Source organism: Emydura macquarii, unplaced genomic scaffold (assembly GCF_026122565.2).
Source record: "Emydura macquarii macquarii isolate MOO-44397 ecotype Brisbane River unplaced genomic scaffold, CSIRO-AGI_Emac_v2 contig_2676, whole genome shotgun sequence".
NCBI classification, from domain to species: domain Eukaryota; kingdom Metazoa; phylum Chordata; order Testudines; family Chelidae; genus Emydura; species Emydura macquarii.
This window is the reverse complement of record NW_027132813.1, coordinates 28,495,310-28,783,667: the sequence shown is the minus strand read 5'-3', so window position 1 is coordinate 28,783,667 and position 288,358 is coordinate 28,495,310. Positions and strand designations below refer to the sequence as shown.

Below are 288,358 nucleotides of genomic sequence, written 5' to 3'. Positions count from 1 at the left end.
CTGTTGGAGGCCCAGTACAATTTGAGTTGCTTGACCTCTGTTCTACAGGCTTAGCATAGCATTCAGTTGCTTGCTTGGCTATTCTGACCTCTGTAGCATAACATCTTTCAGTTGGCAGAGACTGAATAACGGTATAGGTGTCTCAGTTTCTGCATAGCACGGCACATAATAAGACAAAAATACAGATACTGTATGCTTGCAGCTGCACATAGATAACGGTGATGGGAACAACAAGTTATCCTTGAACGTCTGGGGAACATTGTTTTATTGCCAACGGCATACTTTTACTCTGCCCCGCCTATCACCAGATGTTGTTTTGATGACCCCAATTATTATGGTGAGAATGGAATGTAGTTAAGGGTGGAAACCCAATGTAGGTAATTAGCATATATGATAATGAGAGAGAAATTAGGTGAAGGTTGTTTATGGAAGGGTATAAGTAGTTACCACTTAGACAAAGGGGAGCACTCCATCAACACCTGACTCTGACGGAGGTGCTGCCGGTTGGACCAGAGGCCACTGACTCCCTGGCGGGGCCCCTGAAGAAAGCCGTTCCTGTATACAGCCTTCTGAGTGACTGCTTAGCTCTCCAGGCTTAGTGAGTATAATATATTGTAGTTAATTTTAGGCTTTGTATCTAACTAGTATATTTATAGAAAACCTTGCACTTTAAACCTTATTGATCTGCAAATCGGGCGTACCGTGTCTCACTGGTATTCACACTGATCACAGTGTCCAGAACCAACAGTTATATGAGGTACAGCTGTCCTTTGCTTTGTTGCATTATACAGCTGGTTGAAGGGATAGAAACGCACCAGAGTAGCTGCGTTTCCATGTCCTTCCCATTCCCACATGTAGCTAGGCAGTGCAGCAGAGTAGTGTGTTAATACACACTAAGATTTCACGGGAATCCTCCAGAGAGAATTCTAGGAAACTTTCCTGGAGGTACTCACCAATCCTTTGCTGGAGATTCCTTGGCAGAGCTGCTTTGTTTCTTCCCCCATTGTAGGAAACTTTCCCGCACCAATGGACAACCGCTTGTGCAGGGACCAAAGCGGCACACAGTCGAGCAGCATACGGATCTGGTTTGAATCTGCTGGCATGGAGGAGATGCTCCCTATCATCCCTGCTTACTCTCAGGAGTGAGATATTGGCTTCTATGTCCAGCACCTGTGGAAAATGGTGGCACAACTTGAAATTTTGTCCCTATCTACCTGAATGAATACCCCAAACAACCACACAGAACCTCACAGAAAGAGAGGAGGGAAAACCAGGAGTGAATAATAGGTCATGAACGCTTGATAAAAGCCATGGCGGGCAAACAGAACTGCTAAAATCACTCATAATGCTGCAGTCTGAATTCATGCATGCTTGTCCACTCTTGCAGCCAATATAGAACGGTTTTCCATGCTCTCTCCAAACTACATCCACATATTCCTGGCCCATCTTGGTGTCCAGTTCACCCCACCCCTTCAGTCATCTTCCAGACGATAGCTAGACTTACACGCAGCTCGCATAGCTCGCACTGCCTCTCACTACTTTCTCCTATCCAGCCCAGCTTTTTGTGTGTGTTGTGAATACTTGTTATTTAATCAAGACGTGCTCTGCTCTGTGAAGAATAAGCAGTCTTTATATGTCTCTTGAACACAGTGAATGCAGCTCACATTGATACACAGTGCATAGCATAGCACAGTGCTGTTTACAAAGACGCCTTATTGGGGCTCATTGTAAAAATGGCTCTTCAAGCCCTCCCTGATTCGAGTTCCCCCTTGTTGTTCCCCTCTAATTGCCCTGACATCTGGTTGTTCATAGTCATCCGCTAAGCGATCCACCCCTGCACTCCACCCAGGAAGAATCTTTTCACCCTCAGCTTCACAAATATTATGGAGCACACAGCAGGTGGCTGTAACCATGGGAATATTTTCCTCATTTAGGTCTAACCAGCCAGCAAGCTCTTAATCTGCCAGACACACATTCAACAGTCATTTGGCAACTGCTCAACCTATTATTGAGGCACTCCTTGCTGCTATCCAGTTTGCCCGTGTATGGCTTCATGAGCCATGGCAGTAAGGAGTAGGCTGGGTTTCCCAAGATCACTATGTGCATTTCAACATCCCTCATTGGAATCTTTTGGTCTGGAAAGAAAGTCCCTGCTTCAAGCTTTCTGTACAGGCCAGTGTTCCTGAAGATGTATGCATCATCCACCTTCCATGACCAACCTGCATTCATGTCAGCGAAATGCCAATAGTTATCCACAAATGCCTGAAATACCATACAGAAATACCCCTTTCTATTGGTGTACTCTGTTGCAAGATGCTCCGGGACAAAAACTGGGATATGTGTGCCATCTATCGCCCCACCGCAGTTAGGGAATCCCATCGCTGCGAAGCCATCCACTATTTCACGCCCATTTCCAAGACTCTCAGTCCATCATATCAGAATGCGATTAATGGCCCTGCACACTTGTGATAGCACAGCTCCAATGGTGGACTTTCTGACTCTAAACTGATTAGCGACCAACCATTAGCAGTCTGGAGTTGCCAGATTCCACACGGCAATAGCCACGTGCTTCTCCACTGACAGAACAGCTCTCATTCTGGTGTCCTTGCACTGCAGGGCAGGGGCCAGCTCCGCACAGAGTTCCATGAAGGTGGCGTAGCACATTCAAAAGTTCCGCTGCTCAGAATCCCAGACCTGCATAATGATGCAATCCCACCTCTCAGAGCTTGTTTGATGCACACAAAAGCAGTGGTGCATCATGAGCAGATGCTCCATGAATGCAAACAGTAATCCGGCATTGATTGCATGGAACACAGCAGGTCAGACTTTTGGATTCCTCTTCCAATTGGGAGCTCGTAATACACTGCTTGGCCACCCGCAATATGTTCAGCACACTGACGACAAAAGTGGAGAGCAGTGCAGGATCCGTCCTTTCAGACAGAGATGGTCGGTGCTCAGGAAACTGGGGCCATTGAAAAATGCCGTGAAATCCAATTGGAAACCCATGGAATGACGGGATGGAAATCACTGCATCATGGAATGTTAAACCTGCATCCATTATGCACTGTGATCCTCTCTGCCTTCCCACAACTCATAGTGGCACAAGGTGGCAAGATGTCACGAACTGCAGCCGAAACCGATGACTCTGTGAGATTTTTCGGCGGACAGTAAGGTAGCGATGGTAAGTGTTGTCCGCCACCGAGAAATGCCGGGGTCTTTCTTTTCGGCGACAGCTCGCATCGCATTAGGGTTTCGTCGAGCCCTGCCTGGCTGTACATCCTAATGCAATGTGCTGCGCACACCTATGACTACTGCAGTAGTAATTTCACTGCCCCTACACCCGTAGATGAGAAGAATGTAAATAGTGAGATCTGCAATAGAGATCTCAGAAAACAACTTCAACAATTTTTATTCTTATTCCTTACATCTGAAGATCATAACACAGGAAAATTGATTTAGGGGCTTGTCTCTTATATCATCAGAGCCCCACCATGATTACACTTTTGTGTGTGTGTGCAGAATATGTTGGATATTTCTGTAAGCCTTTGAGACCTCAACAATTAATCAAGCATATCTTTTTTAAAAAACTAGGTTTATGTGCATTTTAGAAAATGAGCACATTTTGCTTATTGTTTTTACCTGATTATAGTGGACAGATTGTCTGTTCTTTCTGACTCTTCTATTTCATGGCAAAATTCTGCCATGAATAACATCAAGTACTGAGGGTACCTGAGGGCAGGCATGTATAATAAAATGAGTTGTTAAGTATTTTAGGATTTTGTAAATCATGGTATGAGGACTGGGCATGGAAATAGTAAGTGTAAAACTTTGCATGACACTTCCTCATACTGAGGTGTAGGAGCATGGTAACATTTTTGCCCTAGTAGTACAGTAAGGATTAGTTAGTATGCTGCAGCTGTGCAGATTTTCATCTCTGATAAAACTTAGCAGGAGAGGTATTTGCTGATGATTGTCAACAATCAAGTGAATTATAGATGTTGGTAAACAAATGCTGCTTTGATGAATGATGAGTTGGCTATACTATGACAGGACTGCTAAGTCATTCAAAGCACTGATTAAACCCATTACAGTAAAATAATCACCATCCATTACCTTTAATGTCGTGAACTGACAACCTAGTTAAGGCAGCTGATGGTGTCAGCAAAATGATTTGTTGGACCTCATGTCCAATGACAATAAATCACTTCGATAAATCAACGAACAGTAGCAATAAAACAATATATTTTCATTTTTCTTGACATTCAATTACAGAGTGTGTATACTGACTTATTCTTAAACACTAACACTGATACGTCAGGATTCAGCATCTACCAGCAACTAACATTTGGGGAAGGGGGAGAATTCCCCACCCCCCACACACACACACAAACATCATGTTTTTTCAGTTGTATTTGCTGTTTCTTAATCTGAAAACCTCAGTGGTGGTAGGTAGTACTCCTGCTTCTTCCTCTTGTTGGTAAAGTCCATAATTTGGCTTACAGGTTAGCTGAAAGGCGAACTGAAAAGCTTTTGATCTGCCAAGACCCAAGTTCAGGCTTCTGTGTAGCTCATGAATGAACAGTTGATGACATTGCTAACTCTGAAAACTAACAGGAAGCTGCAGTCCTTTCACTGTTTTGATACCATCAGGGGAAATGCAGAACTCTGAATTCCAGTCTTGGCAGGCAAACAAAGGAGGACCGGACAGTCACACTATCCTATTGTAGAATATATAGAGAACTGTAGTTATCCAGCCTGTACGCACATGCTCTTAGATTCAAATACTGATCCTTTTCAAGTGAATAACCCACCCCTCAAAACTGATGAAGTGCAAACCAGCCCCTTAATGACTTGCTATTATAAAAATATGTTTGTTTATTTATGTAAAGTATTTTGCCGTTTCAGAATGACAATAATCCAGTTTTAAACACATTCTTTTTACCCAAAGACGAGCTTCTAGTGTTAGAACTGCCCCTTTTCTAAGGCCTTGTTTACACTAGAAAGTTTTGTCATCGCAAGTTACAGCGATGATCAAAATGCGCTGAAATTACAATGCTTGTGCCTGTCAACACAGCACCCGTGTCGCGGAAGCGAATCCACACTTGGTGCTGTAACATCGACAGTGAGAGCAGTGCATTGTGGGCAGCTATCACACTGTGTCACTCACCATCTTGTGCCACCTGGAGTTGTGGGAAGGCGGAGAGGATCGTAGTGCATCATGGGTGCAGGCTCAACGTCCCATAATCCATTGATTTCCGTCCCGTCATTCCATGGGTTTCCAACTGCATTTCATGGCATTTTTCAACAGCCCCAGTTTCCTGAGCACCCACCATCTCAGTCTGAAAGGATGAAAGGATCCTGCACTGCTATCCGTTACTGTTGTCAGTGTTCTGAACACATCGTGGCTGGTCATGCTGCACATAATGAGCACCCAATTGGAACTGGAATCCTAGACGCCTGACCTGCTGTGTGCCATGCAAACAAACAGTGCCAGGTTTGCATTCACAGAGCATATGCACGCGGTGCATCGCCACTTTTGTGTGTGTGAAGCAAGCACTGAGTGGTGGGATCAAATAATTATGCAGGTCTGGGATGCTGAGCAGTGGCTCCTGAACTTTCAAATGTGTGAAGCCACGTTGATGGAACTTTGTGCAGAGCTCACCCCTGTCCTGTGGAGCAAGGACACCAGAATGAGAGCTGCCCTGTCAGTGGAGAAGCATATGGCAAATGTGGTATGGAAGCTGACAATTCCAGAAGGTTGGTCACTAGTCAGTTTGGAGTCGGGAAGTCCACCATTGGAGCTGTGTTATCTCAAGTGTGCAGGGCTATTAATTGCATTCTGCTACGAAGGACTGAGAGTCTTGTAAAAGTGTATGAAATAGTGGAAGGTTTCACAGCGATGGGATTCCGTAACTGCAGTGGGGCAATAGATGGCACGCATATCCCAATTTTGGCCACGGACCATCTTGCGATGGAATACATCAATAGAGAGGGGTACTTCTCTATAGTACTGCGGGCACTTGTGGATCACTGTTGACATTTCACTGACATCAATGTGGGTTGGTCAGGGAAGGGGCAAGATGCATGCGCCTTCAGGAACACTGGCCTATATAGAAAGATGTAAGTGGGGACTTTTTTCCCAGACCAAAAGATTCCAATGCAGGATGTTGAAATGTCCATCACTATCCGCAGGGATCCAGCCTATCGCTATTAGCTCATGAAGCTTTATATGGGCAACCTGGGTAGCAGCAATGAGTGCCTCAATAACAGGTTGAGTAGGTGCCAAATGACTGTTGAATGTGCATTTGGCAGATTAAGAGCTTGCTGGCGATGCCTTTATGGCCAGTTAGACCTAAATGAGGAAATGAGGTTATAGCCGCCTGCTCCGTGCTCCATAATATTTGTGAAGCTAAAGATGATAAGTTTTCCCCTGGGTGGAGTGCAGAGGCAGATCACCTTGCAGCTGACTATGAACAACCAGATGTCAGGACTATAAAGGGGCACAGCATGGGGCCCTTCAAATCAGGGAGGCCTTGAGGAGCCATTTTTACGAGGCGCAATAAGGTGTCTTTTGTAAACAGCACTGTGTCCTGTTATGACTGCGATTCAGCTTGCACTGAGTATCAATGTGACCTGCAACCACCATGTGCAAGAGACATATAAAGACTGCTTATTCTTTGCAGAGTATGTCTTTATTAAATAACAAGTTTTCACAACACACACAAAAACCTGGAATGGAGGGGAAAAAGCAGTGAGGTGCAGTTTGAGCTATGACAGCTGGATGTAAGTCCAGCTATCATTCTAGAAGCCGTTTGACGGGGTGGAGTGAACAGAGTACCGAGGTGGTCTGGGATTTGGTAGAAGTGTATGGGTGGAGTTTGGAGGATGGCATGGAAAGCAGTTCTGTATTGGCTACAAGAGGGGTCGAGCATGCATGAATTCAGTCTGCAGCGTTATGAGTGACTTTAGCAGCTCCATTTGCTCCTCCATGGCTTTTGTCATGCGCTCATGACCTGCTATCACTCACTCCTGGTTTTGCCTCCTCTGCTGCCTATCAATTCTTTGATTTTCAGACAGTGTTTCTCCATGCTGTTTTTTTTCCCGCCTCAGAAGACTAGAAGAGTTCTTGGAACATCTTCTTTTTATTTCTCCATGGTCATTTTCTTATTAGCTGCAAGCACTCAGCAGGCGTTGAGGATTTTCCCCTCAAGGGCATATCTGTAGAAGCACAATAAACAATGAACAGAAGCATGATTGTTAGTGCAATAACAGCATTGATTCATTACTGTAAAGTACACCTCTTTCTCACTGTCCCAGCAAACACCAGGTCAACGATCAACCAGGGCATGGTTAGTTGTGCCCGGGGGGAGGGGGAACTCAAGATGGGGAAATGATTCTGGTGGTGGTTTGGGATATTGATGCAGGTAGGTAGGGACATAATTTCAAATTGTGCCACCATTTTCCACAGGTGGAGGCCATAAAAGCCAATATCTCACTGCTGAGAGTAAGCAGGGATGCTAGAGTGCATCTTCTTCGTGCAAACATCTTCAAATCAGATCCCTATGCTGCTCATCTATGTACTGCTTTAGTCCCTGCTTTAGTCCCTGCACAAGTGATTGCCAATTGGCATGGGAAAGTTTCCTGCAATGGGGGAATAAACAAAGGTGCTCTGCTGAGGAATCTCTGGCAAAGGATTGGTGAGTACTTTCAGGAAAGTTTCCTAAAGATCTTTCTGGAGGATTCCCATGAAATCTTGGTGTGCATTAACATACTTCTCCACCGCACTGCCTAGCTGCACATGGGAATGGCAAGCACTTGCAAACACAGCTACTCTTGTGCATTTCTATCACTTCAACAAGCTGTATAATGCAACAAAACAAAGGACGGCTGTATGTCATGTAACCGAGCAGCATCAGCTCAAAAAAATCACTTACTCAAGCTCTTTTTTCCTGCATCCTGCACGCCGGAGCTGGAGTGCTGGAACTAGCTCTTACCCTAGCACCTCATGTCAGCAAACGCCCAGGTTCCCTGCTCTGCATCATTCTCCAACTTGACCTCCTTGTCCATGACTTCTTTGTCAAGATTGAGTCCGGTGTCCATTGTCTCCAGGCCTGCTGGGGATGGATTCTAGCTCCTTATTGAAGTGGCTGATCATTTGGCTCTGCTCCAGAGTGATGGTTTGACTCCCTAGTCTTTTGGTACTCTTGCCGCAGTTCCTTGATTTTTGCATGGTACTGTAATGTGTCCCATTCATAGCTCTTTTCCACCATTAAACAAGAAATTTGATCATACATAATGAAGTTTCTTCAGCTGGAGCAAAGGTGGGACTGCACAGCCTTCTCTCCCCAAATGCTGATCAGATCCAGAAGCTCCCGGTGTGCTCCAAGTGAGAGATCGTCTGGTGCATGGAGTCGCCATTGTCATCTGGGAAGATAAGATGTGAGCTCTCCATGCCAACCAAGAAGGAAGTGGAATTTCAGAAATTCCCAGGACTTTAAAGGGGGAGGGGTGGATGACTGCAGGGCCGTGGAGTTCAAACTGATGGCTAGAGTGATCAGTATGTGCATTGTGAAACACTTCCTGGAGGCCATTTACCATGACAAAACCAAGCATGGTGTCCACACTGATACTTTGTCGCTAAATGTTTGGCATAAAAAGCTCTGCGCCTCTCATCAAGATGGTTTTATTTTGTAAAAAAATCAGGGGAGTTGTGTTGGCAGGGTAGAGGTGTTGGGAGAGAGGGGTGATGTACAACCATCACTGTGTTGCCACAAAAAGCTGACTTTGGTCAACAAAAGTCTCCCATGGAGGCCAGGCCTAACTCCCTTTCTCTCTTCACTTAAAAAGCATACACAGAAAGGGAACACCATACCCTTAAATATGATGAGACTTTTACAGACACAGGCAGATGAGAAGGGGAGTGGGCTGAAAAATCAGCAAATGTTGTGGACCTACTGTACACAGCTCACCAATCACTGGTGCATAAACTCTGCAATTATTAAGACTTTGTTTTGTCCTGCTTCACTCTCAAATTCTTAGGAGACTATTGGCGGAAGCAGATATTTCATATCTATGTAAAGATGGGAATTGAAGACCTGTAGCATTTACTTCCAGAACAGTACCAAAGACTGAGTGGAACTCCTCTGATAGAGAAAGAGGCCACAGGCATTACTTGTAAATTGGTTAAAATTCATGAATACCTTGACAAAATCACCTTGATCATCAATTGCAAGCCCTTAGTACAGATGCTCTATCCAAAGGACAGAATCCCACCTCTGCAAGCAACTGGGTTGCAGAGGTGGGCTTAATCTTACATTTACATCAGTAAAACAGACATTCTTAATGTGAGGATCGTGGCCAGCCTGCCCTTCCTATATTGCTAAATGGGAGACTTTAGATAGATTAGAGGGCTGCAGAGGGTCCCAGTATGGAACCACTGCAATATATCCTGTACAAACATTCAGAGGAACATGCTAATGTTGATGAATGATACCTATTGTTGCTGAAATAAAGTAAACTTTTTCTGTAGAATCTTTCCTAGAAGACTTTCCTATTGCAGGCAGAGATAGCCCTGGAAAATAAACACTTTCCACATGGCTTATCACATAACAGATGAGACTTCCTCCTTATTTCTTTCTAAAAATGGAGATGTCAGTAGAGAATGACTGGTTCTCATGGGCAGATGGCAGTTATACCAAAAAGCTGAACATCCTTAAGGCACAGTAAAAATGAAATGTTTGCCTAGAAGTTATTGTGGTGTCCATATTTATTTGGAGCAGAGTCCTGGAAAAATAAGTCCACCTAAAGCAACTTAATCAGCTTTTGATGTAGGTGTCTAGAATATTAAAAGTAAAATGAACAGATAGAATATGTAACAAAGTAGTCCTACAGTGTACATAGCTACCTACAGAAGAGATGGACCTATGTGGGGTATTTTTTAAGAATGTCCAATAATAGGCTACCTAACTAAGTATTTTTTTGGTGACCCCAGCAGGAAAGAGAGGAGACACTGACCTAGAGATATACTCCATAGCACAATAATGGCTGAAATGGCATTATTACATATGAATATAAAAGACTCGAAAAATGAGCCCAGGATAGAAATAACTGGTGCCATTTGACTTCTGCTTTATGCCTCTGATGATCCAGGGAGGATAGTTAGATCAGGACCTAGAAAAGGAAAGCGCTAATGTCAATTACGTTGTTGCCATCAAACAAAACATGCCAGAAAATGTTCCATGTTATTGGTGAAAGTGGCTACTACACCCTGGAAAAGACTTTACCCTGAGTTTGCAGAAGAAATAAGCAAATGGTGTGTATTAAAACACTCCTGAAACTGACTCCCAAGGCACTGTGGAATATTTTTGCTCCATATGTTACAAAAATTGTTTTAGATAATGGTTTCAATTTGTTAGGAATTCTTCTCAGGAGAAAACCCATGATGGAGACTAGATTGGCAGCTTACCACCAAGCATCAAATTGTTTGGCAGTATGATTAGTATAGGACAGTTGCAGCAGGGGGCGGTGGAGTAGGAATTAAGGTAGGACTCATGAGGTGGTAGAAAAACTCAAATTTTTTTAAGACTGGATTTTTCTATCATAGAATCATAGAAGATTAGGGTTGGAAGGGACCTCAGGAACTCATCTAGTCCAAATCCCTGCTCAAAGATGGACCTATGTAATTCAAAATAACAAGGGCTGAGTTCAAGTGCTGCTTGTGGGGCCCTTTCAAAATAAATAAAATACTTGGCTCAAGTATCCACCTAAAATCTTAGCCATTACCAGGTTTTATGTTTTCAAAATATTAACCCCCAGTAACCTTTATGGTGTTTCTCCCCTCCTGTCCCCCAAGCACTCAGGAGTCCTTCGGAATATGAATCCCCAAACACCTTCTTTTGGGAAAAACATAAACATAGAAAAGAAATGAGCAAACCCCAAGCAGTATACAAGGGATATGGCTGACTTCAGAACCCCAGTTAGTAACTGGCTGGCTAGGTGTGGCTAAAAGTGGAATCATGTCTGATTAGGACTGAAGAGAGGAGTGGGTGGAGTTTTGAACTGCTGTAGGCGGGACTTGGCTTGTTAGAAGCTAGGATGAACATCTAGCTCACGGTTCCCAACCTTTTTGAGTGTGCGGACCCCTTTTCAATCTCCAAACATTTCACAGACCATCACATGCTACTAGTTGTAAAATAAATTACAGTAATAGGTTTTTAGAAACTACATGAAATTATTTTTTATTTGAAATTGTACATGTCCTTGGTGAGGCTGTTATTACTTTTCTTTTCCACAGAATCCCTGTAGTAGCCTCGCAGACCACCAGGGTCCACGGACCACAGGTTGGGAACAGCTGATCTAGCTCATAGCTACAGCTAGTTGAAAAGAGTAAATATATTTCACACAAAAATTCAAGAAGAATACATTTTGTTTTGAAAGGTCATTGAAAAATATTGACCAAAACTAAATCTTGAAAAGCATTCTCATTTAAAAAAAATAAACTTTTTAACAAAAACATTTTGACCAGTTGTACCCCTAGCTAATATCTATCCACAATTTATTACATGCTGATTTGATTCTTCTGAGTTCTAAGGAACCCTTACACTGATATGCTCTATGGAGATAACTTCATGGAAGAAAGTACTCCCACATTGCATTCCTACTCTTAAAGGAGAAAATCCAATGGTATATAATCCTTCTACTGTTCCTTTGCATAGGGGAAAACTGCTGTAGTCTTGAATTTGGACTACAATCTTGTGAGACCATACTACAATATTGTCTGGTTCTAACCTGATTTGAAATACATGAGAATAGCCTGTGTCAGGGTAGTTCATATTTCAAACTAAATGCTGGAGTGAACAGTGCAGAGGTAACATTTTAGAACATAACCAAAGACTTTTGAGCATCACAAAGAAGCATGTACGCTCAGATTCAGAGCAAAGGGTCACATAGATTCTTATTTTATCCAAATGAGTTCAGCCATCCCTAATTTTTTTATCATGCTACATGACATTTCAACTGGTACTGATACAGGTTATTTAATAGGCACTCAACCCACAGGGAATGAAGGCCTTCATACAGCATTCCTCAATGTACTCTAGAACATACCTTGCTAAAACTGTAAAATTAACTAAGAAAGTAGTGATAGAATTGCAAAAATAACATGCAGTTGATAATTTTTCAGATGCCCCTCTGCATAGAGTTGCATAATGCATTTAGTTTCCAAAGCAAGGCAAGTACTTTATGCATTGATCACTGAGCTATATGGTAGGTGTCATGTACCGTAGATAAAATATATTGTGCATGGGGATTTTGCCTCTCTAACCGTTTGGCTTTATGCTACTTACCAATCAAATTGTCAAGTGACATATATGTGTGACAGTATCCAAGTTCCATTACTTGAGGAGTGAGGGCAGCGACTTCAGCAGATGTTACTGAGCATGCTCAGTAAATTAATACATACTTTAAAGAGCAGAAAAAGTTTAAACAGCTTAAAAACACTTGTTGATGTCACTGCCTCCATGGACAGAGCTACTGCTGTCATCTTACAGCCAATATGTAGCATTCTGTGATCCCTGCAATTCAGAGAAGGTTGAATACAGAGGCAATGCGACAGGGGAGGGGTTATGTACCCTCCCCCCTTGCTACTTGGTTTGTACTGAGCATGCTCAGTAACATCGACTGAAGTCGCTGCCCTCACTCTGCCTCCCCCACTTTCCCCACTATCAACAGGTATGGTCTCTAGTTGAGTACATTAACCTCTTAAAATATTGTCTTTTTTTTAAACCTATGCAGTGAAATACTTATGTAAGCACGATCCACATATCAAATTCTTCAGAGGAAAACCTAGGACAGGAAACCCTGTCCCTACAGCAGAGCTGTGTGATCTATCTAAACATTTCTATGGCAACCTGGGGAAGGAGAAAGGCAATTGTGATAAATCTTTAAAATCTTAATGGAGGACACTGGTAGCATTCCAGATTTTCTTTATGTTGCAGGAATGTAAGTTTAAAAACATCATGCTAAATTCATCCATAATTTAGTTGAATCCTATTGAAAGATTTGGCCCATCATATCTTGTGCAACTCTAAAGCATGCTCCTGAATTGCTCTGAATGTATTATCAGTAAAAAGATATTTTGCAAATACTGCAAAAATATGGACAGTATTTTTTAGGAATGAATGGCACATGAATTTTAGTCAAACTTGAAATGTGATTAACAAATTAATTTCATTTTCTAGTGGATGATAGTCAACATCACAGAACCACAGTACAGAATGAACTGCATTCTGGCACATCTGGCAGTCTGTAATGCCTCAGGGCTGGAACTAGCAGGGGTACTGATTACTGAATCATCATCTGCCTCTCTGAGAAGGTGAATTAAACCAGGACAAAATCAGTAGTAGGGCAATGTGGGGAAAGGAAGAATGCAATCTCATTGAGGTTTTTATAACTCTGACATATGTCTTGTCTTAGTATTTGACTCCTGCCCTGGAGTATATACAGCACCCAGCCAAATAATGTCTGTTCACAAAGAACAAAGCAATGATAGATTATAAAGGCAATTTTATTTCATAGTTTACTATTACGGTATAGTAAGTAGCCACACAGCAAAAATGATTGTCTGGGAATAGGATTAAAGGTTCTTTAAACTGTCATTCTTACCCTCCCTTCTCCCCCCTTCCTCCCATAGTGTCATTGAAACCACCAGAGTAGTGTACTGCAGTCGTTTAAAAAAAATCCCTTTCCTTTGTTAGGAATGCATTCTGTGTCACCACTCCCTGGCAGTTTATCAAACAGATGTTTCCATCTTGTCAGCTCAGCATATGGTATTCAAAACCTTTTTTCGGGGGACACGGGGGAACATCTATTAATGCATTCTGCCTGGGACTTGCTGCAAATACAATTTACATTTGATCAATAAGTTTTTGTTTGTTTAATAAAAAAAAGCACCCATTTAATTTGCTTGTAGAGCATTTTTTGGCTAATAATCTCAAACAAGTAATTCCTGACTTCATGTCTTCTGCAGAAAGAATTCAGTGTGTGTGTGTGTGTGTGTATGCATGCAAGCCTTTCATAAAATTCACTTTCCCTAATCCCTTAGGCAGAGAGGCTTATAGAAATAATTACTAACTTGGTTCAATAGACGTTTTGATTACTTTTACAAGCATTTACATGAGGGGTGGGGAACCTCTACAATGTAGTCCTGACTCAAAATGATTTATTTGCCCAATACAGAAATGACTCTGTTCTTGTAATTAACCGCTTACTCTAAACTTGTGTACGGGGGAGGGAAGGGGGCTGCGGATGAGAGTCTTACCTCAAGACTATATTTCTACTTCGCCCCAACACACACTCACACATCCTATAACAGTAACAGTTGAGTTTTCCCTTCAACGGAACTAGCTTATATATGTTGGTGCTTTAGAACTCTATTCCAGACTGGTTTTTGAGAATTTGGGTGTAGTGTTTTAAATCTACAGGAGCAAGTACAATAGTTTTCTGCAGAATACAGCTATAATTTTCAACCATTAACTGTTACTGCTAAGGGAAGGTTTACCATCAGGACTCTAATGTCACTTAATAGGGCTTTTAACTTCCTTTTTTCAGGCTGTACAGCTGTTTGGGCAGCATCACCTCTCATCCAGTCCAACTGTTGGAAACAAACCCATTTTCTCTTGATTGGAACTTACTACCAGTCACTCACAATACATTTACTGTATTCCTCAAAGTCTAATCTATTCTAATACAGGGTGACATTCCTCAAGCCCATAGTAGTGAAACTTTTGCTGAACAACCTTCTCCAACTCAACCAGACATGAGAGCTCCATAAAGATGTTGGACCAGTTTTTTCATTGGGAGTTGAGTTCTCCTTAAAACCTTCTCTGTTAAAACAATTTGGGGGAAGAGAACATGGCACATTCAAAGAGAAAGTTTCCAATTCTGTTCAAGGACCACAAAACTTGAACTCTTGTCTTAGCTATAAGCCCACCTTTCTTCCCACTTTCTCTGTTCATGTTTTTAAACCTGAGCTCAAACTCCTACCTGTATTCAGGAAATGGGGTAGCGGAGTACAGGACTATTCTGGCTTGGAGTTCCTATGATGGTGTTGCATTTGGATGCAAACATTACCATGTCACATGCTGCTATCTCCTAAGCACAAACCTGCCCAAGCTCACCCTCAGTTCTGATGATAACGTACCTTATGTGGATCCCTATCTAAGTTATTCACCCAGGCTGAAGGGACCAACAGACAGTTACTGGCCAGGTATGTTCTTCTCTATTTTGAAGTTTGTTTAGTTGTAAAAGTCCCCATTTAGTCTGGTTCCAGAGTAAGAAAAATTAAGATCAAATGTTGCATATTAAATTGAAATAACACATTCCTTATCAGGCGGGCAGCCATATATCCTATCCTTGCAGAGGGACAGATGCAGTGATCTATATGCATCAGGGAGCTGTGAAGCAGCAATGAACAAGGTGTTTTTAATTTTATTTTTTATTGGTTGTACATACTTAAAAACCTGAACTTAAAACTGAGGTTTATTTTTTCTTAATTCTATGTTAGGATATTGTTTTACTCATTTTGATTTTTATGTACGTGCACTGCATATGATAGATTGGGTCCTATGGATAAGATGCTGGCCTGGGAGTCAGGAGACCTGGATTCATAGCTCTGATATTAAACTCCTGTGTGACCTTGGTCATGTCTCTGCACCTCTGTGTGTGTTCCCATGAGCATTATGATATTAGACTTCCTTTTGTAAAGTACTTTCAGTTCTAGATGAAAATGTGTTGTATTTAGGTTCTTAGTGGTATATGAACATCTTTCAAACTAAATTAAACAAAGTGGGTAGCATCTGACATATGTAATTCCTTCTTCATTCCTTTCCCCAGAGAGAAAATTTGCATTTTTAAAACATTGATGTGCAGTTATTTATGAAGGCAAAGTTGAACAAACGTGCTCCATATTTGGACAGGAAAAATGGATAAGAGGTTACTTAATATTATACACAAAATGCCCAGTTCACTGACGTAAACCTGGAGTAATACAATGGTAAATCAGGCCCAGTATGTGTGTTGTAATTGTAGTTGTGAAAAGCTTTTTGCTGAAAATCATAACTATGTGAAACTCACCTGGTATCAGATTTCATTACAAAATGTGATACTCAGCTCATGTTCCTCAAAAGGATACCTAAGGTATACAAACCTTTTGGAAGAACCCAGGCCTAGTTACTAGTCAAATTGAGACAGTTCTCACTTTCTCAATGGAGCCAGACAAAGATCAGTGATTTTCTTCACCTGAGTGTTTTCATTTTTGAGGTTCCTTCAAACCTGAAACTCAGGATGAAGTGCAAGGTGGGAACAGAACAGAAGCTGAACCAAAGGAGTCTCAAGTGGATCCCAAAACAGCTGAGGTTTGCACAGTCTAATTGGAACCCACAGCAGAGTATTAGCAGTGCAATTAGCACAGACCGATTGCATCACTTCTGTTAAACATTGCAATTTTAAATGTGCATACATTTGCACTAATTGGATTACGCCTTTTCTAGACTGGGGATTTGCCCTGATTACTGCCATCTGTGTAGCTGTACCAGTGCAATCCCTAGAGTAGACTGGCAAAGTCACTACCTGTGTTGGTAGAATTTATTACAGGGTTTCAAACTTCACAAATGTAAAGAGCTTAGACAAACAAAGCTACTCCAATCACAGGCCACTGATGGATGTAATCAGACCAAATCTCTAGTCTAGAAAAGGCCATAGAGTGGTTGTGACAATGCAAGAGCTCAGTTGCGTGAGAGAGGAGCTGTCATACTCTACTATAAGAACTGTTCCAAGGGAGAGGATCTGGAAGCCCATGCACCATCAAGTACTCAAATTTCTATCTCCCAATGAATTGACTGCATGCATCCGCACCCACACCATTAATTAATTAATGTGCCATCTGCCTCAAACATAGACCTCCCTTAATGAACTAGTCAACCCCACCTACAGACCCCAGCATCAATTGTTCCCCAAAACACCTCTTGATGCTTCTGCTTCCCATCTTGTGGTACGCCTTAGCATTGGGCTGCTGCTTCTTTTCTGGCTTCCACCCTAACAAAAGGGTGGGGGAATGTCTCTCACCCTTCCTAGATGTGGAGGAAGAAGGGTATGACCCTCTGTACCTCAAAGTAGCACCCAAGGACTCCCACATTCAACACTGTCATATGATTATGATATGTTTTGTACATAAAAGTCTTGATTTGTTGAACCTTAATATCCTGTTGGATTGTATGTAGTATCATGGTATATGAAGATGTGAAGAATTATTATATGGGCTACTGAAATATGTTGTGAGGTTGGGAGACGCCCACAGCCAATATTTCAGTTGCAATAAAGGACAAGCCAGAATCCATTCCCTCAATGGCCATCACAGAGACTTCTCAGAGAAGGCACATGGGCAGTGGAGACTGCCTGACCAATAGGGGATGCCAAACCTCCTCATCCCAGCAAGGATCTTTCTAGTAGCTGAAAGAAAGTATAAAAGAGAGACAGTGACATCCTCAATTGGCTCTCTCGACCCCCATCTGGAATAACATCTGGAAGACAAAGATTTTGAACTGGGGAAGATTGGTCCTACGCTTGAAGAGTGTCCAGTCTGCATATTGAGGAACTGTAAACTGCTTGTACCATCTGTTAGGGTGAGGCACTGCTTGTTTCAAATATTTCTTAGTCTGTTTAAATTAGAATTAGACTGTGAATTTATTTTTGTTTCTTAGGTAACCAACTTTTGATCTCTATGCCTGCTACTTGTAATCACTTAAAATCTATCTTTCTTTAGCTAATTAATTAGTTTTATATTTTACCTAAAACAGCGTGCTTTGGTTGAAGGGTGTGGGAAATCTCAGCTCAAATTACAGAGAATAATGTAGGTCCATTCCACAGAAGGGAGTGGTGAACTGTTAATGAGTTTGCACTGTCCAAGGGAACCTTGAACACTGCAAGACGGTACAGTTCTGGGGTGTAAGACTGGGGAGCTGGGGGGAATTGGATGGAGCCTCTCTACTGATGGGTCATGAGTGACTGGGAGATTGTTCATATAACTCAGTGGGCTGTGTCTCTGCCTGTGGATGGCTGTATAAGTGCAATGCCTGTCAGAGGCTTTTAGCTTGACATCAGCATCACAATATAAGGAGGCAGTCCAGGCTGGTGGGTTTGAAGGGCTCAGCAGTCCCACAGTCCATGTTGCACCCCAGGAACCCTGTCACTGGAGGACTATCTTTCTTCTGTCAACTCATCATCCCCCCAACCCCTTCTCCCTCTCTCCCCTTTCCTATCTCTGGGTAGAGGGCAGCACTGGGAGCTGGAGAGAAGACGCTCCAAAGCCAGAAGTGGAGCAGCAGGACCGAATGCATCTGGATCATTCCTGTCCTATACAGGGGAAAGGGAGGGCAAGAGTAGGGAGGGATCACTACCTATTCCATGTGCGGAAGAAGAACCCCTCAGTATGCAGAGTGGCTCTGATTGGCTACCTTTCTCTAGAAGGCAAAGCAGTGGGGAAGGATAGCAGAACGGGAATCCTCCCTCAAAATTCACCTCTTCTGAAAAGTAAACTGCAATGTGATATCAGTGTGGTTGGTCATGAGTTATGATCAGTGCTCCTGACAGCTAAGAACTGTGCGCGTCCTGGGCTTTTGGGTTGGTTTTTTTTTTTTTTTTTTTTTAACTTCCTCTACCTCAACTCTAGCCACTTGTTTGGCTCAGCCGTTTTGTCTGTCTCTTTAGTCTATGATATCTCTGGGGAAAAGATTGTCATCTTCTGTATATTTGTGAAAGCCTAGAAGAATGGATCCCTGACTTTGCTGGCCTCTAGGCACTACTGCAATATTAATGTTAAATGACATACAAAAAACAACACTAAAAGAAAGTTGCTTAGGTGACAAAGTTAAGCATTCGAAAGTTAGGAAATGCCAGGCTTACGGCTGCCTATGCATTCAGCCCCCTTGTGTATCCATCCTGTGTACTGAATGAGGCAGGGGTCTTGTGGAAACACAGCATGCGATCAAGTAATTAAAGGTTCTATATCTATTGCAGTAGCCCTTAGGTCCCCTAGTCATGAGCCAAGGCCCCATTGTGCTAAGCATTGTACAAACACAGTACTGGCAAATGGCCCCCACTCCAAGAAGCTGACAGGCTTTGTTGGGCTCCCTCTTTCTGCTTCTATGTACCCAGCAGCTAAACTCAGCTCAGCGCTCTCCTTTCCTCCCTCCCCACAACAGCCACTCTGGTAGTTCCCAGGCATTTCCTGCAGAGTGGTTGCTGCTGCTTTGGTGGCCATGTGAACCTAGCACTTTGAAATGTTAATGTGTTCAGGACCTAATGTGGCAGGCTTCCAAAAATTTTCTGAGGACCGCAAGTAAGAGAAGGGAAATGGTGATTTAAAAAAAAAACAACAACAAAAAGCAGTTTATATAGCTGCAAAAGCTGAATAGAATTTCATGGAGCAAAGAAAAGGCAGTTCCTTAGCCCCAGAACATTTCTCTGCTCAGATATCAAAGGTCTGCTGCAATCAATAGAGGTGTAAGAGCTTTGAAAGAGAAGGTTATTAGGATCTTTTATAATGCAGTGTCAGCAGTCTAAATATAGGGGTGGCTACTAGCCTTCCATATAATATTAATTAGAGGGGTTTTCCCTGTACACCTATGAGAGGGTCTGAAAACCCAGAGTGTTTGGGGAAGTACAGATGCCAACCTTGTTAATATAGTCTGACTTCCATTCCTGATATTATAGCTAAAGGACCTTATCCTGCACTTCTTACTCAGTCAAAACTCCCACTGACTTCAATAGGAGTTTCATTTGACTTCAGGGCTAGGTCTGAAATCAGCAGGTCTTTAATCTATTTCTGGGAAAATCAAAAGATTAAAGGTATGGCTATTATCAGTAAGAGCAACAAGAAGGTACAGTAGTAGGTATGAATAGCAAGAAAAAAAATCCTTGATCTGCACCATGTATCAGTCTGCTCACTTCCTTTTTTATGGCAATCTGTCTTCAAGAGATACGCTTCATTAAACAGCTTCGGGGTCATTGCCCTCTGTAGGAAGGCGCAGTGGCCTTCCTCTGAGCCTGGGCCCGCGGAAGGGCTGCAGGCGCCCAATCAGACTCTAGACTTGCCGACAGCCCAGTCTGCCCGGCAACCAGACTACTGGGCCCCGATAGGTCCTGCCGGGCGGCCAACCCGACAGCAGGGGGGCGGAGCCTTAGGGAGGGCTGCAGCTATAAAAAGTAGGCCCTGCAGCTCAGAAGGGAGAAGGCTGCCGGCGGAGACAGACGCGCTGCCTCGCCGGCTGCAGCAAGGGGCTGAACCTCGCCAGGCTACTGCCGCAGGTAACCCCCTCCCGGCCTTGCGGCCCCGGCGACCCGCCTCTAAGGCCTGGGTTGGGCCTCCGGGCCCTCTGGACTGGCCGAGGTCTCCAGGCCCGAGGCGCAGGGCCCAGCCTCAGGCCCGCAGCGGCTGGGACGAGCCAGCTGAACCAGAGAGCTGGGAGTTCCGTCCAGAAGCTGGTCCGGACCTGGACGAGCTGCCAGACGCCCAACCCCTGGAGACAGGATCCGACCTGGAGGAGTTGCCGGAGGCTGGACCGTACCCCCAGCCCAGCGACCTGGAGGAGCTGCCCCTCGCTGAGGAGCTTCCAAACCTACCCCCCGTGGACGCAGAAGGACTGACTGGCCTACCCCGTGCGGTGTACCCCGACGACACAGAGGACCCGACGGACATAGGTACCGGGGAACCAGGGGAGGAAGGAGCCCAGGGGCAGCCAGAGGCGTGGCTGTACGAGGGGTAACGCCCAGTCGGCGTGTTGCGGCAGGAGCCCCACCGACTGAGTGGCAACACCCGTGCCACTGCTAGGGCCCTGGGCTGGGACGCAGTGGAGTTGGGTGGGCCTGCGTCCCCCTCCCCTCCCCCCTGATCCTTGCCAATCCCCAAAAGGGAATTAGCCTCTGCCGCCCGCTAAACTCGAGCTACTGCTCCTTGCTCGCCCGCCCTGCTTGAGGGCCGGGGCGAAAGACTCCTCGCTCGCCCGCCCTGCTTGAGGGCCGGGGCGAAAGACTCCTCGCTCGCCCGCCCTGCTTGAAGGCCGGGGCGAAAGACTCCTCGCTCGCCCGCCCTGCTTGAGGGCCGGGGCGAAAGACTCCTCGCTCGCCCGCCCTGCTTGAGGGCCGGGGCGAAAGACTCCTCGCTCGCCCGCCCTGCTTGAGGGCCGGGGCGAAAGACTCCTCGCTCGCCCGCCCTGCTTGAGGGCCGGGGCGAAAGACTCCCGCTCGCCCGCCCTGCGCCCGCCCTGCCTGAGGGCCGGGGCGAAAGACTCCTCGCTCGCCCGCCCTGCCTGAGGGCCGGGGCGAAAGACTCCTCGCTCGCCCGCCCTGCCTGAGGGCCGGGGCGAAAGACTCGTCGCTCGCCCGCCCTGCCTGAGGGCCGGGGCGAAAGACTCGTCGCTCGCCCGCCCTGCCTGAGGGCCGGGGCGAAAGACTCGTCGCTCGCCCGCCCTGCCTGAGGGCCGGGGCGAAAGACTCGTCGCCGCCCGCCCTGCCTGAGGGCCGGGGCGAAAGACTCCTCGCTCGCCCGCCCTGCCTGAGGGCCGGGGCGAAAGACTCGTCGCTCGCCCGCCCTGCCTGAGGGCCGGGGCGAAAGACTCCTCGCTCGCCCGCCCTGCCTGAGGGCCGGGGCGAAAGACTCCTCGCTCGCCCGCCCTGCCTGAGGGCCGGGGCGAAAGACTCCTCGCTCGCCCGCCCTGCCTGAGGGCCGGGGCGAAAGACTCCTCGCTCGCCCGCCCTGCCTGAGGGCCGGGGCGAAAGACTCCTCGCCCGCCCGCCCTGCCTGAGGGCCGGGGCGAAAGACTCCTCGCTCGCCCGCCCTGCCTGAGGGCCGGGGCGAAAGACTCCTCGCTCGCCCGCCCTGCCTGAGGGCTGGGGCGAAAGACTCCTTGCTCGCCCGCCCTGCCTGAGGGCCGGGGCAAAAGACTAAAAGCAACGATCCCCTGTTGTGTAGGAAGGCGCAGTGGCCTTCCTCTGAGCCTGGGCCCGCGGAAGGGCCGCCAGGACTGGACTGGGCAAGAGCCCGTCCTACACCCTCCAAGCACTTTAACTCCTTCCAGTGCAGTTGCTAGAAGGGTGTCTGAAGAGCAAGATCACTACAGCATATGAAGGGTGATCTGACTCAATGGTAGTTGAACATGTGCTTAAGTTGCTGAAACAGGGCTTAGATGTCATGTGTTAACCTTTAACCCTTTTAACAACAGGCTAAAACTACTTGGAGTTAATCAGGCTAAACCAAAACCATTTGAAAAATATTAGAATTAGAACCAGATTGAAAACAATCTTCCCATTACTGATGGAAAGTCCTTTGTCTAAGTTCAACACTGTTAACTACAGGCTATCAGTCAATCACTTATGCTTCATGCATCATTCTGATTGTACTTAAATTGGTTTTATAGGGGTATAACTAACTTCACTGAAGTTACTCCAGATTTATGCTGGTATTATTAAGATCAGAATTGTAATTTTTATGAAAGTTTTTTTTAAATCCCAACTACTATACAATCTCTCGTGTTCTTCCCTACTTATACTAAAAAATCACAATTCTCTGATCTTCACAGAACACCCTTCTAAAGGCTTCCACAACTTCTTTAGTTGGCGCATCCTTTGGTTAAAACATGCTAATTCATATAACATTCCATTTTGGAATGAAATGTTCAACAAATTTTATAAAAACCACATCATAACTATTCTTGATACCTTCCTCTGCAAAGGTAAATGATTTATTAATATGGTCAGCTTTCCCTCCCATGTATAAACTAATGCTTTGAATTGCTCTTTGTCACACTGTTAATTAATAGATTTTAAGGCTGGAAGGAACAATTAGATCATCTAGTCTGACCTCCTGTATAACATAGGCCACAGCATTTCATTCAGTTATTTCTGTATTGAGCCCAATAATTTGTTTGACAAGGCATATGTTCCAGAAAGACACCCAGTTTTAATGTGAAGACTCCAAATAATGAAGAATCCACCACTTCCACTGGAACAAGCTACCAGACAATCACCCTCACTATTAAGAATTTGTACCTGATTTTTAATTTGACTCTGTCTGGATTTTATTAAGCTTTGTTGTAGTTAGAAATCTGAAGTGCTCCTTATCTGGTGATAAGCCCTTCATAAGACTTTCAGTTTGATAAATCAATGGAATGGGTTTAACTTGGCAGTTATAGAATCATAGAAGTGTTGAACTGGAAGTGACCTCAGTAGGTCATCTAGGCCAGTCCCCTGTACTCAAGGCAGGACTATGTAATAACTAGACCATTCCTGACAAGTGTTTGTCTAACCTGTTCTTAAACCTCCAGTAATGAAAATTCCACAACCTACCTCGGCAATTTGTTCCAGTGCTTAACTACCCTAACAGGGTGGAAGATGGCAGCCTTCACATGGCCCACTCTGTTAAGTGAGAAATCACGACTAATGTCATCAACCCGGTGATCAAATATCGATCAATGATCGCTCAGTCTTTGGAGCAACATTTCACGCCAACACAATGGCTCTCTTCAGGGCAAAGTAAGACACCAGACAGGTTCTGGAACAAGGATCCTCCAACTTAACATTGAGGGCCTTCCCTGGGCAAAGTGCAAGTATCTCACAAACTTGTTGAAGACGCATAACATTGATATCCTTACGCTTCAAGAAACCCACGTCTTTAATGACCAACATGCTAGCCACTATCGAATCCATGCTTACAACCTCACAACTAGCTACTACCATCCGAAATATGGCCTGGCTATATACATGAAGAACACCATCATGTCTTCCCTCCAACTGAAGAAGAAGCCACCTACACCACTGCCATCAGGATAGAGAAGCTGCACATTACAAATGTGCATAAAACCCTTAATTCAAAATGGCCTAAGGCAGCGCTCCCAAGTGCACCAATCCCAGCCCTATACATTGATGATTTTAACAGCCATCACTCCTGTGTATTACCTGCAAACTCCTGGAATGTATCATCGTCCAGAGAATCAGTCCTCTCATTGAGTCAGTGATCTCTGAAGAACAAGTAGAATGCCAACCTAAACTCAGTTGTTGTGACCGAGTTTTAGCCCTTGTAACACACATCAAGGCCAGATTCCAGAGGAAATCTAAGTTTAAGCCTTTGTAAACTTTGTAGACTGTCATCAGCCTATGACGCGATCTGGTTTAAAAGCTTGTTGCTGAAGCTTGCAAGGATCATTCCCAGCCACCAGTGGTGGACCGATGATAGGGCTGCAGGGGGCCATGGCCCGGGGGGGCGCCAGCTGAGACCTTCAGAGTTCTATCATGCAACATGGGAGAATGAGGGACCATGGTTGCCAAGTCCCACCCTAAGAAAGAGGGGAAGTGATGTCCAAAAATTCCACCAAAACAAATCCATTTGTTTTCTGGAACAAAGATAGCAGATTTTGCATTTCCGGTTCTGATGCCCTGAACAAATTTGGCGGATTTTCTATTTCTGGTTCCGGTGCTCCGAATAAAGATTGTGGTGCACCAAACAAAGATTGCAGATTTTGCATTTCCGGTTCCGGTCACGTGGTGCTGGAAGCCAGAAGTTCGCAGAAGCGACCGGCCCAAAAACAGGTGAAAACGGCTGTGGCCAAGATGCTGCCAATGCTGGGAACAAGCCCAAAAAAAGTGACCCGTGAATCTCTGTGGCAGTGGAGGGGCGCAACATGGGAGGACAGGGAGGTGCAAATGAAAGCATTGGCCCCCATGTGCCAGAGACCCATGGAATGCCACTGCCTGCCACAGAACAATACGTCTGTCATGGAAGATGCTGAGCAATAGATGGCTATATGTCCATTTGGGCAATAAAATCAGTTCGCCCTGATTCCTCTTCAATGGAGTGCCACAAGGCTCAGTGCTCGCACCAACACTTTTCAATGTTTATACAAGCAACATGCCTCCAATGAAGTCGCACAAATTTGCATATGCAGATGATCTTAACCTGGCAACACTAGCACCCACCCCAGAGACATCAAGTCCCCTTGAATGCGGACCTAAACACCATAGGAATATTTCCTGAAATGGAGGCTCAAGCAAAATCATCACAAAACAACAGTCACTGCATTCCATCTTGATAACAGGAATGCTATGCACAACCTGAAAGTGACCTTCTGCGGCAATATAATCCCACTCCGACCTATCTCAGAGTGAAGCTGGATCGCATGCTAACCTTCCATAACCGTCTGAGGAAGGTAGCTGCCAAGACACAGACAAAGATCAATCTGGTCCAGAAACTGGAAAGCACAAGCTGGAGAACGTCAGCATCACTGTTACAGACATCAGCAAGTGCCTTTGTGTACTCCATAGCCAAGTACTTTGCATCAGTATGGACCAGAAGTAGCTATACTCAACTTGTTGATGTCCAACTGAACACTGCAGTGAGGTGCATCACTGGAACCCTCAAGTCAACCCCAACACCTTGGCTGTAAGTGCTGTCGCACATTGCTCCCCCATCCATTTGCCACGATGCTGCAACCCTTTGGGAATTCCAGAGGATCAAGAAAAACTAACATCTTCCCATCCACCAAGATCTTAACGACATTCCTCACCACCACTGAAGTCATGTAAGCCCTTTTGGACTCACACATTTAACCTTCAACAATGCAGCTTCAACCCTGATGAAGTTTGGAAAGCCGAATGGAGTTTAAAAGAAGTTACAAATAAACACCTTGTAAAAGACCCGACGCAGAAGATCTTTGGCTTCAATTTTCCCCAAAGCTCATGGGCAACCCTAAACCACATCCACACAAACCATGGCAGATGCAGATACTTGCTGCACAAATGGAAAATTAAAGACTCTCTAGTGTGCAACTGAGGTCACCCAGAACAGACCACAGAACATATAACAACTCAATGCCTGATTTACAAATACAAAGGAGGCATCACAGCAATACACACTGCTATTCCAGATGCAATTATCTGGCTTAACCATCTGAATGTAAAATTATAGTTATTGCTCTACATTTACATCAGCCATATGAAAAAGAAGGAGACTACCCTGATAGTTAGGAGGTTTACTTAATGTCCAACCTAAACCTTCCTCGCTGCAATTTAAGCCCATTGCTTCTTGTCCTGTCCTCAGAAGTTAACAAGAACAATTTTTCACCGTCCTCTTTATAACAATCTCTTATGTACTTGAACACTGTTAGCATGTGCCCCCTCAGTCTTCTCTTCTCCAGACTAAACAAACCCATTTTTTTCAATCTTTCCTCGTAGGTCTTGTTTTCTAGACTTTTACTCATTTTTGTTACTCTCCTCTGGATTTTCTCCAATTTATCCACATATGTGGTGCCCAGAACTGGATGCAATACTCTAGTTAAAGCCTTGTCAGTGAGGAATAGAGTGGAAAAATTACTTCTCATGTCTTGCTTAGAACACTCCTGCTAATACATCCCAGAGTGATGTTTGCTTTTTTTTTTTTTTTTTGGCAACAGTTACACTGTTGACTCATATTTTCCATGTGATCCACCAGAACCCTCAGATCCCTTTCTGCAGTACTCCTTCACAGGCAGTCATTTTCTATTTTTGTATGTGCGCAATTGATTGTTCCTTCTTAAGTGGAATACTTTACATTTGTCCTTACTGAATTTCATCCTATTTACTGCAGACCATTTCTCCAGTTTGTCCAGATCATATTGAATTTTAACCCTACCCTCCAAAGCGCTTGCAACCCCTCCCAGCTTTGTCTCATCCACAAACTTTATAAATATACTCTCTATGCCATTATCTAAATCATATATGAAGATATTGAACAGAACCAGATCCTTGTGGTACCCCACTCAATATGCTCTTCCAGCTTGACTGTGAATCGCTAATAACTACTCTTTGGTAATGGTTTTCCAGCCACTTATTCATTCATCTTATAGTAGCTCCATCTAGGCTATATTTCCCTAGTTTGTTTATGAGAAGATCATGCGAGACAGTATCAAAAGCCTTACTAAAGTCAAGATATACCACATCTACCACTTCCCCCTATCCACAAGGCTTGTTACCCTGTCAAGAAAGCTATTAGGTTGGTTTGACATAATTTGTTCTTTACAAATCCATGTTGATTGTTACTTATCACCTTATTATTGTCTAGGTGTTTGCAGACTGATTGCTTGATTATTTGCTTCATTATCTTTCTGAGTACTGAAGTTAAGCTGATTGATCTGTAATTCCCTGGATTCTCTTTATTCCCCTTTTTTATAGATTGGCACTATATTTGCCATCTTCCATGAATTTTTTATATCTCCTTACTTACCTCCCTGAGTATTTTAGCATGTATTTCATCCGGCCCTGCTGATTTGAGGACATCTAACTTGTCTAAGTAATTTTTAACTTGTTCTTTCCTTATTTTAGCCTCAGATCCTACCTCATTTTCGCTGGCATTTGCTATGTTAGATGTCCGATTACTACTAACCTTTTTGGTGAAAACTGAAACACAAGTCATTTAGCACTTCTGCCATTTCCACATTTTCTGTTATTGTTTTTCCCCCTTCATTGAGTAACAGGCCTACCCTGTCCTTGGTTTTCCTCTTGCTTCTGATGTATTTGTAGAATGTTTTCTTGTTACCCCTTGTCTCTACGAAGTTTAATCTCATTTTGTTCCTTGGCCTTTCTCATTTTGTCCCTTCATGCTTGTGGTGTTTGTTTATATTCATCCTTTGTAATTTGACCTAGTTTCCACTTTTTGAGGACTCTTTTTCAAGTTTCAGATAATTGAATATTTTCTGGTGGTCTCTTGCCATACTTACTGTCTTTCCTATACAGTGGAATAGTTTGCTCTTGTGTCCTTAATATTTCTTTGAAAAAACTCCCAACTCACTTGAACTGTTTTTCCCCTTAGACTTCTTTCCCATGGGGTGACTTACCAATTCCCTGAGTTTGCTAACGTCTGCCTTCTTGAAATCCATTATCTTTATTCTGTTGTTTTCCGTCCTATCATTCTTTAAAATCATGAATTCTCATTTCATGATCACTTTCACCCAAGCTGCCTTCCACTTTCAAACTCTCAACCAGTTCCTCCCTACTGTAAAAATCAAATCTAGAACAGTCCCTCCCCTCGTTGCTTTCTCCACCTCCTGAAATAAAAAAATATGTATTTTCTTTTATTTTGCTCATTCATAATGAGTCAACTTCTGGCACTGTGGCTTGTTGTAACAATGATAAAGAACAACAGAAAGAGTGGCTTTCTTCAAACATTGGATAGGGAAAACTGTACTGTCTCAGCCTCACTGAATTGCTTCTGTCTGGAATCTTCCCCCCTTGCAGCCTGCCTGGCTTCCTGCTACAGATTTAGAAAGATAAAAGTGTTCCACGGGCCTAGGTAGGAGGCCTAGGTTTCAGTGAGTGAGGATGCATTCCATTTGGGTGGAAAGTGTTGGGCCTGGGTATGTGGGAGGAGGTACAAGCCTTTCATTCTCTCCTCACAAAATACTGGCTAGGAGGCTAGCAGGTAATTGTAACTTCTCTCAAAAGCTGGTTGGAAAATGGGTAGCTTTCTCTTCAGAAAACTTAAAATTTTCAGTGAAAACCAGAACACTGAAATATTTCAGCTGAAATTAGAAATATTTCAGAAATGTCACTGTAGTGCCTTATGCTCCCTACATAGGCTGGGCTCCCTCACTGGACTACATCATCCATGTTGCAGCACTATCTCCGCACTTGGAGCAGAGGATGTGGTGTATCATGGGAGATGTAGTCCAGTCAAGGAGTCAGTTCTTAGAGGAGACTGGGGCAACTGAACTATAAGTCCCATGAGACACAGCGGCAGATATCCAAATGGAACTACTTAGTTTTTTAGCCAAGATACTTTGGGTTTTCAATGAAAAATCAAACTTTTTTTTCCCATGGAAAGTAGACACTACATGTGAAAAAATGTCATGTAGTCAACCCTCCAATTTTCCTTTGAATGTGAGTGATTAACCATTGTAAATCAGCCCAAGCTATCAGGTCAGGGTGCTGAGGGTTGTCAGTGGGAAAGCAAAATATATGTTGGGGCAAGGGGTTTGAATTATGTGGAACCAAAAGGTACCATGGTCTGATGCTGACTTTCCATAGGGAAAATCGAAAGATTGTCTGAACTAAATTACAAGTCTCTGAAGGCTTCACCAACATTAACATGCTACCATGGTTTTGCTCTGTTGGGGCCAGTTTCTTACATGCATTTCTTCCACAATCACTTGCAGGAAACTGTACTGGTAAAGTAGAACTTCACATTGTGGTAATTATGGGTGCTGGTTTGTTGTTACAATATGTATCCTGGCCATACTGAAAGTTCCCATATGCTTCTAAGAGTGTATATTACAATGGTGGAATCTGGCTAACTGCATGTTACTAGATAGACTTTGGCAATGCTGGGTCCTGACAAATCTACTTACAGGTTGCTATGTTTATTTTGGTTTATTTTGGATGCAGTTTACTCTACTTGTTATAAGGAAAGCATGCTTTTGTGACTAAAGTCCTGGTTTGGAACTCAGGCTATCTGGGTTCCATTCCCAGCTCTGACACAGACTTCTTGTGTGACTTGCTATAAGTCACTTAACCTCTTTGTAAAATGGAGATAGTATTCTGATTCTCCCACCTTTTGCCTATTTAGATGATAAGCTTTTTGGGGCAGGGACTATCTTTTAATGTGTGGCCAGTACAGAGGGGCCTCAACTTTGATGAAAGTCTCTTGTTGTTACTATCATACAAATAATACTTTCATGCAGTTTGTGGATTAGTAATAGTGAGTCTGGGTTTTGCATACTCTTTATTTTAGTTGTAGGAAGACAATTAATTAGAGGGAGGAAGGCACAGTTTTTAGTCAACTAATGTCATAAATGAGTGGAAGAAACTTGGGAAGTGTAAAATGCTCCATACTACCAATAGGTTGTGAATTAAACAATAAACAGGGAGTGGGGAAGGTTTTTTTCACCAGAAAAGGCTATACCCAAATGAGGTAGCTCAAGTCTAGCTCTGAGCTACAGACATTGGAAAGAAAATCTTTATAATGGAACCTGACAAATAATTGCAATGAAGGTGGTTCTGCCACTCAGCCCTGGCTACATTATGCAGTTAGAAAATGGATTTTGAAGAAACTAAATAAATCTTAAGCAAAAGGAAACCATCTGTACCACCCCCATTTTATGTCTTACACAAGGGAAAAATTCCAGACAGCAAAACTCAGTGGTACAACAAATAATAGTTCAGTATCTCTGGTGCCTCGTTAAGTAGCTCTGTGTGGGGACAGTGCCCTGTCACCTGACAAAATGCTACTTTCCACAGCCTACTGAATAGACTCCTTGGTATTGAGTTTTCCCAGCTCTCAAAGAACCTTAAAATAGAATATATTGTTAAAAAAGCTGCTTAAATGAAAGGGAATACAAAATTCTGTCTTCCTGAGATATAAGACCTTAGTCTTACATTTCCCAATTCCTTGCCCTCAGGAAGCAAGATGGTTTCTCCTCTCTTAGAAAGTTTTGTGATTAGTAAAACACTAGCAATCAGTTCAGAGAAATATAGCACTATTTCCATCATCCCTGTGTTGACTGAAAATATAGCTGGTTGAATAGTAGGGTTTTCTTTTTGTTTTCAATTTTTTTGGAGGGTATGAACCATTCAATTTGTCAATATCTTTCTGAATAGGAATATTGAGTCATGGTATTTGTGGTGTCACAGTGTTCATTACTCATAGTTCTTTGGACAGCCACAGTATTGAACATGTCTACAAATCTCAAAGTTTCAGGAATTTTAGCCCAATTGTCTATTCATGTGGGGAATACATTAAATATTTCTTCTCCTCTTCAAATAATTGCCATCCAATCAGATGCAGAAAGCCTACCACATGACTTTGTAACCAGCCACACCACACAAACAGCGAAGAGCAAATAGCTGAAGAAAATAGTTTGCATTACCTTTTTTTAATTCAGCAAATATTTACAAACACACTCAGAAAAAATCAGACTTGATCTGCAGACAGTTCATGATCCAGACACTGAGCACCACTTGGCACAGCTCAGAGGAGAAGGGACACAGGTGTTGGCATATTATCTTTGTGTCCACAGACCATGGAGCTGGCCAAAGAAAACTTGGGTAACCACAGCCTTGAGATGCTCTTGTAAAAGGCAGGAATTGCCAAAGCAGAGCAGTGGCCTGATCCACCCTTTTCCATAGTTGTGTCCCTTTGCTAGCCCATCGAGGGAAATTCTCAGGAGACCAGAGTTGTGAGTTGTCAACAATATCTGTTACGTGTATGTGCAATTGGAATGATTCTTGAGAGCCTATTTCAGCCAATGGCTTGAACACAAACCATTGATCTCACCTCTCTATTTGAATGTCTGCTACATGTGATGTGCTATTTGTGCTGTGCAGTCAGTCACTTTGAGATGTGGTGTTGTTTCTGCTCCATCACTGGATAATTCACAAACCTGAAAATAGCTACCTCAAAATATATGCAAACATTTCCAATAGATACATTTGTACAAATACATGCAATGTTTGTGAGCTTTGCTGTGTGAATATGTATGGATATGACACTTTCCCTTTCCACAAACAAATTCTTGTGAACAAGTGTCATTTGCACTTGGGAAAACTTGGGAATGTTGGGAAAACGCCAATAAGGGATCCAGGATGCTGTCAAAATGCATAAGCTAGTTGTACTGCAATGAAGATTCCTTCCTACTTTGAATTTTAGCAGTGCTTTTGCATCAGATTTTGCAATGTTGTTGCACAATATAGACTTGCTTTATAAATACACAGTCACAATCAGCATGAGGGTTACTTTTTTTTTTAAAAAGGGAGCTGGGATTCTCTTATAATAACAAGACACCAGGAGGTGGGGTTTTGCGTGAGGGGGACCACCAAATATTTTGAGACTTGATGAAATTACAAGAGTTGGTGACATGGAATTAGCTCCCCCATTCTTCATTACTGGGTATCATTAGGCCACAGGCATGATTGTCTCTCCAGACATCTGACATATGGCAGGTCTAAACTTATAGAAGAATGGAAAAATAATTGAGATGGCTGTACTATAGTAATGCCTGTTTGGTCTGAGTAGTTAGACAATATTGAGGCCCTTAAAGAGTTGTTTCTGTTACAAGGCAAAATTGATACAACTTAAGCAAGTTTTTATTTATTTACAAATGGCTGTACAAAATCCTGTTTCTCTGGACACTGTAGAAATAACACAGTTCCTTTGTGTAACAATATTGCTACACTTTTGGCTGTGAAGAAGAAATTGTTAAACATCTCTTTTTCTCCCATTCCCCCTGCCTAAATTTTTCTGCCTGCAAGTCATTAAAGTGGGTTTTCTGTAGAAAGATATCTTCTTTTTGTGTTGTAAGATAATTCTTTTTCTGTTTAGCAGCTGGTTGACCCCTGTGCTGTTCCAGGGAACACAATTTATAGTGGTAGCCATACAGAGTGTTTAAAATCAAATCTCTCTTCATCAGGTGCCTGAATCATGTCATTCCCTGGGCCTTCTAGTTCCAGAGCTAGGAATGGTCTATCTGGGTTCCTGCTAGCTCCCCCAAGGATATGAGAGGGAGGAGAGTGGGAGGAGCAGAGCAGGAAAGGTGAAAGAGAGAAAATGGAGAGAAAGAAATGAAATGGTCAAAATTGACCAAGAATCATTGAAATACATAACTCTTATCCAAATGGAAATAAGGCCTAAGTCTAGGAGTTTTACTAGAGGGTGGCCTCATCACTTACTCCTCCACCCCACCCTCCAACACCCATTTGGGGTATAAATAGATTCCCTCTAACTTTATAAAGAAGAAAAAGTCTAGTATCAAGGGATGGCATGGCTTCTGCTCTATTCAAACAACAGAAGGGGAAGAAGACTAGCATCTAAACTTAAGAACAAGTCTTCAGTGAATATAAAAAAGTTATACATATTGTTTAAACAATCTTATTAACCTAACTGGATCATCTGAAAATAAGTATGCATTGGACCACTTGTTGACTGTTCAAATCAGGTGTCACTAAGTCCGACCAATGCTGGCACTGTGATTCAGCAGGTGCTAACTTAACCCTTATGCTCTGGGACTGCTCCTACGCCCATATGTTTTGGGCAGAACTTAAATGCAGAGTTAATTTTTTCCTATCAAATAAAATTGTGTTGCAAGCTAAACACATACTTTTACAGCTAATGGATGTTAATTGGAAGCTCCATAAATCTGAAATTCTGTCTTAGCAGAGCACTAATAATTGCTAAATGACTAGTACAACAAAAATGGAAATCCAAAAAGCAACCAACAATTGAAGACTGAAGCATAGACATGGTAGGCTTGGCCACCATGGAAAGACTTGTATACCATATCAGAAATACCCAAGAAAAATTCTTGGAGATATGGGATGCTTTCCTGGAAGTATCTGAATTATCCTATTAAATGGATGCATGCCTCCACCCTTATCTACTTTCCTTCCCTCCCCATCTCTATCTCCCTCCTCTGAGCTTTGCTTCTATTCACTATCATAACTTAATTTTTCTTTAGTTGGATTTTTATAAACACACTATGTTTTGTAAATTGTGTAATACAAATAATTGATTTATATTTTAACCATTCATATTAAATATTTCAAGTATAGCTAAGGTTAGGTAGCAAATGGTACCTATATATTATGGTATCTATATATTATGAGAAGTTTATTATAGTTAGGGTTTTTTTCTGTATGTATATCTTTAAAAATGTAATTAAGTTAATAGATTGCAAGCTATTGGCGGCAGGGCCTCTTTCTATGTTTTCTGTATAGCACTAGCAAAATGGGGCCCTGATCTTGAAGTCTCCTGAGGCTACTGGAATAATTGTTTGGTATGTAATTAGACTTCATTGAGGGTATAATGTTTTGTCAAATTTTAGGAAAAAAAACAAGTCTTATGTATGTTTGAAAACATGGGACCTATCTTGTGCAAAAGAAATGTTTGCTAAATTGTGCTGCAGATTCATGCATGTGCAGATAATTATGGATGTGGGTTTGATCCTGTTGCCATCAGAGTCAATAGTAAAACCTCCATCATTTCCAATGGTGCAGGATCAAGCTCTAAAGAAATATTCATACTACACTCAGTTATGCTGATGACGCCAATGGAGCTTGTAAGATCCACAAGTCAAAAAGTGCTGGAGCAAGAAGCTTAGAAGCTTTGCTAGTTAACTTGTAAATTCCACAAGCTGTAAGGCAACCTCCATGGTGAAGGTTCTGGATTTCTTCCAATCTAATGAAAGTGTTTGTTTATTTGGCCCAGTAACCTTAGTATCAGAATGTCTTACAGACACTACTACTACTAATAATAATAATGCTACAGACACACTAGCCTTGGGAAGTAGGGAAGTGCTATTATCCCCATTTTACAAATGGAAGACTGAGGCACAGAGGTAAATAAACTACCCAGGGTCATTCCAGAAGTCTGTGGTAGAAATTAGAATTGAACCTTCAGTATTTTCTTGTTATGCCTCTTTTACCTTCTAAGAAACCTAAGCAATTTAATAGGGAAAAATGGCATAAATATAGTGTTAAGGCTGCACAGTTAAAAAATAATTTAAGAATTGCAAATGTTAAGGTTCTGACTACAATGTTAGTGTGATTGCATTGCACAGATGAAGTATTCTTCTATTCTCCTGTTGAATGCTGAATATAATATGTTTCTGTTTATGTCCAAAAATCTATATCATAGCGCAGACAGGATTGAAAATATGGCTGAGTTAATGTTGTTGTTGGATCCTTTTTGACTTTTTGTGTCTTTATCTGTGTATCCTCAGTACGGCGTTAAAACAACTTTCTGATTTAACTTAGTTAAGTTTGAAAGCCTTCTTTTATTGCCTGTTGAGTTCTTAGGTGATATACAATCTTTATGTCACCTACTTTATTTACTTTATTCTTTATATCTGTTTTCTGACTATTAAAAGGACAGTGATGTTATGTAATATGGTATTTGATTGCAACTATAAAATGCCATGTTGCAATATATAAAAATACTATCTGAAATGTTTCCTAGGTCCAACAGTACACACCAAGTGCTTCTAAAACATAAAGTGTAAATCATAAATAAAATCACTAGGATTCATTGTCTTCAACAGTTCCAATCATTTGTGGCTAATCAAGAAGAAAAGGAAAATGCAGTTTTATTTAATAAATGTTGTGAAGATATATGGAATTCACTCAATAATTCATGTTCTTTAAAATCAGAAGCTGAGACAAAAACAGGAGGGGGGCGGGAAGGAATTCCCTTGGTATTGGCCACAAAGAACCACTCCTGAAACACATAAAAGCAACAGAAAAAAGATGGTTGCTAACAGGGAATTTTTTTTTTCTAAAGATGAGTCAATAATAAAGTAGGCTAGTCTTCAGAAATTAAATTATTCATGTTCTGCTTGATCAGTTCAAGTTACCATGTGTTCATTGCTCACAACTTGTACTCCACAACATAAAAGCAACACTCAGAAAAAAAATCATGCAGGGGGAGGGGATGAAAACTGCCGGGAAGTAGCCTTTTCCAAGTTGTGCCCCAAACCACCATTTCGAATTACCCCTTCAGCACTAACAAGCTATTTAATATTTTTATTGCTTTATACAATATAGTCTACTTTTTCTTCCAGACTGAACACCACCCTGAAATTAAAAGCTGAAGTATTATGCTCAATGATTTTTGGGGAACTGAATGGTAGTAAGTGTAATGTGCGTTGGCAGGTGAAGTGTGGGAGAGATAGATAACATGGTCTTGCATGATCCCTTCAGTGGATTTGTAATAGCAGAGTAATGTAGGTTTTTGTTATTCCTATTGTGTTTGTAGATGCAAATATAGTCCCCAGTCCTGCAGATAGTTGGTCCACTTATGTGCTTGCTTAAGTCAGTGAGGCTCCTTTTGTGCTTAAAGTTAAGAGAATGCTTGTTTGCAGAACTGGGGTCATAGTTAGCAGGCAAGGAATTGTCACAGCAATGCTTGTGCTGTAATGCAGATCACAATAACTAACTACAGAAGAAATCCATCTTAGTTAGAATTTAATGGAGATGCTTTCAAGGAGCTGTTTAAACACATGAACAGGATTCAGACTTGGTGTTCCTTGTTTGGAGTAGGTAGGTGGCCGTGGGGTACCATAGTTCTGAGGATGGGGAGGCAGTTAGTGAGCTGGCTTCTGGGTGTTGCAATCCCTCTGCACTCTCTGCAGATATGCCACAGGAGGGAGCACACACTGCTTCTTTTTAGAGGGGCAGGGAAGAGAACGACTGTGCACACTGATCCAGCATTTCTGAATCATCCTACTCTGTGAATCAGAGACTCACAAATTCTCCATTCAGCTGCTACCACCCCACTCCCTCTTCTTCTCTGGCAGTGCCACAGTGCAAAGGGTGAATTTTTCAACTTGACAGCCTGTCCTGTTACACAGCAAGACTCCAGCACCAGCACAGTTTTCAAAATGAAGGCTTTAAAGTGCCACTCAGCTGAGAAACTGTAAGAATAGAAGTCTCTTCATGTCTTTGAAAATGTTGCTTTCATGTTTTTGTTTTACTTTTTCAAAAACAATAGCCATTTAGGTTATCTTTAAAATTTGTCTAAAAGCCCAATGCATTTCTGGAATCACAGCAGCATGTCCTGTATCTCTCCTGTTCCATTTCATCCCCATGCAGAGAAGGTCAAGCAGTGAATTAGCAGGCAGCTTTGATTGTGTCATGGACAACAACCTGCTTCAATACATTATCAAATAATAGACTATAAATTATGTAAGCATTGAAATGCCAGCCAGCAGAACAGCATTTTCACTGCTAAATAGAAAAACTAATTGGGTTGGAAACCACAAGCTGTAGTGATAAATTCATTTTGAAAGTCTGAAAACTAACACACTGCATCCAACTCTCATTTTCCTTTTGACTTTGTATCTAATGAAGTAGATTTTCAGTAGATTCCCCTTGTTACAAGTGTACCAATCAAGTTTTGCATCTAGTAAACAACCTATTTAAGTAAATATTCATGTTATGCATCAATGTCTGACCTCTTCGATGTGCCCTAATAACTAGAGATCCTATCTGTCTAGGATGGACATCGAAGATCCCATAATGCTTTCCCCAATGTTTTTGGTCAAATGCGTCTTCTTTTCCAGTTATTCTGGACTATATTGTACATCATCTTTCTGCTATCCTTCACTATAGCAGTGGTGCACACACTTCTATACTATAAGATTGCTTATATAATCTGACTGTGCTTCCTGGGAGCCAATGTATGATAATGGATATTTCGGTGCTCTGCAAAATTATATAAATACGCAGCTGGCAAGGATGGGGCAGGGAGAGAGAGAAACTTCTCGTTAACTAAGCTTGATTGTGTGCTCCTTGGTTTCACTGACTGAAGCTCCATCTCTGCAGGCCTCTGACCCAACTGTCCCATTAAGGTCTGATCTAAAACACACTGAAGTCAGGGGACTTCAACAGGTTTTGGATCAGAATCGTACAGAAGGTGCTCTTACTGTCCAAACTCTTCTTTTTACAAAGGTCCCCAGACACCCTAACCAAATCATGTTTTCTAATACAATTTTTATAGGACTTTGGGATCCTTCAGGATGAAGTATCATATACATGTAAATCATTATCATTTATTGACACACACCTCATAAACACAATGGACCGAGTATAAATCAAGTTAAATAAATGAAAATAAATATTAAATTAACAAACTCCATGGTCTGGCAAGATGGTTGGTCCTATTCAGGACAGGCACAAGGCTAGCATATTAGGCATGGTTCAGGTGCAATTACAGCTCCCCACGGGGAAACTTAACAATCCATGCATTACTATACAGGGTCATCAGTGCACCATTTTTGAGACACACTGAAGTTCAGCAAATACTTCTTAATAGGTAAAAGTATAATGTTTTAAATATATCAGAAGTGTGGCATATAACAGTATTTGTCTCAGCTTTTAATTCCCTATATTTTTACTTTCAAGGTATCCTACAATTCTTAAAAGTATCTCTTTTTTTCTTGACCTCATTACTTAGGCAAATCCAGCTCTCTTTGAGTAAAGGAAGAGCTCAGCACTGAAAGATGTAAAGTATCCTTCCGGGAAATACATTTTATCTGGATGTTTCATTAAATAGAGTGCTTTTTAATAATAATAATTATTATTATTAATTAATAATAAATAAGTAATTAATAAATAATAAAAGAAAACTAACATTTGTTAAAATCTAGGAGACTCTCAAAGGAGACAGTTTTATAACTAATTCCTGTTCCACACTGAAACACAGAAACAATGAAGATGTTATGCAATTACTGCAGGTTCTCAAAATAGGAGGAGTTAGAAAAAAACCTCACATAATAACTTGTTTAATGGCTGCAGTGTGATTTGTTGATTTTGATACTTGTAGTTTGCCAACAACTTTCAGCCTGTTTTGTTGTTTTGCATCATAATTTAAGTAGCCATGTTTCCTTTGTCAGGAAAAATAATGGTAAGGAAAATGGCTCTTTTCTCCCTCTAGGGAAACTAGTCATCATTCTTTAGACTGAGACTCACAATGAAATCCTGAGTCAGGTGAAGCCCTGGCTATTTAACCAAAAGTCCTTTCTTTGTTGTTTTGGTCCTGGAGAATCCAGTTTGAAGCAGAATATGCAAGCCTCCCCTGAGTGTTAACCTAAATGATTTGCCTTGATCATCCCCTATTGTTTTCATTTTCTGGAGGAGCTGTGGTAACCCTCCCCTTGGGGAGTGCACACAATCCCTGGCAAATAATGATACACAAACCATTCATACACTTAGTACAATATGATCTCCCAAAGATATTGCAGGAAGTTGCCCTATCTAACAGTGAAAGACAGGAGCAAATTAAGGCAATGTGGGCCATAGGCATCCCCACATTGCCCCAAGATCTACCTTGGAAATTTTCTCTAGTGCAGCCATCATTCTTTCTGGCCAAGAGCTGGTTGACATTCATGGCACTATGCCAGCTGAGGGGCTTTGACTGAATATTTCATTCCATTTGCTTAATGTGGGCTGGATTTCCACTTCCTGAGGCTATCTTCTTGGCCTAATTAAGTGCTTGTAGCTTGGCATGTTTTTTTTTTTCTATAGACATTACACATACCTACTATAATTCTAACATGGCATGCTTAAGGCCAGGTCTACACTACAGACTTATATCGGTATAACTACGTCATTTAGGAGTGTGAAAAATCCACACACACCTGAGCAGCGACGTTATACTGACCTAACTCCCAGTGTAGCCAGCACTATGTCAATGGGAGAGCTTCTCCCATCGACATAGCTACTGCCTCTCGGGGAGGTGGATTTACTATGCCAATGGGAGAAGCTCTCCAGTCGGCATAGGAACATCTTCTCTTAAGCACTATAATGGTGCAGCTGTACCAATGTAGCATTTTAAGTGTAGACCTGCCCTAAATAAGGCCCATGCTGATGTTAAAGATTTTAATTTCTTCACATTTTGTCCGTAGACATTTTTTTTCTCACCAGCTTCCCTCAATTAAAAATAAAATCTTTTTTTTTTTCTCTATAGTTCAACGTCACAGTGCTAGCTTTCAGTAAAATCACTCCCCTAAGGATGTTGAATTTAATGATAGTGACTAGAGGCTTAATACAGCTACTTCTTGCATCAGCTCTCATTACTCAGAAGCAAGGTAAGAATAGCTTTTCCTTGTCTTCTCCAGTGCCAGATGTTCCTAGAAGAAATCAGTATAGTTCCAGTGCAGTCTTGATAAGACATTGGACCAGATAATAGGCCATGCCATGCAGTTAGCCGTTAAGAGAAAGCAATGGAAAGTTCCATATAAAAACTGTTGATAAAATGTAGCCCAATATTAGGGTACATGATTTCATCTGCATTTATTGTTTTATTAAATCTTTGACTCCTTGGTCTCTTTAAATACTGTACTCACTATCAGTATCCTGCTCCAGAGACTGCTAGTAATATATACCTACTTGTGTGGGCCACATTCTCAGTGAAACAATGCTGGCGTAGCTCCATGAGTCAATGGAGTTATTCCAATTTATACCCTCTGAGGATCTGGCCTCCTTTATTTTAATTTCTGGTAGGTTTTCAGGCATTATAGCTTATTTTTATAATGGAATATAGACTCACAAGGGCCAGTTCCTCAGCACCTGTAAATTGGTGTAGCTCCTTAAATGGTGCTATGATGATTAACACCACCTGAGGATCTGGCCTGTATAGATTTGGCTATAAGGGTCAGGACTGCTTGGGAGTTTGTGCTGAGACATCAAGAGGATTATGGGGAGCATCGGAGATATTTCCTCTTCATGTTCTCTTTGTTTGGAGGAATTTCAGAGAACAATCTGGGGTTGGACCTGCACCGTCACTCTGGCCACATTACACTGTGTAAAATGGGTGGAGTGGTGTTAAGTGGCCCTAAAAAACACATCTGGCTGGGAAGAAATCACCTGACAGATTCTGAAGGAGACATCCTGAGGGCTTCCATTACAGTGCCAGGTGTAGGGGATGAGAGGAACATGGCAGGGGCAGGGCTAAAGTACAATGCTGAGGACAAGGAGATTCCGAACAGTGTGGTGGTCTATACTTTAGCCCAAGGGGGAAGCTGCCATATGCGGCCTCTCCAGCCCACAGAGCAGCCAAGGATTGAGAGGGTTGCAAAGGTGTCTTAAATTCTCCCCCAGCCTATGTGCTCTGGGCTGCCTCTCCAACAGGAACAGCCATGAATCACTCCCCAATCTGCTGGGTGTTCAACTGAGCCTCCAAACGTTTTGAAGTTTGACCTTCACTTCCTATGTCGGTGGAGGTTTTTAAGCCTCTTAATAGATCTTGTTCTCCTTTGTGCTGCGTGACTCACAAAGGACAAGAAAAAGTGGTCCAGGTTTGTAAAACTAGTTTGCAGTCATCACATAAAATTTTGGGTTTGGCTTGTTGCTGCTTGAATTGTTGTTGTCATCTTGATCCAAAAGGCATTTTTATTTTTCTTCATAGCTAGACATAATACAATAGGATATGTCATTAGTTGATAAATTGTGTCATCCCAAAGCATAGCTTGTAAGTTGAAGGATAAAGAAAATTCCATTAGGGGCACAGAAAGATGAAATATGCTGGGGGTGTTTTTTTTTTTAGGGTGTTTTTTGTTGTGTGTGTTTTGTCTGCTTTTATATTTAAAATGTTCAATAGCTTTCAATTGCTTCAGATATTTAGCACTTTCCTCTGACCCAGCTGTGAACCATTGTGAAGCATTGTCTTAAAGGCCCTCTTTCAGGGAGCAGATGTAAATCTTAAGTCCTGACCACATGCAATTCTTTAAACTCCTGTGATACTTTTTGTAGAAGTCAGGGTGTTTTGGTCCGTTGACCAAATTTCAAATAAAGTAATTATATTTCTTTGCTAAATGAAGTGGTCTCTCTTATGTCTGGTCTATAAAGTTTATGGGGATCCTTTAGAAAAACAAGTAAGTACCATATAAATTTTGGGAATAATGGAATCTTAGAGAAAGAGGAAGGATGGTCCAGTGGTTAGGATACTAACATGAGTCTTAGGAGAACTGGTTTTAATTCCCTGCTTTGCCACAAACTTCCTGATTGACCTTGGGTAAGTCAATTAGTCCCTCAGTTTGGTGCATCTATGAAATGGAGAAAAAAGACTTCCCTACCTTAACAGGGTATTATGAGGAAAACATCAATTAAAATTTTTGATGTGCTCAATGCTATAGTTATGAAGGCCATAGAAGATCTTGAGAGAGTGAAGCTTCTCTTTCACTATATGCAGAGTTTCACTAGCACTTCCCTCTTTGCCCTGGGACTGATGTGAGGACCTCAGTTAGAGGGAACACAGGAATGGGCTGAGAAACCATATCTTCTCCCTAAAAAGGGAGCACACTACAGCCAGATTGATATGTTTTTTTTTCCCTCCATGCTGGGAACATGTTCAGGAAGATCAGCAACCAGAGATTCCTTCCTCTGCTTCCTTTCATGGAATAGTGGCAACTTCTTTTTCCCATCAGAGCCTCAACAGGAAAGATGTGGAAAGACAGAACTCCTGCTTTCCAAGAAAAATAGTATAGTTGAATTCTCATAGGGGCATAGAATCATAAATACATAGGGCTGGAAGGGACCTAGCAAGGTCATCTAGTCCAGTTCCCTGCACTTATGGCAGGACAGGAAATAATACAGGAATTAAAGTTTATTAAAGTCACTTGAAAAAGTAATTTTACTTTGACCCCAATCTTGCAAAGACTTAGGACTAGTCCACACTCAAAACTTACAGCGGCACAGCTGTATCGGTAAGCACTCGAGTAGCTTACCCTGTCGATGGGACAGAGTTCACCTGCCAACATAATAAAACCACCTAAGCAAGTGGCAGTAGCTATGTCAGTAGGAGACACTCTCCCGCCGACATAACTCTGTACACACGAGCACTTATGCTAGCAAAATTTATGTTGCTAGGGGTGGGTTTTTTCATATCCCCTGAGTGACAAAGGTTTTGCCAGCATAAGTACTAGTGTAGACAAGGCCTTACACATGCTTTCAGTAAGTGGATAGTGAACGCAAAACTAAACACGTGCTTGTAGGAATGGGGTCCATAAACATGTTCCATTATCTTATATGCTAACAGCCAGATTCTGATACCCTTACTGATGTTTGGTAGCCCCATATTCCACAAATAATCCCATTGAATTCAGTGGAACTACATGTGGAGTAAAGTACTATTCAACATACGTGGTAGAGATCCAAATCTGACCCTGAATAGCAGTGATATCCCATGGGGATGGATGTCTTAGAGAGAAGATACTAAAATCCTATTATTGCTTTATGGAAACTATTGATTATAATCCACATTTTTTAAAAAAAACCAAAAAACCTGTTTCACAGCAGAAACCCCAGAGCAGAACTAACATCAGCTGCTTTTCTGGGGATGCTCTAAAAACAAATAGTTGACATTCACTTTCTCTTTCCAGTGTTGCAAAAAAGCCAGTGGCAGTTAGAACCCTGGTTAGCACTTACGTGGTTTATTTAGCTCATCTATCATGAAGATAAAAAGTGTGCAACACCCAGTAATACTTTACAAGGCAATTGGGCCATTTTTTAACCATCCTCTATCAATATTAATAATCTGTACTAATTGCATGGTGCTTTCATTTTTTCCCCTTTCCTTCAATCTGCTACTGGGATTAGTTAGTCATTTGCATCTTCTTTGGAGAGTTTAACAAATGTTAAATTGTCATTTTTACCTCTCTATTTATTTCATTAAGTGTCAGAATAAAATGCATTTCCCAGAAGGCTATTCAGTGTCTTTCATGTATCAATCAGTGCAGAGCTCTTCCTTTTCTCATGCAGAACTGGTTTCTTCTAAGCAGTATGAGGTCAAGAAAAGAGGTGAGATTTTTTTACGCATTGCAGGGTATCTTGAAAGAAAAGACATAAGAAGTAGAAAGTGTAAGTGACATATGGTGTGCTGTTAAAATATCTCCATTTGATGTATCTTTGATACATTTTAATGCTTGACGTTCATCCAATTTGAGAGGAATTCAGTGGAATTTCTTTTCATTGGCCAAGTTATGGGTTGTTAATACAATCTATAACCAGTCTATTGAGTCAGAGATATAAGGCAAGTTTTCTCTCCACAGAAAGTGGAGAGAAAGTGCATCATCTGCCTCTGATGCACTTCCGTCCTTGACAGAAAGTATTTATGCTGTTTCAGTCTCATATCTCTCCTTAGTAGAAGATGCTACACATTTTGAAGGTTTCATTTGACTGTTTATTTAATCTAATTTATTTTTATTTCATAATAAATTGTTCTTTAGTGCATTTAAGATCTCTTACATTTCAATAAATAAGAGCTTTAAAGCAGATATTATGCTGCAAAGCTTCCTGGATATTAGGTATGTGAACTTCAGGAGGAAAAACAGCTGTGTGAGATTGTCAGGGAAATGTAACTAGCCCATTCTTATCATTATGATGAAAAAGGATGTTTTATTTATGCATTAAAAGATTGTTCCTGGCCTGGGTTAGTAGCTGAGTCAAATATTGCAAGCCTGTTCAAAAGTATCTGGGAATATAAACTTTTGAGAAAGTGTGTGGTCTTTGTTGGCATTTTAAACGTTGCAGGGGAAATTTCTGAAGGCATAAGTGGCAGGTGGGTGCCTAATCCCCATTGACTTCCAGTGGGAATTGGGTGCTGAAATACTCTAAAAATCTCCTTTTATCTGTTACCTTACACCTTTATGGCCCAGTCCTGCAGTCTGTCCTCACATTGTGCCAGATCATCACATCCCATGGAAAAACCTTTGGGAGGGAACCGGGGGGAACTTAAGCCCTTTGGTAGGACAGTGGAAAGGTCTGCACAACCTTGTGTCATTCTGTGTGGTCCCCAGCACAAGCCTTTGCTGAGGGCAGGGAAATGGAACAGTGTTTATATGGAAACATCTGGTAGAGATGGGCCGAGGGGTTGTGGCTCCTATTCCAGCTTGTAGCCTGGATATCGAGTATAGCAGGGTTGGGCTAGCACTAAATGGGGCAGTGCTCCTGTTCTCTGGTTCCTGGTTGCAGGTATGAATTTAGTCTCCCTCCGCTCAGGTGCACTTCACCTGCATAAATTCTGAATCCTACTCCTGAGAATAACATTAGGAAAATCCACTAAGCAGAGTCAGGGAAGTTCTAAAACCCTAACATGGGGGCAGGCTCTTCCCTAGCTGAATGAAAGTCAGTCAGAAAAAACATTCCTCTCCTGGATGATAGCTCTACTCTCAACAGCTAGGGAGAGCCATTCATATCAGCTAGTAATTAAGCCTTTAGAAGCTGGAAAGAAGGGGGAAGAGTGAGGAGATGAGAAATGTAGGATTTTGGCAAGATAAATGTAACTCCATAGTCTGTGTGTTTCTATAGACCTGTTCACTATTTCATTACCTGCAAAACTGCTATTTAATAGACAGGCTAGTCATAGACAATTATGTAGTCAAAAGCTAGACAATCACAGTGAAGTAAATTAGTTCTCTAATACCGGGCATGTCTATGCAACTCAATATAATTTTTTTTTAATCTGTTATTTTTTTCTTTGCTGATTTCAATGTTTCTGTTCCTGAGGGTGAATGGGCTCCCTCTGGTGGATAATTTAACATTTTTGCTGTTTGACCAAAGGCTGGTGGCTAAGAGAGCTGACTGCATGTGAAACCAGTACTTTCATTAACCAATCTAGTATCTGTGGGGGGTTTTGTTTTATTTGTATCCACAACATTTCGGGGGGGAAGAGGGAAAACAACATCTGGCCATTTAAATGTATTTTTTAAATTTTCAATATGCACAAAAAGGCCAAGTTAGACAAAATGTCTTTAAAGATATTTTTATATCTTCAGATAGACTTAGGCTTGGTCTACACTACATACTTACTTCACACCCCTAAGCGATGTATTTATACCAACCTTAACCCTCATGTAGATGGCATTATGTCAGCAGGAGAGCTTCTCCCACCAACAGAGCTACTGCCACTCGTGGAGATGGAGTTATTAAATTGACAAAAAGCTCTTTCCAATCGGCTTAGAACGTCTTCACCAAATGTACTACAACTGCGCCAATGTAAATTTGTAGTGTAGACCTGCCCTAAGGCACATGCTTTACTTTACGCACATGTGCAGAGTGGCTTCAATGGGACAATTCACACGCTACAGGGTCTGCTCGATCAAGGCCCACATGGAACAAATACAAAGGGGTTGGTCACTGAAAAGTCAAATTACATTTTTTTAAATTACAGCTAAATTCCCCTCCCCTGTCTGTTTCTCAGCTTATATTTGGATTTGTAAGCTCTTCAGGGCAAGTGACATCTTTTGTTATGCATTTGTACAGCACCCAGCATAAAGAGGCTGTGGACTCTGGGTACTACCTCAGTACAAATAATAAATAATTCCATAAACCCATTCGTGGATCCAGCATCTCAGAGCTCGGGATTGTGAATGAGATACTTCCATTTGTTGAATGATGAACTGTTTTCTCATTGGTTCTGCATATCAATATTTCATCATGTCTTTATGCAGGTGACCTATTTCATGACCCATCTAGATGGCCATTGAATATTTTGTGGTTAGCTAAAGCTAAACTGTACAGTGGCTTTTAGCAGCTAAGCAGCACCATTCAAGGATTGAAGCCTTGGAACATGCATTCATTGAGAATGTTTTACTTAATTAGCCATAATGTTCTGCACTCAGAATAGAGAGACAAAAACAGGAACTTATGTGTTTGCTTGTTTATTTATACTCTTAAATACCTGACAGATTTTGTGCCTAAATAAGGAAACAGACGTCTTATCTAATAGCATCTCTCAGCTTGAAGGAGTCTAAAGTGCTTTACAAACTATGGCCCTTATGCAGGAAAGCACTTAAGCACGTTTACAATTAAGTATGTGCTTAAAAGTGCTTTTATGTATAGGGATACTTCCTGAATCAAAGTCTTAGTCTTACACTACCGCAAAAACTTTAGCACTATTGATGTGCAGCCATCCCTGGGGAAGAATGCAGCAGCGACAGTCCAGTGTAAAATGAGGAACGGGGTAGCCAACTGAAACTGAGGATTAATTTAGATGGCCATGTATAGTCTGCTTACTTATTCCTGAAAAAATGCTATGGGATCTTCAGTTATTATGTGGCAAATCATGGCCCTCCATGTATGGATCTCCTCACTTCCACACAGAAGGAGGTTCAGCCACCTCTGTAGCATAATCCCCACCCATCAGCCCCTTGAAGGCCTGTCTGCATAGTCTGAGGTCACTGCTGGGGCAAGGGGACCCATGGATTTCAGACCATGTGGACAAGCCTCCACTAGGTCTGAAGAGTCACAAGGTCAGTGTCGCAGAGATGGTTGAGCCCCCTTTGTGTGGGGGAGTAGGGCCTCATCCATGCAGAATTGGCTGAGAGTACTTATGGCAATTTTAGGGACTGGCGGGGAATGTTCAGAAAGGGATTTATGTATGTACCTACATAGAGGTAGGGTGGGATTTGCAAAAGCATTCAATGTTGGCCCAACTATTTCCACTGTAGTTAATAGGAGCAGAGTTAGACAAATGCTGAACCCTCTCTTGAACTGCCGTCTATCCCATCAGACATCTAATTATGTAATCCACATAACTGTTCATCTTAGCTGTCATATTTAATTCAACTATCCTTCTCCTTGCTTGTTGCCAAGCTGCTTCAGTTTTTGGCAACTTCTGTTTGCCCACCAGGGAAGACAGTTCCCACTCCCAGGGCCAGATCCCCAGCTGGTGCATATTGGTGCATGCCAGTTCACACTAGCTGAGGATTTGGTCACCAAATTTGCAAATCCATCAATAAATGAAGTAGCCAGCTCCTAAGAAGGGAGCTAGGATTAAGGAAATTTTAAAACATATATATTAAAACACTAATGGAAAAATAGAAATTCAGAGATGATTTAATGGCTACTTTTATTGGGAAAGATTTCTCTTCACTTATTATATAGATGCCAAATCCTGGGCGCGGTTGGGTTCTTATCTAGTCTATCATGGGTCAGCCATCTCCACGGTACTATTCCCTGCTCCACCTCAGGGCTCTGCACAGGTGGCTTTGTAAGTGGTGGGAGCAGGCTTGATAAGAATTGGATATACATTATCCTTGCACTGCTGGAGGTAAGCTAGCACAGAGAGCATGAGGAGTCATAGGGAGTGTAGCTGGCACGAAGGCACAAAGCATCTTTAGTGTTGCCCAGTCTCATGGCTTTTTGCGAGAGACAGGCTTTTGGCTGGGGCTGGAACCAGTCCGGTGATAACACTAGAAGCTCCAGCCCTCTATCAAATTTGAGTTCTGCCTGGTCAGAGGAACCCCTTCGGATTGGCTGCCTACCCCATTTACCCATGGTGCTTCTGCTCCTCCCTCCCCTGCAGCACCTGCCCTGAAGGGGCGGAGGTGAAGAGCTCCTGGAGCTGCTCCTCCATCCTGAAAAAGGGAGAGGGAATTCCACTGCAGCTTTCCAGGTCTGGGAGAGAGGAATGAAGAACTGAAGGAGGAAAAGACATGAGGCTGGGGAGGAGTGGGGTGGGGTGATATGATGGGGGCTAGGGGCAAAGAATGGGCAGATGTGGGTGTGAAAACTCCTGCAGCAGGGACCGAAATCACCTTTCCCAATAAACTTGGAAGAGTGGGCAACACTAATTGTCCCCAACACAAACAGGAGAGGGACAGAGGGAGTTAAAAAAATCAAGACAGACCAAAACTAAAAACCCCAATAAAATCAACTCATGATTTGGGGGCGGCAGGAGAGGGGTTTGACTCATGATTTTTTTTAAATCTCTTGAGGTTAACAATACTTCATCTGTGTGAGGCGGTCCAAGCTCCTACTGATCTCCTGAGGTCTGTAGAGATTCTTAAGATCCAGATGGTTTGTGACAGGGGCCCACAGCCTGTTCCATGAGGTGTAGCAGACCCTTCTTCCTGATAAAAGGATTTGGTAGGAACCGCAGTTTTCTCCCACTCTTTCCATGAGTTTTAGCCCTTAAGTAGGGCAATCCAGCCCTTTGGGACATAATGATCACCTACAATTCCAAAGGAAGCTGTAAGAAATCAGCACTTCTCAGGACTTCACTTTAAGGTAATGATCCTGTGCTCCTTATTCATGTAAATCTAGCATAGACTTCATTGGGACTTTTGCCAGTGTAAGAAGTTGAAGGTCAGGTCCTAAATGTTTTAGCAAACACTAACAAATTTAACAGAAAAAAAAATATATATATATATAATATAATTTATAATCCCCATCCCTCTTGCCCATTTGATTGCTTAACAATCAGTCTTTAGAATCTAGACAGAAAAATAAAGAAAAGTAATAAACTTCCCTATGGAGGAATCTTCTTTTTTAAAATAAACTAATTAGCAGTGGAACATCTTGCAAGGGAAAAAAAAAGTCAGGCTATGACTGGGTATGTAGTAGGGTGTCAGCGAGCCTTCCCTGCTTCTTTTCTCTCACACAGCCAATCAAAGACCCTTGAGTCTATAACCACTGGTGAAAATTTATTTTGAAGTTGTACTCCAACCATTTTTTCCTCATACACAGCTTGCCCCCTTAGTAACAAGACCCAGGAGGGACAAGCCAGCACTCCCTCATTCTATCTCCTTGCTTCCTTCCTTTCAGCTCTTTATACAGCCCCAGCTAATTGGGCTGGCAGCTGCCTCTAATTGTCTAATTAGGTGCTGGTTTTCTCCAGCCAGCTCCCATTTATCTCCATAAATGGGAGCTGGCATGACGGGGTGGACTCAGCAGTCCTTACTCAGCACCCTGTCACAGGGTATATATAGTCCCTCACTGGCAGTGAAAGTGTCAATTAGAGTCAGAGAGCAATTTGTGCCCCTGGTTACACCTAGAAAATGGGCTAAGCCCAATTTAGGAATAGGCTCTGCTGGGTGGCTGAATTAAGGATGAGTTCTAGCTGAAAGGAAAGGGGTCACTAATAGAGGTACTACTACTACTACTTCTTCTTCGGGGTAGTAGAAAGGAGGCAGGTGGTCTAGAAGAGAGGAGGCCTTGTACTTCTCTCCCAAGAAGTGAGTTCTGGAAAGGGACTAGGTGAAACAGTGGAAAGCCACAGGGAATAGAGCAAGTTCCTGTGTGAAGATAGCCTTGACAAAAGGGCAAGACCCCAGGGAGGCAGCCCGGGGGGTTGGGTTTCCTTTAAGGAAAGAGAGAAGGACACTCAAAGAACTTGGGGAGAGGTTGACAGAAGACAGGCCTCTCAGGAGAAAGTCTGGGATGTGTTGCTTGTCACAAGAGTAGGGAAAAAAAAACTCTGCAGAGTCTGGGAAGGGGTGAAGAGTTTGTAGAGGAGTGAACCCACAAAGGCACTGAGGTAGGAAGTAGTCCAAGGAGGTATAGGCACTCTGAGGAAGTAGGCCTTTGCTGCTTGCTACAGTGGTTCTAGACTGGGACCCACTGTAGAGGGAGGGCCAGGTTCCCTATCAGCCCCTGAGGAAGGTGCATGAAAGCCCTTGTGATAAGAGGTGTAAGACCACCAGAGTTGGGCTGAAGACCTGGCATAAGGTCACTGGACTATTGTTTATGGAACTTTGTTACTCTGTAAGGGGTGGATTGAACATGACCTGCCTGGAGGGCTGAGTCACAAGGGGACCACCATAAATTCAGAGTGGCTGTGGAGAGGGAGTACCAAAGAAGAAGAGCTTGTTGTGCTATGCTCAGCCATGAGGGGGTTCACTGGCTGGTGAATCACTCTTCTATTGAGGGAGTCCTAGAATTTGTTAGCTAGCATTCTAGTGCTCCTTTTAAAAGGGGCAGGGGAGGGGGCACATTTTCAAAATCCCAAGAGCCTTAAAACACATATGTAACTTATTTTTGAGGGTTTGCATTAGAAAATCCAAAAATATTAGAAGAACCTTAACTCCGTCTCAGTGGTGGGTAATTGTTAATCAGAAGAAAGTACTGAAAGCAACAACAGTAGCTACGGATGGGGAGGATAGTTACAGTTCTAGCTCTATCAGTGAAGCTATTTAGAAGAGCTATAAACAGCTTTATTTTTTTTTTTTTTTTTTTTTTTTTTTTTTTTTTTTTTTTTTTTTTTTTAAGTTTGCTGTTTTTTCCAAAATCTTATTCTTTCAGACACAGTTGCTTGGTCAGATTACTATTTTAAGGCAATGGTTAATTAATCTAACTGATGTTGGGATTGTACTAAAAGTCAGTGATTATATATTTTTCATGTCATTGTACTAGTATTTTAGGGCCAGATCTTCAGCTGGTGTAAACTAACATAGTCAGTGGCATTCACTGATGTAATTTGAGAATAACTCCACTGAAGTCAATGGAGCAACTCCAATTCAAAGCAATGTAGGAGAGCAGAGCCTGTCCCTTAAAAGGAAAGGTTGAAAATCTTGTATCAACTCTAGTAGGCTTAAGAAACTCCTTTTATTCCTAGGTCATTGTAGTGAGCTGTGAATCAGTGACTGGCTCTAATGCAGAAGGTAATCCGTATTGCTAATTCTCATGACTTTATTGAGTCTCACTACACATGGTGGTGTTTTTTCTTAAACCCCTGTCTGCTAGACTTGTATTTCATGAGAATCTCAGCTTTTTTTTTTTTTTTAATAGTGTCTAGTCTTCATGCAAATAAAAGCTTGAAAATATGATTCCTAGAAGTATCCACCTTTTTAAAAAAATATGATGAATTTGGAGGGCTTGACGTATGATTTTTAAATGGTTGGAGTTGGAAATTCTGATAAAGCTTATTTATATCTTGATTGCTGTAGCTTTGAAACTCATTAATAATTGGGAAAATACTTCTGTGTCCCATGAAAATGGTTTACATTTAATTTCCTGCATCCTAGTTCTTTCATATATAGCTTCTACCATGACCGAACAATAGATGTAGCTGGCTTCATGGACACAACATTCATTAAAATTGATATCTATATTGTTATGCCTTCTGATGGGTACTAATCAATGGACATGTTCACAGAATGTTATTGCATTTTCTAAAATATTTTGCATATTTCATGTAGTGAATATATTGATCATCGATATAAATAAATTTCAATATAAAAGATTAAGACATTTCTCTTTGGCTTAAAGTTCTTCTGCCCCACATAAAGCTATGATATTCTACTTTCAACCACAATTTCAGTTGAAAGGCTTCAAGAATTAGAGACTCAGCACAAAAAACCTCTTTTATCTGAGTTAGTCTTATTGACTTTGGGCCAAATCCTGAAGTCTTTACTCAAGCCAGCTTCAGTGAAGTAACATTGAATTTGCCACTGAAATCAATGGCAGTTTGTTTGAATGAAGCCTGAGGAAGAGACTTGGTCTTTTTATTTTAGTCCCAAATTTTCAATTAGAAAAGGAAGGAGAGGTCTAAATTCCTGAATCTTGTGAACATGAGTTACTATAAATTGATAAAATGAGTGAAAGAAAATAGTTGTTGTTAGAAAGGTCTCTTCCTCAAGGATTCTTCTTTTGTAACAGGAAGGAGAAACAATTTAACATGAGTGGAAAGTAAACAGATGGAGTCCTGTGACCTGTCTTTATAGTGTCTTGGCTTCCTGAAGACACTTCCTCCTGTGTCTCCCATGCAGCTGCTCTTGTAGACCTTCCCCTGTACCTTCACAGGGGATTAGACATTAAATTAACCCCTTGTTTATCAGGGACCATTTAGTGCCCCGGCATGCTTTCACCAGAGTTTTTCCAAAGATGTGAAGGAAGAACAGACACAAGCCAACAAATGTGCTCAAACAGTGCCCTAAGTGTTGGAGAAATTTGAATTAAAAATGTATATTTTGCTTTGGTTTTGGGGGCTGTATCCTTTTTAAGTCATGACCCTACTCAGTAAAATCCACCATAGAATTCTTGTGTGCTTGCCACAGCAAGTCACAAGTACTAGCAAGGAATTCAAATCCTTGCCTAGAAAAGCAAGCATACCAATATAAATGCTGCAAGGAGAGAGGGATCCAGCAAAAACAGGTAAAGTTGTTGTACATGCAAAACACAGCTGTAGAGAGAACTTTTTTCAGTGTAAATATGCAAAAATATTTAAACCACTTTAATTAGATTATTAAGATTCTGTGACTTCATCCATTCCATTTTAAATATAAAGTAAGTTTTATCACATAACAAGTCTCTGTTAACATATAGCTCCTCTCCACACCTTCCCTGAAATGCTTATGGAGCATAGGCCAAGAACTGAAACATGCAAAGAAATCATCCCCTAAGAATCACATGATTCACCTCGGCTTTTAAGGCGGATCTTCAATTAGGGGAGTCACTCCTAGTCATGCAGTAGAAGGCTGTGGAGCCTTCCTTTTAAGTGAGGGAGGAGAACACAGATGTAAAGACAAACATGTCTTTTATTTTTATCTGTTTGCTGGTTTTCTTGGGTGGTTGTTTTGGATGTCAGCATCATCTCTGTCAGTGCTCTGACAGGATATTCATCTGCCAGGAGAGCAAGGTGATCCAGATTCCTCGGGACATTCCCAGGAACTCCACTGAATTGTAAGTAGGGAAAGGGAGCTGTTGTAATTTTCAAGCAGCAGCTTTGCTGTTGTCTTTCACAATAAACTGCTGCTTGGCAAGCCAACATGGTCTGTTTCGTGGGAGTCCAGGGGTTCCTGTAGGAGACTTATACCAGCTGTTTTAAAAGCAAAGTATTCTATCATGCCCATTAAATCACCATACCCCCCCCCAAAGTTGTTAGAGACTCATTATACTGAGTACTATATTACTCTACTTTGTATTTTAAGACTTCTGTTGAGAAAAGATGAGTTACATACTGCAAAATGTATGCAAAGTTTCCTTTGGTTCCAGGTGTCTCAGAACAAATCAATAATTTTTTCTATTTGTATTATCCCAGTAGCGAGGAATCTAAGCTTCCTTTACAACCAGCTTTAGCATAACTGAAAATGAGTGGAATATGTAGCATGTTTTGCCTGCCATAAGGAACTTTGGAAACATTTTGTTTGTACAGTAGTCCCTCTCTAGAGAAGTGCTGATTTGCCGAAAAGGCATTTTTGTTTTTCATGTGCAGTCATACAGCACTTTATAGGGTTATCAGTCCACCCATCCCCTCAAAAAATTTCTGAATCAAAAAGTAATTCTCAACGTTCACTGAAACACTGACTGCATTAAGGATAATAAATAAAGCAAAGATTTAGTGTTTTCTCAGCTAATAGTTTTATATTTCTTAGAGTTTCCAGTTGTTTCCCATAGGATGCCATGTATAGTTCTAGACATTAGATGTGTTCCAATTTGGGGACAAGGCTAGTGAGAAATCACACAAGCCAATATTTAACATTAAAATAAGCCAAAGTGATCTCTTTCTTTGCTTTAAAGCAGCTACACCTACAGTCAACTAATATCATAAACCTAATGCAAAATGAGCATACCTGGATAAATCCTTTGTTAGGAATTAGAGCTGTCAGTTTGAATGGCAGGACCAAGGAAGAATAACAAGGAAGAGCTGATAGTTTACTAGCTAGATCTTACAAACCATTTTACATCTGTTATGCTAAGATTACCCCACAGCTTTTGAGCACAAAGTGTTTTGTTTTTAATCGACAAAGGTGGTGGTCAAAATGTGTTTTAGGTGCACAACATAAATAAAAGCAAAAGACTGCAGTGAGACTCTAGAAAAATGCCTAAATTAACTACAAGAATGCAATGAAGGTTTAAATCATTACATAACCAACTGGAGGGAAAATAATTCATCTACAATTTGGGTGGTCTAAATCCTGGGAGAATCACACTCCAGGCATATATGGCTGATTTTTGTTTAATTTTGATTTGTTTCTTTAGATTACACTGTTAAGATCTGCCATCTAGGGACTAAGAAAATCAGTGTATAATTATTTTTATAAGAAAATGGAACTCATAAGCACCTGTTAAAGTGGGGCTTGGTAAGAGTGGGCAACCATTTAAGGGGTTATCAGGATTGCTAATTAGCCAGCTTCTCCAAATGACTATTAACCCTGTGGGGTGTAATCACTGAAACAGGATATTTGGAGAAAGCATTTGTATGATTAAAAACAGTAAATGTTTTCTTCTTGAAATATTATTTATCTAATTATATAGCCAAGAAAGTTAGAAACTCTGGGCCAGATTGTCTTCTCACTTACACCAATTTAGATCCTTTGGTGAAATCTTGGCCCCATTGAAGTCAGTGATTAAACTTTCATTTACTTTCCATAGGGTCAGGATTTCACTCATAGTCATACCTAATATACATCTGTATAAATGAGAATAGAACTAGACCCTCTCCATGAGCTGTGGCAGGACTAGTGATGGGCAAGCCATAAGCATCCATGCTGGGTCAGAAAAGGGACTGTACTCAAGGCACCTCTTTTCTGAGGATCAGATGTATGATTTAGCTGTTCACTCCAACTAGCACTGAAGATTCAATGTAGCAGAGAAAGTGAGCTGGATTCTCTTCTAGCCTTGTCTCTTCAACAGCATCTAGGAGTCCAGAAGGATCCACAGACTGTAGACCATTTTCATAATCTTAATAAACAGTGATGAGGGGTGCTATAAAAGAGGCAAATGTTTTGCTCTTGATGCTGGCATCATTTCTTTCTGCCTGCTTCTTCCAACTGTTTTTCACTCAGGTGCTGATTGTAAGAGAGAGCTGGGATACAGTGTTGTTCATGTTTGGCATAGAGGAACTGGGTGTCTTCAGCATACTTCCAGCATTTCACCCTGTGTTCTTTCACCAACTGTCCTAATGGCTAAACAGAGATGTGGAATAATATGCAGGTCAGAGGAGCCTCCACATATGAAAGCTTTAGAAGTGGAGGAAGACTTGCCCATGGCAAACTTGTGGGGGTTGGTCCAAAAGGAAGAACCTGAGCCATTTCAGGGTGTCTCTGTTCCACCCCAGCAGTTTCTTAGAATCAGGACAGAAGTACAGGATGATCAGTTTTAAAGCAGAGAGGTAAAGCAGGATGAATATGGATGTTTCCCTCTTCAATGGAAGAAGGGGGTCATCCACTAGAAAGCAACATGTGTTGTCTTGATATCATGTCCTGGCCTGAAGTCTGACTGAGAGTGGGATCTCAGATGTTGGCTGCTGACAAGTGGCATAACAGCCTTTTTTTTTTTTTTTTTTCTGATTTCTTGATTACCTTGCTAAGAAATGGGAGCTCAGACATTAGGAGGTGGTGATGGGCTCTCCAGTATCACACTATGGCTTCCTCATTATTGTTTGGGCTATTGCACGCTTTAAAGTGGGCACTGATTCACCTCATCAAAGAAAGGGTTGACAATCTGTCAGGAGAATTCACAGGAGTTCTGCCTTTTCTTCCCATCTAAGAGTGATATAGAGGTCAGAGGTGGCAGGCCCCCATTGCAATTATTGTTTCCACGACTACTACTTGTGTGCCTAGGCCAAATTCTTGGAAGGAGAATGTTCTCTGTGTTCTTGTTGGCTTAGGAGACCTGCCTGGATGGAATTTGGCAGGGTCCAAGAGTTCAAGGAGGAGACCTCCATGGTGATTTCTTATTCCTGTCTGGAGGAGAAGGTGATCTGTTCAAGACTAAAGGGTGGAATTTGGCATTTCTTTTGACCTCATCCAGCTGAAAACTCTGTCCAGAGTGAGGCCAGTTGTGCATTTCTGGCAATAACCCATGACAAACCAAAGGTGGAGACTTCAGACTTGGGCTATTATATCAAAGGGTTGGTTAGAACTTTCGTGATCAAAAGTTGTCAGATCGTCAATTTTTATTTTTATTTCTTTATTTTGGCCCATACAAAAGCATCTACAGGAGCACACTGCTGCCCAGTGCCTTACGATAATATTTGGTCCATGCAGACTCAAGGAAAAACACCACCAACCAAGTTACTGGCCTGATTTCCTGCAGCATTTAGGTATTCTTCACATGGAAGTCTGCCAATCAAGTTCTTTCCACTGCTTAGTTGATGAAAGTGACACAGCACTGCTACGGTGTTCTGGTGGTATCTTCTACCTGACAGAACCCAGAATATACTAGAAATGTTGTGAGAACTTACTCTCAGGAATATTTTTCAGTCCAATTTTTCAACTAAAGAGGTCCTGCAAATTTCTGTGTGTTTCTTAGCCAAATTTGAACCACATGTGAACCATTCCTGGCTAATTAAAACCACTTAGTGGTTGATACGAGAGTTCTTTTTGCAAGCAATTGCTAAATGCATTGGCATGTCAAGGTTTGTGTGTTGAGGTTTACCTGGGGAGGACAGAAACTGAGTGAAATGCTGACACCATTGAAGTTAACGGGGCCAAGATTTCATCACTTGTATTCTGTACATTTTTAAAATCAGCATTCCAGTTTCACTAAGTGGTTTAGGGATAATCACCGTTGTTGAGGAATATATTTTGACCATTATCTCTCAAACCTCTGCAAACCATAAACATTGGATTTTCCTTCCCTTCTACATAACTGTCTTTGCACTGTTGCTCATGGATATTTATGTTAGATATCAAGTCAAGGCTGGATATATATCTGATCATTGAATTGCTAGCCACCTTGAAATAGCAAATTCTGGATCAAGCACAAACAAGCTAGATGTACAATCTAGCAACTTGAACAACAGCTCCAAACCCTATTATTTGCATCCAGGATTAGCTATAACTTTCTCACACTCTTCAGTGTAGCAAAAAATCTATAGGATAAAGGCTTATGCTGTTATCAGTTAATTATCACAGGAATTAACTGTTACCATATTTTCAAAAATGTTGGTCAGTTGCATTAAAAACCAGGTGTCTTGTCCAGGTTACTCTGGAGATACTTAAGTCCAGGTGGCTCTAAGTTTTAATAATGAGAAATGTAGTTGTATGCAAATCCATAAGGTTCCTAATACATCACTGACTAGCCCCCAAGGGCCTGATTCTCTTCTATCTTACACTGGTATAAACTGGAACTATCTCTAGTGAAGCCAATCAAATTACACAGCTGTAAAACCTAAATGAGAAGAGAATCAGGCCTCCTTGAGTCCTGTCCCCATATACGCTAGATTCAGTGTAAAACCTGGAATAGATTATTTGGTGCTGGTCATCTTTGGCTCTTCTGAAGTCTTTCTGAGGAGCCCAGAGCAACTAAATACTATAGAGAGAAAAGATGAGGAGAGTACTAAACAAGAAATAGTTATAAAAGCAGATTGTATTACGGGAGGGGGAGACAGAAAGACATTGAAGACAGACATTGAAAGAGACAGAAGAAAGGAGAAGATGACATGAAAGGGAAGGCTAACAGGCCCAGGCAGTGGAAAGAGACAAAGAGCAAAGAAGGAAAAAGAACATGCAGGAGCAGAAACATTGCAAGTAGAGACATTTAGTAACCAGTAGAAGAAGGAATAAAACAAGAATAGAAAGAAATTAAATAAATTCAAAAGGTCAAAAGAAGGACTAGAATGAGTACAAGGGATAGAAAAACAAAAGTGTAGGCACATAGTGGGAGTTGGGGTGGAAAATTTAAACAAGAAAAATCATAGAGTCTGAAAAGATAAAGAAGCAAGAAATGTCCAAAAAAAATGGTGTGTGCGTGTGTGCGTGCGTGCGTGCGTGCGTGTGTGTGTGTGTTAGTTAGTTAGTTTTAGTTATAGTGGTAAACTTACATTTTACCATTTCCCACCATCCCTGAAATCAATTAGAGTCCAGTCAAGCAATCTGAACTAGATTTCCAAAAGTAAGGATGTATTTAAAAAAAAATCCCACAATGGTTCCCTGCACTTCCTCTTCTCTGGTGACCTGAATCCTCGCCTCAGCATTCTGGCTCCTTCCATTTCCATCTGCCATCTCCACACAACTTTGCTCTTGGAGAAGTCACTCCCAACCCCATGCTTCTGACCTCTGTCTACCTTGGAATATCCAAAAATTGACTGGACAGAGCCTTAGAAAATGGACAATTCAGGTTTCTCAGGTGAATGGAGTAGATAATCTACGTGGTAAATTCTATAGGTGAAACCCTGGTCCCACTGAAGTCAATGGGAATTTTGCTGTTGACTTCAATTGAGCCAGGATTTCACCCTATGATTCCCTTTCAACTTCCAGTTCCTTTCCTCCCAGCACTCTACCACAATGAGGTTCCATTGCTCTTTGACTCCCTGGGGGGCATAAAGAGAAGCATGGTCTGAGCACAGGTCTGGAAGATCTAATCCTGGCTCTGATGCTGATTCCATTTGTGGCCCTGGGCCACTCACCTACATGCTCTGCTTCAGTTCCTCTAGTTGTACAATGGTGATAGTCATAATAAGCTGCCTACTACATAATGTTGTATTAACTAGTTATTGTTTGGAAGGTGGAAAACCCCATAGAGGTTCTAGGTTTTATTATATCAATGTGTCAGACATGTCTTCATCTCTCCACTGAGCCCTGGTGCTACTCCATTCAAACCTGACACAAAACGTTGTACCCAAGAGGAGTTTCCCAACATACTTTGTGTATGAGATGCAAGAACACAATACTTAGGTCCAATGCAGAAACACAGCCAGGATGAGAACCCTATGAGGTCAAAAGTACGGGGTATGAGCTAAGCTGTGGTGAGTGGAAAGAGAGCTAAGAAGCCTGAGGGACTTGCAACGGTGAGATGAAAGCCAGAATCCAACCTCCAATTCTTTTGACTAGAATAGTAATTCATACCTAGAGGACAAAGAATCATGCAGTCAGCATTCATTTTCTAGTGCCATAAATTCTTCAACACTATATCTTGTTTCTGCATCTTCTCCTGACTCATTGAGTTTCATCGTAGAGGATCTTTTGGAAATGAAAACAGCATGTCTTAGTGTTCGTTGACTGTTCTTGTTTAATGTTAAGTTACATTAATCACATCTGTCATGGCCAGAGATAGCCAAGATACTTTGGCAAAGGAAGTCCTGATGATATCAAAATGTAAACATTGTTAGTAGGTAGAATTGGGTGCATGTAAAACTCTAGAGTAATATTTTAAAAAGTACCTAAATACCATTGTTGAAAAAGACTGAGGGCTGGTCTACACTGAAAACTTACAATGGCAGAGCTATCTCTCTTAGGGGTGTGAGAAATCCACATGCCAGATAGATGCAGCTATGCTGACCTACCCCTCGATGTGGATAGTGCTAGGGGGTCAACACTGTGGTGTTTTAAGTGTAGACAGAGCCTAAGGAGTGTTTCAGAAACAGCTATTCTGGAATAGCTCCATGTGCGGATACTTGTCTGGAATAAGAGTGCCTTGTTCTGAATTTGCTTAATCTATTTTGGAGGAGGACTAAGCTAAATCAGAAAAAGGCACTCAGTGTGGAATAAGTATCCTGGTTGTCTCATCTCTGGCATAGCCATTTCACTTTAAATTCACACACTACCTAATTGAGAGTAAGTTCGAGTGTAGACAATGGGACTCAGGGCTTGACTTTCAGCATTGCAGACCTACAGGCCAGATTTGTAAAAATATGTAGGCACCTAAAAATGCAGATAAGCACTAATGAGATTTTCAAAAGCACCTGAACGCCGAACTTCCATTGATATCAATGGGATTTAGGTCCCAGATCCCCACAGTGATTTAGGCATTGCGACATCTAACCCCTTGGTGGGCTGCCATCTAATGGAATCCTCACTGCAAGCTGGGAACTCAGGACTAGATGCACAAAGAGATTCGGGTGCCTAACTGCCATTGCCGGCCCCAAAATCTGACTTTTAAATCCTCACAAACCCTGCTTAGCTGCTGCCTAACCCTGTAGGCTCCTAAATTCCTTAGGCACCAAAATGCCCATCGATGAGCATGCATGCTGCCACCTAATGCCTAGCTGACGCTTAAACCCTGGCAGATTCACAAATTAGGCATTTCTTTGCCTATCTAGCCTCTAGTCTGGGGCTTAATCCAGTAGGTATGTTTTAGGGCTGCCTTGCCTATAGGTGGTGGCCCTTTATAACCAATAGCCCAGTGGCTAGAGCACTCTCATAGGATGTGGGAGACTCAGGTTCAAATCCCCGCTTTGCCTGAGAGGCACAGGAACTTGTGATGTGGTAGACCTTGGTTTGAGTCCTTGCTTCTCTCAGGCAGAACAGGGATTTGGATCTGTCTCCCTCTGGGTCTAAAGTACTTAACTGGCTGACCCTGGTGCACCTGGCTGCTGGACCAGAGAGAGACTCCTCTCTCTGCTCAGGAGCCTCAGCTGCTAAACCCTCTCCTGGAGTTAGGCACCTAACCCAGGTCAGCCAGTTAGGTAGCCCTTGCCCTAACAGCTAACTACCCCGCCCTCCGTCTATCTGCTCATGCGTGATACCTCTTACGCTGGCCATATGTTTCTCTGTGCCCCTGTCTGTCTTTTGTACACCAACCTATAGGTGGCCTGCCCTGGGCCCTCCTGATGCAGGGGCTGACAGGTATCAGGTCTTAGGCCTGCTCAGAACATGCCTACCTGAGCAGGGCCTGGCTGGTAAGATAGGTGTTCCCTGCCTAGTTTGAAAATCTCCATTTGGGGTTTCTGGGGATTTGGCTTGAGCTAGGGATCACAGCTGCTCATTAGCTGGAGAGTATGGGGGATGTCAGGGCTTAGGCAACTTTACAAATATAGACCAGCAGAAACCTAGGTCCCTGTGGACTTAGGCATTTGCTTAGTTAGAAGGCAACAGAGGACCAGTTTTGAAAATGTCAGTGGTGCCTAAATGATGGACTTAGGGCATAAAAAGGCTGATAGGAACCTACACACTATTAAGGATTTGAGCCTAGGTAGCTTTTGAAAAATCCCACTGGGCACCTATATGAATCTTTAGGCCCCTAAATACCTTTAAAGAGTGATATAATTTAGATGGCTAAGTCCCATTTTCAAAAATGACTGAGGCACATAAAAGCCTCAGTCCCATTCACTTTCCATGAGACTTAGATGCCTACTTCCCTTTTGAAAATGGGATTTAGGCACCCCATTGATTTTAGTAGGAGTTAAGCACCTATATGCCATTTGAGTATCTGGACTTTAGGCCTTGCAACCCTGGGCCTTTAGTGCTTTTTAAAATTTTACCCTTAGTTTTTTTTAATATTTTATTATTTCCAGCAATATTTTTGATCCATATACAGAGGAATCCCTCTAGAAAGGGTAGAAAATTTTGAAATGGTACAAATTTTTAAAGGTGCCCACACTTCAAGGAGATTATCAAACACTCTCGAAAAGTAGGTATCATAGATATGACTAATCCACACAGGATAGCCACCTACTACTTCAGCAAGCTAATGGAGTTATTCCTTTAGCTTAAATTGTGATGCCAAAGGGTTCAAATTATTGTGACATATTATAGGGGCCATTAGAAGTGCATGGAAAAAACATGAGAAAATTAAATATTTACCATCCTTAACCCATTATCTTATTTATAAGAAAAGGAAAAAGCAGCTACAAGGAAACCTATATAAAGTAGAAATACTAAATAGTGAACTGCATAACAGCTTTGAAAGTCTAAATGCATTTGGGACAAGTCCACAGTTAACTAAGATTGACACAAACTCATTTTCACCAGATGAGGATCCAGCCCCGTGTCAGCAATGTGGAAGAGTTCTGACTCTTGTTAGCAGCTCTTCCTGTTCATAATTAATCTTTATGCCAAAAATATACCTTGTTTATAAAAGGTATGTGCTATTTTTCATATTGGTGTATATTGGTTTTGCCTGAGAGGGGTAAACACCTTAGAAATGGTCACGTTCTTTTTCAGACCTTGACCTTTCTAAACAAAACGTGTACATTATTTTACACTTTGTGCCTCTCATTTGATTAGATTGCTCTCGGTTGCAGTAAAGTTTAGGTCATTAAAATTAAGCTCATATCAAGTATAGGTCAGATTCAAGCTAGATTTTACACAAGGTCTGAGAATATAGAAAATGATTCTTCCTAATTGCCTTGCAACTACATTAGCTTTAATAAGGAGTCCTACTGAGCCATCTTTACTCAAGCATGTATATATGAATCCAATCCTGCAACCCTTGTAAAGGACCAGATTTGTTAAAGATATGTAATCATTGCTGCACTCAGCATTGCAACCCTAACTAATTTAGAAGCCTAAATCTTATTTTCAAAAGGGATTTAGGCACTTGGGAGCATAAATCGCATTGACAATCCTAAATCAGATAGGCATTGTAACACGGAGCATAGCAACATTTAAAATCTGGTCCTTTGTTCTTACACACGTTGCTTCACTGAAATCCATGCATGAGTAAGAGCTGCAGGAGCGTGGAGTTCAAGATTTAGTTGACATCTCTTTTTCCTTTCAATCTCTTCCAATATTTGTTTTTTAAGTCTCCAGTAGGAATCAGGTCCATTGCTTGTGGAATCAAGGGCAGAAAACAAAGAACTCTCCATTTATGTATGTGGCCAAAAAGCATCACATCCAGTTCTATACAAACCCTGGCAGAAAAGTGAGAAGAAGAATCCAATTCCAAAAAATTATTTGGAATATCAAAAAATCCTCAGGAATCCCAGGCCCAATAACAACAAAAATGTTTCTCAAATTCATACTTAGAAAGTGTATTACTTTCTAAGGGGATGAATGCTGTGTATCTCCTCTAATTTCCCCAAAAACAAACACTCCAGACAGATGGAACAATCAGTTATTAAACACAGATAGAAAATCACAAAATGTCTCTGGAAACAGAACTCTCTGCTCAAATTCTCTGGAGGAGAGACGGGAGGCAGGGGCGGAGGAGGGAAGGCTATTTACTGTAATGCTTTGAAATGTTTTAAAATCTAGCTGAGGAAACTTTGGGTTTGGGAACAACAGTGTTTGGTAAGGAATGAAAATGTTATTGAGGAATGGGGGAGAAAGAGGAGGGCACAGATTTTGTTCAGAGCTAGATAAAAGGGCTTCTGAAGTACTATCTGCACATTCCAAACATAGCATGAAAGTGAGAATCCAGCAAGATGGAGATGAGGCAAATGCTTTGCTTTTTCCTCATCTGGTTTCTCTCGGTAGGGTTTTTGTTTTCAAAGGAAAAGGGGAGAGAGAGAGACCCAGGTTTTTTTTAAGCTGGTGACCTAAGAGGTAGGCAAGGGAGATAGGAGAACAATTATATTTGCACTTTTCTTGTTTTTCATATGTGATAAAGCTACCAGGGGAAAGAGCAAGGAGAGGAGGGAAGTGCTGTCTTTTTGTTAATTGAAATATTCTCTCAACACTGGGAACATGGGTAGAGAAGGGAAAATAATTTAAAATACCTTTTTTAAAATTAGTTTAGAGGAAGACTGTCAAGCTGGCAGGTTAAGAATGTGACCAGCTTTCTTTATACACTCTTTGAAGTCAATGCCATACTTGCACTCTATAACAACTCCTGATATTAGCTAGAGATGGGCTTGGACCTCTCACCCCCCACAACTCACACACACACACTTTGGTGGAATTAGAATCTGGATTTTAACTTCAAACTTCACGTTCATCTCTGATTCCTTGCCCCTCCCCCCCCCATTTCATCATGCGACATAGATACACTATGTTATTGCTTTCAGGGCTCCAGCAAAAATACTCAGGAAAAGAGTCCATGTCCAAGGTCATGACATCCAATGTCTGCACCAGCACTCGGTAAGTGCTGAAAGACAGTACACTGATAAGCAAGCAATACGATCGGTCTGGGACACACAAACACCTGAGCTCCAGCATCAGGCAATTGGCTCCAGCTTCCCATGCTGCTTCCTCTGATTCCCCCAATCGCTCTTCAGCTGCAGAAGAGGGGCAGAGAGCAGTAGCATGGCACATAATGGTCCTCCATGATGATGTGTGTTTATGTTTCTAGCTGGGGAGTGGCCAGCCCTGACCTGCTTTCATAGAGGCCTGATGTCTCCCAGCAAGAGTATCCCTGGAGGCGTGGAGAGGGCAGAGACAGCAAGATGGGAGAGGAAGGGGTCTGTAAAAATTCCCTTGTTGGGGAAGAGTGGAGAGTTGACCCTGAAGAGTGCCCTGTCCCTGTAGACTGTTCTGGCCAGTGGACCTGCTCTAATGAGAAACAAAACAAATAATGGGAAATAATAAAACAAACACTGCCTCAGAGGGTGATAGCAGCAAAGCAATAAATGCTCTGACTCAAAACAGCTCCCTTTGACTTGAATATTGCCCCAAAATACCGCCCGCTCTGGGCAATATTGACTATACCACAATCTAAGGACTTCTCATTTTCCTACAGGCTATAATCTTACTGCCACTGTGCTTGGAACCATGCAGCATTTGTATCATAACTCTGGAACTTTTATCAAACAAATGCCTCAGTTCTTTCAGTATCACTGCCAGGAGCCCCTGCATCGAAAACCCTGCAATTACAAATTAGAACCCTGAGCCTGCAAATGCTTGTGCACATGCTAAATTTTACCCATGTGAGCAGTCCTGTTGAGTTCAGGGTTAACTTGACACCTGTAAGTGTGTGTAAATTCAGGATACCATATTGTTGTAAGGTGTAGGAAAAGCACCCCCGTGAAGAAAGATGTCATTGAGGAGATCCCAAGGAACTAATTGTAAATGGCACATTTAAAAAGAATAACTTTTTCTAACAAAAAAAAATTGAGGGGAGATCTGGGAGTATTCTGGTTTTACTCTTCCAGCATAATATTTAACACTTCTAGAGTATCTTTCTTCAAAGACTCTCCTGGGGTTTCTACAAACACTAATTAAATAAGACTATGGCTACACTGCTATCTGAGGTGTCATTGCAGCACAGGTGCACATGCCCTCTAGCATGGCTAAAAACAGCAGTGTGCCTTCAATGCAGCCTGTACAAGCCCCTGGGGACGCTAAATATATACTCATGTTGCCCCCTGTGCCGAGGCACATGAATGTCTATGCTGCTGCTATGAGCTGTGCTAGTGTGAGTGAAGCTAGTGGGGATAGGCTATTCTGCTGCACTCGTACCTCAGATAGCAGTGCAGATGTACCCTAAGTGTCACAACATCCCTGATAAGTAGGAAGATATAATTATACCCATTTTACAAGTGGCTAGCAATGGCAGTCAAAGAAGAAACGACTTTCCCAAGGGTACACACACAGTCACAGATTAGTGGCAGAGCTGAAAATAAAACCCAGTCACTGCACTAATCTCCAGGCTACCCTCCTTTTGCAATATATTTGTAGTGGTGTTTTTTATTTTTTAGTACCTCTTGTACCTTCATATGCCTTTCTAATAACTGTGTCTCAGCACAGAAAAGCTTTACCCTTAGCAGTATGGAATGCATGCCTGCTGTCTTGTGTATCCAAAATAATCAGAGTACAAAATCATAGCTTAAATTTGTAATATCCAAGTGAGGCATATGGGCTTTTTCCCTAAAATATATTTTTACTGATATGATACCTTTGCGTCATCACCTTTTCCACCTTCTTTATTTCTGTACTTTTTCTTATGTCAGCTTCTGTCATTTTATTAGAAGAGCAACATTTCAGAATACTATTACAGTTAGTAAATTTAAAGACAGCTGAGGCAGAGATTTTTTTTACAGGCATTTCAATTACAGATAACTCTTACATCAGTTTTGGTCACTAGGACTGCAGACTGCTTGCTAAGTTGAGGGTTTTAGCCTTGTATAGGAGATGCTTTTGCGTAAATCTAGCCTTTCTCTTTCTGTATCTCTCTCCTCTTCTCTTCTATATCCCTTCATAAATAGATGAACTGTACGTGGCAATAGATATCTACCGTGTATTTGTATAATATAGTACGTCTAATTTTTCTCTGGCTCACGTCACACTTACACCAGCTACTGCTGTTTTACACGTTCATGTACGCCTAAACATAAAATATATGGGACCAAACTACGAAATTTAGATTAGGTTTTTGAACACCTCACCTACAAAGTCAGAGGGTGTTTGGATCCAGGGATTTGGTTTGGCACTTTACAGAAATAGGGTGCAGCATCATCACCCAGATCTGAGTCTCTCTGAAATGCCTATTCAGCAATAGTTTTAAAGGCCGCCACTCATCGCACCACTGACATGTTATGGAAGGGGACTGACCTATAGTTTCACAATTGTAGGATCCCAACAGTTTATGCTTGCCATTATGTTTGTCTGCCAGAGAGATGAACACAGTCTGGGAGAAATGCTTTCACACACTGGAAAGCAGGGAGGCTACATTTTTGTTCAAGGTTTTGAATCTTTTTTCCCTTCAGGCTGCCAAGGAATGGCCTTGGTTCTAGGTAAAGATTCAGCTGCTTAATGTCCTCCAAGCTGAAGGAACACAGTGGTGGTTATCAGCAGAAATAGGGAATAAGGCAGGGGTGCTTCAAAGCCCCACCATGGAGTCTCCTTGAAGATTTTCTATAGTTCATGGAATGTTTGTTAACATTTACTCTGGTGAGATGAGTCTTCTCCTTTTACTGCCAGTGCCTAACTCTTCAGCTTTGGTGCCTCCACCATGCTCCTTTTAGAAACTACCCAAAATCACAGTATGTTGCTATCAAACATCTATGAGCAATAGGTTAAATTCTCAATCCCTTTTGCTTAAAAGGCTTTGGATCAGGCCTTAATTTTCTGTACTGTATATGCTATTCTTGCTTACCCACTCTGAAGAATCACATGAAGGCAAAGCACCCAGACTCCATGCTGGCCTAAATATGGTCCTTCCAAGTAGGGTTTTGGCTTTACTGTCTTACTGTGGCTGCTTTCAAAGCACCGTATCAAGGCAGCTGACAAGCCCCTCTTTATATAATGAAGCTTTCTATTGAATTCATAGGCATACCACCTCGGACCAATCAGACTAACACCACACATTTACAAGATACATTCAGTTGGTGCATTAATCCTGGAATTCTTGTTTTTTCCTTTGTCACTCATTAAAAACTCAGTCTTAAATCAAGCTGATCGTGACTTGAAACATACACTTGCAAAAAGGTGCCAAACCAACCAATAAGCACTGTTCTCCTCCTCCCCCCACTTTGTCCCAAATACTGAAACAGTAATACTCAGTACATCAGGTGCTAGCTCTGCCAGCAGAAATGGGTAGGCAGATACAGTCTGTGTATTTATAAGATTGTCCTTGAGCAAAGGAGAGCAACGGGGAGGTATAAAGATTAAAAAAAAACACCCACAAAGCCAACTTAGACAATTAAGTTATTCTCATTCTGTTCTTTCCTTGAGTGTTTCCTCTGAGTATTATTAGTCTTAAATAATTGAGAACAGGTGACCTAAATATTGGTTTGGAGAATTGTAATAATGACACCCACACAATAAGACTACTGAACTGCTGCAGTTGTAACAAGCTCTTAAACACTGCATTGTGATAAGCAAGACACTAGGAAATAAACATCCTTTTTAAGTGACAGAGTCACAGAGCTACATTAGTCTCTTAACACAGCAAAGTATAGCTTGTTTTCTTTTGAGATAGTCAGAGACAGAATGACCTTCTCCAGTAATATTTACTGTAACTAGCAACAAATTGCATGTAGTTGTCAAAAAAAATTGAAACGTACATAAATGTACTGAATTGTTCAGCACTAAGACTAACCCAACAGTTCAGAGATGGTAAATTAATTCCACTTAATGTATTCCAAAAACTTAGATACATTTTCTCAAATGAGTGATCAGCTACAAAAATCAACAGCTCCCTCATTCCCTCATTCAAATCCAGCTAATTGTTTTACTCTTGAGCAAACCATTCACCTCGCAAAACAGGGCAAAGATATCATATCCCTACATAATGAAATTCTAACTAGAGGAGGAAACTCGGACATGGTATGAAACTTCATAACATCTCTGAAGAAAGTTTGATTCTTGAAATGTGTATGTACAAAGACATTTCAGGAATGGCAGTGACCTAGCCTTTCGTTTGTGCAGGTACCAATAAAAACCAAGGTTTCCAAGGCAAAACCAGGCCCAGTTAACTATGAGCCTTTTGCACCAAAGACTATCAGTTAGATAAGATGTACTGTACCTAACGTACAATACATTTGCTAATTGTGGATACAGTCTAATAAGAATGTAAGGTCGACAGTTTTGGTATAAACTTTGATCAGAGTGATATTACAAGTTAAAATATTCCAGCTCTGGAAGTTTAGGTAAAAGATTTATCATTATGTCATTAAATGACTACTCTTTCTGTCTATTATTCAATCCCCCATACAGTGCATAGTGTTTATCCAAAACCTATGGCAATGCAATGCAGTCAATGCAAGGACTCTTATTGATTCTCTTTGGATCAGGCCCTAATAGAGGGCCATCACTTTTTACTGTATTATCTTAATGTTTGGTCATCAGCACTGAAATCCAGGCTAACAGAAGCATCTGAATGGTGCCAGCGCTGTTCTCACAGAAGTCATCGATGGTTGTGTCTATAAGCTACAGAACACATTAGATGAAACTAAATTCTTATACAAATTGGACCTCTTTAATTATTCTCTGTCTCAGCAAGTTATTGTTATTTTAATTAAGCAACCTTCCTTAGAATGGCAATATTTACAGCCCTACATTTCTATTCCTGCTGGTAATGTGTGTGGGGGTTTTGTGTTTTTTTTTCTATTTTGAAGTTTCTAATAGGAAATACTGGGGAGGGAAGGGGAAGTTCCAGATATGATGATAGCATGGAATATTATGTTTTACTAGCTGCCTACAAGGTGAACAGTCCAGATAAGTCCCTGATATCCAGCCCATCTAATTTGGGTATTTTCATCATTTTTGTTTTCTATCCAATAATCATGACAGTGTAAGTGATGCTGCTGGGAAAATCAATTGTTCCTGTCTGAATATAAAATAATTTGCCCTGCATTTGAATTATACTTGGTATTTTGCTGGAGTTTTAGCCAGAATACAGTCAATCTCTCATTTCTGCTGGAACCGAGTGAGTTGTATGTCTGCTGGCAAGGCCGCTGCTTGCCATAAAATTTTATTAAATCGACTTCAGATTGGATCACAATAGAAACCCCTTGTGGATCTAAACTTAATTTTCTGTCAAATGTTCAATATTATGTCCCTAAAGAGATATAAAAGAAATCAATCAGATATGTGAAAGGCTTCTGGATAGCTATTGGGAAGAATGAAGGCCATTCTACTGTTATATATAGGTTCTTATATTGTGCTCATCACCATAGTATCTGAGCACCTTCTAATAGCGCATTAAACAATGTAACTAACATCTGCCATGTGTTTGTTCTGTTATTATAAGAGTATTATTCTCCCTTCACTGTTTATCTATAATTCAGCCACAACAATGATAGGGTATCTTATGTACTATGTATGGGCACAAAACCCACATAATTCATGCTAGCTATTCAACCAGAGACTGAACAGAAGCTAATAGTGATGATCAGTATCTTGCACTGTTCTCCCATTTGGCCTGCTAAAAACCTCTGCATTTATACTATATTTGATCGTTGAAGTGTATTCAGGGCTGACACTTTATATTTTGTTTGGGGAGGCAGCTATATGTATTTTTAAAAGCCTTGGTTCTTGTTTCATATAATATTTTCATAATAAAATTAATGTCACCACCAGTGCGCCTGTTGCAAAGCAAATGATCAGGGTGTTTGTAATAAATGAGCGGCCTGAACCAAAACCCCAGTAGAGATAGTAAAGGATCCAGAATCCAGATTTCAGTGTTTTCCTACAATAGATCAAACTAAACCTCCAGATCCAGATGCCCTCTAGTTTCAAAGTGTTCATAAGTTGGTTCCAAATTTTTTACAGCTGGTCAAAAAAATGGGAAAATGTCAGTATAAAAGTTTTTCACAAACTTTCTCTTTTGAAAAAAGGTCTTTCTTTTTTCAACAAAAGAAACTTTATGTGCAAAAGAACTAGCTCTACAAATGTACCTGGGACTTATCCCTAGTTTAAAATCTCTGCACGTGAAAACAGAAAACAGGAAAGACTGATGCTTGCAAGTACCCTGGTCCTCGCAGTTACAGAGAGTTGATCATATATATATATACTATGTCCTCCCACTTGTTCCAAAGGATAATCCCTGCTCAGCTCTCTAGAGGAAAATAAACTCTTGAACTGCCTTCTCCAGTGTTTCTTTCCAAACCGCTATGCAGTTAACAGTTTTAGTCTAAGTATGTCAGCAAGAATCACCACTTCTGAGCATTTACCTCCATATGTAATCAGGGATACATTTTAGTGTCCACGTTTGGTGTTGTTTGGTTTTGTTTTTTTTCCCTTTCCTCCTACTAATGATTTTGCATTTACCTTCAGGGCAAAAAATTCAAATGCTGATTATTTTATGAGAAATCTTTGGGGATTTAACACCTGTGCTTTGTGTTTATTCTGTCCTCAGGCATGCACTCCTGTTCAGTACACAGTCCCACCAGTTCTTTACCCAAGTCCACGTACAGCCATCCTTCTTGTAGTACTCGCAAGCTGCAAAGGGATCCTTCTGGCACCTCTTTCTCCAAATGAGAGGCTTATACTCCTTGACATCATCAAAACTAAGGCCTTGATCAGTTTGGTATCTGTGCTTCAGATGTTCTCCATAATTTGAGGCTATTCTATTTGTTGAAGTAAACTTGACAACCCTCATATTGTGAGTGATTTTTTCTTCCAGCCCAGGTAGGTCTAGGCAACTGATCTGAAACTAATCCATTCTTTTCTGATTTATTTCATTTCCTTGTAAAATTGGTTTTTGTTTATTTGTCCCTTAGAGGAAAAAGCTTGAATCTTGCACCTCCACTGGGTGTGAACGAGTCTGGATTCCTTTTGTTGTTGCTCCCAGTGAGCTCAATAGAGTTACTCCAGATTGACAACTGTGCCCTGTGGCAACAGCCTGATTCCTACACCTTTCTCTTCTTGCACTATCCCATTGCTGCTCTTCTTGATTCCTCCTACCCCAACACATCTTTAACTGCTGAGACACTGGGCCAAGTCTTATTAACAGTGATGTAACTACATTCAAGTCAGTGAAGTTGTTGCAGGTTGGCACCAAACCCATTGAGCAGAATGAGGCCCATTGTTTCTTTTTCTCTACTGTCTATTGCCATAAATTGGGGGCAGTGTCCCTATTCAGGAAAGCACCTTAGCATGTGCATAAATCCTATTAAAATTAATTCTCCTTTGATTTATGGGACCTGTGAGTATGCTTAAGTGCTTGCTTGGGCTGGCGTTTGTCAGCAGAGGAATTCCACTACCTCCAGCAAAGGCTGGAGATTAGTGATCTAAAAATAAACATTTTTCAAAACTGATATGAACAAATGAGGCTCTTGAAGGTCCATCAAAAGTAAAAATAAATACATTTTTAAGGTGAGGCCACCCTATCAACACCAAGCAGGATTTGATGCTGTGGCCCACTGTCAGTATTAAATTTGGCTCAGTATCTGCTAATTTCTTCACTCACTGTATTTTAGCATTTTTTCAGCTCTGAATAAAAAGTTAGCAGCACACGTTTTGTTCTGCAATCTTAAAGAAACAGAAGCATTTCAGTGGTAAGCTTCCCACTGTGCACAGAGTCATGCTCGCACTGTCTGAATCAGATGCTCAGAGACAAGACATCTCCCAGATTCTACATCATTTTGGAATCAGTAGACTTCTGGTTTCCTGAAGTTAAGAAAATGAAAAGCTTTCTCTTGTCCCTAAGGGATGACTTAGTCAAGACATTGTGTTCAGGTGAAAGGGATTGGTGAGGATACAGAGAAGAAACAACTCTTTTCTAAGCACCAGAACAGCAATCCCACTAAAGAACATAACTGTGTACTCATCATGGGGCTAAATCTTGCTCTCAGACACTTGTGCTTGGCTCACATTGATTTCAATGGAAGCCACAGCTGTATAATTATGGGCTGAATTTCGATGGGCACTTACTATGTAGAACACTTAGTACAATGGAGAATTGATCATGATTAGTATAACGAGGTGCTACTGAAATAAAAATAGTTTTTAATAATGCTCTGACCCCATTTGGCTTTACTAGCTAAGCATCGTACCTTTGATTTAAATTATAAGGCCATTTTCTTGTAACTGAAGTGAGGTTTGATGGCTTGCTTCCTCTATTCATTCCCATTGTTGTGAATATACGGTAGGGAGTGTATTAGTGTCTTTCTAATCTTCAGCCTAATGGACCCAATCCCAAATATCTTGGTCAGTTAAAAGTTATTGGGAGTTTTCTGCTTAAGAGAAGACATCAGGGTTGGGTCTGCATCTATTTAATCTCTTGATTGGTATCTCCTGCTATGTCACATCTTATTTTCATAATGAGAATTCTTGGATTAATAACATCTGCTCCTTCTGATACACTGCAGACAAGTTGCTCTGTGACTTCCTCCTTAAAGACTTTGGAACCTCTGATGTCCCGTGAAAAGTGCCACAATCACATGTTGGGATCAATCATACAGAAAATAAGGCTAGATTTCTTCATTGACTAAACACAAGCCTGATAAAACTCTTCTTAAACTAGTAAGCATTCAAATGTTATACTTTGTATTTTAAAATTGGTACTAGTCAATGTGTTACAGGCAAGGAAAGATGTGATGAATATTTCAGTTTTGAGCTATGCCAACAAGATCCCCAATGAGGATTCAGGCTGTTAGCACTTCTTTGCTTCTGCCTTACCTGGATAGCACAGATACAGCCTTTGAACAGGTATTTAAATATATGTTGATGATAGTAACTATTGTATTGTGTATTTAAGCAAAAATGTGTCTATAAGGTATGATATGAGGCTGAAGCATTTTAGCTAGTTTACAATGGGATCCTTCCCAAAAGCAGTAATAAGGTATTACCCAATACAGGGCATTCCTTGCAAAAGGACAGCACAGCTGTAGACAGACATACAAATAAGCAGTAATTTGTCAGTGCACATTATATTGCTTTAGTTAGATCAGTGCTGCAACATGCATCCAGATTGAGCCAGATTGTGCCTACCAAAAAAAGTAAGATTTAAGAAACTCAGTGAGCTGATATTCTTGCAGCGTTGCAGACTTTGCCCTGCATTCCTCTTTGGGAACTAGGTCAAAAGCCTGACCTGACCTAGAATGGGCGCTGGAGATTAGGACTGAAATACATTGGCAGAAGTCAATAGGGCACCCCATGCCAGTTTCTGGGCATGCTCTGCCTGTTTTAAGACACTGTTTGTTAGTGGCTCACTAACAAAAAAAAGAGAGTAAAATGCTAAACCAAGAACAAATTTCTTCCGCCAGACTGGTGGGAGGAGAAAGAAATAAATTATCTTTAAGTTAGGGTTTTTCTACCTAAACAGCAAGCTGGGGTGTGAATCTGCCCCGCATTAGACTGCCACTCACTAACTACCCTACTGCACACTAAAAGTTCCCTAAGTGCTTTGATCTGTGCTTTGAAATGGGACTAGGTCAAAGTGCACTAAGGATCTGTTAGTGCATGTCAGCAGGGTTCACATGGACAATTAGTGTAGGCTCATGCGTGACAGATTCACAACCCATCTTGCTATGAACAAAATATTTGTGTAGGCAAGCCTCTAGTCCCTGGTAAGTAACACACTCTTTAGTGTGCCAGCAAGACAGTCACTTTCCCAGTTTCATCTTGCTTCCTGATCCTGGCTTGGGTTTACATCAGGAGCCTCCTCACTCTGTGTCTTCCCCAGATCTAAGCAGGTCTCTTCCTAACCTCCAGAGGGCAGGTTGAGCAACTTCTCCAGGCTGGGGAAGGTTCTCTCCCTAGCTCTCTTTGTACACAACTAACCCTGGCCCTGACTGCCTTAATGTGGAGTATCTGTGCACCCTCAAACGTAGGTATAAGCACAGTGGGTAAGGATTTAGGAAGATTGTGCAGTAGCTAGAGCACACCATAAGAAATTCAGGGGGTTTATGTGAATGTGTCTCCCTTACAGTATTGGAGGGAAACGTACTCCCATAATTTCTCTTTGGGTGCAGAGGTTTTGGATTGGGGTATGTTTTGCATGTGTGTGAGATGAGAGAGGCTGAGGTCACATCATCTACAAGCTGTGAACTGAGCAGGGGATTGCCTTTCGTGCAGTAAATACCTGACTTTTAAGCCCCTTATACATGATAAAAGAAACTGCTGTGGCCAAGTCTCTGATTCTCTAGTTAAAGCAATTTGCATCGGATCATGTACTGCAGCCTGATGTGACCAAGGTAAAACAGACATCCTCAAAAGAGAACTGGTCTTGATTAAAGTGATTTGGGTGAAAAAACAGCTGAATTAAAAAAAAACCAAAAAACCATGTTCTGGACTGTGGCAGTTTGTCTTTCTTATTTATACTAAGAACATCATATAAAGGACCTAGCAGAATGGATGTGGTACACTGAAGCATTCTTTGTCTTTTTTTTATTAAAGTAAAGCAAGGCTTTGACGCCAGGGCATCCATTTTTATTAGGAAAGTTTCCTCTTGAGGACATTTCAGAGAAATCTTTGGAGTGTAACCTGGATACAAATATATAATTGAAAATGTCACCCCTGATTTGTGTTTGTAAATGATAAAGCCATACTGTCAGCTTTGCCTGCAGGAGGAAGGGACTGCTGCACAGAACCTTACCCTATCTATAAGGTGTTAAAGGGTGAGCAGTGCTTCCGAGCCCCTTTTCCAAGAACCAAGCTTCCCAGCCTCAGTGTGGGTGAGAGTAGCACCTCTGCGGTGGCTTCTATGGGCCATTGCAATGCTGCAGAATAACCAGGAGACAGGACCCCTCACTATACTTCTTGGTCTGGAATAGCTTCTGCAATAGGGCCCCTAAATTGAGAGGCATAAAGCCAATGCCTGTAAGAGCCTTCTGCCTTCTGAACCATTCTCCATGGTAGCCTTTATACTGATTTAGTCAGTACAAAGTGGCTGCAATGCAGGAGTGAACTCCCGTGTGTGTGGGGGGGGGGCATGTGCACGCATGTGCAGGTACAGGTACTAGGAGTCAGTCTCAGTGTTTGGGTTGGAGGGGCAGGCCTGGGTATGTGTCTCAAAGGGAGAAAGCACTGGCATGTGTAACTGTATGTGAATGGGAGGGAGGTAAATTTGTGAATTGGGGAGGCTGTATGTTTGCCTGGGGCATGGGCAGAAGTGAATAAAGCATGAGTGAAGGAAGAGAGTGAAGGAATGGAATCAAAGTGAGGGAAAGAGAACAAGAAAAGATCAGGAGAGTAAGAACTCCACTGAGAGTAAGAGATTGAGGAAAAGGAGAAATTGGACTCAGGGAGAAACAGACAAAGAAATGGGAAATGCCTTGGTCGCATCAACACAGGGAAGGACCAGAAAAGGGACAGGGAGAGGCAAACCAAGGAGGGAAGAAAATGAGGGAGAGACTATTTTCATTTAATAAAGTTTAATTCTGATAAATAAAAATCCATATGGGTCCCTCTCCCCAGCACTATCCCTGAAAAACTGGCCCACCACCTTCCCTTGGAGATGGTCGCTGCTGGTGGGAACTAAGACTGCTGGTGATGCAGTGGTACAGGAGGCATTCTCCTTTTCTGAGGCAGAATGGTTCCCAAATGCTCCCTTGCATGCCAAGGTGCAGCCAACCACTTCTGCTGGATTGCGCATGGGATTGCAGAGCCATCACTCCCCATGCTCCACCTTTCCACACCCACTTTAGGAACCACACCACTCCTGGGATTAATTAAAGAGCAGCTCCTGTAATCCCCAAAACCCAAATGATTTAATTCTGTGGATCCTGCCAACTACCCCAATGTGACCCGTACGTGCCTAAGGTAGTCCACTTGAAAATGCCAAGGCAAGGGCAGGTTGCAAAAAGGAGAACAGATTCTCCCAAAACTGATGGCTAACACTGAAGTTATATTCCCCAACTAGTCACAAACAGTGCTCCTGATTTCCCACACTGGTTATCAAGATGCTAAAACAAGAAGTTACACAGTCCCCTGTATTGCATTTCAGTCTCTGGCTCCCAATCAGCAAGTAGGTCCAGTAAAAGTGAGGAGTTATATAAAACTCTGCTCACTGTATAAAATGTTCTCCTAATCCCCAAAGGGTCAGTCACATTGCCAGATCAATTTTTATTAAAGCTAATGTTATAAAATGATCGAGTACAGAGTTTTTGAAGGAAAAAGTTTCTGCACATCTGGGAATAATGCATAGGTGCAAGGTTTAGTTCAAAAATCATATAATACAAAGAGTACATAATCTGCAATATCCCAGATTGAGGTTTATCAATTTAGTGATACAGTTGAGATATAAGCATTCAAATATTCGGCTACATCATTCATACAAAAGAAATCCTGAAGTCGGTTAGTGGAAAGCAAATATATCGAGTGTTGATTGTCCCTCCTTGAATGATAATTTTAGGATTGGTTTATTATAAAAGAAAATAAGCCGAGAAGAAGACAGATGTTCAGTGATCAAAGCAATGAAATACATTCAAATTACTTCAAAGTCCAGATTCTCAGGAGTATTGTGGAGTTTGCAGGCTTGTACAGATCCTCTGAAGTATATCCCATACCTGGATGAGTATCAATCCTTTGCTTCAAATCTTCAGTTGTAAAGTAGTTGATCTAGAAAGTAAGAAGCATGAATGAAGACTAGATGGAGACAGTACAGCTCCCTTTTATAGTCTCTGCCATGTGGCTTGTTCCAAACACAAACTCTCAGCACATGGGCAGGGAAAAGCACTTGCAGTCCCCCTGACCACAGGCATGTCCCTATAAGTCCTAATGACTCACAGGTGTAACCCCTGGTTTCTCTCCTTGGACCACTGGATAGCTGATTGCTCTTCATGGGTCATCGAGCAGGCTAGACAGTGCTGCTGCCAATCTGCCTGAGAGATGTCACCCAGTAGCACAGCCTGAGTTTTTAGATACAAATATATCACACATATTCATAACTCACAATACAAAGATGATACATATATGCAGATAAGATGTATACAGATCATACTTAGCAAATTGTAATTTTTCCAATTATACCTTACATGGCATGTTTTGTAATGTTCAGTGCAATTTTGTAATATTGGTATTAGTAATATTATAAATGGTTACTCATATTTCAGACAGTGCCACACCCTGATTGCAGAGGTGAATGAACTGATCTTCTGCCTGGATTTATTGCTGCCCAGCCCTTCGCTTCCTCCACCCCTTTCCACACACAAACCAAGGACCAAGCAGAATCCAGCTCTAAAGTAAACATCACAACAACAGTGTAATCTAGTCAGTAGGGCCCTGGATTTAGGAATCAAGAGTCTTGAGTTTTGCTTTTAACTCTGATGGGTTCCCATGGGCAAGTCACTTCACCTCTGTCTCTCAATTTTCCCCATCTGTAAATGGGGATTAATAATCCTTACCTCCGTTTGTAAAGCACTCTGAGACCTATGGATGAAAAGTGCTGGATAACAGCTAAATAGAGCTGGCGGAAAACCTTCAGTGCAAAAATTTCCCTGTCAGAAAATTAAGTTTTGTTGAAATTGACCCATTCTTTGGGAAAATGTCAATTTTGATTAAACTTTTCAATATTCCAGTTGGGAGAATTAACACAAAAATTTTGTTTTGAAATAATACTTTGAAATGAAAAATTTCCCCCATCAGCTTGCACTCTCCACTCCCTCACTCCCAAATCCCTAGAACAGAAGATACATCTTTCTCAAAGGGAATATCTTCCTACAATGTTATAAAAAGAGCCGCCCCCCCAACCCAACAACTATCATATAACTAAGTGCTTATGAGGCAAAGGAAAACCTATACCTTTATATTCACAGGATTTGCCCTTAACCTATTGTCTGCTACAGTATGGGCTAGATAGTACAGCTATCCATATCTTCAGCAGTCAGTGCTAGGTAAATGGGAAAGTGATTTCTCATACAGCCAGCATGTGCACAGTAATCAAGTACCTGAATCTCTTTCATGTTGTTCAGCCCACCTGAATAGACAAATATCCTTAACTCGTTGAACAACAAGGAGAAAAGCCCCAGTGGCTATTTGGATTTAGGGGTAGAAGGAGTGTCACCTGCCAAGCTGGAGGTATGGGATGTGTTTGGTTAAATAAAGAACCATGCTGGATCTTTGCCCAAAATGTGGATTGAACTTCTGAGATTCCAAAAAAAGTTTGGATCTAAGTCTTTGGGCCATACTATACACAGTGCAGGTAAGAATACATGGTAGCAAGCCAGGAAACACATGGAGTTTTGTACAGATGATTGTTTCCCTTTATATCTCCTACAGAAAAGGCAAGGGCAATGACCCTCCAAATCTCCAGATGGCCCAAGCTGTATGGTGAAGGAACATGGAGGGCTGGGGTCATGGGTATAGAGGCCTAGTGCCTTGTTGCTGTTCTCAAGGCCTATCCATGGCAGTCTGGCTCCTTTTTGGCACCATGCTCCTCTAGTCTTTTCAGTGCCTGCTCCAAACCTCTCCCCTCCTTGGGATTTTACTGTGCAGAAGAGGAAGCAACATAAAATGTATACAGGGCTAGTAATGTCTTTTTCTGAAAACACCCATGGGATGATGGCCTCAGAGTATGTCCAGCCCCTATCGCTTTCCACCAACCATGTCAAACCTGAAGAACCCCAGCCTTCTCATGTACCTGGTGTGAATTGTTTTGACAGGAGGGTGGTGCATACCACAGAACTGCTTATCTTCCCCTTGTGCGACCCTATCTCATATCTACTCCTCTCCTGCAGCAGAGCTAGAAGGGATCATAAGGGACTTTGTTTTTAAGCATTAGCTTCTGAATTTTCTGGGTTTGGTCAGTAATGGACACCAGAAAGCTATTTCTTGTATGATTTCTGACACCCCAAAAATCAGGGAGCACTGGATATCCTGCTATAGCATCAAACAAGCAACTGGACTGTGGGCTACTTATCCAAATGAAACCAACTATCCTGTGGGCCCCTGAATGCTGATTATTAAAGCCCTGCATTGATACAAAATTTGTATCTGCATCTGATCTGTGATCCACAAAAATGATCCGTGGATGCAGATATCCGTGAATGTAAACGAATATTCGTGGATTTGCAAGGCTCTACTGATGATCATCTGCATGATTTAAAAGAAATTGGCAGGGAGTATCCTTTTTTCATCCACATTAACAGTTTCCTGTCTCATTAAACAGCTCTGACATAGGAGCTGTGAGGCTATAGCTGAAAAAGGAGGTTAAGAATAGAACTTTACTTATAGAATAGAATCTTACTAATACTTTTGTCCAACAAAATAAATTGATAGAGAGGCGATACTTAGTATATTGACCTATAGTGATCATTGTAGAGATCAGCAACAACTTATGCCTGTGGTTTTGCTTCCTAAAGGAAGCTTTACATACAGTAAGATGCACAGAACACAGAATTTCAGAGTTTGGTAACCGGACAGCTTTTCTTCAGTTAATAAAAATAGCATTTTGGATGAAAGATGAGCCAACATAGAAGGTCCCGAGGCCTTAGATATAGAAACTCTAAGCAGAAAGCATTTTTCACCTTCCTTTTATGTCATGAATAAATGGAGCACTGCTCTCTCTCTCTCCTGAGGAAGGAGAAGATTTTCTGACACATTCTTGGGACAGTGAACGAGTCAAAGTGACCAGCTGTGTTTGAGGTGGATGATTACTCTTGCTTCACATCAAAGGGAGGGGGGGGGGAATGTTTTGACAAAGATAATACCTGGAAAAAAGAATGGTCCGCTGAATTTTTAGACATTTTCCATAACCCTGTTCGGCTTCATAGGGTTGGCACAGGTTACCAAAAAAAACATGAAGTAAAACACACACTGTGAAAGAATAAAATACCCACTGGTTATGCAATGTTCCTTTTGTTTGTCAAGGAAATGTTTGTGTGATCTTATTTTACATGTGTGTGTGTGTGTGTGTGTGCGCGCGCGCGTGTGTGTCTGTCAGAACACTTGCTTGTGGTGAATGAATCTCAAGTTTTTAATGGCCCTTGACTGTTGGCTGCAGACAACAAGGTCGGTTGTCAAGGATGAAGCCCTCTTATCAAACGCCTCACATTTTTAGAAGGGCTATATGAAGAAACCTTGGAAAAAAGGCTGTGACTTTTTTGTTTAATTAAAGAATGATGTCTTGGATAGTAATCAGCATTCATATTGTATAACTTTCTATCCAGGAAGCACTCACTACTTTCTGGTTCTCAGTAACAAAGTCAGGATGTTTTCATTCACTTGTGCTTCTTATGTTATACAAAATACTTTCCTGAGCATGGCTCTGAAAATAGTACATGCCATTGATAACTGCATTCTCAGTCTGCTATGGGCCTTTTGTGTGTGTGTGTGTGTGTGTGTGTAGGAATCTCACTGTCAAAGGGCCAAACCATCTTCCCCAGTAGACCTCAGATACAGAAGAACCATTGTAATTCTTCTTCACAGAGGTAGAACCTGGGTAAGGTATCTACAATCCCTCCACCCTGAGAAGCACTTGATCATGAATTGCAGCCACAGAGAGGCCCCAGCCCCATTGTGTAGGCACTATAGAAACGTGTAACAGAGACAGTCCTTTCCCCCAAGTGCTGACAGTCTAAGTATTGCTCTGTGGTGGCTTCAGTTTCTGTGATGATGCAGAGTATTGGCAACAGTGGGGGGGAGGGGCTTGGCCAGTTGACCTGCAATTACATGAATCCACTGGCCAACCTCTAGTCCTGTCGCAGGGAGTGAATGAGTGCAGTGGCTCTAGAGATAGGAACATAGCAGCTGTGCTGCCCCCCTGCAGCCAGGGAGGGAGGATTCTTTCCCCGTGAGAACTGCAGAACTGCCTTGAGTAAAGCCTGTTGATTCAAATGTGTTACACAAGAAAACAGAGGTAAAAGAGCTAAACAGACCTTTAGATAAAAGAACCAAGCTTGAATGAGATCAAATATCTGCAGAACTGGGAAAAAGTTACAATTTGTAACCATTTCAATACAGGCCTTAGTATTTGTGCCAGCCACACAGATAGGGAGGATGCTGTCTTGTGAGGTGCTGAGTGCTGTCCGCTGAAGATGCTCACCTCACTCAACCCATCTTACAAAGAACACATCTGACAAGTGATTTTTGATGTAGAATTAGATACATCCAGGCCCAAGGTTGTCATCTATATCACAAATGTAAGCCACATGCATAGTGTCGGTACATAGATGTTTATATTTGTTACATTTGTGATGTAGATGACAACTGGAGGCTTGACTGTATCCAAATCTACAGCAAAAATCACTCATCAGATGTTTTCTTTGTAAGATGAATTGACCCACTCAGGGGGATCCTCAGCTGGTGTAGATTGCCATAGCTCTATTAAAGTCCATTTCTTTCCAGCTTTACCTGAGTCTCAGCCAACTCAAAGCAAGTACCGTAGGACAATTTACACCTCAGCTATCAAAGTTTGCACCTGCTGAGGATCTACCCCACTGTACTCACATTGAGTTGGCCCAGATGGAGCTCAAGCACCAGCATCACATAATTCCTTTTCTGACCCTAAGCTTTGCAACCTTTGTTTTATCTTTCCGTAAAAAAGATCTCTCTCTCTCTCTCACACACACACACACACACACACACACTCTCTCTCTCTCTCTCTCTCTCTCTCTAACCTCACATGGGTAAATTCAAGTTAAGGTATCTGAAAACTTCTTATGGCTTTATTTTTTTAACTGCCTGCACGTGTGGCCTTCAACAGAGACGATCCGGAGTGCAGTGGTAGATGAGTGATATTATTAAGGACAGTGCATGCTTTGTCCTGAAATGAAAAGTGTATCAGTGTTGAGACTGAACAGACCATGTTTTGGGGAATAAAACAAAGAATAAGCTTAAAGGCATGTTGCTTGATAGATGATTTGTGAAGCACAACATTTTACCAGAGATGCCGAGGCATTCATTGTTCACAGAAATGTTATGCTTTTTTTCCATCCTCTCCTCTCTGTATTTCCTGAGAGGCCCTATGACAGGGAAACTTGGGTAATGAGTTAGTTGACTTTAGCAGGTCTCTTGGAAAGGGAAAAAAAAGGCTTTTCTAGAAGAAAATACCATGGATACCAGTGTAGGATAGAATTTAAGTCTTCTCACCGCAGGCTTATTCTGTTGCATATGGTGATACTAAAATGTTGGTATCTAAGAGACACTGTGCTGATGAAATGCCAGCTCAGGACTGAAACTAAAAATATACATTAGTTATGTTCTATGTACATTGGATGCCCTTAAAAAGTTTCCTTCTAGCAGTTTGCTGTAGGTGTGAGCTGATATTCCTCCCACTTAGTTTGGGAATACCACTGATACTACTACTATCTTTACCTACCAATAAAAAGGTAAAATGAAACTTTTTAAGGGGGCCCACTGTTGAAGGTTCAATATCACTTTTCACAAGCTAAATAATAATCCCAATAAGTTTAAAAGAATCTGCACAAATTGTCTTCATTACATACAGATCTGCAAAGAAGTAGGAATGGCCTCATCCCATCTCTAAAATATCTGCTTTGTCTGTGTTGCTTCATCTAACAGAGCATATAGAGAAATGTTTTAATTAATGTAGGAGATTTCTATCTATGTAAGTCCCAGATCTGAAGAGTTTCCTATCTATTACAACTTGAAAATAGGACATGTATAATATTTACCTTTTCAGATTTACAGTGCAGTCTTCGGTCATGTAGTAGAATGGCATTATTGTTCTTTCTTTAGAGAGCATATGAGTTAGCAAATCAAAGTCATGCCTTGTATTTTATGAATTATACTACAGTAGATCTCGTAAATGTTTAATGTTTTTAATAGTTTGTGTATTTCCTTTCTGGGTTGCCAAAACTGTAAAACAAATAGTTTGCATTTTGATGGGATTAAAAACACAAAAAGAAAGGTCTTGTGATTTTAGCACTGGAATGAGACTCAGAAGATCTGGGACTTCCTTTGTAACCTTGGGAAGTCACCTTAAAAAGGTGAAGTAAAGGTCATTGAAGTCTGTGGGATGAGGATTTCCCCTTGTGTCTCAGTTGCCCATCTGTAATATGGGAATAATTTCTTCAAATCTTTGACTGTCTTGTCTGTTTAGACTGTCAGATCTTCGGGCTGGAATAGTCTCTGACTATGTGGTAGTAGAATCACAAAGGGTCCCTGGGGCCTTTAGGTGCAACAGGAATAAAAATAATATATTGAAATTAAAAAAAGAGGGAGGAAGGATCATGTGGAGGAGCTTTAACATTAAGGGCCAGATTCTACCCTCATTGATCCCACTGAGTAGTACACTGTGAGTAGGACCATGGAATTCAATGGGATTACTTGAGAAGTAAGGTACTGTTTAGTGTGGCGGAACTGGATGTTTCGGACCAGACCAACAAAGGATTTTGATGCCTAAATGAGCAGATAGATGCCTAGTGGGAATTACAAAAGCACTTAATCAGGGTAGTTGCCTAACTCCCACTGAAATGATTTTAGATTAGATTTTAGGCATTTGTGTGGACTTTACTGAGGAAATCTCAGGATTGTTAGAACTTGCTTTAAATAACACATTTCTCAACTGCTTTAGGTAGACAGTGTTTAGGATGCCCGGATCACCTTCTAATGCCTTAGTTGCAACAGAATAATTGAATAGATCTAAATATTTCAGGCCAGATTCTCTCCTGGTGCAAATCATCATGCCTCTGACTTCTGTGGAGTTACCCCAATTTACACCAGCTAAAGAGCTGGTCCTTCTCATTTAGTGTTTTACTTCTATTACTTTCTTTTTGACAATTAAAGACACATGACAGTTTTAACCAAAATATTCTAGAAAGGGAGAGAGCCTCCTGGCCTCAATCGCCCCCCTCGGAACGCCACTGCTGTTAATTTTCTCATTAAAGTAATTTATATTGATTGATTGTCCAGGATTGACACTGGATCATTACATCAATCACTTCAGGAAAAAAATTGATTGTGAAATCTTCAATAAACATGACATCTACCACAATCTCTCTACCACCAAGAGGATAGCTATACACCAGATAGTGTCCAAACCTGCAGACAAAGGGGCCATTGTTGTAGTCCCTAGTCATGACATCCATGTCAATGAGTCGAACAAACAACTCTCTGACACCACCTAAAGAATTCAGTTCAACAGGAATTTAAATATACTATGAAATTCTTCCCCACACAAATCCAAGAGAACTCATCCCCCACAAATCCATCCCAGGGACTTTCTACATGTTTCCCAAGACGCACAAACAAGGGAACCCCTGCAGTCTCATCATATTTGGCCAAAGCATTCTTACTAAAGGACTCAGACACCATCTTTAAGTCACTCACCACACAAAGGGCCAGCTTCCTCCAAGACATTACTCATTTCCTCCAGAAACTCCACAACGTTAACAACCTCCCTCAGAACAGCATCCTTGCTTCCATGGATGTCACCTCCCTATACTCCAGTGTCCCTCACCATGAAGGCATCACTGCTTGCCTCAGACACATACAAGATAATGCACAGCACTCAAAAATCTACCCAAAACACATTGCCAGACTCATTCATTTCATCCTCAACCACAGCAACATCACATTTAACAACAATTTGCAAAACCACGAGAACAGCCATGGATACTAAGATGTCTCTCCAGTATGCCAACCACTTCATAAGCCACCTCAAGGCAGAATTTTTGGAATAATGCATCACAAATCAGTGACATACCTGACATAATCAATTATATTTTCATCCACCAGACAGAAGACCTATACTTTCTCATAGATTTTCTTCACAACTTCAACAACCACCACCCATCCATCAAACTCTCTCTAGATCACTCCCAGACCAGAATCAACTTCCTGGACACCATGATTAGCTTAAACAATAGAACCCTACAAACAACTATATGCAAGAAACCCACCAATCATCACACTTAGCTCCACAGAACCAGCAACAATCCCAGACACACCAATAAATCTATCTACAGCCTTGTGCTCAGATACCACAGACTTTGCTCCAAAGAGGAAGTCCAAGTTACGCACTTAAACTCTCTTAAAACTGACTTCACTAAACAAAGACAGTCCACCAGAGCAGTAAATTGCATCATGGAACGGGCCATCCAAATACCCCAGAAGAACCTGCTTCAATGCAGTTAAAAGAAACCCACTGACTGAACACATCCACACTGAACCACTCCACACTGGAACCCGTACGGCATAACATAAAACAGATACAACCCATACTCAATGGGGCCTCAAAGAAATCTTTCCTGAACCCTCTCTTGTGGTCTTCAGACAACCCCCCGACCTCACCAAGCTCATCATCAGAAGCAAATTCCCCACACAACTCAGAAAGGCAATAAACCCTTCCAGAACAACAAGTGCAAACCTGCAGGCATATCTCCACTGCTACAATGACCAATGCCCCCCATGATGCTCCTTTCAAGATTCATGCTTATCCCCCACTTATGGTGTACCTCCAGTGCATCAAATGCCCCAGTGACTACGTGGGTGAACCCAAACTATCAGTACACTCTCAAATGAATCCGCATAGTAAAAATGAGGATTCCTTCCTCATACCTAAAGAAGTGCTCTGTGTAGCCTGAAAGCTTGTACCTTCTACCCACAGAAGTTGGTCCAATAAAAGGTAGTACCTTACCTACCGTGTCTCCCTCATTTAAAAACAATATGTAAGAGCAAGGCATTTATTTGCTCTGTCAGTCCATCTTGGAAACTTCACTGAAGAAATATTTTTCAAGCCTATCCATACAATTTATATTGTCGATTTTCTCCTTTCACCCACTACTGTGACCTCAGTAGATTCTCATCCTGCTTTGTAGTGCTGCTGGTGGTTGTTTTATAATCTTTGGCTCTAGTCCACACATGTCACTTTGAAGCTACGCTACTGTAATGTGCTGTACATGGGACTTTGCCTTCAGACCACTTAAAGCTGAAACAAACATGGTATGCAGAGCTTCTAGCTGTCACAGTGTTGCCAGTTCTCATAATTTTATCATGAGCCTGGTGATATTTGGTATTTTTTTCTTCTAGCTCCTGGAATCAAGAGATTTCATGAGAATCTCAGCTCTCATTTTTAAACAATATTTTTCCATTCTTTATGGTTTTGGAGAAAAAGCTTGTAAACATGACATGAGTGCGCTCTAAGGCTCTGAAACCAGAAGGCAAATTAAAAAAATGTATTATTTACAAAAATCTCATCATTTTAAGCCAGTCTGATGAGTTTTTGGAACGTAACTAATGATTTTTGGATGCTTAGGGGCTAGCCATTCTGTGGCGGCAAACAACCAGCAAGTGTTTTGTAGACCACGAGTTTGGGAAACTCTGTGTAGTGCACTGACCTACCTGTAAAATAAATAAATAAAATTGCATTTGTTTGACAAAAGGCAATTAAAACACATATTTTGTAAATTGGCCAGTGGGGAGCTCACTAGTAGGAAGTGCTACCATTCTTTATGCAAGATGTTGAGTGCCATCAGCACCCACCGAAACCCATTTATATTTACTGGGTCATTTCCAAGAAGCTAATTTCTGGTGACAAACACTCACCATGTGTCAGAAACAACCATTCTGATCTATTTCCAACTTGGACAATTATAACAAGAACTTGGAGCCTTTCAGAATTAGAAATGGCACGGCGACAGCATCCCATTCATTTTTAGTAGATCTCCTAACTGCAACCAGTGCTTCAGGATGTGCAAGCTTGTGAACCCACTTGGCACATTCTTCATGCTGCTCCCTCTGCAAGATAAGAATGTTGGTTCTGCTGTGTTCAGGGCTTTCTGAAGCCCTTCCTTGGGTTGAGTGATTTGGCCGAGGCATGAGATGGCTACAATAAAATAAACTTTCTAGGAAAAACTAGAAATACAGGATTTGCAAATCAGTGTGAGTTCTGCTTAATGACTGATGGTGTAATGAAGCTCACAGACTCCTGTTGAGCTTGCATGGTTGGTATAAAGGGAAACTTAGAACATGTACTGAATGATTGTTTTTTAATATTAATAGGCATTGCCAAAAACAACAAGACTCTCCAATAAAACCTCTACACTGATCATATGATTTTCCAATCCAAAATCATAGCCTTGGCTTCCTGGACCTGAAACCCTACTTCATTATATGTGCAGCAGTTGTCACACTACATTTGCTAATGAGGTCTTTTTCTTACTAAAAGTACTGGTCCTTTCCCGTATTTGAGCTATTTTAAAATACTGTTGAGGAAAATATCCTTATGCTCATGTATTTCTGTTACAGGCCTTCCTAGCAAAATTATGTTCAGTGCCCCCATCTTAATCCCAATGACATCAACAGGACTGGTTCTGATCTCACTCCATTTAATTCAGTTGAGTTACTCATGATTTTCACAAGTTTAAGTGAGATCAGAATTGGGCCCAAAGGAATTTTCCATGGACTCTAATGGAAAGAAGATCAGAAGCTTAGAGCCAGATCAATGGAGCTACACATGAATTACACCACCTGTGGATCTTGTCCATCTTGTCTATTTTCCTGATATTATTACATGAAAAGTGAACCGTTTCATCGGTCAATCAAGAGAAAATGTAATAATTTAGAACAGCATATTTTTTTTTATTTTTTGCATACTAGCAAAAGAAAGAAAGAGTGTACACAAAAGGGTTCATGGCATCGTTTTGTCTTTTGTTGTTGGAAAGAGAGAGACTCATTTGTTTGTGTTGGAGCCACTAGCACATCTACAAAGTGGGCGGGAGGGACTTGCAAAGATAGGAAATTAAATTTCTCAGTAAATCTTTCCTTCTGACAAAATACACATTGCTGCAGAGGATAAGAAGGTGATAGCATCAGCCTATTACCTCAGAGATTAAAGTAAAATGTTCTTCAAATCCTATCATATTTATTTCTTTGGAACTGAATCGAGTGATTTGGCATTATGGTCACTGAGTCTTGTTGGCTTTTTATTTTCTTTTATTGTGGTACTTTACTTAAATTATAAAGTTTAGGGAACATACTTGATGTAGTTCATTTTAACGTCATGAATTTGCATTTTACATGAGCCGAAGAAGATAATTCTACAACACATATGCTTTCTGATTAACTGCGTGTGACTTTTAAATAGATGAGTGAAATAAGTTTTAAAGTGTTTTGAAAGACCTAAATTCAGCTTTGCTTTATGATGCAGAGATTAATCTTTTCTTCCTAGTATAACTTATGATAATCAGCGAAAGTCCTTTGTTATACAAGGTTATTGCCAGCTGTTGGAAATAGTGGCTGTAGGAATGGTAGTTTGATTTCATTTTAGCTACTTTGTGAAGTAAGCATGAGAAGCTAGCTCACAGTTAGATAAAGGCCTTTGCCTAAAATATCCCTCCCAATGTCAGCCTAGAAGAGACTTTAGTGCCACATCCTCAAAACTAGGTGTCTATGTTGGACATGCAAATAGATTTACATTCAGGTATAAACAGTTAACTGTGCACACAAAACATATATCTGCGTGTGTAAATGTCTACTGCTGCATAAACTACATGTTTTGCATGTACAAATACTTGTCTATCCACATATGCATGGTTTGCATATACAACTTTGGTACTTTAAAAAAAAATTGGCCCTGAAAGGCCATTTTTTGCTGAGTTCTGATTTGTCTGCTTTTCAAAAGACTTATTCATAATATAGGTCCCCCATGTTTCAGTGATTACTTCTTGCCCTCTGTCCCTTCCTGAGAGCTACTATATGCTGGGATGGGTTTGCTTTCTATCATTAGTTCAGTTTGCACCAGGTGGAAGTCAGGACATTCACTTCTGTGCCTCTGGTTCTCTTCTGTCAGGAACTATGGGCTTGAGTTCCCTCAGCTGAGCATGGGGCAAGCCAATTCAGCTCTCAAGCCATTTTATGAGCTTAGCTGGGCTGCAGAAGAATTGCCTGATTGACTGGCCCACTCGATTGGCTGCAAGGAGCCAACAGGTCTGCATTTAAGCTCAGCAGCTGCTCAACTTTTATGCTTATGATTTCTTCTATGCAGTTTTGTTCCATGCTAGGTCCTATCTGTACTGGCCCTGTGTCCTTGTCTGACTCTGACTCTGGCTCTGGCTCTGGCTTTGACCTTTGGCTCTGACTCCCAGTTCCTGTTTTCATCTCTAACCACTAGGCTGGGCTCTAATTATTAAGCAACACTGCCCATTCCCTAGTCCCTGACAGTATCTCATCTGTCGTGCCGGAAGGTCTTCAGCTATAAAACTCTTTCTTCCAGAGGAGGTTCGATAGACTCCTTTGATTACTGCTTTCAGGGCATGATATGTGCCCCATGTATTTAGGTGAGCTCATTCATGATCATTTTACTGCTGTTTCCTTTTAATCCCTATACTTTGTATCAAGTATGTCTTTCACTGACTGGGTGGTTTGGCTGAAGCTTTGGCATTTTGCGTTTACTAGATCTTCTGATTCTGGCTAGCTGTATGCTAAAGCTGTTTGTTCTTTTAGCGTGACATGAAGTTACATATTGATTATTGTATGGCAGTTAGATTTGTATCAATAGTACCTCAAATGTTTTAAATAACTACATCTAGTTCTCTCTGTGATATCCTGAATAAATCACAAGTGGAGGTTCTTTTCCACTCTGCACTCATCAGGCCTTAAATGGAACATTGTTGCATCCATTTTTCACAAATGATAGACCTTCAGTTGGCCGCTCATAGGAGAGCAACTAAAACAAAATTTTTTAATCAGTTCTTGCAAAAGGTTTTTCTGAGCATGTTCAATCCAGAGAAATTATGTCTGAGGGGAGACGTAATTGTGCATAGACAAAAAAAGAATGTTACAAATAGAGCAGAAATCAATTATCCTTATTAGTCATAAAAACAGGTAATGGGTTTAAGCTGGATAAGGAAAAATGTTAAATACTAGAACATTAACTATAAAAACAACTATGCAATGAAACCAGCTTCCCCAGGAGCCTGCAGAGTCACCAACAGTAGAGATATTTAAGGCTTGATTGAGAAACCTACCATACTTTCAGTGGGGTTTGGGAATAATGTGCCCAGTTGATACGTTACATACTGTAAATCTGGAATTACTGGAGTCAGGAGACTGGAGATCTGTTTCTGGCTAATGAACTGACTGGCTGTGTGACCTTGAGCAAGTCATTTCACTATTTTGCGCTTATTTCCCCTCCCACCTTTGCCTGTCTTGTCTATGTAGCTTGTAAGATATTTGGGGCAGAGACTTCCTTCCTATGTGTTTGTACAATGCGTAGCACAATGGGACTCTGATCAGGCCACTAGGCATTTCCATAATACAAATAATGAACTTTAACATCACTAGAGTTTTTTCCAAACATACATGAGGTTAAATGAAATCAGAATCTGGCCCACTGATAAAAATTCTACTCCAATGACCCCAGAAGGGGATGTGAGGACCTGGTAGGTGTGTCTTCCAACTTGCAGAACTGATGGTTTTGTGTACAGAGGTTAGACACTAAAATGACTTGCCTAAAAATAATACATACAAATATGTGCACACTGGGCTACTTGTCATTCTTTTTGGTGCTGAAAGAACAAACTGGATTAGAAAACTGCTCTCTGATAAATTGTTCCCATGACTGAAGTTCTATTGTTTTTTATTTTGTCCCATCTCTTTTCTGATTTAAAAGTCCTTTGAATTCAATGTCTTTCCATTCACTTCAGTGGGCTCGGAATCAGGCCATTAGTATGTAGACTCTATTCACATAAACTTTTAAACTGCAGATTAAACCCTTCACTAAGGAATTCTATAATCCAATCTGCACACACAGCTGATGTAATTTATAAAAATCAACTGAGTATTGAAAAAAATAAAAATAAAACAGAATGAATGTGATAGTGATGCAAAAAAACCCCAAAACACCCACAAGCCCGGGCTGCTGTTGAGTGGGTTAGAGATGTTTCTTTCCATTGTATGTAAACTCTTCAAATGTTTTTAGTTTCACTTTTGTGACTTATTCTTCATTTCGGCATAAAAATGCTTACACAAAAATGTTTATTAGCCAGCTGTGACCTTAGTAAAATTATTCTAAAAACAAAACCAAATAAGTGGTTGTCTGAAGCATCTACATAAAATATAACAAAGAGGGAATCACTACTTAACTATTGGAAGTTATTTAAATACAGGCCATTTCTTAAAACCCAGTTATTGAGATTTATCAACTATACTGCACTTCACTAGTTGTAATAGATGCATATCCATTATGTGATATAGGTGATAATTTCAACAAATAGCCTCTTCTAACTAAATTAGATTCATAGTCTATATCAATACTGCACTAAAATACCTGCAGCTGATCCCCGTCAGCTGACTCCAGCTTGTGGGGCTCAGGCTGCAGGGTTATAAAAATTGCAGTGTAAAGGTTTGGGCTAGGGGCTAGGACCCTCCCTCCTCACAGGCTTCAACCTGAGCCCAGCTGTCTACACTGCAATTTTATAGCTCCACAGCCCAAGTCAGCTGACATGGGCCAGCCATGTGCATTTTGTTGCAGTGTCAACATACCCTCAATATTGTTTGCAACAACAAGAATAACTCTATTACAGCCCAGTTAGGCACAATTTTTTGAGGATCAATTTTTTTAGTCCTAAATTTTTCTAAGTGGTGTGCAAGACTTTAGCCATTAAACTCCAGTTAAGTTTTAACTGCCCCAACACATTAAAAAAACAGTTGGATTCTGGCATCCTCATTCACAGTGAGTAGCACTTTACTCCACAAGATGTCCTGTTTCAATCAAAGTTGCAAACTAAGGTCCTGATTCTGCAAACACTTATATACACATAAGTAGCTTTACTCATATCAGTAGTGTCAGAGAGTTCAATGGGTCTACTCATGTGAATGAAGTTACTCGTATAATTGTATGCACCACAGGTGACTAAAGGATGGCAGATGCCATCTCTTAATTAGAGGTATATGCACATTTTGATGCTCTGCATCCACATCAAAAGGATTTGATTGAGAGTATTTCTGTACACAGGCAAAACTGTATATGGCTGTTCACAAAGAGCGTGCCTTCTAGGACCCCCTAGTCAAAGGAATTTATTGTTACAAAAGGCGTGTTTGGAGCAGTTTCAAAGTAGATCAAAGTTAAACAGTTTCCTGATTGGTTCAGTTTTGTAATACTAAGCCTACTGGGTATTTTGAAGGCTTCCATTTTATTTATCTGAACTGTGAGACGTAGCTTTGTATGAATTGCATTCACCATGGTTTTGGGAAAGCTTTACAAATTGCCTATTCCAAGTTAGGCCTTTTTCTGGAAGCTCTTTAATCCTTCAGCATTTGCATAATCTCAGTGCTGCAATTCTTATGTGACATTGTGTATGGAAGCTATTTCTGAACAGTTTCAATTAATAATATTAGGAGAATGATGAAGTCCAAAATGGACTTAATCAATTATCTTTCAACAGATGAAAATATGAGAGGGTCAATTCATTCCTGAGGTAACCCCATGGATGTCAATGGAGTTAAACGAGACATGAATTTCACCCAAGGTATTTAAATATTGAACAGTTTAAATTCAGAAACTAAATGAAGAACTAAATTCCACTAAAGTTACACAGCTAAATAGTAAAAATTCATTATAGTGGAATTCCAGTAAGATAATACCCTTATCTGAGATTTTGATTAGCACTTGATAATCGTATGGAAATTCTACAGTAATTACATGGCATAATGAGGGCAGCAGATTCTATGAATATTTGATGTGAACAACAGGATAGAAAGGCTCTCTAGCCTTGAAGTGCAGATTGTTAAAAGATAGGTATAAACTGCAAGGATGTACAGTAGATAATATCAATCCAAGTTCCTGTTTTCAACCCTGTACAGATGTTAAAATAAGGCAACATCAATGGAAATGAAAAGATAATAAATTCAAAACCATTAGGAAACAGTTCTTCACCCTGAGATGATAAAAGCAAGAAATAGCTATCAGGCAAGGTTGTTGAGGCAAAAATTCTGCGGTAATTCAAGAAACAATTAGCTGTCATTCCTGGAGAAAAATAGACTGAGACAGAAAATCACATAGTGACATACCTGTGTGTGGCTTATTGATAAAGAAAAATGCCCCCTTTTTTTCTTTTATGGCCAGTGTCTGTCTTTGCCCCTGAAAGGGTTTGAGTGTGACTTCATTTTCCAACAACAATTGTAGAAAGAAGGATAAATTCCTTTACCAACACATTGTAAGATGTGTGGCTCATTCCCTCCATATCACAGCTTTGTGTCCTGGCTTCTAATGCGTAATGGCATATCGGGTGGTGTTATATAACCTGATAAAGAGGTAATTTTAGCACAAATCATTCTTTATTTTTTCAGCTCTATAAATGACTATATTTGTGGAGGAAAAGCCATGAATTAGAATAATGTTGTTATCCAAAGACACCTTTCCTTTTTGTTTGTCAAGCACTACAGCATATTTCTGTAGTTCCCTGTGTTTACTGTGTTAAAAGCGATGAGCCCTGCTTAGCAGAAGGGGCCTAAAGTAGTGCACTGGCATTTATGTTCTTCCTAGTTTTTTTACAGCTGTCCATTAAAAATGTGTTAAAACACTGTCTAGATCAATATGGGAAAGAATCTTTCGTGACCCATGTTGTACTTTCTAAAGTTCTTATTAGTTCCACCACCATTCTGTGGAATATTGTGGGTAAATATAAGCACAAATGGATAAATGCAGTATATCCTAAAGTTACATCCACAGTAGATATTAGCTGACACCCAATTCCGTCTGTGCACTCCTATTATTTTGGGCCAGATTGTGGCCTGACCTGTGTGGTTATGCAAGGGAAAGGAGTTTAAGGCAACCCCTTTGTGTCTTGGGCCAGTGACCCATTCTGCCATTCACAGTGCAAAAGAAGAGGTGATCGGGAGGTGATCGGGAATGTCTGAATCCCCTGCCTCACAATGCATTGGCCAGCATATGTGCCCCAGGTATGGAACCAGAACCGTTTACTCCCTGCCAAAGCAGTGGGGAGACCAAAAGGGCAATGGTGAGTCATTCAGTGACATTTGGCTTCCTGGTATGCTCCAGTGGCAGCACAACCGCATGCTGCCCCCTGCTCAGGGCAAGCAGTTAATGCATAAGGGCCACATAGGGAGTTATCCATATTGTTGAGATGTCTTCGTCGTCGTCATCTTAGATTGTACAGACACAGAGGCAGAGATGATCTATGGCCTGAAGAATTTACAATCTATAGAACAGTGAATCTGTGGGGCCACTGGGTAGTATTCTGATATAAGTAATAAATAATCTGCATGTTTTTTCTTTATTTTCAGGAGATTTGTCCTCACCAAGGTGAGAGTCATTGCAAAAGGAGCTTTCTCAGGACTTGGTGACCTAGAGAAAATGTACGTATTTCATTCAGAGTGAAGCAAACTGTGTTATTTTAAACAGTGATTTGGGGTTGCAGATCCTTTTGCTGCCCTGTTCTGTAAGCAAGCCACTAACTCTCTGCACTGCAGGAATGTGTTTTTCATCTAGTTACAGATCTGTGGAAAATTGAAACAAAAGCATAAGCCAATTCCAAAACAATGTTGTCACAAATACATCTATACATTCACAAGAAATAGTGTTTGGGCAAGAGTTGAGATAAGCATACAGTTGTCAGCACAATTAACAAGTAAAATGTGATAGCAAAAGTCCGTGGGAATCTGAAAATTCTGTGCTTCATTACAGTAGATCAACTCAGAATCAGTGAGGAGAGCACCACTATTCAGAACTATGGGTCAGCCAATTTCTATTTCAGCAGTGAATAATTGGACTAGTGTTCTGTGTTACTGATTTGTGCTGAGATTTTCAAAGCCACCCACAGGATTTAGACATCCACTTCCCATTAATTTTAGGGCTCAGATACCATGAGGAATAAGTAGATATAATTAAGAGCCATAGAGCTGTTATGATTAATTATGGGCGTTAATGGTGAACAGATGTGTAATGCACCCATTTCTGTACTATCTCTATGGCACAGCCCAGTTCCTACTGTGCTTCCACCACTGAAAAAAAAGAACAAATAATCTGTCTGGTGCTCTCTTGCTGTAGAAATTCATAGACTCATAGCTTATAAGACCAGAAGGGACTATTGTGATCATCTACTCTGTTTTCCTGCTTGGCTCCTGGCTTCTCACCATCCTCCTTGCCCCAGCTCCCCGATTGTTGCCTCCAGCCTGCTGTTCAATCTTGCATGCAACCCTGTGGTTTTTCTCTTCAGCCTAAATCACTCTGCCCAGTAGTATCATTTTATTGGTCCAGTTCGCTCAGCACCACAGAGCCCTATAATGGCAGCCTTCCTGATTCATCAAAGCACTTAAGCACCTGCTTACCTCTAAGTATGTGGGTGGTACCATCCCAATTCAGTAAAATACTTAAAGAATATGATTAACTTTAAGCATGTTTAAGTCTCATGGGAAGCACAGAGAAAAAAGCCTGTTTGATTAGCAGTTGTGAATTTCACACTGTAATGTGACTTCAGACTCTTAGCAAAATAATGTGTTTGATTTAAATTTGATGTTTCCCTTCTTGTTCCCAGTTCAACTCCCAAATGAAGTCAATGTAAAAGCTTCTGTTGGTGTTGTGCAATTAGATTGGGCTCTTCGTGAAAATAACATTTTTCCTTTTTAAAAGAGGATGAAATAATTAATTGACTTTTTGACTAGGCAGCAGTCACACCACATTTCTCTATAACAACCCATCAGTGCAGTCTCGGCTATGAAGTAGTCGAAGGACTACCTCTAAGGTGATAGTGTTGCCCAGACTCCATGGCCCATTCAGTGTCCACTTCTCTTCTCGCATTGCCAGTGTAGATGCCAATTAGTGCCAGAAGTGTTTTTGTGGACATGGATATCTGTGCATTACGCCCTGCACATGGACCACCAGTACATTTCAACATAGGTCACTGAATAGTGGTCATTGAGTGACATTTGAACAAAATAGGCTGAATTTGAACTGATGCTGTATGTCCCATCTGCATGGTAGTGTGTAACTATCACCATGTTGAGGTACTTGATTACAACACAATAGCTCCTATCATGTTTAAAACACTGTTTGGTCTTTTAGCTTAGATTCAACCCTCATAAGTGCTTGTGTTCATGGTCCAGGAACATAGTTAAACAACTTGATCCACCAAGGTCAAACCATGATTAAACCATGTTGGGAGGACTGTATTGCCGTCAAGGGGCATCTATATATAAGTTGTTGGTGTAGATGGGCCCATAAAAGGGAATCTTATAGCAATTCGCTGAAACATTTGATCACCCAAGTTGAATTGGCATAACACGGGCTAATTTGGCCTACTACATTTTATTTCAAAGGACTATTTAGCTTTGCTCATCACTTGAATGCGACAAACAATCATCAGGAGAAAAAATAAAGGGGGTCACATATTGAATGGTCTCACAGTTCACCCGTTAGGAATAAAATCAAGTCTGATCATTCAGTTAGTTTTGTTGGCACTTGCTTATCACAAACTCTGCTGGTTTCCTTTTTTGTTTGGTACTTGCAGAACGTCATTAAACTCATTGGACTGTGAAGTGGGTTGTAAACCACTTACATGGTCTTTATTTACTCAAATCCCATATGTCAGATCTATATAAAGTGTGAAGATATCATTGAATAGGGTGTCTGTGACAACGTGGTGAAATATTGTTAACAAAAAAATTATATATGGAGATGAGCTCAGTTTGAAAATACATCTATGTGCTATTATAACTCTGGGGGTAAACAGCTTATAACAAAATATCTTTGAAAATAGGAGTATGATTAATATGTAAATGAGATCAATCAACATCAGAGATGTTGTATATGCAGATGAGAAGGCAAGTAGATAAAATATGAAATAGCTCACAAATCATAAATATAACTCATAAATCATTCATTGCAAATATTCATGATAACACAGGGACAAAAAAGTATAAAATCAAATGATATATTTTCATATAAAAATACAGCCCTGAGTGAAAGCCTTTTCTCTCACAAGATCATGCACAAGAAAAGATTAAAGCCAAATGAAGACTATTTAAAGGAAATGGCTATTAATAATGTGATATCTCAATGTGGTAAAATTTGGTTTGCCTAGTGTATACAAATTAGGTACTGCATTATACTGTGCATACTGTGCTTGCATAGAACTGGAAGATTAAAAATAAAGACTAAATTTGCTGAGTATATTAGTGAATGAGACATGTAAGGGAAAATCAGTAGCAAATAGATTTCCCAAAGACTAAAAGACCATTTTATTTACACTGTGTCTATTTGAGAGATGGTCAGACCCATTCGTAACTGTGTTTCTGAGCTGCAGGGGTCGGTCCTGAGGCCGATTTTGTTCAATATCTTCATTAATGATCTGGAGGATGGAGTAGATTGTACCCTCAGCAAGTTTGCGGATGACACTAAGCTGGGGGGAGTGGTAGATACCCTGGAAGGTAGGGATAGGATACAGAGTGACCTAAACAAACTGGAGGATTGGGCCAAAAGAAATCTCATGAGGTTCAACAAAGAAAAGTGCAGAGTCCTCCACTTAGGAAGGAAGAATCCCATGCACAGCTATAGACTGGGGACCGACGAGCTAGGCAGCAGCTCTGGAGAAAAGGACCTGGAGGGTAACAGTGGATAAAATGCTGGATATGAGTCAGCAGTGTGCCCTGGTTGTCAAGAAGGCTAATAGCATATTGGGCTGCATTAGGAGGGGCATTGCTAGCAGGTCACGGGAAGTGATTATTCCCCTGTATTCGGCATTGGTGAGGCTGCATTTAGAATATTGTGTCCAGTTTTGGGCCCCCCACTACAAAAAGGATGTGGACAAGTTGGAGAGAGTGCAGCGGAGGGCAACCAAAATGATTAGGGGGCTGGAGCACAGGACTTATGAGGAGAGGCTGAGGGACCTGGGCTTGTTTAGTCTGCAAAAGAGAAGAATGAGGGGGTTGAAAACTACCTGAAAGGGGTTCCAGGGAGGATGGGGCTAGGTTGTTCTCGGTGGTGGCAGATGACAGAACAAGGAGCAATGGTCTCAAGTTGCAGGGGGGAGGTCTAGGTTGGACATTAGGAAAACGTTTTTCACTAGGAGGGTTACCTAGAGAGGTGGTGGAATCTCCATCTTTAGAGGTTTTTAAGCTGAGGCTTGACAAAGCCCTGGCTGGGATGATATAGCTGAGGTTAGTCCTGCTTTGAGCAGGGGGTTGGACTAGATGACCTCCTGAGGTCCCTTCCAACTCTAATATTCTATGATTCTATGATTCTGAGATTGGGGTTGGTTTTTAAGGCCTACAATTTATCAGGTAATTACCTATCTTGGACACCAGCTTACTTGCTACTAGTAGCGAGGCTGTCACAGAGACAGGCCCCGCCAGTCTATTGAAGTATTCTGGGGAACTAGAAAACACCAAAAGAGAGAGAGAGAGAGAGAGAAATGATCCTCCTGAAAATCAGGATAAGAATCCTTAGCCTTATACTCTCATTCAAACTCAATAAAAAGTTTTGAGTAGGGCCATCAGGCCCGTATTTAGCAGAAAATAGGGATATGAGGGAATTTATAGTCTCTCAGAAGGCTGTTTCAAAGAATGAAAGATCTAAACATCAGCCTTACCAGCTTGGAAACCAGTGACCTCATAGCAGCTCTCAGATTTCTGTTCTGCTCTCTCTCTCCACTCTAATTTAGTAAATAGAAGTACAGTCAAGAACGTTAATTATCAGCTACACCTTTTTTTCTGTTCCTAGGCACTTGTAGCCAATAGGAATTTGGCTGTTCCTGTAAACTCCTGTTTGTGTGCCGCTGCTGATCTAGGTGCCCTATAAGCTATTTACTTAGTATGGGCTGGAAAGTGACGATTAATTAGAAAGAGAAAATGTGAAGCATATAAATGAAGGTCACTGCAAAGGGATTCTCTCTACAGTCTTTCCTCATGTTTCCAGAGTTTATCATGGCAGGGATGCTGAATGCAGATGTGACAATACCTAGTCTAACCTCAGGCATGATAGATGTCTATTGGTAGTTAGATCAGATACTAAATAGCTGACCTGAAATTTGGGGGGAAACATGGGGGTTATTAGCCTTTTGAGTTGCATGCTCACGCTCACTCTCTCTGCCCCTACATCTGCAAGTCTGAGATGTACTGAGTTCTCTAAACACATACAGTAAGTAAAAAAAATAAAAGAATATTTAATATAAGCTGTCTGTGATGACATAACTTAATAATTAGTACAATCAGAAAATCAAGAGAAAGAATGGAAACTATAGCATTGATGATTGGATACACTTTTTTTATTCAAGGTAAAATGCAAATGCCCCTTTTAAAAATTGAGTGAAAGAAATGCCCTGGCAGTGACGTTTAGAAGTCTTGGGTGGTCAAAATCAAATGACAAGCTTATATTCGGAACTGCTTTGGAAAAAATACCATAGAGGAGGCTATTTGAATGTATTAGTAAAGATAGAAGTGCCTGGCTTCAAATGAAGAAGAAATTGCGAAGCACAACATTGTTTTTTATTGAGGGCATTCAATATTCAGGGGCATATTTACTGGAGACCTGGAAGGAAGGCACTCTGAGAAGCTGGATCATTCTATTTAGATGCATCTTTGTTTGGAGAAAGAAACACTGTGATTGAATCTCTTTGCTGTGATATTGAAGGTGAAGGGTCATGGCTTTCTCACCCCATACAAGCCTAAACAAGCATCTGTGACACTTTCTCGGGATACCCAGGACAGTGAACTACCTTCTTGCTCCCCTGCCTCCAGTGAGAGAGATTTATCTGTGCTTACATAGGCATCAGCTCTCTGTCACCACCAGTCTATTAGCCACCCAAACAATCTCCTCAGGGCAATGCTAGCTATTACTTTGCTTTGCAGATTAACAGTAGTTGTACCCCAGTCCCCAAGTCCCACTGAAGCACTACCTTGTGATATCCAGCCTCTGTCACTGGCTACTCAAGAGGCTATGTCTACAGTGACGGCGGCAAATTTGCCACCGTCAGATCGATTTTTATTCGGTTCAATTGAGTGGCAGTGAAGACACGCTCAATCAATCCAGTAGTCGATGTATTAAAACCACCTCCAGAAAAAGCGTAGCACTGTGTTGACACATACGCATTTCCCATCGGCACAGTGTAGTGGAAACAGAACATAGAACAGAAGTTAGGAAGTCAATGTAAGTTATGCAAGCTGCATAGAGTAGCTCCCATCAACTGCCACCGAATTTGCCAGTCAGTGTAGACCAGGCCACAGAAATACCAGATTTGCTATTCTCAGGGGGACAATGCACACACCAGCTTATTTGATTTAACTCAGGATCAGATCCTATATAAAATCACAGCACTACGAGATATTTAGAGTGAAAAACATCGTATGTTTTTTATCAAAGGTTAAGATTTAATAGATAGTGAATAAAGATAATGGAAACAGAAAGGTTACCTATAAAACAAAATAATAAATGATTCCTAGGGACTAAACTTAACTTTAACAGACTAACCCTCTGTCTAAAGAAGTTTCTTACCCCAAATATCTTTTGCAATATTTCCAACCAAAGCTGTTTTCATGAACGTACACATGCTGTCCATTTACTTCCTTGGGTGCAGGATAAAATGGTTTCCTATTGCCTTCTCTTTATATCTGTTGTTTGACTCCAGAGGCAGGATGACTTACCACGATTTATTCCCTGGTGTGCTGACTCTGTTGACTTCATGTCCTCATGTTGACTTCACATGCGAACAGGGCTTCCATTGTGTTGTCTTACAATGCTTTATTTACATGTCAACCCATGCAGACAAGGGACTGCACATCCTTATGTGTGTCAGAAACTTGTTTGTCAACCTTCCTTGATTCATACTTTTAGGAAGCTATTTTCAATATGTATATGCATAACGTCTCACCTGGTATCTGTGCATACATTCCACAACAATATTAATGACTATTGTGACCCTGGCATTCATAAAGACTTCACAAGATGTTCTTTATACATAATTACTGTAGCAGTGTGCTAGGTGTAGTCAGGTTGCCAGGCCAGTTGGGAATTGCTGTTGAGGAACAGTGAACCCTTTGCCAGCTGGTACCAATGGACCTCTGTGTTATAGCTTCATTTTTCCCTAAGAAATGATCATTTGAGAATTCATAGGCTCCTCTTTTGAAAGACTAATGCTAAAGCAAAATGTTTCGTTTCCCCTCCACTCTCTCAAACCTATGATGGAATGAAGCGCCCTTCCGATTGTGTTCAGTCCAAGAAAAATTCACCCCAGTTTGTGACTATGTTCTATGACTACATGTTGCTGAGAAGAAAAAAACTTTATTAGGGTTGTTGAGTGGGGAGAGGACCTTTTTTTAAAGGTTTTAGGGAAAGATTTTCAAAAGTGCTGACAATTAAACCATCATCAGATCTGGCACTATATTGATCTACTAGGAACAAGACATGACTGAGACCACCAACTTATTTTACATATGGCAACCAAGCAGCTGTGTTGTGCTAATAACTCTTTGTCAATTCCATCTTGGCTGAAATTTGAGCTATCCAGTTTCCCATGAATGTTCATTCCACGAGATCCTAATCCCCAACATGCTAAAGTCGAGGACTCTTTCCATAGACTTCAGTGGGCTTTGGATTAGATCCAACTGCATTTTTAACCCTCCCCCCCCCCCAAAAAAAAAAAAAAAAAAAAGTCTAAAACCAAGTGATTGCCATTGAAAGCCTTGATTCAGCAAGGTGCATGAAGACAATGGAACTACCTATGTGCTTATAGCTAGGCTCATCATTAAATACCTAGCTGAATCTAAGTCTAAAACTCCCAGTTTTGAGCATTTCAACTTTGACTGTAAAACTCTTGTCACGGCGGGAACTTGGCACACAGGATAGCATCTCTGGTAGTGAGTTCTTTATTTAATTTAGCACTCTCATTTCAAAGATTATCAATTTTAATCCCTCCTGAAAGGATGGGAACTAGGTAGGCCAATAGCACTGCCTCCCTCTGCAGCAGCCATCAAAGCATGTTGGTCCCAGATGAGAGCTTGTTGCTGATGAGTGGTGTGGCACATGCATTCCCATTTGTGCACCTGATGTGGTGCAACTTTACACAGACCCAACATGGGCTTATACTTAGTGGCACAATCTTGCCTTATATTCAGTGGTGTATATCCCGAATAAGGGGTACAACACACATCAACAGACAAGGATGGGCAGCATGGGTCTGATGCTACCAAGAATGCTTCAGTTTTGGCAATTGCAATGTTGTCAGTCCTTTTATATTTCCTTTGGAATGTATTGTGTACCACATCTTTTTTTGGTAGTGATGGAACAGGGGAGAAAGAAAATAGTCATTTGAATTATTTTGAAAGAATATTAGAACATGAACTTAAGAGACTTGTGCAAATTGGTTCAAGATAGCAGAGACCTTCTGGATCATTATGGTCCCTCTGGACAAACCTTCTGTCTTTGAAAAAAGGCAGAATATGAATTTGCAGGAGCTGTTGTGATGTATCAGGTAAATGTGCATTCACAAAAGTATTAAACACCACAAAGTGCAAGGGAGAGAAGATATACATGGTATACATAGCAAAATACATAATGTACCATGTAAAAATCATGCTTTTTATCATAAATATTCAAGGGTCTATTCCCAAGGGGTAACACCATGTGTGTTATATTCTAATTTACCTTGTTGAAGGTTATGGGTCTTTTTTTGTATTTTGAGACTAGCTAGAGATGCAAATAAGCATGCTACTGCATTTACGTGAGTCTAAATATGCATTTTTTCTCAGGCAATAGAAAACTACTTTTTTTTAAAAAGTGAAGGCTCTGACACAAACCATCAAAAGTGAGGAAATTCAAAGTTAAAACTGATGTTCCAGACACTGGACGTCTCATGGGACTGATGATGTGATATGGAACTTTCTATGCCTGATTCACCATCTGGAATGCAGTACGAGTCAGCAGTGACTGAAGATTGCTACCATCCAATAAATAGGGCTCTACCAAATTCATGGTCCATTTTCGTAAATTTCACGGTCATAGCACTTTAAAAATCTTGAATTTCACGGTTTCAGATATTTAAATCTTAAATTTCATGGTGGTGTAACAAGGCATGAATATGTATTTTAAAATGGCAAAATAGAAACATGAAAAACCCTTAAGTCTCAGCATTTCTCAAACTGGAGGTCGCGACCCAAAAAAACAAGGCTATTGTAGGGGGGTTTTGGTATTGCCGCCCTTACTTCTGTGCTGCAGCACAAAAATAAGTGTGGCAATACCGCGATCCTCCTCCCTCCCCCAACACACACAATAGCCTGGCAACCCCCTTTTTGGTCAGGACCCCCAGTTTGAGATACTCTGTGCACTTTTGTATGTGTTTACCCTATAGTGTAGACTAAAAGTACACAAAAGACCAGATTTCATGCGGGAGGCCAGATTTCACAGTCCGTGACGCATTTTTCATGGCTGTGATTTGATAGGGCCCTACCAATAAATATTTGATGGCCTGTCAAATAATCACAGGTCATGGTCCTGTTCCTATTTGTGGGATTCCACATTCCAAACACCAGCAAACTGCACCAGCTGCAGAATAGAGGCCAAAAACTGAATGGGCTGAAAGATTGAACATTCTCTTCTGAAACCTAAAGGTGACACTTCCTCCTCTCATCCCTAGAGACCATACCTCTGGTTCAGGCCTGTAGTTCAATGGCGAAACAATATAAGGAAGCTTACTTTGCCGCTATACATATATGTACACGTGTGTATACACGTGTATATATATGTACACACACAGGGGCACTGTATTTGCTCTGTTAGACAAAGTGTCCAGTATTGCACACATACATACAGAGGGGCAGATGATGGTAGAATCTTCACCTGTGGTGACACCACGCTGCCCTTTGACGTTTGTTCCTACACTGGCTGAGTGAATGGCTGTGCTGCTCTTTCCCAAGGCTTTCATAGTACACTGTCAGAGGAAAACCTGGACTGAGATTCATTTTGCTGCTGCTTCTGAATGTGGCTGGATTTTGTTGAGTTATATTGTCACCAAGAGTAAATTCTCAAGGTTTGGGCTCATACCAGCTCAGCTCTGTCTCCAGCTCCTGCAAATATCACCATTAGGATAGTTAGCTTACGTTTTCTGCATGTAAGAACGCAGGTGGCATGTTTCTATCTTAATTAAGTTTATTGTCTGGGAATAGACGATATGTGCTGTATTCTAAATGTAATCAATAATGGACCAAGACGTTCTTTTTTTTTTTCCATGTATTTTAATCTGTAAAATGCTTGTGCTACAACACCAGCTGGTATTCTGCCTTTTCTTGCCAAGGCTTATCTGTGGGAGAGACCTTGAAGTTTGTGTTACTCTTGTCATTCCTCACAGACATACAAAAAAATTGAATTGCTCTTTAATTACCCGTGCCAATAACTCTCAGTTAATGTCCAAGAGCAGACATTTCAGGCAGGGTATTACTATATTCCAGTTAATACATAATATCTCCACCTAACCTGATCTCAATGCTTTTGCTACTTTTTGGACTGAACTATAATAAAAATAAAACAATATTCTTTAAAAATAGAGTTCAGTAAATGTTAAATCAGTTCACGTCAGTACTATTCTTTTTTCCATTTTTCTTTAAAAAAAATATCTACATGAAAGCCCTGATCTCAATGTTATGTTTGTATTTGCATTTGTAAATTAAACCACACATTTCCTTTTTTTGTATTTTAATTTCATTGTTACTTCTGTACAATTATGTATTTTGCTACTGCTTGCTACTTGGATACAATATATTTTGAAAGAAATGCAAATATAGTTTGCTATTGCTTTCTTTTATTTAGCAAGAATAATCATTTTGTTTTAATTTTTTAGTAGGGTCGTCATTTGTTAATTGTTCTGGTACAAAGCTGACAGTAAAAATTGAACAAAAGAATCATCTAGAACATTATTTATAATTCCTGTTTTACAAACTTCCAGACGCAAAAACACGTAGCAGTATAGGGGAGACCCACCTTCCTGTGTGTATGGAGAATACTTTGCAGCCTGCAACTAATGTGTTAAATAGTTCTAACTGTTTTGAATTCAGACAGAAGAAACTTAGGCAAAGGCACCTCATAGATTACCTCTCTTGCTCTTTAGTAGGAAACTTAAATCCAATATTCCCCCAACCTTGCCTGCACAAACGCACCAGTTCTAGACACTTTGCAACTTTCCCTAGGCCTTTATGACTCAATCTCTCACGTTTGAGGTACTTTTGGAGAATTTGAATCTTCCACCTTACAGCTGACCCCAACTGAACTGCATGCAAAAGAACCCAGATTTGCTTAAGCCAACCCTGTGACTCAAAATGCATGTAAAAACTTTTGAGGTTCACCCGTTCCTCGTTTACCTTCTATAGCATGGTAGATCAAACTTATTAGGTGCTTATTCACCTGCTTTCCCAGGTAGGTCTCAGAGCTGCTTACAGTTTCCTCTTGGGAGAGGCTATCTTTTTGTATCTTACATGTTTTAAGACAGACCATTCCAGGTGTAGTAAAAGTTATTCAAAACTTTGTTGGTTCCTAAAGATCCACTTTTTACTTTTCTTCCTTTTACTTCCTGTTCCCCCATTTTGAGGCAGTTAGGCTATTTCTGTGTTTATCTTAAATTCTTCTATTTTAGAAGTAGAACCAATGCCCTTCTAAGTGTCTTTGTGAAAAGGGAGGGAGGGGAATATCGATGCTAAGCAGCCTATTGCAATTTATGTTGGCTCAAAGATTTCTTGATTAAAATTAGGAATCTTACTTGACATACAAGTTCAGAAAATGAAATGGAGATTCAGAACTGCCTATTCTAATTATTTTTTACATTTACTAATGCAATTTACAGCTTCAGCATGGCAAACGGTAGCTGTTGTCATGTGACTTATCAAAATGCTGCTCTGATTAAAATGAATGAACGTGTATCTTTTACGCATTTGCCATGAACAGCCCCAAACAATTCTGTAAAGCATTCAGAATACAATTTATTGAATTATTAGCAAAAGCTAATGTTAATACAAAGTTAAGGTTGAGAAGCTGAGCACAAAAAAATCAACAAATTAAAAAATGTTAGTGTTGTGAATTAGAGATGGTCATAAAATGGGCTTTTTCTATGGAAAAGTTACTAGTTATCCGCACAAAATTGACCATGGAAAATATTTCCACTGAAAATCAAAATATTTCAATTTGTAAATGTTGCCTCATAGATGTAGTGGTTCAGATGCCTCATTCTCCCATTTCTTCTCTAGGCTATGCTCTTATGATGCACCACAGTCTCCCTTCATGCTGAGGGGACGCAGTTACATCATGGGAGTCTTTAGCTATAGTGCATTATGGAGATAGCTGGGGAGCCCGGGACATGGTTTTTCAGGATGAAGGACTGCTAAGCAGAGATGGGGTCCACTTATCCAAGGAAGGGGAAGAGCATATTTGAATAGAGACTGGCTAACCTAATGAGGAGAGCTTTAAGCTAGGTTTGATGAGGGCAGGTGACAAAAGCCCCCAAGTAAGTAAAAAACCTGGAGACCTGGGAGAAGGGTTGGAATCTGGAGGGAGCATGGGCCGTTACAGTAAGGATAAGGGAGAGACAAGAGAACATAAGGGGGAAATCAAATCAGTATCTTAAATGTCTGTCTTCTAATGCGAAAAGTATGAGGAATAATCAGAAAGAACTTGAAATGCATGTTAATAAGCACAACTATGACATATTTGGCATCACAGAGACTTGATGGGATAATACACGTGGCTGGAATATTGGTATAGAAAGGTACAGCTTGTTCAGGAAGGACAGGTAGGGGAAAAAGTAGGAGGTGTTGCCTTATATTTATATGAAAGCTGTATACCCTTGGACTGAGGTTGAGATGGAAATAGTAGACAGACTTGTTGAAAGTTTCTAGGTAAGGATAAAAGGGGTAAAAAACCCAAGGATGATGTCATGGTAGGGGTCTACTACATACCACCTGACCAGGAAGAAGACAGGGATGAGGCTTTTTTTAAACAATCAGCAAAATCATTCAGGGCACAGGACTTGGTAGTGATGGGGTATTTCAACTACCCAGACCTCTATTGGGAAAATAACACAGCAGGGCACAGATTATCCAACAAGTTCTTGGAATGTGTTGGAGACAGGTTTTTTTATTTCAGAAGGTGGACAAAGCTACTAGGAGAGAGGCTGTTCTAGATTTTATTTGAGTTTAACAAATCGGGAGGAACTGGCTGAGAATTTGAAAGTGGAAGGCAGCTTGGGTGAACGTGATCATGGAATGGTAGAGTTCATGACTCTAAGGAATGGTAGGAAGGAAAACAGCACAATAAAGATAATGGATTTCAAGAAGGCAGACTTTAGCAAACTCAGTGAGATGGTAGGAAGATCCCATGGGAAGCAAGTCTAAGGGGAAAGCAGTTCAAGAGTTGGCAGTTTTTCCAAACAGACATTTTTAAGGGCACAAGAGCAAACTATCCCACTGTGTAGAAAAGATATAGGTATGGCAAGAGACCACCCTGAGATCTTCAATGAGCTGAAACTCAAAAAAAGAGTCCTACAAAAAGTGGAAACTAGGTCAAATTACAAAGGAGGAATATGAACAAATAACACAAGCATGTAGGGACAAAATTAGAAAGGCCAAGGCACAAAACGAGATTAAGCTATCTAGAGACATAAAGGGTAAAAAGAAAACATTCCACAAATACATTAGAAGTAAGAGGAAGACAAGGACAGGGTAGGCCTGTTATTCAATGAGTGGGGGGGAAACAATAAGAGAAAATGTGGAAATGGCAGAAGTGCTAAATGACTTTTGTGTTTCAGTTTTCACCAAAAAGGTTAGTAGTTACTGAACATCTAACATAGTGAATGCCAGTGAAAATGAGGTAAGATCAGAAGCTAAAATAGGGAAAGAATAAGTTAAAAATTACTTAGTCAAGTTAGATGTCTTCAAGTCAGCAAGGCCTGTTGAAATACCTCCTAGATTACTCAAGGAGCTGACTGAGGAGATATGAGCCCTTGGCAATTATCTTTGAAAAGTCATGGAAGACTGGAGGGATTCCCGAGGATTGGAAAAAGGTAAATATAGTTCCAATCTATAAAAGGGCATAAGGACAATCCAGGGAAATTCAGACTAGTCTAACTTCAGTACCCGGAAAGATAATGGAGCAAATATTTAATCAGTTTGCAAACTCCTAGAAGATAAGGTGATAAGTAACAGTCAGCATGGATTTGTCAAGAACAAATCATGTCAAGCCAACTTAATAACTTTCTTTGACAGGGTAACAAGCCTTGTGGATGGGGAGAAACAGTAGATGTGGACAAATTGGAGAAAGTCCAGAGAAGAGAAGACGGAGGGGGGCACACAACAGTTTTCAAGTACATAAAAGGTTGTTACAAGGAGGAGGAAGGTAAATTGTTCTCATTAACCTCATGAGGATAGGATAAGAAACAATGAGCTTAAATTGCAGCAAGGGTGGTTTAGGGTGGACATTAGGAAAAATTTCCTAATTGTCAGGGTAGTTAGGCACTGAAATAAATTGCCTAGGGAGGTTGTGGAATCTCTGTCATTGGAGATTTTTAAGAGCAGGTTAGACACACATCTGTCAGGGATGGTCTAGATCAGTGTTTCTGAACCTGGGGGTTTAGAGGGGTCGCAAGTGCAGAGCTGGTATTGGGGGTGGCAAGAAAGGCAATTGCCTGGAGCCACAGGGGCGCCATGAAACTAAGTTACATGCCTCAGCCCCGTGGGGGTGGGACTCAGGCTTCAGAGGTACAGTCGTTTGGAAAGGTTAAGAACCACTGGTCTAGATAATGCTTGGTCCTGTCATGAGTGCAGGGGACTGGACTAGATGACCTCTCAAGGTCCCTTCCAATCCTATGATTCTATGGGGAAACTCTACTATAATTCCCATGAGACATAGCAGCAGGATATCCAAAACAAAATATTCCAGTTTTGGGGCATTTAGTTGTTTGATGAAAAATATACATTTTTCCACAGAGAGTAGATACTTGTCATGAAAAAATTTGTTTAGTCAAAAATCCAATTTTCTGTCAAAAACCAATTAGGATAGAAAATTTTTGAATTTGGATATAATTTTAACTGTACCACTGTATGATTGAAAACATGTGGCCTACTAGAAATTATGCCAGATTTTTCTTCTTTTAATAGGATTTGCTTTAATATTAATTTATTAATAAGAGGAAGTTGATGTTAGAAACCACAGTTCAATTTCAGGAGGCTTTTAGGAACATCCTACATCACTAATTTTATTTAGCTTTTCTGAGAATGGTAAGGTGTTTATATTTGACAAATAATGTCAGTGGAATTGACATGTTGCTATGAAGGCTCATTTTCTGCCACCTCACAAAATGCTGATGCAAACCTTGGCGTTTATAGAAAATAAATGTTGAGATGAAATCAAGATGTTTATTTTCCAAGCTGGAGACATTGATTCTGCGGTAACAATTGATATTTCACTGCTTTTATTTCTATTATACCAAATGATTGATGTAGTCATTAGTTTGATGGATGTTTTGTTCCATAGAATGGCAGGTGATTATTCCACCATTATTAGTGAGGTGTAATCTGATTGTTCTATGAAAGAGACTTACTGGACCAAATTCACCCTAGTTGTAAATCCACTGATTTCATTGAGTGTACAGCAGGAAGGAATTTAGCCTGTTATGTGCTTTAGCCAATCTCAAAACAGTTTACTCATAAAATAGTTTAGATTTTTGGGACAGGGCTAGACAACCATCAGTCCGCTGGATCATGGTATATCTCTAAGAGGTCTAGTCTGGTCCCTGATGAATCTGCTTATGGCTGACAAGCCCAATTCAAGATAGACACAGTTTGTTACAAGTTTCACAGATCCGTATATTGTCTGAGCTGGAATCCAAGATTATAGCACACTGCTTTCTTCTTTCTCACTTTGCTTCCATCCTCTCTATCAAAGCCACTTCACGATGAGCTGCACCCAGGGCCAGATGTTATCTCCAGATTTGGACAGGATTCTGCTCGCTCTTCCCAGCCTTCTACATTGATGTTGAATGACTCCGTCATTTTTTACACATCATGGTACCACCATAAAGGGAGACTCCACTTTCTAGAGCCGTCATGAATCTCACGGTATAAAATATTCTTGGGGGTACAATCTCCTCCCATTCTTCTGAAGTGACCAAGCCATCACAAGATTTTCTGCTTAATAGTGGTTTATAAATGTGTCAGTCCTGAGCATTCCAGAACCTCTGTATGGTATTTTGTCTTCCCACTTTATTTTCAGGATCTTGCACAGGCATCTCATATGGAAACTGTTCAGTCTCCTGATGTGCTTAACATATGTAGTCCATGTGGGACAGGTACATTATGCTTTATTTGTCTGTAAAACACCAGGCACATTTCTGGTGATCTATACCTAATATATAATAATAAAGTATAATATATACAAAGTACTTTTATGAATAGCCTACTTTCTAACTAATAGAATATTTTTAAGGTTTACTTGGCTTGTTGGCTTTCACAAATTCTAGTTATGGTTTAGAATGAAAAATGTTAAGCAATTTGATATGTTTAACAAGGCAAACACACTAGTTTGAAATTACAAATTAACATGAGAATAATTTAAAATATTGACAAATACTAGTGGCTGTGCAATTTAAAATATATTCAGCAGCTCATTAGGAATTTAGGAACTGCCATACAGTAACAGATCAGCAGTCTGTCTAATCTAGGATCTTGTCTCTGACCATGTCTAATCCCAGTTGCTTCTGAGAAAAGTGAGAGACCTTGTATCAAACAATTAAGAAATAATCTGTCCAGAGGGAAAGAATTTTTCCTCTAACTCCCCTTTATTTAGTGGCTGGTTTATGCCCTGAAGCATGAAGATTGATATCTTTGTTTTAAAGAAGTTTATTCTGAGAAAAGATGAATAGGAGAACCCCAATTTCCTCCTTTATCTTTTTTTATGTTATATGTCCCTTCTTATAAGGGCTGCATTCTGCCAGGCACTGAGCATCCACTCTGACTCTGATCCAGCAAAACAGTTAAGCACATGTTTAAGTACTGTTGACCTCAGTGGTTCTATTCACTTGCTTAAAGTCAAGTATATGATTAAGTGCTTTGCTGGACTGGGGTCAGACTGTTGGTTTTTTTTTTACTGGATCAGGTCTTAGGGCCCTCACTGTAGTCGTTGGAGCTACTCACATACACAAAATCAGTCATGTGCTTAAATATCTTGCTGATTCAGGTCCTAAACTAAACAAAAAATATATCTTGTCAATCTTGCCTTATACAAAAGTCTCTCCAGACCCCTAGTCGTTTCTGTCAGACATCTCTGAACCTTTACTTTTTCTGCTAAATCCTTTCTGAGATAGTGTCACAAAACTAAGTGACAAAACAGAATGGCATGCAATTGATTTACATAGTGATGTTAGAATATTTTGAGAATTATTTTCTATTCTTTATACATCCTAACATTGTTGAATATTGCCTGCTTTTGCATGTGGAGCAGAGGATTTTGGTTTTCTGTCCACTATGAAATGCATTTTTCCTCAGTAGATACAGTTACATTTAGACCCAACAATGTGCATGAATATTGTAGGTCTAACTCATTCTTTCCAGCATCCACTAAGTTGCTGAATTTTATCCTTTGTCATGTGACCTATTTACCTACCTGAGTTAGGTCCTTCTGAATTTTTTCAAAACCTTGTGTAGACTTGACTTACCTAAATAATTTTATGTCCCCTGCATATTTTGCTAATTTAATGTGCACTCTCTCTTTTCCCGATCATTAACAAATATATAAATTAATACAAGTACCAATTCTGTTAAACACTGATCATGTTGAAAATTCTTCATTTATCTCTACTGTTTCTTAACTCCTAGCCTCTTTTGAGGGACTCTCCGTAAGGCTTTCTGAAAGTCCATATAAAATATATCAGTTCTCTTTTCTCTAGAATTTGGGTGACCCGCTCAAAGAATTATTGTAAATTACGAAGGCATGATTTTCCTTTACAGAAGTCATGCTGGTTTACCCCATTGTATCGTCGTCATTTAGATGTTTTATAATTTTATTTTTCATTATCACTTTTAGTAATTTTCCTAGCACTGAAATGCGGTTTAACAGTCCCCAATTTTAAGCATTTCTTCTAGCTACTCCTTTAAAGATAGGTACAACATTATATTATAATTAGTTATGAAATGTCTTTCATGAAATCTTTAAATTACACTTTTTGGCAGTGAATTCCCTTATTCTGATCTCACTTATATTGATATTTCACTGATGTAAATGAGAGGATATTCAGGCCTCAGTCTTTTAAGACCTGATCCTGAAAAGATTTATGCATGTGCTGAAGCCACTAAGAGCACATTGAATACAGTGGGACTACTTGCACGCTTAAAGTTAAGCACACATGTTTGCAGAACTGGCTTTAAAAAGTAGCCTGTATGTCAAAAGTCTTTCAAGCACTGAAAAACTAACTAGAATGTCTTAAGTTTGACCATTTGTATGGCTCCTGTTGAATTGCTTCACAAATTGTTAATCACCTAAACAAAAGATTTTAGAAGCATATTGCAGCATTTGCTCTCTTTGATATAAAGTGTGTTTCTTGAAAGATACTCAGCGGAACTCTTCTCAGCGTTTAAACTCTGAGCCTAGATACATGTCATTTTTTAAAAGTGAGTCTATTTTTCCATGTGCTCCCAGCTACCATATCTATTCATGATATCCAGCAAACTGGCTTTTCAACAATCTTCATCTGGACATACAAGTTGCCTCTTCCTTGTTAATGGAACCCAGAGCCTCCACCAGTATGACTCTATTATAATCACAGGAGTGATTGCAGTGCATGTAAATATAACCCAGTTATATAATAACTGTGCATGTAAATATAACCCAGTTAGCAAGATTAAAGCAGTAAAGCAATAACAGCAAAGCCTCAGTTGTGGAGCTATCTGACTCAGTAAATACACAGGGTCCCAGGAAGGCTTGTACAGCCTGTCCTGAAGCCCCTGCTGTTACAGCTTCAATTATGTTGGTATCCAAACTAGGTAGATTAACACTAGTTCTGGTATGTCTACACATGCGGCAGTCACATGCCCCAGTAGCAGTGTAGACATACCCTCAGAAGCATGTTATGTTTTCAGCCTTACACTGTTACCTGGTGCTGTACTTTCACTGTAAAGAGATTAGAAAATGAGGCCAGTGGTAGCAACTGCTCCAGGTCACAAAAAAGAAGGCTTCCCCAAAAGTGGTCCAGATCGAAGACAAGAAAGGTTGAAGTGCTAAAATGCAGTGATGGCATAAGCTGTACAATCACACACTCCCTAGAGTGAAATCGTCTAGACACAGAGGATTTGATTGCACTAGATTCACACAGTGTAAATCCACTGATTTCAGTAGTTACTTCTGATTTATGCTGGTCTGAGATCAGAAGCAGGCCCAGAATAATGAAAGGGAGATAAAATGCAAATCTTAAATACATTTCTCATCTCCATATCTGGCATAGTTGTTGGCAGGTTAAAAGCTTTTTGCCATTGGACATGTCTTTTTGTTTACACAGACTGCAAAAAATAAAGGAGTAGCATCCAGTCTCGGGGAGAGATTGTTCAATAGACTGCTTCTCCTCTCTCTTGCTGTTACTGACTCTCCATAGCCCTTTTAAAAAATCTATAGGGTTTACTCCAGTGCTGACCTTGTCTAACTGTATTGATGGTTAGCAATTGAAGGCTAATTAGAAAGCAAGTTACTATGGTAATTCTTGAGTCATATATTTAAAGAGACAATACTGCTAGAAAACCACTTATGCGTGGAGACTCGTAATGCAGCTAGACTGTACAAATTAAAAATATAATTCATTCAAATTCATTCTGAAATTCAAATGAAGATGTAATATGCAACAAAGAAGTTTTTCCCTTGCTACCACATTTTCCCCCTCCATCCTCATTTTTACTCTTTTATTTTTCTGCTCTCTAAGTCATGTATAATTTTAGAACTAAAGGATAAAAGAGAGAGGGGTTTAAAAAAAAACACACACACACACACACACATGTTAGAATAAGTTCTATAAATGACAGTTAAGTCAGGCAAGAGATAATGGGATACAGAGCCTTGCATTTCTAGGCCACCGGCTCAAATACAGCTCAGGTTACTGAGATGGAAAGTTTATTTTCTGAGGGGTAGCTCAGTGGCCTGTGTAAAAGGAGTTGAAGATCTCAATTCAGTTCCCAGTGTGCAGTTGTCTGTGTTTCAACCCACCAACATCACCACCACCACAACTGGCACTCAGAGGAAACCTTGTTGGCCAAAGGCTATCCTCTCTTCGCGTCACATTATTTTTCAAATATGAGCCACAAACAAAAAAGTCATTTCTGTCCTTCCTGAGCACAGAACCACCACTTCCTTCCCTGAGCCCTTACTAAAAAAACATTTAAAAATACACACCCACACAAGACATGCCTCTCATGATAAGTATGCGAGCACGGTTTTTTTTAAGAAGAACCGAATCATAAGTAGCTAATGGTCTCACATGGTATATGATCTTGCTGCTCTCCTTGAAGTGGAGAAAAGTGAGAGAGAAATGCATTCAACAGGCTCACATGATGGTATTGTACTAAACAGCAGAAGTACTTGAATTCACTGTACTCTAGTGCAGAGGGATCACGTAAAGTCCTATGCATCACTCAAGTCTTTAAATGCACTTGCAAACTAGAATTAGGTGAGCAAAAATGTAGTCACTGTTGTCAACTTAAAATTGCCTTTAATGTATCTCAGAATTTAATACCTTAGATTCCCTCACTTGCAACTCATGGCTTGCCTATATGCTAAATTTCACTGGTTTAACTAAAGGTGGGATTTAAAATTGATTTAGTTAAATCGTTACAAAAGGTTGTGTGGACAACCTTAAATCGATGTAAACTTGCCCTATATTGATTTTGCTTAAATCAATTAGGAATACATTTAAGCTAAATCAAAATCAAGTCACCCTTACCCCAAAATAAGAGCAACTCATTAGGGTTTTGCACCATTTTGAAGCTCAGCTGTATGTTAATATTGATCCAGGTACCAAGCTTGTAAAAAGAGCCTAATGGCCGCATAGCAAATTGACTGGAAGCATAAAGACTTTAACTCTTACTTTATTCTATCGAAGAATGCAGCTGTTTCTGATTCTTTTTTGTACGTACACTTTACATGTAAAAGGGCTACCTTTCTGTAGGAATGTTAGTCAATTGAAAATGATCTTACAGAATGAGAAATATACTGTTTCATTCATGGAGATTTATATTTCTTCTACATTTTCCTTAATCTAAAATAAATTACGTAGTCTCAAGGTATATGATTTTTTTCTGTGAGGGTGTGTGGAAATTAATGCTATTTTTGGCTGACAAAAATGCATGATGTGGCAATTACCCTTTATTTTTTAATTAGGCATGTAGTGTTTTTCTAAAACACACGTAAACATGTAAAAAATTTCTGGGTATCTGAAACTGAATTGCTCCCAAAATTCACCTGCTAAATTGGAGAGAGACAGAGAGAGAGTGTGTGTGTGTGTGTGTGTGTGTGTGTGTGTGTGTGTACACCGCTTTGTGTAGCTGAGCTTTACTAAATCTCAAGGGATTCTCCACAAACAGGATGTTAGGCTCCATGTGTAGTACCAAAGCGGAGAAAATCTCCCACAGCCCAAATTAAGTGGTTATTTTAGTTCTCCAGTGCAGACAATCACAGCTTTATTAGAGCTGATTGAAAATTTTCAAACACCCAAAGTGCAGTGTTGCAGTCCATATGTCATCATCATCGTCCTCTTTCTTCCCAACGTCTTTGAAAAACACACTAGCTCTTTGCTAGGCATTTTATTGTTTCTATGTATTATAATAAAATGGCATAAATGTGGATGTCGCTTTACAAGCATAAAAGAAGAGGTCAAAGCCAAAGCCCCAATCCTGCAGACATCAATGCAATAGATTTCAGTGACATAAATCATATACCTAAAGTTAAGCTTGTATATAAATGTTTGCAGGAACGAGGTGTAAATTAGGCAGAAAAGACCAAAAAAGACTTATCATTTGGAGGAATAAAATTAATCTGTAATGAACAAGCAAAAGGGAAATCCTTGTGCCAGAAATAGGCACTGTGCAGAGAAAATGTTACTCAGGTTAAGGGAGGCCGAAGGCTCTTTAGAGAAATGCTTTAAAGACGTTTCTCGAAAGAACATAGTGTTGGCATCTGACAGAATATCTTTGGGGATGAGTTTGCAATTGTGGTTAATATATTTAGATGTTGTTGTTTTTTCCGTGATTGACCCAAGATGCACCAGGCCAACCAAATTGTGACTACACTCTTAATCAACTCCTTCTTTTGTGTCACAATCAATAATGAAGAAAACAATGAACTAATGTCTAAGATGGTTTAAATACAATCTATCATGATCTATTTTCAGTGAGGTGGGAGTGATATATTCAGCTCATAAACTTGGCAACATATTTTTTACACCCAAATCAGAAGAGTAAGAGGGTTTCGATTTTCCTTCTGAGAGAGTATGGTGCCAGTGTGAGGCAACTGCTGTTCTCAGCTTCACTACTTAGTTTAAGGTAATAGAATTAGTAATAGAATTTCCCCCTGAATGGCATTTGTATGTGTATGTATTTCTGTAGAGAACTACAGGCCATACTTGTATACTGTTCTTCCTACATGATGATCGAGTTAGTTCAAGATTGTGCACATGTATGCATGCAGGACACTTCATCTTCTCTTGAAGAAAGTATAAAGAATGTGAATCCCAGTACTGCCTATTCTTGTGATTCTATCATGAGTCTTGTTATATTTGGTGTTCTTATAAAAACCACAGCTCCTGGCGCCTTCGTGAGACTCTCGTGATTTTAGAGAAATAGCTGGAAAATGTGACCTGAGTGCACCTTAGCAGCTCAACAACCAGAATGCAAATAAAAAGAACCATATATAGATAAATATCTCAATCTCAATATTTCTTTGTGGGAGGGGGAAGCAGGTCAGACTCATGATTGTGGAATGATTGGCAATATCTAGAACCAATTATTTGAGGATTAGGTGAGGAAATGTTGGGACCGAATGGGAAAAGAGGAATGAGATGCAAGGGGTAATTATTTGATTATATAGAGAAAAGCCATCATAATATAACCAAATGTTCCACCAACTTTACAAAAACCTGACTCCACACAAGAGTTAGGCAGAGAAAGGTAGCTCCATTTCATGGAGGATTTCAATAAATTGAAATTTGGTTTTGTTCTGATCAAAATTTTCTAAATTCTCCATGCAAAGGAATGGGGTCTCAGCTCTGACTCCAAAGCACACAGCTATTATTGTTGACAGACTATCAAAACCAAGAGGAAAAGTTAAAAAAAAAAAAAAAAAAAAGTGGCATCTAGTCACATACTCTGAAAAATGTTACCAAATGGGTTCAAAGCTTCTGTTACTAGCTATGGAATATTACACACAACTTGGCAATACAAAGTGTGTCTCTCAGCTGAAAGACTATCTTTGTCAGTTTAAAGCCTCAAAATTCTCTTAAATCCATCATGCTTCAAGAAAGAAGTGTCTCTTCTATGATGGGTGTTTGTATTTTAGAGGAAATGGGTCTTATTTGCCTTTCCCAAAAGCCCACATCTTCATAATCATCTTTGCCAAACCACCTGAACTTCTGAGTCTTCTCAGCCAATCTGATGAAATGACAGAGACATTCCATACTTCCTTGTTACATGTAAAATTAAGCCATCTTCTCTGTAGCTATTTCCTTCCCAAAATCACATACATAGCCATTTTTGCCCTTTGTTCAACATAACCACTCCCAGTCCATGCCTGTAGAGATACAAGTCAAGACATGTTGATTACAAAAGGCTTGAAGAGCTGCTTACTCAAGAATTATATAAAGGCTCGGAAGTTGAATATGAAATTATAAATCACTTATGCAGATACAACTAGCCATCAAAGATCTAACATTCAAAAAGCCCATGTTAAAAATCAGGAGTGGTGGGAGCACAGTAAGTGGATGTGCTCCATATCCTAGATTCTCCATAACTCTTGGCAGTGGACTTCTGTGGTACACTGCTATTTCCTCTGTCTAGCTGGTCTTGTCGTATATGTAGTAGCATTGGTGTTTATGTGGCTCAGGAGCCCTCAGACATTTTCAGATTCATTCAAGATAAACTAAAATTAGTTTAGTCTATTCTTTCTTTAGAACAGTATGAGGACACATCTATATAGCACAGTGCTGTGCTTGTTATAAAATCGATATTTGTAATAATGCAGTCCCGGCTTTTGAATCCGATGGTACGCTGTTCACATCTCACAGACTGATCAGGCACTTAGAAAGAACAATTTAATACTGCTACTTGGTCAATTAATTTGATGCCACAGAACTCGCAAAGGGCTTTCTTGGGGACTGTTGGCACGCTGCTAAGGCACTAATATAAATCCCCTGTGGTGACATTGGCTGCAGTGTGTTGTGTGCAGAAATTTCCAATATTTTTTACCTGTGTCTGAGTGAATGTACTTTGGAGTCTGGTGTTGTGCTCTTATCTTGTACTACAGGAGCAGGACTGCAGTTATACTGTGTCAGTACATCTGGATGGCATCCATTAAGGGTTTGTCTGCGCATAGATTTTGCACTGATTCAACTGACCCGGTACAAAACCGGATTTGATTAAATAGATTTTATATCTTATAGTTTAAATTGAGTAAAGACAATGACGAGAGTTAACTTCTGTGTTCCCCACAGAAATGTCAGAAGAGTTTGTGGCAACCAAACGTGTAACTCGTCGTATTCAATAGGTCATGTGTATGACAAGGGTTTCTTTATGATAAATGATATAAAAAGCCCTGCACTTCTCACAGGCAGCAGGGGGAAAAGGCAAAAGTTACAAATCTATATGAGAAATGCCAAAAGTCTCATCTTAGATTATTTGCAGCCTTTTGTTTGCAGTAGAACCTGCTTAAACCAATGTAGTAACATTTAGCTAATAGTTTTGAGTGGGATTTTCAAAAGCACTCCCCCTGGATCTAGCCCTGCTGCCACTGAAACTAATGGGAGTTATACTGTTCTTTGCAATGGGAGTAGAGTTAAGCCAGTGCTGAGTGTTCTTGAGAAACCCTACTGTAGCATATCACAATGTGACCATGGCTGGGGTTCAGTAAACATATCCTGTGGCTTCTGTGAGCACCGGTGAATGTATGACATCACACTAACCTTATTCTCGGAGGATTCCTGTCCATTCTTAGCCTTCCATGCAGGAAGTATTTTAATTTGGCAGCTTTCAAGGTTCTAAGTGACAATGGTTTAGCAAAGCACCATGATGTCACTTATGTACATTGAAAATTTTCCTAACTCATGGATAGTTATTTATGTATTTATTAAATCATAGGGTCTTATTTTCCTCTCTCTTGCATCAGTGCAAATCTAAAGTATCTCTGTTAAAGCAAATGACATTACACCAGTGTGAATCTTAAGTGAGAGGAGAATGAGACCCCCATGAAATCCATAATACTCATGACAGCCATGATAATATTGTTCCCTAAATCATTGGTGAGGCTGGAAGTTACCCTGCTGCTCTAGTTCTTGGTCTTCTAAGGTCAGCATGTCTGTGAGTCTATGTCCCATACATTTGACAAGTGCAGCACACTGGTATTGCAAGCTGCCTCCTGGCTGATGCTCTGCCATGAGATTGTTTTGTTTTTTCTTTGGCCAAAATCACAGCCCCATCTTTTGAGTGTAAAAATATATTTAAAAGAAAAAGAGAGCGCCACATTGTCTGGAAGAAAAAAAAAATGCCCCTACCACTATCCTCCTGCATTACTCTGACCCTGAAATGAATATTCATCATATAAGACAAATAAATGTCCAGTCTTTTATTCTTTTGTTAATTTGAATTGTGGACTCACTTGGGTAAGATCATTGGTAAGTAGCTATACCTGGAATTAATACAGTCCTATATTGGCTGAAAAATTTCTGTTAAGTGATTTTGTATTTAAATGACTACAGTGAAATTGCTCTAAGGTGTAAATTCCCTGCTAGTAAAAGCATTTAAATGTTTATTTCAGTTTGTCTTGATTTTATGAATTTGTACTTAAAGGAGAATGTTGATAATCTGATAAGAAAAATTCCTTTTGTAAATGCTACACCTGATTCCCTGGCACTATCTTGAGCCAGGTCTATGCTACAGATTTGTGCCAGCATAGCTATTCCAGTCAGGGGCACAAAGTGGTGGGATTCCTGACTGTCGCACCTGTACTGGCACAAGTCCCTAGTGTGTATAGCTTTTTTGCTTGTGGTGTGTTTTTTTTAAATATATCTGTAAAAGCACAGCTTTGCCAATAGAACTGCAGCCGTTTGCCGGTGTATTATACTGGCATTCCCATGCTAATTAAAGTGCTCTAGTGTCAATATGGCCTCAGACTTCCTCAGTTGTCACTAAAACTCTCTAAACTCTTGCCACCAGCCCTGATTCTAACTTTCCCTTTTCTTCAGAAAAATATGCAACATTGATTACATCTTGCTTTTTTTAGTAGCAAATTAGGGGATACTCTTCTAGGATAGGATCTTGTCAGATCCTGAGAACTGACCGTTCCCTTTGGAGAAAAAATCAAAAACCAAAAAATTTGCATTATGTCTTATGACAAACACCTGTCTTGTATTCTCTCTCCTGTTTTAGGCCCTGACACAACAGAGGACTTAACACGCATGCTTAATTTGATCTAAATGAAACAGCTCATGTACTTGAAGCTTAAATTGATCTAAATGAAACAGCTAATGTACTTGAAGTTAAGCACACATTTCAGTGCTTTGCAAGATTAGGGCTTTAGTTTGCTTCCTCTTTGATATTTTGGAATTTGTTCCCGATAGTTTGCATATACCTGTGCCAAAACTTGTACAAATCAGAAATGATGCCTCAATTCCTATCTGGATTTGCAATGATAGCTGGTACTAAAGCAGACAGTATTATTAATTGCACATAAATTATCCAGTAAATGTAGTCCCTTTTTCTGTTTGTAGCTCACTATTACATGCTATTAGCATCTTATCTGTGCTCATTTGTGTCTGAGCTATATGGGAAGTGGTTGTGTTGAGCTGGTCCTTTCACTCAAGGTCTAGCAACTCATACTCTTCGCTCTTGAGATGCCCTGTTCAATCCCTGGTGTCAGCCAAGATAACAGTTGTCACATGTTTGCATTTTGTCCATGAACAGACTATGAGTGTGACCATTTTAATCCCTATTCTTATTTGTTCAAACATCTAATGCAAGTAAACATCATCAGATGTGCTGTTTGCAAACTGTCCATTTCACTTTGCTATTCATGGGGTGTGATTGGTCACCTAAATCATGTGCTGTTGTTTCTCCTCCTTACCTGGTTGAATGAAAATTTTAAACACGAGAATAACAAATGGCAGATAGTGGATAAAAATAACAATTACCCTTGCATGTGCACAAATACCCATGTATGCATGTGAACATGAATATTTATTCCCCAGTCATTTGGGTGAACAACACCCCATTTGTGTGAATGTTGTGGTTAGATTTTTTTAAAACTATCTTTTAAAAGAAAAACAGTGATTTCTATCTTCCTTCCCTTCCTTTCTTTTTTTTAATTATTTATTCTCCTCCTCCTTTTCCAAAATGTTGAGGATTTATTCTCCTCCTCCTTTTCCAAAATGTTAGCTTTAGTCTAACCTTCTTTCAACACTTTTCTTAAAAGTAACTCATAACCCTCCATAATCTCCCAAAGTCAAAAGCATATTTCTGACAGAACCATTTAATAAATAAGCATCCTTGTAAAAATAGACCCAAAATATATGCAAGATAAGTCTTACCAGCCCTGTCACAGTGCTGGATTCACACATTTTATTGGGTCAGCTCATGAAACATTATTAACCTCAGCAGCACCATCTGTTGGGGAGCTCATACAATATAGTTGACCATATCTTGGTGCTTTTATTGTGACCTGCAAAAAACTTACATCACAAAGGGCACATAAATCTTCAGTCTTTGTCTCTGCCTTTTTTGCTGCATGGAATCTCTCCTAAATAATCTCATTTGCAAGTGTAAAATGTTTCACATTTTCTGTGGATTTGTCCTTTTCTAGATGACTGATTTTTAGATTGCAGGAAACAGCAAATGTGCTGTTGATAAAATAAATAAATAAATAAATAATATTAATAAAAGGAACTCTTACAAGGCTGTTTCAAAAAACATTAGTTTCATTAAATCTTTTAAAGTATACTTGAGCAAGCAGTTTACACTATCAAATAAACATACAATAAAAGATGATTACTCATAATGCACATCTTATATGTCATGGTAATAATATGGGAATGGAATGGAAAATATTTTGGTTAAGGCTTTGGATTTAATTCTGTATGCTACAGTAAACTGTGGAAGCAGCATGATCCAGTAGCTAGAACACTGGATTGGAACTCACCTGGTTTCTGTTCCCAGCTGTGTCACTGACTTACTGCTTTTAACCCTACATTTCACCTTTCTTGAGCCTCTGTTTTCCCTCCCACCTTTTGTCTATTTGGATTGTAGGTTCTTTGGGGCAGGGCATCAATGGAGCCCCAATCTTAGCTGAGGCATATTGGTGCTACTGTAATATAAATAATAATAAAGAGCAGCATGTACTTGTGGATTTTGTAGCAACATAGCCCTCAGCTAAATAAATGCAATTCCCATTTCCCCATGGGGTAAAATCATGTCCTCCCTCAACTGCTCATCAGTCAGTCCCTTGGGATGTCAGAAATTCTTTTGTTTTCCAGTCACTCTAGAGTGACAAAACCTGAATTTCTAGTGTTTAAAAAAAGCAGGGGCTTTTGATTTTAAATACAAACAAACAAAATACTTACAGTATTTTTATACATCATAAAGAGGCAGGCAAGATGTTTTTTTAATGGGCAGGCTACTTCCTAGGCATAGTTCAGTGACTGCTCAAAACAAAGAGGGATATTTCATATGTATTAGTTTTTAATTATTTTTATTATTGATCTCCTACCTATAGTGACTCTCTCTTACTACTTGACTTTTGGCCATGTCTGAACCTATTTGCAATAACTACCTGAATTTCAAAAGAACAAAATAACCATATTTTAGGAGTATACAGTATGACCCATTTCCCAGGGCTTCATTTGGCAGCTGTGTGCTGGTGTGTCCCCCCAGGACTGAGTTACATCCAAATCTCAAAATGTACTTCATGGACCAGATCCCAGCCAGAAAAATGGATCCTTTGCTCTGATCTCTAAACTGGCAGCTAGGTAATCCCTCGGAGGAACTAGCCTCTCCTCAGCATAGGGGGCTTGGCCAGAGCATGTTGCAGTATGGCAATTTCTGTATAGTTGCCCTTTGGGGTCCATACCAAACTGGTGTAACTTAAAGCAATCCTGTGGCTACTCTGTTACACTATCGACTGAAACTCCCCTGGGACCGAGCAAAGGGTGGTGTGCAGCTCCCTGTATTCTGGCACTGCTGGAGTTCCAGCCCTATGTGCTCGTAAAAGAAAACTGTATCCATTTTCATTCTGCAGTTTTGAAACTATACATAAGAGGCATCAACCACATATAAATATCATGAGCTACACTAGGTGGAGGTTTCTCTAAATCATTCTGCTGGGGATCAGGGAGCTGTACCACCTCTGTGGCTTCCTGCCTTCTGACAATGTGTTTGCTATAGAGTTTTTAATTAAGCTCAACAGTATATATCAGGACAAAATCGTAATATGTGTTACTGTGGAATCAAAACCCTGTCTCTTTGGAACTGTTCCATTTAAAGTTCCCCTTCTCCCCATCATAGGGTTATGAAAGTCTTGGCTAAATGCATATTAACATTTAGTGATGTCTGAGATCCAGTAAACAGTCTGTGGTAAACAGATAGTGCTTTGTAATTTCATATGTGCAGGCACTGGTGGTAATTTATAAGCCCTTTCGGAGGCAGGGTAGTCTAGTGAACAGAGCAGAGGACTGGGACACAGCAGACCTTCATTCTATTCCTAACTCTGCCACTGGCCTTCTTCACTTCTCTGGACCCCTGTTTCCTCATCTGTAAAATGGGGCTAATGGTACTTACCTCCTTTGTAAAGTACTTTAAGGCCTATGGATGAAAGGTGCCATATGAATTCTTCACTAAATACCCATTCTACTTTGGCTCACATTTTCACTTGTACCACTGAATGAAATATCTCAACTTCTTTTCTTCACAGAGAGATCTCCCAGAATGATGCCTTGGAAGTCATAGAAGCTAATGTGTTTTCCAACCTTCCCAAACTACATGAAATGTAAGTAAGTGAGCAATATAAGATCGTAGGATAGAAATCTAAAGACTAGTAATGGCCGGTTATCAAAGGGTCTGTGGTTTGGTTCAGATGAACCTTAAAGAATTTAAATTCATACATGGATGTTTGGGATCTCTCTTTCCATCTGTCCCCTTCCTTCTCTTCCCACTCTCCCTTTCTTTTCCCAACCAGAAACTTCCTTGTTCACTTGTTTTCAACTCTCTCACTCTTTGATCTAAAACACTTTCTCAACCATTGGTAATATGGTAAAACAGTTAGAAGTCTGGGACTCTGTTGTGCTGGTTCTGGCTGGCTGCTCTATAGGAGTCATGTAGAGTTATCCCCCTGGCAGAAAAGCCCCCAACTTTATTGCACTCCTGCATCTATTTAAAAAGACGTGCTGATTCATGTGCACTCATGTTTTATTTTCTCCTTTGCAGAAGAATTGAAAAAGCAAATAACCTTGTGTACATTGACCAAGATGCCTTCCAGAATCTTCCTAGCCTCAGATATCTGTAAGAATTTTTGCACTTGCAATTATGATAGTTTTTTAAACAATATGAATTCATTTCTATTGTCTTTCGTACAAATGTTCATAAACATTTTCACTCCACTTCTTTTCAACAATGGCAGTGATTCAGCAGTGGCTTTCATTTATACTTGGCATTGGATGATTAAATCCTTTTAATATGAGTTCATTTGGTATTCAGCTTAATTTTATTTTCATTTAAATAGCGCTCCTCATGCCATTTGCACTACTGCAGTTGCTGTATCTGCTCCCCTGGGAATGCTATCATAATTCAATGATAATTACATTCACCCTTAAAATAAAGTATTATCCAAAGATATACTTGCAGCTTTTAGCATACAACCTTAACTGACTGATAATCTCTCCTCTGCTGTGTATTAAAAAACAAATGAAATCCAGTGGACTTTATTTAACAGTAATTGGGTTTAGTGGCTGCAAGCATAAATAAGCTACCTGGGTCGCCTTTGATGTACAGCCATAGATATTCCAGGATATCACATTAATTTTTTCATGCCCTAACCCACACCCCTAAAGATAAAAGCCCAAATCCTGCTTGCCTTACTTATGCTAGCAGTCCCATTGGCCACAGTTTTCAAATTTGGGTACATAAGGTTAGACACCTAAATCACTGTTTAGGCTCCTATGTAAAAGTGGACTGACCTTCAGAAACTGAACAAGCACATTTCCCATTGACTTCAGTGAAAGCTGTGGGTGCACAACACCCCTGCAACTGAGATTTCTTTTAGTTAGGAGCCTAAATAGTAAGTTAACTGGCTAATTTTAGACAGCCAAGGTTGAAAATTTTGACCATTGAGTTCTGTATTACAGCTGGTTACTAGAAGGAAAAAATCCTTAAAGGCAGCTGCACCGACATATGTGAAAAGTTATCCTTTCCTCTCTCAGGCTGGATTTGAGCACTTTTGCAACCAGAAAAATATAACGTGCAACTATGGACAGGGGATTACCTGGTCAATGAAGGGCCTGATCTAAAGCCCACTGAAATCAATGGAAAAAGATGCTCTTTGACGTCAGTGGGTTTTGAATCAGACCCCAAGTGCTGTGGACCTTGACAGCTACCAGTAGGCAGCTCATTATTATGACCCTGATAAGTCACCTCTTAACATGTTCTTTGATAAGCTAAATGTATTGATTCTCGTAAGTCACTGAAAGACACATTTGCTAGACATCAAATCATCCTTGTAGTTGTGGGGTTGGGGGTCTGTGACTGTCTGGGAAGCTCAGTCCTGACAGAGAGTCTGGGTGGGGCGTTGTGAAACTCTTGTTGTTGTTGAGCACAGCTAGTTGGAACTGGACTCAGAGCTTTTGCAAAATGTTATAATCCATTATAGTTCTTCCATCTTTTTCCTTATGCCATCATCGTTGTGGCTTGTGCTGTTTGCCACAGTGTGTGCAGTTCCATGTTCTGTCTTTGGTGGATTCCAGTTTGAGCTGCACATGCCTTTCTGCTTTAGGTCTCTCTTCTTGTAGTATTATGGATTCTTTATCACGTCCACCATGTCAGAGCACTGTCCATCCTCCATAAACTCCAGTCTGGACTGCATTGCTTAGTTTGTGCCAGGGCTGAGTGCTGACATCTCTGGGTTTGCTGCATTAATTATGAATGTAAAAAAAATTGCTTGAACCCTGGCACCTCTTTCATTACAAATTAAGCTCTGCTGGACTAGGTGACCAAATTCTAATTCTAATCCAGGGTTAATTTGGGGTCTTCCAGTAGTGTGCCTCTGAGTAGTTTGTCCCTGATCCTAATCATGATCCAGTGTGACGCTCTTGTTATGCCCAGCCAGTTGGAATTGGACACAGAATAAAGAAGAGTTCTTGAAAGCATTAAGCACTGAGTGAGAACTGAACACCACAGCATTCTCCACTCTGAACTCTCTCCAGTTTTTCAACACCCTTTCTACAATATGATCACCAGACCTGGATGCAGTATTGCAATATTGGTCTCACTAAAGACATATACAGAGGTAATATCACCTCTCTATGCCTGCTCAATTTTCTCCTCTTTATGGGGAGTCTGAATTTTTGTTGGGAGAGCACCACTTGTTCATAACTGATCCCTGTTTACATGGGTACCATTTCAGATATGTGCTGACAGCTGAGTTGACATATCTCTGGCCAGGTCTCCTTTTATGTCCATTTTCTGGTGGCTACATTGGCCTCCTGAACAGAGAAGCAATTGTGGCCACTTGATGCGGCGATAGACTCGCCCTTAATGGACTTTCGGCCTCACAGGCCCCTGCTAGGTTCTGCACCAGCAGATTCTATCATAGACTTTGGGCTGAGTTTGGATTTTAGAGTTGTGGCATATTTAAAGCTGCACAAACATTCATTATTTAAACCCTGGTACACTGGAATATGTGCTTGAGCTGCAGTGCTCTGTGATTTCTGTATTCTCTCTATTGCACTGTAGTCATGTATTTAACAATGTTGTGCCAATATAGTCTCGGCTGTGATTTTATTTCATGCTGATCGACTGATGGCATAAATGAAAAACTATTGTAGCTCATCAGAATGTTACACACTCCACTGAGAAACCAAGAGTGATTTAAAAAAAAAATCATCAATTGTGCTTAAGCTAAAGAACTAAGAACTAAGTGTAAATTTGTTGATCTGATTTTTATTTTCTCCAAACACTGTTTGTTTGCAGGTACTTTTCTTCATAACTTCTGACCTTTCACATTGCAATATGTGGGAAAAAATTATCTATTGATTTTTAAATAAGCTTCACACTACATTCTTTTCCCTTCGTGTCCAGTTGCTGTATTTGTCAGTCAGCTGGATTTGGCTTTTTTTCATTCAGTAAATTATAGTTCAATCTCAGCAACCCTTTCACATACCCTGCTGCTCCCCATCCCTAGTAACTGTAATCTTCCATTTCCATTTTGTAGTTTTTAAACCTTGTTATAATGTTGCTTCATTCTGCTAATGTCAATTATTCTATCAAGTTTATCTAATATATAGAAATCCGGGGGGACCTCTACCAGCTCAGATTCCTACTGGCAAGCTCCCACCCACCCCGCCTTTTCATTTTTGTTCAGAGTTTTGAATTAAATAAGGGATTTTATTTTTTTTTTTTTTTATTTCTTAAGATAAGAATTGAGAAGGCATATAATTTCAGTTGCTAGACGCAGTTATATGCAGTTCAGAACTTTTCACTTTTCTAAGGTAAGAGTCAATAGCCAAAGTTCCAGCTCTACTATTATGGTGTGCTGCTAATAAATAGAGCACCTGCCTCCTGCACCATCAGGGATAGCACCAGGAGTATCCAAATGAATGAGGCAAGAGTTGTCTCCATGGGTCACAGGCAGCACCATCACCTAAATCTCTTCCTCTTTCACACCTCACTCCCTGCTCTTCCCTAACCTCAAATGCCGGCAGCCCCGCTAGTGACACAGGAGAAGCTCATCCCTATGTTTTCCTGACAAAAGATGTAGGGTTCTGTTATTATTCCCACTTTGACCTAGTGCCACTTTTTGTGGAACTTGCCCCTCCCACTTATTTTCTGGTCCAGAGGCTGCCCTGCAGGCAGCATAGTCACCCGTCAGAGAATTCCCTGGGTAGAGGACTCTTTGACTATCTCCTGCATCACCTCCCCTGCCTGGCAGTTGGTGCAACAGGGGTAGCTGGGGAATTCCCTCATGCTCAGTAATTTCCAAGGGCCAGAATGCCTCCTTGGAGCTTATGACAGTCAGCATAAATTAAATCAACCTTAATGTGCTCACGCACGGCCTGATTCTCCTCTCCCAATGGTGTTCATCAGGAGTAACTGTAATGGAATTAGACCAGTGTGTACCTGGTGCAAATGAAAGGAGAATCAGGCCTGTTTTTGTCCCACTACAATAATGCAAATACAGCCGAAGGTATTTTTTTCATAATTGTGTTTCCCCGATCCTCGGGCTGATGCAATTCCTTGATGGCTGCTTTAACTTTCACACAGCAGTCCTCGGGGATCAGTAGGGCAGCCACAAACCATTGGAGTGAAGGGATGCCCTAGCCACATAGCCAGCAGTCAGGAGGGGAATGCTACAAGGGACCACCCCAAAAAAAAAGTGTAAAGTGAGAAGGGGGGAGCAAAGAATGAAGAGGAGTTCAAGGATGAAGGGGAGGTGGAGACTGTGGTTGGAGAGGCAGGTTTTTGAAGAGTGGGGGGAGAACAAAGATGCTTGGTTCTTTTTTTGTTTTGTTTTGTTTTGTTTTGTTTTTTTACAAGAGCCAGAGGTTAAAGAGGAAGGTAAGGGAGAGGATGGCAGCAAGGGAAGTTAAGAGACAGAAGGGGGAGGAGTCTTCAGAGAGGATGAAGGGATCAGAGGTGGTGGAAACCTGACAAGAAATGTCAACGGCAGTAAGAAGGAAGAAAGGGGAGAGTGTTTGAGGGGAAGGAGAGCAAGAGGAAGGTTATAGCAGATTTTGATCTTCCTGACGCACTCAAGAGAAGATCTTTACACCAAGAGCAGGGAAGGATGGTTAAAGCTGGAGTCAAAAGTAGCCAAAAGGTGACATTGAGAATGGGCATGTGAGAATGAGGTTGACATGGAAGACTGTAGAACTTAAAAAGGATCTGTGGAGAAAATCCACCAGGTCGTGGAACTTTCTCCAGAGGCGTTCAGTGACATGGAACGGGAGCTGAGGAAATGGATGTTGGGGCTGGTGGTAGAGAAAGCATTACCCATACTTATATGATTAGTCAATTGCATGCTCTCCGCCATCCGTGCTTTCCTGTTCAAGTTCCAAGACCCAAGTCATATTTAAGGCTTGGGAAAGAATTTTGAAACAGTAACAAGTCTCAAAGGATTGCACTTTTTTAAAAACTATCATTTGCGTCAATGCATCTCCTCTGTAGAACACTTTCTCATCTAGTTCATCCAGGAAAGTGAAAGACCTGGAGTTTGATGTTTCTCAGACATCACTTCAGCCCACTCTTAAACTAATAGTGGAATTCACACTGCGCCTCGCACTCCTCTGACCAGACCCTATGCCTTCGCCACAGAAGTAGAGTGTGATAATTCAGCTAGCTAGCATATCCCACAGCAGTGGCATATGTCAGACGGATAAAGCGAGCTGGAGATAGAAGATGACACCTCTTTTCTTTGCTGTCATGTTCAGTGCAATCCTGATGGAATTTTGTCATTTTTTGCCCTCCTTAGTAATTTTTCGATTTCTCCTATTTATTTAAAGTTCTGGCATCTCAGTCTGTGAATAGCAATAGGAAGGAATCATGAGACAACTGTGATATGTGAAATTTGAGGGGGTTTGTACAAGCTCAACAGCCACCTGGAACCATAAGCCTACATTATGGAGTGTGAAAAGGAAATCTTTTCTGCCTTTGTCTGCCTTTCAACATAATGCTGTGTTTCATCTCAGTCTCCTCTACAAACTCTCAACTGAGGAGACTTAGCAAAGGAGATGTCTCTCTTCTTACAAGATGTATTTTAGCAGATTGTACTGTTCAGAGTAAGCTGGGAAGGACAAACTGTAGTTTGATAAGCAAAGCATCAGACTGGAACGTCTTTCTTTCCAAATACCTTTTACCTATTAGAAGAGGTTGTTTCTGGTATTGCTGTCTGCATATTGCTGCCAAATTTGGATTTTATTTTTGTTCTACAAGGACATTTCAGTGGAGTACTAGAGGAGCTATTAAGATTCCTCTTTCTACTAAACATGTGTTAGATGGAAGCAATGGTTATGAAGAAGGAGAAAGGAGAGACACTAGAGCATGGTAGGGAAAAGGACAGAAAGCATTGACTGGTTAGCACTTTAAAAGGAAAAAAACCCCAGCTGAACAAAACTTCACTATTTTTATGTAAGCATTTAGGATTACATTTTGAAAGACAGGAGCCTATGTTTTGATCACAGAGATTGTAGTAAAGTGGTCATCAAGAAGTTAACTGGGTTATTCAGCATATTATGGGGTAGAGCCCTGTTCCACCCCCTCTCTTACTTCCTTTTAGTTAGTGAATGTTTTCTACCAGGTATGCAGTCAACCAAAGCAGCATGTTCCAAGCATGCAATACTGTAAGTAGAGTGTGTTGCCTGTGCACAGAACAGTCCCTTTACAAAACAGATAGTGGCTGTCTCTTGCACAGAGAAAAGTGCGATGAACCTTTCCACAATTTTCTCAGCCCTCATAAATTCAGCCACAGTTGTAGTCCCTGCCCTCTGCTTTTTTGTGCCTTGGAGTATAGCTGTAACCTTTCACACCTACCACACTGTAATGACTCGCTGAAATGTGGAACACCTTGTCTTGTTGTGCGTTGCGCCATAAGTGGCAGATAATAGGTTTTTTAAAACTATAAAGCCTTCAGAGCTGCATGCTCTGGCCCCTGGAAGGTAGGGAAGGCTTTGACTGAACTGCTTAGCATCTAGGGAGGTTATGCTGTGCTCCTGCACTGGCACTAGAAAAACCAAGGGGAATGGATTGTATCACATTAAACACTTCCTCTCCTCCCCGCAAGCATGCACTAGAAAACTCAGGGGAAGATTGTGCACTCCTGAAGTCCCACTAAGTCAGTATGGCTCCATACCACCCCTAATGCGTGGGTGTGCCTCAAAGGTACAGTTAGGCCAAAATATGTAAATGGAGGTGCAAAGTGATAGTTATTCCAAAAACATACAGTTGCGCACACACAACAATTACCTGGCCATGTAGCTGGCCATGTTTGTGCTTGCCACTATCCACTGCATATTTTGCATGCAGTTATTTGTTTGGAACCCATTTGCAGCTTTTGAATGCAGAATTTAAATACGTAGAGGGGGGATCTGGCTCCACTGAAGTCCATGGGAGTTTTGCCACTCACCTCAAGAGGCCAAGATGGCACTATAAAATAACTCACTGCATTTATTGATTATTGTTAGTGGTATAGTGCCTATGTGAAACACACACACAAGAAATCTAGAACAACCAGATAGATTACGATATCATTATATCTCTCAAGCTAAAGTTGCTTTGGCTTGGTTGATATTGGATGGGAAACCTCCAGGATAAAACTTGAGGTAGTGACGTTTTTGCATCAGAATCAGTTGACCCAATCAGCTACTCCAGGAGAACCTTTGCCTGTATGGCCATGCTGGGCAGCACGGTGCAGTGTGCTCTCATTGCTGTTTCTCTTGGCATTGACATGGGGGTTGAAGGAGCCATACTTAGTGAAGAAGGCAACAGTGCTTTTAGGTGCTCAGGTATGATGATGAGGGGGTACATATAAGAACCTATATAGAACAGAAAAGAGTTTGCCATCTGCCAGGTGAGTTAGTGCATCGATCCTCCGCAGAACTTCCACCCATCTCCCTGTGGCTGTCCAGTGATAAAAGTATATAAAATGCTGAAGGGTTTGGAGAAGGTAAATTGGGAGCTTCTGTCTTCCCTTCTGTCGTCCCTGTCCCATAACAGAAGAACAAGAAGTCATCTCATGAAATTGAAAGGTGGCAAACTCAAAACTGATAAGCAAATGCTTTTTTTCATGCAATGCCTAATTAGACTGCAGAAGAACTCATTGCCACATTATGTGGATATGTTCAAGAATTTAGGACAATTCAAAGAGGGACTGGAAATACATATGGATAACAAGAATATCCAGAATTGTCATAATTAATGCTAAAAAATTGGAAGGTACATAAAACCTCACAATTCAGGCCCTATGTTAACTTCTGTTTGCGAAAGGAGACTTTCATGGAGATAGATCATACCATGTCTGCATACTACATAGTTTCTTGCCCCTTCCTCTGAAGCATTGGGTGCTTGCTGCTGTAGAAGAAGGATCCAGTTTGATCCAATAAGTCTACCCCATGTTCCCATGAGTCTTAAATTTGTATTTTATTGGGATGAAAGGAGCTACATTATATACTGCAAATAGAAGTCTTTATTACTAGAGAGGAAAGATCAAAAACAATGAACAAAAAGAGCTAAGTGCGTACAAAATCAATAATGAATAGACTCTTAGTTTTACCTTAGTTTGAATATGTGGTACAGAAATGTACTGTGAAAGATGATGAATTATCTCTAATCATTTCATTATATTAGATCAATTTATGGCCACGAACTGGCATATACCTAACAAAATAACTACAGTAACTGACAAGGAAATAATTCCATTAAGTATCAGAATGTCCAGGAGGAGGGTTTAATCACAGCAACTCTATTATTTGTTATTAAAGTTACCATACCTCCTCTTTGTACATCACAGTCTTGGCACACAAATTGCAGCTGTGCTTCCAGTCAATAAAAATGATGAGAAGTTTCATGAGTGGAACAAAAAGTGGTGAATTTTGTTCTTTTCACCAGTTTCAGTAAAATGTGATGTGAAATCTTCTGCCATTGTACTCAGTTTTGTTATAAAGAGAAAACAAACTTGTTCAGATCAAGAAGGGAGGCCGGGAAGAGGTGATGTTCTAAGACCCACAATACCTTGCAGGATCAGATCCTACAGCCTATCCCCTCCCTCCAAACCCACATTCCACTCTGAGCAAGTTCCTGTAACAGTCCCACAATTATGTTAAACTGAAATAATCCTCACAGGAAATTAGCAAACATTCCAGCTGTCTGAGTAGCAGTGAATAAATCCTTGTTCCAGTTGTGGAGGAAGTTGAAAGATGACTCGGTGTCGAGTGTTTTATGGGACTTCTCGTTGTGCAGATGCAAGATGGTCCCACTGAGCTTCTTGGAAGTGCCTTTGCAGGACAGCCGCAGGCTTCCAGAAAGCATTCTGCGAGTGCATTAGTGTTCCAGGCAGTGGTGTTAAATCAGACTCATTAATCTGATAAGTAAACACCTTTTCAGACTGAGAGGAATCTTTACTGGCTGGGATTCACCATTGACGTAACAAAATAGTGGGCCCTGAGCCTCCTGTCCTAGTGGTGTAAATCAGAAGCAACTCCATAGGAATCAATGGTGTGAGAAGGGAATCAGGCCGTGTAATTCTGCCACTTGAACTCCAGAATGTTTTCCTCAAGGCGTTAGCCGTAACACTGATATCGTGTTGCAGATGTCTTGTCATTAAGGAGCAAAGCCATCGCAATTGTCTGCTAATTAAGATCTTGGAGCACATTCATTCCTGGTGTAATGCTAATGAAGTTTGTCTTTTCTGTGCATTTCAGTTCACTAGACGTCTGACCTGACCCAAGGTATTTTTTTAAAAATTCCTCTCGTGTGAGTTGCATGTTGCTGGAGTGCTCTTTGTCCCGATGGCATGTCCTTGCGCAGCTGTTGTGTGCCATTCCTTTCGTGAGTGGAGGTGGAGTTACAGAGCTAGATTCGGTCAGGGCAGGAGACGGGGGGGCCTTTGTCAGGAAGCCATTTAAGTTCCCTGATCCAGAGGGCCAGAATCAGCCCTGAAGCCACTTCCAGTTGCAGCCAAACAGCTCTGAGTTCTGCCAGTGAGAAATAGGATCCTCAATGGACTTTGCCACAGCGGAGGATTAGTGTAGCAGAGCTCAGTCCCATCACACCCCCTCTGCTCCCGCCTTCTGTACAAGGGAGTGGGCAAAGGCAGGGGGCCTGATGCAGCGCAGTGCTCCAGCAGAGAGTTCCCCTATGTGACCCATCTTGTGCCCAGGGCAGCCACCTGATAATGCCAAGGTCAGGGCAGGCTGTTAAAAGAGAGCAGATTCTCCCAACACTGGTGGGTGACACTGAAGTCAGGCTTCCCAACCAGCCACAAACTGCGCTTCTGAATCCCCACAGAAGCCAGTACACAAATACACACAGCCCCCTTTACTGCATTTCAGCCTTTGGCTCCCAATCACCACTAGGTCCAGTAAAGAGACCAGTTGTTTAAACTCTATGCTCTTTACTACAAAGGTTCCCTCTGACCCCAAAGGGTCAGCCACAGTGCCAGTTCAATATAAGTTTGGATCTTACCTAAACTACCACTCTGCCAGCCAATCCTTTAGTAACTAAAACTAAAGGTTTATTGTAAACAGAAATAAATAAATCATAACAGAAATGTTAAAGGGTCAAAGCAAATAAAATACATACAGATGATTGTAAGTCCATATACATCCAGTTTCTAGAAGAACTTTGGAGTTTGCAGGCTTGTATAGTCCCTCTGGTGTACATCCAGTAACTGGAGAGGCCTCAATCCTTTGTTACACAGCTTAGTTCAGTTGCAGATGAATTAATCCAGAGGTAGGTAGATGGTTGAAGCTGAACAGGATTGTAGACTGGTGACTGAAGACAAAATGGATTCCCAAAGCTCCGCCTTATATATCATCTGGCACACACCAGGCTGCTTGTGGAACTTTACAGGAATCAAAATGGAGTCCACAGTCACATGAGCAAGTTCTGGTGACTCATTAGGTGATGCTGCCTGTGGAATTTCACAGGAACCAAAATGGAGTCCAGAGTCTCATGGGCAAGTCTTGGTGACTTATCAGGTATATCTCTGGCTTCTCTCCCGGGCCCCTTGCACCTGGGAATGTCTTAATGGGCCATTAAGCAGGCCATTGTTCTGCGGCCATCTGTCTGGGGAGTTACTCAGCCAGCACAATTTGAAATACAGATATATTAACCATATCCATAACTTCCATCTCACATATAACACATGAACATAAACATCATCAACTTACTCAGCACGTTATAGCCTTTCTAACAGTACCTGACATGGCATATCCCACATGGATTATTGTGATTTTGACATATTGATGTTAAATGATATGTTAAATGCCCCCTCTCCCCCCCAAATCTAACCAGCATGACACCCTACACAGGAGTTTCTGTGCTGGGTGTTTGCCTATGAAGGCAATGGGGGCTGTACCCTGGCTCGAATCTGGCCAAGTGTCTGATATATCAATAAAATCTGACTGAATGAATGTCAGGGTGTTGAATGAGAAAATAACAATACAAACGTTGAATCAGAGAGAGACCTCTTCTTTGGGGGAGAGGTATCTTTTCTTGGCAATGGGGAAAAATGTCTGATGCTCCAGTTGTCATGAGTAGAATTCACATGCCTTTTTCCTTTGGCTACCAGCCTGAACACTACACCGTACTCTCCGAACAACTGCCATTTTATGTTTGACTATAGATGGTTACATAGGTTCAAAAGTATGTCATTGTTTATCCTAAATAAAATCCTCGCAGCAAGCAGCTTAGTAGGAATCAGAAAAGGATTAGGCACATACATGACTATATATGTGGAGAACATGCACAACTATGTAAGATAAGATAAAAATTGTAAGGGGAGTAACAAACCTTCATGCACCATAACATAACTCAAACTCTAACATTTGAAGCTATGAAGAAATTGTTGGTTGTTATATAATTGCCCATTACTGCGATTGTTGCACCTTCTTCTGAAGGTCCTGATTCTGGTCAATGTCAATGACAGGATACCAGAATAGATGGGTTGCTGGCCTGATCAACTCGGGCAAACTGTATGTTCTAAGATCCCCAACCAGTACATTCTCCATGATATGTAACCTACCATTTAAATCAGCTTCTGTACCGGATGACTGGAAGATAGCTAATGTGATGCCAATTTTTTTTAAAAGGCTCCAGAGGCGATCCTGGCAATTACAGGCCAGTAAGCCTAATTTCAGTACCTGACAAATTTGTTGAAACTATAGTAAAGAACAGAATTATCAGACACAGAGATTAATACGATTTGTTGAGGAAGAGTCAACATAGTTTTTGTAAAGGGGTCAACAAGCATATGAACAAGGGTGATCCAGTGGATATATTGTACTTAGATTTTCAGAAAGCCTTTGACAAGGTCCCTCACCAAAGGCTCTTAAGCAAAGTATTGGATCATGGGATATGAAGGAAGGTCCTCTCCTGGATCAGTAATTGCTTAAAAGATAGGAAATAAAGGGTAGGAATAAATGGTCAGTTTTCACAATAGAGAGAGGAAAATAGTGGTGTCCCCCAGGGATCTGTATTGGGACCAGTACTGTCCAACATATTCATAAATGAGCTGGAAAAAGAGGTAAACAGTGAGGTGGCAAAATTTGCAGATGATACACAACTACTCAAGATAGTTAACTCCAAAGCAGACTGCAAAAGGATCTCACAAAACTGGGTGACTGGGCAATAAAAGGGCAGATGAAATTCAATGTCGATAACTGTAAAGTAATGCACACTGGAAAACATAATCCCAACTATACATATAAAATGATGGGGTCTAAATTAGCTGTTATCACTCAAGAAAGAGATCTTGGAGTCACTTGGATCGTTCTCTGAAAACATCAACCCAATGTTTATAAATCCATGGTATGCCCACATCTTGAATACTGCATGCAGATCTGGTTACCCCATCTCAAAAAAGATATGTTGGAACTGAAAAAAGATATAGAAAAGGACAGCTAAAATGATTAGGGGTTTGGAAAAGCTTCTTTATGAGGAGAGATTAAGACTGGGACTTTTCAGTTTGGAAAAGAGCTTACTAAGGGGTAAGCAGTGCTGAAGGAACAGGTCCAAGACTATTTAGAAAGATTGGACATACACAAGTCCATGGGGCCAGATGCAATGCACCTGATGGTGCTGAGGGAGTTGGTTGATGTGATTTCGGAGCCATTGGCTATTATCTTTGAAAGCTATTGAAGGCATTGGTGAGGCCACATTTGGAGTATTGTGTCCAGTTTTGGGCCTCCCACTACAAAAAGGATGTGGACAAGTTGGAGAGAGTCCAGCGGAGGGCAACAAAAATGATTAGGGGACTGGAGCACAAGACGTATGAGGAGAGGCTGAGGGAACTAGGCTTGTTTAGCCTGCAGAAGAGAAGAATGAGGGGGATTTGATAGCAGCCTTTAACTACCTGAAAGGGGGTTCCAGGGAGGATGGAGCTAGGCTGTTCTCAGTGGTGGCAGACGACAGAACAAGGAGCAGTGGTCTGAAGTTGCACGGGGGGAGGTCTAGGTTGGACATTAGGAAAAAGTTTTTCACTAGGAGGGTGGTGAAGCACTGGAATGGGTTACCTAGGGAGGTGGTGGAATCTCCATCTTTAGAGGTTTTTAAGCTGCAGCTTGACAAAGCCCTGGCTGGGATTAGTCCTGCTTTGAGCAGGGGGTTGGACTAGAAGACCTCCTGAGGTCCCTTCCAACTCTATGATTCTATGATATGAGAGAGGTCTATAAAATTATGACTGGTGTAGAGAAAGTAAATCAGGAGGTGTTATTTACTCCTCATAACACAAAAAGTAGGGGTCACCAAATGAAATTAATAGCCAGCAGGTTTAAAACAAACAAAAGGAAGTATTTATTCACACAATGCACAGTCAACCTGTGGAACTCCTCGCCAGAGGATGTTGTGAAGGCCAAGACTATAATGGGGTTCAAAAAAGAACTAGATAAATCTTGAAGGATAGGTTCATCAATGGCTATTAGCCAGGATTGATAGGGATTGCTATTTGCCAGAGATTGGGAATGAGCGATGGGATGGATCACTTGATGATTAGCTGTTTTGTTCATTTCCTCTGAAGCACCTGGCATTGGCCACTGTCAGAAGACAGGCTACTGGGCTAGATGGACTATTGGTCTGACCCAGTATGGCTGTTCTTATAATAGAACGGTGAAAATCCAGTTCAGAAAAACTAAAGCAAAAATAGGTATTTGTCAGTTTGCAGACGAGAGTATAAAACTTTGTCAGTGCATGAGGTGAGATGGAGAGACACTGGGCAAAGTATTAAAATATCAGTAGCACATCAGTTTAGTTAACTTTGCAGTATGCTGCTTAAGAGGTTTTCTATGACATTCTTCAAAAATATGAATTCTATCACTAGATCTTTATAATGGTGAGGGAAGAAGCCATGACTAGATTTCTCAATGGTCCCATCAACCTACAGGATAATTACATTTTCCAAGTACTGAATATTAAGATGGTATTGCATGGCTCTGGTAGAAGTACATCCCCCAGTGCAGTAATGGAGTATACTGGCAGCCCATTAACATCCTATATTATCATTGTTAGTATGGAAAAAAGTCTGAGGAAAAAAAACTGTACTAAAATATAATAAACTTTTTTGGGTCAGATTTCATCAAATTAAAAAACACATCCTAAACTTCCTCACCACTCTTTCTCAAGCAGAGACAGAATTTTTAACTGGCTTTCTTGGGTATGTGCCAAAGAGAGAGTCTGTTTCAAATGGTAACTTGTTGACCTTTTCACAAGTACAAGATCATTTATCTATTCTCATTAGGGAAAAGAGAGTAAGCTGAGGTACTGTAAGTTGACATGTAGCAATGCCTTTTCAAACCTTTCTTTTCTTTCCAAAATTAGTGCACATTTATAATCTAGGTCCTATGATACTGTTACAGAGGATGTGTCCATCTCCCAACTTAAATTATTTAAAAGGAAAAGAGGATTTAAATATAACATTTTTAGAACGGTCTTGCGTTCATATGACTAGGTCTCAGGAAAAACTGGAAACAATAACCATGTTATGTACAAAACGTAGTTTCCTTTGTAGATGGCAAAACTTTACTGTCACAGGTTTTCCATCACTGTGTTTGTGCATGCAAGATATGACTTCTTGGAAGAGCTGACACATACAATGAATAGCATGCTTCCTAAATACAAAGATGTTTGGACTTGCTGTAGGGATACAGTACAGCATAATTATTATTAACATGGAAGTCCACATAGTCCTGGTCCTTAAGTGTGTCCTCAGAGGATGAGGGAAATGTAGGCAGGCACAAAGAGACTTCCCCCACAAACATGCATGCTCTACTCAAGGGTCAAGGTCATTTATAGCCCTTGCACTTGGAAGAGCATTTTGACTATACAGCCCTGACTCCTTCTGTACCAGTCCATGGACTGGACTGGGCACATTATAGAGCATAGTTTCTCACTTGTGGTATGCATACCCCTGGGGGTACTCAAGGGACAGGCAGGGGGTATGCGGCAAAAAATCCAGTGAAGGGTGGCGGGCAGCAGCCGCCGACTTCTGGGGAAGCCAGGCGGCAGCCACCTGCTTCCCGCCCGGTCCCAGCTCCCAGCTGGGAGGCAGGTGGCAGCTGCTGGCTTCTGGGGGAGGCAGGTGGCAGGTGCCAGCTTCCCACCTGGTCTGACCTCCTAACTGGGAGGTAGATGGCAGCCGCCCCAGTCCTGGGAAACTGGGCAGCAGCTGCTGGCTTTTTGGGAAGCCGGGCGGCAGCCACCCGCGTCCTGCTCAGTCCTAGCTCCCAGGTGGGAGTCCGGCGGCAGCCTCCTGCGAGCTGGGCTTGCAGCTGGGTGGCTGCCACCCATGCCCCTGGTCTGAGCCGAGAGACAGCCTCCCGCGCCCTGGCTTGAAGACGGGTAGCAGCTGCCTGCTACCTGCCCACATCCCCGGGTCCCAGCCTGTACTGGGAGCTTCCTCTGCCCCAGCTCGGATTGGGTAGCAGTCGCCTACCTCCTAGGCCGTCAGCCAGGCAGCAGCTGCCTCCAGCACCAGGTGGAGAGCTCAGCGGCTTGCCCAGTCCTGAAGCCGGGCTCTACCTGCAGGCTTACTAGTCAGAGCAGTGAAATTGACAACTATGACAGCCCTAGATTTTACCAATATAAAAATGTTCAGAGAGGCCCACACAGTGTGATTTGCCCCAGGCCTGCACCCCCGTAGGGACGGCCATAGGGAGTGCTGCTATCCACTCTGGTGGGCCACTAGTGCCTGTTTATACCACACAAGTTCCTGCCTGTGTGAGGAGAACAGCATCTGACCCTGCCATCAGGCCATAGTGATTGGCTGGCGTTGACCTTTGTTCCTAGTATGGAGGAAGGGAAGGAGGAAGGAGAGGAGAAACAGCAGGGGGTTTTGTGATCTGCCACAGCCACACAGCATTGCAGAACTCAGAACTCTCCTGCTTTACGAGAAATAGAGTCGTCCAGTGGTAAAGGGGAAAAGTGGTAAAGATTGCATTTCTCAGAGTGGAAAATTGAGTGTTGGGGTACTAATTAAAATGTTCAGAAGTTAGGGGGTACTTGCTATTTAAAAGGTTGAGAAACACTGTTATAGAGGAGCAGGCTGCACCATCCGAAAGATACCTTGAGGAGCTTCAAAAGAAATGAATGATGTTTCCCTGAGGTAGAATCCCTTCCACAAGCTCCCCTTAGGGAATGGTGACTCTGCAAATGTTCCAACTCAGGACTGTGGCTAAGCGGCTCAGTCTGCCCCTGAGAGTTTTATGGTAATCTTCCATACGCACGGCACACTTTCCTGTGGCATGTTAGCATATACCAAATTATTCGGCTGCTGCTTGCCTGCTAGAGCTTCATTACAGAACTGACATTCCACAGGATCATTTTCAAGAATTGGAAATGAAACACTCCAATCAAAATGTTTGAAGTTTTCCCATTTTGTTTAGATTTTTTTCATCCACATTTTATGTAGCCATCTCTTGCAATTTGCATGTAACACACAGGACCAGATCTGGAGCCAGGTCAATTTACCTCCACTGAGGATCTGGCTGACAGTGTACAACCTTTTATTCTGAAAGGTTATTTGAGTGTGTTCTTAACTGCTGAATTTTTTACTTATATCTCGTGCTGCTTCTGTATTTAAAACTAATTTCTGATCTGAGTTTGTTTATTTTATTGGGTGGGGGCTGTATACGTGTATAATATACATACACAAATGTGTGAAATCTTTAGCAATATCATCTTTGGCTCTGACTTACAGTCTGTGGTTCATTTACCAAATATGTACAATAAGTTAAACCATCCTCTCAATTTTATGGGGCAGTTCCTATGGTTATTGTGTAAATAAGAGTAGAATTTGATTCAATATCTGCAAATGAGCAGCCAGAAAATCCAACAAGGGTATGAGTGGGTGGGTGCATTTTTTTAAACACTCTCCTCCATCCTCTGAAGCCTTTTTAAAAAGATAATTATGACTTTGGAATACAGCCATCAGCAATCTGAGCAGAAGCGAACTGCTACAGAGATATTTATGTGTGTGGTAGATGGGATTCAGTTATAACGTATCTACATTCTAACGAAGTTGTCCACTTCCAAGCCTCTAGAGATTTGCTGGTTGAGTAAAAATAGAGAAGGGGACACGACAGGACTATGGTCTAACCAATGTTTTTAGGTTTTTCTGCCACATGACTTGCTAAAAAAAAAAAGTCTTTCCTGTTTCCAATCATCAACCTGTCCACCAGTGCACTCGCCATGCGGCACCACCTGCAGATTTACTAAAAGTGTTAGGATTGTCTAAATTCTCCATCTCCAGACCAAGCATGCCTTTTCCTGAGACAAAGTAATCGTCATGACATTTAATAATCTGTCCCCAAGGTGTGTTCCTGAATATTCACTGCCAGCCCTTTTAATATTCTATCAAGCAAAGGCTTGTGGTTATACAACGAGATGACCAAGGAACCCATTTTTCAGTGTGTTTAAGTAGCATATCTAGATTCCACATTTGGGAGCTTGAATCAGCATTTAGGCATGTAATTGGCCATTTTAAAGACCAAAGTGTCAATTTAAATGCCCAAATGTAGGATTTGGATGTCCTGTTTATATTTCCACATTTGGTCATGAATACCTGAAAATCTTTTAACAACGGTTCCAAAACATTCCAGGCTTAACACTGAACATTATTTGAATGCTAATTATTTTTTCCAGAGTCTCAGCCAAGGCTTTTCATTATCATTTAATTATTCAAGAATGTAACTGCAAAAAAAAAAAAAAAAAAAAAAATGACATCCAGTAACAGAAGAACACTATTCTGTGTCTGTGCCAATTCAAAGGTCTGCTCTATTCTACAACATTGATTGTGAACAAGTTTGTGCCCTGTGCAACGTAGTTAAGCCTGTCAGCCTAAGCCTAAGATGTCTTCCATCAACCTAGCCACCGCCACTCAGAGAGGTGGATTTACTCCAGTGACAGAATAACCCCTTCTGTCCTGGTAGTAAGTGTCTAGCGTACAAATACCCAAAAAGCATCTTCTATACATCATTAATATCTTTCTTAAGGAAAAAAATCCTCTGAATTCTCAGTTCAAGGTTATCTCCACAATCACCTCACACAGTAGATACATACAGACTATTCACCTTTGCTAAAGCCTGCTTTCTTCTCTTTGTCTGGTAATGTAACTGGCCTAAGCCAGAATCCAGGTGGCTTTGCTGATGCCGATGGCACTGCCCTTGCACTGTATATAGGTGATCACTACATCATCAACCTTATCAAACTGGTTAAAATTTTATGAGGCAAAAACAACTATTGTGTTCTGTTATACTCTGCTTAGGCCTTGTGTCGAGGTGTGTCAACCCCATCCTGGGCCAACAAGGATTAATCAGCTGCTAGGAGCCCACTGAGCCCTGCCCTGCCACACTTGCACTTGCTGTCAGGTGGTAAGGGAGCAGTTAAAAAGAAAAGGAGACATCTTAGTAAGAGCAGCCCTCCTATCCTTTGCTCCCTGATGAAAGGGCATGTTCAGTACCTCTCCCAAGACTGACAGCCAGAGTGAGTCCCTCCATAGGGAGGGAGGCCAGGCACAGGACTATTGTGCTTGTTTTCTCCATGGGACTAGTTCTTTCCTCTGCTGCTAAAGACTATAGGGTCTTTCTGTGCTACTTGGGACTAGCCTGAGGGATCTAACAAAACTGATGGGGTAACCCTTGCCCAATAAAGCCTGTGGACTTCTAAGCCCCTAGTCAAGTCTGCTCTGTAATTTGTCTTGGACCATGAAGAGCATGATCAAGGCCTCAACCACAACCACAACATTAGGCCACAACATTACCCCTAATGTGGGGGGTAGTTTGGTTCCAAATTTTGAAACTCAGCCTCATCTCGAATGGGACTTATTGCTACATGCTTGATGTTCAGATCATAAATCCCCAACGCATTAGGAAATAAACAGTCTCTTTTTTCTTACTTTGTGAAGTGCTTTTATTTTCCAGTGGAAGTAACAAGTCAACTAAAATGGAGGTTAAAAATTGTGGTTAAAAATGGGTCCATATCTACAAACCATATCACTGTGGTTAAGCAGCTTAAAAGATAGTGGAGAAACAAACTCCATGACAGAACCTTCCTTCAGTTCAGAAGGGCAGGTACTTTAATTATTCTTAGTCTGGTAGTTCATGTCTTTATTAAATCAATGGAGGGTGTAAAATTGGAAATCGAATACTTTTTCCTCTTGATCCTGAGGCTTCCCCTCCTCCCCCATCTGTGTAATATGCTTGCCCTTCTTTCATTGTATTTTGGGAACCCTAAAATCAGTCCCTAACCTAGGTCCTTGAGTTATTGAGCCAAAGCACTATTGATGAACTGATATGTAAGCACAATGCATTTCTAAAACCTAACAAATAAGGCTGAAATGCACCCCTGTGCAGGGGGCCAGAGCAAGAGCCCTGTTCAACACAAATGACTAGCTTAAGCCCTGAGGGTGGAATTCCAGAAAGCGCTCATCACTGGCCTTATTCCTCTCCCATTGACGTCAATGGGAGTTTTACTCCTGACTTCAGTGGGAGCAGAGTTAAACCACCACTTTTGAAAATCCCACCCATATTGTACAACATAAGTAGAGCTTCCCTGGTGTGTAGGCCCCCTGCACATGGCTCAATTTCACCCTAAATGATTGCCAAATTTTATGCCAGTATTTCTTCTTGGTTACTTTTATTTTACTCATGAGCCACAGCTAATAATCTTAATTTGTTCTCTCCCTCTTTAGGTTAATATCAAACACTGGCATTAAGTTTTTACCTACTGTACATAAGCTACAATCACTCCAGAAAGTTTTATTGTAAGTTTATATTGGCTGCTTTTAACTTTGTTAACTCTGTTTGAATGGTCTGCTCCTCTGATAAGATCTTAGACTCATTTCCCTTTGCATTTATTTCGTGGCTTTGTCACTGCATCACCAGTTATAATCTTGTGTGCATTGATAATTTGTTTTATATCATTTGAGTGTTCCTGTGATTTCACTATACAAGATTTTATATAGAGCACTTTCCAGATAGCTTGTCATTTAACTATGTATTGAATGCATGATTACATGGCTCATGGGACTGACAACAGCCTTTCACATCTAGGTCACCAATTTAAATTCAAACCGGGCTGGTAGAGAGAGGAATTTGTTGCCATCTGGTGACTGTTCCATGGTCTGTGTGAAACGAGTTGGTCTCAATCCAATTCCCAGTGGACAGGTCACAAAAAAAATCACTGCAGTCAACGCCAGTGTTGGCAGTAGAGGTGGTTGGAAAATGGGGTAATTTTTCCGATAGAAAATTTCAACAAAAATGGAGTACAAATCATTTCCATGGAAAATTTTGACTTTTTGTTGAAAAAACAAAAATGCAAACATTTTTCAGTTTTTGGAGGTTTTTTTCAACAAAAAGTTAACACTTTCCATAGAAAGCAGACACTATGAAAATTTTCATTTAGTCAAAACCCCAATTTTTCCATCAAAACCCAGTTTAGATAATCCTCCTCTTTTAAGTCAATAGGAATTTTGCAATTAACTTTAGTAGGGCCAGGAATTCACCATCAAAAACACAGTTTTGATAGAAAATTTTCAACTAGCCCTAGTGGGTAGTCACAAGCAGAGCAGCCACGGAATGAATAGGCACTCTTGTTTCACCCTTAGAGATGGCTAGTGGTGAGGTATATTAGTAGAGAGTTGGGGGATGTTTCTTCTGCTCTTGCTTAGATGTAAATCTTATATGACATTAATCTTCAGAAATATTAATCCACCACCTATCTTGGGTACTGCTATTCACATATATACAATTTAAAAAACAAACTAGGTACTGTGTTTTGTCCAGTATGGAGTTTCTGGATTTGCACTCCAGCTCTTTTGTGAATCCATACAGCAGGTACAGCTTGCAAGGAGCCATGTCACATTTGTCGTACACAGCTTTGTCATCATCTTCAGACTTAGCTACTCTGGATCGATCTGTGCTCATGAATCAGGGTTATTTGCCTGAGGTGAAATTCCTCCTTTTGCAGAAGGCCAGCACAAGGCCTACACACCATTTAAGTCCCAAAATAGATCTTGGTCGAAATCCTGGCCCTATTAAAGTCAATTGCAAAACTCCCGTTGGCTTCAGGGGGGCAGGATTCCACTCCAAAATTGGGAACTTAGTGGATATGTGTGTGCGTGCGTGCATGTATGTGTGTGTGTATAATTGTTATAAGGCCTTGTGCTGGCTCTTTGTACAGGGTGAATTTCCCTCTTACTCATGGTGCTGTTGATTTCAATGGGACTTACACTTGCAGAGTGTGACTCCTGTTTAACTGTCAGATAATACAGTATTGTGGCCATATATAGCTATCAGAATGAGACAAGTGTGAAGCTGCATTAGGTTTCAGGCTCTGCAAGCAATTCATTATGTTCACTGTGTTCCATTAAAAACAGCATGAAAACAACAATTCTTCCGGTATAAAGTAGGAGTAACACTGATTAACTTCTTGGAGTTGTATTTTGAGCAAGTAACAGAAATGTGTATGAGCATCTCCTTCTATATATCAGTCAAAAAGATATTACTGTCGAACTGATTGAAATGAGTACTTGTCAATGCAACAGACTGTCAGGGGCCCCAGTTCAGCAAAAGTACTTAAGCATGTGCCTAGCTTTAAGCACATGAGTAGTTGACATTAGTGGAAGAATTGCTTACATGGTTAAGTACCTTGCTGAATCAGGGCCAAAAAGGACCACTCTTCTCCGCATTAGGTTATGGGCCAATCCTGCAACTTCTTTAGCTATTTGTTGTGGCAGTATTATTCATAGGTCCAAAGGTCATAGGATCCAGCCCTAAAGGCATATTGTTGATTTTGCCTTGCTTAAGGTGCTCTAGAAAGCAAAAAGCAACAGTAGGGAAATTATTGCTTCCATTTCACTCCCCAGCAGTACTCTGACAAACTTAGTGTTATCTTTCAGGGAACCTACATGATTCACATAGTTACTCAGATCTAATGTAAAGAAAAATTGCTCTGGTGTTTGAAGCATCATTTCCTATCAAAAAGATGAAAGGGTGACACAGCTGCAAAACTGTTTACTTTTTACTGTACTTTCTTTTTCAGAGACATTCAAGATAATATAAATATACGTACAATTGAAACGAATTCCTTCATGGGCCTGAGTTCTGAAAGTGTCATTATGTAAGTAAGAATTGGCAAATACAGCATTTTAATCCACATCATCTCCAGAACAGTGACTGAGGAACTTTGTTGGGTGCTATTTTATGGATTTGTACAATTAATGTGAGTGTGTGGCCTTTTTTCCCTGTGATTCAAACCTGTGTGGGGTTTTTTACTCCATGGAGATTGAATTCATTTAAAACAAATTCTAGCTGGATGAAACCTGTCTTGTTAAACACTTGTACTGTGCAGCACCTCAAGACACCAGGCAGGGATTGAAGCCCCAGTGTGACACACACTGAACAAAAGACAACATGTAGTACAGCAAACAGATGGGAGAACGCCAATGGCATGGGGCAGCAGTGAGAGCTACATATGTGCTGTGCATTAGGGTTAGAACTCCCTCCCAAAAGTTAGGTTGGCAAACATACAAATGGGGCCAGCAGAGCTTCCTGAAGCCATAAGTGTGATGGCTATCACTGCTCTTTTTACACAGTCTTTGTTTATTCTTCACTCTGCCTGTGCTCTACTCCATTTGTCACCCTCATTTTTCACTGGGTTTCTTCTTTCTGACCCCTTTCTGCTCCTTTTCCCCACCAGTTTTTCCTAAGTAGGAATTGAACTCATAACCCACTTTAAACTCCCCACTACATTTAAATGGGTTTGCAAATGAGCAGCGCTCCTAAATAAGAAATATTTCTTTTCTTCTTTTATATTTTTACTATTCAGTAATCTCTCTCTCCTGCCTTTTCATCCCCTCTCTATATTTTAGAACTACAGCAGAGCATGGAGCAAATTTAATAATTAATTGTACCAAGGTTAAAGACCATGGTGGTTCCACATCATACAAATTGTGTTCCAAAGGACAAATAGCTCATACATATTCGCAATCAGATACATCATTCAAAGACATTCATTACTCAAGCAAATTACATGTGGATATGGGTAAAATATGCTATACTTTTACACAACGTTAATGTACTGTTACAGGCCAGTTCACAATGCAGTTTCATGCTGTGTAGTTAGATGACTTTTCATTTGACTTGAATAATCATGTTTTTTAATGAACTAGCTGGGTTTCCTAATCCCTTTTACAGGGACATTGGCAGTTTGCTCTCTGTACTAAAATACTGCTTTCATTCAATCTAGGCCAGTGCCTAGTTTGGAAAATTTACCATTGCCCCATGCAGCTTGATTCAGACACAAGAAGCAGGGGGCATGCAGCAAGGGGCCAATCCTGCTCTTACTTGTTTCAGTGGGAGCAGGATCCAGACCCTGAATATTTGAAGATAGAGTTATAACTAGGTTAACTACTATTACCCCTCCATTGTCTAAGCCACAACGTATCCATTCCATCCCCCTGAAAATCTACTATATGTGGTTAGTGTTCCCTGAAGAGTAAAAACAGTATTTCAGGGGTATCCTCACTCCTATGTGGAATAGAATGGTAGGGAATGAGACCCTAAACCATATTTGTTTACCTTTCCTGTGGTGTTTAATCATAATGATAATACTTAGCATCTATATATAGCACTTTACATCTTCTAAGCACTGTACAAACAGTACCTTCTGAATTTCTACAACACCCCTAAGAAGTGAGGTAATTAACTACTGTGGAGCCAGATTCTTTCCTGTCATCTGATTTCTTTATGCTACTTTAGCAACATGAAGGGACTAGAAAACTGCTTTATCTCCCTAGCTGGGGATTCCCCAAAGTCTGTGTGAGAGTACCATGTTGACACTGAGGCTCTTGTGACACCCATCCCATAATATAGTGGTCATAAGAATGGCCGTACTGGGTCAGACCAATGCTCCACCTAGCCCAGTATCCTATCTTCTGACAGTGGCCAATGCCAGGTGCTTGAGAGGGAATGAACAGAACAGGTAATCATCAAGTGATCCATCCCATCACTCATTCCCAGCCTCTGCCAAACAGCATTCCCTACCAATCCTGGCTAATAGCCATTGATGAACCTATCCTCCATGATTTATCTAGTTCTTTTTTGAACCCTGTTATGGTCTTGGCCTTTACAACATCCTCTGGCAAGGAGTTCCACAGGTTGACTGTGCATTGTGTGAAGAAATACTTCCTTTTGTTCATTTTAAACCTGCTGCCTATTAATTTCATTTGGTCATTAGCAGAGGGCAGTGAGACTTGAGTGCTAATGCTGGTATTCTGTGCTGGTATAATGGTCCCTTGTGGCCAGAGCCAGCTAACTTTAGAGCAGACCTCAGGCTACAGTAAACATCATGGGGGTTGGGATTGTCATAGAACCAGCCCCAGAATCAGGGTGTCACAATCAGTTCCTGTGTGCCCCCACATCAGCAACATCCACACTAACTACATCCAGCCCAATATGCAAATGTGGAGAAGACACCCAAACTATGGCACATCTAGTGCCCTCTGCGATCCTCCTCAAGTGGGGCAGTTTTGATTCATTCCATGTCACCAGAAGCCATAGAGTGGATGACAAACCTGGACATCAACCTTTAAAGTTGCTTTTCAAGTTGCCACACCAAAGAACTGCATTCAGTGGACAATGGACAATGGGTACAGCTGAGAATCCAGCCCATTATCTTTATTTTATAGAGAGAAAACCGATACCACGGTTAGGTGGCCCTATCCATAGTCACACAGTAAACTAATGACAGAGCTAGGATTAGAATTCATAGAATCATAGAAGATGAGGGTTGGAAGGGACCTCAGGAGGTCATCTAGTCCAACCCCCTGCTCAAAGCAGGACCAACCCCAACTAAATCATCCCAGCCAGAGCTTTGTCAAGAGTCCCTGACTCCCAGCCCCATTCTCATTTAACTAGACCAGTGGATCTCAGTCTTTTTTTTTTTTTGAACTGTGACCCGTAAAATGAAGAGGAGATGGGAAGGTGGTCTCATGTTGCTGCATGGGATGATTTTGGGAGGTGAGGCTGATGGAGTTCAGAGATGGCCTGTAGCAAAGAGACGTGGCCTCCCGCAGAGACTGACAGCGAGGGAGGGCCAGGCACACCCTGGTGGGTGAAGCCATGCTTGCTGTGCCAGAAGCAGAGGGGCGGGACAGGAACTGAAAGTACAAAAGGGGGGCCCTGCAGCTCAGTTGGGCTGGAGCTGCCAAGGGAGACAGACACATCCCACCTTTTGCTGGAGCCAGGGGAGCTACTAGGGTTGCTGTCTCAGGACTGACCCAACCGCCAACTGACAAAGAGCCAGAAGAGCTGCTGGGACTGGCACTCACAGTGTACCCAGGGAAACCAAGGACGACCCCGAGCTACAGGTACACTACAGAGGGGGTGTAGGAAGTAGCCCAGGGGTAGCCAACTACAGTCCAGCTGTGCTCCCACCTGAGCACCGGTCAGCACGTTGTGGCTGGAGCCCCGCTGACCCCAAGGCAGAACATGCCGTCGCTATCAGGGCCCTGGGCTGGGACGCGGTGGAATCTAGTGGGCCTGTGTCCTCCTCCCTCCCTTACCGCCCTACAGACGGGGTGGCAGCCTCCCCACCTTAGGCCAAGAGTCCTGCGTTGGTCTGCCTCCTACCTGAGCCCCTAGACAGTGCTGTGGAGCTCATCCCCCCACGCCCAAGCTCCCTTAGGCTGTTTGGTGCCCCACCCTGCCTGAGTGCTCAGGCCCCTGAACTATTCCTTGCTCTACCCTGCCTGAGGGTTTGAGCCCTGGAGACTGCTAAACTCCCCCTTTTGCAGACTGTCATTCTAGGAGCATGCAGAAAAGAGGCATGGCCTCTCTTGGATACTGACAGTGAGGGAGTGCCCCACATGCCTACATGGCCCTAGGGCTCTTTACACGAACACTTAGTTTGCAGCAAGCTAGGGTGTAAATCTACCCTCCGGTAAATTGAGTGTCCATGAGAACACATCTGCTGCGCACTAAAAGATCCACGGTGTACTTTGATCTACCAACTAGATTAAAGTGTACTTTAGAACTATTATTACATGGCAGGAGAGTCCACACAGACCGTTAGTGTGTGGCAGGCTATAACAAGGTAGATTGTACTGCAGCTTGCTGTGAACTAAGTGTTCATATCGACAACCCCTGAAATTACACATAATCCTGTGGTAGCCCTCTGCACGGGTGAATTTCACCCACAGAGAATCAAAGCTGCTTTTACAAACAAAGTAAAGCTAATTTTTTCAAGATTTTTTTCTGATGGTGTCTGGTCTCAACAAGAATGAGTTATAGTATCTAGTTTATTTAGTCTCTGATATACCTCTCAGTACGGTATCTCTCCCCATGGGAAGGAAATACCTCATTTTAGCCATAAATTTGCCTCCATCCCCACATAACCCTGGTACTCTTTTATTTGCACTATTGTGAAATATTTAGATAAGAAATAGTAATCCATGGAACTAAGCTTTATTATGTTAAAAAAAATAGATCTCACATGTAAAGCCCTCCGCATCGGTATGTTATTTGTGCTCCGTATTCCAGCCGTGGCAGGCATATTTGATCACTGTGGCACACTTCAGCCATGCTAGACCAGCTAAAAAGAACGTTCTGCAGTAAGAGAGGCATTATTATTGTTCAGGAAATGCTTCACACACACAAAAAATTATATTCTCAGAAGGATGTTTTTAAAAAGGAAAGGCATAATGTGAGTCACTTCCATGCTCACACAACTCTCTCTCCAGTCAGTTTTATGCTTCAACAGCTTTCTCAGTCAGATCCTTTTAAATACCCACTAAACACTATTGACTTCATTGTGCCAGGATTTCTCCCTGGGGTTAATAGTGTGTTTAGGCCTGAATTCAGACCACATCTGAACAGATTACCGCAAGGGTGTGGGAGAAGGCAAACTGAAGTTTTGTATAAATGCAGTTAAGAACTCCTAAAAATATATAACAGATTGAAATTCACCCCAATGCAAAGCCTTTCCCCCACCTACACCTTCAAAAATCAGCATAAATGAGACTTACATTCTTCTATAGGTCATGTGCTGGCCTTCCACACAGAGGTGAATTTCACCCCTTTTTTTTTTTGTGAATGTACCAATACAGTAATCAAATATAAACAAAGAAGCCAAATTCCATAGCTTTCAAGTCATTTTTATTCTGGCAAGACTTCCATTTTAGTCTGAAGTTGCTCAGGATACATGCTGGTTTAAATAAGAGGAGAATTTGGTCTAAAGGGAGGTTGGCTAAGTGAGAGTTGATTTAAAAGTGAATGAGGACGCCAGGGTTTAGCTCAAAGGTAAAATTATAATTATTTATTTTTGCTACTTGAAAGTGGTGGGTGTATTTTTCTTCCAGGTGATTGCCATGCTTAGTCAGGATTGTATGGCAGCTATTACTGTATGCTCCATACTCAGCAGTGTAGTATCAGTACGTTAGCATGTTACCATTATGTGCAGTGATAGAACATAATGATTGCCCTCATTATGACTTTTTTTTAAACAAATCATGTGGCAGATGATAACTAATATGAATGATGTAAAATAATATAGGTGTCAGATGGCATAAATAGCATCACATTGTCTTGCCTCTCTGTGTTGGCTCACTCATTTCTAATAGTGCCTGTGAGTAGATGGGATGAGACAGCTTCCATGATCTGAGCTGACTCACATTATAGACATGGAGCCATGTACATCTGTCTTTCATGGTCAAAAGGGTAATCTTTCCAGCCAGACCCATAATTGATTTTCATGTTGACCTAAGCCCACCATCTCAGGCCTTAAATTAGTGGGTCACTTGCACGCTTTCACTGTGAATGAGAAGTAAAATGTGTAGGTTTTCTGACAGTTTAATTAAATTGTTTGTTTCGTGTCATCAGTCAGGCCTGTCATTCAGTGCCGGAGGGAGTGAGTGGTGCAGAGTAACAATAAAGGAGATGGAAAAACTATACTGTATAAATGATAAATATAACTGACCCAAATGTAAAACTTGAGGATCAGGGAGGAAGCATGAGTTAGGGACATTAAACATTAATTAGCACCACAGTTAAAACTCAGCAGAGAACTCTATGAATTTAAACTCATGGAGTTGCTGCCTGATTCTTTTCTCAGAGAGAAGAACATGGAAGAGTAGGGGAACTGTGGAACAGATAGGGGATGTAGTCTGTGAAGGCAGCAGATGCATTAAAAACTTAGCAGCTATCCTGGCAAATTCTGCACTATTTCCACCCACCAACCTCCCACTGCCTTGATGTGTGAAGCCAGTCCCGCTCTTCTGCCAGTGACCTTATCTCTCAGAGGGGGAAAGAGGGCATAGATGGGGACTTACTGCTACTGGGGAGTGTGACAGTGTGCTGAGGGGTGAACCCCTAGTCAGCCCCCTGCCACGTTACCTTAGCTAGCTCAGGGGCAGCAGAGCGAGTAGCTGGGCTGGGGCTTGATTGCCTGAGGGGAGGCAACTGTGCGTGGCATAGGCTGAGCAGCCTCTGGGGGGGTTGATTAGGCCACGAGCTGCAGCTTCCCTGCTTGGCCCAGCAGATTTTATAAGCCAGGCCCCAGAGGAGAAAGGGGGGAAAGGAATGCAGAGGTGTTGCCTGTCTCCCTGGACCCTGAGTAGCCCCAGTGATGGCTGGCCCAGGCAAGGCCCTGTCTGGTGGTAGGAGATTCTTGCGCATGTTGTAAATAAACCACTGGTGATTGCAAGCTTGAGGGTCTCTGAGTCCTTTGTGGTTCAGAGTGTCACTGAAGAGAGGGATGGTGAGGAGATGCCGTGCAACACACGGGGGCTTGTCTGGAACAAGGGAAGGCCCTTCAGGAATCACACCAGGTAGAAAGACAGACCTTGCTGACCTGGCAGGCGGACCAACAGTAAGCCCTGCGAGACTTTATAAAGGAACACGCTAGGGTCCAGCAACAGCTCCTAAAGAGATTGGTGGACCCTGTGACAGGGGATGGCACTCAACCACTGGGACTAGGGCTTTGTAAAATGGGCTTGGCAGATGATCCGGACGCATTCCTTACCACCTTTGAACGTGTAGCCATGGGGGCCGGATGGGACAGGGTGACCTGGGTCCTGCGACTAGCCCCCTATTCAGCAGGGCAGGCCTAGGCAGCTACATGGCCCTGAGCGAGAGTCAGGCCTGCGATTATGGGTCAGTGAAGGCAGCCATCCTGGACTGGATCAGGCTGTCCATGGAGTGATACTGCCAGAAACTTTGGGCAGCGAGGTGGACAGGGACTCAGCCACCCTGGGCGTTTGCCCAAAGACAGGGAAATTGAGCCACTTGGTAGCTGTGGCCCTCCACTCGGAGAGTGGATGAGATTATGGACACGGTGGTTCTGGACCGATTTTACAGGGACTCCCGGACAGCATACAGGTCTGGGGAAGGTGACACCAGCCTGACATGGTAGAAACGGCCGTATGGCTGACGGAGGAATATTCGGAGGCGGATACCCCCAGAAGGGCAGGCAAGCCTGATAGAGGTCCCGAGGCTGGAGCAAGGCCCAGAGAACCTCTACCTGGAAGGGCTCCGGAGAAAAAAAGGGGGGACAGTTGGGGACCCCCTGCAGGATCCTGGGCTGCCGTCTGCTCGCAGCGTGGCCAGCTTGGACATAATTGGCAGGAATGCTCACAGATGGAGTGTGGGATGGGCAAGTTTTGTGGTTGGACTAAGGTGACTCGAAGGAGGGTGGTGAGAAAGTCCCGAAGGGACTTAATGGACACGGCTTCCACCCGCACCCTTGTCCAGAGAGGGCTGGTGACGGCACAATGGAGGATACCTGGGGTGGGACTGAATGTGGAATGCGTCCACGGGGACACAAGGCAGTACCCATTGGCCCAGGTGCCCATGGAGGTCTTGGGCCGGTTTCAATGGAAACAAGTAGCAGTAGTGGAGGGACTGGCCTACTTGGTGGTGGGCATGGAGTGGGAGCTCTCCTGAACAAGAAAGAGGGGTGGGAGTAGAGCACCCACTGGGGGAAACCCTCTGGTTTTCCCTAGGAAAGGGTCAGGAACCCCTATGGCAGGAGACCTGAACACGGAATAAACCCCTAAATAACAAGAACAGGGTGAGGAAGGAGTAGGGTGGCCCCAAGAGCCAAAGGCCAGGGGTAGGGAACGTGTAAAGAAGGATACAGGGGGTTGGCCTAGGGCATGCCACCAGGTGAGCGATTGAATCCCCCCCCCCCCCCCCCGCCCAATACAACCCCAAGCGGGAGAGTCCCCAGCCCTGCCTGTTGGGCTGGACACCCCCAAAGTCCTGGACAACATCCAAGAGGTGAGGGTCGCGCAGGGGCGCCCCAGTCAGAGAACTTGTGCGGCCAGGACAAGGGGCAACCATAGAGCTGCAAATGATGTGAGGACTTGTGGGTGGCAACAGACCTAGGGGTGGACACCATCCCTGACCCAGCGTGGATTTTGTGGGTGGGGGGAGAGTGAACCCCAAACGCTGGAGCCTGAGGACCACTCGAAGAAAGGGGAAGAATCCCCCCCCAGTGAGGAAGGAGGAGAAGAAACCTAATGGTTTGACGAGGTGGGGGGAGGTCTGACACAGGGTGCTGAGGGGTGAACCCCTGGTCAGCCCCCTGCCACACTAACAGGGGCAGCTTAGTGGGTAGCTGGGCTGGGGCTTGAGTGTCTGAGGAGAGGCAGCTGTGCGTAGGCACAGGCTGAGCAGCTGCCCAGGGGTTTGATTAGGCCATAAGCTGCAGCTTCCCTGCTGGCCCAGCAGGGTTTATAAACCAGGCCCCAGGGGGTTTGAGAGGCTGGCATGGGTGTGTAGAGGTATTGCTAGGCTCCTTGGACTTTAAGCAGCCCCAGTGATGGCTGGCCTAGGTAAGGCCTTGTATGGTGATGGGAGATTCTTGTGCATGTTGTAAATAAACCACTGGTGACTGCAGACTTGAGGGTCTCTGAATCCTTTGTGGTCCACAGGGACCCTGAAGAAAGGGGCACCATGCTACAGGGAACTATTGGTCCCAGCAGCACTAATGTGTGAGCAGATGTTCCTGAGATGTTGCCTGTTTGAGGAAAATGCTAAAGAGCCTGATGGCTCCTTGGAGTCACCTTTTTCATTCCCCAGCTATTCCTCCACTCCAAAGCCTCTGAATCTCAACCTGCTGCACTGGATCAATGGGGCATTCACAGTTTCTGGAAGCAAGTGAGTGCTTTCAGTGAAGCTGCTGCTCTCTCCCTTCCACGTCTTTGGAGTCTATCCGGTTGCACTTTGCTCCTCTCTGCAGTAGTTAGCCCATGGTTTGAACAGAACTTTGCAAATGCAAAGTTTGTATGGTAGTAACAGTAACAGTCAGAATAATTCTGATCTCATTCTGGTGTAAATCTGGAGGACCTCCACTGACTTCATCGCAGCTACCTACTTTTACATCAGTGTAAGTGAAAGCAGAACTTGGCCCAGCATATTTAAGAAAATTTATCCCAAACAACAGTGGTTGGGATCTTATAATAGCTTTCTATTAATCCCAGAGATCATTATTTATTTAACTAGTTTGATATCATCCTGTAATTCTACTGGTGCATCTAAATTTGGAGTATCTCATTTAACATGCACACGCATAGTTCTTTGTAATCAGTGTTTTAAAATTTCTTTTTGTTGCAGATGGCTGAATAAAAATGGAATTCGGGAAATTCAGAACTATGCATTTAATGGAACCTACTTGGATGAGCTGTAACTATTCTTATTATTTTGGTACTCAACATAACAATTACTGGGAAATAGTAACTGTAGCAGAGTTATTTATCCCTGATTGTCTTATCGTTATTATGTTTTACAGAAATCTTAGTGATAATCACCATCTAGAAAAATTACCTAATGAGGTTTTTCAAGGAGCTACTGGCCCAGTTGTTCTGTAAGTAACAGTCAGATGTTCTTCTCATTATTAACTCTCTATTAGAGACGGGCTCTAGTCACAAAATTCAAATTTGGCTGCCGGTCTGAATTCCCGATACCCAAAAATTCAGGAGTGTTCAGGTCTTGAGGTTTGTTTCCATTTATTAAAGGGAGCCGCATGTAAAATGTAGATCTGGATCCTGGTTCAGATTTTGTAGATATGGATCAGGTTCAGATTTCATACTCCCCCCCCCCCCCCCCAACGAAGTGGTTGTATTGCACTTTATGTAAAATGAAACACTGCTTATTTTCATTTGTTGCTTTGGCCCAATCCAAAGAGAAGTGGGGAGATCCTCAGCTGGTGAACATTGTACTACTCCATTAACTTCAAGGGAGCTAAGACAATTTAAACCCGCTGAGAATCTGCCAACATCTTTGCAGTCTAGATCTAAAACTGAAAATCAGACCCTGTACCTTGCACAATTTCACTAGTCTCTTCTTCTCTATGCATGTCACTTAGGGGAAAGTAACGGGTACAGAAAAGTTCCACAGCAGTAGAATTCTTACAGATCTGTCCATCCTTTTTTAATGCATTTAACAATGCATTTCTTCTAAACTTTCTACAACCCCAAAACTTCTCCACAGCAGTACTCGCCGTTCTCAACCCTTTGTGTGTCCTCTAAAACACTGTCACCTGCTCTTACTTCTTCTTGTAACACTTTCTATTATTAATTGCCATATACATGGCTGACATTGGGAAGCAGACGGCACCTGGTAACATGATCTCAGACCTACGTTTAGCACAGATCTGAATCTTTTCTGCAAGTGTGAGGAGTTGCTTATGCTTCTATTCATAACTTCCTGTTAGCAACAACAGAAGGTGCATGATTCCTTTTTCAGCACCAGCCCATCCATGTATCTGTCTCTTCCCTCAGGGCTCACATCTAGCATGCCTCAGGCTGGCAGGAGAGAGGCATGGGTTATTCAAGTCTGGGGGGGCTGCAATCATAGGTGGCAACGTTCACAGGAGCTGCCATGGGACAAGCTCCTTGTGCCCTCCCCCCAGCCCATATTAGCAATAGCTGTCCTTAGTAGAATTGAGGGAAGGAAATCTTATTATTTCAGTGGCAGAAAAGATTTTAGTGTGGCTAGAAAACACAAAAAAAGAGAGAGGGAAAATAGAACATTTAACTTCAGGGTCAGATAAGAACTCTTCTGTAGTGCTTATATCTGTGCTTGCCATACCCTGCCTCCATGCTGGGATGCTCAGTGCAGACCTAATATAAAGCACTACCTTAGGAGTTCCTCCTCATTTTTTCATCACACTTTCAACACTAGATAGCTAGCATCCCCTATACATGCCTTTCACCTTTGGATAAACTTATTGAAGCATCTTCTTAGCACCAACACAATTGACATTTCTTTGGGAGGGAAAAACAGTTTCCTGTAGTGAAAAGTTAATGCGTTGCCTTTGCAAGCTAAAGCCAATACAATCATATTCTGAATTGATTTGGCTATAGTTCACATTCATTCAATAGTTCACATTCAAACACTGAATTATTTGTATAGGAATTATTCTGTTCTATTACTAGTGTATCCACAGTTATAGGGATGGTAAATTGCCTTTTTATCCTGACTGAGATCATGAAAGAGAGCTCTTCCAGTCATCTGTCACCATAGGGTACACCAGAAATGTTCTTTCACTTATGGAAATGATTGACCTGTAATAACATCTATGCTGGGAAAAAATAGAATTGCTCAAATCAAATTTGTGGTGCAGACTGCAATATTTTATTAGATGGTACAGCTAGTTGATTTAACTCTTCTTCTTCCTGAACCAGTATCCAGTTGGCAATTAACATCTCCTTGTATATTACATCTCAAAATATTGAAATAATGTAAAAGGTTCATAGTAATAGATTTTTAAGACCAAAAGGGACCATTATGATCACCTAGTCTGATCTCCTGTATCACATAATTTCACCCAGTAATTACAGCATCAAGCCCATAATATGTGGTTGCATTAGACTTTAAGGTCAGAAGAGACCATCGTGATCATCTAGTCTGACCTCCTGAACATTGCAGGCCACAGAACCTCACTTACCCACTCCTGTAATAGACCCCTAACCTCTGGCTGAGTTACTGAAGTCCTCAAATCATGGTTTAAAGACTTCAAGTTACAGAGAATTCACTATTTACACGAGTTTAAACCTGCAAGTGACTCATGGCTCATGCTGCAGAGGAAGGCAAAAAAAACCCCCAAAGGTTTCTGCCAATCTTACCTGGGGGAAAATTCCTACTTAAAGACTTCAAGTGACAGAGAATCCACCACATCCTTAAGTAAGTTCCAATGGATAATCACCCTTGCTGCGAAATCATGCACTTTATTTCCAAGTTGAATGTTGCCAGTGTCAACATTCACCCATTTCATGGCATTATCAGTGAAGCCTCCTTTGGTGCTACCAGGGCGCTGAGTCACAGGAGGTTCTTGAGGGGTATCCCAGTCCCTACCTCTCTGTGACCCATACATCAACCAAGTACTCGCTTCTTACCCCTCCTCCCCCGCAAACCCTACCTACAATCCTGGAGGGGGGGGAGGTAATTAATCTTATTTAGGTCTGCAAAGGAGATTCAGCTGAGAGCACCATTTCTTTCCTCACCTTTTGCTGAACCCAATAAGAAACCCGAGGGGGAGGGGAGGGAGGATAATTGTAAGGGAGTCCAGCCCCACTATTCCTGCAGTTCCTACAGTGGCTCCTGACAGGCTCACTAAGGCTGATGCAGAGCTGACCCAATGGTAAAGGCAAACAGGGACAGCAGCTATCCATCCAAATTCAGTAGTCGCTATATGGATAGGTCTCTTACTGCCTTTTTGTTTTTGTGAGTATTTTAGCCAAGTCAGTTGCTTTTCCAGAACCAACTCCCAAGGACATTCTGAACCTACGTCTCCTAACTGGTGATTGAATGGCCTAACTAACAGAACCACTTATATCTTGTCAGTGTCTGCTGTCAAAAGAGCTCTCTCTGAGACAGACCATTCAAACAAATATTTTGTTACTAGGGGATGCAACGTTCTCTGATCTTGGGCTTGCTTATGCTCGTGCATTAATGATCATCATAAATGAAAGAAAGGTCCTCCTTGCACTCACCAGGAGATGTTTAAGTGTTTATGAAATTGTTTTGCTTTGTGAGAAGCACAGTAACATTTTTGCCACTTGTAAGTATAGGCAGCATTCTGATTTATGTTTCCCTGTCATTTTCTACCCAGGATAATAACTGGCTGGACTCACTAAAGCTTTTCAAGCCCAAGAAAGAAATTTCTTATATCCTTGTTTATCATTATGAGGCACTGTGAAGTTCTGTAGCTCTCCGGTAATCCTGTGAAAGATGCTGCATATGGATTTGAGCAAAAACCTAGTTTACTGTTTGATCAGTAACTTAAACTCATGATAAAAGCTTTTGTTACCTCTTACACTAAGGACTCCGATGTGATCCATGGAGGTACTTAGTCTCATTTTTAGGCATTACTGAGGTCTACAAAACTCTCACTTTGGTGCTGCTTAACCCTGTAGGCGCCTAAACTCTCACAGCACGTAAGCGTTTGCCGTAATAGTTCCCTAGTCACCTATGTTTTTGTCTCTAGGGAAGCACACTGCTGCCTCACTCAAGGAGCAATTCACAAAAAGGGGAGATAGCAATTCATCCACCTAACTTGCAGGTAGGGGCACACTCCAGTAGGCAGGCTAGGTCAGGCCCCTGAGGCAACTTCACACAACAGCTGGGAAGGAGACAGCCCTCCTTTATAACTTTTAGCACAACGGGAGGCATCTTACCTGGGAATTGGGAGACCCCTAGTTCAAGTCCTGCGGCCTCATGGGGGGAGAAGTGATCTGAAAGGTCTCTTGGGAGTGCTCTAATCACTAAGCTTTAGAGTGATCATGCTTTCTCCCAATTATTTAATTCAAGTGGAATAACTTCAAGAGGGGAGATTGAGGGAGTCCCATATCAGAATATCCCATAGCCTGGTGGCTAGGGTACTCCTCTGAAAAGTGGCTATTCCATATTCAGATTTCTTCTCCCCCCTCAGGTGGAGCGGGGACTTGAACTAGGGCTTTCTCACATGCTGAGTGACTACCTAACCACTAAATATTATCAGGGAGGACCTGCTCTACCCAAGGTGTTTTGTTTCAGATCCCACACTCAACATAAGTAGCCAAAAGCCTATCTTCCCCAGCTTGTGCACCATTAAACAAAGATCGGGACCTCTCTGATGCCTGGACTATCCCATGAGGGATGGGGGTATTAGCACACACTGCTGCCCTGGTTGGCATCTTCCATTGGTTAGCTCAGGTGGCTCCCTGCCTAGCATTCTGGCTTTGTTGATTTCATTCTAAGGCACCTATCTCTCCCCATTCATTGTAAAGGAGCCTAGGTGCCTCACCCAGGCTTTCTTAATTGCAGTGTGTCATTACAGTGATTTTTTTCGATGTGCCCAAAAGGCTCTGCAACACTCAGCATCAGTCTCTTCATTAATATCATCCTACATTTCTGGCCATAGGTGCAACCTGAACACAAAAATTGCTACCACCAAAAACCATGTTTATGCAACTTGGGTAATTGCTTGAGCAAATATATTTAGGTATGCAGTTACCTAGTGGGAGCATACAAAGTGCTGTTTGTGAGCTCAGCTGCAAACCTTTCTGGGTGTGATTTATTTGTTTTCCCCAAGTGTATGTGTTTTGCTCTTCACAGAAAATTTGACTCAATATGCATGTCGTTCACACCAATTGTCTAAGTTTCAGATAATGTTGAAACAGGATCTCCGCGACGGTTGGTGGCATCTGGATGTATCTCATAATAAAAAAAAAAAATTGTGCCTTTTGTGTAACTGATAGCAAATGAAATATTGCCATGACATAGGAAAGTTACCAATGAAATAGCAAGTGAATGTTTTGAGGTTCAAGAAAAGCTATGCTTGTGGTGAGTTCATCTTTATTGGGGCAAGTTCTTTTCTTTGGTCACACAAGACAGAGACCAGAGCAATGCTGGGCACAGATCTGGCACTGGCTGCATACTGCAGTTTAAAGGACAGGGAAACCTGTTGCTTGGCTCATGTTAAAAAAGGCAGCATGCTCCCCTGCTTTCACAAGGTGATGGACGCAGCCTATACACTAGCCTGATGGAAGGTTGGGCATGCCATCTCATTAGCATATGCCCCATATGAAATGTGTTTTGTTGGCTATTACTTTCTAGAATACGAGGGAGAAATCCTGCACTGCTCCTTGCCAGCAGGTGAAGGACCACTGACCTCCTTCCTTCATGTGCACAGCACAAGGATTTTGAGTTTGCATCTTGGGATATTTTCCCTCTCGTTGCCTGTCTAGCTCTCTCTATAATAAATTCATAGTTGCAGCCTCCATCGCTACCTTTGATAGTCCATTCCACAAAGTAATTGCCTTCCACATAAAGACATTCTCTACACCTTCTGTAATGCTCACCCTTTTCTTAGCTTCATTCCCTGCTCTCTCTCTCTCCTTTTTGAACCCGTTACCCTCTGGAAATGTTTTGGTGTTTTCACTCCTAGCAATCTGAAGTTTATCATGCTGTCCCTCTTTAAACTCATTTTTTTCTAATGAACACAATCTAATTTTCCCAGCCTTTCCACACAGCTGTTTACCCCCTGTGAACTTATCATCTTATCTGCCGTCTTCTGCATTTTTTTTTTCAAGTTCCCTGCTATCCTTCCCATAACAAGTCATCCAGGATTGTACGTAATAATTCAAGTGTGATTTCACAAGCCCTTTGTATAATACCATAATAATCTTCCTCACTGATTGGTGCATTTTTCAATATTTCCTAAATGCTGCCTCACATGGAGCTATGGTTTTCAGTTGTTCTGTATTAGATCTTTTACTGCTACCACAGATTGTAGGCAATTTGTCTATTTTTTTTTTAAATCAATCTATAATACTCAACAGTTGTCTTCAATGGACATCAGCCCATATCTCCCACTTTAGATCCAGTCGCTCTTTTTTCTTTGGTACTGATCTATTCATCATTTTTTTCCCATCATCTACAAACAGGCACATGTTTGTATTTGTTTCCTCCTCCTCTTCAGTGATGTATAGTTTGAACAAGACTGGACTTAACATCCATCACTGATCTTCCCTTCTTGGCGTTTTCCTACCACCTGATTTTTATCCATGCACTTGTATATTTCAACTTCGGTTATTAAGGCCATTTTTTTATCCAGTCTAGAATTTCACCAGCAATAGCTACTTGATAATGTTATAAGCAGTTTCCTTCTTTTTTTTTTTTATGCAGTGCTGTAAGTCTTCTTGAAGCCCAGCTAGATGGTCTTCTGTTTCACATGTGTCAACTCTTATTGTCAACTTCTCAAGAAAATTAATCCTATTTGTTAAGCATGGTTTCCTCCTTTTAAAACCAGGCCATGAGTGTCTTTGATATCTGTACCTGGCCAAGTCTTATTTTGTTCCACATCAGTGATTTTTACAATCTTTCCAAGGTAAATGGGAGATGTAAAAAAATGAGAAAGTACAACTTCATCCCCTGATCCTGTTTTCACTGTGGCTATCCAGACAGCTTCTTTCCAATCACTAGTCTCTTATAATGTGCAGGTGTCTAACGTCTTTAAATTGGTGGGTGGGCAGAAGGAGGTGGTTAATTTACTTTTTTGCTGAGATTATGATGTCTTCTTAAAGGGATATTTCAAGGACAAGAATCAGTTTCCTGCCCACCTATGGATTAGAAAATATTAAGAAGCTAAGAGCACGATCTACCTACAATTTAAAAAAGCTCCCTGCCTTAGAGAAGTTTGTTGCATTGATTGAGGCAAACCTCACCTATCCTAGCCATTGCTGTGCATTCGCAAACTGGAAAAGACAAATGTGAGTAATTTCATTTTTCTTTGCATTTCTGTCTGTTGATGGTGAATTAAATTAAACTTAATCCAGGAAAAAGATATTAAAGCTAGGGATGGAGTTTTTGTCAGAGTCTATAATACAAATACATTTATGTATACATACATTTCTCTATACTGAGAGCAAACTATTTATTGGGCTCAGATCATCTACTGATGTCAATTATCATACTCCATTAACATTAGTTAGAATGCATTCAGTAAGGCTCAATCCTGCAATGCTGGGATGGACTCTTCTGGAGCCACATTGAAGTTCTTGTAGGGGAGACAATTTTCTGACCCTGTTATGAGAAGCAGCTAGAGAGAAAACAGAGTGAAATCCTGAACCCACTGAAATCAATGAGAATTTTGCCACTGACTTCAGCAGGTTGATTGTAAGGAGTGATGAAAATAAGGGACCCAAGGTGGCACACACAACATTTATGTTAGTGTATATACATTTAGGGTTACTGTATCTACCCACATATGTAAATGCATTACATGTATGCAGTATATGTATGCATTGATACACGTTTCAAGCCCAGATCCTTAAATGGGCCTGTACCCTGTGGAGCCCCACTGAAGTCCGTTAGGAAGGCAGTCTTTTCAGGTTTGTCTTGTTGCTTCTGGCCTTGCCATCAACAGGAGACATTGGGCCTTCAAGGGTTCTCATCAAGGATTTTCATGTCACCAGGCATTCTTAAAGTTCTGCATATAATTGGTTTAACCAATCCAGAAACCCTCTCAGCTTATATAATTGATATAGCTGTAGGTGGTGTTCATAATCCATTGAAACTCTTGATATTTAGTGCAAACTTTTTTTTGCTGGACATCCTTAGAAGCATAGGAATTGCCATGTCAGAACAATCCACACGTTATTCTAGTTGTCCAGAATCCTGTGTTGAGATGTGGCCTATATTTAGGGCTTCAGAGAAAATTAAAACAAAACAAAAAATACAAAGCTGTGAGACTACTACGCTAATTTTAATTTAATACTTTGTATTAATACTAGTTTTACGAGGCAGTGAAAAACATTTGGGATCCTTTGTGCTGGTAGATAATTAAATCACTTACAGACATTATAGTGATACCTGTTTTAAGAATGAGAGTCTGGTGATTGAGGCTATAATAATAAGGGGAAAATCTGTCAGTAATCATTATTCATTGCCCATTGTGGCTCCAGAGTACTGGACTCCTTAGTAGGAAAGCTATCAGATGGTGATATCTTCACCTATATCTCTAGTTACCAGGCTTCTGTGGTTAATAAATAACAGTGGGTCTGATCCTGCCAGCACTGAAGCTAATGGGAGCTTTGCCATTTGATTTCAGTGGAAGCGGGATTCAACTCAATTTCTTCACTTGGTGGTGAATGAGTTCTAAGTTTTCCTTTCCCATGGAAGAAGGATTCAGGAAGTTTTTTCACGATTAGCTGCACTATCCAGTTATATTAGCTTTTGGTGTTTGTAACACAGCAGCTAGAAATACTATAGCAGCTAGAGAGGCCCATGTTTGTGTTGTGTTTCCAGCAAGAGCTGTATCTTGTAATGGAGGAAGTGAGGCAATGCCACAACAGAAAAAGAGAGTGGAACTGCATTAAAATTCCTCTTGCTGACCTCTCAAGGTTATGTTATTTCTCATGTAGAAAAAGGGTTTCCTTGTCAAGACATTATTTTCCTTGTCTTAAGAAACACAAATATTTGCTCAACATCATCATAGAACTTTTCTCTCCCACATAGAAGTTTGTGGTTTCATGTGGCTCCAGAGAAAAAAAATCTATATTCCATTCACTGCTGCAGAGTATATGGCTATGTCTAAACTAGAAAATTGTCACCCTAATTTACGTCTGCATACAGCCACCGCAGTTATAAAATCATGTGTGTGCATGCTCATTGGTTCCTTCTGTTGGCCGTGCACGTCCTCACTAGGAGCACTTGTATCGATTGTATTGTCAGTGTGGGGAATTGCGGGACATCTCCTCTAACAGTCAATGTAAGCAATGCAGCATCTACACTCACATTGCGTCGACCTGATTACAGCGACCGTGACTCTATGGCGGTGTTACTAAATCAGCATAGAGAAGCACTTATATCAGTGGGAGCTAAATTTAAATGAAGACACTTTCACAGGTAGGTCAACACATGGCAGCTTACATTGACCTAACATTGTAGTGTAGACCAGGCCTATATCTAAGTTGTATGGATAGTGGTATTTGCTTCTTTTTAGCCTCTAATACCCCTTTTAAGAGCAAGGTTCTTAGAATTTTAAAAAAAGGGGCACAAACTATAATTTTCAAAACTTTCTCCAAATTAATCTACTGGGAAGTTAAGAAAAGCTTATCTGGAGCAAGTCATTCAAGCAACCACAATATGGAAAAGGGTTCTATTGAAGTCCCATCCTCCTATTGAAATAACTGGGAGACTCAAGAACTACCCTGGACTATAGAGATGTAAAACAGAAAAGTTGTAATTAAGGAAAGTAGTGATATGCCAGGAGTCTGAAGCTCAAAGGCATTTACATGCACTTTAGCTTAGATATTTGGGATAGGATGTAGTAGATACACCTGCTTCCATGTCAAAGCATTTTCTGGATGTGGCACAAGCTCTATGTGTACTCAGGACTGTTCAGTTGTTTTGAAGAGTGCTAAATGACTTGTAGTACATGTTCAACCCTACTTTGAATGCCTGATCAAGGACTACACTTGATAAGTGAGAGAGAGATTATTCATCATCATCATGAGAGTACTGGTGTCACTTGACTTCATCATACATTATCCCAAGACCATTATTTCTTCTTTCAAGATTAGATCTAGGATGTGATTTGACAGGGAGGATAAAAATTATCTACCTGATAACCTGGATTGTCCATTTTAAGGATGTTTGGGCCTTATGATTGTCACATAAGAACCATCAAAGGATGTTAAGGGCCAGATCCTCGGCCCTATTCTGGCTGTTCCAATGATTCAAAACTATCCTGACAGCAGTAAAGCAACACTGTTAAGACTCTGCTGCACTGGAGAATCTTTAGATGGTAAAAGCTGCCACAGTGGCTCCTATGCTAGCCTCTCTCCCAGAAAAACAACCCAACATGTTGGTGACTCTTGGCTCCCAGAATAACCCATTTGGGGCCACGGGCAACCAATGTAAGTTACAGGGGCCCTGTAGGCTGTTCCAACCACAGGATCCAGGACTTGGAACAGTGGATTAAACATCAGTCAGCTTTATCCCTCCCCCCTAAGCTCCCTGATCTTGCACCACACGTGCCTCATTTGGACCATAGGCTCTGACCATACAATCTAAGTGCATATAACCACACAAGGATATTTATTGGAAAACTGATGCATCCCTCCATCTGATTTTTGAGAGCTTATGGCTATACCATTGGTCTATAGACTCACAATACTAAAAGGTTTGATGTGGATCTAGTATCAGATGCACTACATTTTATACTAACTTATATAAAATTTGCTCTGCAGGCTGTGTTGGAGTCCCGCCTTCATCTGTCTGTGATTCAAAAAATAATTTCCTCCTTTCTTTATGTCCCTGAAGCTGACAATTCCCCTTAGGATCTCCAGCCATCATTTTTGTTTCTTTTGGCATGAAGATCAGCTTGTATCTAAAAGAATCATGATGATATGACTTTCTTCTTACATTTGAAATTTGTTCTTTGGAGGAACTGCCACTTGAAACCCATTCTATTAAAGGCATAGCAGATTCAATGGTCATATTCAGGTCCTACCTCATGAAATTGTAAGATCAGTTGCTTGGAACTCAGGCCATGTCTACACTACAAAATTATGTCGACCTAACTTATGCCGGCATACAGCCACTACAGTTATTAAATCGCTTGTGTGTATGCACACTTGGCTTCTTGTGTCGGCTGTGCACGCCCTCACTAGGGACATTGTTGGACAGCTGCTGAAGGACAGTAATAGTCAACATAAGCAACGCCATGTCTACACTCACATTGCGTCAACCTGACTACATCAACCGTGACTCTGTGCCCCTCAGGCAGATGGTGTTACTAAATTGGTGTAGAGAGGCACTTGGGTCAGCAGGAGCCAAATTTAAGTGAAGACGTGCAGCGAGGTTGATGCAAGGCAGCTTTCGTCCACCTAAAACTATAATGTAGACTAGGCCTCCCTCTAAGTAATTATGCTTAATGAAAAGTGATAGAGGCCAAATCTACATTCTATATGAGGCACTGTTTCTTCTGCTGAATTGGTTTCTGAGTTCAAGACTCCACTGTCCCTTTTGTCTGCCTTGCAATATCTTGGCTTTCCTTTTTTTTAAATCTGTGCTCTGATTTTGAACAGTTCATATCCTGTGTATTATAGTGTTGCTAAACACGGATATATGTCTCTGCTTCAAGGGGTATTTTCTAAGCTGTTTTGGTAGCATAGTCTGGTGGGTCGAATACAAGGCTGGAAATGGGAACTGCTGAGTTCTACACCTAGCTCTGCCGCTAACTTTGTGACCTTGAGCAATTTACTTAATCAGACTCCTCCTCAGTTCCTTCAAGGGATCCAGTGTCTTATACAATGCAGATCAAGAATAAATTTTATAAGAGTAGGTAGCTATGAATAGTACTGTGTAAGCCTTTTGAAGCAATGTTGATTTGTAATTTGTAGTTGTTTTCAAGGTATTTTTGACTTTATAAACAATTTCCACTATGGATCCAACATCGTGAGTTCTAGGAAGACCAACTTCAGAGAATGAATTCAAATCTCTTGTCTTTAAAAAAAAACAGATTTTAATTACCATGAAAGATCCACTAAAAAGATTGATTATTCCATGGCACGGCAGTGATGAAGTGCAGAAAATTATTCCAGACACTGGGTAAATTCCCCCCCCGCCCCCCCCCCAAAAAAAATTCCTGTGACTCAAGTTCCTCAGTCCCACTGGGAACCTTAGGTCCTCCCTAAGTCACTTTTGAAAATTATACTTAGTTGCCTAGGTCAATAGGCACATTTTTTACCCTCTGTCTTTACCATGAAATACCGTAATTGGGACATAAGGGAATTCAGATATAACTGGAAAATAATGCCCATATTAAATATGTGGTGGGTTTTTAAAAAAAAAAAAAAAAAGAGAGATCTGAATGTTAGTTGTTGAAGGAAATTGTATCTAATGAAACAAGGAATTTATGCAAGAAGACTTCATTCATGTGAAACAAAACCTTGTAAACCCTAACTGTCAGACTTACCTATAGTAATCATGATTCCGTGATTCCACTTTTACAGAGTGATTGGCTGTTTTATTTGATCTTCTTTCATACTAAATAAGATTCTGCTTTTAGGAAAGAAATTTTAAATTGGAATATGCAGAGCCAACACGTATCTCCTCTTTCACACTGGAAACTAGAATGGCTCCCTTGCACAATATAATTTTTTAAAAGGATAGTTAAGGACAATATATTCAAATCTGGGCTTAAATACTCAGCTGATGAAACCCTCCTCAAAGGCCCGCATGAAATCATATAATTTGAATATTTTTTGCAGAGCATTCCTCACATTTTTCCCATCCTGTTGTGAAAAGAACCATAAGATAAAATTTCATATGTGTGTGTTGAGACAGGGCTGTTATTTGTTTCCCTCCCAATCTAACTATTAAACTTTTCCATACCCTTCTTAGACTTCATCCACTATTACGTAAATAAGCAACATAATATTACTGTACAGATAAGTCTCTAGAGTGGATTCAGAATATATTTTAGACAAATAAAGCAGATTAATAGATTGTATAAATAAAGGAAGACCTGCTAATTCGTCAGTGGAACAGTAACATGTACATTTATGAGAGTATCTAGGGCCCTGATTCAGCAATATGTTTAAGCACATAAGTCTTACTGGGCGCTAGAACAAGTTTTATATTTGGATGTATTCAGAAAATATAAGCAACGTGAATTACTAACAGACATGCAAATCTGCTACCAAGCCACAGAAGAAGTAATTTATCTGTAATTAATTGTGCTGGTCAAGCCTGCATAAATTGAGGAAAAGATGGCAGTGAATGTAATTTGCTTATCTGGACCATCTTGTCTCATTTGTTTACTTTTGGCACCCTCTTTTGGACCATTATACACCCTCCCTACTCTGTGGCTTGCCTGGCATGTTTCCTGAGTGCACACCAAAGAGAATACAAATTTCAGATCCTTTGCACAAATAGAGGATTTGAAAAACTAAAACATTTTCCTTTTGGCATTCTCCCTCCATTCCCCCATTTTTCTTTTCCCCCATATTGTTTTGCAATAACATTCATTGTTTATATGATTTCATCTCACGCTATACTTTAGGGTTTGGTAGCACTGTAGGCCCTGACTCTGCAAACCCTTACACACGTGCTAACTTTATGCATGACCATAGTCCCACTGAAACCAATGGGATTACTCTCCTCTGTAAAGTTAAACATGTATATAAGATTTGCAGGGTTGGGGCCTTAACATATAACTTTAAAATAATTGTCAAACACTTAAGGATAGTTATATATTTCAATATAAGGGCTTATTCTATCAACGCAACCAGTCAAACCCCTGTAGATTACACAAAATACTTGCTCTCACTGAAAAGGTACACTTTTTTAGTATCCCTCACTCCCAATTTTTAAATATTAGTCTTTAGTTCATCCTTTCTGTAGTTTATTTTTCCAGGATTCTTCTGAGAATAAGTGGGTTACATATGGCCTGAAGAAGTGATATATACATTTTCCAAAGGCTATATAGACACAGTTCCTGGCAGGAATCTGAACCTCAGCTAAGAAAGAAATTCACTCGTTTTATGTTATCCATTACCCTGAATGTATTGGATAGTGCTTAGGACAAACATCTCAAGGTTATAAACTGGTACTTGTTAAACACTACTGGTCAATAGCAGATCGAGGGGTTTTGTTGCCTTTGGCAAAGTGGAAAATGTACACCTCTCACAAATGTTCACACAATAAACAGACACTTAATCTTACAACCTCATAGCGAGACATACATCTTGCCACGAATCCATGGGGCAGGAAGCATATTTTCCTATGTATTGGTAGAATGTCCTAATTCTGTAGGACCTCTGGGTATGACCACAATTAAAATAATTAATAACAGTAAATAGTATTGTGTTTGGCCCTGCACAACTGCCTATCTTACTTGTGGGGTAGCTCTATCCGGTTGGGGAAGGTCTGTTTCTGCCAGTCACTGAAGAGAGAGAGATGTTGAAAGTTTTTTCTTAACTGCATCTACTATAGACTAAAACTTCCAAACCATTGCATGATATTTCAGTGGCCTTCAGTCACTATCAGCATGGGTGGTATTATGACCTAGAAATGAGAGGTTCCATTATCACATGATCACTTTCCTGACTCATGAGTTACCTTTTAGCTTGAAAGTTGTTGATCAATAAATTGGGCTCCTCTGTCATCCTCGTCCTCAGTGGTAGGAGACAGCTGTGAACAAAATATGTTGGCTTGGCATGGTCATCACAGATACCTGACTTGCTTAGTGCATCTTTGACCCAACAGAAAAATCAGCTTTTTGCCTCAACTAAAAAGCAAGAGAAAAATATTGATAAATATCTTACGGCTTCATCCTAAATCTCTGAAAGGGGAAAGCACTCAGGATCTCACAGGAAATGTTCAGCGCATTGTGGCACTAGCTGTTCATTATTTAACCTTCCTTACTAACATAATTTTCATTTTCCAATTAATATGTTAGAAAACATAGCTATTGCCCATACGATCAGGTCAGTATAACTGGGTTGCCAAACAGAATTTTCATTTATTAACATTTTTAAAACCACTTCATGCTGATCTCCTCAGAAAGCTACCATCGCCCAAAAACTGTCTGAACTGGGATTTAGCTCTTCAAGCTAGATGGACAAAAACAGTTGCCTGGACCCTTGACTGAAGATGGGCAAAGATGGGAGGATTGTTTTGCAACACTTTGTCAGTTGTTCTGCAAGACAAACCAGGGATGGTTCAGATCTGGGTCCAATTTTATACAAATGTTACCATGAAAATTTATAGGATTGTAAAGTTTCAGGAGGGGATGGGATAAATCATCCCAGTTTGAGCCATTATCTCTTGCTGGCACATCCTTGCGTTCTTGTTCTCTGTCATCTCCTTATTCCAGCAAACAAAGTGTTTTGCTAGAGCTAGTGGGAAATAATTTTTGTGCCTGTGGAAAAACTGTGACAGAACAAGAACGTTTGGATTTCATGGACATTTTTCTTGATTATCCTTTTTTGATTTTTGTCAAAAATCTGTAAATCCCAAAACTAAAATTTTGTGGGCTCTGTCAACTGAAATTTTTCAATTTTCATTTTTTCTAACAAAACCCCCAAAAAGTTCATCAAAAACCAACATTTCTGCATAAATGTTCTGTTTTAATTAAAAAGCCATTTCTCCAGCAATAAAACTTTTTGAACTAACATTTTCTACCAGCTCTATTCGTTGCATCTGTGACAATATCTGACTTCCCGTGATTTCCAAATACAGCTCTGCCAGAGGCTACGGCAATATATTTATATATACTTGTTTTATTTTTACAGTGCTCAAAATTATGCGAGGCACTTTACAAAACAAACACAAAAAGACGTGTCCTGCTTTGAGGAACTTAAAATCTAACCTTAAAAATGACACGACTGATTGTCACAAACAGTAAGAGGAAAGTGAGTATCAGGGTAGCAACAACAAAAACCACACATTGACTCAGGATTGTTATGTGCACATCTTCAGAACTCAATAGAGGTTCTAGCCATAGTTTTACTTCTTATCACTCCTGTTTGGCCTGATTCTCCCACCCTGGGTCAGGTCAGTAATACCTGACTCTGCGAGATGTCCCATTGACATAACTGGGACTTCTTGCAGAATAAGATCCTATCCTTCCTATGTGTGATAGACTCTGGTTCATTATGATTGTTTCTAAGCCAAGCCTCATAATTATTGTCCCTGTAATTCCTTTGCATTAGTGCTTTTCAGTATATTTCATATTATTTTGCTTTTATACATAAGCCTAAAATAACATGTGAATCTCACATCTTGACTTGGGGTAAATAGTCCTGCCCTCTCGTTAACTGATTGTTAATGGGCATGATAGCTATCATTTATTGTATTGCTTCTGCTGTATTTATGAGGCACTAACTATATTCCATTCTTCCATTCCAGTTCTGCATTGCACCCAATATGTAATAAATCTGATGTCATGCAAGACCCTGAGGAGCAGCCTGCAGAAAGGGTGCACAGAAGAGCTGCAGCTGAGGATTACATTTCCAACGAATATGTAGGTTTTGACTTGCTAGAAAATGAATTTGACTTTGACTACGGCTTATGTAATGAAGTAGTTCATGTGGCGTGTTCTCCTAAACCTGATGCCTTCAATCCTTGTGAAGATATCATGGGATACAATATTCTCAGAGTCCTGATATGGTTTATCAACATTCTAGCTATCACCGGGAACATCATTGTGCTGGTTATTTTAATAAGCAGTCAATATAAACTCACTGTCCCTCGGTTTCTAATGTGTAATCTTGCATTTGCAGACTTATGTATAGGCATCTCTCTCTTGCTGATTGCATCTGTAGATGTACAGACCAAAAGCCAGTATTACAACTACGCCATAGACTGGCAAACGGGTGCAGGATGCAATGCTGCAGGGTTTTTCACTGTGTTTGCAAGCGAACTTTCAGTCTACACACTGACTGTGATCACTCTGGAAAGATGGCATACAATTACCTATGCCATGCAACTGGACCGCAAGGTTCGATTTCGGCACGCCATGGTTATTATGATTTTTGGTTGGATGTTTGCCTTCACAGTGGCTCTTCTTCCCATATTTGGAGTCAGCAGCTACATGAAAGTCAGCATCTGCCTGCCCATGGATATAGAAACACCCCTTTCCCAAGCTTATGTCATATTCCTTTTAGTGCTGAATGTTCTTGCATTTATGATCATCTGTGCCTGTTACATCTGCATCTACTTTACAGTGAGAAACCCTAACGTTATCTCTTCAAACAGCGACACCAAAATTGCCAAGCGCATGGCTATACTGATCTTTACCGATTTTCTGTGCATGGCACCAATATCCTTTTTTGCAATATCAGCATCACTCAAGCTTCCTCTCATCACAGTGTCCAAATCCAAGATCCTTCTGGTTTTGTTCTACCCCATCAATTCATGTGCCAATCCTTTCTTGTATGCAATTTTCACAAAGACCTTCCGCAGAGATTTCTTCATTTTACTGAGCAAGTTTGGTTGCTGTGAAATGCAAGCCCAGATTTACAGAACAGAGACTTCGTCATCTGTCCATAATTCCCATATGAGAAATGGCCATTATACCCCAGCTCCTAAAACCAGTGATGGAACTATTTATTCATTGGTTCCTCTGAATCACTTGAACTGAAATACTTGCATGGATTTACGTATATGGCAGCACAATTGTTTTCAACTGTGAATTTGTAAAATGACTAACATAACGTAAAGTTATATTTTCAATGGAAAACATTTTTATTTTCTGCTGTACATTTTATTTTTATTAACAGCCAGCAAAGATGACATATCATCCTCAGGTCTTGAAGGACAATCAACAAAACGTCAGTTACACTGTGTCTTCAAAGAATTTCTCAAGAATTACATAAACTCTGGGGAATGTCTTCTCTCCCCACACTTTTCTAAAGTTGTGCTAGGCTACTTATTGCATTGTGTTTGAGAATTAAATGTTGGCTATCATTGGCTGAAAGAAAAAAAATACAGAATTAAAATGTTTTGCTGTGAAACATACTAGAGATCTTGTTAAGGTTACAATAACGTGACAGAGGAATAATATGTTCTACATATTCAGCTGACGAGCTAAAGTGGCAGATTATCCCTGTTGCCCCAGCACAATGGTATCAAAAGGAGAGATTCTGGCCCACACTGTTTTCACTTCCACTCACCAAAGCATTGGCTAAAAGGCACTTTCAAGTTAGTACTGGTCCATTGCTGGCTTAAATCCATGTGGTGGGAAGTGTCGCAGTGTGAATGTAAAAATCCACTAGTGAATGGTTGATACACTTTTCCTCTGTGAGCTGAATGTAGTTACAGTAATCGCTCTCATTGCAAAACAACACTGGTTGCATCTGATGATTAAAAGTATTTGTGACTTTGTACCACTAGATTGTGACACGTAAATGGACAAACACCTTGACCTTGCAAGTCCCTGTGTGGTGCCTGTAGCAAGTTGCATGGAATTTGGAGGGAAGAGCTCAGGGTGTAGGAGGACAGAGTTTGGAAGAGTGGCAGCATCACTGTGCTTAGTTCTGTTAATAAAGAGCCAGTTGAGTTTTAGAGACACGGAGTCCTCTCATGTTGTTATTCAGCACTTGATACATGAAACAGTGCTCAAGAGGAAATGCAAGGTGCTTGTTCTCCAGTATGAGTTCAAGGGGAGGCTAAGGGTACAATGGCAGCAAAATGTTTAAGTGAGCTATACCCGGATAATCCTGGCAAGTGACTTGCACTCCATGCAGCAGAAGAAGCTGAAAAACACACAGGGTCACTACCAATCAGACCTGGGGGAAAATTCCTTCCTGACCCCAATCAGTTAGACCCTGAGCATGTGAGCAAGAACCTGCCAGCCAAGCACCTGAGAGAGAGAGCAAATGCTTGGTGCCACTGCAGAACCGTGGCCCACGCTGTGCATTGTCCCATCTCCAGCCATAGAAAGGTGTTTCTCTGCTTTATGGTTCCATTTAATAGTGAAGACAAGTAGTTAAAGCCTTTTATAAAACCTATAAACTTGATCTGCATAAAATATTGGGGGAGGAGGGTATTTTCCTCGTTTTGGAAAGCAGAATGCTGTTGTCCTCATCCTGCCTTCTCATGTGCCCAGTAAGATTATCAAACCAGAAATAGAGGCCTCCCATAATGTAATATATGTTTTGACTCTTCAGAAAAACCTAGTGCATAGAGTTAGTTAATTTCAGGATATTTCCTTCCTCACAGCACTTCAGAAAGAAATTACCAAGGAGCTTAAACTGACAGAAATTAATACATGAGATAAAATACAGTTTTTACCCTGGAGAGCGTTACACTATCATTTAAGGTTGTTGAACCAGAAGTATGTATTTGATTTTTTTTTCAAATGAACATCTTTTACTGTATTTTGCGTAATGGCCACAGATAAAATTGATGTTGTCTGGTGCAAAAAAAGGTAGGTTCTACCAATGGATTTAGAATTCATTCAGTTTCAGCAACAATGTTGTTTCCAAGTCTGATCAAACTGTTGTCCTACAAACAGAAGCTGAATTCAGCCCTCTCTCAAAGAGTGTGAGGGCAAGGAAGGTAATGGAAGATTCCATTATAATGGTTACATTATATGGCTCTAGTCAGAAAAATATTCTCTGTAGCTCCAGACTGCTGTATAATCAACTCTACCTCTCCCTGATTTGAGAGTCTAAACTACTAAAGCATTAAGCTTGTTGTTCTGTTGCTTTCCTTTTCCTAACAAACAAACAATATGCAGTCTATGGTTTCTCGTAATCAAATTGCCATGTGTAGCATTCAGGACTTGAGACTTTAATAAGGAATGCCTTGCTGAATTTTTAGAGGATCCCTCTGGACTTTTTCTCTAAGACTTTAGAAGTATGAGAAGTATAAGAAGTGACTGGTCTGATTCATCTCCAGAATCAACCAAGGAAACTATCATTCTTGGGATTCAGACTCATGCAAGATACTTTCTGAGGCTTGTATAGAGTAGGTGTTTAGTTTTATTTAAATATTACTAGTACCATTTGTAGGCCTAACTTGACATGAGTAATTTGACATAAGTTAGACTTCATTTCTCAGTGGGCATGATTAGGAAAGTGAATGGAAGATATGGGCCTACGTGGCTCCTTTGATGCAAGGTACATCGACATATCTTGGATCGAGTAGCCGTGCTGTCTTCACTGTGCTATGTCAACAGGATATGCTCTGCCGTCAACGTAGCTTATGCTTTTCATTTCAGTGGAGTACCAGAGTCGATGGGAGAAGTGTTCGGCAATCGGTTGAGCATGTCTTCACCAGACTACTCAATCAATGCCACTGCATCGATGGCTGTGGTGCCAATAGACCCGCCCAGTGCAGACATGCCCTAAGTTGTGAATAAGGGTGTAACAAGCGTGAGGCTGGAGTCAGTCTAACTAAGATACTCAGAAACACCTGGTACTAGGGACAATGGACAAGGTCAACCTGGAATGTACAGATCAGGTTATACATGAATAGCACAGGGACAGAGCATGCTGTACAGGGATTGGTTCCTGACAAGTAACCAAGCCAATCATAATACTTAGGCCTGCCTCAGTACAGGGGACTGAACTAGATGACCTATTAAGGAAAAGTTTTGCTGTGTAACTTTGGATTTGTGATGTACCCTTCATCAATCCACAGTGTTTGAGCCTGGCCATCTTGGACAGAGTATTGCTATATGCCAAGCTAGAGTACCTGAGTGACAAATTCCAGAGTCAAACTGAGTTTTTGGAAACTGAGTGGAAGAGGGTCTTGGAGGATCCCAATGTATTGGTGCCAGGACTCATATTCCATTCATCTGGATCAGATAACATATGGTTTATGCATTATATAGCTTTGCTGTCAAGGATTGAAACCTAGATCTTAGCAAGGGCATCAGAAGAGTTCAAATTGGAGTCATTTTCCAGGGCACTAGAGAAGCGGGTTAACTCTAAAGAGCTCACTATGGATTTTCCCAGGAAGTATCAGAGGGAGACTGGGCCTGGGTGGAAAAGGACCTCCAACAGCTAGTGCTGGATAGAAAAAGGGGAAACTAAAAGCTGTTACTATAAGGCTTAATATTGGGAATTGGAGCCTTAAATCAGCAGGTAAAGAATTAGACAATCTAGGTCCACAAATTAGAAAGGAAATAAATGGCTGGAGAAGCAAAAGGAGATATACAAAATACACATGGTATAATCTAATGAGATATTTTTGGAAAAGAGAGAAAGCTGTGCGTAGATCAGAGAGGAATGTAGAACAGGGGTTGAACGTGCGAGGGGGCAGGCACAGCAGGAGAAGGACAGAGCCTCTCTTCCCCCATTCTCCCCGGCAGGCCAAGCAAAACTCTGGGGTGCACTTGACACTGCATGCTCCGCCGCACACATTGCCTGTGCATCAATGGAACTATTCATATGGTTCATGTTAAGCACTTGTGTACACGTTTGTGGGCTCAGGGTCCATCTAGACAGCGTAAAGATATACTTTAGAAACTCTGAAAAAGACATTGGAGTGTCACACAGTATAGCCCATAGGTCTCCTTCCCTTTCAGTATATTTCAAATCTTGGCATTTAAATTTTAAGTGACTTCTGAAATTGGAAGACAGGTCAAAGATGGCATGTTGTCTATCTGCCTGCCTGTATGGAACGTTGGCCCAGAGGTTATTATAAAACCTACATTTTTTACAATTTTATTTTAAGAAAAATAACTAAGGCTAAATAATAGAACGCATTTCATTCAAGCTAGTTGGGAATGATATGAGCAGCCTATTGATACCTGAAGCAGACTGTCTCAGCACTGAATAATCTGTTTATATAGGTTATCTTTAAATTACTTTACACTTGTATTTCTGAAATCTATTTTATTAAAATTAATATAAAAATACAAAGTGCCATGAGAACTAGTGCACAGCTCAAGACAGATATGCTGATGAAGTATGCAATAAATGTTATCACTTATCTGTAACTCCATTTATCCAGCACATCCTCCACAGCCAGGGTCATCATGACCTGCTGAAGGAATTCACTCTACGAAAGGCTTTGCTGAAGATAACTCTCTATATAGTTGCTGTGGAACACTAAGCAAACACAGAAATATACATGGGAGAGTTATGAAATGGATGCCTTAGTTGCACAAAAATGTCTTTGCTTTAGCAGGTTTAATTCTTTCATTCATGTGTACTATGGAATAAGAGCAACTTTTTCCTCATGGAAAAAAACCTATGAAAATAACTTTATTTAGAAATGGTTTTGTTTATGACTTTTTTAATATATGTATTTCTCTTCTCTACATTTTTTAAAAACAAGGGACTAGATTCTCTGCTTTACTTAGTTTAAGTTCAGCGGAGAGAGAGAGACTGAGTGTGTGTGTGTGTGAGACAGAGGGGGCGGGGGGGAGGGAACCATGAGGGACCTGATTCTCTGCCCAGTTCTGGCTCATGTTAGAAGAGCCAAGGGGCTGCAGTAACCTGTGACAACTGGCAATGGGCACCAAGAGGCCAGCTGAAAATGGCCGGCGTTGCAGTGTCTTCTGGTCACATTTCCTTCCTCCCCTGGCAAGTCCCCAGCAGTGGAGGGGAGGGGAATGAAGGCAGGCATGCTTGGGGCATATGAGCCAGCTATGCCAGATCAATCCTGGCTGGGGACTCATCTATGCCATGGGTATCCCCAGTTAGTTAGATGTGGTCAATCTCCATTCCAGCTGAGTGGCACAAGGGGAGCAGAGGGGCAACAAATCTGCCTCCTTTAAAATCATCATAAAACTCGGCGAATAAATTATTCAGTATGATTAGGTTTAGTCCCTCCAGATCACACAGGGATCAAATATGCCACTTGGACAACATGAGCAGCATGTTATACACTGCTTCTGTGACATTTTTCTCTGGATAAATATAGAATAGCTGTCTCTATAGCACCATTGGTAATCTAGCACCTTTCACCAGCATCAAATTAACTTTAAAAAAAAGGCAAGAATATAATTTCTGTAGCAAATAATTGTGAATTTATGCAAGAAGGTTTCCGGTCGATAAATATATAGCAGGATCAGATGGATTATTTAAAAGTAGGTCTTTCTGAGTCAGGTATATCCTCATTAACAAAATGCTCAGGGAGAAATATTGCCCAAAATATTGTCTACAAAGAGAGATGTCTGAAGAGACAGTTTTCCAGAATTCTCTGTGATATATCCGTGGCTCTTTAGCAGATGTATTTTAACAAAGCCATTTTCTTTAACATCCTCCGGGTGCACACAGAAAAATATACATTCATTACAGAGGTGGTCTGGATTTGAACTTATGATCTGAATGCAAATCAGGGTCCATATCCCAATCCCAGGTCATCTTACGCCACTCCATATACATGCATTCCCTCTTGATAGTCCTGTTGAGAACCTAAAAGCCAATCCTACTCTGTAATTTATGCAGCTTTGTTTTCAAGAGATGGTAATAAGTGCTTCACCCTTAATGAAGAATTTACTGTATACAAGAAGTGATGCAAGTTCAAATGTTTAAAGGCATGTGCAACACAGAGCTACTCACACTTTTTGTACTCTTACTGTGCGTGCATGCATGCTCACATTGTGCATGAAAAACTGGGTTACACATAGCTACCCACAGTTGGGCTTTAGAATGAGTAATACTTGTCCCCCTGGTACATATATGAAATTTTGTGCCTTGTCATTTTAAAGTATTCAAGCACAGGAGCAAGATTTTTACAGCTGTCATCCGCATAATTAAACTGTTCATTAACAGATGTTCTCTAACCAGTAGGTGACTTTTAATTAGGGACAGAAGCACTCAGAAAAGGTTTTACGCATTAAGAAATTACAGAGGACTCTTTTTTTTTTTTAAAGTTGAGGACCTTTTCAGAAAACATCGTTTTTCCAAGGGAATTGATGCCAAATGTGATTTAAAATACGTTTTCTGAGTTAAAGCCTGAGGAGTGCTTTATTTCATCTTTAGCGTACCAAAAAAGTGCAACCTTTTCCATCTGATGAAGACCTTGTCACCCCCTAAGAACACGAGAATGGTCATACTACTAGTCCTTCTAGCCCAGTATCCTGTCTCCAACATGGGCCGATGCCAAGTGCTTCAAAGGGAACAAACAGACCAGGTAATCCTCAAATGATCCATCCTGTCGCCCCTTCCCAGTTTCCGGCAAACAGCAATCCCTACCTCTCCTGGCTACTAGCCATTGATGGACGTATCCTGCATGAATTTATCTAGTTCTTTTTTTAACCCTGTTCTGTGGTGTGCGCTAATGGGACTCTGGGAACAAGGATCATTCCCCCAGTTCTTTTTTCAAAATGGAGCTCAGGATGAAGCTCAGCCACCGCTCAGAAAGAAAGGATCGTTTAGAGATTTAAAAAGGGGAAGAGGTGGTGGAAGGTGTTCCAATAATAACTGCAGCGAGCTAGAGCCTGAGCCCAGCAGATAAAGGATTTATTGGTGCAAGGGTCATCCCCCCTTCATGGACTGACTGGTTCTGAATCAGGATGATGGTCACAAGGTGGAGCCACACGTCAGGGTCCAAAACACAACCACAGAGTGGGGTGGAGGGTCAAGTTGACCTTAAAACCTGAGGTCAGCAGTAGTAACTGCATCGCTTTGGAATGGGGAAGGAGCCTTTTCTATGCCTCTTTGAGGAGCCTGCCCTGTCATTGCAACACCAGACGATGTGGCTGATCTCTGGTCAATGTGGAAAAGGCTTGAGTGGCTGCAGGTGTGCCCCTTGCCAGCTGAAGCATGCTCCATGTTTCCCCTGATATGGAGAGCACTATGGAAGATGCTAATGCAGGCAAAATACCCCACAAATGAGCTCCACAACTTGTTCATTATTATTTATGCAGGTAAGTGGCTTCCACCAGACTTGACCCCTATATAGCAGAGAGCAATGGCAGATCAGACATGTCACTTAGGCAGTGACCTGTGCCCTAGGAGATGGACCTGGAATGACTAGTTGCACTGTTGGGGCACTTATGCCAACGTGTCCTAGCCCCACTTGTCCTATGCCAAAGAAAGGGGAATGTTGGCGGTTCACATGGTACTTAGCCTTGCTCAGAGTCTAATCTAAACACTGGTATGAGCACGTAGTCTCCATTGGAAGCATTCATGTGTGCAGCCACATGGCACATTATTGGTATGCCAAAATGGGGTAAGGGTGCCCAAGTTCTCTCCTGCAGATAAGACCCAGATATCTCAAACTGGACACCAAAAATCTGAGCTGAGCGACCCAAACTTAGAGAGAACTTTTGAAAAGGTCAGTCTCCATAATTTACTCAAGGGCATATAAGAAAGGTGTGGCAGAGTCAGGCCTAAAACCCAAATTTCCTAATCTAAGTCCCATGTCTTGCCACAGTTCCTAGTACTGTAGAGTCAGCAGCCCTAACACAGCTTGCGGCCAGACCTGCCTGGCACACTCAGCACTAGTGAAGTTAATAAATTGTTTCAGTAAGCAGGTTTTTTTCCATAACTCTGCTCTGTTAAATAGCCATTTCTGCTGCAGTACTTCATGCTGTTTACAGTATTGCTATAGTAAGAGGATGCCTCTGGTAATTAGTCTCCCTAAAAAAAAATTTTTCTGCAGATCTGTGCATTTTTAGGCTAATTTTTTGCGATTTTTAAGCTATAATTTAAAGAGAGAGAGAGAAATCAAAGCCTCCAAATGATCAAGGGTCTCACCTTATAATGGAGATTCCCAAATGGTTTTTGTGCATCTCAGATTCTGAAACGTGAAGTTCATGTTCCACAATGAGACCAGCGCTCAGCTCTGATGTGACTACTTCAGCGAACGGGGTTACAGAGGCCCATCCTTCAGATGAAGTGATAAGTAGAGGCCCCTTTGGCAGCTGGCCATGTGGAGGACGAGGTGCCATACACGGAGTCTGTTTAAACTAGGCAAAGATGCCAATCTGTGGCACGTCTGCCACCCTCATTCCCTGTACTGTTCTGTGCTGTGATTCCCTCTGACCTGACAAACTAAAGAGAGTTCGGCTGGGCCAGGAGTTGAATGGGGCACCGCCAGGGAGTCAGGGCTGCCAAGGGTCACATAGCTTACGGGACACTCACGCACCTGGCAGCCCCCTCACACCTGCCTGCCTCCCCACGGGATCCTGCATGTCCTTTGGGACAGCAGGCAGGCCCCAGAGGTGCCTCTGAAGTTCACTTTCCCCACTGCCAGCGGTAACGCCCGGGGAATGCTGAGGCAGTGGAACCAGCAGCAGCAGTGACAGAAGGTCGGGGGAGAGCCCTAGTCTCTGCTGCCCTAGGAACCCTCTACCCGGCCAGCTGTCTCACTCTGCAGCACTCTCCCCCATTGCTCATCACAACTATTCCCAACCCCACCTGGTCACAGGCAACCAGTCCACTCAGCTGCTGCAGACACCACCACACAACCCCCTACCCCCTCTCACACAAACACACAGCTGCCCCAGGAACCCCCTCCAGGCACTGCACAACCAACCCTACCCAACCCAAGACCCCGTCCCACCTAGCTCCCTTATTCTTGGCATCCCCATTCAACCAGCAGCCTCTACCGTGTCCCTGGCATCCCCACCTTCCCACCGCCAATCCCTCTGTGGCTTGCTCATGTCCCTGAGAAAGGTCACACAAAGGGCCCACACATGGGAGGGGAAAAGAGTACACTTTACTGGGGCCCGGAGGCCCTGGGGGTCCCGGCCCAGGTTGCAACCCCCATTACCATGAGGAAAAAAATTTCCATGGCTCTTGAGATTGAATGTATGGGATGAGGGATTGTGGTATGTGTGTGGGAAGGGGTCCGTGTTACAAGTTTGTACTGGGCCTGAAAAAATTATGCTTGGGCCCTGGTCACACATGGAATCACACAAAATTGGCAGCTATGGGAAAGAAGAGGCACTGCTTCCTTTCCTCCATGCTGAAGCAATGCCCCCCTGCTGCTTTAAGTCCTGCCGTTCAGATGACACATAAGTCTAGGATCCTGACTGCTCAAGGTCATCCTAAAGGCGAAGTGGCCAAATTACAAGATGTGTAATTATGTTTTACTTCCCTAAAGTTCTCACTGCTGTTTCGACTGGATCTGTTGCTGTCTTGCTACCCTAACCCAAAACTCTTGCAATGTACTGCATTGTTTCACTCCAGCAGTGGCTGCATTTCAATAGTGGAGCGAGTGATCCTTAAATATCTCAGCATGAACGAGAGCGTATAAATGCAAATTATTGTCACCACAGGTAAAAATGCCACTGACAAAGTCTGAACTAGTTTCCAGTAGAGACAGAACAATTCAGGAATCCCTTAGTCTGCTCTTTCTTTAGGAATTCATTAGCAAACATTTTTTTTTGGGGGGGGGGGGGGAAGGGTTAACTGTCCCAAGTTAGTTCTAGCCTCAAGTTTCTTGCCAGGCCTAAATGGCTAGTTACTCCCCAGGCCATTAAAGATCTTGTAGCAAATGGGTAGGAGATAAGTCCAGTGCCCTGTCTAGCATTTCCTCTCCCGACAGACAGATGCTGCTATCAATGAGCTACTGCAAGGACCGTGAACCTCAGGTAGTCAAGCGGAGGAGAGTGTCTTAGGGCAATCCTATGAGGAATTTTTTAATCTTTTTTAAAATATGTATTTTAAATACTGGTATAATTTTGAAAACAATGAATTGATGAGGAAAAAAAATCACATGAAATTTCTGTCAGCAGTTTGAAATGAGACAGTAGCAAGCCCATTTTCAAGGAGAACAAAACTCACCCCAGTGCAAAAGGCTTTCAAAGAACTCAATGCACCACTTAAGCCCCATTTTTCTTAAATGAGGTTTATGCAGTGCATAGGAACTTTTGTGATCTTCGCCACTGAGGGTATAAATCACCCCTGTTCAGAGAGCTAGCACGAGGCCTGGGCACCACTTAATTTTCACTAAAGGCCTTGAAAATAGGGCCTAAGTGATGCACAAGCTATGCCTTTGCCCCAATGGGAATATCTCCCAGAGTAAATACCTAAGACCTGTTAATAATTGTTCAAAGAAACCAAGCACTCCCCTTCCTCCCCATCCCAGAAGATATGGGAGATCTTTCAGAAAATAAACAGGAGAGGTTTGTGGGGACATCCTGGCATTTCAGCCCTACCCAAATGGAAATTTTTCCAGCCCATGAAGATGGTTCTCCCAACGGAATGCTTCTCAGAGAGGAAACTAGTGGCTGCAGAATAATCCCCTGCATTGGTTTGTTCTCCCCCTGTCTTCCTGCCCCCTCCCCACCCTATACACACAGATCATTCCATAAACACATTTATATACAGGCCCTTTTGACTAATGTGGCTTTCACTATAAATGTAGCATTAGAGTGACTTACCGTGTTGAGTAAGTGAGTCATTTTAATACACAATTAAAATGACTATCCATAAGGATGATTAAACCCTACTGTGGCAGTTTGTATTCTTATGTCCATCCTTTTTACAAGATTATGATAAATTTTGTACAAAGTATGCCTTGTGAGGTATCATTCAAAAACTCATAATCTGCTGAACATCCTTGTCCTGGTAAAATATGTGTTGCAACATTGTATGTAAAGTTATGACATTCTACTGTTCCAAGTCCAGTACTGTTCAAACCAGTTCCTCAGAGACAAAAGGCAAGCCAGTACCTCAGCCAGGTGTCAGCATAATCAAAGCAACTATCACCTGATTAAGTGGCCATTCTTTGGCAGGAAAAAGGGTGTAATCAAGAAATTTACATCTTGGCAAACAGACTGCCTGAACCTCAGCTGGAGATGATTTTCAAAGAGGAGGAACTGATATAAAAATGAGGAACAGAGCCACACACACCCCCTCCCCACAATCACCTCTCTCTGCTCATGCCATCAACAACATTTGAAAGACAAAGGAAGCATCATTGAACTGGGGGCGGGGTCCTGGTTGAAGGTATTCAGCCAGACTGCTGTAAGCATATGGTGAGAGAAACCCTTTTGCTTTAAATTCACTTTGCTCGTTAAGGTAAGTATTAGCTTGTGTTTTGACTTTTATCGCTTTGTAACCAATTCTGACTTTTATGCCTCATTACTTGTAGTCACTTAAAATCTATGTTTCTGTAGTTAATAAACTTGTTTTATCTAAATCAGTATGTGTTTGGATTGAAGTGTCTGGGAAACTTCATATGGGATAACAAGATTCATGCATATCATTTTCTATTAATAAAATGACAGACTTTCTGTGAGCTTGTATCGTCCAGAAGGAAAGAGTTGGCAGGACAAGATGCACATTGCTAGGGACAAGTGTGGGACTGGGAATTTGCTGCAATATAATTCAGCAGTGGCTGGCTAAGAGCACTCAGCTAACTCAGCTGAGAGTAATTTACATGCTACAGGCTGTGTGAGAGCAGACCAGGAGTGGTTGTTCTCACAGCAAAGCAGTGTAAAAGACACCCCTAAGTTGGAGAATTGAGGTCACATAGCTGTTCAGCAGTCCAGATTGTACCTTGGGGAATGTCACAAATACCCAGTAAATCAGGGGCCTATCCAACTCCCATTGAAGTCAGTATTTTCATGGATTTCAGAGGGAGATGGCGCAAATCTTTGCTGCACAAAAACTATCCTACTATTATAGTCTCCCCACCATATATCTAGCCTCCCCCTCATAGAACAGACTGAGCAAAAGCCCCACTTAAAAGCCAAGCAGAAACCATGAATCCTGCACATTGCCCTGTAACCCACCAAACTCTGGCTCTAGTGAAAACACCAGACAGAGCAAGAAAAACATGGACAAGAGAACAGAGGGTTCAAATCCACTGTTCCATCTTACAGCCTTCCTAAGTGAACACATTTTGTTTAAATCAGGGGCAGAGGCAGGTTACTGGTTAATTTGATGGGAAAGGAGGCATCCCAGGTTGAGTGCATAGCCAATAGAGAGGCCAAACTGAAGGTGAGATTCCTAGAATGTTGCTGTTATAACAGGCAAGATTAAACCTATTATTTTAATCAAGGCAAATATATAGAATTTGCCTAAAAACAAAGCAAAAATGTTCTTTTTCTGAGTTATAGTTAGTGGGACTGGCACAAAAGTCTTCTTTCATCACTAAGAACACCTCACTGTTTTTAACACCTTTTGTAAGTGTGTCACTGAATGTTTAATTTCTTGAGTTTGGGGATGCCTTCTGCAACTTTGGAGGAGAGGGGTAAAGGGAACACACACCTTCCTCTCTGAGATGAGAAAAATGACCAGTTCCTGGTCGAACCAGCCACTGTACACTAGATTCTTATTAGAAGGTAGCAGCTATTAAAAATATATGTGTGAGTGGATGAATGGAGGTTGATTATATATGGTTGTAGACTAAAATCTCAATTCTGATTGTAAAATCTGTGTTATCAATGCTGTATAGCTTGGCAAATCAGCCTAAATTTGTGTCTATATGTGTGTCATAAATTGTTTCCCTAGGTATCCAGCAACATGAGCTATATATTGGAACACAGGACCAAGCCCTTAGTGTGTTTACAAAACCAGGCTTCTCCATACACAGTAGGCAGTAGCTTACTCTCATTTATTATGTGAAATAACTGGGCCTGTAATCTGCCCTCTGCTGTGTAGGCAGTAAAACCAGGGAATGCCTGACAGAGTACAAAGAACTGCAAAGAGGAGAGAAGCCAGAAGGCTGAATATTATCTCAAACATCATATAGCCCCTGTGCCTTTCTGAAAAACATCTAAATGGATATTAAGGGGACGTGGCCAGGGAGCAAAGATGAAGCCAGGAAACAGCCATGCCATGTGGCTTGTTCTCCAAACTGTTTGTTGTTAATTGCTGAGACACAAAAATAAAGATAAGCCTTAAACAGCACTGGCTATGCTGTGTCATGTACGGGATGGACTAGATGACCTCTTGAGGGCCTTTCCACCCCTACATTTCTATGATTCTATAATTAGAAGACTCCCAGAGAGCAAGTTCTGGCTGGCAGCGACAGCTAATATGAGCAGGAGTCCACTGTACTGCTTCTGCTCAAGCAAAGTTCTTGAATGAGAGACCTTCCACACATTTGCCCTGGGAGCTGAGGGACAGCCAGGGTTTCCCACACCAACCGGACCTCTGTAGCTTTTGCAGGCTCTATCCTCCATGCATGCTTTCCTGTCCTGTTGATTGTACAAATGTGTGCAGTAAGGGAATCATCTTGAGAGCTAAAAGCAACATAGCTTTTTTATTCCATTTGTTTATTGTACAGAGGGGCTTTGATTACTGGAGCTGGAAGAGAACTATTATGTCTAAGGTTCTGAAGTCATCTAGTTATTACAGATACTTCTCTCATTTTTGGCCTCCTTTCTCTTTCCACTTTCAGAACCCACTTCCTGCCACCTCCTTTGTCTGTACTTCCTCTCAATGTTCTTTCTCATGCCCATTTCTCTACCATGTATACCCGTTTCCTTTTATCCCTACTTGAAGTCCAGTCTCCTCCTGATGCATTTGGTCTCAGGACTCTCCTCTAACCCCAGGGCACACTTTTGCTCTCTTCCTCATCTGCTATATCTTTTACAACTGACAAATTTTTCAAATGAAAAACTTCTCATTGACATATGATCTCTTTTCAAAAACACACTTTTTGTGGAAAATCTTAGCTTTTCCCCAATTTTTTGGTTTTGTGAATTTTTTTCCCAAGATGTGTCAATATTTTCATCCAAAGTGTTCTTGAACTTGTTAGGAAATGGTTAGACATTTTGCAGTTACCGCAAACTGGCTTTTTCAGTAAGTAAAATATTTCTAGAACCATTTTAATAGTCAGTTCAATCACATTTTGGATTTTAAAAAAATTGATATACATTTTCATATAATTTCACAACCCACTGAGAAATGGGCCCTGAGAAATGGGAACAAATTAAAAAATTTCCATATAGTTCTTGCAATGCTTTTTCTAATTTCCTGAGTAGCTCTGATCTCTTGCCCTTTCTCACCCCTTTAGCCCCAAATACCCACTAATCCTCATTTTTCAACTACTGTGGTGACTTTGCAACACTAGCCTTTGAGTAGTGGTGCCAACTTTTACACACTTCCATTTTGAAAGCAAACAGCAAGCTAATGAAGTTTAAAAAGGTACAATAATAAAGGTGGGGAAAGGTTTGTTGGGAGGCCCAAAGAGGAATATCTTGCCAGGAGCCAGTTCACACTTCCATTCAGTAGCAAAGAAATGGACACATGGAGAAACTCAGTGAATGAAGACCAAAATGGAGACACATCCGCCTAGCATGAAGAAATCCTAAAGAGTTAGATTCCTGATTTGAAAGGGATTTTTGTAACCAGAGTGTGGTTCCTCCAGAAAAGGTTGGTAGGCTCATGGAAATTGTTACTGTAATTAGAAATTATTATTGAAACTGTTAATTCCATTATGTGTATTACATCAGTGGGAATTTATCCATTTTTACAAATGTGTATCAATAACCTCTCAGACTTGTACAATATGTAAAGTGAAGTGAGACTAAGCCAGCTTCCACTTAGGGAAAGACCATAGTTCCTATTGCTCTCCTCCTAGGCCTCTCTTGAACCAACTGCCAGTTATGAAGAATTGTGACAAATTATGTGGTGAGGACCAGTGTCTACTCAGAAGTAGGCAAACAAGACCACCAAATGCATTCTACGTGTGACCACTCATCCAGATTTCTAGTTGCATCCCTTAACAGTAATATTCCACGTGATGTGGAGAATCCAACGTCATCCCACCATAGCAATACATCGAAATTCTCCCTTGCTCACTGAAAGTAAGAGTCAGGTTCCCTAGATTTCCATAGCATCCAGTGCTAGTACAAAGATAGTGGCATTATCTATAACTGATTATCACCCTCTCACAGTAGATATTGATAAGGTGCTGATTTTATTACATCTTTCAGTATTATTGTATACCCTGGTCATTAAGTTTTCTAGACTCAACTTCAAGGTCTTCTTGGGATGGACTTCAGTGATTCATCCCTTCTTCTCTGAAAGGCTCCAAAAGGTGGCATTGACTAAGTATTCTTCCTTCTCTGCCCTTGAAATATTTCATCCTTTCACCCAGTGTTGAATTTTTTGTTTTGGTTCCTTGCCTCAGATTAAAACTACTGTCCTCTCCCCACTCCAGTCTGCTCCTCTGAAGGATGGGAATTAAAACAAACATACCCTGTCCCTTGCACCTGTACGCCTTTCTTCTTTGACATAATAAAATGGTAACAATATGTGCCCTGCGTTGTGCAGGAGATCAGACTAGATGATCATAACAGTCTCGTCTGACCTTATAGTCTGAGTCTATATTTGCATGATACACAATGAAACATGCAAAATAACTAACATGTAGCAGTTATATTTTGCTTTACATCTATAAAATTTGGCATGTTTCAGGGTATAACAGAAGACGCATTTGTTTGGTCAAACTCAACTGACCTCTGGGCAATTTTAGGGACCGAATATATTTTTCTACAGAGAAGTCTCAGTTCTGCACTCAGACCTTTGGCCAATTGGTCCCAGAATGGAGACAGCTCCTGAGCATCTGCCCTGAGGATCCATGCAAAGAAAAGCCAGTGGGAAAAGGAACTACTCGGCCCCCTCTAGGTTTTGGCCAATGGGAATTGCTCTCATGTGTCTGAGGGGCAAGGATCTCCTTTGACCTCCATTTTCTGAATGCCATTTTTTGTTCTTTAAATGTAAGGTGCTCAGGTGACAGTTGCCATTCATAAATGAACAAAAATATATTGTTTTGACTTAACAGCTTCTATCTATCCAATACGTTTTCATACTTCAGGAAAGTGTACATTCATTATGCTGAAGAACTTTTGACCTTGCACTGCTTTTATGTACGGTACTTACAAAACTACCTCTTCATAGAAAGGGCTTTCCTTTCTCTCTTGTGATGCCTGCCAACAGTACATTGCTATAAGTCTATTGTTCTATCCCAAGGAACATGCACATGCAGTAAAGTGGTCTTTGGGGATACAGTAATTGATTCCACCTGTGCATGGATTAAAAGTGTTCCCTCACAGGTGTGTCCCAAGTTTCTTTAAGCCGGTTCAGAGGAATTTATTATGATTGGTTTTCAAAGCAGTCACTTTATATATAATAATAAAATAATAATAGATTCTAGGCTTGCTTTGTGGCAACACAACCGTCTTTCATGTTGGAGAGTCAGATTCAGAGAAGGACATGGAAGCCAGGGTTGTGACAGCAACAGCTGAGCGAAGTTTGAGTTTTAGTTAAAACTTCAGAACTTTTTAAAAGATTTCCCATGAGCAAAATTATTCACGCTAAAAGTCAAATGTTTTACCGCTGGGAACACAACAGAGTTTATGGCAAGGAAAACCAGCATACAAATGCCAATCATGCCCTGGAAGCACAGGATCTACTGGGCAACCTGTACACAAATGGCATGTCAGAGGTACCCACAACTGCCGTTGAAGTCAGTGGAAGAGGTGTGTGCTCAGCACCTATGAAGATCAGGCCTAACGTGCACCCAAACATCAGGGGCATCTGCAGGATACACTAGGCTTGATCCAGCTCCCAATAAAACTGATGGAAGATTTGCCGATGACTTCAATGGGAGCAGGGTCGGTCCCCACGAAGTGTGCCCAATACACTGTTTCCCAGGGCTGGAGGTACACAGGCATGCTTGTGTATGTGAGCTGCACCTTGGGCAGACAGAGAGGTGGAGGCTGGAGACTCCTTTGCGCTGCCTGTTCCCCCGCCCCCAGCCTAGGGACCTGTAGGAGAAAAGGACAGGCAGAGTCTGCATGTCAAATCACCCTTCAGCCCTTTTCCTGAGATGTCCCACTCCACCAGCCTCAGAAGGAAGATGTGGGAGCGTAGGCAAAAGGAACAGGGCATAGCAAACATGCCCTTGTCACTGTGCAGTGGGTCCTGTGTTCCCACCGCCCACTCTAGACAGGGAGGGTCTGGCCATTTCATTTAAATCAGCCTGTGTGCAGTCAGCAGTGGTCAGGATGGTTCCAGTAAGAACACTGCTGATGGCACAACAATAGATCGTACCTTCTGGCATGCAAGTATCTCACGGCTAATCAGAGGCATTGTGGGTGGTTGCCATTCATCACAGTCCCGTGTCAGTCCTGTGCCTTTCTGTGCAGCCCGTGCGCCCTTTGCTTGAGTAATAGGGGGAGTCTCCTTGTTCCCTGGCAAACCTGAAAATGAATCATGTGGAGTATGGAATTCCAAACTGCTCTCTCCCACGCACAGCTGCAGCCTGAGACAAGTAATTTAGCTACACAGATGTTATCAAAGCACGAACTGTAATCTCTATTTTCTTGTGGGTGTAAAATGCAAAATTACATGCCCACACAAAGAAACTCTTTCTTTGTTAAGGAGAACAATAGAAAACTTATCTCCACCAGAGTAGTAAAAATATACCTAGACCAGTAGGTGGCTCCAGTGTCGAAGGGGCCTGGGTCCTTCCTTCAGAGTAGTAATGATCTTACTCATGCCATTCTCTGCTTACTGCCAATGGGAGTCTCTGTAATCAATTATCATGTGTGTGCATGTGTGTCCTGGGGGGTGGGGGATCATGGTGCCTCCATCTCCCCTGGGTGGATGAGAATGTTTTCAGTATATAGTAGTTTATTAATGCTCTACGGGAGTAAGTAAAGTAGCCAGAAATTATACAACAAATTCCCAGCACTTCTACCTACAGGAGCTCAGCAGGCAGAAAATGTGCATGAGATTTGGAAAAAAATACAAGGGTGTGCAATGTCTCCTAGAGGTCCAAACATTGCAAAGGGAGAACAGGCACTGTGGCACTTTGTCAGAAGGTGCAGCACACATTCCACCCCCACTGGTGGATGATAGGGAAAGAACATAGCACCCTGGATCTTTTCAAGGAGGTGAGCTCGGGAGGTTCTTTGCACTCTCTCTCCTTTGGGCACTCGCAAAAAACTGAGCAGAGCCTTGGCACTGTAGTGTAAATCATTACAAATCCATTAGAACGCATATACATCTCTCAGCAAAAATCACTGCTGTGTAAATCATTACAAATGCATTAGAAGGTATATACATCCCTCAGCAAAAACTACTAACACTTTGGACAATCTGTATTTTTTAATTATGTTGCTCTTTCTGTATATACTAAGTTAGTTCCCTCTAGACGGGGAACATTCAGCATTTTTTGCTTTCTACCTTTTAACATCATCATGTGAAAGGAATAAAGAGAATAAGAACAAAAAACCAGGCTGAGACAGCACAGTGCAGCTGAGGTGGGGAGTGGTGGTTTTTGTTGTGCTATGTGAAAGAGACCCAAATTCTATTTCTGTACCGTACCTCTCCTTCTTGGAGCTGGCAAGGACTGGGAGATCTGTGTAAGCAATATGCTTCTCATCAGATATAATGATGAGGCTTGTATCATCATATAGCTTTAACCCGTAGGGTGTAAGGCAGAAAATTCTCACTACCAGCAAAATCAGCCATCCCACTCTTCTTGCAATTATTTACTTTAATATATTTTCTGGCTTCCACAGGCTAAAATTTGTTCAATTTGCTACCCAAAAAAGGATTACATTTCATCTTTGGGCAAATTCATGAATATAGGTCATTTTATTTCTTGTCCAGATTGAAATTTGAGCACATTCATGTTCTCAGCAAAAATCTCTGATCAGTGAAGAACTGCAGAATTTTGCTGCCTCTCAAGTAGAAGGCAAATTCTTTCTAACATCGCAGGGTTTGTGTGTGTGTGGGTGTGTATGGGCTTGATTTATAGCCCAATTAATTTAATAGAAAGACTCTCATTGACTTCAATGGCTTTGGATTAGGCTTTATACTCCCAAGTGGAACTACCCATTTAAGGGTCCAGTGCTGAGAAGTTCTGAATGAGCTGCTTAGTGGCCTCAACTCCCACCAACAATCAAACACGGCCACTTCTTAAGAACAAAGAAGACTTTAAATGTCGTGTTGACAGGACTCTGAAGTGTCATATCCAACTCTCCTAGGCCAAACTTGGTGTCTAGCGTGTGAGTGCTGATCAGAAGAGATGGTTTAAAGAAAGGGAAATATTTGTGGGACTTTGCATTCCTAAATCCTGCATCACTTAGAGATGATTCTCTCATGCAGCATTCAGTGATGTCAAATTATATATGGAGGTGATCTGGGGAAAATAGAATGAAACCTCCTTTAAAAAAAGTAATATTTTATGCTTACTGTATATCATTCTACCATAAGTATAGCATTTCTAAATGTTTTATTATTCTCCAGTAGAACAGCATTAATTTAATGCTTAAGTGTCATATATCCACCCAGCATTCTCGTGTTTCTTATTTTATGAGCAATAGTACGGCATAGATATGCTTTCTCTGCATGTTCTGAGAAATGTCTGGACATAAAAACACTGCTGCTGTTGCTGTTTGTTGCATTTTTTAACATCCTGGCCAGTCACAGCAACAAAACCCTCAATGTTCCTTGAGCTATTATTGGAGAGATTATCATTTTTTATATGAAATCCCAGGGAGAGAGTGTATGCAAGCTCTCTGTTCAACACAGATCAGAAACATTTACCACATTGCTAGATTAAATGTAACAGTACATTTAAAAAAAAAAGATGCGTTACAAGTTGTAAAATATGCAGCTTGTTAGGTGTAATTACTAGAGTCTCAGCAAAATATTTGTATCTTTTGACAGCCAAAAGGACAAATCTCAGTGAAATGCTGCTACTTCTGCTGCAAAATGTACAAGACTGACAGCTCGAGCTGCAAGGTTACTGGCAAAAATAGCACTGGTTTTCCCCCAAAGGGACAAACTGCAAAATGTGCTTGCAAGAGGGAAAAGGCATGGCTGGTATTTCCTGATACTCTTCCATTCCCTGTCAGGACATAGGTCTCACTGGTAGACAGATCTATGCTCAGCTTGCTGATTTCATTTCACAGCAGGTTTGACTACATATTTCCATCAGATCCAGCCCAAGTGCTTTTGTTTCCCTTTGGTCCTACCTAAAGCTCCAGATTCAGAAAAGTCTGATCATTCAACATTAAATCCAGCTGAAATTGCTCAGTTTTGCCTAGTTTTATCCCCAAAGCATAACCACTCTCCACCACCAGGCCTTTGTTGCTCACTCGATTACAGGTGGCTGACTTCTGGGTAAACTTGGGGGGCCTGTATCCTCTCCCCAAGTCATGATAAGCACTGAAGTAATACAAAATAATAAATCATAACAACCTTCCCAACATCTTCAGTGAAAAGAGGCTGGCCGGCCAGCCCACCTACATATGCAGTCTGCTGGGGGGGCAGCTGGATGGTCATCCTGCTCCCTTCAGACCCTCAGGTGTAGTCTTCAGGAAAGAAACCCTTGCACTTGGCTGTGATACTGAAAGTCAAACTTCATTATGGCACAGCTCACTCCTTCAGGGCCGTTTTGTCTCTGGTACGCACTATTACAGTATTACCACCCCAAGTTACACCCTCCCTGTCTCATACGAAGCAACATCTTGTTCATTCAGTGACACACAGAGGTCCCCAGAATCACCTCTGTTGGCCACTTCGGCAGCATCTTGCTCCTGCTTCCTCGATGGCTTGGTCCTCGCTAGGAATGCTAAGGCTACTGCAGCACCTTCTGACAGTTGGAGGCAGAACTGCATGAATGGGAGGAGGACACTGATGAAGTCTCTCCTCACAGTCCCCAACTCTGCATCCTGACATGTCCCCTACATAGGACAACCCACTTCTGAGATTATCGCCTGCGGGGATGGGGGGGGGGGGGGGGGGGGGGGGGGGGGGTTAAACATGAAAGGCCTCTCCTCTACTATTGCTACTGACCATCTTTTATTATTATTATCGTTTTGCAGAATTATTAAATAGTTATTTATGTGTGACCTAACAGCAGGCAGGGCACTCTGGCCTGCAAAATAAAAACAACAATATTTTTCACTGAGAAATGCAATTATTAGCTAGACAGCCAAATACAGGGTCGCTGAGGAATGAAAATTTCTTAGGCTTTTGCTACTGCTTACGTTAGCTACTGCTGTGTTTCCTGTATGGCAGGGAATTCTGGCCTGCAAACTGAAATTACAGTAGTTCCCGGCTCATTCCCAGGATAGAATAGGAGACCCATTGCGTTGCAAATGGAGGAATTTTGTGAATTGGGGAGCAATTTAACTGCAACACTAAATGTGCTCTGTTCATTTGTTTGAACAGTAGTGTTCAGGTTGCTGTTTGGTAATATTGCCTACTAAATGCTCTGCCCTACATTTTGTGAAAGTAATGAAATCTGGTAATACAGGACCTCAGTACCACACTGCCTTTGCTATTCAGTATTTCTTGAGATATGCAAGAAGCCTTAATTGTGTGGATTAATAGGTTTTGTGGATTGGCAAGTTACTGTACAGATGGTATTGGTGATGGATACCCAGCATACAAGGAACAAAAATGTCTTAGGCTTCTGCTGCTGTGATTGTGTTTGAGGCCTTAATTATAAGATGAGAAGTCTGGGCAGCTCAATCAAGCACAATTTTATTAATATTGCTTCTCATTATGGTGGTTTACAGACAAATGGAAAACAGTGTCCTTCCCCCCACTGTATTTTCCATTTAGAGGTGAAATTACTAGCTGAATTTATAACTAAGGCCAGAAATTCTTCAGAAAACCCTCCTTCCTTCTTTAATTGCTTCATTAGATATTTACAAAGATAAAAATTCTGTTTGTAAAAACTAATTAGAAGTTACAGTATTGCTTTTCTTTTGGAAACTGAAATTATTAGCCATAGAGATTCTCTACAGCCTCTCACTTCGTGTAGTTATTTGCTTCTGTGTGATTAATTTAATGCTATCACTGGTATAAATGAATGGAGAATTCTAATTTGGTAGCATTTTACACCTACTGACAGGTGTAAATGACTGCAAAGAGGTGAAGAATCTGGTTCAGTGTGAACACTCAACGACAACTAGTATCATGACTATTTGTACTGATCAAATGGATGTAAGGAGGTTCCATCTAGCAGAAATCAAAAGACTTGCTATGAGATATTTAGGGCCGGTCTACACTATACATTCTGTCGACCTAATTATGTCAGTGTCCACCCTACGCCCCTCCTCCCCCCAGCCCGATGTAAGTACCTCACTACACTGACATAATAACTCCCCCTTCATGAAAGCATAAGGCTTTTGTCAGTGGATTTAGGGCAACATTGTGTCTGAGTAGACACTGCAGCCCTAAAACCAGGCAGCTAGAACCCAGGTGCTGCTCCCCTGGAGAGCAAGGTGGCTTCAGCCCCAACTCTCAGCTGGGAGCCAGGGCGAGAAGCCTGGGCACCCCTCCCCCCCAATTTCACAGAAAATTGACAAGTGAGTGGGCAGCAGCGAGTGGGCGAGAAGCCAGGGCAGCTGGATCCTGCTCCCCAGGGGTGAGAACCCATGGGTGGCTTCTCCCAGCAGGGAAAGGGGAAGGGAGAAGCCTCAGCAGCTTCCTCTGCTCCCCATGGGGAACAGAGACAGGGGGGCAGCACGCCCAGGAACCTGTGGGGCAGCCAGGCTCCTGGCTGAGGGCATCCAGCTGAGAGACCAAGCTCCTGGCCCCCTCCCCATCGCCCCCCCCCCCCCCCAGTCCCTCTTAGCTCAGTGGAAGCGCTCCTTGTGAGTACACACACCACCGACCCAGGGAGGGTAGTATGGACATGAACCACACTGCAGTAATTACTGCCGTGGTTCTAAGTCAACCTGAAATAGGTTGATTTATGCTTCTAGTGTAGACATACCCTTAGTAATGAGCCTGAATCTATCTTGAAGCAAACCAGCAATACTCAGCCATCAGAAATCTGTGCTTCTCCAGATACAGCAAAACTATTCCACTTCCAACCAAAGATGTGCAGGTTCTAATAAAGCTCAAAGAAAATTCTACTGGCGTGGATCAGGAACTGGAAACCAGGAGAGTTTTACATGGCTTTGAGTGTGAATGAAAGTATTTTACACGAATGGGGCAGGGGCAGAAGAAGAGTTACTGAATTCAACCCATGATCTTAAAAGAAATTATAACATAGAAACTTGCCCCTCTCTCTCTCTCTCTCTCTCACACACACACACACACACCTTTGAACAATTTGGAACCATTGTCCAGGGGTGGAACCAGTCTCTGACCAATGGGGGTCAAGGGGCCTGAGGTTGGCCAGACAGAAAATGGGGGGGCTGTGCTATAAATAGAAACTCTCCCCACCCCACCCCACCCCACGCACACACACAGAGCCAGCCCAAAGCCCAGACATGTCAAGTCTCACTCTTTGGGTGTAAGACTTGCTCATTAGCATGCTATCTCACTCAAACACAGTCCTAAGCTTATCTGACTCATTTTGAGTAACTATATAAAGAAATAAAATATTATTACTCAGGCGCTGAAAGAGACAAAAGATGTTTGTAGGTTTGGTCACAAAACAGGTTGTACAGATGTCGGAAGAGCGAGGGGATGTGAGTCCTCTTGCAAAATGGAAGCTATTCTGTGCAGCCAGAGCATTCTATACGAGTGTAGCCAAGTACGCATGTGAGAAGCTACCTTTGAATGATGAAATGTTAAAGATGGCAGCATTTGTGAACTTTGATATTAGGGGAGACTGCACTTTTGAACAGGTTGAGCAGCTTATTGGCAGATGCCAGCTCATGTCGAATCTCTCTGAGATGTAGAAGCAGCAAGAGGAGTTTGTGGATTGCCAGTTGCTGCAGAAATCAGACATCCCTCAGTGTGAGAGATGAGGTAACACTGCAAACTGACACAGATAACACTACTGTACCATACAGGATGGACACTGGGGGGGGCATATCTTAGCAAGGTCAAAAGTCCTAATGGCCACCTCAAGTTCCCACTACTGTCCAGGGTTGCCAGGCTGGTCTTAGTTTTACCCCCACTCAGATGCAGGAGAAGAGAGAGTGATCAGTCTTGTCTGAAAGAATAAGACACCATTCAGACCTTGGACTAGATGTGACACTGTCCTCTATTACCCAAGTGAAGCTGGCAAATCCTGAGCCATGTTTAAAGTTTGAGCCACCAAAAGAAGTTAAAAAAACAACAGCTGCTAGTCCTTGACAGGCTGGGGAGGGCCAGGACTTCCTCTTCCCCTGCATGGGCCACTCCCGGGGCTAGGTCAGACCTGCTTCCGGGAACCTCCCCTAGCTGCATGGAACTCTGCATCCCTGTCCCCTGCTTCCTGCCCCCATTGCTCCCGAACAACAGGGGGAGGGGTCACTGTATGGGGGGGTTGTACTACTCTACCGTTTCCCTCCCAGGTCGCCCAGGGCTCCATTTTCCCTAAAACCATAGTCAGTATTCAGAGCTGGGCAGCAGAAGAGTGGAGGCTGCTGGCCAGACACCCAGCACGGAAGGCAGCACTGTCACCAGCAGCAGCGCAGAAGTAAGAGTAGCAATACTATACCATGCCTCCCTTACTTCTGTGTAACATTTGACTTTTCAGCTGGAAGGTACCGGGGGGGAGGGGGAAGGAGCGGGGCTAAGACAGATTTTAGAGTGGCTACAGCCCCCCACAACCCTCCCTCTCCAGCACCATCCCTACCCTTGCCAGACTGCAATGCTGAATGCAAAGGCACATTAATGTCATGAAGTGAGTCTTTTATATATATTATACATCATTCGCATATGAAGCATGATGCAACACGATGGCTACTATTTAAGGACAGATGCTAGCCCAGCCTAAGTCTGCTTTGCACTAACAGAGAGCCGTAAAGCAGCAGGCCTTTCCTCTCAGAGAGTGGTCTTGTTGTACTGGCTGACAGAGGCCTCCTACAGAATAACTGTGCGATCTCACTGGATGAGGAGCAGACACATTAATGATGTATTAGTGCACCAAAGACTGTGGTTCTTCTAAGGATGCAGAGCTGTATTCGGACTTTGATGCGGTAGCATAGCCATAGGAAGCTTGTGCTGAATGTGGAGGTTATATAAAGATTTTTTTCTTTAAAAATAGTCTTACACTTAATTTTTCTGTTCTGTTGGTTAGTGGGTAACCATGGTCAGGAGGGTCCAGCCCCACAAAATTACAAAGGGGGTAGAATTTCTGAGACCTACATCACGATAATATCTGAACAGCTCCCACTGACTAATGGACTTTATCCTCACAGCAGAATGGAGAAGGGATATCCCCATTTTACAGATTGTGAATAGGGGCACAGGGTAACTTAAGTGACTTGCTGAAGATTACACAGGAAGGCCATGGCTGAGCTGGAAATTGGGCTCATGTATCCTGAATCCTCCAGTCCCTTTCAGTGGATAAGGCCATCTTTTCACTTCTAACATGGAGTGGGTATGTTTTAACAGAGGTTTTCTGAGCCTTGCAGAAGTACCATCCAATTTGATGTTCCAAAAATGGAATCTTAGTATCAGCAGCCAACACATATCAGAGAATAACTGGGTACACAGATTATCCAAAGCAGTGTTTAAAATGGTTGGTAGGGCCTTTTCAGTGATGTCACAGCACACACCACATCATAACGGTGCATTGTACAGCATCAGAAATGTGCATTGTGAGTAAAATAATAAATATTACAACAATTTTGGAGAAGGTGGGACCTGGATCCAAACTTTGTAGATTGACCCTATTTCTACAATGAGCTGAATCAAAACCCAGGGTCCAAACACTCCTGAACTTTGCGACAGATCACATCTTGATCTGTCCTTTGTGATGCAGGACAGACCCCAAGAGCAACCAGTCCTGACTTTTTTGCACATCTAGTTATCTGTGTACCTATAATTTGTTCTACAATTCCCCCTATGCAATTTATTCATCCCAAGAGGCACCAGTACAATTTCAGGACAAGGGTGGGGAGGAATGCTCACCATGAGTAATCGTAAGGTTTATGAGATATGCTGAAAAAGGTCTTCCTCTCTCTCTCTCTCTCTCTGATGAAAATTTAACAGCTACATATCTGCCAAAAGTGGATAATTTTGAAGTATCAGAGAACACTTTGTGAACATGCATTATTCAAGGCCTGCACTTTTTAAAAATTATTATTATACCTTTCACATAGAGAAAAACAGACACTAGTTTGATACACTACATAAACAATATGAAGGGAAATTGCCAATACTGTATAAAATGCTAATATTATGCAATAAAGGTCCCACCAAAATGTGATTGATATGGCTTAATAATGCTTTCCCACTTTCAACCTTTCATAAGGGAGAAAGAGCAAAGTGGAACTGGGAACTTTATTCCGCACTAGAGACTGCATTTTGCATTTTTTGTTTTGATCTTTGCTAGCAAAGGCCATTGCACGGAGACTGTATTTTTATTTTAAAGAACGTTCCCAATGTACTTTTTCCTATGAACTGACATTAGGTGTTATTAAAATACATATTTATTTATATACTATTGAAAAACACTCGTTTCATTTGGCTCTTACAAGTATGATACGGTAATGGCAAATGTATCGGGTCAGTGCACTCTTTGCATCCTATCTTCTTTTAGATTGCGCTTGCAAGAATAGAATTAGATTATAGCAAACTATATTTTAATATAGACCACAAACAAGATACTTTAAACTAAAATGATTCCTTCAAAAAGGGTACCCAAGGGTTTGATTCCAAATAAGCTGGAAAGGTACTCTACAATTTCTCCAGCTAGAGACTTGTATTATGAGGCTTGAGACTGTAAAGATGGTTCAGTTTTTCTAAGATGAGCACTTGTGTGCACAAGGAAAAAGAACCACTTTCCTGCAATGGCAAAACTAAAGTTATACAAGGACATTAATGCTCTAGAGCAAGAGAAGGCAATTAATGCTATTTCAGCAACAACAAATCTGCAGTACGACTGAACTGCCAATTCATAAGGGCCCAGTTCTCTGGGGTTCTGAGCACCCTCAACCTCCATTAAAGCCAGGGGAATTTGAAAGCCCTCATGATCTCATGGGTGTTGCTCAGTCAGGTCTATTACACTCATTAGGATAGACCCGCAGCTATTTAAAATTAGCTGAGCACCCTTGACTTTAATTGATTTATAGATTTTAAGGCCAGAAGGGACCATTACACTCATTTAGTCTGACCTCGTGTATACCATGGGCCAAAAAAATTGCCCGATAATCTCCACAATGGGTCCATCACTTATATTTGAGCTAGATATATCTTTAAGAAATATCTCATCTTGACTGACTGAAATTGCTGGAGAATCCACCATATCCCTAGGTAAATTGTTCCAACAGTTAACTATCTTTACTGTTAAAAATTTGTGCCTTATTTTTCATCTGCATTTGTCTCGCTTCCTCTTTGTTTTGCTTTTTTCTGATAGACTAAAGAGCTGTCTACTATCAGAAATCTCTTCCCCATGTAGGTACTTGTAGACTGTGATCAAGTCACCTCTCAGCCTATTGATTGATAAACGAAGTATAATGAGAGACCAATGAAGCTCATTTTAAGGCATGTTTCCAGACCTCTAGTTATTCCTGTAGCTCTTTTCTGAGCTCTTTCCAATTTTTCAACCGCCTTTTTGAAGTGTGGGCACGAGCATTGGACACAACATTCCAGCAATGGTCTCACCAATGTCATACATAGAGATAATACCTCCACCACTCCTACTTGATATTTGCCTGTATATACAGCCAAGGAATGTGTTCACCCTCTTAGCTACAGCACTGCACTAGGCACTCATGTTCATATGGTTATCTACCATGATATATAGTCCTTTTCAGGGTCACTTCTTTCCAGGATACAGTCCCCCATCTTATAAATATGATCTGCATTCTTTATTCCTAGATGCAGGACCTTATATGTGGCTGTGTTAAAATGTGTGCTGTTCAAGTGAGCCCATCTTATCAAGCAATCCAGGTCAGTCACTATAACTGACCAGTCCATGCCATTATTTACCATTTCATCAACTTTGGTGTCATCCTCAAACTTTATCAGTAATGATTTTATATTTTCTTCCAAATCCTTGATAAAAATATTGAATAGTGGTGGGTTAAGAGCAGATCCCTGCAAGACAATGCTAGAAACAACCCTACAGGATTACACATTTACAGTTACTTTTTGTCATCTATTAACCAGTTAATCAGTTTTTAATTCATTTAATAATGGTTATGTTGATTTTGTATATTACTTATTTTTTATGAGAATGGCATTTGGAACCAAGATAAGTGCCTCACAGAAGTCTAAGTATATTATGTTAACACAGTTAATTTTATCAAGCAAATTTGTAATCTCATCAAAAAAGAATTAAGGTGTTTTTTTTACAAGACCTATTTTCCAAAAAACTATGCTTATTGACATTAATTATGATGCCAACTTTTAATTCTTCACTGACTGTGTCCCATATTAGTCTTTCCATGATTTTTCCCGAGTTAGATGTCAGGCTAACAGACCTATAGTTTTCTGAATCATCCATTTTGCACTTGGATGCAAGTTATCCAGACCTGCCGATTTAAAAATGTTTAACATCCTCCTTAGTTACTGATAGAATAGAATGTTGTATTTCATGGCCACTGTAAGATATGACTATATCATCCTGCTTCTATCCAAATACAGAACAGAAATATTTATTAACTACTTCTGTCATTTCTGTATCATGACTGATAATTTTACCATTATTGTCTAGTATGTGATCTATACCATTGCTAGGATTATGTTTGTTCCTTGCATATGTAAAGAATTCCCTCTTATTGTCCTTACACTACTGGCCATATAGATTTTTCAATGATACTTTTGGCTTCCCTTATCAATTGTCTGCACTTCCTAACTGCCATTTTGTACTCATCACTAAAAATTTCTGCATTTTTCCATTTGCTATATATTGTGGCTTTATTTTGAATTGCTACTTTCATTTCCCCTCTTAACCAGATGTTTATTTACACCAAAAAGCCTTCTTTCATGATTGCCAAAAATTAGAGGCCAAGAATTAAGCACAATTATGCATTCTCAGACAATTCCCAATTCTCATTCACACTTTTATGTTTGATTTTTTCCTCCCATTCAATTTTAACTCCTTATTGTTTTCAATAATTCAATTATTTTTCAATTATTGTTTTGGGAAATTGGCCCTTTTAAAATTACTAAATACATATCTTACCGGATAACAGCATATTCTATTTGCACATAACAAATGAAATTAGGTCATGATCATTTGCACCTAGGTTACCATCAATTTTTAGCTCCGTGATCAATTTATCCAGTAAAATGAGGTCTGTTATAGAATTAGCCCATACTGGATGCAATAATTTTGCATTAGAAAATTGTCATCTATAATTTTTAGAAACTCTAAGGACATTTTATTAGTAGCAGCATGAAACCTCCAGTCTACGTTCCCAAGAATGAAATCCCTGTTGATAACAAAATTTTCTTCCTACAGATTATAGCTACAAGTTAAGGAGCTATTCATCCTGGTGGTCTATGATAAGCCCCTCCTCTCACCCCACTAGTTCCCCATCTTGTGATTTATCAGTTAGTACATTGACCCATAAGCATTCCAAGTGCTGTCCTGAATTGTCAATAACACTAAAGGAGGTAATGGTATCTCTGATGTAGAATACCACCCCTCCTTGCCTTCTACCAAATCTGTCTTTCCTAAATAAGGTATATCCAGTGCTTTTAGTATTCCAGCCCTCTGAAATTTCCCACTAGGTTTCAGTAATACTAATCATATCCAATTTCTTTTCACAAATGACTATTTCTAAGTCCTCTTGTTTAGTATATAGATAATTGAAGAATTTCTTCTCTTTAATCCCTTGATTTTTTATATTCATGCTACCATGAGTCCAAGATGTATGTTTGAACATACATACGGTGTTAATCCCTTTAACGTGCTTCCATTTAAGTGCTTGTTTAAAGCCCTCCTAGCTATTTAAGCTCTACTGCTACCCAAAAGATTGGTGACTTCACTGGAACTATGCTGATTTACATCAGCTGACAATCTGGTCTGCTGGGTCTAATTCTCCACTGCCCTGTATCTTGTATAGTCATCCACACCTATGCAAAGTGAGTGCAGGATGGGTGTAAAATGCTCTGTCTCTCATCTGGTAGTGTTTTAAACTCACATGGCATAGATCTAAATGACCAAATATGGAGCAAGTAAGTGGAGAATCAGATCTAGTCGTGTCCTTAAATGTACTTCTTTCCCTTTTCCTCATGTCAATAGCCATTTTAGTCGAAAGGCCCCCTTCCTCTCATGCGCCCATGACATGTTTGCTATCAAAAAGCCCTCTGGATCTCCAGGGAGCGTAATATATGTACAGTGTTACACAGAGATTATTAACAGTGCTGTCTTTTACTGATTAATTTATTATTCATGAAATTGATGACTACTGTACTCAGTAGACCAATATACTTTCAGGAAACATTAAACACAACAGCTTCCTGCAACATGAACCATGCAGTTAAAAGCACTGAAAAGTTGTTTCTCCGGTATCTGAAAGTCTTGCAAGAAGATATGACATTTCGATACAAACCTGCCACATCAACAGGGGTCTGGAACACCTACAACCTTTCTCCCAGATGTATAGTCACACAGTGCTCCCCACCCCCATCCCTTGCTCTTCTGAGTCTGTTTTATTGCTGTCCCAAATAAATTGCTTGCTGGCCACTTTGCCAACAAACTGGTGACCCTGAGGCAATTCTGCACAGTTTTGGGATGAACTGAAAGATTAGCTCTGGGCACATAGCCCCTCGGGATGTACTGTTGTCAACTTTTTTAACGTTTTCAGTGGGGGTGGGATAGGAATCAGACAAATAAAGCTGTCACCATGATAACAAACATGCTACTGAAAAACAAAGCAAAAAAAAGAGAAACCCATTGAGATGTACAGTGCACTGTACTGTGTCTCCTGCTGCTCCCTTGGCACGTATGAGTTTATTACACATACCAAAAAAACTGTGACCCAAGCCAAAGCTTGGAACTTGTCGTGTTTTAAGAGGGGACTTTGTCACTGGGGAATTTCTTCTAATAAAGCACAGTAACATTTCCATTCTCTGTGTCTTTGCAAAGCTAGTTAGAAAAATTATATTCATTTAAACAATAGCAGGCTGAATCCTCCCCAGGCTTATGTCAAAGAAACATTGTCTTTAATGGGCCATATCCTCAGATAATTAGCTGAAAATGCGTTCTAGTGTGACGCTGTTGCCAAAAGGGGTAATGCAATCCTTAGGCCCTGTCTATACTAGAAGGTTTTGTCGACAAATGTTTTGCTGGCATACAGCCACCACTGTAATTAAATCACGGTTGCATGTCTTCACTGTCTCCTTGTGTCAGTGGGTTGCATTCACACTAACAGCTCTTTTGTCAACAAAGTGAGCAGTGCACCCTGGGTGGCTGTCCCACTGTGCAACTGCATTCAGGATGCTTTGAAAAGGGTTTGCAATGCCTCATGGAACAGGAACAGCATCACATGATGAAGGTTTCTGGATCCCATCATTCCACGGGTATCCAACTAGTTTGCCAGCTGCTTTTAAACTGCCGTCAGCCAAGCTGACACTGCTAAACTCAAGAAGCTTACAGAAGCGGGAAGAGGGGAGTGAGTGAGAGAGTGACACACACACACACACACACACACACACAGAGCGAGACAGACAGACAGACAGACAGTGTGTGTTGGAGGCCAGTGAGTGTGTCTGCCCTTGTCCTGTCTCTAAGTTCAGACAGCAGCAGCTGGAAAGCAACCAATCCCAAGGCAGAAGCTGCTACATCGACAGCTCATAGTTGGTGTCCCCCGTTCCCTCCCTCTCAGCAGAGACGGATCCAGTACACCCATGGGGGCAGGGAGACGAACACAGCCCCCACCTCCCTCCCTGGCTCTGCACGGCACATCAGGAGTTACACCCCTCCCCTGTAGTTTAGGGCAGGGCTGCCATTTGCTGCACTGTGCAATGAGCTCCACGGTGAGTTAATTTGAAAACTTCCTGGGGCTTTGAAAGGGGTGGAGGCAGACAGCTGCAGGGCAGCTGAGCTCAAACCGCTTACCAGAGCAGCACTCACGATGGCACACTGGGATAATTGGGAAGCTATTTTCAGCGATATAACCCAAGGGCAGTGTCTACACACGTGCTTTTTCACAAAACTTTGCTGAAAAAGGCTCTATGCCTCTCATCTAGGTGGTTTTATTTTGTCTACAAAACAGGGCAGTTTTGTTGACAAAAGGGTCATTGCAGTGTGTACATCAGGATTGCTTTGTCGACAAAGGGTGACTTTTGGTGACAAAATGCTCTAGTGTAGACCAGGCCTTAGCTATATTAACAGGGGACTATAGGGCATGAGTAGGGAGGTTACAAGGACCTCTGTACTTGGCACTGATGCAACCATCACTGTAATACTATATCCAGGTCTGGTGTTCACAATTCAAGAGGGATGTTAAAAAATGGGAAAGGGTTCAGAAAAGAGCCATGAGAATGATTAAAAAATTGGAAAACATGCCATAAACTGAAAGCGTCAAGGAGCTCAAATCAATTTAGTTTATCAAAGACAATGTTGAAGGATGATTTGATTAGAGTCTATAAATACCCATCTGAGGAACAGAATTTGATAATAGACAGCTCTTCAATCTAGCAGATAAAGGTGTAACGAGGCCAAACTTGACAAATTTAGAAGAGAAATAGGGTTACCCTACGTCTGGATTTTCTGGGACATTGTCTCTTTTTTGAGGCCCTGTCCTAGGTCCAGGTGGATTTTTAAAACAACAGGAAGTGTCCAGGAGTTTTGCAGAGTAGATGCTGCACCCTGGAAAGCCCTTTGATTGGATCCTCCCCTGCAGACACAGCTGATCATCCATTTCCCTGCAGACACAGCTGATCGATCCATTCCGCTGCAGACACAGCTGCCAGCCCTGGGGAGGGGTCCTGCAGGGAAGAGCTGACTCAGCTATCACTGGTTGCTGGGCTTATGCCAGCCACCATGCCATCGTGACAGGGTAACACTGCCCCAAACCTCCCATGAGTACTCTCACCGCAAGTACTTCCCCACGGTACTCCTTCTGCCCTCATCCAGTGTCCTCTTTTTGGGAACCTGAAATATGATAACCCTAAGTAGAAATGAGGTTCAATTTTTAACAATGAGGATAATTAACCATTGGAACAATTTAACAAGGGCTGTGTTGCATTCTCCATCACTGGAAATATTTTATTCAAGATTGGATATATACCTAAAAATATGCTCTAGTTCAAAGAGGAATTAATTCAGGAGAGTCTATGCAGGAGGTTAGACTAGACAATCAGGAGGGTCCCCTCTGGACATAGAATCTCTGAAACCTCAGCCCTTCCTCTGTCCCCTTCCTGACATTGCTGCAGTTCAAAGGGCACCAAGAGCTGACCTCCCTACACTACTCCTGGCCCCTCCAATGTAATGGGCAATCTGGGTGTATTCAGGGCACAGAAAAGGTCACGGCCAGAGTGTACTGTGCTTCAATAACACTGGGCACCAAAGGGGCGATTCCAGCTGGCCACAGTTAGAACAGCCCTGAGGCTGCCCTAATTTGTAGCCCTAGGATGGAGAGTGTGGGTGGAAGGAAAGTTATAGAAATCCTCCTGTAGTTTCCCTTCTTCAGGTGTATTGAGTGGAATTCAGAAACACCTAGGGAGCTGATCCTTCTCTACTTGGTTCAACCCATTGTCTTAATGTCCATTATAGCCCCATCTTGTCCCACTTTTTCTGAAGTGAATAATACTGGGTTTTTGACACCTCTGTGCCCCTGCCAATGAAACAGTCCCAAGTTTACAAGCTCACCTGCAGGACCAGACAGTGGAAGGAGAAAAGAGGCTGGCAACAAGAATCCCTGTCAATTCTAGCACAATTATCTTAAAAAAAACAAAAAACAAAAAAACACATGACTTCAGAGATGCCCAGGCAAGTAAGTCACTCCTACAGAAACGCTCATCCATCTGCATCCCCATATTTATCTTAGTTCATGAGTCTGTCTTTAAGAGATGCACCCTATTTTTCAGATAGCTTCATGCACAATCCCCCAGAGTTTTAACTGCACAAGTTTACAATTTCTAAGGCCTGATCTACACTGGCCGAGGATTTCGGCAGCAGTGGATGGGAGATACGGAAGTTACTGTACATAGCTTGTGTATCTCCCATCAACTTCCTAACATCTACTTACCGCGGCGTCTCCGCTGTGCTGCACTGATGGGAAATGCCCTCCTATTGACGCAGCGCTACGCTACTTGCCAGGGTGGATTTACAGTCAACTTTCGGGTTCAATTCAGCAAGTTTTTACCACCACTCAATTGAACCCACAAAAATCGATCCTGCACTGCCAGCGGTGCCGCCAGCCATGTAGACATAGCCTAAGAAACCACCATTATTTGAAATGCTGCATATGCAGCTCCTCCTGGCCTGCTTAACTCATAGCATCTTTTACCAAACCTACTGTGAGAGATGGACAAACTTTTCCCAAAACATCATCATTGTAATTAGGTATAAAGAATTTATTAGAACAAGAAATGTCTCTTTTTGAGCTGACATCTTCTTAAATCACTATGCTCTTGAATGAACTCACATAGGAAAATGATAAAAGAGAAACACTCTAACACTTGTGGCTGAACACTTTCCACAAAATAATCACTACAGATCTGACCTCTCACTCCTCGCCCTCAAAGGAAACCTGCAAAACATCTTCAAACAATCTGTAACCTACTTTCTCCTTCGGCTTGGTCTACACTTACCTTCAAATTAGGTGGCAGTTAACAGGAGTTACGCAAGCTACACAGAGTAGCTTGCATAATTCCCGTCAACTTTGTAACTCCTCTGCTACGCAGCATCTTCACTGCGCTGCGCCACTTGAGGGGGTGGTTTTAACAACTCAGCTTCCAGATCGATTGAATGGGTCTTCACCGACTGCTCAATCAATCTAAATAAATTAATCTGACGGTGGCAAATTCACCGCTGTCAGTGAAGACGTACCCTTAGTCCTACTACTGCAGAGGCGTTCATTGCCCACTTCATTTTGAATGGTTTCTTGCAACATGTGTTAACTCCTTATGCTTAACAGTTTGTTCCACCTTGTACAATAGAACCTTGCAGAGTTACCAACTGACTGGTCAATCACACACCTCATTTGGAACCGGAAGTACACAAACAGGCAGCAGCCAAGACCACTCCAAAAAAAATCAAATACTGTGTTTGCTTTCTTCAAAGTGTTTGTAGCTCTGAAGCTCTACTGTATTTAGCTGTGACACTCCAATTACCTTTCCCAAACCTGAAGAAGGGCTCTGTGGAGTTCAAAAGACTGTCTCTTTCAACGATAGAAGTTGGCCCCATAAAAGATATTACCTCACCCATCTTATCTCTCTCTCTCTCTCATCTTGTTCTGTAGAGAATTGGTTGGTTGGTTTGAGGGCATAACTTATCTCTTGTTGAAATAAAAATTCCAATTCCTTGTGTCTGAAGAGCTCATGAATCTTGAATAGCCTTAAAAGTGGAGTTTCTTTTATGAGGCATAGGTCATGATCATTTCTGATATTTCTCCATATCACTAAAAACTACAGTAAAGATTAAGGCAGTGAGAATTAAAAATATATTTTAAACCTTATTACTAGTTTATGTAGGTATACTATTATGCTATTTTATTTTACAACTGTGCAGATGAACACTAGATAGAAAATAATCTAGCAAAGTTTTATGAATGGCATATGTTTTGAATTGCTTCTATTAAAGCCATAATTTGTGTGTACGAGTTATAAATAAGCATACGATCAGTTCATTTTTCACTATATTTAAAAAGTATCACTATTAGAAGGGCTTAAAATGACCTATTTGGCTTAAAATATGTCCTATTTTAATCTTTGTGGAGAACTCTATATTCTACTCTATGGAGAGACTGCCAGTCACTTCAAAGGCGTTTCATCAAGCCCATAAGCTATACTTGGTTTATATGTAGATCAGAGAGGAGAGGGGTTTAGAATATGATTTTTCATCCATTCTAAGCATATTACCATACAGCAGGACAGATCCTCAGCTGATGTAAACAGTCATAGCTCTATCAAATCCAATAGAACTATAACCATGTCTACTGGCTGAGGAGTTGCCCTGATACATGTAAGCCAACTCATATAGAAGTGTAACCAGGAATATAATTTTTCTTTGGTCTTTTTTAGATGAGCTTTTCCAACCAATGAATGCTCAAAAATGTTGTTAGCATGAAACAGGAATATCACATTAGAAGTTTTAGTTGTAGTTGGAAAGCAATCATGGATGCAAAATTGGTCAATTACTTTCAAACACCCCAACAAGTGCAGGCTTCACAGCAAAACTACAGTTCTTAATGGCCTTTAAATATAACGAAAACAATTTGGCCAATGTTTCCAGAGCCATCTGGTTATACCAGATACCCCAAATATTCGAAATCCAAGTTGTCCAGTCAATTCCTCCTCTCATCTAACATACTTAATAAAACGTCGTATCTGAAGAAGCAAACCTCTTTGGAAGTGAAAATTTATTCAGAGACTGTCCTGGTTCCATTCCAATTCCCTGTTGAAGAGACTGGGAACTGGACCTTACAACTTGCAGTGCTTTTCTGATTAAGCCTGTTATTCTTATGTGAGACTGGAATTTAAGACCTCAGATTGGATTCCAACTTTAGCCAAGTAACCCTGCTCACTAGATTAGTATCCTGAAAGACTTGTAAAGGGTTTGTTGTTCTAAAACAAATGATAATGATACCATAAATAAAAAGCAGCACAAAGGAGAGCTCAAATTGGATTTCAACCTTATTCAAGTGATAAAAAGGTATTGTTTCGTAACTAAGATGCTAAAAGCACTTGTATCTGGGTCCTTCTAAAACAAATTCCAATGATACCATGAATAAATACAATTAAAAAAAAAAAAAAAAAAAAGTCTTGAATACAAATCCTGGGATGGGTGGAGGTATGACAATTTTCATTAATAAAACGAAGATGGTAATTGATTGCAAGTACAAAGCACCCGATAATTAGAAGATAACTGTGAGCAAAATCAAACGGTTTTGTACCAAAACCCTCAAGCCAATATTAGTTCCCCTGCTCCACAAAAAAAAAAAAAAAAAAAAAGTGGATTCCTGATTGAATCAAAAGAGTAGATAACTACCAAGAACCCACAGAAATTTAACTATCAGAAATTCAGAAAGCTCCATAGCTTTTAAAATGAAGCAGAAACTGCGGAATAACAGGAACTCATACCCAAAAATGAGCAGCTGTTCTTACTTTTATCATTCCAAAAGGGAAATGAGAAATGAGATAGGGCAATTATAGTGTATAGAAAGGAATGCTTTTGTGAGTAGGGGTATGATAGTCTTTTTCCGCACACTGGTATACCTAGCATACAAGATCATTTTTCTTGGTATATTAGTATAGCTTCTGGCTTTAAATAATGTTTTTCTTCAATAGATTTCTTGTGCCTGATTCTCCTTTCACTTATGTTAGTGTGCATAAGGAGTGATTCTATTAAAATCAACAGAGCTACACAACTGTAAAATCATGTAAATGAAATCAGGATCAAGAATCTTGTGTTTGATTCTTCTCCAGGAATATTCCTGAAAACTATACCCAGTTCCCATAGACTGTAGCTCTTTTTTGTTGGCTCACCTTTGTTCATAATGTGGTGATTGAAAACTTGATGTTCTTTCATACATCACTGTCACACTTTACTGTATAGTCACTCAGAGAAGCAATTCCAGCAAGTGATGGAATTTGAAGGAAACTAAATACAGATTTATTGGGAATTGCTGTATATGGCAAGTGAATCCTCTCAGCCAATTAAAATGCAGATCTACTGTCAACTTATTTTCTTATCTATCTCTGTTGGGATAGATAATCCGATTTTAGGATTCCGCAACTGTCAATTTGTCATTATGGTCCCTATAAGCCTATTTTTCATTTATCTAGCATTTGTTTTAGGGCCATTAGACTCTGGCACTACAACCATTTGGCTGGTATTCACTAACAAAACAACCTTATGGCAGAGTCAGTCTGCTACATAGTGTGGGCCCTTCCAAAACATGGAGTTCCCCATGCCTGTACCCACATGTTAGGACACCAGGAGAGACTCATTTAAGGGAAGACTTCATACACATCACAACTAGACAACTGTACTTCTGCTCCACCAGGGACCAGAAAGGCAACCTCAAATGTCAGAACACCAACAATTAAGGAGCTGCTTCACATGCAACACAACCTGATGAGCCATGGAGAGAAGTTTGGGGCAGCCAGCATGATAATAAGAGCTAGTGGGGATCTCTCTTGAAAGGGAGAAGTAGGTTCTTCCAATACTTCATCATTCCTCTCCACTCACCCAATCCTGGTCCTCCCACTGCTCTGCCACCCCTGCAGTGCTAAACTACCACTTTTCAATCACGCTCTGCCCCCTCAAAACACCCCCAACTGTCCTGTACCTCCTCCAGCCCCACACTGGCCCCCATAAACACACATACCTCTCCATAGTCCCTCCTACAACACGTTTCCCTGCATGCTCTCTTTGCCTCTCCCCAAGAACTTTCTCCCATTTCTCTGGGGGTGCTACCACCAAAACTCAACCTTGTCGTCTTTGTGGTGAGACAGGGGCCAAGGCCACTTCCGCTCCTTTTCTACAGACTTCCAAGGGTGCTGCATGGCCACCCCTATTTTTGTTTTCTGGGTGCTGCATTCTCCCCACTAATCCAAAGGAAAACAACATCTTAGGGGTAGGGCAGGTCCTCTGCCATTCTGGAGGCACCAATGTGCACCCCACACTGTGCCTGCAAACCCTGCGTGATCTTATATAAACTGGGACAGAGGAAGCCCTCCAAGCAGACAGAGATTCCCCATGAGGGAGGCATTGGCATACATGGCATTGAGACTTCTGAAAGAAAGCCTAATGAAGGTGGGGTGTGGAGACCAGCCCCTTCCAGGAGTAGGTATGGCAGTGGACACACCCCCTAGAGATAGAACGCCCTTAGGCTTTGGAGGGTGCCTCCTTCTGGTGGCTCCCCCAGAAGAACAACAATGGGGAGAGTCCCATTGAGGTAACCAAAGAAGCTGATGGGAAGGGATAGGGGAAGGAATGGCCACTGCCCCCTAGAGCTAAACACCTGGGGGACATGTGTGACCTCTGTGTGGCATAGTGTGGGGAGAGGAGGGTTGTGGCTCAGCAAGGGTTTGATTCTCTCTCCAGTACTGCTGCCTTCGCATTTGTAGCAGCATAGCTCAAGTTCATTAATAGCTGCTCCCCTGTAATTCAACCCACCCAAATGAACTGCCCACCTGCTGCAGGGACTGGCTCACATACTCCCAAACGCCAGCTTTTCATGTAGATTTCCCTCAGCACTAGTACAGACAAAGACATGGCAGCTGAGGCCCCTTGAGGCCTTATGTGGGGCAGGAGGGAGGAGATGAGATGAGGAGGCCAGGAGGGAAGTTGGAGAATAAAGCTGTGAAATAGGGACAAGAGAGTAGGAAGTGGGGGACAAAGAGATGGGAGATGAGAAATGGGACAAAGAGGGGGTAGGGTATTGAGACAGCATAAGGAAATAATCAGGGACAAAAAGAGAGGACATGGGAGAAAACATAAGGCTAGAGGATTAACTGGGTATTAGGCAAGGAGGGGCTAAAACCAGAGAAGAAAAGTGAAATTGAAATATTGATAAAGGAATTTTCAGAGGGGGAAGAAGAGAAAAGGAAAGTTTGAACAGTGGTCAAAGTAGATGCAGAGGATGTCAGGATAAGAGACAGGTGTGATGATGTGTGGAATATGAATGACTGACTATTCATACCATTATTGATATCAATATTGTAAAATTATCATTCGGATGACATATGCCATGTCAGGTATTGGAAAGGTTATAGTTTCCTAAGATTGATAAGCACATTTATATGTATTTGTCAATCTTGCATTATAAGTTCTAAATATATATGGTATATTTGTATCTCAACTTGTGCTGTGTTTCTGGGTGACACCCCCCAGACAGGATGGCAACAGCACTAAGCCTGCTGAATGGTCCATCAAGGGAACTCACAGGTACAATGAATCCAGTGAAAGAACCCAGGGCTACACCTTACGAGTCACTGGGGCATGTAGGAAAATGCCTATGGACAGGGTACTCGGAGGCTTTTCCATGCCATAGGCTGTGTGGCTGTGTTTGGGACAAGCCACATGACAAAGGAACATAGAAGACAGCTACACCATCCCCATATTATCTTCATTCCTGATTCCTACCTCTGGATCAACTCATCTACAACTGAAGCTGTGAAACAAAGGACTGAGACCCAGCCAGATACTAGATGTACATCAGAGGAACTGTACAAGCCTGCAACCTCCACAGTTCTGCTGAGAATCTGATATATGTGGACTTTACAGTCATTTGTATGTCTCCGATTGCTTTAACCATTTAACATTTCTCATTTGTTTCTTTCTTTTTATAATAAACCTTTAGTTTTAGTTACTAAAGGACTGGCTGGCAGAGTGGTATTTTGGGTAAGATCCAAACTTATATTGATCTGGAATGTGGCTGACCCTTTGGAGTCAGGAGAACATTTTGGTAAAGGAAATAGAGTTTTAAATAACTCATCTCTTTACCGGACCTAACTGCTGACTGGGAGCCAGAGACTGAAATGCAGTAAAAGGGACTGTGTAATTTTTTGACTTAGCTTCTTGATAACCAGTGAGGGGAATCAGAAGCACTGTCTGTGACTGGTTGGGGAATCTAATTGCAGTGTTAGCCACCAGTTTGGGAGAATCTGCTCTCCTTTTGCAGCCTGCCCTGGCCTTGGCATTTTCAGGTGGGCTACCATAAGGCACAGATGGATCACAATAGCTATAGAAGAAAAGGTGGAGTGAAGGAAGAGAGAAAGAGAGAGAACTTAAATCAATGGAGACAAATTAATAGAACTTTGTTACCAACACATTCTGATAAAATATACACATAAATAATCCCATCAGTGCACTATGCAATAGACCCTACAAAAACCCTGAAGTTTACTGCTTGCAGTAGTAAATTTACTCTAGTAGTCCTCATTGTGTGTATATAGAACACTGAAAATACCATGGTGCAGTGAGCAACCAGTTTCTTAGGTCACCTGCTGCCTACATAATACCCCAATGCATGTCATTGTGTTGTATTTGCAGTAAGGGATGCCACACAACAGATTAATCTGGGGCTGCAATTTAGTGTACTTCCATACATTTCAAATCCATCACAGAGAAAGAGACTAACAGCATACCTCTCTAATGCACCTAATTTGAGAAACGTCACTCATTTGGGTCCCTAAGTTAAGAACATTCCACACACTTTTATCATTGATAATTATTTACATCAGAAATAAAGACTCATGAAACTGAGGTTCTAAAAAGGGATCAAGGAATTAATACTACAGCATTTTAAGTTTAAGAACATAAGAATGGCCATACTGGATCAGACCCATGGTCCATCTAGCCCAGTATCCTGTCTTCCGACAGTGGCCAATGCCAGGTGCTTCAGAGAGAATGAACAGAACAGGTAATCATCAAGGGATTCCTGTGTGAATCATTTCTGTGTCTCAGATTTGCAATTTGAGGGATATAGTAGAAAATATGCTACATTTAAATACATAGAAGAGGTTTTGCCACCCATGTACATGTGGTATCAAATTTTTCTGCTCTTAATTTCTGATTATGCAGAAAATGTCACCAATATGTCCTGCACCTATTATCTGCAGTTACAAGGAGATTTTTTTTAGTGTAATATGCAGTATATTCAGCTATAAAGTATGATTTATTTAACACAATGTCTAAGATCTAAAATCACTGGTGCTTCTGGATTTTGCTCACATTGATTTTCCATCAAGAACCAAATATATTATTGGAGGGTACATTCTGATTGCCAGTTAACCCAAGCTAGCTAACACATTTGTAAAGTTTTTCTGGACACCTCCCCAAATGTTTGTTCCAGGACACAAATGGTTATGGATTCCCCTGGGGCTCAGCCCGAGGGAACACCTGCTCCCATCCCTCTGTGATACTTACAACAGAACTTTAATATAAATTGGCTCTGGATACCCCTTTATGGGTCAGATTTCCTTGCCCACTTTCAGACATCACTGATCTCTAATATTTTAGGTTTATCAGGAGCTGCATTAATATATTTTTTCCCAAGCCTGGTAAATCTTGATGATGGTGACGTTACTGATTCACTGCTATTAGTGCAAAAGTATCTCAAAAGGTACAGTGGCCATAACATCACATTTGCTAAGATTAATTTAACATCACTAGGGTAAAACATATTTATTAGGGATTGGTAAACTTATTTTATCTAATTTCAAACCCACTCAAAGAAGGTGGATTGAAAAGTTTGACTCATACTGCTAGGCTTATGAGAAGGAAAGAATGAGAAATTAGAATGAAAAATTAAATACGCTGGGTATATCATATATAGGGTACCCACTTGTGCCAGCCTAACTGCTGGGGCATGGTCTTCTGTTCTTAATACAAAGCACAGGCCTCTCTTTAGCTAGGAAAAAAGTTAAGATTTTTTTCCAAATTAAATCACTTCACATTAAATTCCTTACATTAAATTTAAAAGATAAGGAAAAAGGGCTGTCACATTCAGTCTATTTTTGCAAGCCACATGAACCCAGAATAGCAGGGATTGTCTTTTTGTTCTATATTTGTACAGCAACTAGCAGAACGGGGTCCTGGGCCATGACTGGGGCTCCTAAGTGCTTCTGCTGTACAAACAATAGTAATTCAAGTGACTGTAAAAACCACAGATTCCACTAGCTCCAACTATGCTCCATTGCACCACATGGAGAATACATCATCTCCCCCCCGCCTCTTTTTTAAATTAATTGTACATTGGTACTCCACAGCAAACATTTTGGGAGTAAATCTGAGCCAGTTTTCTCTCTCCTGAGCCTTCTTGGCTAGCAATTCCTCTTTCCATAGGAAACCCTGAAAAGGATTTCTTTCCTCAAGACCTCTGACTCTCTCCAAATGTTCTGTGTGATGTATGGTGTTAGGACGCCCTGCAATGGGCTCTGTCTGTCACGTCAAGTTAAGCTATGGAAGTAGCCCGGAGCTCAGATTTAGTGTGATTCCCAATAAATTGTCAGCAGAGTGGAAAGCAATAGCTGCCCATAATTTGAATTTCATGCCAGCTTGTCATGGAAATCTCATGTGACAGCTTGATGTGCCGGAGAACTTGTTCAAATAGATGCCAGTAGCCTTTGAAACTGTGTCCAGCACTGTGTGCTGTCCACATGGCATACTGCACTAATCATCACACGGGCATATTCCTGTTCCATCCATATTGGGAAAGCTTAAAAGGAGAGATGCCTCTGTGGGCTTACAGGCTTGGATGTTAATGAAAACAATTGTGTAGAAATAGAAAGATGGAAACCAAGTGAAAGTGAATTTTAATTTGGCAGCAGCGGGTGCAAGGTGTCGGGACAATGAATCTCAAATCCCATCACCCCAGCTGACCCCAGCCGTCTTTCTGGGCTGCTATTTTAGTTTCTCCTACTCCCCAAGACAGATTATTATTACAATACTTTACTTCTGGCTTTTCTGTGAGGTCAATGCCACAGCAAGAGCTAAAGCAGCGTCAACCCACGGTTCACAAGAAATCCAGCTCCACTCCTTTAACCCACAGACATTAGGGGCCTTCCCAAGATGAAAGGAAGGCATCTTCATGCAGAGAACAGCGATAGTACAGTGTGAAGTGACAACACTGAGATTCTGCTACAGACACAGGAAAAAAAGCGGAGATTATAAAAGCAAAGCAACATAAATACAGCTTGATAGTTGGTTGGGGAGGAAGAGTGGTCTAGTAGTTAAGGCAATGGACCAAGAATAAGATTATTTGGATTCGGTTCCCAGTTCTGTCACAGACTTCCCCTGGTGACCTTCAGCTTAGCTTTTCCATGCCTCAGTTCCCATTTGTCTGCCTGTAGATCTGTGCCCTGGTAACAGGCCTATCATGGATTCATAACAAAGACTCTCTGGCCTTTACCTCCTCCTAGAAGACACTTACGGATTAGGAAGACAGCAACACATACAAAGTGACCCCGCAAGACTGTGCTACAGATGGGGTGCCACCAAAAAGAGGAGGAGATCACCAAGGGCTTTGCAGGTAGGAGGAGTCTGGTTAGCAGAACACTGAGAAGAGAGGAGATGTTCCTCGAGAAGAACTCCCACCTTCATCTCTAATCTCCAAGTGAACAGGAAAGGAGTGGTGCACTGCCATCCTCTCCCAATCCAGATTGTGAACTGCCCCCTCTGTGGACAGAGTCCTGCAGGGGTTGCACAGCTCCATCCCATCTCTCTCTAGCTCTACAAATAAGCTTCTTTTTCAAAGGGAGTAAGTGTTTAAATATTTTCATAAGACATAGTGTATTTTCAGAGAATAAAAATAATTTGACATTGAAAATGTAGCAATCCATTCAACTTTGGGAGGATATAGGAGAAGATATTTGTCCTATCTGCCCCTTTCCAACAGTCCCTGTTCCTTTTTATTAAAATGTCGATTTTCCTCTAAAGTCAACCATGCCAAAGTTGCTAAATGATCTTAAATATGGTTCTTAGCTGCAACCAGAGAGAGAAATGATTGTCCTTAGGGAATATGGAGTGTTTCTGAAAGATGTCTCAAGGTTTTTAGGGGCAAATGATATTATGCACTCTTAGCAGTCACCTAGCTAGAAAGAATACTTCATCCTCTCCGCATCCCTGACTCTACACAGACACTCTCGCATGAGCAGGAAACAAGTCTTATTAAGCTAGCAGGGGGTCTAGAGGTTCTGATTTTTCATGCTCTTAGATGCTATTTAGGGACTAAAGCAATATGTGAAAAGAATCAAAAATTGGAGTAGAAGAGGAAACCTCGGCAGGCATTTAAAATCCCTGTTATGTGACAGGCTTTTGAGGGAAGAGAGGACACCCCAGTTCCCCTTTCTAGGTTTACCACACATTATGCTGCAGACTTCAATGGAGTGGGTTGGATTCAAGTCATTTCTTTCTGTCTTCTATGTAGTACCTTTGTTGAACTCAATTCAATCAGGGCTGGCAACAGAAGTGCTAAGACCAGGGGATATTACAAAGTCCTTGGCCTTCTTACCCTATCTATATATCATCCTGCCTTTCTCCCAGTCCTAGGAGTCACTGCAGACAGCAGCGGAGAGTGGCTCTGAGGCAGTGTCATGGGTTCTGCGGCAGAATTGGAGCAACAATGCCAGCACTTCCACGGCTTCCAGAATTACATCTTTTTTGTTGAGATTCAGACAATAATATGCCTCAAACTCCCCCAAATGAGAGTTAAACTTGAGGAATCTGAAGCCAAACATCACTAAAATGCCAAACAGTAAGTTATTTTTAAAAGCTAATTCCTAGAATAAGAAGAGAATGAGCAGGTTAAATGCTGCAAAAATGCAAACAAGGCTAGAGTGTTTACAAATATTCATTCATTCATACTCTGAGCAGCTATTCATTTCAGCCATGTTCATTCCTCTTGGTATTTGCTATTGGAGTGAACAAAGTTTTTTGTCTGCACAGGTTTGTGGAAAAGGAAAGGAGTAGCTGTTTTCCATGAATACACTCCTTTATTTTTCCACAAGGGATTTAGTGTGCAAACAAGAATATTCACTACTAATTATTTAGCACATGCTACTACTTATTCTCCTAATTAAAAAGTTTTAGGCATCTAACCAGGGAGCAGAAACTATTCTGTGTGATTTAGGTGTCCAATCAAACCACACTGATAACAAACAGTTGAGTTGAACAGTTATAGTTTGCAATCAACCAATGGACAGTTCACCCAAACTATTCAGTAAATATGCATGAAGAGAAAGTCAGGCTTGGTTTGCAAACAGTTTCCAAATGAGAAGAAAACAAGAGCTAACTTTGACTAACTCAGTCACAGTGAATAATTTAACCAGCCTTTCCTGCTATAATGGCTAGGTGTCAGCCATCAGAACAACTTTTTTTTTCAGCTAGATCTAGCAAAGCAACTGTGCCCCTTCTTTTGCAAATGCCCATCTCACCTCAGTCATCCATGACTTCATAACCTCGTCACTGGACTGTTGCAACAGGTTTTACCTTGCTCTATCTGTGAAAGCCACCTGGAAGTGCTACCTAGAGCAAAATACAGTTTCCTACCTTATGGGCGAGATGGACTGATGAGAGAAACATCACACTTGTGCTCTGTCAAAGTAATGATTGCTGTATACAAAGCACTAAATGGTGTAGGGCCCAGGTTTCCTTAATGACCACTTTACTACCTCCAGCCTATGCACTCATCCAGAAGCTGGAACTTAACATCCCAAGTGTAAACCTCACAGAAACTAGAGGCAAGGCATTCTCCGCAAAAGGCCAGTGATTCTGCAATTTGTTCTGCCCAAAAACACATGAACACAAATATTAGATTTTCAAAAGTGCCTAAGGGAGTTAGGTGCCCAATACCCATTGACTTTCAATGGTAATTAGTAACATAGCTCACTTAGGTGCTTTTGAAAATTCCACCCTGTGCACACACAATTGTCCAATTTATATGGGGTTGAAACTGGGCTGGAGGATTCAAATTTGGAAGTAAAAAAAATCTCATGGAGCTTGTGCCTAAAGCTAGCCCTTTGCCTCACAGTCCTAAGACCTCTGTATATGGAGATCAGTACATTCTGATGCAATTTCCATTTGATGTAAAACCAGATGTCTCTTGTAGTTTTAAATGCTTGAGGTATCGAAGGCATTTTCATCTTCAGTAGATAATGATTTTTTGCAAACTGAGCTCATTTTGTGCCAATCAGAAAATGCATCTTCCATGAATATATATTTATATAGAAGTGGGTTCTCCCTGAATAGCACAATTTTATTTCTTATGCACAGGAAAAACATGTTTGCAGTGTTTTCTATCTTACGTACCCACTTTCAAAGAGTTGTAAGTATATATGTATATTTGTTTGGTTTGTCACAGAGATATTTACAGGAGCCAGGTGAAAGCTCATTCGCCCTTTGCAAACAGACCACTTTGCAGCAAATATCATATGTAATCTGCTCACACATCTAGTAAACTACAGTGATGCTTTCTGTGATTTTATGTTCTGCATCGGAGTTCAGTGCATGTCATCTGATATTAATGAGTCCAGTAAATTACACAGGGGATTAATATGGCCCCAAGTGTTTCAGTTCCATTCCAGACTGACATATAAGCCAAGGCCTTCGCTAGACTAGTGAAATTTGAACTGTGGTAACTGGACTAGTGTAGTTAAGAGTGATGCAACCCCTTAATATAGCTACACTGCACCAGTGCTATTTACCAGGGTAAGTGGCACAGATGCCGGTATAGTTACATTCATGTGGCTGCACCAGTGCAGAGCACAGCATGGATATAAGATTTTCAAAAATAGGTGCCTTAAGTTAAGAGCCTAAATCCATACTTAGGTACCTAAATAGACAGACAGATTTTCACAGTGCTGAGCAACCAATAGCTCCTATTGACCTCACTACAGGCTGCAGGATGCTCAGCCCTTTTGAAAACATGTCCACTTAATGCTTCAGTCTGGCTTTGGGAGCCTATTTTTGAAAATCTTTGTTCTAATAAATAATAAGAATACTTACTGCTTATACATCTCTCTGATGTTTCCAGAACACTGTTTAAACACTATCTAGACCATACAAATCACTAGTCAGTTAAGTAGCTGAACAGACTCCAAGCTGTGCAAAGTTTTCTACATTTTTGTTTCACCTGTTTCTGCACATGCCACTTTTCAGGGATGGGGGAAGTTGTTTTTTCTGAAATTTTGTGAATCAGGGTAATTTGGCTGTGAAGTAATGCATCATTTTGAAATTTCTGTATGTTGCTTGGAAAAGTCTGCTCCAGGAAAAACCCATTTTTAAGCAAAATGGTCTTGTATGAACAATTTATGTTCAAATGGAAAATACAAAAAAGGGTTCTTAGCACTAGCCATCTCAATCTGATTAAACCTACTGGACTGTAATATACAGAGTCAGTCACAAACCATGAAAACCCTCCCTAGGCAAGTTGTAGTAACCCATAGTGCAGCATTTCTATGCACTAACGACACCATAAAGGCCCAAGCCTAGGGTGACAGATGTCCCAATTTTATAGGGACAGTCCCAATATTCAGAGCTTTGTCTTATACAGGCACCAATTATCCCTCACCCCCATCCCAATTTTTTACACTTGCTATCTGGGGACCCTACCCAAGCCCATCATGTGCTGAACACACTCAGCCCCCCAGTCAGAACTGAGGGTTCTCGGTATCTCTTAGGATGTCACCAGTGTCTTGCAGGTCCAAGCCCTTAAACAGTGAATAGATTCCACCACAGAGAAGGCTGTATTTCAGTTGTGAGTGAAATGATAGATATGTGATAGGATGAGCGTGTAAAGCCATTTGGGACTCTTTGGTTCCTTCAAAGGGAATTGTACAGAAAGTCACCCAGCCCTTTTGTAGTCAATGGGTCTCTGTGAGGGGGCAGAGGTTCAGCCACAAGGTTTCCTTTGTTGGACATTTATTTTTGCTAACACAAGCTTGGTAATAATCATAGATTATTATTCATAATAATCATATTATTATTATCCACCTTTGGTGGATCTATTACCTAGTGATCATGACATTTTCTTATCTCTGTAACTTCCAAAATCTCTAATAAGGGATGTTTTCATACTGTTTTGGAAGCTGGTCCCTTTAACAAGCTATAGCCAGCCCAGGTCCTCATCAATAGCCAGATAAATAAGAATGTGAATGGGAAGCCATACATGCAATGTAGGAGCTTTCCCAACAGGCAGCTCACTGATCACTTGACTAACTTCTCCTTCAATAATAGCAGTATCCATTCCTTCAGTCTATTGTGACAAAAGCTTAGTAAAAGCCCAGTTTTGAAAGTGTGCCTAAATCTTGAATAGCATATATATAAGACAGAGGTTTTCATAACATCTTCCAAGCCAGTAGTTAATTTCCTAAAGATCTGCAATCCCTCAACTCCCTTATTCCTCCAAAGAAAGGAGGGTTACAACACTTTGTGTTGTGTTTGAGCTCCTTAGTTTTTGCTTGTTTTGCCATCTTGCTCAAAATATTGCTGTCTATGTTGGTGGGTTGTTCTTTGTTATTTTTTTTTAACTAGGAAAAATTCTCCCTGTGCAGAGTTGTACACTGATGTTTAAAATTGATCAGCTACATTAAAATTAACCTATCCCTTTGGTTTACTTCAGGCACTGCTTAGATACTTGAATGTGATTTTTGTAGCTCCTAGCATAACTACGTCCTTTGCTTTTCCTTCTCTGAGGCACATTTAATACATCCCCTGTGCCTGGCCTTCAAAGCTTCCTGTAAGGTGACCTTGGAGTCTAGCCTAGGCTTATTCAGTCTCAGAAATTTGCCTGTAGCCATACAACCTTATGCTGTGATTCTGTCAGATTTCACACACTAAGTAGCATCAGGCTAGGCCAGTACTTGGATGGGATGCATCCAAAGGGCACTTAGATGGTGCAGGAAGTGATATTGGGAGTGAGTAAGTGGTATTCTTCCCTCTATACCAAAACAAGGCACCAGGATTTAGGGGCCCGATGCTGTCTTCAGGAGGAGTTATAAAATCAAGGTCCTTTACACTATAGTCATCAAAAGTCCCCTTGCACTTGTTGCAAGAGTAAATTCCCCCTACTCATGTGGGCACACACAGAGCACTTACTGCACGGTATAGGTTGTAATGAATACCCATGTAACTGAGAGGAAGACCAAGCAGTAAGGAGCAGATCCTCAGCTGGTATAAATTGGAAAACCAGCTGAAGGAATGGAACTTACATCAGCTGAGGATCTGTCCTTAAGTCTCCACCCTGGAGTTTTACTAGGTTGAAATTCTAATTTTAAGCTACATAAATAGGAGCGTGGTCTGAAATTAAAATAGAACATATTGCGCACATAGGTCAGGAATAGCTGTTGTACAAGGATAGCCAAGGGTATCAGCCTGTACCAGAAGGAATGACTCAAGAAAAATAAGCAATGTCCCCTACGCTGAACTTAATTTTCCAAATGTTTGTTCTCTCCAAATCCTGCATTAGGAGACTCCAAAGGGTAATAATGAATGTATAACAATTGTCTGAGTGCTGAAGAGCTACTTTGAGCCTCCAAATGCAAGGCTGAGAGGTCCTCTTTATGTTGCCATATTTGAAAATTGGGGCCTATATCTTTTAGATTCCTGAGCCACCAAATTATCAGTTAAAAATGTGGCTCCTTAGAATCATCAGGCAGAATTTTCAAAAGCGCTTAGTATTGGCGCTTAGCTGCTTCCTTTGACATCTATGGCAAAACTGCTATTGACCTCGCAGGGATCAGAGTTAGGCAGCACATTTGTGCAATTCTCACCTATCGGCTTTGGAAGGACTAGTTCAAGCCCCAGCCTTCCCTAGGGAGGAAATGGAGATGTGATCCTTCTCCAAAAAGCCTGTTTGCAATTGTTTGGAGCTTCAAAATCTGGATCTTATGATTTCTTAATAACTTTATTATGACAAGACTTAGACAACCAGCTGAGAGTCTCAATCATAGGACAATCCTGTCCCTATGGAAAAATCATTCTGTCCTTCAACTTCCTTCACAAATTCAACTATCTCTGGAGTATTTCTCTGCAGGAGGCTTTCAGAGTAATTCCGAGGTAATCAGCCATTGGTGTTAATGGGAAGTACAGGAGCTCATTGAGGGAAGACTACAACAGAGAAAGGGGCTACTTACCAAGAATCATGCTTGTCCTCTGTATCGCTTACAGAGCCCGATGGGGAAAAGATGGGGACAGGATTGGCAAGGGTACCCAGGGAGTGGGGAGGCTGGGGCTGGGAAAGGGGAGACTGGTGCTCTGATGGGGAGCATGGAGAAAGAAACTAGAACTGGCTGCACAAGAAGACAGAGTGAGATGAGGAATGTGGGTGTGGGGTTTGTAAAGCTCCTTTTTCGTTTGTTGCAGAAATTGGAAGGTGTGTAGTGAATGAGGCAGGTTTACAGGAAAAGAAAGGACAGTCTCATGATTAAGGCAACTGACTGGTGCCCTAGGGAACTGGATTCTATTCTGCCTCTGCCACAGAGTTCCTGTGTGATGCTGGGCAGGTCACTAAAGCCAGGCTTTCGACAGCTGATTACTAACTGTGCATTTTGCACTTTGTAGGTGATTGACTTGATATCCTGGAGTCTCATTAACAGAAGTGCTGAGCATTCACAGTTGCAAGTGAAGTCAATAGGAGCTGTACATTGAACATATAAATGCTATATCATGTCTAGTGCTCTGAAAAATTGGGCCCTAGGCATCTCAAGGAGGACACCCAAAATTAATAGCTACTTTTGACCTTAATCTCTCTGTGCCTCAGTTCACCATCAGTAAAATGGAGAACGTAATACCACCTCATGTCACAGGAATGTTGTGACAAGAAATGCATTAATATTTGTGTAGCATTCAGATACTATGGCCATCAGCATCACAAAACTGCCCATGAAGAAATTAATAATTTTGTATTCAAAGCAGGGTTTGACTAGTGTGCAGTAAATAAGGCATGGGGCCATACACTAAAGAGTGAGGAGAAAACAAAATTTTCGATAGCGGCTCATTCAGTGAGCACCATCTGTCCTGTGTACTGAATGAGGTCCTGTAGAAAAAGTGATATATAATCACATATTTAAAAATTGTATCATAATGCATATACACAAGGGAGACAAATTAGGGTTGCAACTCTAATTCTGGAATTTCTAGCTTTTGAGTACATGACTTTGAAACCTTGAAAATATTTTAACTTGTTTTTTGTGTATAATTTATAAATAGTTCTAAATAGAAAGATCAGTATCTGTAATGGCAGTGTTCATGGCAAGCAGTCTGGTATTTCCATCATACCTATACTCTTTGTGTCCATTCAGTGCTCACACACTGATTTTCATCACTATACACACAACCAGTACAGAAAAAGAAGAACTGATCTTGTCTTCACTGCCAATTCTTTAGCACAAATGAAGTTTTCTACATGGGGGGGAGGTCAAATCTAGTAAATATATGGCTGGTCCTCTGTTCCTCTAAGAGAAGTTGCATGGCCTTCCAAAGCATGTTGATAAAGTAGTGTGTAAAAGTCAAACAAACAGTCAAACATATATTAAGATGTTCCTATTTGCCTCTCAAAGTGTGTACAGTGCCTATATGTATCTGTTTACACATTAGCAAACATTGGGGGGAGGTGGTGATAAGTGCCAAAATATATTTCTACTGACAATAGGGTGACCAGATGTCCTGATTTTATAGGAACAGTCCCGATATTTGGAGCTTTTTTTTTTATATATGTGCCTATTACCCTCCAACCCCGTCGCAATTTTTCACACTTGCTATCTCATCACCCTAACTGACAAAGTAATTAGACTGTTTTACACATCCCTGATTGGACAGAACCACTGAAAAAGCTTATATATTTACTCAAATGCTTACTATCAAGATCACAAAAATGGCACAAGAAAGCAAAAGACAAGGTGGATATTAACATAATATAAAGAGACAAGGTGGGTTAGGTAAAACCTTTTATTTGACTATTACTCCCTCACCCAACTTGTCTCTCCAATATCCTAGGAACAACACAACACAACAAGAATAATATGAAGAGACAGAACTAAAGTTACAGGTGTTTAGGGACTGATCCTGCCTCATTAAAGTCACTGTGACTTTTGTTATTGACTTCAATGGAAGCAGGATCAGGCCTTGGCAGATTACCAATGGTTTTGTGGTAAAGAAGACCTGTGATCTATGTTTAGCTCTGTCACAGACTCATTTTGTGACCCTGAGCAAGTCACTTAATCTCTGACTCTGTTCCTTCTGTGGAGGACAGGGAAAATAATAATATACTTGTGCCTTATAAACTCACCTGCCTTCTGCACAAATTGGTACAACAGCTGTTTTTACAAGATAGTATGCGTCAGGCTATCTGTGATCATACTCAAATCCAGAGATCCTGAAAGAGTTTGGCAAAGCTAAAATTCACACTAGAGCCTGGAAAAATATCCTGCAGGAAAAAGCGTTCACCAGCTGGAAATCCCTTTCATGGGACAGTACCAAGAGTTACTCTCCCTGGAGCCAAGGAAGAGAGGTTTCTCTTCCTCAAAATCTTATGCCACTCCCGTTTATAATTACATTTTGGTAAACCTCCCTTCAGCTGAGAAAAGGTAACTACAGCTTCCTCTGGAGTTCATCTGTCTTAGGCTAAGGCTTTTCAAGAATCCGGGAATTAGCCAAAGAGTCCCTGACGACTGACGCAAGCTACATCTCCCCAAACAGGTTCCTCAGCACCCACCCTGGAAAGCCTGCATCTCTTACCAGTCAGGTAGTTCTGGATATGCTTGATTGCATTGTTACTAGAGGCCCAGTTTAGGCCCCAAATTTGCTGATCTGGGTCTCTGCTCATTATACCATTACATAGTGAGTAATCACATTGACTTCAATAGACATGGTCATTATTTACACTGGTGGGAGTCAGAGTAGAGGCATTCTCACCGTGGATGAGATTTCCTGTGGTGCACAACATGGACTTACATCTGTTCCAGTTGAAGTCAGTGGGAGTTCAACCATTGCTTTCAGTTGGAGCATAGGTAGGTCAATGCTAAAATACCACACTCAAGAATACATAAAGAATCCTTAGCTATGGTAGCTCCCTGTTTTGCATTTTTTACAACCATTAAAATCCAGACACTTGTTTCACTAAATTTAATCATCATACCTCTTGCGTCCAAACTGTTGCATGTTCAGTGCCCGATTCTCCTCTCACTCACACCACTATAAGGGTATATCTACACTGCAAACAGGCAGTGTGACTGCCCAATATGTAGACATACTCAAGCTGGTTTTGGTCAGGCTAGATAAAAGCTAGTTTGAGTAAGAATATCAGTGAAGTCAAAGCAACACATGTGGCATCCGCTTGAGTACATACTCAGGATCCTGGGTAGGTGGGGCTAACCTGTGCATCTTCCCTGGACTTCACTGCTATTGTTAATGGGAGGCTTTGATCTAGCCTGATCAAAGCTAGCTGAGTCGACACATGCTGCACTCACATCTCCCATTTGCAGCATCGGCATACTCCTGATTTAGGGTATCTCCACTGAAGGCAGCATATATCTAGTGTGAGAGGAGAATCAGAATATTACTTTTTTTATATATATATATTTCAGCTAACAATAAAAATCCCCCATCTACCATCTGCCACCTCAGACAACCTGCACACACACAAAATCATTATTGAGAAGATTTTGGTGCTAAGGTAACCAGATTTCGAGACAGTAAACCAGAACACATTTCCTGCCCGTTTAGTGGGAGGCTTTTGGCAGTTTGTGAGGGACAGCAGATTGAGAAGATTGTCCTGGTGGGTTGGGAGAACTCTACCAGCTGGATGGTTTGGCTTGGGGATTTTAGCCCTAAAGGACCAGAAAGATTTTGGAAGCTGGAAGTGGGGTGGAGGAGTCTGGATTTAGCTGGATGGTGGGGACGTTTGGAAGCTAAAATAGGCCTGGTGCAGCATGAAGCAAAGGTGCAGAAAACAAAGTGAGTTTTTAAATGAACCTGGCTCTTACCATCAATTCATTAAAGTGTTTGCTTTTTGACTTTCTAGGAGTCAACTGGTATAAATAAATGTAGCGCCATAACCTAATGGAGTTTATGCTGATTCACACCAGCTGTGGGTCTGGCCCTATTTTATTTATTTAGATTTAAATGGTAAAAAGACACCTATTCAAGAGCCCCAGGTGTTCTGGCACTTAATAGTATTACAATGAATCACCCCCAGCAGCATTAAAAAAAACATTCAGCCAGGAACAAATAATTCAACCCAGCCTCACCAGCTTCTCCCCAAAAACACCTCCTTTCTAGCCCCATCGTTCCTGGGTTTACATTAGCAGAACATTCTATACCTCAAATTAGTGAAATATTACTCTCTCCTATTAATGAATAAAGCATGTAAGACTAGCTCCCACATAGCAGTGAACCCACAATTCCCACTGAAATGAATACTAGTATCTAAGGAAGAGCTGGCTGAATACTAGATTGTCTGGTTCACTGGCAATTCCAAAGAGAAAAAAAAAAGTGTTTCAGGTCAAACCGAGAACAACATTTTTCAAAATTTCAGGTGAATTGAAAAAGTTGGAAGGGGGCGGGAATTGTATTGAGTCAAATGAAGCGTTTTGTTCAACCTGGAACAAAACATTTAGTTTGGAGCATTTTAAATCTTTTTATTTAAATAAAATTGAAGGAAATTTTTAAATGAAAAGTTATTTCAAAGAAAAAAACAAAATGTTTTGTTTAAAAATTGTCAAAATAGAACATTCTGACTCTTTCCCCCCAAATTTTAACAATTCGGTGAAACCTACACGAATGCACAAAATGTGTCAGCATTGCCAAACCTGCATTTTCTGTGGGAAAAAAATTGAATGAAAACAATTTTGCCCAGTTCTAATCTAAGGGCACTCAGCACTTTGCAGGTTTATATCCATACAGCATGACCCCCACCTTACTGGTTCACAGCTAGCTCTTAGCTGATGTAGCTCTGTTGAAATCAATAGTTTTGCTGGTTTCCTCCAGCAGATGACCTGGCCCTTAAATGATGTTTATTTGTTGCTTTTATTTATAAATGTTGTCTGAATTCCAAATATTTTCCAAGCCAGGATACAAAAGCTATATTTTTATACAATAAAATTATAAATAAATTATTTTAAAGCCACAATAACGATGGCTGTGTTAAGTGGAAAATGGTTTAAGTTAAAAACAAAAGTAAATCTGTCAGAATAAATGGTAAAAACATTGACCACCAGATTATAGGGACTATTGTTTTACTATAACAATTATCATTAAACCACAGTTTTATCGCCAGTTATTGATGCATTTTACTGAACTCTCAAAATGAAGCCCAGTTAAACTCTAAATTTGAGATATATATTGTGCTAGCAACAAGAAATAATATTAGGTCTTTCCATCTTGGGAAGAGGCAATACAGGTCTAGCTACACTGCAAGCTGGGGGGAGGGTGTGATTCCCAGTTTAAGGAGACATACCCACGCTAGCTCTGATTGAGCTAGTATGCTACAAATAGTGTAGCTGTGCACCATGAGTGGCAGGAGGAGCGAACGATTCCAAGTATGTGCTTAGGGTCTTGGATGGGTATGTATACAGGGCAGCTAGCCTTTCCCGCTGCCCACACAGCTATGGCTACACTCTCCTTTTATGTCTCCTCAAGCTGGGAACCAGACCCCACAGCTCAAAGTACAGCCAGACCCTAAGACAGAAGGGCCTGACAGGGCTGCAAAGGCTCAAGTAGGACAACGTCTGAGGTTTCACAGTGAAGCTGGCGTATTGGGCCAAGGTCTGCCCAGTTTTGGTAAGCACAGGTAATGGACCTGGGGTTTGCGTGCGTGTTGGAAGGAGGGGTGCAGCTGGGATATACACCCTTATGTCCTAGGGCTGCCACTGTACAGAGATGGGATTCACCCCAAGGAACGGTCCTAAGGCAAAACCACTGCCACACTTCCACTAGGTTTTTACTAGGAAAGGACAATTTTAAAATCTAGCCATGACTCCACTGGAGCTCTGTCAGTGGAAGCTGCTGAGAGAAATTCCAAGTCAAGATATTTCCTGGTCCCCTCTGCTCCATTCCTTCTTGGGCCAGCTGTGCCCACTTTTAGGGCTGTGCTGACCAGCTCCAGGTCCACCAGGAAATGACGGGTTGTAGGAAGCTTGTTCTGATGCCTCCCTGCTTTTGACAAAGTCTTTGCCACCAGCACCTAGAGCCTTGGGTAAACAGGACCCAGTAACTAGCAATGGGGGAATCTTGAAAGATTTGAAGGTCTGATTCAGATAGGCATCCAAAACCTGATCCGTCTGACTTTATTCTACAATCCCCCTACCCCTTCAAGTCTGAACATCTCCCTCTGCCATCTCCTCCCTCCACTAATACAGTCCTCTGCATTTCCCTTGCTGCTCCCTCCCCCCACAGCACTTGAAGATTTGATGAGGCCAAGAACTATACAATGCTAGCAGTTACAGCTTGCAGCTGGGGCCCATACTTTTGGGGTAGTCAGGAGAGAGCCGAGGTGTGAATCTATCAGTTTTGCTCTGAGTTTCAGGTTCAAACAATCCACCAAAGTGCAGCTGGTCTCTAGCTGAAACCATCTGGAACCTCTAGGCTTCCCCTGGCTGCCATCCTAAATGCCCAGGTAGGCTGAAAACTTTGCCCAGGCTCACTGAAAAGGCCGCAGTGACATTTTCAAGAAACCCAGCCCACATTTATGTCAAACTTGACACCAGGTGAGTTTCTGGGGTGTGCTACAAACACTTCCTGCAGCTTTAGACATGACCCAATTGGCCCATACAGAGTTTTTGGAGTGCAGAGGAATATACAAGAATTTAAGCTCTGAGAGGGTCCATGGAAAGGTTTGTATTTTGGACTTGGGCCTGTAAGGCTTCCAGACCCCAGTAGGGCCAAACTTTGAATAGACTTTGGCCAAGCAAGAATAGGAAAGAAGAGGTCACAGGTCAAATATCACCCTTGGGCAAATTCATTTTTAGTCATATTTGTAACCAAATTTTGAATAAAAATATGAACCCGACTATCCACCATGTGCAGGAGCCCTAATCAAAATTGCTGTTGTGTGAACGTGTGAAACTTATGAGAGTTTATCCTATTTAAACAAGTCCAGAATTTTTCTGGTAATATCCCAGAAAACCAAATATGCACACGCAAACAGAAAATATAATGGCTGCAATCAAGCATCAGGATCATCGTACGATAAATCCCAGTTACTGTTCTAAAAGAAAACAAAAGGTAGCCATGTAAGATAGCATATTGCTTTGTCTTTGCTACTCTTTCCATTGCAGTGCCCTTTATATATGCAGCCTGGGTAGAATGCATCATAAAAGGTGACATTTTATAACAGCAGTTTGTAAATTTTACAGAAGCTTACTGCCTGTAAATCACACAGTTTATTCCCTCACTGACTTTATTACTGCAAACCCAACGATGGATAAACTCTGTACCAGTTTACTTGAATTTATCTTTTTTTATTCAGACTGCACTGAGTCCTTTTAATATTCCTTTTCTTCTAATGACAAAGGCATCTTGATAACCTTATTTCTGCTGCAGAATTTTGAAGGACTCTTGCATTTACAAGAGAAATGTAACTCCTATTTTTGGTAGTTCCTATCTCACCCTTATTTAGCGTGTTTTTCTTCTGTCAGAAAATTTGCTGGTTTTCCCCCTATTTCAATTACTTGTATTTATTTTTACTCTAAATCCTCCCCAGGCATCCGAGTCTGTCTGATTTTAGCTGTCTCCCTTTGACTTGCCTTGCTGTAGTTTGACTTGCTTCACAGCCAGAGACAGCAGACTGCTTTTTAAAGGAGCCGCTCTGCACACCAGTTTGTGCAAACCTGTGCTTTTTTGGGGGGGAGGTGACATCCACATTTATTTTATAGCAAAACTACGCACTTTATTCTTCCCTCTGTGCACAGGATATTTTCACGTTTATGTAATCCTTCTGCCAAGTGTCAATGGCAGCAAATAAAAAAAATAAGGGGGATGGGGGGAAGTTCAATATTCTAGGGGTTTCCAAAAAGAGTTAACACTGACTCGAGCCCCCACCTAGAAACTATGGCCCCAATGGGTAATTCTTCCACACTCGCAAGCACTGAGTCAGGGGTTTCAACAAAGAACCTTACTGGGGGGAAGAACGGATGCAGAGGAAGACAACAGATTAATTAGCAAATTCAATTATGGCAGACTACCAGCCACCAGGGTGTCTTAACAGTTGCCCCAACTTCAGTCCTCCTTTGGCCATTTAGAGTGGCCAGTGGGTTCTGGCCACTTCCCAGCTCCCCACTCATAGCTAGCGGGCCTAGGTTGGAGAAGTCTAAGGATTCTAGCTGGTTGGTAGGGCTTGGCTGCTCCAGGAGCTATACTACCTAACGCAGCTGGTGTGATTTCAGCTTTAATTGCTGGGTAGGGAGGCCCACACCAGAGTATCCTGGGTAAGCTGCTGTTCTCTCCGCATTTTCAGCCCAAACTACCTAGGTCTACCACTGCTCTGTGCTGTTCATCCCTTCAAAGGCGCCACCAGCACTCTGAGCCGTCCGTGGCCTCAGAGAAGCTGCTGCAACCGCCGCCACTTTGCGCTGCCTACCACCTTGGGGCTCCTGCCATCACTGCATCCGTTGCCACCAAAATGCCAATACTGCCTTGGGTGGGCCCTGCTCTACGCTGTCCACTGTTCAGCACCCTAAGCTCAGCTCTTAGGAAGGGATCAGTGACATCTAGGATCCTTGGTGGAGTCTTCACCATCCAACAGGCACACCCAGTAGCAGGCAGGCAGGCAGGCAGGCAGGCAGGCAGGCAGGAGCTCGCTCGCTCTCTCCCTCCCCCTCCTCACGCCCACACTCATAGATCTGTCCAGGCTCCCTTACTCAACTGCGCCTGACAGCAATATTGGTCAGGGTGACCCAAGGCACATTCAGCATCAATGTCTTATCCTTGTATTTCCCAAAAAGGGCAACTGCATTTTATTGCCCCCAACTCAAAATATAACTGAATTTTAACCAGAATGCCCCCAAACCATCCCAAAATAGAAATGCAAAAATAGGCCTGGCCCATTCAATCAACTCATTTTTTGCTCATCAGCAGACGCCAGCAGACAGCTCCCTCACCAGTGGAGCTTCTGCCTGTCTGTAAAGTAGCTCTGGGACGCTCTTCTCCCATTTCACCAACAGGTGACAGTAGTGAGTTCCCTTCTCTCTAAGGCTTCAGGCCAGAGAGCTTACATTTAGTTCTCAGAAGCATTAATGGAATCTACCCACAAGATTGTGGGAGGTTTATGAATGGGAAGTTTAGTGAATGGACCACTTTTCCTAAGGAGTTCTCTGCAGTCTTACTAGAACTATCCAGTAAATCAGATATACCCCCTTTCCTCCCTCCCCTTCACTGGCTCTTACACTCCATCTGTGGCCCTGTCTACACTTGGTTTCCAACCACGTTTGAAAACAAATCTGAATTCTGTTTCGAACACTGTTTCAAATGTGGTTTGTTTGGGCCAGTGTAGACAAGGCCAAACTTTTAAAATTGTTATGAAAAATCTTCTTTGAATCCGCGAGGTTTGCAAAGATGGTCTTTGATACCAATCTGAAACCAGTTTGGCCTTATTTACATTGGCAAGCCCAACCAGGCTGGACACGAGCTTAGCAGGAGTTGAGTTTAAAGCCATTCTCATTTGGAGCCAGAAGCTCAGATGGCATCAGTCAGCATAGCTCCATTGATTTCAATGGAACGACATCAATTTAGACCAGAAGAGGATCTTCCCTTGAGTTGTCAAATATGCTTCAAGACTCTGTGCCTTATTCTGAACACATTTACACCAGTTTTTCTCTGGTGATGTAATACTGCACTGACATCAGTGGATTTACTCCTGATTTACATTGGTGTGAGCTTGGTCAGAATCACGCCAGGATACAGAGAGCCTTTGAGACTGCAAGCAGCAGTACTGATCTCCTGCCCAAGACCCCATCTACAGTCCCATTGCTTCTATTCCATAGCCCAAGGGGTTGCTGTTTGGAAATGTGAGGAACTCCCACTCTTTGGGCTGAACAGGTGCCCTTTACAGCCCTACTTGCCTGTGGGGCTTGATCATCCTCACATTTACACCAGTGTGAATGGAAAAACAACAACAACTGAAGAAACGGCAAGTGCAAAACTGGTGTGAGAGCAGAATCTTCCCCGTGGTACCTTGCACCATAGCAGTGCAAATCATCAACATTAGGTCCAGCATGAACAGTTATTTTGTATGATGTTCAGGAAACAGTTTTAGGATAAAATTTTCAAGAGTGCCTTAAGTTCCACTGATTTTTTCCAGGACTTCGCACCCTCCCCCCCCAAGTTTAATTAGGATTTTTATAATGGCGTTACATTTTGTAATTGCTAATCATAATTACCTAATTACACATTGTAAATATGTGATTACATGGATTTTCACCAAATTCATAATTATACTTAATTAGACTAATTGCATCAATCTAAACTAATCAACTACAAAAATACAAGGAAATGTCATGTGAATAAAAGCAACAGTAGAAGAAAATTGCAAGGCTGATTCAACATTCCTGATGAACTCAAATCTCTCAGTGATGTCAAAAGGAATTCTGGGTGCACAGGAAATGCAGGACTAGGCCTCCAGCTGATGAGAAATAACTTACAAAAGCAAATATACAAGACTAGTTTCACCCAGGGAGCTGCGGGCACTTAGATATTTAGGGCATGATTCTTAAAAGGGCTGTTTGTTACCTTGACACAATGAAGTATCATTTTAATTTTATCCTATTGGGCATCATCCTGAGAGGTGCTAAGTGACCTCAGGGCTGAATGGTGTTCAGCATCTCCTGGGAGCATGCTATTAGTATTGTTCTGTGAATTTACTGCTTCTTGTGGGATTCCTCTCATAATTTTAGGGTTTAAGCATAGTTTTTGTTGTGTGAACGACAATACTTTCCTGACTGTATTAAAATGAATATTGTTATGCATAAATATAATTTACATTCTTTACTAATTAGAGGCCTATTTTTCTGTCAGACACTTAGGCCTCCAGGGAGGGCTTCCACTGCAGAAATATACAGTAGTTTCGATGCACTTTTAGTAATTAAATCTCTTCTTCGGTATTTATATACATTTCCTTCCTTAGGGGAGCAATCCTGAGATAATCAATGGAAATCCTGTTGATCAGAGAGTCAGACAATTATGGAGTATCTTTTTCTAAAATAATCATAGTGCCATCTGTAATTAAAATTGGTGTATTGTAAATACGGTTTTGCTCATCCCAGATGAAAATGAACTGGCAGTAATCAACCATAGAGTGTGTTTAGACATTGCCATCATGAGGTAAAAGATCAGAGAGTAACTGTTTTTTCCCCTGGATGTATATTTGCAAGTCCCATTAGCACTCATAATTTAATGATGGTGTACATGTAAGCTGGCTGTTCCCAGTAATCCAGAAGTGACACCACTCCATCAGAGTACAGTGGGAGCACTTTAAAATGTTGTGTTTGATCTTCTGCAAATCGATTCCCGTGGCAATCTTGTTTATTGATCTTTCTATTTTATCTAATTGATAAAATCCCTTTCTCTGCAAAAGTAGGTGGTGATCATGCTTCCTCTGCTTGTCACAAGAATCCCTTTCAAAACATGCTCTTTGAATGAATTAAGCCAGTGTTCTCAACCGGTGGGTCACAACCCCTCAGGGAGTTGTGACAGGCAATCATAGGGCCTCATGAGGCGGCGAAAAATGTATTACAATCTAAAGCAAAAAAAATCTCACTCCTTTTTCTCTGTGCCCTTACCTTTCAAAGTCAACTGTTCTCTGTCAACCTCTCGAAGCACACACAAATACATTATACTGGCTTCTCATTGTTAGCATCAATATATTTTTTACTCTTACTTGTATAGTAAATGTAAAGGGAATATTTTTTTTATTTTGAATAGGGGATTGCTAACTTAAAAGAATTGAGACCCACTGAACGAAGCCTAGGTTGCTCCAGTAAGCAGTTGTATATTTCAGGGATCAGTGATATTTGTGGGTCTTCTCACCTTGTAAAATGGCTTTTCTCAAAAGACTCATTTTTATTACATTAAAAAAAAAGAAAAGAAAAGAAAATCCTATGTTAAAGAACGATAAGGTTGCAAAGCCAAAAGTTAGGAAATGCCAGAATTAAGGCTGCCCATTTTATAACTTTAAAAAACAAAAATGTCATCATGTGAATCTATATTGCCCCCCTTTCTCCCCCTCCAAGAGTCATCCATGAAGTTGGATCTTTAAAAGGATCCTCTACCACTTGAGCTAATGCAGTAAATAGTAGCAGTAGTAGGTTGTTATTTTCTATGTAACCTGCCTCTGGAGGGGGATGAAAACACATTTTGAACACATGAAACCAGTGGATTTCAGAACTATTTGCTAAACAGTAAAGGAATGTTGAGACTCAGGAATAATGGGTTCAGTTACAGGTTCTGGAGGGCAGTGTGCTCTAGTGCCTTCTGCCCTTGTTCCCCACCCCAGCAGCTCCTTGTCCCTAGCTTCTCCCCTGTCTCTGTCCTCCAACCTCTCCTGCTATCTGTCTGTGTGCCTACCTAGCCGCATTCTACCCAATGACTCTCCCTCTCCACCCCGTACTTCTATCCTCCCTGCCCCCTCTCTGGGTCCTGACCCTGCCATCCCTCCCCAGCATCTGCCCTAATGCCTGCCCTCTTCTCCTGCCACCATGGCTGCCACTTCACTACTCTGCTCTGCACCCCACTCCTATCCTCCCCTAACCCTGGCTCCAGCCCACAGGTGGGCAGGTGATTAGGACTAGAGGGAGCTCAACCCCCACCAAATCTATCTACCAGCTCACCAACTTTTATCCAGCTTTGGCTGAACCATCCCCATGCACATGTCCAGCCTGGCAGGTGAAGCTCCATGTCCAACAGCACCAGGGCCAGGAAAAGCCTGGGGCAGGGAATGGGCACCCCCGTGCGTGGATGTATGCATCATGTGGCACTGTGATAAACTTCTCTGAATCTGTGAGCAGCGAGAACCAACGGGCCAGAGGGGGGAGCCAAGACCAGCCTGTGGGGCAGGAGCATGTGAGCGTGGAGCAGCCTTGCTCTCCAACACCCCCTCCCCAGATCCGTAATAGCATAGCAGCTCTGATGTTTTACTCAGCCCCACACAAAGAATATTTTCAAGCACTGCCTATGCTCCTGCCCCTCCTCTCTCTTGTTGCTGTTCCACCCTCCTCCCATCTTTTGTCCCGGTCTTCTGCTGCAGGCTGGAGTACGCTCCGTTGCTGTGGTAATGGTGCATGCACAGTCCAGTCAGCACCTAGGAGTTGTGAGGGATGGATCATGCTCAGCACAGATGGAATCTTTGGAGAATTTAGCTGCCAAACTCTAACCAGCCTCTACTGAGCATCTGCAAACTATGCCCTGGTCCACACTCACCTGGCGATTCGGCAGCAGTCGACCGGAGTTATGCAAACTACGCAGAGTAGCTTGCGTAACTCAGGTCGACTGCTCTGCTTCACTTCTGCGCACTGTCTACATTGCACTGCGCCGATGGGAACAGCGTTCCCATCAACGCAGCGCTACGCTACTTGAGGGGGTGGTTTTACTCAGTCGACTTCCTGATCGACTAACCGCTCAATCAATCCAGAAAGATCGATCTGGCGGCGGCAAATTTGCCACCGTCAGTATAGACATGGCCTATGATTGTGTAGAGGCTTCTAACTTTGCCAGCTTTTCACATGGATGGCAAAAGGCACATCTGACACCAGAGTGACTCCTCCCTTCCAGATATTAAGTCCCTCTCCAAAGCATGGGAACTTTAGATTTTCTCACTGAAATAGTTCTAAGAATGTTTTTATACATTAGCAAAACAAAATATTTTCCCATAAATGCATCCTTTGAAATTAACCATTTTAACTGAAAGTTCCCCCAAAAATTCTGTCTTATGCAGACACCCAGCATGGAAAAGCTCAGCCTGAATGTTTGGCAAAGTTATAAGCAAGTGAAAACAGGATTATATCATGAGATGTCTTATGCACCCTTAACTAGAGGCATCCCCACTGTGCCACCTAAGATTCACAAAGAGCCTAGGAAATTCTTATCAACTGTGGGCTTTTAAAAAATAGATCTCTGCCAGGCAATTGACTGATGTAGCGATGGCTGCCCCATGCCAATCTTGTATGGTGAGGGAATGGCTTAGACTGCTAGTACAGTTACTTTTCTTCAATTAGTCCAATACCATTTGAATTCCCTGCTATGCATCTATCTGCTCATGGAAGTGGAAGCCATGTCTCCTTGTTACATTGCAGGGACTGGGTCTTCGGTCACGAGATGACCCCACTACTAGTCAGCTGCTGAGACACTCAGTGCAACCACATATTTTATGGCCCCCTCCGTAGAAATTCTAATATTTTCCTTTGCAGTGCTGTATATTGCCTTGTTAACCTTGTGCTTGGGGTGTTACTATATATAATTTACTATACTTCTGCACTGTCTTTTTGAAAGGGCCCCAGCGTTAACCCTGGGGCACTTGTACAAGCCCAGAGGGAACTGAATGGACATCCTAATGTTGCTGTCAATATACATTCATAGAAATGCTGATAAAATACCAGGCAGTGCGGTTAGGTGTCTTCTTTACATGGTGCTTTGCAGAACATTAGCTTTCAGACTCTGACTCCCATCCATGTGGCTATTTTATGATGCCAGGAGTAAAGCTAATTATTATTCTGGTATGCGTCTTAAAGGAGTTATTGCTGCAGATAGTCTGAACTCATGACATAGCAGTGTCAATTCTGATGAGCCTAGAGGTAAGATTGCATTCCCTATTGATATCGTGGCTATCCTTGTCTCCCCTCACTGATGCTGAATTTTATGCTATTACCATTTCAATATAGCTTATTGCTATTTGTACTCTTGAGCTGTTGCTTAGCATCTCCATCAGTCTGCATGCCCCTATTTTTAGCTAATTTTTACTGTATCAGTTACCCTGTTACTGTTGACTGTGGGTGAAGAGGAGGGATGGGGGATTGAAACCCAACTGGTGACTTGGTCAAGAGCTGAGCTCTCATAGAAAAATCTCAAGAGCCACTTCTGGACACATCACTGAACAAGAGTGATGTCATTTTGGTGAAATGCTTTGATCCACAGAAAGAGTGAGAATGACTCGATAGCCCCGTGAATAGGGCACTCTTCAGGGAAGCTCTAGTGCCCCTGCTCTAATGCATAGTTCATTATTTATACACAGTTGAATGGCTTCAACAGGAGGGACAGAGACCCACACCAAAATATCCCATAGCCCAGTGACTAGGGCACTTTCCTGAGTGGAGGGGAGAAGAATTCAAATCCCTTTGCCACATCAGGCAAAGGGGAGAGCTGAACCTGGGTCTCCCACATCCTAACCACTGTGCTAAAAGTTAAGGGGGGGCACTTCCTCTGGAAATTGTGTGTGAGCTTAGGAGTGCTCTGACCCGGCCTACCGGATGGGGCCCCAAAAGCAAGACAGCCAGGGACTGCCTAGCTTGTGAATCCCACTGGAATTTAGGCATGAGCTAGACGCTGAGCCGTGTCGGGACCTAGACAACTGAGTGTGTGCTCAGCTGCTGAAGGCCTTTCGGTACCCACAGGGTTAGTTGGCAATTGAGCAGAGATTTTATGAAGGCCTCAATGTGGTACTTTAAGTGGCAGTTAGGCACCTAAGTCCTTTGGCTTGGTTTAGGGCTAGACACCAAATATACATCTTGTTCAATGCAGCTTGAGAGACATAGTCCAAAGAGGCCTTTGTCAATGCTCTCCCGCATCAAAGCAACATATGTGAGATGAACGTTATCTCTGTACTGGGTAATAATACATTCCACATTATTCGTGGATATTCAAGTCTAAGGGTATGGCTACCATTGGAACTGGGGGGCTGATTCCCCAGCTGGTAAAACATGCTTGCACTAACTCATCTGAGCTAGCATGCTAAAAATAGTAGCCCATTGCCGCAGTAGCCCAGGCAGCAGATTAGGCTAGCCGCCTGAGTTCATACCAACAGGGTCCAAATGGGTTTGTATTTGGGGAGGCTAGCCCCTCCCACCATTTGCCACTGCCTGTGCTACTGCAGCTACACTGCTATTTTCAACATACTAGCTTGATGACAGCTAGCGTGAGTGTCTCTTTGAGCTGGGTATCACCCCCCGCTCCAAGTGCAGACATACCTAAAAAGGTTTGGTGCAGTTCAGGCTTGCAGTGCACCTAAGTAATGGGAGAAGGATATCAGTCTGAATACACAGTACTCTAGTTTCTTAAACACAGAAGAAAGCATCTGGCATAGAACAGGCTGAAATGCTTTCAAGTCTGCTGTTTTAACAGGAGATCAAGAGAAAACAGAATGAGCTGAACACAGCTGAGGACTGGGAGGACATGGCTGTAGTAGCCAAGCTATGGCTATGTTTGGCAAATGTTACTAAGTTCCCAATGTAGGAGAGAAAGGGTGTCAATAAACTAACTAGCAAGCACATGTTGTTAGTGGGCTCCTTCTAGAACCACATCCTGCTCTACTTGCTTAAGGCAAGTAGTCCCTTTAAGGTTAGTGGACCTACTTGTTTGAGTAAGACAGGTAGGCTCTGGCTCCAAATTGTAGAGCATTAAGCCTTTTCAGGGAAAATAAGTCATCGGGTACACGTATTTTGCTAAATCAAAATTCCAAGAATTAAATGCAAATTTATTGAAAACCAAATGGTGTTTGCAATGCTCACCCCTGAATATAAACTGACATCTCTGAATGAGAGACCATATAGCATCTCTGCCGCACTGTTTGTTGCCTACATTAGGCCTTAAGAGTCTCAGCTTTGCAATGAGAACATTTGGACTGGAGTAAAATGATGGTGAATGGGGTTCTAGATTAAATCCCCGTATGGGCAGGAGCAATCTTCCAGCAGAGCTATTGTAATTCAGTCTGAATTTTAATTTAAGAAAAGTGAGTACAAAGTTTGAGGAAATGGGATCAATAAAAACAAACATAAAAGGTCCCATCTGTCTTCAGTTGCCACTGCACATTTCCCCATGAAGTTTAACAGATGTTGGTGTTGGAAGGAAGAACAAGGAAACTGACCCCGTTGCGTTCATTTTTTAAAAGCAGAAGCAAATAGAAGCAAAATTAGCCCACAGAGATCATTTTGGGTTTTGGATTGTTGTTTTTTTTGTTTGTCAAACTTCAAAAATATTCCACAATTAGGTTTCCAGTTGCCCTTCATAGCACAGCACAGCATGCTTGCTAGAAGATGATAAAGAAAGCTGACCATTAAGAGAGACCACTGCGTTGTCAAATTATAGATTCTGCCTTATAAACATTTATATGAGAGTAAAAAACATGCTTACTATGATGAGACTTTCCACCAGGCTTAGCAAGCTGGGAAGAAAATTTGTCAAGGCCACTATGGCTACCTTTTCAAAAGATTCCCATGCCCCTTGCAATGAAGGCAGCAGTTTCTTTACAAGTTCAGAAGTACCTCTGGGATGTCTCAATCTCATGGTAAAGAAAGGAAAAGCCACAAATGAGGGAGAAAAGAAAAACCTACTTTGCAAGTGAAACACTTTCCAAACAAAAATATAGTAGTTCCACTCTCCATTGATATTAACCAATGTTTCATTCTCTGGTGAATTGTTCAGTGTAGCTGTAATTAGAACACATCCATAAAGCTAAATAAGAATGGGCAAGATACAACTGTATAACACTGATAAGAAATCTCACTCTGGATTAGAGAGAACATCAATGTTAAAGAGACATGAGCGTGGAGATGTTCCTGTTAGGATTAGAAATGGCTCTGATCCTTGAAATCTAGAATCTTCAAAGTCCAGAACAGAATTTTGAAGACTGATTCCATCTCTAGGCAAAATAATTAAATAGGTTTGGTTAATATTCTATTTTGCATTCGCATAATGTGCTTTATTTGTAGACATGATTAGCAGGGCACAAACTAAATCATTTCAGTGGTATACAAAATGAATAGTATGGGGAATTATCTTCTCATAATATAAGAAACAAGGGGATAGTCAGTGAAAACACTCATACTTCAGGGCATCAGCCAATTGCTCATTGAGGGGATAGGAAGATACTTCACTTCTGAGCAGATTCTTCTAAAACTGTCTATGACATTTCTTGCATCATCTCCTGAAGCATAACATAAGAATGGCCATACTGGGTCCATCTAGCCCCAGTATCCTATCTTCTGACAGTGGCCAATGCCAGGTGCTTCAGAGGGAATGCATAGAATAGGTAATCAAGTGATCCATCCTGTCAGCCATTCCCAGCCTCCGGCAAACAGTAATCCCTGCCTACCCTGACTAAGACATTAATGGACCTATCTTCCATGAACTTATCTAGTTCTTTTTTGAACCCTGTTATAGTCTTGGGATTTGCAACATCCTTTGGCAAGGAGTTCCACAGGTTGATTGTGCACTGTGTGAAGAAATACTTCCTTTGGTTCATTTTAAACCTGCTGCCTATTAATTTCATTCGGTGACCCCTAGTTTGTGTTATAAGATGGAGTAAATAACACTTCCTTATTTACTTTCTCCACACCTTCATAGATCTGTCATTTCCCCCTTAGCTGTCTCTTTTCCAAGTTGAAAAGCCCCAGTCTTATTAATCTCTCTTCATATGGAAGAAGTTCCATACCCATAATCATTTTTGTTGTCCTTTTCTGTATCTTTTCCAATTCCAATAAATCTGTTTTGAGATTGGGCACCAGATCTGCAAGCAGTATTCAAGATATGGGTGTACCATGGATGTATAAAGAGGCATATGGTATTTTCTGTCTTATCTATCCCTTTCCTAATGATTCCCAACATTGTTAACTTTGACTTTCGCTGCACATTGAGTGGATGTTTTCAGAGAACTATCCACAATGACTCCAAGCTCTCTTTCTTGAGTGGTAATAGCTAACTTAGATACCATTGCTTTATATGTATAGTTGGGGTCTAAGTTATTTGAGGAAAAGTAGTGAGGGAAGCATCTGGTAGTGGCCACTGTCAGATACAGGATACTGAACTACTAGACAAACTACCTGGTCTGATCTGTTTTTGGTAATTCCTGTATCCCTTGGAAATGAGGCCCATCATGGTTCTAGAGAGGACGAAGCACATCTCCCTCCTGACCCGTGTTCCTAATTTGATCCACTTCTTCTTGCTTTCTGCTCTTCCGCTCTGGAGTCAGAAAGCAGCAGGACAGAGCGGAGACAGGGGAAGAACTAGTATGCAGACAGAGCAACTCTGCAGGAAGGCTGGGCCAGAGTGGGAATGTGGGGGGAAAACGTGAAGTTGTCAAAGCACTGAGGGACAGATAATATAAGGGGGACCCATTTTTTTCCCCGTAGAGGGGGAGGTAAAGGAAGCAGAGTGAGGAAAGGTAGTGAGGGAGGAAATGAAAATAAATATTATAACAATGATACTACTTTGATTTTTATACGGCCTTCCATGCAGCTCTCAAAACCTCAGCACATGTAGTCTGAAAAATCCCTGTAAGTCAGGTCTCTCCACTTTAAGTTGGAGAAACTGAGGCACAGCAATTACATGACTGGCCCAAAGTCGCATAGGAAGTCTGTGGCAGAAACAGGAATAGAGCCTACATCTCCTGACTCATAACCAAAAAGCTGAATACAGAATGCTCAGAACAAGCAAATTGTCCTCAATGTAAACAGTTAAGGAATACCACACTCAAATGCCTAGAGGTGGGGGTGTAAACGCACCTGTTACACTTGAAACTAGAACTCAACGACTATGCCTCTGTATTTTAAATATACTTCAAAAGGCTAACTGGCTCATGTTGGCTTTTTCCACAGAGGAAGGATGCAACCAGCTCACGACACTAATTCTCTCTGTCATTGCACAAAACTCAGCTGAAAAAGAATATGTATCAAAATTAAAATTCCATTCTCATTCTTTTAAATCCAAATCCCTGTAAGAATGTATATTGCTCCAGCTGTCATGCAATTAATCCAGCCTATATCAAATAAAACACTTTTATAATTTGATGAATATGGGTGAGAGTGGGTATGGAGGGAGAAATTCCACTCTGGGAGACCAGAATAACTTTCCTGAAATCAGTGGGGTTGCACTGGTGTAACAAAGAAAAATATGGCCCGATATCCCTCCAGGATATTCTCTATTTCGTACAAAATGAGAAGACAACTGAGTAGATTGTGGAAAATGACTAAACAAAAACAAAACTCCCAATGGTTACCCTTGTCATAGATTGTAAATCAACTACTTAGATTACTGTAGATCATTAGTTTGCTTGCTCCTGGTCTTCCATGTCCTAATTTTCAAATTGGAATCTAGGTACTTAGCAAAAAGCTGCAGATGCCACTTCATGCTGATTTTGCTTAGGCTGAAAGATCAGCCATATTATCTGCAAGGTAGCTGGTTGTCAGATATCCTGATCTGTAACTCTAACCAGCAAGAGTCCTGTAGAGATTGATGGGAAGTGCTTCCTATGGAGATTGAGGTTTTGCAGAGGATAAACAGAGTTTGGCAAATAGATTTGAAATGACGGATTTACTCAGATTTCCATGTTTACGGGTTTGCCACTGCTATAATTTGTACCTGTTGTCATATCTCGTCTGGCCACATTTTGCAAATTCTGTAAGTATGGTTGTGAAAGCGTTTATCTTTTGTAACTTTAGCACCACCACATGGCTTACTGTGTTTAAAACTCACTCTGTGGTTTTAAGGGAAACAATTTTGCAATGTTGCTCATGCACAAACATTAAATAAATACATGAAACTACTTCCCACTTGGAGCAGGTGCACGATCAGATAACTCATTCCTGAGAAATCAAAATTAGAACTCTCTCTCAAAGCTGTAGGGTTCCAATTACCCTTTAAAAAAAAAACCCACACCCTGAAAACTATCACAATTCCACAGAAATATACTGGCCAAAATATTCATATCCTTACATGTAGGACAATCAATTCTCTGCTTTTTTGCATATTTCTCAGCAATCATTTTCAAAGTAGACTAATACAGTAATTAATGCCAACCCTATTTTTAAAAAAGTCTTCAAAGATATATAAACACACACTGTACAATACTAGGGAATTGGCTAGGCTACAGCTTAATCACTGGGAAAAGGAGAGATGGTCTTGCAGCTAACAGTGTTAGGATCTGGGTTTCATTCTCAGCTCTGCCATAAACTTCCTGCATGACCTTGAGAAAAATCACTTAATTTTTTAGTACCTTCATTCTTTACGTGTAAATTGAGGCTACTTGCCTACATTATAGAGTTGTTGCAAAGATAAATTTGCTAATGATTGTAAGAATGGCAGTGATGGTGGCAAATAAGTTAATAGATAGAACTTAGGGTTAATTTTTCAATACTTGTTCAAAATATTTTATCAAACTAGATACATTACTGTTCATTCTCTATATATTTCATAGCACTATGTATATAGCAAGAATGCATTAAATAACCATCTGTATTATTAGCTGTCTGCAACACATCCTGTATAACAATCATGATCTTGATCATTCAAAACTCTGTCATAGGATGCAGCTTGAATCTTTAGATTACACCTAGTGCTGCTCTCCTTTGGTACAGTGTACTCAGGTTGTCATGAAATGAGACAATGTTCTCTCTATTCTCTAGGAGCTTGTGGTTCAAACACTCTCCTGTTTAACCATTTAATGGGGTCACAAGAGCTGTGAAGATAACTGACTTGTACTTAGATAATATGCCTCCAAGAGATGCTTTGAAAGGCTACCCCATTAAGCATGAGGCAGTTGTAGGTTTAACACATGTAAGCTGGTTGAAGTCTTTAAAACATGTTTGAAAAAGCTCATGCATGATAGCTATTTTTAAAAACACCTTTTTCCTTGTGTGGACAAATCTGAAAAGGTTAACCTTGGGGATAGGTCTATTTCAGGCCCCTGGAGAGGACCTGTTGAGGGTTTTCACTCTTCTGTTGTAGCTTATAAATTTACTCCCCTCCCATTAGAAGAATGGTTCCTCCAGCACATGCAGAAACTGTTCTGAGTTAATTAAAAAGCCCACCCTTTAGCTGTATCCTTGTGTATTATGTTTCATTCTCCTCTCATAAAACAAAATTAAAAAAAAAAAAAAAAAAAGGAGGAGGACATGGACAAGGTAAGAATCAGAGTATTGGAGTTATACCAGGAAAATACTGGGATCTATTCCAATGACAGTCCATGGGTTTTTGGCTCCTAAGGGCCTAAATCCTTTTGAAAATGAGATGTAAGCCCCTAAATCAGTTAGGCATTGGAACCCTGAGCATAGGAACACCTAAACACCTTTAAAAACACCTGGGTCTTTGAGTCAGGGAATGTCTCTTATAAGGGTCTGCAGTCTATACCACGGAGGCCCACCTGTGGCTAGGGATTCTAGGTGTTACTGTAATGTAAAAATAATAAATAATTAATAAAAATTATTAAAGAAGCAACTGCAGGAAAAGTCAAATGTCAAAGCCTGTGAGTTTTGTAGTGCGATGCAGAAAAATGGGCTACTAAATTGTCCAGTACCTCAAAGCCCTTATTACTTTCCTTTCTCAGACCTGAGACCCCTGAGTCACTCACAGACCTGTGTCCCTCTTCATATTATCTAGGATGACCAGAAAATATTTAGATGCTTCAGTACTTCATAATATCAACCCTTAGGCAGCATTCCATTTGCTTCTGAAAAGACGAAAGGGGCCCATCAAAAGCAATGCTTTAATGGACATCTTTGAATAACTCCTTCATGACCATACCCTGCTGTTTTGTTTCAAGGACTGATGTGCCTTCACAAAGAAAGCAGGGATGCCTGCTCAAGGCTAGTATGCCTGGGTCAAGGTTTTCAGAGGAGACTAGTAATTTGGGAGTGCTTCTGTTCTTGGATGTTCAACTGGAAACACTTTAAAGTGACTTGTTTATCAGAGGGTGGGTGAGCTAACACTTTCAAAAATCAGCTCCCTGGAGACTAGCTGAAGGAGATCAAACCCGGGACATTTCCATGCACCAATTCATTGCCAGTCATTGATTAGGCTTGCCGCACAATAACAGTCTAGAGGTAAACTGAAATCTATCTGCTTTGAGATTTACATTGAGGGAGAAGCTTAAATATAGCAGCTATGCAGTGTCGTCAGCATGCATTCTGCCTGCAGCGGGTCAGATGTGGCTACTACTACATTTTTAAAAATCTGTTTCAAATGCTGGGTTCATTCCTGGCTTCTCAGCACTGATTGGGGCAGGGCAAGCCACACCCCCTGCCACAGGGTCATACCCTATTTGGTATGTTGAGGACCATGCTATCCAGACCCAAATACTCATGTTCAGAAACCTCCAGTCCCATTCTACCTGATCTGCATCCTCTCCTCCCCCACTTACCCAAACAGGGGCAGCAAACTCTAGGCTTCAACCTGGTGTGCAGTTGACATTAAGTCAAATGAGCCTAATAGATACCCCCATTCAAACTCTCATGATCTTGACAAAGTCATCAAGAAATTGTAATTAACCATTTAAATCCATTTTAGGATGGGAGACAAAGACCTAGATGAAGGTGACAATCCCAGGCACTTGAATGCTGCATCTCTGGGTCTACACAGCAACTGAGACTAAGAGAGATTTGAGGCTATCACGAGCAGTCCCTTCTAAGATATCACTCCTGGGGAAGCCTGAAACATGAGCAGCATTGGTGGCAACAGGCTGAAATCCCACCAAAAAAAATGAAAGGTGAGATAACTGAACTTTCCAACACTACACAAGAGGTTCAGGTTTAAGTTCATTTCAAGGGAGGAGAGAAGGTTCTAGGAAGATTATTATTTTAACTCAACTGGTTCACCCACCCCAACTAAACAATGTGGTGGTATAAATAAAACTCTAATCCATTACTGAAACTATTCGCTCTGTGCAAAAGCCTCAGAGTGAGACTGACCTAAAAACTATTTGCTTGATTTTCCTTTCAGATCATTTCTCAAAAGACATTTTTAATGCTTTAACCCAACTAGTAAAGATTGCTGAGTTTTATCCAATCAGGAAACTGAGTTGAATAATAAGGTGTCGGTGCCATACATAATCCTTCCTCATGAAAAAAAGCTTTTAAAGTTAATAGCAGCTGAATATAGAGTGAGAAAATTAAAGTTCCAAAATTAAACCCTGGGGCCATTCTGGCATTAACACAGCAGAATCAGATGTACCTCTTCTACCTGTATATTATGCTTTGGCTGGATAATGATAATCCTATTGCAGTCAACATATGTAGACCGAGGTCTATTCTCAGTAAGCTATGCAAATAAGGAAGCCTGACTCTTTCTGCTTAAGATTTCCATAGAAGTATATAAGCACACTTTACACCCCTTCTGCTCAAAGCATTGGAGAAGAAGTGATTAAACTCAAGTAGTATTCAGAATACATTTTGTGAATATCTGGGAAATATTTTCCTTACATATTTCAATTATAAGAATCCTGATATAGGGAAAGTTTTGGGGCTTTGAAAAGAGAATATTGGTCTCCACAGAAAGAAATATTCAGGCACATTAGTATTTAGCATTGATCAGTCATCCAACAATCATCATCCACCATCACTTCTAGGAGATGATACTGTGCATCAACTAAAAGATTAATAATTTTCTTTTCTATTGCACTCCCCATTCAAGGAGCTCAAAGCACTTTTCAAGCATTAACGAATTAAGTTTAACAATGATCTTGTGAAGTTGGTAGATATCATTACCCAATTTACAGGTACAGCCTTGTATTCAGACTCTGCCACATACTCTGCATGCAACAAGAGCTAATAAGGACACAAGGAGAAGTGGATACCAGCATCAGCAGTCCCACTGTCTGCATTTCTCAGATCACAAGAATAATGCCCTTTGCCTGACTTCAAATGCACACTTATAAACTACAATGAAGGGAAGATGCATCAACCACATAAAAAGTCACTCCACTATAAATATTTTACATTCCTATATGGTCTGAAATCCTAAATAAAGAATGTAGCAAATCACTAACTCTACAGCAAACCAAGTCTTCAGCTGGTATACACTGGCAAAGTGCCACTGAAGTCAATGGAACTATGTCAATTTACACCATGTTTGGATCTGGCCAGAGATGCGAGCATAGATATATATAGACTTCACTTCTGGGCTGGAATGCAGCTACTGTTTAAAAGCACAGTGCAACATTCACCATGATGTAGGAGGAAAAAAAAAAAAAAAACAACCCACCACCACTTGAAATTTCCAAGGGAACTTACATAATCAGAATTCTGTTATCCAGGGTTGAAATTGGCTATAATGCCATGGTCACGCCTATTGTTCTGAGAAATAACATGAGAACTTCAGTGAGAACAAATGCACCTAGAACCTCAATTTTATGCCTCATCCACAAAACAGCAACAACATCACAGCATTCTGAGAAACACATACGGGTATCGGTACAGTTCTGACTCGAAGGAAAGAATCACCAACATCCCTTACTACAGCATATCAGGTTTACCTTGGAGATCTTCCATCCAAGTACTGAGCAGGCCCACCCATCCTTAGCTTATTTGACCTGACAAGAGCACTGCCTATTATGGTAGGGCTGCAGGTTCTACCTCAGATCTGAGTTAAAGTAAATTTGAGTCATGCTAAGGAAACAAATCTATTAGATAATAAATTCTTGACTGAATGAACACTTGAAGACATTTAGCCTAAACCTTTTTCTACAGAAAGTCTTTCTTCAATGTCTGGGAATGACGAGCAAAATTTGCCAGTGTTATTTTAGTACATGACTGGCAGGCTTCTAACTGAGTGGGGACCAGCCTGAAAGCATGCAATAGACCAGCCAGTGAGTCAGCTTTGCCAGCAGAGCACTTTCCCACTGGTGTTCTGAAGTTATGGGTTTGGATGATTGCAACTTAGCTGTAGGTGAATGCTAGTGGGGAAGGCTCTTTGTCAAAGAGATGGTGTTCAGATTGTCTGCAGTGTAACTGAATTGTACAGCACACCCTCTGCAGCTTGCTGTCAGAGAACACACTAGATCGGGGGGAAATTTGCTCTGGAAGGGGGTATCGTCAATGATTTGAAGGTTAATCAATCTGGAAAGAAAGTTACCTTACTTGCTCTTGCCTGGTGAAGAAGCTCTGCCCCAGGAGTAGGCTAGAAGACAGTGTTATCAGCATATGCACATCAGATGTTGGCTGGTATACAGGAAAGTGCAAAGTTATTTTCAGCTGCTGGTTACAGTAGTGAGGTACTATTTATACGTTGTGTGTGAAATATTGGAGGCAGATTAGTATGCTTTAATATGGGGTAAAATGCAAATTAGCTATCCCATTTACCTTGGATGTTGTGGGGGGGAAGACTAATTTCCAGTGAATAGCAGTTTGCTGAGTGTGAGAGTTCCTGTCACTTTTCATGCTGCAGTCATTTTGTACATTCAAGAAAACCATAGTTGGCCTTTTATTAAATCGGTTACATTTCTTGGTTTGTTTTAGTATGCATTCATTTTCCTGTTATTGTTTTAAATTCACTGGGGATAATTTTAAACTAATCTTCACATCCTTTGTGGAGAGCCCTCATCAATAAATACTGAAAGGATGATTAAAATATCACTCCATGTAGAACAAACTAAGTCAAAATTACTGTGGGGAGTAAATTACCCTAACGGAGCTGTAATGTCAGTGCCTTCATTTATGAAAGATTTGTTACTGCAACACAAAAACACTCTTGGAGCTGTAACCAGGTCTTTGCCAGAATGGCTTTTTTAAAAAGATAAATGATCTGCTTTGGTCTAATATTTCCTCTTCCATGATGAAGAGATACGTCAATGGAGAACGCGTGTAATAGCTCAATCACATGTCAGGGCTTCATGAGTAAGGTTGTACCACTTGCGTTCATCTCTGACGGCCAGATTCAGAAACGTTGAATAGTACTTTGCTCCACAAGTAGTTCCATGGTAGTCAACAGGATTACTCGGGGAGACAGGTGCTACTCAACACAAGCAAGGTTATCGCAATCTGGCCCTGAATACATGAGGAATGGAAAAAGACTTAAATTGAACTTTATTTGTTTCTATTTGTCACTCACCTTTACCTTTCTTTTTCACGTGAATCATGTTGAAGTCAACAGACAATGTTGCTGAAAGTCAGGGTGGCCACTTATATCAGCTATTATAGGGCATACCTGATTTTTGATGGATCTGTCCTATGACCTGCAAGTTAAGCATTCAGAATGTTAAAAGGATTAAATTCACTGTGGTAGTGTCTGCACCAGGAAATGTATCTATTGCTGACAACAGATGCCAGAAAGGGGTGTCAAAAATGATTTAGCTGAATGTGCAAGCAGGATCAAACCATGTTCAGCACCATTTCAAAAACCATCATTCACCTTTGTTCCAAACAGGCCTCAACTGGTAAGTTTCCTAGTGTAGACAAAGATTTTGGGGCCAATGCAACATCATCATCTTTTTGTGAGGTTACACCATCCCATGGTAAGATTGTTCGGAGGCATGGTGAGGGACATTGTGCTGTGCCATGGTCAAGTTGTGCTGTCATGCCACTGTGCAGTCAGACTACATTGTCTGTGATGCAGACTTTGTCCTGCAGGATCAACCTTACAAACAAATAACTCTGTTTCAGTACTAATATGTATATTATTTGCAAACACAGGAGTGACATTTTCACAGAATGGCCCTTTTAATTTTTCATTGCACGTGTGTGGGAATTTTAGAGCTGGGGAAAGGTGTTGGATGGAGAACCCTGGGGACTGTAGTGGTCTAGTTATTCACAAAACAGGTACTATGCAGGCAGAGCAGTAAAAGTGTCACAGTATCTGGGATGGGTCACAGCTCAGAGTGCCAATCTCAGGCCAGACTGTCAAAAAACAGGGCAGACACACCCAAACTTGTGGTATATTCTATAATTAGTTTTAACCAAACCAGCAACCACTGTGTGCTCCTGGATTACTGTACTAGTTTACTATGGAGCCACAGCCAATCCCCTTAGACACTCCAGCTTATATTACCACCTAGACAAACTCTACTGAATGATGAACGGTTATTAAAACCAAAAGCCACCGCACATTAGATTATTTCCATCCCCAAAGGGCCAGTCACTTACCCCAGGTCAAGGTATACTCCAGATCTCAAAGATAACACTGACAGCCAATTTCTTTAACTAAACTAAACTAAAGATTTATTAGCTAAGAAAAAAGAGAGAATGTTATTGAGAGGTTAAAGCAGGTAAAGCAGAGTTTTAGTCCAAATGATAACAGCAATGTAGTAATCTGCTAGTTTTCCATAAATCTTTCAGGGCTTCCTACAATGGCTTTGGGGACCTCTGTCCAATCACTTAGGGTTCCCCTTGTCAGAATGCAAGCAGTTCAAAGATGAAAGATTATTCCCTTAAACCAATATATATAGATCTTGCTCACAGCAAACAAGCTGACAGGTGTCTCCACCCACATGGGTTTTGATGAGTAGGAGCGGCCGACTGAGTTGTGAATGTCCATTGTTGAACACAAAATCACCCTTGCTTTGAAGTTAACATTCTACTTCCTATGCAAACACAAGTAATCCAGGTATAGTGATTATATATTATATATATACATATAAATAAAATGTAATTGCTGGCTATTCCTTACTATAGGGGTGGATAAGTGGGAACAATATAAGTATCCTTCATTAGTATTCATGAAGTTCTGCACATTAGTAAATTCTCATCCTCTTACGAACACACCTTTTGATCTAGGGTTATTTACTATGGGGCATGTTAATGGCAAATAAACAGGATAAAGCCAAGCTTAACAATAGTGTGATGGGGCACCTGCCCTGCACTGGCCAGGAAAGGGTAAGAGGGCCCTTGGAAAGGCAGCAAATAGGAAGAAGCTGCATGGCAACCAATCTGGGCCCAGGAAGCCAGGATATAGGGAGTGACAAAACAGAGCAAGGACTATGCCTCCCCGGAGCCTGAAGGGGAAAGACTGCCACTACCCTGGACAGAGCAGTGGCTGGCTGCTAGGTCTCAGCAGAGCCACAGGCCCTGAAGCAATGGTGGAGAAGGTACTGGGCCTGCAGGGAAGCGGCCCAGGGAAAGTTACAGAGGAGTTGGGGGAGACGCAGTGAAAGGCTGCCACACCTAAGATCCCCGGGCCAGGACCTGGAGTAGTGGGTGGGCCTGGGTCCCTCCCCCAGCCCCTGATTGCCATAGCACTGGTGGCAGGACTGCAGTGCCCACCGTGGGAAGGGGTCTAGAATAGACTGCAGAATCCCCTGGAAAGGAGGGAGCACAGAATGGGACGCAAGCAGAGGCTGAATCATGAGAGTGAGGGTTGAGTGGAGATTGGCACGAGACACCGCAGAAAGAGGCATCTGCCTGGCTGAGGGCTGAGTCCCCCAGTCACCATCAGGAAGTGCCAAGGCAGGGAGTTGCACCATGTTACAAATACAGTTACATTTTACAAGCTGGTTCGAACACACCATGATCTTTTAACACTCCCCTGACTTTCATTAGCATGCAAGTGAATTAGCCTGCTGGCAACCTGTGAGACAACACCACAAGAAGCTATTTCCACTCCTAGCCAACACTCACACGTTATCCTGCTAGTGTCTCTCGATTCTAACTTGGAAGGATCACCTCTACGGGTAAAAGGGTAATTCACACTCCATGTACATTCATGCCATGATTCCTCTGCTTAAACATCCAACAAGCGTGCCAATTAATGTAGGTTTTCTGATGCTGACACTTATGCACTGAATTGAGACCACTAAAGTCATTGCACTGAGTAGCATTTGTTGGTAACAATTTTTTATCCTCACTGAGAATTTGAACTGGTGACTTAGGTTGTGAAAGTTTCTACATCCTATTATGGCCCTAGATAATGTGGTGGATGGTTTTTGACACTTCAAAATCTTCAGAAAGATGTTCTACTGAAAATATACAGGAGAACTCCAGCTCTCTCTCAGGTGTGTCCTAAAGTTCAGATGCCCAATCAAAATAAAATATTGTATTGCTTACACTGTAAAAACTGACTATCTACAATGTTGATAATAGTCCACTGCTGGGACAGTGAGAGAGGCATTCCTTCTAACTGTGGACTATTTCAGCGTATCATTTGCCAACGTATCGTTAAGGTTCTACTGCTGCTCCCCAAAGAAAGAACTGTGTCAAACCCAACAGCCTCTTGTATACCTTTAAATAGTTGATGGATAACTTTAGTCTTTTCATGTACAACAAAGGAGTTGTACATACTGTGTTTCTTTTTTAAAGAGGGTTGAAGGATCAATGTCTAGATAGGCCTACGCCTTCCATAGCCTAACAAATCTACTCCCAGTCCTTGGGGTTGCCAATTTTGGTTGGACATATTCCTGGAGGTTTCATCACATAACAATCTTTAAAGATTAATCTTTAATTCATGGAGACTCCAGGACAATCCTGGAGGGTTGGCAACCCTACGAGTCCTAAATAAGCCCTTATCAGCTCTGTTGTGTCCTTGCTTTCTAAACAACATTTCAAATACGGGGAAATCACACTGATATAGTTGGATTCCAAATAACCATGTTTATTAACTATGTACAGATATACAAGGCCTAGCAACCTATGTACACTGCTCCTTTAGCAGGGTACTGATGGCTTCTGCAATAGAAGACAAGAAGGTCCACTAAAGGCCTCCCAAACTATTTAAAAGGTTATTACCCAATTCCTATATGCTACAAGCCCCAAAAAGGTCATGAAATCCACAAACATCCACTTTTCTTTTGTGCTTTGCAGTTAGTTTTCTGGAGTGTTTGTAGCAGTTGTATTATTAGATTGACATTTGATGAATACTAGACACTGTGGCAAGGTGTCCACTAGATGGAACCCACTAGTATGACATGCTGGCCTAAACAGCCTCAGTTAAGCGGTCTTCTTAATGCAAGTAGAATATTAACCATTTCTCCCACTTGTATCTTTAGATTCACAACAGAATATGTTAGGACTTGAACCAATATGAGTTCTATAACTTTCCTACAAACACATTAGTATTAAAGCTATGGTAGTTAAGGGAAGGTCTATCAGGTTTTATACTAAACAGTCCTATTTTGAGGAATTTAGAACTTGGTCATAAGAAATGTTCTGCAGAGAAAAGATGTAGCCTATTAGGCCACAACCAAAAAGAAAAAAAAAATGTTTACACAAATATAAGTGTGCTGATAATATTTGTGGGCACATCTACTTGCATATACAAATTTCAAGTTAAGCTGTCTTCTTAATGCAAGTAGAATATCAACCATTTCTCCCACTTGCATCTTTAGTTGGTACTATTCAAATTAGCATTATTTTCTGATCTTCATTTTTACCAATCACTAGCAATTTCTGTATATGTTACAACTCTAATGGCTCTATCAGAGAATCTGCAGTCAATCCAATTTATTAAAAGGAGGTCAGCTAGAAAGAACATCAATTTCAAACTGCATCAGAAGTAATTTCAGGTACTACACCTGTTCCTAAGTCCCCTGCCAATTTTTGTAGTTTTACAATCATTTTGAAAAACCTCTCTCTCTCCTGTTGCCATGTGAAAGACCCACAAAGACAGAAGTTACTCTTGTGGTAAAAGCATTGGACTGAGACTCAGGAGACTTCATTTCTGTTCCAGCTCAGCCACAGACATGCTATGTGATCTTGGGCAGCTCACTTACCCACTCTGTGCCTCAGTTCCCCATATGTAAGATAGGGATAGTAATCCTTCCTGTGTCAGTCTTGTCTTCTTAGATTGTAAGTGCTTTTGGGCATTGACAGTTCTAACTGGTTTTGTACAGTGACTAACCCAGTGGTTCTCAAACCATGGCCCACAGGCAACAGCCAATCAGCACACAGCTGCGACCCATGTGACATCCTCAGGGCCATACTGATATTATATATATTGCATGGATGAAGCCCACATAAAAGACAGCTGCACATGCAGCCCACAAAGGCAAATAGGTTGAGAACCACTGGTCTAACCTAATGGGGACCCAATGGCAGCTGGACCCTTTTCAGCACAGCCATAATACACATGAATTATAATAATAATAAATAGTAAAAGGGAAACTAACCATTATATTGGAGAGTGAAATTTACTGTGCAAAGTGATTGCAAACACACAAAGTAGACCAACTGAAAAAATAAAAATGACAACCACATTTTTTCTCCAATCTCTTTCAGTTAGTCATCGCAGGTATTCCCTGTAACCATAGTAAGTAACAAATTTTCAGACAGAAGTGTGATTTCTAACTTAAGTCAAGCTAGTGCCTCAAACTTTCACTGTGCAGCTATGAGACCCTCAGGAGCCTGGCAGAAACAAAGGAGTTTACATTGACATTGAAGGCTAGGGTTTTGGGGATCAGCATCTGATAGGACAATGGGCACATCTGGGCTCTATATCACCTTCAGTTAAGACGGGCAATAACCAAAATCCACAATCATAACAGCCCTGAAATTTGGGATGCTCAAAATCCAAATTGGGTTATGGATCCAGATCTGAATTTTGGGGTTTGGGCCCAACTCACATTAGAATGCCATGTAAAGTGGGCTGGTGGACAGAATTTAATATGAATAATTAAATGAGATTCACAGGACTTTTTCCAAGTGTACATGATAACAGCTTATCTCCATATTTCACTAAATTTTAACTGTAAAAATGTTTACATTAAATTGTAAAGTATTTTAACTATAAAAACAAATGTAAAGGGAACTGCACTACTAAACCTTTACAGTATTTGTTTTTGGAAGGTGGGGGTGGAGGAGGCTCATTCAAATACAGAGCAACAAGCAAATTGTGAAAGAAGGCTGAAGCTCTATCCATAGAGCATCCTTTGAAGTGCATTTGATTGTCCATCAATTTTGGACTGTAGACAGTAACTGCAGTAGCCATCATTAGATTAAAAATTAGAAAGTTAGGACAAAATTTGAACCTGCCATCAGAATCTCCTTCCTTTGGAAAGTGAAGGTCAAATCTTACAGTCCAATTTGTAATGCATGATCAAGCCAGCCACTGTGTTTGCACCCAAATTTAATTTGCAGGAACACAATAGATAGCACATAAAAAGAAGCTCCCCTCTTTGGTCTCCAATCCCTTATCTAGCACCTAATGTTTTGCTGTCTCTTCCCACAGTCTCATCACTGTTGGTATAAGAGCCATCTCTCTTCTCCGCTGCAGTCAAAGCCAACTGAACAACCTTCTAGCAGCTCACCAACTTAGAAATTGCTCCAACTTCTTTCAAATGTGAGCTGAAAACATCTTTTCACCTTTATCTCTACCTCTACCCAATGACCTTAGAAATGAATGGTGCTATTACCCCACTATATTGTGTCTTTATACTGCCTTTTCTGTAGCTTACCATACAGTAGATGCTCTCACGTCACGGTACACTAAAGACCCAATCTTGCAAGATGGGTAGCCTTTGCAGCAGGACTGAAGTCCTATTGAGCTCAGCGGGAGCTGAAGGGTCTCAGGCCCTTTAAATTAGGCACACAGAACTCTACAGGACTGAGCCATATAACAGTTGGGATATGGCTGGTCTGAAATAGAGCTGGATTGTAGTTCAAACTTGTAACAACACAAGTAAAAATGAGATATGATAACATTATACTGCTTGAAGATATTTTGCTGTAAAGGCTGGAAAGCAGGTAAGGAGCCTGGGACTGACTCCTGTTTACTACATTTTTCCCCCCTCTAACTATCTAATTGATTCTACATGGTTTAGATTTTTTTTTTAAACATTCTCCTCTCAACAACTGTTAACTTATTCTCTTTAAACACTTCATTGTTGTCTGCCCAGTTGTTTATCTTTGATTTATGTGGAACAGGGGGTGTTTTTCAGTTTAAAAAAAATTAAAACTAGCCCTGCTTTATATGTTTGTCAATTTACTGTTCGACACTTTGTATATTATCCTATAAACTTTAGGGACAATTTGTTCCTTCTTTAATCATTATATATAGATTTTTAAGACTTGTTTGTCATGTGGATGTAAAAGCCACAACCAAGCTTTTTTACAGACCCCTCAGATGTGCCTATTGTTTCTCAATATTCATTAGAGAGCATAAAAGAAGAGCATTGTTTTTACCATTCTTTGTCGGATACAAAATAATTTATGGTTTGACTTCAGGATTCCATGCTGTTTAAATTATACAATTTTCACATTTAAGATTTACTGTGTCCTTTATTCTGCTGTAATTGAACCTTCCACTTTAAGGAAGTGGACCTAGATTAGATAAAACACTATCAAAGAAACTGTAGAAAACTATTCTATAGTGTAATAGCAAAGGAATAGACTACTATAAATTACCTACTGTGGCAAGGGCAGCCTGTTCTGTCCTTTTGTGGGTCCTGTACCCTCTTCAGCTATGCCGGCAATATGCCTGAGTGGGAGAAAAGGGGGGGGCCCCCACTGCTCATGGTCCACTTCCTGGAACCAGATGGGGGAGGAGTTCTCTCTCAGGCCTGTGTGCCTTGGATCCCTGGCCACACCTGGACCAGCACCCCACTTGTCTCTGGTACCTTTTGGGGTTGTGGTAGCAACAGTGTTGCACCAAGCCCTGTAGCTTAGCCACTCCTCCTCTTAACTCCCTTCCAGCTAGCTCAGCCGGCCGGCCAGCTGACCCCCCATCTGACTGGCAGGGAGGCTTTTAACTGCTGGGGCATGCTCCTTGATTGGCCTCAGCTGGCCTAATTGCCCTGGAGTAGCCCCAGCTGGATCACCCAGGGAACAGGGATTTGTTGATCCTGGGGCTAATATACATACCCTCCACTACTCTCCTGTAGCCATCAGGTCTAGCCCTGTCACACAACCTTAATATGTCTTTTCCATCCCTAGATTGGCACTAATTCACTCCACATACATGGTGGCCGGCAAAATTCAGAAGAACTAGTTGTCTGGTAAACACAACTTGTTGATTGAAAACACATACTGTAATCCCACAGAATAAAAGAGGTTAGCAAATTGACTTGTGATGTGGCCTCCAGAGAGATACCAAAGACAAACTAATCAGCTCTAATATTTAGCACTTCCTAAGTGATTTTCAGCCACAGAAGTCAAACCATATTACAAAGGTTGTTTTTTTGTTTGGTTTGGTTTGGGGGGTTTTTTTGTTTGTTTTGTTTTTTTACAGATGAGGAGGCTAAAGCATAGAGAAATGAAGTGATTTGCCCAAGGACACCGAACAAATTTGTAACAGAGCCAGGAACAGAACCAACTTTCTTGACTCCCAGGCCTATGTCCTATCCAATGAGCCTCTCCGCCTCGTTACTAACTTTCTGTTTCCAAAGAGGTTTTGGAATCTGTTAAATGGAGTCCCTCTTTTCCCACTTCTTGCAGAATTTCTCAGCTGAGTTATTTCTGTGGAGTCTCTTCTTGCACCATGCAGATTTTCTTCAGTACTTGTTCTCCTTATCCTAGGAAATATGCCTATTTCTAGTATACTGAGTTTCTCCTGTTCTCCTTTGTGAAAATGGACATATAATTCATTTATATGTTCAGCAATGTCTGCTTCTTCTGTTACAAAATTACCCTTTCCGTTTCACAGAATCTCTGTTGCTTCATTCATTCACTTCTTGTTCTTTATCTATTTGAAAGATCTTCTTTATTTTCCACTTTTTGCCCAGTTTTCATTTCACCCTCTGTCTTTGCTGATCCTATGCCTTCTTTTACATTCTCCACTCTATTTTGTAATTTTTCTAGCTCACCTCTGAATCTGATCTTTCAGAATTCGCATAGTCCTTCACTGACCCTCTGACTGCTTGAAATGTCTTGGTAGTCACTGTTACAATTCAGGGCAACTTCATTTGTATTTCCCCTCACTGGTTCAGCAATGATATCCACTCTCATCTTCCAGCTGCCCCAGCTGTTGCTGTTCTGGGTAGAGACCCATGTCTTGCTCCTTCTGACCAGGATATTCCCAGGCTGCACAGTTACCTGCCTCCACTGTGTATTTCCCTGCAAAGACACAATGCCTAAAATCACCTGCTTGCTTTCTCTTCAAAGACAGATAACAGAGTGATTGCTACAGATATAAGGTACCACACAGTCCTTTCTAAGCAAGCCTACTTTATTCTTAAAGTAAAAAGCATACTAAAAACAATAAAAGAACCTACAGACATGCTAATGAGCTCATCAGGCATCACCCACCCTCTGAGCATTTCTTTATGATTACAAGTTCATCAGAGCTTCAGCTCAGAACAAGCACAGTCTTTTGGGGCCTGAGTAGATCAAGTCCTTCCAATCCTCACCTAAGGACTGGGGTCCTAGGTGGACCAGAGTTCCTGTCCGCATGCTGGATCAGGAAGAAACCTGGAGTCAGTTTAAAACTCAAGCTTTTATCCAAAAGTGTTTTCTTTGTCTGTTCATCTCTGGAGAATCCAGTTTCAACTAGTATATGGGCATCTCCCCAGGGGGCTGGCTTCAAAGTTTGATAACAGAGGAAGTTCCTTAGCATCTTCCGCCCATTGCAGAAGGTACATATGAGGCCACACCACCACATACACAACTGCATTTTTAATGCAATGTACCCCAAAGATATTAACCCTAATACAGTAAGGTTTAGCATAATTCAATAACATTTATCTTAATTCCACAAGGTTTGCTTGTGATATTACAGGATACGATCAGTCTGTCACAGTCACATCAGCCTTATTTTACTTTTGCAACACAGTATTGCTCCCATCCAATTCAATGGCAACATTCCCCTTGATTTCAACGGGAACATCATGGGCTGTTAGAATATTTATGGCTGTGTGGCGCACATAAACCCCAGGGGGCCACACAATAATTGAGCAATGAGGCACGAGAGACTGTGCGGCACTGCTGATTAATGTGCACATTGTGTACGTAATAACCTCATGCCTCCAACACACCTGAGGCATACATTAATCAGCACCCTGTGCCGTTCTAAAGTGTCTTGTGATTATAAAATGGGTATTTTATGAATGGATCTCTTTTCTTATGCCTATGGCTCTATTGGGATGCAGTGATTCTGCCTTTTCATCTTAAAAATATTGCATGCCAAAAACAAAAAGGATTTGGGGATTTTTGTGTTTGTTTCACTAGTAACGTTATGTCTGTTTAGCTAATGGTCTTCGTCACCCCTGTGGGGTCGCTGGAGTGCTTTGAGCACCAACCTTTTTTCTAATACACTGCTTGGAAAGGACAATGTGTAACACAAATTGGGGAGAAGCTTTTAAAGGTGACTCAGTTGCTAAACTCTATAGGCTGTACCCCCTAGTCGATCCCAATAAGTAGCAACTTCCACACAGCTCCTGCCAACAGGTGACCCCAATGTCCTTCCAACTGCCCAGAGGCTTCTCCCTCTTCAGGGCTGAAAGAAACATTTGGATCATCAGGTGAACTTGTTTCTCCCCACCTAATAGCCTTCTGGCACCTTGTTGCTACCAAAACTCTCACATGTGGGTCATCTGCGCCCCTACCACCATCAGCCAAGTGGGGTCTTTCACATCACTAGAAATATAATAGGATCCTGCTTCCACACCAGGGTAATCCACCCCACTGCAGGGTGATGCTGCACGTGCTGGAGTACACCAGATCCAACTAGATGCTTGGTAGTACACGCAGTTTAGCACAAGTTCCCAGGCAAGCACTGCAGGCGCTATGAGCTCTAGAATCTACAGGCTCTAGCCCTCAGTGGGTCTGCATTAAGACTTATACATTTCACATGAATAACAGATTTTTTTAAAGAGTGTGAATAGGAGATACACAATGACTTCAACTAAAGATAAACCCAACAGTTCCTAACCCAGCCGCCAGGGGCAGGTAACTGCCTAATGGAACGTGTAGACCTTTACTGGAGCACAGGCTGATGCAGTACCTGACCAGAGTTCAGTTCTTTAGCTTGCAACCTGTCTGTGCTACCTTCCTCCTGTCCCATGCTCTTTTTTGCAAGCACCTGAACTGTATGCTTCAGCTGCTGCTGCTATCAGCTCCCCTGTCCAGCTGTACTGCTTCCCTGTCCAGCTCTCTGCTCACATACAGCCTGAGGTGTTTGAGCCCTGCCCTCAGCATGTTCCTTTCTTGTCCTGTTCTCTTGGCATCGCGGAGCCTTCTACCGGCTGGATGTTGAACTGGGTGGCTCTTTGCTGGCTAGATCCTTTCCTTCCAGCAAATTTGGGGTGGATGGGGGAAAGCAGCCAGTAATCATAAGAAGCAGGCTGAGTCAAGAATTTCTGACTGTGCTATGCAAAATACTATTTAGAATCCTTCCCCACCGCCATTCCAGCTGACAGGCTGTGCTTTGCTGATCCATATTTCTGAAAACAATGCCGATCTAAATACCGCACTCTCGTTTAGTAGTTCTGGTTGTAACTCCTGTTTGGGAGTTAAATTGGCTAAACTGAATGTTCCAGTTAATGCTGAAATAGGCTATTATACCTCTGTGACCATGTCTGGAATATAAGTAATCATCTAAAATATCATTGATATCAATATCGGAAAATTACAATGAATCTTACAAAATATGCTATGTCAGGTACCATTGGAAAGGTTATAATTTGTTTGTATGTATCTGTTTTGTATTATGAGTTCTAAACATGTATGGTATATTTGTATTTCAAACTTGTGCTGTGTTTCTGGTTGACACCTCCTTCCTACCTCTGGACCAACTATTCTACACCTGAAGTTGTGAAACAAAGGACTGAGACCCTGAGGTACTGGATGTACATCAGAGGAATTGGCAAGCCTGCAAACTCCGCAATTCTGATGAGAATCTGATATATATGGACTTTGAAGTCATTTGTATGAATCTGATTGCTTTGATCATTTAACATCCATCTTCTTGTTTGTTTCTTTCCTTTTATAATAAACCTTTAGTTTTAGTTTCTAAAGGATTGGCTGGCAACGTGGTATTTTGGGTAAGATCCAAATGTATATTGGTCTGGTAACATGACTGTCCCTTTGGGGATCAGAACAATTTGGTAAAGGGGAATAGAGTCTAAATAACTTCTCTCTTTACTGGACCTAGTTTCTGATTGGTAGCCGGAGACCAAAATGCAATAAAGGAGGTCGGGTATTTCTTGTTGTAGCTTCTTGAAAATCAGTGTGGTAAATCAGGAGCACTGTTTGTGACTGGTCAAGGAATCTAACTTCGGTGTTACCTTCCAGTTCTGAGAGAATCTGCTCTCCTTTTACAGCCTGCCCTGACCTTGGCATTTTCAGGTGGGCTACCCTAGGCCTGGACAGGTCACAACTTCCTCCTGTGACAATGTTACATGGCTTTTCAGTGTTCTTTTAGTATTGTACAAGACAAACTACAAAATACACTTAAAAAAATAGCAGCATTTTAACATTCAAATGGTTCTCTAAAATGGATCACTTTTTAAGGAGACTGCAGTTTTCCATTTCCCCCCACATCTCCTTTCTCTGTTCAGCTGTTCTCCACCAGCCTAGACAAGACTGCAACCCCTTCCCATTTCTCAGAATACTTTTCACTACCTGATCAGTTCCACTCTTTCACTTTGTGTTAACAATCTCTTTGCTTCTTTTCAGACCATGCAACCCAATCCTTTCTACTTGTGTTGTCTTCGTCCCAGCTCCCTTCTGGAATGTTCTATTGCAAATTCCAATGTACAATACATGTGTATTGACATGCCAAGCAGCCAGAGCAAACATGGTGGCACTTTCAAATACAAAAGCCTTTGTAAACTACTAGATAAGCATGTTCAAGATGGTGTAGAACACTGCAAAGTTCAATTACAGATCCAAAATTTTCCCAAATTCAAGTGTCTACAAAATTAGGGTTCTAAGGGAACACACAGAATCTCCATGGAGACAATTTGGCCTGGGATGGAACCCTTAGAACATTAACAACCAAGGCATGCTTTCCACAAATCTTGGGGAAGGGGTAAGTCAGTAATACACTCTGCTCCATCAGTCGCTTCACGATAACACTTGAGAGCATGTGAACATATGAGTAAGTCACAAATGGTCTTACACCATAAGCCTTATGTTTCACTTTAATATTGTTTGACTATGCAAATCTGCAGCACATTTTAGCACATTAGGTATCAAAAAGGATTATTGAACTTTTATTCATACTATACATGTTGCAGAATTCTCAAGAATCAGATAGACAACAATGAGAAATGAAAATAATCAGAGATATTTATAGTTAAATGGAAGTCTTCTTCCTTTCATACAGGCATAATTTGCAGGTGGAATATTGTATGATAAAACCCAGTGGTAAGTTGTATGTCCAATAGATCAGGCATTTATTTTATTTTTTGAATTTAGTTTTATATAGGCAATCAAAATATGCTGATTATTTAAATATAAAGCACATACAACGTAAAAGTATTTTATCATTGTTGCTTCTAGGAATCAAAAGACTATGAAATTTTAATATATCTGTCTCCTTGCCATAATATTTATATAACACAATATGTTTTGCTACACAAAAATTCACCCCTGTGCAGATGGCAAGCACAAGATTTGTGTGCCATTTAAGCCCTATTTTGAGGACTTAAATGGTGACTAGGCCTTGTTCTGGACCTCTGCACAAGGATGGATTTCACGCTACATGCATAGATTATGGGCCTGTCTAGCCACATGCCCTGGTATAAATCAGAACTGAAGTTCACTGGGCCAGATCCTCAGCTAGTATAAGCTGCCACAGCACTAATTTAAATGGAGCTTCACCAGTTTACACCAGCTGAGCATCTGGCCCATTGACTTCAGTAGCATGACAGCTGACTTCCTGAGAGGAGAACTAGGGCCACAGACACAAAAAAGAAAATCTCATTGACTCTGCCATGCTTTACACTTTTCATCTGAAATATTCAGATCTTGAATAAAAATAGAAATAAATCCCCCCTCTTTTTTTTTTTTTTCTTTTCTTTTTGCTGTGCCTTTCTGCTCTCCAGCAAGTGAGGGAATTTCAGAGTTTTTTGTAGTCTGTAGTTTCCAACAGAGAATGATTAGCTTGAAGATTGATTATATGATTTGCTACAGTATATTGTAAATCTTTCATGTGGCAACAAAATAAGGAGCGCATGACCCTACACTATAGGAGGGCTGGTTAAGTGCTCCTATCGTCCCGGGGGGGGGAACTTTGTTAAGGAGCTATAAAAAATTCTAAATATAATTTCTTTTTCTTTTTCCATTGCACAAGGTCAGAATGACCCAGCACTATTACATTTATTCTCTTAAGTAAGGCAGCAATAATTACAGGTACACCACTCCATCCAGAATACTAAAAAAAAGAATCATACTAGGAACAATCAGATCTTTAGCACCAAATAATCACACTTACTAATCTCAGCTATTCATGGGTCCACTTGATTAGGCATAAATTGACATTTTCCGTTCAGTGAATTAAAGCAGGAATGCAGACAGTCTTTTTCCTAAAACACTTTAATCACCATACAGTTTGCTTTTGATTCCAAGCTCATCTGTTTTAAAGCTGCACCTCTCCACATTTGGTCATTACCTCTACTCTGTGCCATGGAGAGTGCAGCTAGTGCAAGTATAGGTAGCATGGTAGTAGATCCATAAAATTTAAGGCCAGAAGGGACTTTTGGATCATCAAAGCTGACCTCCTGCATACCACAAGCCATAGAATTTCATCCAGGGACCCATGTATGGAACCTAACAATTTGTGTTGACTAAAGTATATCTTCCAGAAAGACATCCAGTCCTGAGCTGATGGCATTAGGAGATGAAGAATCCACCACTTCCCTTTGTAATTTGTTCCAAAAATGGATTACCCTGACTGTATAACGTAATCCATTTTTTTCAAGTTCATTGCATTCCAGACTACTATTCCAATATTCAATATAACTTGTATTTAAGAAAGGTGTCTTAAAAACAGCTATTGTGGTAAATGGACTATGTGCCAAGGCCAGAACAGAAAGGGAGGGTTCCTAGGGAGCCCTGGCTACAAATGAAAGCTGGCTAATGGAATTCATGGGCAAGGTGGTGGTGTAAACATCACCTGCCTTCCCCCCTGGTGTAACACTGACCCCACAGGCACATGGGGTGCAGATTTAAGTCTTCTGCCAACGAGGTTCCCAATAAGTATGGTATTTGTTCTCTATTGTAAGAGTTTATCTATCTATGTACTTATATAACCATCATCACCTTAATATTTGAGCACCTCACAATCATTAATGAATTATATCCTCACAATACTCCTGTGGGGCGGGGGGTGGGAGGGGGTATATTATTTTCCCCATTTTACAGAGGAGGAAACTGAGGCACAGAGTAGATTAAGTGATTTCCCCAAGACTGCACAGGCAGTCAGTGGGTAAGCCAGGAATTGAACTCAGGCATCCTGAGTCCCAGTCCACTAGACAATCTTTCCTACTCCAGTACCCTTTTACCCATAGTGATCAAAATGTCTCCCTTCAATTTCCTACAACATATCATTAAAAAAACAGACTGAAGAACAACATGCTACCTACACGGGTGTCATTACTTCTTGGGAGAGTTGCTGTAAGAAAGTTGATTCTAACAGAATTCAACGGCTTACAGGTTTCTGGAACATTACAATCTTTTACTAATGGACTCCTTTAGGCTCTGATACAGCAGAGCACTTAAGGCACATGCTTAGCCCTCATTGACTTCAGCTGGACTTATGCATGTCCTTAACTTACAGCATGAGCTTAAATGCTTTGCTGAATCGGTGTCTTGATATGAAAAGGCCCATAACCTTATATTATTATGTATTATCTGATCAGTACCATCTGTGCCCTTAGTGCTTTAAAAAAAAGAAAGATATGACGATCCCTGTTGCAAGGGATCTATGGAAAGCTTTGGATATTGTCTCCCTAACCAGATTTTCTTTGAGCCAACTTTAAACCCACAGTTTCAGAGACAGTGGAAGTTAGACATTAACGCTATTCTCTTTTCTATTTTGGGCTAAAAGCCAATTCAGCTGATTTTATGCATCCCTAAAGTGCTGTGTTTCTTCCAGAAGGAGATGGCTTTTGAGGAAGATCACCCCACCTATTCATACTCTCCTCACCTGACCTTTCAGTTCATAATGACTTATGATCAAACAAATTATGACTTATTACTTTTACTTCTTAGACTATTAAAAGCATAACCACCCCACCCATAATCACACCACTTGCAAAGCAATTCAGGAAAGGAGGAATCCACCCGGAGAAGAACTATATGATTACTGCACAAAAGACTGAACGTAAATGAATTCTTTTCATGACATTTCCCATGTTTGTTACCATATTTGTAATGGAAATTAGGTGTCAGAAATGTAAGTCCTCATACCCAAACTTTATGTGATTTTAGTTAGGTCACTTTACTTTGAGTTTTTCAGTATTCTCTACTTGAACTAGCTAGCCATTCCCCTAAATTTCTGATTACAGACTCAATAACCCATGAGAAAGGAATGGAATGCCCAGCTAAGCAAAGCATATTACTTAAGTACAGCTGACATGAACACCTGTGGTGTTTATGAATGCATTTTAAGATCCAAGTAAAAGTCTTTGGTCTTATAAACATGCATACAGGAGAAACCTCAGAAAGTAACTTGGGTAGCACCCACGAAAGGGTTATACCTGCTGGAGACAGTAGCAGTGGATCATATAGATGTCCCAGCCTCCATCTATTATGCTGGCTGCAGGAAGGTAGGAGTGAGGGAGGAGAAGCCATGATATTGACTCTATGCCACTGGAGTATCCTCCTACCTAGGGAAGACCCTGCCATGGTTGACTACACTGGCTCCAGGGTTGCCTTATGGTATACAGCTAGGGCAGCACAGCCCAGGATCTCAGGCTAGAGACCACCAGAAACAAAAGCACTGAGAGGTGTGACCTTCCCTGTTCATCTCAGTTGGGTGTTAACTCTTAAGCCTAATGATGCTAAATTTGAAAATTAGTTTTCTTACTATTTCACTGCTGATCACAGCAACCAAGAAAAAAAAGAGAAAAAAATCACATTGTAGAAATTAAGTAATCTACTGTAAGAAATCTCATTTTGCTTTCACGAATGTGCAGAGTTCAGGAAAGTACCACCACTTATTTTTCCCCCCATTATGACACCTGTAGATAGCATTACTATGCACAATATAAAATGGAGCTAAAACTGTTGCTGCTCTCAAGTAACAAATGCATAATAAATGGCCTCAAGAAACAAAATTTTCATCCAGAACCAAACTTTCCCTTTTTAAGCCTGTCTCTGCTAAACAGTCTTGCAGTACTAGTGAATAAATCTACAGACTTCTTAAACATTGCTATGGCTACATGTAGGCAAGAAATGCCAATCAGTAGGTTCAGTAATCTACATATAAAATGAGCACTTACAACAGACCACAGTGTAGCCATTGCAGTCTGTGATATTGACAGTACTGACAACCTCAAACATTCAGAAACATGAGTCAGGCCTCAAAAAGTGACAAGATTAGCTTTAAAATCATGAACTATTTTAAAATAATAAATGTGGGGGGAGTTGTGCCTTCCTGTTTCTAAGCTTTTAGGTTACATTCAGACTAGTTGTTAGACTACACTTGGGTTAGAGTTTCCAGCTTTTCTCTGCAACCATGAGGGTTACAAACTTTTTTTTTTTAAATGAAAGCTGAGATTGTCGTGTAATTACATGACTCCAGGAGCTAAGACTTTAAGGAAAACACCAAATATCACGAGATTCTTGATCAAACCTCAGGAGCTGGTGACACTGGTGATGAACCACAGATTAAGAAATTGAGAGATTTATTTTTTATAATAATTTTTCATATCTACCACCTGCATAACAAAGATATCTTAAGTCAAGAAGCCTTGGCACCCTTTTGGCATTTTCCTACTTTAAGTGAATTCCAAAGGGTTCCAAAAAATCCATTGTCATTTTAGTGGAGTAACAGAAGTCATTTTTAGATTCAGAACTAGCTGAATAGGAGTGGCACTTCCATTAACAATAATATACAAGGAGCTATGTCACATTCACACCATGGGCTAATTTTCAAGGTGCTGCATAAAAAGCCAAAAACTACATACAGGTAAGGAAGTGAGTCTAAGGGAATTTAAGCTTGTTTGATTTACACCCCAAGAAGTCAGAAGAAGGTGCATGCAAAAGTAGGAGATGGCCTGATTTAACATACACATTTGTATGTCCTCCCACTAGTTGCTTCTGCATGCACAGTGGGGTCACTGGAGGAATTCTGAACTCTTTCACCCTATGCTGAAATCATCCCAGAGTACACTAGTGAATGACAGATGTAAGTAAGGTGTCCCAAAGTTATGTGTACTTCAATACATCTTGGAAAGTGTCTCCATTATTTTTCTATTCAGTTTTGGTCTCGGCGAAGGAACTAGAATAATTCCTTTGGAATGGTTCTGAATACAAGTGCAGTCTCATTGTTGGTGTCTCATTAGAAATGTTACAAAAAATAAAATTATACATACACACACACACACACACACACACACACACACACACACGTATGAACATGCACACAAACAAGCAGCCAACACAAAAATGAAGGAAATTCCAGAGAAGCTTTCCCTTGATCCTTGATTTATCTGTCATCTATTGTGCCTAGAAATGTCAGAATTTCCCAAAAGACTGATCATTACAGGTAACGATAAACAGCAAGGTGAGCTAAGGATGGAGCGATGGTCCTTACTGTACATTTTTGTGATTGTCTCAAACAACAAACTTTACATTAATTTCATGTTATTCCCCCCCAAACATATGGGACAATGTGTTTTTTATCCCCATTAGCCATCCTAAGGAGATACCAGACATTTTCTAAGAATGAGGATACAAAAAATGTAGTTGAGACACATGCAAGGACATAAAAATTCCAATGAGATAAAAGTAGCCCTGTTTACATAGCAATTCTATTTCATTAGACTCAGTGTTGTTTCATTACACTCAATGCCATTAGTTTTTATGTTCATTTCAAGGCTGTTTATTTATACTAAGGCGGGGAAGGGGAGGGAGAAATCACAGTGAAAACTTACCAGGTTGTTTACCATTTAAACTGACTTTAATTTGCAATAAAATGGATATACTTTTTCTAATAAAAAGGTTAAGAGTCATTATTGGCTTACATGTGGTGCAGTATAGAATATAGAATAAAATAAAAGGTCAGATAGCCCACTCAAGCAAGGAAACTCTGAATGAAGGCTGCTAGGAGATCATTGGATGTTATGGGATATACAGAGGTATATTCTACAGGATTTATGTTTGTATAATTTCCATTAGGTGATGTTCACCACTATTTTGAAGGTTTACGTGGAACTTAAGTGATCTCTAGAGATTATGAAATCCTTTTGCTCATGGATGAATGCTACTCATTGACGTAAATGGAAATCATGCATACCCTTGGGGCCTGATCCTGCTTACATGGATGCCAATGGCAAAACTCAGGTCAAATTAAATGGATGCTGGACTGAACCTTGAAGGCAAAATAGACTATTGATTGCATTCTGTAAAATTACCCATTTTTCTGAGATGTTCCTTATCAAGGACCTAATATGCAGTAACATAAGCCCAATGAGGTTCAATTTCCCCTGTGAGTGTGTCCTATTTCAGTCAGTCATTCTGCTAGAGGGTTGGTTGGCTGGAGGGACGGACAGTTATTTTGATATGTCCCAGTGCTAATTGGCATTTAATTAATGATGGTATCAGAACATTGGTTATTATTCATTGTAGAGGGTTTTAAGGTGGTAACAAAACATAGTGTGCCACATCATACTTTGAACACCTAACTAAATCTGTTACTCTGTATGCTCAATGTTTCTCTCTCTCTCAAACTGAAGATATAATATAAAATGGCTGAGATGTTTACTTTACTTTACTGCTTCCACCTTTAAGATTACAATTACTTATTTTTGCCAAGTGCAGCAATGTGAGAGTGTGTGCTGTGGATTGGGAGGAGTCGACTGGCACTCAGATGTGTAGGGGGAGTGAAAACAACGGGACATGTTTTTCTCTCAATGGGCCTGATCTGATACCCTGAGAAGTCAATGGGATCCTTTCCATTGACAAGAAGTGCTGGATTGGACTCACTGAACCAAGAGTGGCCGAGAACAGAAAGTGGCCCCTTTCTTTTCTTACATACGTATCGCATCATGTGGTGCATGACCTTCATGTGGGTGAGCCGTGAAGGGTTGTGGGCACAAGGAGTTTTTCCCCCGCTTGCATGGCAGGGCCTGGGCTCAAGGGAGTGCAGAGACTGGTCCCTCCCTACTCCACTGGAGACCACCCGTTGGCAGGGACAGTGGGAATGGAGCCTGGCTCTCACCCCTTCTCCGCCAACTGATGGAGCAAAGCCTGCGTACAGGGGGAAGCCAGGGGAGTAGTAGCAGGCATGCTTCCCGGTTCTTTTCTAACTAAGGGCTACTCTATCACCACCTGATTTATCAGGCTTTAGATGCTAAGGGACACTTTTCATTGGGACAGAGGGGATTGTGGGTGGGATTTTCCAAATGCTCAGTATTGGCCTAACTCTGCTCACATCAGCAGAGCAGTTAGGCCAGGGTTGGACATTTCTGAAAATCCTACCCTTTGTGCAAATTCCTTAACTCAGCTGTTCAAATTGAAATGATCTCAAACGTTTTAAAGAAGAGTCAACAGTCCACCATATAAATATGAGGTGTACATGCAGTGCCAAATTATTCCTTCAGCTACATGGACGTGAGTGGTATTTCAACGGTGTAATGACAGCAGAATTTAACACACGGTATTAAGTGCAGGAATCAATGTCATTTCACTGCATCCAGCTCCAGTATTTCACTACTATCAAATTAATATGTTTCTGCCTGATTTTAAGTAGAATTAAATACTGGAAATTCCTCCCAACAAGAATTATAATATTTACTGAGAGAGGCAGATTCTCTTCAAGCTCACCAGAGATTATCAGGAAGAAGAAAAGTTGGTACAAGCTAGCTATGAAATGAAATCATGCAGAGTGGTCTTATTTTGAAGAATCAAAAGCATAACTATATATATATATATATATATATATATTCAACTTTATATATTGAAGACTACACTGCAATTAGTCTTAAATAGGTAATTACTTTTCCTGCCTTAATATTCTGAAAATAATTATATTACTTAAGGTTCATTAACTGTTTCCAGCAGAATAACTGATTTTATTTCTTGGGCAAGGTTCAGCTATTTAATTACTTTCATTCTTTCCAGTACTGATTAAACATTTAGTTTCAGGTGATTAGCAACTATTTTCTTCCAGTCAATACGCTCTCTATTTTTAAAGATTTTATTTTCTTAAAAAATAAGGCCATAGACAAAGGTGTCATGATTATTTAAACAATATGCTAGAATGGACATCAGAGATACAGAATTTGCTGGTCCCTCATATCCACTATCCTGCCTTTAGCAGGAGCCGATGCCTGAAGCTTGAGAGGAAGGCACAAAACCTTTGTAATGGGCCTGATTCTGCTCCTACTTACACTGCTGTAAATTAAAAATAGTGTCACTAAAATCCACAGAGTTTCACCAGCCAAAAAGTTATGTGACATCAGAACCAAGCCCAGTGACTTAAGTTAGTGCTTGTCTACATCTAAAACTCTGCAGCAGTGCAGCTGTGCCACTGCCACTGAGCCGCTGTAGTGCTTCATTGAAGATGCTACCTATGCCGACCGGAGGGCCTGTGGCATAGGTACTTCACCTCCCCAAGAGGCGGTAGCTAGGTCGATGGGAGAATTCTCCTGCTGTCTCCGCTAGGGGCTAGGTCAATTTAACTGTGTTATTCAGGGGGTGTGGATTTTTCACACCCCTGAGCAACGTAGTTACACTGACCTAATTTCCTAGCATTGACCAGGCCTCAGCAGGGTAATCATTTACAAGAATGGAAAAGTTCCCATCTGCCTCTGCAGGAGATCAGCTCATCCTCTGAAGGTGTATTGCCCTTTTCAAGGTACATGAACTAAGATATGTTATTTATAGTCAAACTATTCAGCTCTTTTTAAAAAAATCCAGCCATCAGTGTTTGACTCAGTGACTTCCTGCAGCAGTGAATTCCACCAGTTTCTTATACCCAAAGTGTCAAACCCTGCTCCCACAGGTTCAGAAGGCCCTAGATAGGGAAGAACTAGTTTGGTTCTGCTGTACAGGAGAGGTAAGATTTTTTGGATCCTGCACAAGTGATACAGATTTCCTGGGTGCTGCAAAGTACAACTCCCTGTGCTCTGCCTTGGAAAAAGCCAGATGTGAATGGCAGAGGGCCATGAGCCAGCCTGATGAAATGTGACTATATGGATAGACTAACCAAATCCCTCACCACAGGGAGGGATTCACCCCTGAGGCTACAGTTATGGAGCAGCTCCACTGACACTCCAAGCTCTGGGAGCAGCAGAACTACTTATCCCTCCACGGCTTCCTGAGACCAACCCAGTTACTCAGGTTGTGGACTGGGCACACAGGGGTCTGTGATGAACAGTATTTCTATTTATTTGTGCTACATTTACTACCCATTGAATTTCATCAAGTGACCTCTGTCATTCATAAAGCTATGGCTTAATGTACATTACAAGAAAGAATGCATACACTTTTACATCTATGGAGTTCAGTTGTCATTATTTTACAGCAGTTGCTTCCAATTGCTTACAAAGAATGTGTGAAGTTATTAGCCAGATTCTCACCTAGTGTAAATCAACAAAGTTCTGCTGGCTCCCACAGACCTACAGCAATTTTCACCAGCTGAGGATCTTGCCCATCAGTTTGTTTAACATATCAAACAAATTGACTGTAAGACATTTTAATTGGTGTTATATAGTAAAGGCAAGATTGTCCCTTGCCCTGCTGGAGAGTAAGGCATTCCTCTTCCTTTCCTCAGGCCATATACCCTACAACTCCCAGCTTCATGGGAGAGTGGCCTCCTGTGCAGATAAGTAGCAAGTGGGTGGGCAAGTGGGGAAATGGGTGGAGCCTTGGCCAAACCCACCAGCTGAATAGCTGAGCCAGCACACAGGGGAAAGTAATGTGCTACTTATTTAAGTCACCAGATTGCTGAATTCTTGGAGAAAGGGGAAGCTGGGAAAAGAATTTGGCTGTCAGCCACAATTCCCTCCCTGGTCTGCTCCTGGGGCAGCTAGATTGTGTATTGCCCTTCATATAGGGCAGACTGTAAATTTACAATCTAGCGGCAAACCTAAAGATGTATCCAGTAATCTTTAGCTGGCTTTGATGTGTATTTTAGCTCTGCTACCAAATCTTAGTTTATTAGTCACCACTTTCATTAGCAGCTTTGCCTTTTTGAAAACCACAGTCACCGTGTTTAGGTCTCTCTCCGTAGAAGTCTGAACCAATCAATCTCAGTTCACAAATATTATTGTTTTTAATAGACAATATATCTAGGCCTACCCAGCATAAAAATGCAAACATCAAATTATGCACTTACAACAAGGAAAGAATGGAACAAACATCTCCACATGACTGCCAGAGAAGTTTTAACCTGCAGCCATTGCAAATCATGTTTGCCTATGAAGTCTAAAATAGATTTTTCTCAATCTGCCCCACTTAGATACCCATTTGGAAACCGTTAAATGCCAACTATGTAATTTAAAATGATAGGCTATTGTGAAGCTGAATGTTTTTTGGGTGGTGCGTTTTTGGGAGAGTTTTCTGTGTTCAGTAGAAAGCAATCTGTTAAAGTGGTCATGGTTCAGGGCAACTACCTCTGCTTTCCCCCTCTATAGTCCAGTAAGGGCACTCACTGAGTCTTCCAGCCCCCCAGTCATCACCTCTTTTCAGCAGAGACATGCCTCTCACTCCTTCCTGCCTAGGGTATTTCTGGGCTACACAGATCCCTGTCTACCCTGTGAATTCCCTAGCAAATCAGACCATCTAAGCAGGTCAGCTTTGCTTTTCTTCTTAGAGGTTATAAACAGCATAATTGCCCACAATTATAAGGTACCACACAGTTTTACATAAGCAAGCACATATATTCTTAAGCTGAAAAGCAATATGGAGAAAATATATTAAAACAATAAAAGAACCTACACACATGCTACTAACCTTATCAGAGATCACCCCACCTCCAGCAAGGGCTCTGGGAGGAGTCAGTCCTGTAAACCCCACCAAGGGGTTTTTCTGTGGTTACAGGTTCATAACCAGCTTGGCTCAGAACAAGCACACCCATGAATCTGACAGTCACTCCTTTATACAGTTTGGGCCTCTGATCTTGTCCTCATGTAACAAATGATCAGCAAACAAAGGTCCTTCCTTGGGGCAAAGCTTCAGAGTGCTGAGTTCTTGCATAACTGGAGGAGATATATTAATTAGCATCCACCTCCCCCTAGAGATTTCCTGGGAAATGTACTTCACTTTAAAAGTTCATTCTTGTCTGGCACATTGTTTCAAATAGTCCTTTGAAGCTCACAGCACTTCCCAGGGTTTACATTAGTCACATCTCCCCTCCAGTAGACGTTGCGTACAATCCCACAATAATACATAAACATTTGCATTTTTAATAAAAAAATCCTAAAATACTTAAACTTAATTCAATGAGGTTTTCCCGAATATTACAAGAAATTGCCATATCTGTCACAAAGTACAAACAGTTAAAATTCCTCAGAGAAAAATCTGATGGAATTTAATTGCAAATGATATCCTTTTTACATTTTTAACTTATTATTTATTTGTACTGTATAGAGCATAAAGAGTTTTTTTCAATGATCAGCGCCATGACCCATCCACTTTGAAAGCAGGCCCACCCAATCAGATTTTAAGCAATTCATCCCAGGTTTTTATCAGCTTCAGTTTTGCTTGTGACATAAGGCTTGTGCCTACCTGTGTCAGCCACAGGGCCCTGCCAAAAAAAATCAGTTCTGGCTACGCCTCAGGGCAGGTCCAGATGTAGGGGGTGGGGCTTAGCAGCAAGGGCTTCTCCCTGTACAGTGATCCCTCTCCCTGTGGCTGGTGAGCAATGGGGGCAGGAAGCAGGGAGGGGGTGTGGAGCTTCCTGTAGCCAAGGGAGGTTCTCAGAGGTGGGTCAGATCTGGCCCCAGCCCCAGCCCTGGGAGAAGCCTGTGCAGGGGGAAAGGAAGTCCTATCCTCTCCCAGTCCAGCCAGGATTAGCAGCTGGAGCCTAGAGCATTGTAGGAGCCACCAGTGGGGGCATCCCCAGCTCCGAGTGCCCTGCGATAGTGAGCAAGAGGGACAGAGAAAATCCAGCCATGCCTCTGAAGATGGTGATTTATGTCTCCCCCGGCTGCCTGAATCAGACACGCCTCCACACAGACCACTTCCCAGGAGGGGCGCATGAATCAATTTTTCTGCGGGGAAAGAATAAAATCTGCAGGGGACATTAATTCTGTGCTTGCACAGTGGCACAGAATTCACCCAGGAGTAAATATAAGTTACAGCTGCACTTATTTTAAGGCCCTTTTGCACTGCTGGAGCAATGTGTAAACAGGGCTTGGTGTAACAGAGGATCAGGCTCAGTGAGTCAAATTTTAAGCTAGACCTCAACCTGACCTGCATTTTGGTGGGGGTAATTTTGCCCTGTTAAAAAAAGTGCATACAAAGATAAATATCTGTCTATCTACTAATACCTGTGCCTGCAATTTGACATTTTTCTCACAAAATTCTACATTTTGGAAACAGACCGCCACTTATTTACACACAATAAATATCCAGCCTGAGAACCATCAGAATTTAGGAATCAATTAACGCAGCTGTCGGGGTGGATATTTGCACCATCTTTTGGAGCATATGTGCATTTTTATAATGGGTAGCCAGAATCTGGCCTGAAAGCAATAACATATGCCCATCAGAGTATGTCAGGAGCAAGAGCAAAACAAATACACCAGAACACTCTTCCTTCGTTTCCTGCTCCCCTCTACTCCCTGGTTGCTCAGAAGTTGAATCAATGAGAATTCTTTGCAAAGGGAGAGCATGTGGGTGTAAAAGAGACCATGAAAGAACGGTAGCAGGTGTGACCCTAAGAGCACCCCATTGCCAGATGCCCAGGGGTCCCCTGGTATGTAACATTAAATCTCAGTTGGCCTGACCAGCGCAACATACTTCAGACACTGTTGTCATGATATTCATTTTAAATGTGTCTTGTAATATATATCATTTAAAATCTAACTCCATGTTGGTCGATATTACTGTGAAATGTATGCAACACACTATGTGAAATTGTGGATACTCTCCAAAACCATGTTTTGGAGTCTGTGAAGAGACAAAGGAGGTGGAACAGGTTTTCCAAACTAATGAGAAAGGCAAACATCTCTTTGACTCAATTGCTAATCAAACCAGATGTGGCGAGAGACAGGGACAATGGGCTACTCATTTTCATTGGTAATTGCAGGAAGAATATTTGCATTGTAAGTCACAAGAGACTGCAGAAATAACATGGTACCATCTCCCTGACGGACACAGGAATCTGAGCTTCCAGGAGGGTTTCTGAGTTTGAAGACAAAAGATAAACTTTGGGGCTAAGAGGAAATGCTAGCAGACTTTGGGGGTACCCCTCACCTGAGAGAACAAAGCAGCCAGCATTTTGAACCTATGAAAAATGGTTCCTTCTGCTAAACAGGCTGGAGAAAGTTGACAACTTGGCGTGAATAAGAAACCGTTAGCTAAAGCTATATCTTGCTAGAATTAAGTTTTAGACGCTAGAAAGCATTAGTTTTGTTTGTTTGTAACTTTTCATAGCTTTCACTGTTGCCTGACATCACTTAAATGTATGTTCTTTGTTAATCAACTTGCACTTGGTTTTACTACAAACCATCCCAGCGCTGTGTATTAAGGTGGAACATATAACCCTAGATGAGCTAACAAGTTGCTGTGTGAAAAGGCCCTTTGGAGGCAATGAATTTGATGACATTTGGTGAGTGTCCAGTAAGTGGGGGCTGGACACTACAGGGAGACTTGGGACCAGGAACGTTGTTGGGATCTACCTGGAAGGAGTAACAGGGCAGGTGGAAGCTCAGGGTGAGACCTTTGTTCTGTGGACATGCTGCTGGTGACATGGCTTTGAATTAAAGCGGCACAGCCTAAGGACTCCCAGAGTTACAGGGCAGGCAGTGACAGAAACCTTTGCTGCAATGGATGAACCCCCAAAGCATCACAGCAGTGACACTTCAACTCTTATTCTTAGAGAGAAATAAAAAGCTACAAGGAGAACTATTAAAAACTTTGCTTCTGTGGAAAGGACCTCCTTTAAATAAGCTACAACTAGCAGCCCATCTATGTACTTTATAAGGTCATTAACCAGCTGCTAAAACATCATGACCAACAGGATACATTCCACTACCTGTGGAGCAAAGTATATTTGGGGATTTTAGCGGAGATGTATTTCTGGAGAAGTGTATTAGCTATTGATGGGTGAACCACAAAATATTTGGCACTTTTGTTTGGTTCAAAAATACAACATTAATTTCAGATGCTTATCCACATTTTTTAGGTTCCCCTTCCCCAACCATGGCTGACCTCCTACCTTACCCTTCCCCCCCACACACTTTTTGCTTCCTGTAAACGTTGGCACTTTTCCTCCAAAAAAGTAACTTCACCCTCACCCAATAGGTTCCATTCTCTATGTCGTGGTCTACACTTGTGGCGAAATTTGGCAACAGTCGATGGGAGACACACAAGCTATGCAAAGTAGCTTGCATATCTCCCGTTGACTTCCTAACTTCTAAATAGCGTGGCATCTCCACTACACTGCACCAACAGGAAATGCTCTCCCGTCAACTCAGAGTTAATATTTTTGCAGGGGTGGATTAACGCCATCGACTTTCGGATCGATTGAGCAGGTCTCCACTGCCACTCAATCAATCCTGAAAAATCAATCCAGCAGCACCAACAGTGCCGCCATGAGTGAAGACATATCCTATATCTGATCTCCCATCCCCATGGCCTCCCTACCTTCAGTGATTTTATGATCTTCAGATTTGGGAGGGGTGCCAGGCCTCTATTCCCAGTGCACACCACTCCCCTCAACTATTTCTCTTTGGGGAGATTTGAAGTCTTCATTTCCCTTCCTACAAGCGGAAAAGTCAGCCTGTGTCATATACCCCCTTGCCACTGAAAGAAAACTAGAGCTTAGAGCCACCCATACCCACTGCCCTGAGGCTGGTTCAGGTGAGCACATCTAATTTAAGTACTTTGGGATTAAAAGTACATGTACTAGTTTATTATTATATTATTATTATTATACAATTCTCTCCCTTTATCAAGTCTCAAAAAATGTGGCTTGCAAGCAAGAACAAGGCATGCTATAAGCCTGTGAACCAGATTTGAATTGCACACCAATTTTAGAGTGCTGTAACTACATTGACTCAGTAGAGTCATGAGTCATACCGGATAAGTGAGATCAGCAGCAGGCCTAATTATTGCTTTACTTTGGATGGGTCGAGAAACATGCACAGCATAATTAAGAAATAGCACTGGGCCAGATCCTCAGCTACTGAAAACTGGCATAGCTCCATTGACTTTGGCTCACTGCAAGATTATGACTTCTTTCAAAAGATGGTATGTGTGACAATAGTTCCCATGGCACTCACTTCCCAAATCCCGTAGCTCTTCACTACGTCTTCCCATGCTATGTTTGCATTACTGAACAGGCATGGCAGATCTCTGAAGGGCATCACCTGCTATATATTCTTTAGCCTTTCATGCTACTTGCCAGTAACCACTGACAGCATTTCCTTACATCAGGGTTGTCATCTCCAACAACTTTATTGCACATCTTGTGACATTAAATATTTTTCCTAAAGCCTCATCTCCTGAAGTCATGTTATTACATGAAAATTTCAACTGTCATTTACAAAAATAAGATTCTAGTCCTCGTGGTTGTAGAGAAAAGCTTGGAAAAAAATAATCCTAGTGGCTCGAAAACCACAAAGAAAATAAAGATCCCAACATTTATTACTTTTTAAAATCTGATGATTTGGGGAAGAGTCTGACATGACTTTTAAATGCTTGGGTTTGGCAATACTGCAGTGTATTCCCCCTACATTTTCAGAGTTGTGAGGGGTTTTGACAACAATGATTCCCATTAAAGTCAGGTTCTAATTTCAGTTACACCAGTGTAAATCCAAAGTAACTCCACTGACTTCAGAATCTGGCCTAACAAGGCCCATGCAGCTAAAACCTTGCAAAACTTTTTGAAAGCATAAGTGATCAAGCCTACTTTTCAACTGTTTCTTCAAACAACTGATTTAAAACTTTCATGAACAATTTGTATAATGCTTTGCCATAGAATTTTATAGCATTTTGAGGACTTCGAATTTTGATTTCACTGCTGTCTGTGGTTATGGATTTTTTATCTGTTCCATCTGTGAAATGTAATGAATTCCTGTTACACTTTATAGTAGCTGTCCTTCCAGTTTAAATCTTCCCAGAAGACCTGTTTACCTGTGCTTATGATCCAGCTGTGGTGTAGTAAATTGTTTGAATGAACTGAAGATTTGGTTTTAAAATACCAGGAGATGCTGACCAAGGAAACTATTACATTATAAACATGGAAATTCTGTTATCTTACACACAACGGACAAAAGACATTTAGATTTTTTTTTAAATGAGGTAATTATATTTAAAAGTAAGGGGTTTTTTATTATAGAGATATCAGTAAAGTAGCTGGATTGAGACTTGTTTGACCTGATTACGGAGCTGGGTCTACTCTAACCTAAACTGATTTTACATCTGTGTAACCCCAGTGATTTCAGAGTCACTCTTGATTTACCATTGGTGTGAGTGAGAGGAGTACATTAATCCCATGAGCCAAGTTCAGCCCTGATGTTGTACGTGGGTATAGCTATTTAATGATATTGCTTTAACAAGGGATTTGTTTGGCCCCCAGGGAGTCGATGGGAGCACAGCCCGTGCTTTCAGTGGGAGGAAGGTTTAGCTTATTAAACTGATGCTGTGCTTGAGGCTTCCGTTGAAAAGGTAATGCAGTCAGATATAATAATTATATGCCATTTGTTATATAGAGCAGGAATAACAGGGTGGGTGCACAGATAGGGCAAGGGATTGGGTGCCAGGAGAGCTGAGTTCTGGACCTGGCTCAGTCCTTGACTTTCTGAGTGACTGAATGCCAGGCACACAATCAGTCTCTGCCTCAGTTTTTGTGTCTGTAAAATGGGGATAAATAGCACTTATGCCTAAAAGGCTTAAATAATAGGCATCATCTATAACATGGATGTAGCAGCAGCGCTGCTGTAGCTATGGTAAGCAGCACTGGCTGTCAAGCTACTTTTGCTGCAAGGCCATGTGCTCCTTGTCCTTATTTGCCTCCATCCCACATTGCAGGGAAAGGCCACCCCCTGCAATCTGTCTCCCAGCCACTAAACTTACAACATCAGCCAACATTCTAGTTTTCACTTCCACAGAGCTGGTTGGAAGTCCAGAGCCAGGAGTGTACAGCCTCCTCCTGACAGAGGCAGCATGGCCAATCCTATGGCCAGCTCAGTGCCAAGGCAGTAACAGGCATTGCTCCACATCTAGTATATTGCCTCTGGAACTATGGTCCAATTCATCAGTGTCTGCAAAGTGCTTAGAGATTCTCAACAGGAAGATACTACAGAAGGACAAAGTATTACCATTATGGGGAGTCTCTGTGTGGTGTGTGTAAGTAGTATCGGCTAGGACCCATTTCCTGTGGACTGACCCTTTAGATGGAGAGAAGTCCCACAGAGGCAACTGGCATTTTGTAATCAATAGATAACTACAAAGGAAAGACACACACACGCTACGAGACCAGTGCTCATCACTACATAAGTCCCCTTCACAAAACTCACCAGCCAACTAAACCATTAAGATCACCTACATGTGGGAGAACTCCTTCAACTTCCTAGGCTTGACTGTGTGTCCCATATTTAAAGCAGCTTTTTAAAAATGATTCCTTGTCCCTACTGTTGTTCTGAGACTCCCAATGTCTATATCCATTGCAATAATGGGTGTCCCTGCTGGAATTTGATTCAGGAATCTTATACCTGCCAACCCATAGGCAGACAAATCAGAGCAGACCCTGGGCCAAATGCTAAACTAAGTTATGTCACGGCCAATCTGGAGTAACTGCTTGAGTTCAATGGAATTATTTTGGATTTACACTGGTATAGCTGAGATTAAGATGTGGTCCTTTGTGTGTGAAGCCTGAATGGCACGGCATCAAAATTCATAGAGGGACCCTTGGGATTGCCATGCAGTAGCAATACTTAATATGAGATAGGAAAGTTGTCTGTTGAGCCAATTGGTAGGAACTATGCTACATTTTGTTAAAATGACATTTTAGGTGCAGGATTTTATTAGAGTATTCTGAAGTACTCAATAGAAACCAGGACTCCATTGTTTTAGCTACAGTACAAACACATAGTACAAACATGTAGTACAAGAGTCCCTGCCCTAAAGAGCTTATAAAGTAAATGGATGAGACAAAGGAAGGATTATCTCCCATTTTACAGCTGGGGAAATTGAGGCACAGAAACTGTGACCCAGATCCTCAAAAGTATTTAGGCACCTAACTCCCAGACCCCTCAATACTTTTGAAAATCTGGGCCTAAGTGACTTGCCTGTGTTCACATAATCCAAGAAGTCCATGGTAGAGCTGGGAACTGAACCCAAAGTCAGAGTCCAAGTTCAGTGCCTTCACCACAGGATGGGCCCTCCTTTCTTTGTTCTGCTAACGTCACTTTTCACTTACATACTTTTAGAAAAACCACAGCAAGCAGAAACATCAGCTCCTGAGACATCACACGACTGCATTCACATTATCTGGGACGATGATGCTGTCACCTCTAGAAGATAATATACCGGGCAGGACCAAATCTCTAGGATATGGTCAGGATCAGAGAGATTGTTAAGGTAACTAAGATGACAGAGTTGCATAACATTCCTGTTATATCTAGTCAACCAATTGTTTATGCTGTTTAGCTAACTGTCAGCAATGGATTCCAAACAATTATGGGGAAACAGTGGTGTTATCCTATGGGACAGAACTCCAGAGATATCAGAGTAAATGGCAGCATACAACAGGGCTGCTCAGAGTAAAGTTAAATGTAGCCCTTTTCCTGTGTGCAGTGTTGTTGTAGCTGTGTGAGTCCCAGGATATTAGAGAGATGAGAGAGGTGAGGTCATATCTTTTACTGGACCAATTTCTGTTGGTGAAAGAGAGACAAGCTTTTGAGTTTACACAGAGCTCTTCAGGTCTGGGAACATTTCCGGTCTGGTTCCAACTCACCTAACAAGCTTTCAACAATGCAATCCAGAAGCATTTTATGGTTAATACAGTGCCCCACTTTTCTTGCTGGGTAAACAAAATCTAATTTACACCTCTTTCCATAATTTACAGATGAGAAGGTACTTGCATGCAGCAAACTGAAGATTCTCTGGGCCAAATTCTGCTCACAGCTATATGTGTGTGAAACTGGAGGAAACCAGTGAAATAACTTGAGACCCTAAACCCATCTCCTTTACGTGGGTCTGGCAGTGCAAAAAGGATGGAAAGTTGCCTTAAGAGGGCAGCTGAGAGTTTCCCTGATACAGGGGAATTTGTGGATTGTGTAAAGCTAACACAGCTCGCTCTATACCCACAGCTCTCCAACCCAGGCATGGAGGGCATTCCTGAATGGCCAAGTGCATGGCTGTAACTCACTGCACTCCGGTGACCCCAAACTGCAAGGAAGGCCCTAGGACACTATTCTAACTGACCTAACTTAGAACAGCCCTGAAATTGCTCTGCATTATACCAGGGGCTGATTAGGCCCCAGGAAGAGAGGAGTGAAAAGGTGGCTTCTGTTAGCCTGTGATCTTTTCCTTCAGGATCTACTGAGTGCTCACTTCACCAGCCATTAAGGAGGTGGTGTCCTAACTTTCTACGGACACTCCAAAAGGCTCTGTCCTAGTTTACATCTTCTCCGTCTATGCCTTGTCTTTGGGCAATCCCATCCACAAACACAAATTCTACTACCATCTCAATGCTGACGACTTTCAGGTCTACCTCTCTATTCCAGACCTATCTCCTGTCCGATCTAAAATCTTAGCCTGTCTCTCTGACATGTCCTTGTAGATGTTGAGCTATCAAATCAAGCTAAACATGACTAAAACAGAGATCTTAATCTTATCACAACCACCCAAGACTTCCGAGTCACCATGGACAACACCAACATCTTCCCTGTCACCTAGGCCCATAACCTGGTGTCATCTTTGGCTCTGATGTCTCTCTAGGTCCTCACTCCAGGCTATATCTAAAACTTGCTGATTCTTCTTACCTAACATTTCTAAGATATGACCTTTCCTAGTCATCCACACAGCTAAAACTTTTGTCTGGGATCTTATGTTGTGTCTGGATTACGCAACTTCCTCTTCGCTGGCCTCTACAAATGCAATCTTGCTCTCCCCTCCACTTAAAATATTGCTGCAAATATCACTTTCCTGGTTCATTGCTTTAACCACATTACCCCTCTCTTTGCATCCTTCTACTGCCTCCCTCTTCTCCATCACATCAAACACAAACTATGTATCTTCACTTTCAAGTCCCTTAACTTCCTATACCCGTGCAACCTATCATCTCTCAACACTACTCAGATATCAGCCTCTGCCTCGCCAATGCCGCCATCTTCATTGCCCGCTTGTTACATTTTCAAACAAGTACCTCCATGCTTTCTATCATGCTGTCCCCACACATGGGAGGAGCTCCCCATAAACTTCCTCAAAACCACCGTGTTCAAATCCCTCCTTAAAATTTTCCTTTCCCATGATACTAACGAAAAGCTCAGCAATAGTTGAACAGCTGGTGAGCTTAGACCACTACTTATCACTCTGACCAGTATTGTTTCTTTGTATTCCCCCGTCTGGTTTTTATATCCACACACTGTCTCTTGCCTTATTTGGGGCAGACAGTATTTTTTTTGGTTCTGTGTTTGTACAGCATGTAGCAGAATGGGGTCTTGGTCCTTATTACAAATAATAAGTAAATAATTAACTACCTGGGGAAGGGAGAGTTCTTCATCTGCTTATAGCAGACAAGGGGAAGCTGAGCTTCCCCATCCTTCTGCTTTACTTTAACTCCCTCAATTACCTCAGTTCAATTTCATTTTATCACCATAGATAATTTTCCTATTTGGTATTCCACTTATTAACTTCAACCCAATGTTTTTACTGGATATTTACATTTAATCATCTACTGTGCCTGATTATCTTGAGCAGTAGTAATCAACACATTACTAACATCACTTTAGTTTTAAACTGTATGACTAAACGTAAATTAATTCCAAGTTAATCAGTTTCATTAGCTATACAAATATTTCTTTGGCTTCGAGCACTACATCAGATTTCATTTTCCAAGCCAATATTCATCAAGAATCTATGCAACCCAGCCTTCCCCTCGCCTAATTAGGGCATGTTACAGTATGGTGATCTACATGCAATTTAAAAAAGACAAAAGACATCCAACTTTTGTCCTTTATGGACTTGCACAACAATCATAGTTCTATGGGCAGAAAGCCTAAATACCTTTGGGCATCTGGGCCTATCAGTGGAAGTTAGGAACCTAAAATACTTCTAAGGCTATGAAGCAAGGGGCAAATTAGAACTCCTCTTTAGACCATATTTCAGGAACGTTTGCCTATGTTTGTACATCAGTAAGTGCGGTATCAGACAAGGTGGCATCTTTTGCTGCTATCTTACAAGAAAGTTAATGCACTATACTTGTACTTTTGCTCTTCAGACAGATTCCCATTTCCCTTATTCACACAGGTAGCACTAATGAAATCAATGCAGCTGATTCTGCTTTCACACATGAATCCTCATATACACCAGTGTGCAATCACAGAATCAAGCTCAAAAGGACTATTTGCATGAGTGAGGGGATGGAACCAGCCTCCAATTAATATACTTTATACTACTTAAAGGGGGGAAATATCCTACAAGCAATTATTGCTGCACACAAATGTTCACCAGGAGCCAGCTCCTAAAACCCTTACTTAGGCAAAACATTCATTTGAGTCAATGGGAGCTTTTCCTGACCAAGAACCAAGTAAAAACAGAGCAAGGATTTCGGGAATACTATGTCACAAAACATGAAGCTTATCAAAATGACAGATTCTTAGTCCAAAAAGAGCAAAGAAAATTTTTAAAAATTAAGAAACTGAAAATCAAATCAACTGTTGAAACATCTAAGCAGAGCAATCTCTTCAGATAGGTGCACCTATTTCACCCTGATAAAATGCTCCTTGCAGCTAGGGTTGCCAACACTCCAGGATTGTCCTGCAGTCTCTAGAAATTAAAGATTAATGTCATGTAATGAAACCTCTAGGAATATGTCCAGCCAAAATTGGCAACCCTACTTGTTGCATGGAATTTGTGCCTGCATCACAGAACCCCCAACTGTGCATACAAATGCCCATTTTCCTTCTATCTTACATCTACCTAGGCATTTCTGGTGGTATCGGAGCTCTTTTGTGCTTACATTCAGGGTTTTGTGGGAAGAGGGGATGTGTACACTACTTGTGGGAACACCCACTGACTCCAGCTTTGAAAATAGCACTCTCACTGAATATTGTATCTTAATAGATAGCCCGATCTTGCGCCCCCTAATTTCAATGGTAGCAAGAGCAGAACTATAACTTGGGCGTAACCGATGTGAATTACTAGAACTTTATTTTCATGAAATATTAAAAAGTCTTCAACTTTGTGTTGTTTCCCATTTTGTACTGCAATATTTAAGTGCTTTACATCTACGCAAAGCCACATGCAACTAGAGATTGGCCAAGGCCACAAAGTTTGGATCTTGAGCTGATGTTTGGGTGATGAGGAAGGGTGAGGGGCAGAAGGATGTCAGACATACGTTTTTGGTTTGGACCCATCTCTATATTCCATCATATTGTAAACCTCATGAGAATTCTCAACTGGAAGGATTTTTTTTAAAAATGAATTTAGGGCCAGTGCACCGTCAGTTTCTATTGCCTTGAACTCCCATTGAAATCATTTGGCAGTTTTCAAGAGGCTTTCAGCAGCTCTAACAAGCAGACCAGTATTGTCAACCCAAGAAGTTTTATCCTCCAGTGGATCACTAGCTTTTAGCACACTGTTGCATGCAGTTCCTGATCTCCCACACTGATGAATGTACACACTATAATAAAGAGTCTCTCAGGACTCAGTTGCATTAGGGACAGACTGTGGCCAGCTGCTATATGTGAAAGCTGAGAGGAAGATGAAAGGAACCTCTGTCTTTTGCACCCTTGTACAGGGAGACCATAGTTGCAGTTCTTGTGCTCTGCAGCCTTGTGCTCAAGGATAGCTCTCCAGTAGTGGCCAAAGGATGCTAAACACCGCAGACTGACGAGCCATAGACCCATCCTCTTCTCACAGTACCAAAGGAAGTTCACACTGTGTCCCACTAGAAGGTATAGCAGCAGCTCTGTACCAGTCCTGAACTAGGCCAGTCAGTGGCCAGCCAATTTGGGGGGCCCTGGAAAAACTCCATGATGCTAGGGCAGGATGATTTAGCTGCTGTGCTCCCTGCTCGGTTGGCTGGGGCTGGATGTGCTTGGGGCAAAGTTTCTTGGATAAGCTGGGGGGAAGAGGGGAAAATCAGCCAGGGAGTGCAGCTGGAGGGAGCAGCAGCAGCCACTTCCTCTTTCTCTCCTGCTCAGTATAGGAAGCAAAGAGCTCAACTGCAATCTAGTTTGCAGCAAGGGGCAAATTGTATGGGAAAATATCTGAAACAGAACAACACAGACTGGGCTTTAGGCAGTAGCAATCGTCCCAGTGTAGAAGAAATTGAAGAGTGAAGCATAAATGATGGACTAAGGAATCAGCAGATTTACCTGAAGATAAGGAATGGAAATATGAGGAAAGTGATGGAGAATCATCCAGTTTTCCTGGCAGTGTAAAGGAGAGTGATGGTAAAGAAGAATGTGGCTCACATTAAAAGGAGAGAAACAATAAAGAA

General features: G+C 41.4%; 1 protein-coding gene across 2 annotated transcripts; it reads left to right on the top strand.

Moving 5' to 3' along the window:
* Window positions 1-52,759: 52,759 nt before the first annotated feature.
* FSHR (follicle stimulating hormone receptor) lies at window positions 52,760-174,250 on the top strand. 2 transcript variants are annotated; one of them, XM_067565117.1, is made up of 10 exons: window positions 52,760-52,962; window positions 94,359-94,430; window positions 124,237-124,311; window positions 124,749-124,823; window positions 144,427-144,498; window positions 146,778-146,855; window positions 156,350-156,418; window positions 156,525-156,599; window positions 163,303-163,488; window positions 172,640-174,250. In XM_067565117.1, exons 1-10 carry the CDS (start codon window positions 52,811-52,813, stop codon window positions 173,871-173,873), a joined length of 2,088 nt encoding a protein of 695 aa, XP_067421218.1. In that variant the 5' UTR covers window positions 52,760-52,810; the 3' UTR covers window positions 173,874-174,250. The 2 variants fall into 2 exon arrangements, with proteins under 2 accessions (XP_067421218.1, XP_067421219.1); XM_067565118.1 differs by lacking the exon at window positions 172,640-174,250 and adding an exon at window positions 166,972-167,195.
* Window positions 174,251-288,358: the final 114,108 nt, after the last annotated feature.

Excerpts from the sequence above, each read along its gene's own strand:
- FSHR (XM_067565117.1), top strand. The coding sequence starts at position 52,811 with ATGTCTTTTATTTTTATCTGTTTGCTGGTTTTCTTGGGTGGTTGTTTT. Across the intron at positions 124,824-144,426 it reads CTTCCTAGCCTCAGATATCT|GTTAATATCAAACACTGGCA; the intron begins GTAAGAATTTTT and ends CTCCCTCTTTAG. Across the intron at positions 146,856-156,349 it reads AGTTCTGAAAGTGTCATTAT|ATGGCTGAATAAAAATGGAA; the intron begins GTAAGTAAGAAT and ends TTTTTGTTGCAG.